This window comes from Heptranchias perlo, chromosome 12 (assembly GCF_035084215.1).
Source record: "Heptranchias perlo isolate sHepPer1 chromosome 12, sHepPer1.hap1, whole genome shotgun sequence".
In the NCBI taxonomy this organism is placed as follows: domain Eukaryota; kingdom Metazoa; phylum Chordata; class Chondrichthyes; order Hexanchiformes; family Hexanchidae; genus Heptranchias; species Heptranchias perlo.
Window position 1 is genome coordinate 46,778,340 of NC_090336.1, and position 288,358 is coordinate 47,066,697.

At 40.7% G+C, this 288,358-nt stretch overlaps 2 protein-coding genes and 1 long non-coding RNA gene across 6 annotated transcripts; 1 reads left to right on the top strand and 2 right to left on the bottom strand.

Moving 5' to 3' along the window:
- Window positions 1-41,924: 41,924 nt before the first annotated feature.
- alx4a (ALX homeobox 4a) lies at window positions 41,925-75,693 on the top strand. Its single transcript, XM_067994082.1, has 4 exons — window positions 41,925-42,373; window positions 58,884-59,182; window positions 62,922-63,047; window positions 73,684-75,693. The coding sequence occupies exons 1-4, from the start codon at window positions 42,022-42,024 to the stop codon at window positions 74,011-74,013; spliced, it is 1,107 nt and encodes a 368-aa protein (XP_067850183.1). The 5' UTR covers window positions 41,925-42,021; the 3' UTR covers window positions 74,014-75,693.
- ext2 (exostosin glycosyltransferase 2) lies at window positions 75,145-207,175 on the bottom strand. 4 transcript variants are annotated; one of them, XM_067994068.1, is made up of 15 exons: window positions 207,002-207,078; window positions 204,412-204,526; window positions 198,480-199,039; window positions 194,282-194,371; window positions 175,598-175,714; window positions 174,293-174,488; window positions 164,849-164,988; window positions 162,675-162,768; window positions 138,590-138,721; window positions 128,105-128,294; window positions 113,640-113,806; window positions 90,979-91,122; window positions 82,431-82,559; window positions 81,584-81,666; window positions 75,145-80,825 (listed from the first exon to the last, which is right to left on the bottom strand). In XM_067994068.1, the coding sequence occupies exons 3-15, from the start codon at window positions 199,013-199,015 to the stop codon at window positions 80,687-80,689; spliced, it is 2,157 nt and encodes a 718-aa protein (XP_067850169.1). In that variant the 5' UTR covers window positions 199,016-199,039; window positions 204,412-204,526; window positions 207,002-207,078; the 3' UTR covers window positions 75,145-80,686. The 4 variants fall into 4 exon arrangements, with proteins under 4 accessions (XP_067850169.1, XP_067850168.1, XP_067850170.1 ...); XM_067994067.1 differs by lacking the exon at window positions 204,412-204,526 and having other exon boundaries at window positions 207,002-207,174; XM_067994069.1 differs by lacking the exons at window positions 204,412-204,526; window positions 207,002-207,078 and adding an exon at window positions 203,224-203,316.
- A 13,315-nt stretch (window positions 207,176-220,490) lies between these two features.
- LOC137328016 (uncharacterized) lies at window positions 220,491-232,140 on the bottom strand. The gene is made up of 3 exons (XR_010964597.1): window positions 231,933-232,140; window positions 231,598-231,834; window positions 220,491-224,392 (listed from the first exon to the last, which is right to left on the bottom strand). It is a non-coding gene; the product is annotated as an uncharacterized lncRNA (long non-coding RNA).
- Between the last annotated feature and the right edge of the window lie 56,218 nt (window positions 232,141-288,358).

Genomic DNA, 288,358 nt, shown 5'->3' on the forward strand with positions numbered 1-288,358 from the left:
AAAGGGCTCGAGCCCTATTCCAAGCAGCTCAGGCGAGAGGAGACTAGAATATGGTCTCTAAATACTAGGTTGACATCTAGTGCGGTACTCACGTCCAGACGGTGTGACCAATGGCTCAAAGATAGTATTCCCGCCTCAGAGTCAGAAGAGTTGGGTTTGGGCCCCACTCCTGATAGCCCTGGCGAGTGGAGACCGGAGCGCCTGCTTGGAATACTGGGTCGACCTCCAGTTGGAGTACTTGCATCTGATGGGTGTGGGTGGCTTTCCCCCGATCGTAAAGGGTAGGTGGGACTCTTTAGCATTGGTTGCAGCCCACCTAGAAGGAAGTTTGAAGATAAAAACTGTGAGAAAGGCAACGGGAATCCACCTCAGCTACACTTTCCTAGTAAATGGCTCAAGAATCTCAAGTGTGAGACTCGAGTTAGGCCCTGCCCTAAGGCAGATCACAATGGACAGATGGGCCTGATACAGCTTAAAAATGTCAAACTTGGACATTTTCAGGTAGAAGGCCAATAAACTGTTTTATTCAACTTTCTTCTTATTGACCAGAGTGGGAGGAGAATTTTGTATTTGGAGGAGAACATTCTGTATTTCAGTTCTATTGTGTCATTGAGTCACATTGCAGTGTTCAATTTGCAGCATATTCTAGGCTGGTTGGTTGTGTGTTCCTATGTACACTTTTGCATCAATTTGAAGGCATATAAAAATACGAGACAGCATGGAATATTTCAAAGTGTATTTATGCACCTGCCAATCATTTCACTTTGATCTTTTTGTTCTCTTCTGTACTTTCTCTTTCTTTTCACAATATTGCCTCTTCTCTCGTTCTTCTAATTTTTCATTTGTTACATCTGAAGATGTCTGCAAATTTCATTACCTAACCCAAAAATTGGGAGAAGTGCTTTAAGATCAGGACTCTTAACAGATATGGTGATGTTAAAGGCCAAAGCTAAGTAAAATTACTGTACCATAAACCCTTTTTTAAAGCTGCCTTTGAAACATAGAAAAAAGCATGTCATATATTAAGGGCTAAATTATTGAAAGTGTATTTTGTGGGATCTCAGTTAGTAAGTGGATAGAGAAGTTGTGTAAATCAAAATGTGTCATAATGAGGAGCTAAAGCTTTGCTTTAAATCAGATTGACAATTTCACCACAGAAGTGTGCACTCATTTTAATGCACCGGAAATTGCTTAACAAATAACAATGAGTTCAACAGCGCTCACCGTTGTTCATGGCGGAATCGAGGACCAAGTTCCAGGGTTCGCACATGTGCAGTCAAACGCGGAAATCTGGAACTTTCTCCTCTCGGCGATATGACAGCTTTGCATTAAAGGGATATCGCCAGCTGGACTCAGTGGAATCAATGGACCAGCGCCAACTTGCTCTTCTGCCCAGCTGTAAAGTAACTAATATTGTCACAAAACAGGTACGCTTAAAAATATCAGGTCTAAACTAAATTTTAACAGCACAGTAAGTCTTAATGACTATCAAACAACTAAAAATTAACTTTTAAAAAGTGGATTTTCATTACTCCTTATTTTAAATAGTTGTTGGTCATTAAAAATTTTTATTTAAATTTAATTTTTTTTTAATTTTAAAACTTTTTCCATCTATCTCTTTTATTTAATTCAATTATTTCTTTTGCTGTCTATAATTGTTTTTACAATGATTTTAGTATTGTACCTTTCACTTCCTGGATTTTACGTCACGAGCTTGCAGAAACAGTAGGTCAAAAATGCTGCAATCTAATTGGTTGAAGGAGGGATCAATCCTCTCCTCCCATGGGCCCTAGCTTTGTTGGAGCTAATGCTGGGCCCTTCTCTGCTTCCTATTAGAGCAAGTGCACACAGTAAAGACTGCAGTAAGTTAGTGGGTTAGTATAAATCTATGGAGCGGTGAGCACTGTTGGTTCATCGCTCTGAGCAATTTCTGGGCCATTGTCTTTTCTAACAAACCTTTATTTTTCTCCACACACCATCCATTGATTGGTAAGGTGATCAGATAACTTGCTGCCAGGCTTCTATTAATGCCATTCTGAAGGTAACCATTGTCAGGTTCATATGGTTTTTAATGTTAGATTTTATATCCTGGAGTTTTGCTCAATTACTTTCAGCCTTAGGGCGAAATTTCATGAAGCATTATTTTCTTAGAAGTTGTTATTCATTTCATTCAAGTTGGGTAGAGTCCATGAAAATACAAATTGTACATGGTCTGTTGGAAGGAACAAGCTGAATGGACTCTTTCCTTGTTCCATACTTTCTCATTCTCATGTTTTTACTTGTATAAAAAGTTAATTGATGTGAAAAAGCATTCTGCCAATTTAGAACATGCAACATGTCAAATAATGGAGCATGGTCTGTCCTACCCTGAAATCAATGTTGTGCTTTGGAACAGAATTTAGCATGTTAGCCTGATTATATATCTTATATAAGCATTTTTACATTTTTATCCAGTATTCAAAGCTTCTGCTAGAATCATAAAATTGTATAGCACAGGATGAGGTTATTCAATCTATCGTGCCCATGCTATCCATTTAGCCCCATTTCGCTGCCTTTTCCTATTTTAAATTTGGCTTTTTAAAATATTTATCCACTTCTCATTTAAAAACTATTATAGACTCTGATTTCACTACCATTTCTGGAAGGTCTTTCCATACCCCAACAAACCTCTGCATAAGGATATTTCTCCTAACCTCTCCCTTATATTATTTTGCCAATAATCTTAAACTGATGGAAGTGAAATTGGTCGAAGGCAGTAGCGTTAAACGGGCTGATAGTGAATCGGCAGTCTGTTTTACACCGTGCCTGATTTTCTTATCAATTGAAGTTTTGGATTCATTATTGGAAATTCTCTTTTGTAATTTATTTTTTTATTTTTCTCGCCATCACCTCTTTGTGCATCCCATTATTTCCACCTTAGAGAATGAATGGGAAGCTTGCTTCTGGTGCTGAACATTAGATGTACGATAATGGTCTGGGCTGAATGGCTCCTCACTTCCTTCCTCCTTTGGGATCTAACTGGTCTTCATTCTGCACCTGAATGTGATGGCACTGCTGGTATGTGTGGATAATTGGGAGTATGAACCCACCGACATCCTCTCATCCCATAGGCAGTTCGATTTTTAACGTTGCATTGGAGCACATGAACTGCATAAATTAAGTGACCAGTTAACAAGTCACCATTTAACATAACTCACAAATTAACAGCACCCCTTATGAGATGAGAAAGTAAAACTTTAAACAAGGAGCTTACATAAACAGTTACCTCTACGGTTAAGAAACTGATTCAAGCATAATTCTGATCCCTGTATAAAATTCCAGTGAACCAAACCACTTCCTAGATAGAAATGATAAATGATTTATTTTCCAAGCATAATATTTGAATGTAAAATCCTTATCCAAATATAAAATGTTGTCCTATTATCCAGTTTCTAATGTCCAACATATGAAATGTAATGAATCCAAGTTCGACCTAGACACAGCAGCATGTTTAACAAATCAAATCCATTTATGTAAAATACCTCCATTGGTTTAATGTTTTCTGTTATTTTTGTTGGATTAGATGGACTGAGGAGCAAAGATTTTTACATTAGCTCTTTCACTTTAACTTACAGACATCCCAATTCAAAATTTTTGGCAACATAGTTATGTAATTTCACCGTGCACTTCCACACTGTCTTACAAGATATTGAGTTCATTTAAGATAAATTGCAAGCAAAGGCCCATGGACAGTATAAAGCCCTGAAGAAGTTTCATGACTTACTCAATTTTCACTGTAGGTCTCACCACATTATCCCTTATGCGTTAATAACATTTAACTGATGATATTGTCAGTTGGACCTGAAGTGCTTCAAAGAAGCAAATAATTGCAGAAGAATTAAAATTATATTGCTTTGATAGACTGTACTGAAGATTTCGGTGGTAATTCTATCCTACATGATACCAGAGAATTCTAGTAAGCTGCCTCTTAGTTCAATTGGTGTGGTTATATAAAAACCATAGTAAATTCTTTGACTCCAAGGCTAGAACTGAAGCTTGTCAATTTTCATGCATATTTTATTATTTAATGCACACATTCATGCATGTCATTTATGTCCGTTACAACTGGAAATATATTGAAATCAATGAAAAATGATCTCTTTGTGCACCAATAGAAGCCAAGAATTTGGATCAACTGTCCTCAGATTTAATAGAAACTCAACAGAAATGTATCATATAATGGGGCTTATGTGTGTTTCATTTTGGGAATTAGTGCTGAACTGTTTTCGTGTTGAAATTGATTTTTAGCTCCGATATATTAAATACCAAATTCTATTTTCTGGTCATGTACAGGTTTCACACTAGTCAGTGTGAAGGGAGCGAGACCATTACAATTCAACAGATTGTGGTAAAGCAGTTCCATGCAAATGTTTTATAGATATATAGAGATGACAGGAGCTTCACCCTGATTTTGAATGCCAGATGTTGGTTTGAGTGGAATAATCTGGGCTGCATGTGCCCAATCTGGTTTTGAAAAATCAAAAGGGAGAAGTAGTCTTGATGGGAAATTTTGGCTGCATTTAACAACCAAGATAAACGAATGTAAACAATTTTACAACACCAAGTTATAGTCCAAAAAAAAAGGAAAAAAAAAGGGAAAAAAAAGAAAAAAGGGAAAAAAAAGAAAAAAAAAGAGAGAGAGACAGAACGAAGACAGCTTCGTTCTGTCTCTCTTTTTTTTTCTTTTTTTTTTCTTTTTTTTTCCTTTTTTTTGGGGGGGTTGTATATTCAGTGGCCTTTTAGATGACACCTTTCTGTCTGCTCACTGTGATTGCCTTGGCAACGGGCAGTAATCACCAGGCTTTGTTATGTGATCTTAAAATGCGAAGGATTCGAAATTGTCACTTCCACACCGCCTGAGGAAGGGGAAAGCCCCCGAAAGCTTGTGGGATTAAAAATAAAATCGTTGGACTATAACTTGGTGTTGTAAAATTGTTTACAATTGTTAACCCCAGTCCATCACCAGCATCTCCACATCAAAGATAAACGAAGGCCACTTATCCCATACTTATCCTCTCACCTCGGAGTCAGAAAGTTGTGGGTTCAAGTCCCACTCCAGAGAAATGTGCACAAAATCTAGGTTGACACTATTGGCTGTGCATTATTTGCTGGTCATGCAAAGTAGAGTGCGGCACATGATTGAAAAGTTTAAATTTAAAGGGATGGCAGATCGGCAACTTAACTCCCTACTTGCATGAATGTCAAATTCAGTATAACTCAAAAAGCATGCCATGTTGATACAAAAAAAGCAGTACAGTTGGACCATAAACATATACAGAGATAACTTCAAGGTTCATCTTGAAAGTATGCTAAGGTACTGTAGATATTATTTTCAATACAGCCTCCTTTATAATTGAACAAATGTAACCTGCAAAATAAGTTACTATTTTGGGTTTAATTAAACTTTTATCTTAAAATAGGGTCATCTTAGTTTTTCAAAATGTTTCTTATTTATTGAGGTATTAAAGACCATGAGGGAAATTTTCAGTGGTAACGTGACAGAGTGGATCACTTGTCCATTGTAGAACCCACCCAATTTTTGTTCCTTTGAAATCAATGGAGCAAAAATCGGGTGGATGCTATGAAGGGCGGACGATGCACTCCACCAGGTTACCACCCAGGGGCGAAGGTGAAAATTACCCCACTACCCCTTACGTCTATGATTGGCCTTCACATGAAGGTAAGTGCTTGAACACTTAATACATTCACATGAAATTCCCAGGTCTGCTCTTTTAATGAGGGCATGATCCAATTTCATTTATTTTAAATGGGAGTGAGCTATCATTCTATGAAAATAGCAAACCTAGAAATTTGATATGAACATGCTAAGTGCCATTACTCTTCACATAGCACAAATTCAAGGCTGTTGAAATTAAAAACATATCATGAAACAAAATTTGAAGCTGTCGTCACAAAGTTTGGGGCACGCCAAATAAAATGTTCTATTTTCCCCATCAATTTCATGTTTCTACTTATTCTGATGGTACAAACTGCAGGTGAAATAAATGTGGAATACATTAGTTTAAAAACAAAGCATTTAGGACTTCAGCTCATATAATGGTAAAACATTTTTTTTAGAATATCCAAATTTCCAGTACACCACTTGGAATATCATAGATCTGCCTGTTCCGTTGAGTAAATATTGGACTTTCTGGTCATGGAAGTGGTAAATTGTACCAGCCCCTGATTTTACACCTGTCTGTTCTATCACATCATCTGGTCACATTCTTTTTACCTGCTTTTTGATCTACTACCATCAACTTTTCCAGACAGTAACAACCCCACTAACTTTCCTTGTGATTGCCCACAATATGTCATTTTTCTAACTACAATAAGCCTCACATTTGTCTTTTCTTCAGCTAGTTCAAGGATCTCTACCCCCCGCCCCATTAGTCATTGTTCAGCATATGGTTTGGACCAGTTACACATCTGCAAATCACTCTTGATCACCCATTATTCTTGTAAACAGAAGATGCACAGATGCCAATAAAGATGAACTGGTTGTTAGCTGCATAAAGGTTGCACATTGGGTAACCGCAAAATATCCAATTTAAAACATGAATGAAGAGGAGTTCATAATTATTGAGGGATAAAGTCATGAATAAGTCATAGGTGATATAAAGCTCAGATTACACGGTTACCTATTCTAATTTATGTTCATTCTGCAAGCTTTTCTTTTGTTTAACAATACTTGATTGAATTTAGTGGGAGAATGGAAATCCAGTGTACTGAATATTATGAAGTATTTCATGTAGCAGTCAGTGACAATGAGTTTTGGAGTATTGTAGTCAAAGAACTACAAAATCTTGTACTTATAAAATGCTTTAACATAGAAAAACATTCCAAAGCTCTTCACAGAGGCGTAATCAAAAAATAGACAAGCTAGAGAAAGAGATATTAGAAGGGGTGCTAAAAGCTTGGTCAAAGAGGTGTTATTATAATTGATAGAGTATCAAGTTATCCATTCCAGTTGTTTACAATAACAACTATTTTGTATTTCTTGTAGCAATCATGCTGGTATGCCTAAAAATGCTTTTAAACCCAAAACCAAATACTTTTTTCTGTCAGCATTTGTTTGTTTTGGACAATAAGATAAACTTAGCTTTTAAAAGCTAAGTTACTGGAATTTGTTTGACAGGATATTTGACATGAATGTGACATTTTATTGCTAACTTACTTTCACTATCTCTGGGTACCTTTCCTAAGGTGGGGGTAGGGGAGAATGCTACTGTGGCCTTCTCCTCAGGAAATTAAATACTGCTGCCGAGTCATAACCTTTCCTGCACTCTTCTCACTGCCCTCAGATAACTACCTCCTGAAGAGCTTTTTCTGCTGATTGTTACGCTCGTGTCAAGCATTTCCTCTCTTGGATGTGAAAGGAGAGGTCAGTGTTTTTTAATTCTGCTGTAAGTGCTAGTATTGTTCTGTGTCCTTTTGAACTAGGAATGAACTGTCCTAATTTTAAAACACTGCCTGAAGCCTCATCAGTCTGTGTCTGATTACACATTCATCGAAGCTCTTTTCCCAAAATATTTCCACTAGTCTCCCCCCTTATGATACAGCCTTCAACTTGATTGACCTTTAAATACTGAATTTCCGTTTGCAGGATTTTCTACTTGCACATGTTTGGTATCATGCTGCATCTGTGAAAGTGAACATATTTTAATAGATCTGTCATTTTAAATATTAGATTATTTTATTCCCATACAAAGTATGAGTACTGAAGAATTGGGAAATTTGCAATGTGTTACAAACAGCCTTATATCCTGAGCCTGCTAAGAGTTGCCACAAACCTACTTGTCATACGCCACTAAAAGGCTTTTATATAAAGTTCAGAGGGGTGAAATTGGTCTTGGGCAGTAGTGCAAAATGGGCAATAGCGAATCGACAGCCCATGTTACACCATGCTTGATTTTCTCATCACTTGTCCTAATGTCTCCTTCTTTGGCTATGTGTCAATTTTTGTCTGATTACTCTCCTGTGAAGTGCTTTGGGATGTTTTACTACGTTAAAGGCACTATATAAATGCAAATTCTTCCTGTTTTTGAAGTACAAGGTGTTGCCAATTCACTGCCGCTCATTTTGCGCTCCTGCCCTAGATGAATTTCACTGCCCCCATCCACTCCCCATCTTTGAAACTGTCCAAAATTGTAGTTGTTTCAAATATTACACTAAGTTTGCATATCCATTTCCAGGCGATGTTTGATGGGCTTTGCTTTTCACTACATAAACACAAAAATGCCCCTTTAGAAATCTATAAAAGAAGAGCAAAGAGCTAAGAGTGAGTCCTGTAGAAGAAAAGTGCGTGGAGCAGTGGATGCGGCTAGTGGTGCAGTTGGTAGGATATGCCACTTGACAGTTGACATGCACCTTGACCACTCGTGTCAAATCATTGCACTTCTTCCTGCACTGCATCTATGTTCGTGGTGCTGTGCTCCTGGCATTGATCTCATCTCCTACTGCCTCCCACTGCCTCAGGAGCATATCTCTGGAGGGCCATTTGCCCCCCACTGCGGATATAGGATGTCCCTCCTTCTGTCCACCTCATGCACCAAGGCCTCTAGTGCATCATCAGAGAACCTTGTTCCACGCTCTCTCGCAGGCCCGGTACAAACTCAGATCGGCAGATTGGTGGGGTCTGGCGTTCAGTTCGGGGGATGTGGGATGTAATTTTGAGCAACCTTTATTCAATATTTTAAAATAAATCAACAGTTTTTAAACATAAGGACGGGACCTGCATCTGTGTTTTATTTGGGCGATTTCTGATCACCATCCAGACTCCGTTCAGACCCGTATCTTATATTTTCAAAATATAAGAGTCCCGCAAACTTTGAGCAGCCAAGTTGTTACTCATTAAAAATTCCAGAGATCCCATCACCATCATGCCTCACTATATTGCAGCACAGATTCACTTCACAATTGACTTCCACCACTTCCCCTTTAAGAGGTGCAGGCTGCCTTTAAGTGGTGCCAGCCATTCCCGATATCGGAGCCCCCTGCTGGTGTGAGCAGCCAATCACAGCGCAGGAAGCGCTGGCTGCACCCAGCAATCATTGAAATCACCAGGCAGCACGAATGTTACGTGCTGCCTGCATCACAGCGACCAGGCGTGGGTTAATCACGCACCCCCAGCATGTTTGTGGCATACAAAAAAATGAGGGAGAAATTGGAGCCCGCTGCATCCGATTTTTGGGTGCAGTACAGGGCCAAAAGCATTAATTCCAAGGTGCTCCAAGGCGACCCCAAATTGGGTCAGAAGATTTTTCAGGCCACCTAAAACAGGTGTTGGGCCCCTTACATATATAAATGAGGGGCCTATTTTAGAATCCCTCTCCTAAATTGGACGTGCTGAATGGAGCAGGCGCCAGGAGTGCTCCGCTTAGGATTCTTCAGCCGTTGCTGCAGCTGCCAACAAAAAAGTACGTTAAAAAAATCTTTTTAAGTTTAATGTAGAGGCAGGAGGAGCAGCTCCACATCACTCCTGTAGCCGCTGTGAGCCCACAGTCGCGCCCCCTCCCTTTGTCCTCCCCCATCTACTGAGGATCACTGCCAGCGAGGCAAGTGGCCCGAAATGGATAAGCTACCTTTGGAGGTGTTGGCAGCTTGCCCAAATGATTAAAATGAGGACAGAGCATCAGGCCTCCCGGTTCAGGCATGCACTGTCTGAGCACCGTTGGTTATGCGCCCAAAACGAGCCATAACCAATTTCTACCCCAATAATGAAATACCACATGGGCAACAAAATATCCACTCACTCACAGAGCTTTCAGATATGCAATATGTTCTATATGTCTATCATAAACAGTTAGTATCCTATTCACAACATGTCCTTTCAAAGGAAAGTAAATGTGGTACTTTTTATTATTGTATTTTCTTCCACTTGTAGGAATTCACATGATAATCACAATACCCTAACTGAGACATTGGATGAAAACAGGAGAGGTTTGATTAATGTGCTCATTATACAGCCTGCTAACACTTGCTGTGTAGCTCACCACATGATGAACAGCCAAATGGGTAAGGTACCACACAGCTGGCAGTACCACGGGTCAATTAGCAACAACTTTAGGGAGGTGGAAACTTGGAAACAAGAATTAATAGTCTCCTCTGCCCTTGCACATCTATCATATCCTCTCATGATATGAAAGAAAGACAGACTTACATTTATATAGCCCCTTTCACGAGCTCAGGATGTTCCAAAGCGCTTTACAGTCAATGAAGTATTTTTGAAGTGTAGTCACTGTTGTAATGTAGGAAACACAGCAGCCAATTTACGCACAGCAAGGTCCCACAAACAGCAATAAGATAATGAACAGATATTCTGTTTTAGTGATGTTGGTTGAGGGATAAATACAGTAGCCAGGACACTGGGGCGAACTCCCCTATTCTTCTTCGAAAATAGTGTCATGGGATCTTTTAAATCCACCTGAAAGGGTAGATGGGGCCTCGCTTTAATGTCTCATCCAAAAGACAGCACCTTCGACAGTGCAGCACTCCTTCGGTACTACACTGAAGTGTCAGCCTAGATTTTGTGCTCAAGTCTCTGGAGTGGGACTATGAACCCACAATCTTCTGACTCAGAGGTGAGACTGCTACCTCTGAGCCATGGCTGACACTGCTGTACATACCCTTCTTTATTTTGTAATCACTTTCCTGCCACAGATGGGGACAATCTACCTTATATATGCAAAAGGAACATTACATCTTCTCAAAGCATGGGGTTTTCCCTGGCCCAAGACATGCTGCCAAGAGGCCCATCACTATTAATCTAACTAGGACAGGCAAGGTTACAAATCATGTTCCCACAGGAAGAGTCAACTAAAATCAAACTCCATCGTGCCAAAGTTCTCCTTGCTCAGGTTGCTCAGCAGCTCCTTAAATATTGGCATGATAGCAGGATTTGCAAGGGTGGGCATCTATCCAACATGTATGGCCAACATACATCAGTGTGTGCCTGCGCACATATTTGTGAGTGTTACAGTACATTCTATGTAATATTTTGAACTGCACAATCTCTATATTAACTTCCGTGGATGTTAAATGTACTCTCCTGCAGCAACAGTTCCATTTTTTCAATTATATGAGAACGGTCTTACCATACAAACCCAAGCCTTTGTAAGCAGTTAGGATGTATCCCAGTAGACTCTTATTCTGAAGCTAGTATTATATTTTATATATATTAAAAAAGTGTACAGAGGACTGGCACATGGTCACATCTCTGAAGAGCGGTAGTTGATGAGCTTTGGCCTGGAATAATCCAATTTTATCAACAACCTTAAATGATGTTTGGTTGTAATGGCCTTTATATTGCTCCAAGCATCGAACGAACGACACTCTTCACGCCATAGATTTATACTCACCCGCTAACTTACTGCAGGCACGTCCTCTAATAGGAAGCCAAGAAGAGACTTGCGTTAACTCCAGCGAAGCTAAGAGAAGCGAGAGGATCAGTCTCTCCCCTCGACCAATCAAATTGCAGCATCCTTAAAAAGCCGTGAAGTGTCAAAAACCTTGAAGTACAAGCTGCCATGTAAAAACCAGGAAGTGAAAACTACAACAATAAAATCATTTGTAAAAACAGTTATAGGCAGTGAAAAAAGAGAGGGTAAGAAATAATCGAATTAAATAAAAGAGACAGAAGGAAAAAGTTAAAAAAAAGTTTTTAATTTTATAAGAAGTTTTAATGACAAAAAACTACTAAAATAAGGAGTAATAAGACTCCACATTTTTAAAAGTTAATTTTTAGCTGTTTGGCAGTAAGACATATCACGCTGTTAAAACTTAGTTTAGACCTAGTATATTTAAGCATGCCCGTTTTGTGCCAATATTAGTTAGTTTGCAGCTGGGCAGAAGAGCAAGTTGGTGTTGGTCTGTTGATTTTGCTGATTGCAGCTGGCGCTATCCCTTTAAAGTGAACCTGTCAGATTGTCAGCGAACCAGGAAGAGCAAGTTCCAGATTTCCACGTTTGTCTGCGCATATGCGAATTTGCTCTTTCATTTGGCCACTAACAATGGTGAGCGTTGTTGAGCTCACCGTTCTTTTTAAAGTAATTTCCGGCCCAATGAGTCGAAGATCAAAAGTTTTTTTTGCCTTTTTCAGCCTACTAAATGTGGTTATGATATTCCATCAATAACAAGTCTTCGTAGAATGTGGAATTGGCAACTTAAGCAAGTCGATTGAGCCAAGCTGATACTTCTCACAAATGTCTGCTTAGCTTATTGGTAGCTCGTTCAAGTAATATGTACCGAGTTATCTTCCGTTTCACCGATACTTCGATCTCTTTCTGGGCTGTTTGGATTTTCATTATCAAAAGAGCAAATTTATTGAAGTTATGAGTATATTTACTTCTGAATATTTGAATGACAAAGTAGATGTGAGTAAATAGATAAGGAAATCCAATTGAAAATGTTAATAAACTGAGTTTTGCTCCCAGCCTGAAATGGGTGTAAGGAAATTAGCAAAACAAAACATTGCTTGCCATGGGATTGTGAAAGATTTTCTAAAAGATACATCCTGAGAGTCAGAAGCTTGTGGGTTCAAACCCCTCTATGCACCTGAGCACGTAGTCCAGGCTGACACTTCAGTGCAGTACTGTGAGAGTACTATACTGTTGGAGGTGACATCTTTCAGATGAGGTATTAAACCAAGGCCATCTCTGCCTGTTTAGGTGATTGTAAAAGATCCCATGGCTCTATTTCAAGAAGAGCAAGGAAGGTGCCCTGACCAACATCTATCTCTCAGCCAACATTACAAAAATAAATTGGAGGTCGATCTTGACTTTGTGTGATACTGTAGAATAGGCGATAGTGAATCAGCAGCCCATTTGACATCTTTTCTGATTTTTTATTTCCGTTCCGATTGTAGTTTCCATTGACTTCAATAGAAATACAATTAGCAGAGATGTAAAACAGGCTGCCGACTCGTTATCACCCATTTTACACTATCGCACAAAGTCAACAACTACCACATTATCTCATAATTTCTGTGCACAAATGAGCTGCCTAGTATGTCTACATAACAGTGACTATGGGCTAGAAATTCAGCTGTGTAGCGCCCGTTGTATAGGCACTACGCAGTTTCCTGAAGTTCCAAAATGATATCTGGAATGCACGCGCACGCTTCTAGCGTGATGTGCGTCAGACGTCATCTTGGTAAAGGGGTTCACACAGGTGCAGATAATGAACGCCAGCTGCATGTAAAGTAAGGAGAATATGCGTTAGATCAGTGTTTTTTTTATTCATTCATGGGATGTGGGCATTGCTGACCAGGCCACATTTATTGCCCATCCCTAATTGCCCTTGAGAAGGTGGTGGTGAGCCGCCTTCTTGAACCGCTGCAGTCCGTGTGGTGAAGGTTCTCCCACAGTGCTGTTAGGAAGGGAGTTCCAGGATTTTGACCCAGCGACGATGAAGGAACGGCGATATATTTCCAAGTCGGGATAGTGTGTGACTTGGAGGGGAACGTGCAGGTGGTGTTGTTCCCATGTGCATGCTGCTCTTGTCCTTCTAGGTGGTAGAGGTCGCAGGTTTGGGAGGTGCTGTCGAAGAAGCCTTGGCGAGTTGCTGCAGTGCATCCTGTAGTGCGCAACCTTCAGTCAATATTTTAACATAACTCATCAGTTTGTAAACATAGGGACGGGACCTGCATCTGTATTTCACATGTGCGACGTCTGATGTCTGTTCAGACTCCGTGCGGACCCATATCTTATATTTTGCACTTATATATATGGTGCAGGTTGCCTTTAAGAGGTGCCGGCTGCCTTAAAGAGGTGCGAGCAACTCGCGAGATTTGGGCCCCCCTGCTGGTGAGAAGAGCCAAAGCTGGAGAGAACTTTGCAGCTTGGCCTCCATGCTGTGCTTCAATCAGGTAAATGAGGAGGCAGCACGAATCTAACGTGCTGCCTGCATCGGAACCACCGGGCGTGGGCTAATCGCGCACCGTGATGCTCGCGCCCGGATTCAGGCCTTATCCAATTTAACCCCCTACATTTCAATAGTAATTCATTGGCTGTGATGTGCTTAGGAATGCGAAAAGCACTATATAAATGCTGTGGGCCAGATTTTCCTGAGAAAATAACGGCAAGGCTAACAGGGCTCACCATTATTTCAGTGCAAACGGTAAAGCAACTTCCAGCAACCGCACATGCGCAGTTCAACGCAAAAGTTACAGTACCAAATGCAACCCTCCTCCATAAGCTTTGTGAAGAAGGCATCTTCCTGGCTGGCTCTCCATTCAAATGAATGGAATGGTTTGAAATTCTTGCACTGATCTAATGGATACAAACTAATCTCGCCAAAAAAAGGTATGTCAAGTCATTTCAAGTCTAAGCACCCTTTTAACGGCATGGTAAGTCTTAATGACTGCCAAACAACCTCTCTGGCACTGAAAATTAATTTTTACAAGTGTGGAGTCTCATTCCTTCAGATTTTAATTGTTGTTGGACGCTGGTTTGAGGACCCAATGAGGGGAACTTGCTGTGCTAGAGCCCATGGGCAAGTGCAAGTCTAACCAATGGCAAGTGCATTTCGTTCGCCACTCACAGGAAAATTCGGCCCAATGTCTTTCTTTTTGCTCGTTATTCTAACTATCTTCACTACCTGCTTGCTTCAGTGAAGTTTTGAATTTATTACCACGGTAAGCGCTAAAGTGCCCTGATGGCATAGGGACAGGCGGGCAACATTGAGGTTAATCTTTTTCAATAGAGATATTGGCTTGGAGGTCTTAGAACCATCTGTTACCTCGAGTTCCATCAAAACTACAGCACAGAAACAGGCCATTCACATTTATGCTACACATGAGCCTCCTCCCTCCCTACTTCACCTAACCCTATCAGCATGCCCTTCTATTCCTTTCTCCCATGATATACTTATCTAGCTTCCCCTTAAATGTATCTATTCTATTTGCCTCAACTACTCCTTGTGGTAGCGCGTTCCACATTCTTACCACTCTTTGAATAAAAATGTTTCTTCTGAATTCCCTATTGGATTTAATAGCAACTATTTTATAATTATGACCTCTAGTTTTAGACTCCCCCACAAGTGGAAACATTTTCTCTACGTCTACCCTATCAAACCCTATTATCTGAAAGACCTTTATCAGACCACTCCTCAGCCTTCTTTTTTCTAGAGAAAAGAGCCCCAGCCTGTTCAGCCTTTCCTGATAAGGATATTCTCTCATTTCTGGTATCATCCTAGTAAATCTATTTTTGCACCCTCTCCAATGCCTCTATATCCTTTCTATAATATGGAGACCAGAACTGTTCATAATACTCCCAGTGTAGTCTAACCAAAGTTCTGTGCAAGTTTTACATAACTTCTTTGCTTTTCAATTCTATCCCTCTAGAAATGAACCCCAGTGCTTGGTTTGCCTTTTTTATGGCCTTATTAACCTGTGTCGCTACTTTTAGTGATTTGTGTATCTGAACCCATAGATCCTTTTGCTCCTCTACCTCATTTAGACTTATTATTCAAGCAATATGTGGCCTCCATATTCTTCCTACCAAAATGCACCACCTTACACTTTTGGACCACGAGATTAAGCTTGCACATGATAACTCGTTTGGTCTGAAGACAAGTTGACAGTTGGATGGCACACAGTTATAGTTTTAGTAAGATTTATATGAGATTTGACAGAAATCAGCAGCAGAGATATGAGCCTGAAATTATCAAGGGTTAGCTTTAGTCCCTTCTTATGGACAGGTATAATGTTTACTTCTCTCTATTCAGATGAGTCAAAAACAGTTGAAAGGGACAAATGAAACAAAGGAGAAATGGCAGCAACTAATTCATCATATAGGGGTTTGAAAACCTGAGCTCTTGGGACTTCTAAGGTCAGTAGCTCTTCCACGATTAAGCTTCTAAAGATATTAGCTTTCTGGTGTACATTTTTGATTATTTGGGATTTCACACATGGATGGAAGTTTTGGACCTTGGATATCAGCTGATAAAGGGTGTATAATATATCCTGCCTCATCCATAACATGTGAGGAGAATAGATGGTTCAGTTGGGTGAAATGTTTGAATATGGAACTAACGATCCTTCATCAATCCTTGGACATCGTTTGAGAACAGTGCAGTTTTGAGCTAATCTTGGATTTATACTTTTGAAATGAAGACTTATCATGGAGATAGACTTCCCTGTCCAAGTGAAGTAAAATGATTGTTTTTTCATTTTTCAAACTCCACATACAATAAATATATCATCCATAAATAGTGGAAAGCCACTGGGACACTCCTTTTAATGATTTGAAAATACAGTAGCCATGTGATCTTTCCATCAGCCCCAATGCACATAGGCCTCATTCTGGTAGTTATTTTCTTCTGGTTATTGGCAGCATGTGATTCTGCCACTTAACATCACTGGATGGAAACTCAAGGTCCTGATGGTTTCTCAAGTGCTACCAGTTTGTGGTACATTACACCAATGCACTATAACTCCAGGCTTCTAGTGTGCTGGCTGGATCAGTGGATTCTTCCACATAGAGGTTGACGAATGAAGAAATGCTTTCTGGTGATTGTCTTAATTTTCCTAAAAACAGTGTATCCGGAGAGAGACAGCTCATAATTGTTACAGTCTTGGATTTGGAGCTTGGATGGAAGTGTCAGTGAACAAATAGAGGCAGTTTCATTTTTGTCTGACAGTTAGTCAAAGTTGTCTGATGGGATTTTTGGCCACAGAGAGACCTTGCCTGCATTGTTCATCAACGTCAGATATAATTTTAATAACTCCTTTGTTGTTTTGTCAGGGGAACATTATGCAGTAGGTTTAGAAGTAGCTTCAGCTGGAGTCAGGGCCAATAAAGGTCACTGATGGCAGCTGAGTTAGCTTGTGTGAGTGGATTCATTTTTTCTAGTTAAAAGATAATGCTGGTTCAGCATATTATCCTGTTCTTGTCATTCAACTCTTCCTGTGATCACAGACACTGTATAAAAGACAGCAACACAATCAAAGGGTTCAGATTCCAGATTCTTAAAACAGGAGTTATAAGATTGTACAAGGTATCTAGATCCCAAGATTATGCTACTTCTTTTAAATAATATTTTCTGTAATATATAAGCAATTTGACTTTTTAAGCTTAAACTGAATTGCCTCATCAAGCTTTAAAGTTCTCATAGAAAAATGTCTGAAAATAGTTCTCACTGATGTTAATGAATGATTACAAGTATTTTAATTTAAACAAATATAACTAGATTCATTTGGGCAATATGAACTTATTTGAAACAGCAGACCATTGGTTTTCTTGTACCATGTAGCCTATTTTATAGAATAGAAAATGTGGCCAAATAGCAATTGTGAACTTTCTCTGCATTGCTGATACCTGCACATTATCTGTCCAGTTAAGAATAGGCTGGACAGTTAATGTTCTCATTCGTCAGACAGTAAACATTGCAAAATTCCAACAATGTGAGCAGTTTTGGCAACTCCCAACAAATCTTTAAACTACGGCAGTCTATAAACATTCTAGAATTCACAGCAGATGGTAATGATCAAACAAATATTAGTACAAAAATAGAATTACATTTGAGAACTCATAATTGTGGCATTGGTTTCAAAACAGATCCCAAGCAGTAATGCTGGTGGTCATAAGCAGTCTGTGATCTTTGACATAGCTGGAGATTGTTTTGAATACACTGTCTAGTATAGTGTGACTAATATTGTAAATCACTGAAAAAGAAATGCCCTTCAGCACTCCGGGTATAAAAGTGCTGCAATTTTATTCTACCCATCACTTGATGATGCAGTTATTCCGTACTTATGGCAAAAAAAAAATTAGCAATATCCTTCCATATCTGTTACGAGCAAGGCTCAATATGGATTTCAGTACATAGTCAGCTGACAAGCCAGGAGAAGTAATACAGTTTTTGATTGTTTTGTTTTATGAACCATTGCAAACTATATATTAAATAAGAGATGCGGGAGACAGTTTTTGGCTGTAACCTTATTTCAGGTTTCAGAGCGTGTATACACATATACATATATATAAAATAATGACTCAGATTTCACTCTCATAGCTTGCAACGGGCTGGGTCACAATCTTGTAACTGCATCAAAGCTGATGACTATTGTAAACCATCACCCATAGATGGTGGGTTTTTAAAATTATATATCCCAGATTTTGTTTCTTTTTCCCCTGCAGGAGCCAACAATTGCCAAATATCTCTCTCCAGGCAGGAAAAGGCAGAGTAGTCTAGGCCACAATAGACTAAGTGGAACCCTGTGATTAGCCAATTTACAGGGTAGACTTGCAATGGGGTAGTGAGGTGAGTGGACTTTGTCAATTTTTCCTTTGCCTTAGTGATCTAGGTAAGACTGACAAAACTTGGGGGAAGAGAAGGAACTTGAATGGCAAACAGCTCTGGCAATCGAAACAGGCTTATAACCAAATTGGCTCAAGCAGGAGAACGAGTCATTTTCAAAAATTAAAGATCAATCTAAAGTGAATCTATTTTAATTTATTCAGAAAAATCCCAATTGTGGTCCAATTTGGAATCAAATGTACCTGTTGCTTTAAGACAGTCCATGCAAAATTGGCTGGTCTTCTGGTGTAAATCCCATATGTGTGGTTGTCCATCTTGCACAAAATGTTGCATGGTTCAGTGTCTTACAGGTTCATTGTATTGTCACATGGAAGAAAATAACTGTTGGGTATACTAACAGCTTAGTATTGTGACTTGTCTAAATATTTCTTTTATAAACCCATTCAATTTATGTGGTGTTCTCCGGTTCATCATTTAACATTTGGTTTCATTGGCATTATAGGGTCGCTCTTCCTGATGCCACCCCCCATTCACCAGCAATTTGTTTAAAACTAACTTCACATTTATATTATCCAAGTTCACCTGGATGCTCATTGTTAGCTTGTGCAACATATATTTTATCAATGGTAATACCATGAACCCTCTCGAATCTCTAAGCACTGCTGTACAAAATCAAAACAATACTTTGTTATTAAAAAGAAATTTGGCATTTTTAAAATCTTCCAAGGCTACATATGCTTTTTCAATTCTGCTTTAAGCATTACAATGTAAGGCATAGTCTATCATATAACAGATGTTATATAATAGAAATCATACTTGTTTAGAAAATCAGCAAAGGGCCCTCAGTATACAAAGGATTCATTGCGTTTCATAAAAATCAGGTCCCACCAACTGCATCTGGGTGATCCAAACCTGTGACTTTCAAAACAAATATCTCTCTAATTTGTAGAGTGTGGTTCATTAGACTACTTGTGTGTTATGAAACAAATTACTCCACGTTCTTTGCAAAGCTTCTTGAACGACAAAAACTCCAACTTAGGGTGTGCAGTATGAAAGCAGTTACTGAGTCCGGTACAATTTGCAAAGGTGCAAAGAGGCAGTCTCAATGATGACAAATCAACATTAGATAACCCAGCTTGTCCCTTGGATAGTTTTAATAATGTGAGACAGTTTTGTAGAGATATAGCCCTTTGAAAAGTAATGACATCAACCTGTTGTTTAACCGTTGACAATACATGTGCCTTAGTTTAAAGTCACCAGTAGCTGGTAAAAATCCTCAGTTACCATTGCTGGAAATGTAAAATCAATCTACTAAATAACTTGTAAGCACAATGTATCCAGCCTGCATTAGCAACTGACTCCTTTTAGAAATTTGTATTTTATTAAGCAATAGTATCTAATAATCATTAATTTAGAGCTATAATCATATTCATAAAAGATTTACAATTTAAAATACAATACATTGTGCACAGGGTTTTTGATAGTTACATTGTGTGTTTGGCATTCTGTAATAGAATTATTACAATCGTTGGATTGAAATTTGGCCCATGGGATCAGAAACATTTTGCAAATTTAGAATAAAATTAAAACAGCTCCCCAAAAATATTCTTGTGCGATGACCGTTGCTATGAAACCCATTAAATGTCTTACTTTTCATTTTATGATGATCTATGCAAGCTTTTGTTGAACAAAAGTAAATTGAAAAAGGCACAGACTACAATGCTTTCCTTGACGAGATTACCATTTCAACAAAATGGTGCAATGCACCGATTTAAAACACATGTACATAGAAAGCCCAGAATGGAAGAGAGGTCTGCACCCAGTAGCTAGATCCAAGCCATAAAACTTTGAAAAGAAACCCAAGGGAATATTGTTTGTGGAATGCACATTATGACATGCAGTTCTGGACTATACAAGATTCAGAAAAAGTCTCATGGTTATGACTGGGAGCAGCTTTTGGAGCTATCTTACAATCATTTTCCATGATGTTTCATGATTAATGTTAAACCATTTTTACAAATAAAAGCAATGGGGGAGAAATTGGTCCTCATTGCGCCCATTTTCCAGGCAGAAAACAGAGGGAGAAAATGGACCAATTTTGCAGGGCAGTGTCCCACACTCCAAGGACGCTTGAAATATATTGAACACTATATTAGCCTCGGACGATATTCAGGCGTCCTGGGCAGCCACCTTAAACAGACGTTAGGCCCCTTACATGCATTAGTGAGGGGCCTAAAGTCTGTCTAAGAATTCCTTCAGGAAATTGGACAGTGCTGAGCAGGATAGACACTGGGTCTGCTCTGCTCAAGTTTTCCAGCAGCCACCAAACAGATAAGATTTTCTTAAAATTGTATCTTGATTGAGAGCCAGGAGGAGCAGGATTACTCTTCTCAACGTCACAGCACTCCTGAGGACCACTGCCGGCCAGCATTAGCCTCCTCATGTTTTACTCCTCCCCCTCTTCCAACAACCTACCCAAGGCCCACTGCTGGCGAGGCAACCAGCCCAAATTGGAACTCTTCAAACTGGCAAGCTGCATCTGAAGTCATGATAGGCGCCTGCAGTTTGCCAGTAATATTGAAATGAGACCAGAGGACCAATTTCAGGACATTTTTCGGGCCGACCTCTTCAGATGCAGGTTGCAGTCGAGCCGTCCATTTCACAACCGTCGCCAGGTGCTAAAACTATTTCTCCCCCAATGCGTTTATATTTTTGGTAAATGCTCTTATTATTATTTATGAACAATGATCAAACTACCCAAGTTGGTAGCAATCTCGCCTTCAAGTCAGACGGTTATGAATTCAAGTCCCACTCCAGAATTTGAGCATATAATCTAGGCTGATACTTCAGTGCAGTATTGAGGAAGTGATGCTTTGTTGGATGTGCCATCTTTCAGATGGGGACCTATCTGCCTGTTCATCTGATGTAAAAGATCCCATGGCACTCTTTGAAGAACAGCAGAGTGTACTCCTGGTACCCTGAGCAACAATCCTCCATCAACCAACACCACCAAAAACACATTAATTAGTTATTCATCTCATTTACAGTTTGTGGGATCTTGCTGTGTGCAAATTGGCTGCTGTATTTTCTTACATAACTTCAGAAGTAATTCATTGGCTTTGAAGTATTTCAGGGTGGAGGATGTTCTTTCATGGAATCATAGAAATTTACAGCACTCATACTGGCTCTTTGAAAGAGCGATTTATCACAATCAGGGCTGGATTACTTCCCTTTGTGGCCTTATGTGACAAGGAATTTCATGACATCCTAGAGTCCAGTAGCTCCAGAGTAGCTGTCAGACCACTCTGATTTAACAGCTCCTAGTTTATAATGGGGCCTCCTCTCTGGGTTGCATGCTGAGGCTCCAGTGACATCACAGAGCAACCTAGCAAGGAGAGAAACCCAATTTGAGACTCTCCATGCTGGACACAAAACGGATTTTTAAGAAAATTAAATAAATTATTTTCTTCTCCAAAATGGGGATTGCTTAAATTCTCCACCTAGCCTTTTCTTTAAATCAATGAATTTTAATGAATGGACAATGAATGATAGTTATCTAAATTCTAGTTCCAATACAATTATCTGTTATGCAAATTAAGTCCATCAAAGGATATCTACGGTGAAAAATATACAAAAACAAAATTTTAAATGACAATCAATGCTACAGCAATTATAATGCATACCTTTATCTGGCAATAATTATGAACAATAAATCATTATAATCATGTTTCCAAATAAATCACCTGCAACCAAAGAAATGCTTCATTGATTTATGGGGCCTGTGCAATCTGAGATAAAACCTATTTTGCATGTTTAAATACAAAAGAAAAGTAACAATATTTTGAAGTGTGGTTAAGAAATGTCCCATGGTTTTAATTATTACTTATTCTGTAAACTAAATTTAACAGATTTCAAAAGGGAATTCTCTGAAGTAGTAACAGAAAAGGGTAGACAAGGGTAATGTAGTAGATGTAATATATTTGGATTTTCAAAAAGCCTTTGATAAGGTACTGCATAGTAGACTCATGACTAAGATCAGAGCATGTGGAGTCCGGGGGCAAGTAGTAGAATGGATAGCAAGCTGGCTACAAAACAGAAAACAGGGAGTAGGGGTTAAAGGTAGTTACTAAGACTGGCAAAAGGTGTGAAGTGGTATTCTGCAAGGATCAATGCTGAGACCATTGTTGTTCACCATTTACATAAATGAGTTAGACTCGGGAATCACAAGTACAATTTCCAAATTTGCGGACGACACCAAATTGGGGGTATAGTTAATACTGAGGAGGACTGTGACAAAAAACAGGAAGACATTAATAAACTTGCAGAATGGTCTAATAATTGGCAACTAAATTTCAATATAGAGAAGTGTGAGGTGGTGCATTTTGGTAGGAAGAATAAGGAGGCCACATACTCTTTGGAAAATAAGAGTCTAAATGGGATAAAGGAACAGAGTGATCTGGGGGTATAGATACACAAATCACTAACAGTAGTGACGCAGGTTAATAAGGCCATTAAAAAAAGCAAACAAAGCACGGGGATTCATTTCTGGAGGGATAGAATTGAAAAGTAGCGAAGTTATGTTAAACTTGTATAGAACCTTAGTTAGACCGCACTTAGAGTACTGTGAATGGTTCTGGTCTCCATATTATAATAAGGATATAGAGGCACTGGAGTAGGTGCAAGAAAGATTTACTAGGTGATACCAGAACTGAGAGGTTATGCCCATCAGGAAAGATTAAACAGGCTGGGGGTCTTTTCTCTAGAAAAGAGAAGACTGAGGGGTGACCTGATAGAGGTCTTTAAGATTATGAAAGGATTTGATAGGGGAGACCAGAACTAGGGACCATAAATATAAGATAGTCACTAATAAATCAAATAGGGAATTCAGGAAAAACTTCTTAACCCAGAAAGTGGTTAGAATGTGGAACTCGCTACCACAAGGAATAGTTGAGGTGACTAGCATAGATACATTTAAGGGGAAGTTAGATTAACACACGAGGGAGAAAGGAATAGAAGGATATGTTGATGGGCTTAGATGAAGACGGGTGGGAGGAGGCTCATTGGGGCATAAACACTGGCATGGATCTGTTGGGCCGAATGGCATGTTTCTGTGCTACACATTCTATGTAATTCTATGTAACCTGTTTTGCAGTCTTACAGTCAGGTAAATCACATACGTTTTGAATGCTCCAAAGGATATAATTTACTCAGACGGTTAAAAGTAGCAGAGGTTCAGTTGTTAAACATGGAATAGGAAAAATAATTGGATGATTTTATGTAAAAACAGAAATAAAAACCGTGTACACTGACTTTTAAATATAATGATAAATATTCAACCAACAAGCATCTATGCAGTCTACAAACCCAATGGACCCATTTGCAGTGATACCTCAGAAGACGCAAGATCCTTTAATCCCAAATAGATATCGTGTGAAAATATAATAATTAAGCCTGATATCAGGACTTCCCCAAAATCTATCCAAATGAAGACAAGTCATTGCCAACCACAGCTCCATAGCTGACTAATGATATATTTAATATTGGAGAAATCTTATCAAAAAACCTCTGAAGGATCCCAATATCATTCTAAATAATCTGTAGAATAATATATTTCCCAGTAATCTAGTGCAGATTAAGTGCTTGTAATCTTGCAGTACTGACATCACAAATGTCGTCCATCATCAATAATGGTCATCAGGTCAAACATTTGCTTTTTAAAATAATTGTTTAATTTAATACTTATGGTAAAGTTACCACTATATGTGGCAAGCTTGAAGCCTTACTGCACAATAGGAAAATGTCCAGATCATAATCATTCTGTGTCCCTCCCCCACAGACAGCAGCACTGCAGGTAAGACTTAGCTGTTCCAGTAGAAAAAACACGCTTTATAAATTATAAAAAAGGGTGGGTTGCAGAAGTGATTACCATCAAATAATCTAATTTTCAAATGGTCATCAGCGATCACAGTTTGTTTTTTGCAGTTTCTGTAATTATCTGATCCTCTCAGGTGAGTTTTTTGAAATCACTGCCACCTATTATTTTCTATGCATAGTTTGTTTATGTTCCATATGATTTAAAGGTTTTCTGTATGCTACTGTGCACTATGATATATTGATCTGCAAAATGCATAGATATTTCTTTTTGATGAAACTGTGGGGCATAACCATTGGTATCTTTTAGAAATATTTTCTTTTATCTGCATTTCTGATTACTTTGATCTGAAGCAGCATTACAAACACATTTATCATTGCATAATTATCTGTCATCAAGTAATCACAAAAGGTGAATGCAGACAGACCAACGGCACAGAACATTGGTTGTACCAACATAACATGCCTCACAATGATCAAGGTGTGGGTTCACTCCTCCCTCAATTATTCCTGGAGCAGTAAATTCCCATGCTGTTGGAATGAGTGACTGGAGATGAGCAGCTTGTCCCGATAGCAAGAAAATGAGAGGTTTCCTATCTCCTAACGTCCTGTTACAAAGTGGCAAAGGCAAAGGCTAAGCATTAGTCATTTAAAGTATTAGAGGAGTGAACCTAAAGTGGGGAGGAAAAAATAATTTTAAATGAGACTACTTTAAGATTGATGTCATGCTACTTCACAGAAATCAAATCTACTTATTATTGTACTGTTTATTAAAAAAATCTGATTCTATTTACAATTTGCCATGATCAAAAGCTCTTCATATAACCCAAGAAGAGATGAGGTTTTATTAGCAATAAGCTCAATATGTTAATCATAATGTATACACATAAGAAACACTACACTGATATGCCAAGGCAGTTTACAGTTTTTAAACTAGGCTGAAACTATAGGCTCAGTTCTATCAAAACTAGTTGCAAAATCAGCAACCTTTTTATGCTGAAGCCAAATAACATTGGCTTACATTTTCAGTATTTGCTATCAGCTAGTAATTTTTAAATCATTGGCACCATCAGGATAAATCTTTTGAATTATAATAAAATACAGCTTTAGTTAACATCCTACTGTAAACAGCTGTAATGCCTGCACATATTAAACTTCTGCAGTTTTTATAAACATGGAAAATTACTGATATAAATAAGAACTGGTATGAAATAAGATCAGGTATGAATTTATTATGGGAGAGTAACTGCAGATATTCTGGGGTCTGGACAATTCCATCTACTTGACAGGAAAATGTCAGCATAACTTAGTATTGAGGTTCTAATCTGACTCCTGAGCTCACTAAAACTCCAGAAGGTTGTCTCAAACCAGTTCTCAAACAAGGCAGCTGCAGTATATATCCAGCCTGTTACAAAATACATTTACAAAGTGCCCAAGTGGCCCGATGGACTTACTGGAACTTTGAAAAAGTAATTTTTCTTATATGAAAGCTAGACTGCAATTTGCTCTGTCCTAACATTAAAAATTAGCTGTAAGAATAGAAAATGCTGGGCTGATATGGGATGTTGATGGACCTGCTTGCAATTAAAACTTTTGCTGTTTAATTAGTTCAGATTTGCAGCATTTACAGTTTTTTCTATTTATCTCCACCATTAAAAATGAGCCCAGCCGCGAACTCTGCACATGCATCCAAGCACATATGGGCAGAGTCCCTTTGTCACTGACCTCTAAGCGACCCACAGTGATGTGCAGTTAGGTAGCAGTATAACTCCAATCTGCTAATTATGTATCCCAACAGTGGTAGACTTATACTGCAAACTTAGCATTGATGCCAAGTGATTTCCACTTCGCACCAACTATAAACTGGCATTGTAAATCTGGATTCAGTACCAACCCAATTTCAGAGCTAAGTGGAGTGCCACTCCCTGGAAGGTAGAGTCTCATACCTCTGGTTTGACACTGCATAGAGTATAAATCTAGTGCTGTGTCAAATCTGGTTTAGGAACATAGGAACAGGAATAGGTCATTCAGCCCCTTAAGTCCGTTCCACCATTCAATTAGATCATAGCTGATCTGTACCTCAACTCCAATTACCCACCTTTGCTCCGTATCCCTTGATACCATTAACCAACAAAAATCTATTGAATTCAGTCTTGAAAATTTAATTTTGACCCAACACCACAGCCTTTTGAGGGAGAGAGTTCCAGATTTCCACTACTCTTTGTGTGAAAAAAATGCTTCCTGATTTCATTTCTAAATGGCTTAGCTCTAATTTTAAGATTATGCCCTCTTGTTCTAGATTTCCCTACCAGAGGAAATAGTTTCTCTGTATCTACCCTATTGAATCCCTTTATCATTTTAAAAACCTGGATTAGATCACCCCTCAACCTTCTAAATTCAAGGGAATACAAGCCAAGTTTATGTAACCTGTCCTCATAATTTAACCCTTTAAGCCTTGGTATCATTCTGGTGAATTTACGCTGTAATCCTTCCAAGGCCAATATGTCCTTTCTGACGTTCGGTGCCCAAAACTGAACACAGTATTCCAGATGTCTCTCAAGCCAGACAGTTAAAGTTTCAGCTAGGCAGGAACCAAGTTAGGTAAACAGGTTTCTCTCCGGAACCCAAATTGCAACTATCGAACTGATAGACGATTAAGAAGGCCATCCCCTATGGACAGGCCCTACGAATACACAGGATCTGCTCAGACGAGGAGGAACACGATGGACACCTACAGACGCTGAAAGACGCCCTCGTAAGAACGGGATATGACGCTCGACTTGTCGATCGACAGTTCCGACGGGCCACAGTGAAGAATCGCATAGACCTCCTCAGAAGACAAACACGGGACGCAACCAACAGAGTACCCTTCGTCATCCAGTACTTCCCCAGAGCGGAGAAACTACGCCATGTTCTCCGCAGCCTTCAACATGTCATCGATGATGACGAACACCTCGCTAAGGCCATCCCCACACCTCCACTACTCGCCTTCAAACAGCCACCCAACCTCAGACCATCGTTCGCAGCAAATTACCCAGCTTTCAGGAGAACAGCGTCCACGACACCACACAACCCTGCCACAGCAACCTCTGCAAGACATGCCAGATCATCGACACAGATACCACCATCACACGAGAGGACACCACCCACCAGGTACATGGTTCATACTCCTGTGACTCGGCCAACGTTGTCTACCTCATACGTTGCAGGAAAGGATGCCCCGGAGCATGGTACATTGGCGAGACCATGCAGACACTGCGACAACAGATGAACGGACACCGCGCAACAATTACCAAACAGGAGGGCTCCCTCCCAGTCGGGGAACACTTCAGCAGTCAAGGATATTCAGCCACCGATCTTCAGGTAAGCGTTCTCCAAGGCGGCCTTCGAGACACACGACAACGCAAAATTGTCGAGCAGAAATTGATAGCCAAGTTCTGCACCCATGAGGACGGCCTCAACCGGTATCTTGGGTTCATGTCACGCTACACATAACCCCACCAGCAGGGGAAAAAAAAGTTATCTGTTTTTAATACAACTGGAAATTCTCTCTCTCTCTCTGCCTTTCAGGTCTCTTTCTCTCTGTCTGTGTAATTTGACACATTGTGTATTCAGTATACTGGGACCTACTGTTTTCCGTGGCTAACCTGTCTGAACACCAATGATACCTTTGATTGGTGTGATGGTGTCCCAGCCTAATATAAGATATGCGATTTGAGAACCTTTCATTCACTCACTCACCTGACGAAGGAGATAATCTCCGAAAGCTTGTGATTTTAAAATAAAATTGTTGGACTATAACCTGGTGTTGTAAGATTCCTTACATTGACAGAAGATTAAATGTAAGAGATGTAGGACAAAGAGCACGGGAATCTTTTTTTAAAAACACAGTAGGTTGTGAGGCTGCGGATTGCACTGCCAGAGTCAGGGAATGAAGCAGAGACCATGTCAACATTTAAGACCAGGTTAGGTAGGTGGATGAAGGAAAGGGCAAATGGGATATGGGAATAGGATTGCACGTGGGATTAGAACCACTGCACATAATTTCTATGCAATTCGATGTAATTTAGACCAATGTACCTTTAAACCAAGTAGGGTAAAACTCTCTCCAGGAAACTGCCTCATGCTGCTTGAATTTCACATTGCACGAGTATAACTCCAGTCCATTGTGAAACTGTTTAAAAAGGTCTCGGAAATCAGATCAAGACCGTTCTCCCGAGCTATGCTGCCTTTCGAAACTACTTGGCATCCATGCAAAAGTGGCTGTATAAGAGTATGATCACTTAATAAGCTTCCAGATAAGCTTCGCACAGGACATATTTCATGGTGTTAAAGATAGCTTGAAATCAGTAAAAATCACCACAAACACTAAAGGGAGCTAATCTCAAATGGCTGTAGAACTAGACGGTGAAGCTGAACATTAATGAGCCCACAGATCAGCCCATATAGCCACCGTATCTTCTAAACCGTCTGATCATTTTACCTAAAACACTAAAATGAAACAATATTAAAAAGGTGCAAAGTGACATTATACTGCCATTTCTAGCAGTGTCGCAAAAGTCACAAGAGTTAACTATTTCTAATATTGAAATATAATTTATTTTATTTTCAGCCATTTTACAATAATTGGAATTAAAATACCACAGCCTTACGCTTCTCAGCTAATAATAGCACTGAGTAAATATATTGCTGCATCCAAAGAAAATGCAAGGACGGTTACAAAGTGGGGGGAAATTCTAGGTTGCGTGTCAAAATGCAGTTAATGGCATTTTCGAACTGCACTCCCTCCCAAAAGCAATCAATGCTTTGGGTTTTATTATAGGAAAATCAGTCCTTTTTTTGACTGACACCGATCTGAACCTTGAACTAATAAACTGGAAATTCATACAGGGCTAAAGGTGAAGCTGCTCCTTCTCTTCGGCCACATGGTTTTCACAAGAGCTCCAGCTTTCTGGGGTCAGTGACGTCAAGGAGAGTCTGACATGGCACAACTGACAGGACATGCCACATACTCACATCTGACTTTCAGCTCCAGAGGTTAATCTGCAATGAAAAGTTGGATCAGGGTTCAGCATTGTCCACTGAAGTCAGATATGACTATTTATTTGAATGGCCTCTCTCGTCCTCTGCCTCGCAGACTAGGAAGAAGATGCATGTAATTATCTATTAAGGAAGGCCAACGAGTAAAATGAAAACCACAAGACCAGATTGTTTTCACAGCAGACTCGATTCATCGGTCAGTGCTCCCACTGTTCTTTTATCTCCCAAGTTTCAACACGTGAAAACTAATAAAAACAAAAAACCTGGGTTACTATTAAAAGTTTAGAATTATTTTGAGTCCCATCTCTCCCGCAATAAGCCTGATATTTGTTTTAAGCGCTCAGGTTTTAATTTCTGAAGTTATTCCCTACAGGTTATTTTGTTTAAAAAATAGATTTACTCACGTCTCAATTTCTAATTTATTCTGATTGTAAAGTTTTCACTCATGCTTTTTTTTATTAAATTGATTTTATTTCCGCTGTCACTGGTGTGATGAAGCTTTATTCAAATGAGTGAAATATTGGATGATTTTGGAACAGTTCGCTGTCTTCAAAGCAAACTCGAAACAAAGTATTAGTTTAGAACTTTTCCACGGGACATGAAAATCTGCACTTGACTATGTTCAAAATGACTTCTAAAGTGTTAAACTCGTATGTTTCAGACAAAAAAAAACATTACTCGGAGTGCTATAATTATTTTTGGCCAATGGAGAATTTGTTCTTGTGAAATATTTGTCCGAAGCTCAGAACTTCGAACCATGAGACGTTGTATGCAATTTATTTATTTAATGTTATCATACATTATTACATTCTATCTAAACACTATTATCCATTATAAAATACATTTTCTATATTCTAGTTGTTAAGTGTTTTGTGCTGCACTATTGTTAGGATTACAAGATTATAGACACATTGGGTATTTATATAAAAATGGGATGGGGTTTTTCAGTAAAATGCTTTGCTTTCGAAATCTTGCTCTTTCCTTACAGCATTAGCATTGAAAATAGATTTCTTGCACTTTCTTGGTGAATAATGAAATCATACAAATTAATTTGACGTGAACATACAAGACAATTAGGGCAGAAGGGAAACTGTGCGATAAAAGGTAACATTTAATAGTCCCCAGAAGATTGAAGGAAAGACGTGAATAGACTCTGTTATCTGGTCGTTTTGATTGCCCCTGTGCGAATGCTTTTCGGATATGTTCCATTCGTTATGGCTGCATTTTGAGGCAGGCGCTGCAAATCAATTTAGTTAATTAGGTGCACAGTGCAGTTTGAGGACTCATTAACAAAATGATTAACCTAAGAAGTTTCTATTCTTCAGATTGGACACAAGAATAGTTTATTTGTCCGTATATGGTTTAAACAAATCATTTGCTGAAAGGAAAACTCTACAAGACGTGGTGCAAAGTCTACATTATCGCTGGGAAATCCTATTTTGGCCTGACTTGGGAAAATAGTCTATCCATTATGCGCACATTAATACGCAGACAACAATGTCAAAGCAGATGTTTCACCATACTGCGCAGCACATTTAATTTAAGTTGCCTGGAACTGGGTTTTGAAATATTTGTGTATTACCAAAATATTAAAAATGATTAAAATGAGCGAATAGTCAAGCAACAGTGATATAATTAACTTTAAAGTCCAGATAAGATGAAAGAAACGAATTTAGAATGCAAGATAGTGCAATTGATGTAACTTATATTATTAGTACCGCAACTCGATTGTAAGGTAACTCGATGCTTTGCATTAAACGAAGACCATTTGTTACTGTATATACAAATTATTCCAAGCTGCTTTGCATGGTCTAAATTTGCTCCAAGTGCCCTATAGACTGAAAGTCTAGACTGCAGCAAAAATCCATGACGTTCTCCAGTAAAGATGATGATATGATGATATCTATTTAATATTTCCATACGATGAATCTTATTAAACCGTTGTGGCAAATATTTGATCAGATCTGACAAATGGATCAAAGTATAATTTACGTCATAAGCATAGACCCATCGAAAATTGATTTGTCACACCAGATATTATAGTAATATAAAATGGTCATTAAATATTTTTGAAATGCAGCCAAACTACTTTAATGTAAAACTTTCTCAAAGGCGGTCTCTGTAAATGTGTAATGATTACACATATAGAATGCTTTAAATCATGATTTTTCAATTTCGAATATTCACAAATCAATTAAAAAAACGAATATCCCCCTTTTCAGAAAGGTGCTGCAGTAGTCAAAAGATTCGCCAAATATCCAACCATAAAGTGGGCTGTGTTCTGTATCTGAAGTAATAACGTTGTCTTTTCAAAAAGTTTAATCAAAATTAATCGATTTTCAAATCTGAAATACCTGTACACTGACGTACACATTTTGCTTTGCAAAAGCTATGATCCAAGATTATACAGTCAAAATTCTTTGCAGCCAGCTGATAGATTTCAGTTCTTGATAGAGTTTCCTGTGTGCATTGTACTTTAATTACCCCCATTTCATATTGTAATTCATTTATTATTCCACATTTACATATACTGCATTTTATCTAAACATTACATCTGGAAATATTGCATGCAGCCTTGCATCAGTTCTCGTTGGTTTCAATATTTTTTCTGTATCTCTTTTTTCACACCTTTCGCTGGCAGCTGACTAGTTCATTGGGTGCACAGTGCAGTTTGGCTTGCAACCCCGAGTACCAAAGAGCCTTAAGTAATTTTGTATCTATAATGATCAGTCATTAGCTCCCGCTTTTCTCACAGCAGTGTTTTTTTACGTGTTCAATTTACTCCTTTTGTCGCTTTGCCCACATTGTTGTGCATGTTAAAGAGGACTTTTAAGAGTAAGAAAGTTACCTGTAGTAGGTTAGATACATGTACTAGCTATATATCTGAAACACAGAAACCCACTGCCCAAGGAATTGAAAGAGCTATCTGTGCATTCCCCTTAGGGCCAATGTGCTTATATGAATGAGCAACCAAGGCAATGTTGAATTGTGTTCATGCACTCATTTTAATCATTATATATGAACACATTTCCCCGGTAATTAAATTTAGATAATTGTTCTATATACTTATAGCAATAATCTCACAATCATTAATACTCGTGTGGTCATCACCACATAATGATGGGCAGAAGCATCTAACTTGACCGTCACTGCCAGCAAATGAGAACAACAGAATAAAACCACCTAGAACAGTATATATATTATATACATACATTACCCAAAAAATTATATACACACACAATATTGTCATTAGTTGAGATATATATATATATATATATATGTTACATATATCTTCACCGGAAAATAATTTCAAACCTGTAAACCAAACTCTGGATTCAGATCAATAGTTTATTATGCTATCTGAATTATTGCTTTACAAATAGCCCAAGGTAGCTATTATTCATTTTTCACCTGTTTGAGGAGTTTCCTGTGTGCATTGTACTTTAATTACCCCCATTTCATATTGTAATTCATTTATTATTCCATATTTACATATACTGCATTTTATCTAAACTCCAGACATTACATCTGGAAATATGCCAGAGATCATCGTCTTACTCATAATGAAGTAGGGCGAAAAGCCCCCATCCTTCCCATATACTATGCAGTTCTGCTTAAGTTAGTTCATCACATGGCAATATCTACATCTTGAAATATACTTTCACTTTCCATTATTAATTAATGTTGTTAAAAGTGCTCATGTACTATAAGCATGCATAATGGAAACAAAAAACAAATACACTAATCAATGCTCTCCTGTTGCAAGGGGCTCATAAAATGAGAATAAGGCATAAGAATATCGTAAAGAAAGGTTAAAAAGATGCATTTTAATCAAATCTAAGATTCTGATTGGCAGACCATCAGTCACTCATTCCTGGGACAGACTTTGAACTGAAGAACAAATTCCAACTTGAATCATAACAGATTAAACAAAACATGGAACTTAAGGATAAATTCCACATTCATGTTGAAAGAAAGGAAGAAAAGAGAGCGAAGGAAAATTAAGACCTTGCATTTATATAGCAACTTTCAGGAACTCAAGACGCCCCAAAGCGCTTCACAGAATGAATTACTTTTTGAAATGTAGTCACTGTTGTACTGTAGAGAGACTGGCAACCAATTTGCACACAACAAAGTCCCACAAATAGTAATGATATCCTTTTTTTTTAAAAGAGTGATGTTGGTCGAGGGATAAATGTTGGCCAGGACACCAAGAGAACTCTCCTCCTCTTCTTTGGGTAGTGCCGTGGAATCTTTAACATCCACCTGAGAGGACAAGTTTAGCGTCCCATTCGATTAATCCTTTTTAATCCAGAATGGTCCTGAAAGCCAGTTGTTGGTAGAAATTGCTGGTCAGTTTTGACCCTTTAATATATTTGCAGATTAATAATCCAAATTAACATAAAAACTGCATACATTTTCTAGGGATTATGGGATAAATGACTCAAAACCTATGATTTGTTTGCGTCTAGTAGCCAAAGTGCATTTTCTACATCGAAAGCAATGTACGTACGTAAGAATTCCAAGCTTTTCATTTCATGAAGAGATCACATGCCCGTTTAGTAAAGATAGATCCACATTACATGGCAACAATATCACATGATAAGTATTTGTGGGGTGGGAGGGAAATTTGTTTCTGTTAAAATGTCAAGCTTTGTTTACAGTGGCTGGTGCCTTTAATGTTTACTGCAGCAGCTGGCATAGTCACCACTGAATATTGTGTAACATGAATTCCTTTCTGGGGACTATAGTGGATGATTCATTCTGTTATACATTTGAAAAGAAACAGTTGATTTAGGTTAAAATGATGTTGAGACTCAAGTAACCGTCCCCTCAATTCCCACATTTGTACTAATCCAGTTTAAATTCAGTTATAATTCATCCGATTGAAATGCGTAGAAACAGGTGGTTAAAAACGTATTCTGGGACTATATTGTCCCGAAGCGTCTTGTAATTAGAGTTCCCAATCTAATTTTAAGAGTGAAATGCTTGACCATATGTTCTCCAAAACAATAAAAGGTGCAAAATATTTTAAAATTATCCAAGGCAGAATGGAAGCTGCGCATAGATACATTGTGGGCATTGGTCGAATGTTCGGGCTTGGACAGCTTCGGATTTAATTCTGGCCAACTTTGCCCCTCCGTTAACAGCGGCGAATCTTTAGCTTCTTCTCGGCACTTTGGTGTTCAAAAGAAATTAGCTACTACGCATTCAATTCAAAACGTGCCTCAAGTTCATTCCCAAACTGGAACCTTGAATAAGACCGTTCACGTTCAAGTAGATTAATTACGCACCTGGCTTTATTTCGCCCACACTTCAACAAATTTCAATAATAATTGTTTTCAAGAAGAAACTCTATTGTTATCCATGCTGGAATCAGCATCCACATATAAAACCGCTACTGAATTAAATCAAGTTTCTGTTAATGCATTATCAGACTTTGTCAGTTGCCTTAATGTGCAGTGAAAAATGCAGGACATATTCACAGTCCTGGGCGCATAATAAAAACACCACCAGTAAGTGATGGTGTGGTAACAGCACAAATCCTTCAGTCTAGATTTTTCTCAATTTTTCCCCTTTCCTCTTTTGTTGATTCGTGTGTGAGCTTTGCCAGCCTTGACAACGTGTTTGTCGCTCATTCAATAGTAGGGTAAGGGAGGGAGATCATGTTTCAGCCTTTTCCTCTCCTCACCCGACATTCGCATGGGCACACATCCAGCATTAGGAATCATGGCCCATTTTCCCCATTACCCCTACGCAGGGACGGTTGAGGTGATCTAGATCCACACAGACCAAAAGTAAAACCTGGGATTTTCCTGATCTATATAGCTCAGTTACCCCTCGAGTAAAGTCGCTGAGGAATCTGCCAAATAAAGTACATAACACCGAGGTGAACCACTCGTATTATGCTGAGTGCATGCTATTGGTTCTAATCGAATCTAATAACACCACCATCACTGCGTGTATGGCACTGGGTGCAGTAAAGTGTAATTACAGCACCGAGTGCAAGATACTGGATGTAGGACAGTTTGATAACAGCACCAATCTCAAGTGTATCGGCCCAAATTTACAACAGCATCAATGAGTGTACGATACTGGATGTAGTGTGGTCAAATATTTGAGTGCATGAAGCTGGGTGCAGTAAAGTCGGATAATCACGCTAATCATTGAATGCACGATATTGGGTGTATTACGGCCTGACAACAACACAAATCACTGAGTGTATGATATTGGTTGCAGCAATATGTGATAACCGCGCTAATCATTGAGTGTATGACACTGGGTGTAGTATGCTCTGATAATATCAATCACTAAGTGTATGATACCAGTACAATCTGATAACTGCGCCAATTACTGAGTGTATGATACTGGGTGTAGGACGGTTCAGTAGCGCCGGTCACATTGCTAAGTGTATGATGCGGGTGCGATGGCTACAACGCTCTACAATCCAAGGGCTCTGATGACATCATGAACCATAAAAGCAAAGCATAAATATTGTATAGTGAATATCACGAGTCATGACCCCAGGCGGCTGTTATTCCTAATGACAGTTTTCCTTTTTCATTCCATCCACATTATATATTTCACCATATTTTCCAAGCTTAGCATCAAAGATCCTCATCTCCCATAATACAAAAGGTTCGAATTCTTCGTTTAAAATACACTCCCCCGTTAATTTGAATTACAGTTCTTGGAACGGAGTAACATACTTTAAATTACTTTATTACGCTGTTAAATTTAACTCTGAGAAATAGAAATAGGACATCAACGTGGTTGATAGCTAGGTTAACTAAATATAGTAATGTGGTGTTGCAAAGGTCAACAACAGTGTGTTGTTAACATATCTTCACAATTAAAACTATAGGCCTATAAGAAATTAAGGAGGACACTGCGGAATGGAGCGAAAACCTCTCACAGTCACTTAAATTATAAGGACTGTAAAAAAGTTAAAAGGGGAATCCTGACTGCTGGCCACAGAAAAATCTGATATTGTTATTCTTTCGTTTTAGATAATTGAGAATCAACGTCCTATTAGATGCGAATTTAAAATATAATATTTTTATGTTAACATCAGCATTCGAATACAAACTGCCCAAAATATCTGTTGGCTGTGGAAGTTGTTTGCAAATTGTGTTAGCTTTGTGTAAACTTTGAGTGACTGTAATTATCCATAATCATGTTTATTAAAGACTAAAACAGCTATAAAAAAGACCATTCGCGCTCCAGTTGTATATTGCTTTACCTTTTAAATTCGGATTTCCTACGTGTTCCCACGCATCCTGAATCGGTCTATGAGATCGATAGTGTTCAAGATCGAAGGTTCGAAGTTTTTCGCTGGGTTGACCAAAAATTTCGAATGACGGTTCTATCTCCAGCTGCTCAGTGTGCAACATTATCATTACAACTTCTGGACAGCATACCGCATCACTATTTGCTCAAAATCCAATCTCTATAGTGATGCCCACTGCATCCATACAATAATGATCGGTTTCCGTGTGTTACTACTGAAACGTGCGAAAAATATATGTGAGAACAAAATAACGCTGGGAAATTCGATAACAGAATATAGAACCATAGTATAACATACTTGAAGATTACCCTGGTTAAAAACGCAGCTGAATAAAAAGGGGAAAAGACACTTTACAGACACTGAGTGCAATTTTGTTTAAGCGGTAGACGATTTAATGTTAATGAGTTACCGACTGAAATAATATCCAGAACAATGCATTTAGTACTAGTTGCAGTACAATAGAAAATCAAATATATACCGAAGTATTACTATATTATATACTATTAATAAAGCAAACAGCTTAAAACAATGTAACTATAATCAGCTAATGTAAATTACCCCTAAATTTCAGAGTAAAATATTGAAGCATGTTTTACATAAATCTGTAGACTACCTGGCTTTTAGTAACGGAAATTAATTGCAAATGGCATTATTGATCATTCCCCAAAACGATGGCCTCAACGAAATCATGCAGGAAAACGATTGCTGTTGAGGCAACTCCGGTTACTATTTGACACAGAAATATATATATTAACTGATATAATTGCCAACGTAAAAAAAATCATAACAATTTATATTTTACTTGGGCAATTGGCTCAGTGAATTTAGCCTTTAATCATAAACTGAACTTGAACACGTGAAAATCAGCAGACAGCTCCAAGATCAAAAATATTATTCATTGATAGAACAACAACTTAGTTAATATACATGTGTAAACAATATCAACAGTTACCAAACTGCAAATATTCTGTACATTGCTTTGTTTACTGAAGCATTTATGGTTTTATTAATGAAATACAAATTATTTAATTGGATCCCAATTGGGGTTTTTATTTTAGGGGAGAGGGGTATTTTCCCCCCCAATACAAAAAAAACAATGTACTTACTCTTCAGATTAAAGACATTGTGACCTGAAACAAAGTCACTTCCATACCACCGCCTATTTGAGGAAGCTGTACTCCACAATTCTTATTTTAATATAGCTAATATAGTCCAACCGACCAGAGCAGAGCTGTGTTGAGAGTCAGGTAAGGGTGGTGCGCCAAAGGTGCTCCAACTCAAAATTCTACTACTATATTGAGCGTTTTAAATGAAATAAAACAGGATGAAAATAATGTTTTAACTTCCTAAAAGGAATAATAAAAACAGTGGTATGCGAAAATAATAACCACCTAGTGTATGATTCCGTTCAGAGCTGTCCTTATTACTTTGAAGTGTCCATTTGCAACACCAATATCAATAGACAATATATAGCTTTCCTCGCGGTTTCATTTAGCAGGTAAATCCCATATTGTTCTAAGTTCCACAATATATGTTTAGCTTTAAGAGAATATGTCCAATAATAAAGAGCACAGTGCCGTTAGAAAATAGAATAACTACATATCACCTTTCAATATTGACCACCTTTAAATGTACAATCTCGGTGAATGTTTGTGTGTAAATGAATCCTGAAGATTAAATGTATATGTCACTTTCTATAGTATTTTATGGCATCAATGCCATGGCATTTAAATCAATCAAAAATTGTATATTTCATGGCCTGCTTTGGCTACTTTTATAACCTGATACATATAATTAACCCTTTGAGGACTTGTTATATTCCTTTACCAATAGAACATGATAACGGTTAACCGATTTAGAGAATTTCGAGGATAAACAAATCTTCTAGGATTTTTAAAACCCTGAAGTCAGCATTATACATTTAATGAACATAATTTGTTTACGTTTAACATTGGCAGAAGTGTGTTTTAAATATAATCAGAAAAATTAAGCGCTCGTGGAATAAAATAATCGACACCTAAATCGTTACCAAAGCCTTCCTCAAAGTAGGGAAGAGTTCTCTTAACAGATCCTGTAAGGTTCCTTTATCATCTTAACTGTTATCAACTCTGGTATAATTCGGTTTAATATCCAACGCTTGTCACATAGGAGGAAAGGACAAGACAGAGGAGGAAATGTTTCTATTCCATTTGCCGACAGGGAGAGCCGGCTTAGTATAAATAACCCTTGGCTATTCTAAAGAATTTCGCCTTACTTGGATTAAGTTTCCGTTAAAAGCAACGTTTTTTTTGTGACCAAATGCAGTTGATTTTGTTCGATTTCCATGACAGTGACGTTGGAACTAAAAACTCTAGAAATAAATTCGTGTCCCTGATAGCTCGCTACCTGATTCATCTTTGCTTGTCCTGGGTAGAGTGAAAAACAAAAAAAAACGAGCTATGACTACAGTCAGCAGATCGAATATGCAAGAAAAACTCCAAAAAAACTTCTCATTTACGACATATTGTTACTTTTGAATGAATTGCGCTCTTTCAATATTACACGATTTGACGGTTCAAACAACCGCATTTTATTAATCTGATTTTGAAAGCCTACACACAAAACAGTTCAAAATATAACCACAAGAAAAGTTAATAGCCTTATAATGTAGGCAATTCACCTGACTGGATTGCGGCACAAGATATTCAGTCTCTTCTTGATTATTCATGTGATGAGCATTCATGTTAGATACATTTGTTTAAAAGGTCAAGCAATACAGATGGATTTTATAGTGTGCCCTCCAACTCAAGCTGACATGGAGAAACACAAAGACTCTGGTCATGCATCAAATGAAAACGTTATATAAAGTCCTTGTTCCCGACAAATCTATACAGTGTCTGTACAGTATTAACCCTCGAAACGCTCGCTTTCTTTTTGCAGCTTGTGCCATGTCCTTTAATTTTATTTGTTTTGGAGAAGGATGTTCAGGAAGCACATGCAACTGAACTGAGATTCAAAACAAAGAACACAGACTGCATTTTACCATTACAAGATTGTTTTGGTTCAAAGACTCCAAGCTCACTGATTCTAAATACAGGAGAGAGCCTGCACCATTTTCTCGAAGGGATAAACTGTTGACTACAGGCTCAACACCCTTTTAATATCAGTTGTGTGGCGAGCTTCCAATAACTAGATTTTAAAAAATAATTCTTTTAAAAAGAAACTCACCTTAGGAAAGGAGTGAATATTCTTTAACGTTAGTCTTCCATGAATGGCGAAAACTCACAACGGTTATAAAACTGTTGCAATTTTGTGGTAGGCCTTCCTCAACTATTCTACGTATCGGTAAAGCCATTTGATTTTTTTTTAAACTAATTGGGCCCTGCAGTTCATGGTATTTTACTCTTTGAAGACAAGAACCTGACTTGTGATTTTTAAACATATGCTTTTCAACTGGTTTTATTGTCCTCGTCCGAAAATTGCAATCATTTAAAATTATTGAATTAAAAAAAACAATTACACCAGAAAGCGGTAAACATCTCTTGAGTGATGCAAGACGGGAACTATAACTGGACTTAAGAATTGCACCCGTGAGGAAATTGCCAAGATCATTTTAAAAAAAGAGAATTAATTCTAAAATGTGTATCTGCGTGTATACTTTAAAATGACAAGAGACTGACAACACCGTGGAAATGGAGGATGAACATAGAACATTCAAATCTAATAGATGTAACAAATACAAAGTAAAAACTCAAATAAAACTCCTTCATGCGGACATTCTCATCTGTGTTGCATTTTCTATCTGGCTCCTTTGCGAGTGTCAATTTATAGACCAGTAAAATAGCCATCAAGATCTTCCGCTGCGCTCAGTAGTTTAATGATCTGAAAACAATCTGATAGAAATACCTCGATCATTAGATATATTTTACCAAAATATATTACAATATTGGAGGAATGATTTCTTCAAATTTTACATAATTATTCCGAATCATGTATTGTTTGTATTACAGTCTAACGACGCAGCTCTTTAAGAAAATGTTTCCTATTTTATGACTAGGTCGTTACAAATACACACGTTATAACATATTAGCAAAAAAGTGGACGTACAAATTTGTTAAAGATGTTACCAAGGTTCCTCTAAGGGATTTGTAGAAGGTGGCTCTTAACACTGAATTGTCTGGGGTTGGGGGGGGGGGTGAAGGAAAAGGAAGTTTAAATCGGAAATTCTGAGTTGGTTTTCATTAGGGCCCAGAGTTATTTAAGGAAAGAATTAATACAGGCAACAAAAAGCTTTCAAAAAAATGATGATTGTAAACAATTTTACAACACCAAGTTATAGTCCAGCAATTTTATTTTAAATTCACAAGCTTTCGGAGATTTTCTCCTTCCTCAGGCAAATGTTTCAAGATCTCCTTGAAGCCTACGCATTTATACATATTGAACAATAATAAATGGTGTTTACAGACTGCCTCTGCAACTGCCCGTTGCCTGAGGAAGGAGAAAATCTCCGAAAGCTTGTGAATTTAAAATAAAATTGCTGGACTATAACTTGGTGTTGTAAAATTGTTTACAATTGTCAACCCCAGTCCATCACCGGCATCTCCACATCAAAAAAATGATGGGCAGGCAAGTTCTCCCATTGTCGTGGTCCAGCAACAAGAGTTTCAACCGGCTCCTCAAACAGTTTCAAAGGGGATACAGTATATTGTAATCGAGAAACACATAAACGTGACCACAGAGCATTAACAAAAGTAGCATTTCGCTGAGATGATATACCGTTAGAGCAGTTACGAAATTTGATGATGGCAATCATTGAAAGTAGTTGTTACCAAACGTTTGGCTGGGTAGAATAGCGAGGTGAGAAAACTATTCCCATTTCATTTTAGTAATTCTTAATTTGATTGAAGACTATTACTCTTCGGCAAGATGTCAATTCCTTGTTATAATTTTTGTATCGTATTCAAGTCAATCTCCAGTTCAGATCGTTTCACTACTAAGCGTCGAAGCATAAACGGCAACTTTTTACAGAATTAAACTAAATACCATTGCCGTGTTCTCTTATGCGGGCCTTTTGTGTGTAATTTTACCGTTGTAAAAATGATCATAAAATGTAACTGGACTGCAATGTTCAGACAAAGCCAGTACTCAACAAGGGCGTTGCAAATCAAGTACAGCGTGCCCATTAAATTGGCCCCGGTTGGATTTTAAGAACAGATATATATTCATCTCCTAATTACATTACTGTCATGTGTTTAATTGTCCCTTCTTTTGAAGTGTTTTGTGAGGCGATCTGACCTCCCCATTTATCTGATCTACATATTAATTGGGGGGGGGGGGGGAGAAAGAGGTGGGAGACGCTCAGGGTCTGGGATATAGTGAGTTGTTACATCTGCAAGCCCCTGCCTCTCACGAAAAAAAACCCACAAAAGGACTCGAGTTCAAGTCGGCTCCCCTCTACCTTCCGCGATTCCGAAACGTTCGCAAGCCAGTTCCCTGCTGCGAACCTGCCAGGTCCTTTAAGTACTCGAAACTTATTTTTAGGAATGAACGGGGATACTTGCGTGTCTTATTGTGATATAGCGAGTATGGATTCATATTATAACCCAGCTCCGCAGGGGAGAGAGCATCAGGACTCTCCTTTTAGAACATTCCAGCCAAGTGACAAGTTCAGCCCCAACTTCCTGGCCAACAAAGGCCAAAGTTATGGTGACAAGTCGAGGACCCCCTTCCAGCAGGAATGTGAGCCATTGGACACCAGCGTTCAAAACCCCACCGGCGACAGCGCCTTTAACAAATATCTCTATATGCAGAGGACTGGCAGGACGGCCAAGTCTCCGGCGCAAAACAACAAGATTCAAGAAGCCAGCCACAACGGCGCCTTAATACCCTGCTACGGTGAGTCAACCCTGGGGGAACTTCGTTTCGGGACATTTAAATTATACAAACTCGTACTTTTATGGGGAGAAAAGTGAATATTCGTTCTTACGTTGAGTGAAACTAAAGCGTACTTTTGTGTAACCGTCACTACCTTTAAACGATTGGTTCTGTAGAAAATCACGCCAACAGCATTTTTCCAATGGTAAATTTTATTCAACAATTTTCCGTTTGTTGCTTGGCGAGACAGACCGGGGAGAGGCAGTGTGTCTTGGTTGTGTGTGTGTACGTATATGTGTCATCTTGTCTCTTAATCATTATCGTTACAGACCATTGAACATATTTTGATAGTTAGCTTGTGTCTCCCGTGTTAAGTACATTATGCACTGACGGCGCTTTAGACCGTTAGAAATGCACTGTAAAATCTTCAGGAGATACGCGGAGTTTATTAAATCAGAAGTGAAAATGATCATCCGAGAAGGATGTGAACTCACAAGAAACGAAACTGCGTTCAACGTAGCTGCAGTGAAGGGGGGTTAGTTATCAGGAGCGGCCCAAAGGGAAAGCGCTGCTCTGGGGGACGCGACGGGTTATGTTCGCGGGTTGTATTAGAGGACGCTGTATTGTTGCAAGTGTTGATTGTAAACACAGCAGTGGAAAGGAGAGTTGTTTACAATAAAGGCCACTCGTGTGAGACTACACCGTGCAATGCATTGTCTCAAACCCTGCTCTCCTGTCCCCCTGTTACACTTTCTTTCTGGATGCACCTGTGCTAATTTCTACTTTCCACTAAATTGCCATGCGAGTAAACTCCAGGCAATAACTCAAAGATCCCGGGCTGATGAAGAAGCGGCGCCCCGAGTCGAGAGGTGCCGGGTTACATTAACAACTCATCCATCAGCCGGGTCGCCCAGGGCAGGGCAGGCGGAGGACGGCCGCGCAGTCGCTAACAGCTCCCGCCTTCATCGCATCAGCCATCCGGTGAAGGATTTAAGCACTCTTTCTCCCCCCCCCCCCCCCACCCCCCCAGCCTCACATTAAAAAGCAAAACTCTGCCGACTCTCACAAAACGAGAAGTAATCCAGCAAAGGTGCCGTGCACTGACCCCTATGCAACACACACTTCAAACAAACACCGCCCCAAACAAGGGAAAGTGAAGGAACAGAGTACTTTTGATTGATTTATACTAAAAAGATTAACTTTGTTTTTCCTTTGGAGCAACTTGATGATGTATTGACGAGTGACGATCAATCTTCCAAAAGGGTCAATGTCACTTTCTGTTGAGTGAGATCTCAGGCTGCAATGTTCTTTTGTTTTCAGTTGCTGTACATTACATGATGTCCCAAATGTTAACTCCATGTTATTCTATTTTAATTATTTAGTAGTGAAATCATTCATTCACATCCACAGAAAGGAAGGCATTCGCGAAACATTGTAATGCTGAAAAATTACCACCAATATATGACAAGGATACATTTCCTTACACGATGTTGCACCATCCGTCTTGATGAGAACTTTGTGACTGGAGAAGTCGGGCTGTCATATTGCACCACAACAACATCCTGGTGTACAGTTAGTTACCAGAAATATCACTAATTAAAGTCAGATAACGTGCAGATAATACAGCAACGCGCGACGATTTCAAAAGGTTAACCACCAACTAGCTATTTATTTTGATCGGTTCTCTAAATTACAATTCTCTGGAATATTGCAATGAAAGCAAACAAAAAAATTCGGCAGTACTTTTAGTTCACCTTTTAATGCAGCAAATTCCGATTTTCCCCAAATATAGGATCGCGGTTTTGTTCCCATTAGAAATGTCTTTTTAATGCCTACTGAAAATTATTTTTCAATATTTCTTTGTTTCAAATACTCAAGCTTCCGTTTTACAACAAATTGCATTTATATATCGCCTTTAAAAAGGTAGGTAAAAGCCCCAAGGCGCTTCATAATAAGACAAAAATTAACACCCAACTATATTAGGGCAGGTGACTGAAAGCTAAGAGGTAAGTTTTAATGAGGGTCTTAATGGAGGAGAGAGAGGTGGGATAATGGAGAGATTTAGGGAGAGAATTCTAGAGCTTATGGCCTAGGCAGTTCAATGTATGTCTGCCAATGGTGGGGTGAAGAAAGTGGGGGATGCACAGAAGTTCAGAGTTGACGGAGTTAGTGGCGGCTGGAGGAGGTTACAGAGATAGGGAGGGGCAAGGCATGGATGGATTTGAACACAAGGATGAAAATGTTAAATTCAAGGCGTTGCTAGACCAGTGAGCACAGGGGTGATGGATGAGCAGGACTTAGAATATGGTAGCAGGGTTTTGGATGAGCTAACATTTGTGGAGGGTGGAAGACGGGAGGCCACCAGAATAGTCGAGTCTAGAAGTACCATATGGATGAGGATAGCAGCAGCAGATAAATGTTTTTGAAACAGATACATATTTTTAATAAATAAATATCACACTCATGTTTTTGGGCCAGCCTTGTAACCTAATTAGATGTTTAATTCATACGTACATACAACTACCATCTACCTTTTCGCCATGACGCTATTTCGCATTTACTTTACAACAAATGTAAATGCTTGAGTTAGAGAGCCCTCTCCTTTTGATGGTCCTTACAATGTGAGCAATGTGTAGTAGCAAATGGTAAACCCGTTACTTAGACAAGGATTTACCATTGCGTTACACATAGCGCACAGAGGAAATCTTTCTTCCTGGTGCCAATCCAAGTGCAGAGTGACTGTGGTCTTTAGGAATCCGCACGTCCTTCTCTAAATATTCTTAAAACACTACCCTGTGTCAACAAAAATAAAATAGACGGGATGACATTTGCTGCTCAGTTCAAATAAGTGCGGCCAAAATATTTTGATACCATGCTCAGAGAACAAAGTTACATCAGAATTCATCCAATCATGTTGGAACAAATATACTGTCCAAGCTCAATTCTGTAGTATGTTAATTTCAAAATAAATCAGTAAATATTTAGATACAATATAAAACAATAATGAGGTTTACTGCATCTAAAATGAGGTAACGGGCAGTTAAAGATTACATTTGGAAGCAGTTTGTGGAAATGACTTTTCTCATTTTATTTTCCAATCGCAAGTTCTGCTACCATGGAAAACCAGCCAGTTGGTTTTTCCCCACATCAAACTTTTGGAAATTTTCAGACAGAATTGACTTCCGTGTACTTTTCACGAATTGACGAAAAGAGATCAAATGCATTCCAATTTCTTAAGTTTAAAGTATCATGCGAATGCATTATCTATTGAAGTAAATATTAATTCAGAGCAACGCTTCTTTAATGTCAGACGCGTTTAGTATAACTTCTTTAATCCAAAATATTTAGTATAAATCTCTTTTTCCCAATAGCACGTTGGATTAGAGCTTTCTAACAATATGAAATCAATTATTTAACCATTAATTATATTACGACTTCAGCCCACTGCAGAATTATAGCAAATTTTTGAACTAATTCAATTTGTCCAACAATCTGGCTACTGGAATAAGACAGTAGTCATTCTAAAGTATATTTTCTATTCGTTTGCTCCTAAGTTTACAGAACGTCAGCATTTGTTCTGAAGCAATAAAGAAATAAATGTACAGGTACCTTGTGAAGTTCAAAGGGTAAAGACTTCCTCGGATAGACACTACTGGGTCCATATTGTGATTAGCTGAAGTTAGCGCTGTACAGTTACACTACACAGATAGTCACAGATACCTCTGCCCCTGTCTAACACTACTGTAGAACGCGCGAGTTTCCACAATCTCAAAAGCTTTCTTCAGATCTAGATATACGAATATTTCCACATTCAGAACTTTACGCTTTTATTGTCTTCACGTGTGCGGACGAGCTAAACCAGACAGGTTTGTGTATTGGGGGCTTAATGTGCTGGGAGTTTCTACATACCGAAGAAGAATTTAATTGAAGAAATACACAGAAGAAAAAAAACTTGACACAAGAATGTTAAGATTTTGGTCATGTGTCCTTATTAAATCTTATTCCAGGACTGACACATTACAAGATGCCTTAATAAGTCCATTATAGTGTAATGAATCACATAACAAAATCGTCGTGTTGGATAAATGCCAAGATCGCAAGCCAACGTATCTGCACAATAGCAAAGGAGACACTATAATACCCATAATCCTATTGTTATACGTTTCGTAAAAGAGCATCTTCAGTAGGATAATCGAACTTGTGTGTAAAGAATTTTTAAAAATGTATATCCAACAAAAAGTAAAAGTAAGCCCGAAATAACTGGTATAGCATAGTTGGATGCGACCAATTGCATTGCTTATGAGGAATCACATGCGTGTTATGATTTTGTGCGTTGTACGGCTACCTAATCCTAGCATGGATATTTGGGTCCTCGCGGGTGCAGTATAACAGGAATCCAGCGCGTCCCTTGCTGGTTTTGGTAACAGGGAGACGATTAACGCACAAAGTGACAGGCAGCCAAATACTTTAATCAACGAAAGGTACCCTTTGAGAAATGTTGCAAAAACACTAGACTTCAACTCAGTCTAATGTCCCAGGACGACTAATTAGATTGTCCGTTATTACTTAAATATATAAAGATATGCAATCACCTGTACTGTTCTGGAGAATTGGAAACAAGCAGCTCAAGTCCTTCTTGGGACTTCTATGGGACAAGCCGAGCTGATCATCATTCGTTTATATTAAATGGTATTTCTTCAGAAGTTTATCAAGAAAATCATCAAAATAGGCATCAGGGAATTTTTGATGACTTTTTAAACCGCGGTTTAGATATTTTTCTTTTAAGAAAGTGGGATTATCTATTGAAGCAGGCAATTGATCGATGCTCATCTGGCTATAAGGCTTTAATAGCACAAAATTACTTCAGTTCTGTAAATTCAGGTTTAATCTTTCCAGTTTCCAATGAAGAGCAGATAGGGCAAAAGGTCAAAACCATGGACAGCCTGAGTGGCTGAAACCTTCCCGCCCCCACAACCTCCTCCTCCCGCACTGGGTTTCCTGTAAAATATATCTTTAGTTAGGTCCGACTACCTTTAATCAAGTTTGATGAAAATATTTCACCAATAGAATGCTGAATTTTCAAAAATATGATTGAAAGATGAATGATGCTTAACCTCAGAAACGGGCTGAGGTTATACCGCAGATACCGGTATTTGTGGAGTGCAATGTCACGGCAGCAGCGGTTGCCACTGAGATTAATGACAAAGAAGCTCTGTGCATTATGTGTACATTCTGAAACATTGCTCCCAAGAGTTTTTTTTTAAGGACAGCACAGGCATCCGCGTCCATTTTGTCCCAACATTATAAATAAAGTTCCTAGGAGCTCTGATAGACAGTTTGGAGACTTGGAAAATGAAGCTTGACGTTGAACCGGAGTTATACGGTAATAGAGTAAGCTCAGACCAAATTATGATAGCGTCCCGGAGAAACGCAAGTGTAGGACCAGAGGAGGCCATTTAGGTCAACCTTTCCCTAGAGAAGAGTCTCACTGTTCGGTTTTAGTGTGCTTGAATGTCTGATTGGGGCCTGATCCCCGAATAATACTGCCATTTGTGTAAATACACACCTGAACCACTTCGCATTGATGAAAAAGTGAGTGTAATTTAACCCTAAGTAAGAGTCTCAGACCTGTAACTGTAGGGTGAGACTCAAAGCTGACAGACCGGTATACTGCTGGCCTAACGTCACACTCTGCCCAGTGACAAAGAAATTAGTTATACTGGGGTTGATATGAAATGCGAACAATGGGAGACTATCTCACAGCGGTGGACAGACAGCTGTTGCCTTTAGGGTGGTCTTCAGTCAGATCTTCGCTTTATTCCAATTTATCCGCCCAGGTTTGAGTTAGTGTGCACACTAACATTTTACAAAAACACAAAAGCAATAACATAACTGGCCATTGAGTCTTTCTTGTTCCCAGGCTAATCCTACCATTAATAATATATACCAGTTAATGAATTTCCCCCCAAAAAATCATAACCTTGTACTATTACAGCTCCTATCACCTAGTACAATTGTTTGGCTATTCATCAAAAAATCCTCTATAGACTTGTCCTACATCACATAGCAATATTTTCACCTTCAAATATATTAGAATTCTACCTCATCAGACACAGGGGGTTTTAGGCCACACTGGCATAGAGAGAATAAATAAGTTTACAAAGAAAAACAATTGACCTACCTCGCGTACATTATAACTAACTGGCATTTCTAAGTGACTTTGTTTAAAGTATGAAACCAACTGCAGGCTTTACTCTTGCGGCTTAGACTAAGATTTGAATCCCACACCCGCCTCTATCATTTTCTACACAATAAGTTGTCTAAGTATGGTGATTAAAACAAGGCATTTTCACACCATAAGATTGAGAGAAGGATCAACGAAACTTTGCACTTGGTGCACGAGGTTACAAAGTACCCCAGTTCATATCTTTTCTTTTGGTACTCATCAAAGTCGGGAAATTAATGCTAGAGAACGGAACTCTTTCCATTTCAGGCACTTGTGTCAGTGTCAGCATCAAACACTCCCAGGTCAGTTATGGCACAATCAGATTCAAGGCAAAGCTCCCTCTACTCTAGTCCAACAACATGCCTCAGCCCCACCCTCAGAAGTGCACCACATTCTGCAACAGTGCGACATTTTTTCAATTACCAACACCAGCCATCATGTGACCTCTGAGTGACGTTGACAATTAGTGTAAAAGGCCTATGCCCATTAGGAACTGCATTGGGACTGCCCAATCTTATTTACACAAGATCCCTATATCCCACAGAAAAAAGAAACTTTCATCCGTTCAGTCTGGGCCAGATTTAAACGCAGGTCCCAAGGGTGAAACCACCATTGTGTCACCCAGCAAATAAGAATCTGAGTCCATTCCTGCTTAAACTGTGTCTAGATGTATTTCTGTTACAAATAACCTGCCATTCATTATGCTTCTAATTATTTTTTCACAGTGTACAAAAAAACAACTTTTCAGTTGGGCGCTATCAGAAAAGTGTACTGAAATATTTTCCATGTTAAAGGTGAACATGTTACCATACTGTGTATGTGTGCTTGGATGACATGCAGAGATCCATTCACCGGGCAGCTAATTTCTATTTTAGGAGACCATAGGTGGAAATGGTTCCTTTCCATTTATATGGAGTAATTTTATTTTATATTGATATTACAGTGCTCCGTGTGAAGAAAAAACATTTAGGGAGGTCACGCGGAGGGGAAGTCATGCGGATGACGAAAGCACTTGACTGTACTGTTCTAAATCTGCCTGTTGTCTCGGTCCCAATTCACACTAGAGGACACACCCATTATTCTCCAGTTTTACTACCCTTTGCGATACTTCAACTTTTAAAAAAAAAAATCCACCATACATTTTATCATATTTTTTAACTACACAACAAAACAAGGCTAACCATTAAATTAAAGACTCCCCACAATGACCTAGCAAGCTTCTCCGATGAATAGCTCAGCTATCCAGATCATGAATGTCCTAAGTTCATTCTGCAGTCTGTTTTGATTTAGTTTGTTTCAGCCAGGTTGAAGCAGGTGTGCTAGAAATGGCTTCGGGACCCCAGAAATAGGGAGGGAGCAATTGGTCGGAATTACTGCCCCTCATCACCATTATTAATGGCCCCTAGTGGAAGTGTGAGGACAGGATTGGGCTCACTCCCACAATAGAAGGGACAAAGCTAGGTGTATGCACTGTATTCAAATCTGTATAGTATTTATCCTCAAATCAGATGCCCCAAGGGATGTGGTACAAAAATTGTTGATATTTTTGCTGCTGGCCTTGGCTGCAACTTACAGCGGAGGCTGCTGTTTGGTTGTGACAGGCTACACATGGGAATTCCTGGTTTCATGATCGAAGAATTCCCACAGAGTACAAGGTGGAGTTCCACAGTGAAGCAGCAGCATTAGGTAGGACCTTCAAATAGGAACGTAATGAGAGGAGCATCATGGAGAGAGAGTGCCTCTGAGCTGGAAAGGGGGTGATACAACAGCAGTGTGCCGCTATGAAGGGGAGAATGAGTATTCAGGTATAGTTTGATGATTTGGTTCATTAGATAAATATGGATAAACCCAGTTGTGACATTTTCCTATGAATTTAAATCAATTGCAATGTTAAAAAATATCTAACGTTATCTAGCATGACTTTTTACAAATGTAATGTTTAAAACAAAATTCAGGGGAGCATACCCCCAGAACCCCTAAAATACATGCATGGGAAGGAGGGGTTACTGAGTGCTACATTTGAAAGGCATATGTGCAATTATAAATTTGCTGCCTACCGCCATGTCGGGTGGAATAATCTGCCAACACCCATTTGAGAAGGTTCACACATGAAGGCCACTTTAGGCAAGAAACGGGCTCTGTGGAACCGTCTGTGAGCAAGTCTTTCATAAGAGATGGGGAAAGGAGAACATTTGGGGGGGGGGGGGGGGGTGGCGGGGACATTCAAGCATCTTCTGACTTTAATGTGTAAGTAGGTTCCGCCAGCTTCTCATGCATAACAGTTCAATTATTCCCGTTATTTCGGCTCCCGCTGAGCAGATTTACAGCAGTAAGTTCTCAGTTTACTCTTGAAGCTCAGCAAAGCCAACCCAGCCCCACTTATAGAAGACCAGTAACAGTGGAGCTCATTAATTTGCCATTAAATTGTATTTTTAAACAAAAATCAATACTTAGTGCCTTGTCAGGATTAATCTTTTACCCCATTTATAAAACCACATTGTGTAAATAAATATCACTTCATTCGGGAGGTAACGTCTCTTTCTGATTAGCAAATACAACTCAGTCCAGAGTCATGAATCCCTATTATTTACCATTTTCTTGTCGGTTTGGGTGTGTGACTTCACGGACGAAGGTGCATCTCTTATTTGCATTGGAAGAGCCTGGTATGTAAACTACAGAGAACCCCAAAACTATTACCTACTCGCGTACCCCTCAGTGCGCACTCACGGTTTTGTGTAACTATAGTAAATAATGTAACAAACTAAAGTAACGGCAAATACATATAATGTATGTGTCTATTTCGGTTGGATTTTCTCCTTTTCTGCACACTTACAAACTCGCTGCCAACAATGTCGAACACATCTGTTCTCCTTACTCTAGATGGACCGTCTGCAGGTTTTCGTCCTCTAAAGGCTGAACGCCGAAAATGATTGGTGCGAAGTGGTTTTCGCTGCCATTTGTTGTGCATATGCGGGCTTGTACGTGCCACAGCTGGGAAACCAGCCCAGTCTGGCACCCAACACCTGCATTAAAGTGAGGGCGCCCTTGGGGCTCGACAGAGAAGAGTTCACAATAATGCCAATGAAACTGTAAGAACAAAGAATGCGCCTTAGGCAGTTAATCCTTCCGATTACAAAATATAATTCAATATCATCTAATGGGATTTTTTTTGTGAAACATGAAACCATTTACAAAATTCGTGTGTCCTACTTACATAGTTATAGTTATAAACCAGGGTTTAACAAAAAAACCTCTATAGTGCTCCGGTCAGAACACGCCATCCAGGCTCTAGAAATTGTGAAGAGAGCAATGAGTTTGACTCCAGTGTTAGAGGATGAACTATGAAGAACAGTTAGATAAGCTTCAAAAAGAGTAGTTCAGAAGGGACCATATAGAGGCATATAACGGGAGAGGGAAGGTAAACCCAGCACAGCACTGAGTGTACTAGGCAGAAGGATACAAGGACACTCGTTCAAGGTCGTGAAAGGATATGTTAGCGGAGAAAATATGTATTTACACAGACGGTGCTTAACAGCTGAAACAGGTTGCCCGGACACTTCAGTCATAGAAAAAAAACAGCTAGATGGTGTAATGGGAAAATGGTAGGGTTGATATTCTGATCAAATGGGCCACAGAATCTTTACGTAAATCGGTATTATGATCGATACATTACGGTGGTTTTTCAGCTGGTATGTCGTATGTTTCTAGTAGTATGAAGGCTAGTACAACTTAACTAGTGATACTCTATGCGCACGACCCAGTAAGCGTTTGGTTAGACTGTAGTTACACTGCCCCTCTGCTGTGGTGATTATTCTTTTGCACTCTGAAAGCCGTTGCTTATTTGGTGAACGCAGGCACTGGGATGGTAAGTTTAAAGTGTGAACTGAAAGAAAAAGTGCACAGTAGTTGTTGACATTTCCAGAAAGCTTTACAAAATGTACACAAGCTTCAATTAAAAAACAATTTATCAATGTTTAAAATAATATACAAATATATAAAAATTGGAGTGTAACAAGGGGGGGGGGGGGGGGTCAGCAAAAAGGCTCTGGGCCCCCAAGAGGGAAAACTACCGTCACATGCCGGACTTTGGTTCAGATGCAACTGATGTCACAATACAGGGTGACCAGCCAGCGTGCTACGCTGCATCTGAAATCAAACAAATATACTCCAGCATGGGTGCAGCCACAGGGGTTGAAATCCAGTATTGGACATGGTGTGACTCCACCCACCATAATGTGCCCAGCAGTCAGATTCCTGATTATGAATTTATACTTCCACTTTTGCACGAATACAAATACTTCATGCACACAAAAGTGATAGTGTAGACTGCAGTTATACCGCAATGTTTGCGTCAGTGCAAAGCCGTTTTGGGTTAGCATTGATGCCAACTTGGGAGCATAACTCAGGGTGTTAGGTCAGCAAAAGCGAATGGAGAGTGAATTGCTCTCGAGTTTGATGGTGTGGAGGATCGATTGATATTGGCTCTTCTAATCCCATTCTCGGTTCCTCATTGCAAAGGTCCATCAACAGATCACGGCGTCATGATAGTACAAGGCAGTGCGGCAAAAGAAATACCAGCTTGGAACCCAAGGGGCTCCAGATTGCATGCGAACTGGGGAGAGGATCTGCAGTTACGGCTTGAAAGCTCCGGCTGCTGGAAATATCACTTTGAAGTGCCAAATGCGTCGGACATTCAACTGATTATATCACTCCATATTTAAGCTCCAAGTTTAGCGTCAAAAGAAACAATCACACACTTACCCTAGAGGTGTTAGCCCATCTCCGATAGGTAGTCTCGCGCCACGTGTTTTGCACTGAACAAAGCCATATTTCAATGTGCCCAGGTGATTCACTGGACCGCGTGGGAACTCAGAACTCATTTTTCAATGCGAGAAGAAATTTTCTACTTCTGTCTTAACTCTCTTACATTAAAAAAAATGAACAGGGAGTGCCAATAAGCTGACAGTGAGGGTCAGTCAGCAGTATAACTCGAGTCTGCCAGCAGCACAGTGCACCCTTACAGATACCAGTCTGAGTCCTTTAACGATAGTACAGCAGCAGCCAAGAAAGGTCCTGCTTCTACAGAATAGGAATTAGGCAATGTCCCTGGTATAGCCCCAGTATATACATCTATCTTGTTGAAAATTGAATGTCAGCTCGCGTTCAATACATCAACTATTTATGGTACTCATAATAGCTTTAAAAAAATCCACACCTGCAGAATTTTAAACCCATGGAATAGATGACAAGATGTTACCGAACAGGAAAGGCGTACAGTTTAGATTATACAGCTCGCCTTAACTTGAAAGACCAGAACAGGACGCAACAGAAATCAATGTCTGAAATATATAAAAGAAACTGCGTTCACAACATGGGCCAAATGTGATCAAACGGAATCAGTAATCCGTCACTTTAATCTTTGTTTTGAAGACACGTTTTAAATTATAGTCAATTTTAATACGAGGACGTTTTACAGTTTGCATGGGTCCAGTGCAGTCCATGCAGATATTTGTACTTTTAAAAATTATAAATCAGAAAGAAAGTTTGAATTTACTTTTAAAATATTCGGGGATTTAACTGCACATTCATCTTCATTTGTTAACATGTGGATTCAACAAAATCAGTTGAAGAGTAATTTCCACAATTCTATTACAGTTAACCGGGGTAGTAGGTCTGTGGAATTTGCTGTCCCAGGAAGCTGTGGAAGCTACATCATTGAATAAATTTAAAACAGAAATAGACAGTTTCCTAGAAGTAAAGGGAATTAGGGGTTACGGGGAGCGGGCAGGAAATTGGACATGAATTTAGATTTGAGGTTAGGATCAGATCAGCCATGATCTTATTGAATGGCGGAGCAGGCTCGAGGGGCCGATTGGCCTACTCCTGCTCCTATTTCTTATGTAACCACAAAATCCTTATAACAAGTGAATTCATATCAAACTCTATTCAAATCAAGATGAACGCAGCACCTCCAAAGTCCAATACAGCGGTGCATCTCATTAAAACCAAAGTCCAATACAACTCTGCATCTCATTAGAACGCACTTCACTGGTAATTGCAATTTATCTCGACAAAGTAACTGACGTGATCACTTATATGACTTGTTAAATCAGATCCCAGGTGAGGACCTTATAACCTGAATTCCCGTGGGTAAAGTAAAGAGGGGGGGATCATATCTGGACTGGTAATACATTATTAGTTGATTTTGAATTAAAAAGGATGAATACACGCTAGAAATAGTAAAAGTAAACCCCAATCCACCCGAATTCTTGCAGAGTGTGAGCCATTCTACATTATCTGCATAAAACCGGCAGGGGTATGGCTTTCGTGCTGTTTTTGAAACACGCCTACAAATCTCTTTCTTTGTAAAATCTTCTGAATGATGTGTCTCCGAGAGTAGGGGACTGGGAGCGGCACCACCCAGTACGTCCTTCCTGATGTTGCGAAGGGTGGCTTTCTTTGGGGAGATTGAGGACACATGGGGTAATGACGCATTTTTTTGGCATTTTCCGCTCCTTAAATCATAGGCTGAGCCGAGAGCGAGTTCCCGGCATCACTTTCATTATTAAAAAAAACGCTGGTAAAGCACACATTGTCACTCCTGCTCGCTTTGCTCAGGGATTCCTCTCGCACACAGCCTTTGCACAAAGGGAATTTTAAAACTTCGGGGGAAACCGCTGGAGAGCTGGTCAACTGCGACCTAACGCGGAAATCTGATTATTTTATTTTTGATGAGAATTACTGTACAGACTGAAAGGTAAGGAAGATCCTTGTTCTGCAGATAATATGAAGTCGGTCATTGTGCAAGAGTTGGGCTTTGCTCTTTCACAATCAGCTTGTCCTGTGCATTCAAAATCAAGTAAGAATTTATATGATGACTCAGACAGTATATGCTACAGGGCCTCACAGGCCACTGGCAAAATCTGGTACAAAAAGTTCTCTGAAGTTTGGGCTTTTCGTACTGTGTAAATAGCAAGGACCCCCCCCCCCCCCCCCCCCAACTATATACTTGGCTTTTAAAAACCAGAATCCCTCTTTCTGACACTGTCCTAAGAATTTAATACAGCCATTCCCTCGCTGTCAAGACAAATCACTAGACGCCGATGACAAGCCAAGCGTTCACAGGGGTAGAGATTTTTGATACTTTTAACAGATCCAAGGTATGACATTGTTAGTAACACACAGTTGTTTCACATTGTATTACTACGGTTGGAAAGGATGCAAGACAGAAAGGAAAAAGAGAGACGTGAAAGTACCCTTTCCTTCTTTTAGTTTTCGCCTTACGCTATCCTATTTTATCCATTGTAACGTTTGTCAGTGTGATTTTCAATCAGTTTATTTATTTACATATAACGATATTATAGAATTATAGATCATTACGTTAATGTTTCTCAAAGAACGTGAAATATACAATCAGGACAATATTGTTAATGATATATCCGTGCATACTTCAGGAAGTATTGTTTTATTACATGATTAAGTACACACACGTACGCACATTGTGCTAACATTATAATCAGTATACATTGTTGCATACAGCGTCTCCCCGCCGGTCTGTTTTGTGGTTCCGTGATAAATATTCGTCTGTCTGCTGAAATATGGAATGTTAAATATGAATCGAATGAGCTGGGATTTAGGACTGCACGCAGTGGGACTCCGAAAGTCAGCACACAGCTTGTGTTAAAACATATGTTTCTTACAATCACACTCTAGAAAGGATTACCTCCGTTTATTGGATATGGAAGATTATTTAAAATAATGGACTGCTACAAAGCATCTGAAAAAACTCAAAAAGGGTTCTATTGTACTGCACATGCCCGAAGTTCCCTTGCAATCTGTCTGTTGCACAGATACATTATCCAAACTAGGTAGGAAACATTTTTTGAGTTTAGCAGGAAATGACGTTACTTGGTAAACAACATAAAATTTATTCAGGCAATAAAACATGTTCCGAAGGTCTTGCCAAGCAGGGAAAAGCCAATTCTTCCCATCCACTCTATGGATGTGCCGATTTTCCCTTTTAATGCAAGTATATCAGAAATCACAAGTTGAAAACGGTTGAACCTATGGTTTAAATATCAACGTTTCGCAACTAAACGCAGATTTCATAATTGACGAATGTCTAAGTGTATTATATTTAATACGAAATAAAAAGGCAGGCGATATGTTTAAATGAAAATTAACTCGTCGTGTTCAACTGGTTGAGCCGTGCAGCTTTTCTATTATAGGAAGTCACCCTAGACAAGAGACGTGGGGACAGATAGCTAGCGGTATCATCAATGGATTGAAGACAAACTCGTTCTGTAATTTGTGCACTACAAAATAACTACAACATGTATTGAGTTAGGTGGGATGGGATACAATACCATACTTTGACAGACTTGCTAGAAAGAGTAAAAGCGACTACAGTTTTTATATTTCACATCTGACAATCCTAGATGACTTTATTTCAATTTTCATTATTTTCCAACATTTTATTGGTTCATGCACTGTGCCTCTCGAAATACAAGGCACACACTAGGTCGGTAATCATTGTGCAGAGGAAGACAATGGGTACAGATTGGGATCTTGCTTTCCGAATTTGTGCCCTGAAGACTGAACCGATTGTTACCAATTGTAATAAGGAGCGTTTCAGATAGTATAGGATTATTATAGCTCAGAGATGTGCAGTGCTGTGAAGATTTGAAATATTTATGTAATAGTACAAAACATCCTACAAGTTGTGGGCTACCTCACATTCCCACTGCAATTGTATTTCCTTGTTTCCCCTATTTATACAGACATTGTTTAAATATAGGCATTGTTTTATTCGAAACAAGTTATTAGTTGCAACAAGTTATGATTAGAACATCCCAATTTTCCCATTTCTATGTTTTAAACTGACCACCCAAACAAGGGCGAAGAATTGTGCACAAACTATCATTCTGGATCAGGTAGAAATGTCCAATCATTGAGTGAAGCTCGTGTGAAATATCACGCCTTTTCTCCAGCTTGTTTTACGAAGTAACTTTGCCTGCAAGGAAAGATCCTTTACTATTTTGTTGAAATTGGAGGGGGGTGGCGGGTTTAGTGGTCCTTCAGTGAACTCCGTTTTCATGTCCAACGGAGAGTCATTTCCATGGAAAGGTTATTAAGTTAAAAGTGAAATCTTTGATGGAGATATTCCCTTCCCAGGAACTAGCTTACCGGGAAGGTGCTCAAATGATTAGCATGCTCTTCTTGACTGATTCTTGTTTGTATGGGACCCCGTGCTTTTCTCACACCATATATAAGATTGAATTAAATAAGTTGGAAATATATATACACACACACACCACACATACAGGTAGTGACCGTCTTAATCTCATCCTTGCTTTCACACATCAATGACAGCAAACAATATTAGAACTAGCTGCCTATCTACACACCCGTATATGTTGTCTTCATGAAACCAGTTTTAAGACAGTGCATTAGTCCAATCCTCCACAGACGCCGGCTCGGTAATTAATGTTCTGAAAGCTGTCTTCACGTTTCAAATTTGCATTAGCCAACAGCAATGCCACGTAATACTATTTCGTAGTTATAAATCTAATTTTATGTGCATGGAAACAAATACAAGAAACTTTGGGACGCTGATAATGTGGTAACAGACATTCAATCGGTTTTTCTCGATAAATATTTTAAAGAGTATAAACCATGTGGGACATGGATACATCAGTCCCCTTGCATACATGAACATATTCGAATTTATGCAGCACAGTCTTTATTCCTCTTATTCCAGCCTATTAATGAATAACGGACTCAAGTGGTGGTACACAAGTACAGCTTTCCTTTATTCAGCCATTGCTGTGAAACAAGTAGAACAGCATGTGTGGATATAAGATCGATATTATTTCAGTAAACGTTTACTTTAAATGGACATTCTCACAGAGCAATGGACATGTAGTATGGCACTGCACAAGTACTACATAGAACAGTCGTCATTTTTATTAACAACATTCAAACTAAGATTTTTGGAGCAGGGCAAACATGGTAAAATACTTGGAAGAAAGGAATCTTTGGAAAGATTGAAGTTGTGAATCAGTTAAACGCCTTTTAAATTTTTATGCAACATTTTCTCAGGCAATTTTCAATTTTTTGGAATTTAATGCTATTCTGTGCCTATCGTGAACGGTACTTTTATGAATATTGGAAATTCCGTGCGCCCAGCAATGTTCGTTTTAAATAGGAATGGGATTCAATACTCGAAAGGGTTAGAGGATGAGAGGATTATTACTCAAATATATATCAAATATTCCCTTTAATTCGACTCTTGTTTGTGTTCAGCTAAAGACAGCCCACTGGCGGAGTCGGAGTTGCCCCAGAGCTCAGACCCTGCAGTGATGGAGAGCCCATACATCAGCGTTAAAGAGGCGGCAATGAAGGGAGCCAACACCGAGCTGCCCAGTGCTATGGACAAGGGCGAGAGCGACAGCAACAAGGGCAAGAAACGTAGGAACAGGACCACCTTCACCAGTTATCAGCTGGAAGAACTGGAAAAGGTTTTTCAAAAGACTCATTATCCTGACGTTTATGCCAGGGAACAGCTCGCATTGAGAACTGACCTGACAGAAGCTCGTGTGCAGGTAAACATCGAGCGAGGATATCTCACCAGTTAATGAATGGGAAACGGGAAGTGGGGTTTATCGATAACATAATACCAGTTATTTGAGCGGGGATCAGTTACAAAAATGGCTACATAATGAAGAGCCAGTCCTAGGAGAATCTTCGGTTTCATTCCTTTCAGAGTCCCCGAGCTGGTATTGGAGCATCACTATTAATCACACATCGACATTAACTAATCTGGATTGGATAAATTACTCATATTTACTCTGCATGATTCTCCTGCAATTACAGTTAATGTTTATATAATTCAACTGTCAAACAAATTTAAATCGCTAATTGTGCAGAATACATAAAGTTTAACCAACAAGATGCCCAAGGATTAACTGTGGCGTTTATTTTTTTTTAAATGGGATGGGTGTTGTTTTTGCAGTATTTTTCCAATACAAAAAAGGGAGAGGTCACCGTGCGCACTAGAAAGAGGCAGACATTGGTATATAAGGAAGGGACAATGCTATTAATTTTTAACCGGGATCTGCATTGTCTTTGAAGCAGTCTCTAATTGAATTGTGCCAGAGTTACACACTTGCCGGTGTCACTATTTGGAAAGTTTAAAATTCACAGAAATTTGCAATTTAAAAATTATTTGTAGAAGTAATGTAGCGCCTGCTTTTAAAAGAGGAGTTCACTACCAGCTCCCTCGAAGAAGTACTATATTCATTCCTTACAGGGACTTTTTTTTAAAATTTCAAATGCTAGACACACATTATTATAATGTGCTTTCCGAGCATTAACTATCCAGGAAGATCAGTCTGATTGATAACGATTGGACATTACTCAGGAGAGTTAAGAAACATTGGAGTAACTTGTATGAACTGTAGTAGTATTGTTGAGCGCCAGTGTTTTAACATTCGTCGGAGTCAATTTCTTCCCGTTTGATGAAGCGTATTATAAATATTAATGTAAAACACTGCGCTGATGTTAGCGTGGTGACATGCTCCATAGGTCATGTTGCATTGGATGAGGAAAGGATCGAAATTGAATCTGACAGCATATGGATCCGCTCCTAGTGGGAAACCTAAACTTCTCGGCATTGCAGACAGTATCAGCTGAGATCTGAGATCTCAAATCAATAAAGATATAGCATTGGGAGGGGGAGGGGAGTCCTCAAGTTCCATTTTATAACATTTATACATTTAAGTGAATCTTCGCAGCGATCATTAAGAAATTGCCCAATGACGATTTTGTTTTACTAAATCTCGAATCAATCTAGAACAACCAACAAAAACGCTCTATTTAAAAAAAAAGAAAGCTTACTTTTCGATGGGTAATTGTCTCAATCTTTATTGCGTTTGCATACATTTTAACGTTTTTAATATTAATTTCCTATTAAGTTCTTTGCCAATTCCGTACGAAATTAATTCAGATAAAATCCGACACACAACCGAAAGCACCCCACCCCACCAGAGACCTTGCAGCTATAAGCATCTTTTCTGTATGTTCACTCAACAAGGTTTAAGACTCGTGTTTTTTTAGTCCCATAAAATGCTTTGAATTCAAACAATACGTCCCCTTTCTACAGACACCGGTTCCCCCTAACAGTTAAACTCTGTGCTGATCTGTTTGGGAAAATTGTAATAATGCAGCCGTGCTAAGATATATATATAGAACTCCATCAAAACGGGGGAATTAAGGGAAGTTAGGGCAGGAAATTAAACATGCAATGAAAACATACTACAGCTTTGGGACTTTCCCATCAAGTGCTCGTATTTCCGATCTTTTTAGAGATAAAAGGTATCTGCTTTCAACCTCGAGTTTCATGGCTTCTCCGTTTGGATGTTTTCCCCCGTTTGAAAAACGTCTAACCTTTCACGATTTCTAATCAAACCGACAAGAAGATATTTTTGGAGCAGTTTCTTTCACCGTTTTTTTTTTAAAAGCGTTAAAATGGGTACGGGTTGATCTCTCAAGCTTCGGATCTCCAAATCCCAAACTATTTGCACTGCGGGGCAATCAGAGCACTAATCAAAATCAAAGGGCCGTGCTGATTGTCTGCTGGAGAATACATTCGCTTCATGTAACCATAATGTGATCCAAATGCATCAAATGTGCAGCGCTAGGTTGGAGGAGGTTAACGACCGCCCGCAAATCGGTGAACTGAAATGGGTAACTCAATCTCTGCTGCATCATCTTTTAAAATGAAAACATAAACTTTGAGCTGGGATTTAACCACCGCAAACATATAAACAAGTTCTAGAAATACATGCAAGCTTTTTCTTGTTTTGTTTTTCGAACGGGGAAAGTGCTGCGATTATCAGCTGAAAACACTTCAAGGGCAAGGAAAGTTATGGTTTTTAAATAGTTTAGACATACTTTCATGGGAAGGAGTGTGTTAAGCGTGGCTTCGATTCGAACATGCACAGGGTTTTTAAAACTTGCTGCTGCACAGCATTAAAGTTGCAATGTTGGTGGTTAACAGCACATTAGACACACGCCCAGATCCTTTTTTTTTGCAGTATTGTTACAACAGTTTACTTACTGGGGGTTGGGCTGTTCAGTCAGAAAATAGAAACAGGTCTCTAGCTATCGGATTTCCACGCGATAAATTTGACAAGTAAGATAATGGTCCAACTGAATCTAAAGCGTTGGTTTCTTTTTAAACTATACACGCATATGTCTCTATATGCTCCAGACTTACGTCACACTCAATTCGACATTTGTCGAGCCAGTGTTTGCTGGCAAGCAAAACTGCAGGATTCTTTTAAACTTCCATTTGTCTTTATTCTGGTTGGAAATTAATCGTTTCCCCCATTCTTTTGCGTGTGGCGATAAATTGGATTATCGGAGTTATCTTACCATCTCCAGTTCTGCTTCACATTAACCAGACTGAAGATGAAGTGATAGCGAAAGTAAACGGATATTATAGTCATCTCGCACTGAATAGGTTTCGGCTGCGACAGACTTGAGTCACATCAAAGGAAACATCTTGTTAAGAGTGCGAGGCAAAGTTGACACGCTATTAGGAAGTTAATAATCTGCAAACGGCAATGATTTGATATTCAACTAGAACCAACCATCGATTAGTGTCCATTTATTTCTTAATAAGTCCCTGAAGCGCATTGGAACGTTTTTCTACGTTTATATAAGTGCAAGTTGTTGATTTAAAACTATTTTAAATTGATGAGATTGATAGAAGCTTATTAATTCGAGATGGCAATTTCAGACTTCTACGGAATGAATTAATTACTTTTAAAATCAAACTTTAAAAAATATTCTTTTCAATATCTATCCAGATTTATTTTAAAAATACCCATTTGAAAAGTATTTCGGAGCAGCAAGAAATCAGTAATTTTCACTATTCAATGCTATTAATTTATAAAATATAAAAACATCGTCAACCGATACAAGAGGTCTTTGAAGTAATAATAAATGTAATTTTGAAATTGGAGCCTTTTGTTATGTATACAGATTCAGCTGTGGCAACTCGGGCAATTGGGTTAAGACCCATAAATCAAGACTCGAACCTATCGTTTTTAGTAGATGTTCTGCTTGTCGCGTTTAATGTGACGAAGAACAGCCAATACTTCAAAGTAAAGTTATTGAAAATTCACGTTTAAAATAAATTCTGCCGGAGATTTCTCGGGTCAAAGCTGTAATCTGAGCAACGCACAGTCTTGGTATGGATGTGTTTGCAATCTCTCACTTGTGGGTATCCTGTAGAAAATGGAAGTGATTTACATCGTTTTGTTCTGTTGGCTTTAGGTTTGGTTTCAGAACAGAAGAGCTAAATGGAGGAAAAGAGAGCGCTTTGGACAGATGCAGCAAGTCCGGAGTCACTTCTCCACTGCTTACGAGTTACCTATTTTAACCAGGGAGAATTATGCACAGGTATGCACCATGCTTACTGTTGGAAAGAAGTTTCCAAATAACTTGTGACAAATTCAAAGTGCACTGTACACACCGAGTTGTCCGGAAACATCTATATCAATGATGTTCTGTGACATATTATTGAACAGTGGATTAGGATAAATGCCAATTAACTCCTTATTTTATAACGCACCTCAAACCTGTGAAATGCTTAAGTATTACCACGTATTTAGGATTATTGCATTAGACTCTGCGCTGCTTTCAAAGTTAAATAAAATTGCAGTTGATCTAATAACGCTAAGTATTGAATTTCCTTTCCAACCAGCAGCACGCCAACATTCATCATCCGCACAGGATGGAATTTGCAAAAGCGAAGCTTCTTCACAGAATTGGGGGAGGGAGATACCATAAATATATTTTAAAAAGAGAATTTGGTACTCATCGAAGAGAAAGATATAGAGATAGAGATAATGATAGTGCTGGGAAATGGGATACTTCTAATCCTGACACTCTTAGCATCAAGCAATCCTTTTGTCAGGAGTAGCATTGGTCAGATGTAGAATAAAACCGCTCTACTCTGCTCCAACAATTGACCTAAACTCCAACTTCAGAATTGCAGGGGTCCTTCGCCACTGTGATTACCATTTTTCTTAATTATTCATCCTTTTGGGCTACCGTCCTTATAGAGACATGACAAACAAAACGGCTTTATGTTGGCACTCCTTTAGTTTAAATCATAGGAGTGCAGCAACGATGTAAAGGCTCCCTGCGATTATATTCTAAAACCAGTTCTTATCCTGATGCTAGAAGAGCAGACCTACATTTTCATGGATTTACAATTCTGCCATCAGAATAATGGTGCCAGTTTTAGCACTGTATGGGGATGAAATTCATCCTGGGTGTTAGCGCAAAAACCAGCGCTAGCACGTTGGTAGCCTGTTTCACACTCCGTCCGGTTTTCTTTTCCAAGACTGAGCGGAGTGTAAAGCGGACTGCCGCGGCCCTATGCTCTGTTTCGCGCTACCGCCCATCATAAATTCCGACCCCTACTGCTAAAACTGGCGCCATTATTCTGATGGCAAAAATGTAAATCCATGAAACTGTGGGAACCCGGTGAATGGACACCACTATTTCATGGTCCGAACAACAGAAGTGCAAAAATGTAAAAGCACCTCAAATACTGCAGTTATACTTCAACTACTGTTTGACACTCAGCCGTTTGCGTAGTGAGAAGAGAAAGCACCTCGTAATACTGCCTTGTTCATCTACTACATAGTTCAGGGAAAGTAGAGCTCTGTGCACTGTAGTATAGAGAAGTACAGACTGGAAAGTACACTGAGCAGTTTAGTTTTGGGGCCTGCCAGATGAATTGCAGTCACCCACCCTCAAATACTAAATTCAATGTTCCTTTAAAATTTTCCACGTTGTCTGATTGAGCCCCCACCCACCCCATTCTACAGCTTGTGGTAATCTCTGACATATTAGGGTTCAAGTTATCTATTCCCTTAAGGATGTTGAATATCTCCCCTGAGCCTTCTCATCACCAAAGTAAACAATACCAGACTCTTCAATCTCCCCATAGCTGAGATGCTTTAAGTTTGGTAGTTAAATGCATGTGCAGATGTTTGGTCACTAGCATTGAAATGGCAGGAAATTTTTAAGGTTAGAAAAGAGCTGAGAGCTTTAATGGTTAAAAAAATTACTTCACATGGGTTGCGGTTATACAGCTACTAATGTGAAGCTAAAGTAATGTAGTCCAGGTGGTCCCAAAGTCAAATGCTGAATGGAACATGTTAGGCTGCAGCTTGGGTGCATTTTTACCCAAACTTTAATATGAAAGTCAAATAATTGGCAGGAACTGGGAGTTACACAGTCGAAGCCAGAATTTCTTTGCACAGTAAATGCAGTCTTCAGGATTTAAGGGTCTAAACTGAAGTTTCCTTAAAACATGCAGCATCGTAATGACATTATGTTAGCCTCAAATGTGAGTGGAGTGGAGAACTGGCTTCAGAATCAGACTGTGATCTCGGTAGTGCCAATATAATTCAGCACCCCATGCCTTTATACATGTTAAAAGAAAAACTGCTCTCAGATCCCTTTGTGCAATCCCTAAACCTCAGTTCTTGTGTCTCTGCAGAGGTGATTCTGCTTCAAATCCACACAGGAAATATAGTGTAAGTGGTGTCAAGATATGGGCAGCGTTGTGCTGTGAGACCTGCCCATTAAAAGCCAAGTTAAGATTTTCCAAACTGATACGAACAGAGAATTTTCTTTAAAAAAAAATCACAATATGGTAGGACATTGAAGCAGGGTTAGTTTCAACCCCATATTCCACTGTCCCATAAGAGAACGATTAACACTTTCACTGCCTGGGTTCGTCAAATATAGGCTATGATTCCAAACAATCAACGTGCTTGAATTGTCAAAATTTCAGTCGCTAGCATCCATTTTAATTGAGTTGTAAAATAATTATTGCATGCAGTCCAAGTAGATCTATTTGCACAAACAAAAACAATGGTTGTGAATGATGGTAAATCCAGATAGACATTCATTGTAGGACACCTGATTCCTGTGATAATATTCTTCAGAAACTTAAGGCGGTGTTGCAAATTTATGAATGAATCAGCAACAGAATTAGTAATAAAAAGTCAAAGCAAATTTATTTTGAATGACATTTGTTGAGTAAATTATAACCTAAAGTGTGCATTTACACTGTAACTACTGGTCGTCCATCAATAGCTGCTGTTTGAGTTCCAGTCAGAACCTTGCTTAGCTCATGCCTGGCTGGAGCTCCCATTTAGGAGAGCTCTGGGAACATACATGCATAAGTTGTTTCCCAAAAGTTAGGAATTTAAATGTCGCGAGTAAATGCTCTGTAAACATTTAAATTAAGATCAGATATGTTTACAAAAGCATTCTAGAGGCCCAAAAGACCACAAGCAGGATTGGCACTACACTGATTTAATGGTGTATTGACACTCTGCAAGTTTAGTATTGAGTGCAAAGTTCAAACTACTTGAACTGATGCTAAGCTGTGTGAATCAGATGTCAAAGCTCAAACTTACTCCAAAAAGACTACTTTCTCCAGGAAGTTTCACTGTTTCATTCCAATGTCAGGTCGAACCTTGACACTAAATTTAGTCTCCAATTACACTGTAACTGCAACATCAATGAAAAGCAAAACTGCATTGCACTGATGCTACAGATACAGTTAAATCACCTTTACAATTTATGTGGTGTCAAACTCAAGCAGTGCAAGACAATCCCCTCCAGGGAGTCTCACTCCACTTCCAGGCCCTGACTCTGGATTTAGGATGTATTTACAATATAACTATCAATAAAAAGTGGGTTTACTTCACACCATTGTTGCAGATATAGTGTGATGGAAACCTAAATCAGTCACCACCTGACATGACATCAGAACAAAATGGAGCGAGACTCCTTGGAAGATGGAGTCTTACTCTGCTTTGGTGGCAATTTGGGTCCTAATACCAGATTTACACTACACAGGTGTACTGATAGTGCAAAGATGAAACTGCTTCACAGCAATGTTAAACTAGTGTAAATGCACCCTTTCATTGCCAGTTTGGCATTGGTGTGAAGTTAGTCTGAATGCATCTTTATATTCCATATGATATCAAAGTCAAGCAGTGCAAGACTTCACCTGCCAAGGAGTCTCAACTTCATTCTGCCATCAGGTTACGCTCCAGCTCTGAATTAAGGGTGAATTTATACAACTTTGGTGCAAAGCGAAAACATTTGCACCAATACTGCAGTTATAGAGTGAAATATGTGCCATTAGTGGGACCTTGCACGCAATAGGTGGCTCAACAGAAAATCATGGGTGTACTCCCTGCAATTTTCTTTTCAGTGAAATCAATGGATGGAAAATCACAGACCATGCACTTGAGATTTTAAAGATAAACCATCTTCTGCATGTGAGACCCTGCTGGTGGAATGGGGTAGCAGAAAATTTGGGCATAGTGTAAATGCAGTCTGAATCTAGCATCTGGGCCTGACCTAAAACAGGAGCAAAATGGAATGAGACTGAGGGAAGAAAGTCTTATTGTACATTGCAGTTAGTTCAGACTTTGACACAATTTACACTACACAAATTTAGCATCAGGTGAAGTTAATTCCATTTTACACCAGCATGAAACTAACAGTGTAAATGCACCCTAAAGGTTTGGAGGCCCATTCACATCGAAACCCAATCTGAGTTCATTGTAATTCCTTGCACATTGACTTTGTGACAGCACAATGTGTGCACACCAGACATTTGTTTAATGCATTTTTAAATTTGTGGACATTATTATACTTAACATTATCCCAGCAGAGAGAATTCCATGATGAATGATTTTGGGTATGTTCAAAATCTTATCCTTCATGGCTCTGATGAACTTTGCTCTTTGGGGCACCAACTACAAAGACTGCATTTACACTGTAGTTTGAGATCTGTAGTTCAGGTCTGAACCGCCAGGTGTTGTGGTTTGACACTCAGGTCTGAAGATCAAATCCATCTGCCATAGACCATGCTTACACACCATCTTTAGTGTTGCTGTATTGGCCCTAAAGATGTGTGAATGCATAAGAGAAAGCTGTTGTAACTATGTTGAGCTGTGAAAGAGACCCTATTGCAAGAAACTGGTGTGATTCAAAGTTAATCAAAATTAACTTTCCAGGTATAAACAGGACACATTCACTCTGGTGTAGAATTTCAATAAATACAAAAAAAGCTAGCTGGAAGTGTGCTTAGGAAAAATTAATGAATCGTAAAATAATTATGCTATTGGGCAGCTGATGATAAATGAAGAGCCCTACAGAAATTAATACATTATTTTCATAGCTTCTTTACATTATGGAAATTTTGAATAAAACTTCCCCATCTCAGTATTGATCATGAAATGTACCAATTCAAACCAAATACTTTTGAATACACTTATGATTTCTACTGTTAGCATCAGTATAGATGTTATTCAAACTTTTCATCCAATATTTCATAATAGAAATCAATATTTCTAAACAGGTTTTCAGTTTATATTTATGCAAATAAAGTTGTTGCCAATATCTGCGCAGTAGACTAAATCATGGAAAATAAAAGGACGGTATTATATTCAAAGGGGTTAGTAAAGTTTGGTTCTTCAGGGAATGGCTAAAAATTCTATAGCTATTTCATGCCAAAGAAATATTTGCAAAGCTATTTTTGCTGGATATGATACAATGATTTTGTGTTTTACCAACTGTAGCATTTTTCAGTCAGGTCTCATTTTGAAGAACATTTCTGTAGTTCAGTCTGAATGCTTTTAGTAATGAGTAGTCCAAAATCAAAACCAGCAGAGCCAATGCACTGGTGGAGTAGATTTGTGAGAAGAGATCCACACAATGGTGAACAAATGTGAGGATGAGTCTTTATATTTCAATAGGGATTTTATATACAGTCACAGTTGCGATCTCTCTGGGTGTTACTATAAAACAGCAACAGTAATATATAGTCCATATATTTTTATATGGAGATTACAGTCTTTACAAATCTGATAAATATTTCCCTGAACTCTGCAAGGATTTTTTTGTCAGATGTGTGGGATTCTTAGGATGTTACATCCATCTTATTCATTTTTTCCCCACTGAAGAACTGTTCTAACTTTAAAAATTGTACATAAAAAGAAACTTGTAATGATGATGAAAGCCTTTACGATTTTGGTGCGCTGGGGAAATATCCCTCTCCCCAATCATATGCATTAGGAGACATCAAACTGCAATATTTAAACTTTTCAAGATGCACAAGGTTTGATTGACAGGCGAGTCCCAGGTTTGGTGCAGACAGAGTGAAAAGCCATTTCGGCTAATATAGCAGCCATTTTAGCGAGCTTGTTGGAGCAGATGGGCTGACTGCCATGTCCAGGGTGGTAACATTGGGCTATTTTAGAAGCAACGTCTACTATTGGATACAGGATTTAAACACCAAATCCCATTTAGATGCCTGAAGATGGAGATTAGCAAATTCTGCAGCTATAAACAGAAAGAATCAAAGCGTGAAAAGATGTCCACATTTTCAGATTAACCATGATTAAAATCACTGGAGTTGAACAAACACCTGCTAATGACCTTAATGGTAGGTTTTATGTTTATTTAGTGCAGAGTTTATCGGAGGAATGTGAGGAGTGAGCTTGAAATGAGCTAAATTGAGACTGATTGCAAATACAATTAAAATGTATAGAGGAACCGTGTTTATTATTCCAGAGTTATACATAAAATAGGTTACCGCTCTGAAGCGTAATGATTGACATTCCTGTGTAATGCCCTTCACTAAAGATGATCTAATGCTAAAAAATAGTTCACTTGACAAATGCAGCAAGGTTTTGTCTAAAAAAAACTTTCGTTTATTTTACTCCCCCTTTATAAATTGCTGATCGACGATATTATGATAAACAACTTTAAAAGAAATTTACAACATTTGTACAATTTGATATGCCTACTGAACACACCACCATTATTAAAATCAAGCTTATATTGGGTCGTGTTATTTCGTAGGTATACATATATATCTGATCACCCATTATAATGAAATTCGTTATTAAACCAAAGACCAGTCCAGCCCCGTTACATGAAAGCAATCTCTTTGCCGATCATCATCTATTATACTGAACAGGATCACTGCAGTTATAAGTAGACGGTTAGCCACCAATCAATAAGTCAAGGGAAAGTGCAACTAAGTAAACGGGCAAAATAAGTAAATGCATTTAAGTTCCTACTTCCCCCAAGTACACAGCACATTTCAAATTAATTCCTTTCAGGTCAAAGTTTACAATAGGAACAAAAGGCAAATACAGAGGGAATTGTGAAGAATGCAAAGACCTTCAAACATTAGTACCAACCCCAAATAACATTCCTTCCCGAACTCAGCCTCGTTGCACTTTACTCCCCTGTAAAGGCCCCTTTTTTTCCCAAAGAAACGCTGCAAGAATGACTAAGACTTTTGCTGGTCAAAATAGTCATATTATTACTTTTGCAAATATACGTTTTTATAAGCGTTATTCTACAAAAGAATTGTATTTACTTATGTGGTGCTTCCATTCACCTCCCTATGACCAAGGGGAAGAGTCTGGACTAAAGATGATTTCATGATTTCCATCCTCTGAAAAACCAGTAGGGGCATCTGCAGCTCAGTGATTTTATTGTCAGCGTTCCCTCCTTCAACTCCCGCCTAAAAATATTGAATACGCGTTAAAATTACGCTCTCCATCCAGTCCCCTCAATTAAATGGGCAAAATAGGCAATCCCCAGGCTTGAGGCTAGCACTTGTGTTACTAACTTGTATGTCGATTTGTATTCTTTGCTTTAATGTAATGTTCAGACTGTTTTAATGATCAGTTTAAAAGCAGTCCAGTCTACGATTAAGAGGTTATCGGTTGAGAAAGATATTTGCAACAAAAGCCATATAGGCAAAGAAGGGCACGTTTATTTACTTGTAATTTACCAAATAACAATGTGAATTGTTCAATCCTGTAACCGGTGAATGAGATGCTACGAAAATCATTTTTTTTCTGCCGTGTGTAGTTTAACATAGAATTTTGGAATTACAGTATGGGAAACGGCCCCTCCCACCTGTCCCGTTGGCTGCTCTTTCTAATACTTAAAAAAAAATATTTCTTGTTACCCAATTCCCTTTTAAATGCCTCAATAGGCACGAGGTAAATCCTTCCATGTTCTAGCGGTTTTGAGAGAAAAATTCGAACTCCCCGCCCCCATGTTCTTCTTGTGATAAAATCCTGACCCAGCGCTTTTATTACCGATTGGCCAGTCAGTGGGAACAATGTTTCAATATTTATCTTCATAAAACCGTGCACAAATATTAAAAACATTAGACGCTCCTTCTTCAGTGATTATTTTTAGCCTCAGAACTATTACCTCTCATTCTTGATGTAATTCTAATGAATGTCCACTGCACCCTTTCAATGGCCCCAACATCCTTCCCAAAAATGGGATGCACATAGTTGTACACAATACTCCAATGTCTTGTAACAATTGAGCACTTACTTGTGGACATATTCGTTCAGTGACCCAGAATCTCATTCGCTTGTTGTACTCGCACTCTGACCGTCTAAAGATATATCTCGGTTTGAATATTACAATTTAGGGTATAACTTGGCTAGCTTTTTGAGACAGAATGAAGTCAATATCTTAGTTCATCCAGTCTTGAGCCTTCAAGCCCAGGATGCCCCCCTAATGGCTGAACCTGTGTTGGTTCTTCCATTTCCTTACACCCAACTCTGTTTCCCTAAGCATTGAAATGGGTTGTAGAAATCATGAAGGGTCGAGACAGAGTAGACAGAGAGAAACTGTTCCCATTGGCAGAAGAGTCAACAACCAGAGGGCGTAGGTTTAAGGTGACTGGCAAAGGAACCAAAAGTGACATGAGGAAAAACTTTTTTTTTTAAACACAGGGAGTGATTAAGATCTCGAATGCACTGCCAGGGGGGAGTGCTGGAGGCAGATTCAATCAAGGCCCCCAAAAGGGAACTGGATAAGTATTTGAAAGGCAAAAATTTGCAGGGTGATGGGGATAGGGCAGGGGAGTGGGACTAGCAGGATTACTCTTGCATAGAGCCGGCACGGACTCGACGGGCCGAATGGCCTCTGTCTATGCTGTAACCTTTCTATGATTCTATATCGTTTAGTACATGACCGGGTACCATCAGAATAATTCATTTGTTTGCACGTCAGGCACAAAGTTCCACACAGCGTGAATTCATCATAAAAAGGTGATGATTTGTACCGCGAATAAAAGCCAAGATTTAGCAAATTAAACATTTCAAAATGTCTCCGAGCCATATTCCCCAGCAACCATGTTCCAAGATGTTCCTGTACAAGGCCAAATCCCTTCCTCCTATCAATCCCAACAATGATTGGTAGTTTACCTTATATTTACTAGTTCCGGCCTCTGTGATCAGTTCTACCGTCAGAAAACAAGCTGTCGTTTCACTTTTCTTTGCTTCCTCTCTATGCTTTAATCAATGCGGTTCAAAGAGCCAGCACACGACGTTCACAACCAAGCATCCGCGAGGTAATTGTAATTGGAGGTATCAACCGGCTTGGAAAAATAAACTCCCAGATTTTTTATTGGCAAATCACATCTCTTATTGAATAACATGCCGTTATCCGCCTCATTTATCACAACACAATTGTGTATCAACCAATACTTGGGTCAATGAGGACTATCGATCAATTAATTGAAATAATAGACCTCACCTGAATTAGTAATTTCTGCCTTATTTTTCTAACTCATATTGTCTAGTTAAAACGAAATATCCAGATAATATCAGTTACCAGGAAAACTTTAATCACTTACTTGTGCTGTTGACCAGATTTGTGGTTTCTCCAAATAATTTGGATCTTCCACTGTTACCTAATCGATTTTCAAAAGAGAGGTCGAACAATTTAAATATTAAACAATTAACTCGCCGATGTGAATTCTGACTTAAACCTTGACAAGAGTTCAAAGGAAACATTTTAAAAAGGAATATCAAACCGAAAAATGGTGTGTTTCAATTATTTACTCAAACCGCACCAGCACTTTCAGAAGCTTGTTGCGGAGAAATCGAACATTTCATTTTTGTAACCATCCCATCCCCTTCACTTCCATCCACTTCCTGTTCTGTAGCGATGTTGCATAAAATCCATAACATTTTGGTCACGAAGGCTAGATGGCACAGTGCTTTAGAATTCTGGGACCGGGACTTGAATCCAGTCCAGGCTACGGGGATGAAACTCTTTCTGCTCTGCCAGTTTCAAGAGGCATATTTTCATAACACAAAATCGTGCACAATGTGGCAGAAACTGACCACATTTAATGATTTTTTAAAAAATGTACTGTACCTGGAGCTCCTATATTAAGATTTGGGTTAAGGAACATTACTGGATCAGAGTAATGTAAGGAATCTTACAACACCAGGTTATAGTCCAACACTTGGACTATAACCTGGTGTTGTAAGATTACATTTGTCAATCCCAGTCCATCACCGGCATCTCCACATCATGGGTCAGAGTAGAAAGACTTAATCTAGTCCCATAATATTGAAGGCAAGTGGAACAGTGCTCCATTCCCCAGCTCCAACCTCCTCATCACGATGAGAACAAAACTTTTTTTTTTAAAAATGAGCCAAGTTAAAAAGCAAGGTCACACTGATATCCTACACAAAATGAACTTCACACACAGCCAGGGATATCATTATAATGCTACAAGCTGCATTTCTTCACAATGCATCAGCAATGGTTCTCAAAACACATTGCAAAGGGGATGTCAAACTATTCAAATACAGTACATCCATTGATCATGTACATTCACCCGAAGATAATGACGTAAAATGTATAATATTTAGGGTAGTCTATCAATACTGTTAAAGATTTGGAAGAATTCTGCACGCCCATAAAGTATGCAGACACTTTCAGTAGCGTTGGAGTGTTCCTTTGTAATTAGCATTCTGCACGTTGACTGTGATCCACACCTTTGTACTGGCTGTTGTACAATTAGTTTTAAAAAAAATTAAGTCTTAAAATAAGGTACAATTAAAATAACCAGACAAAAAGTAACATCTGTGACAGAAAAAATGCAAAGTGAATATTACATGGGTTGATGGTCTGTTCATTTTTCTTCCAGATACAAAACCCATCTTGGATTGGTAACAACGGTGCCTCCTCTCCGGTGCCAGCTTGTGTTGTGCCCTGTGAAACGGTAACATCCTGCATGTCCCCACATGCACACGCACATGCACATGCACCAGGTGGGGTGTCTGACTTCCTGGGTGTTTCTGCCCCAGGCGGCCATGTGGGACAGACACATATGGGTGGTCTCTTTGGCACCGCCGGGCTAGGGGCTGCCATCAACGCCTTTGACATCAGTAATGAACCAGATCGAAAATCATCCAGCATTGCAGCCTTACGAATGAAAGCCAAAGAGCACAGCGCCGCTATATCTTGGGCCACATGACCGACCTAACATTACATATTCAAACACTGAAAATAATACAACATTACATAATGCTGGACTAAAGACATAACGCAACATGGAGATTTATATGCAGCACTTTTCCTATTATAGGTTGGTAGGATTAGAAATGAGGTTTACTTCAACTTAAAAATATTTATATTATACCCCTTACTGTACAAGAGCTACCCTGAAAACTATTCAAAATCCAATGTCTCATTTGAAATTGATATCCTACTTAGTTTTTAACGGGCGAGCTTGTAAAAGTCTATGGGAAAATGGCAACTTTTCTTTTTAGGGCCAAATCTGTAATTAGATTTCAACAAACTCCAGGGGAAACTGCAAAGAGCTCACAGCTTTACATAAAATTGTGTATAAGTGCAGTCGTGATGGGCCATGAAGTTTAAAGCATATGAAAAAAAAATTTACTTTATAGAATGGCTTGTAAGCTAATTTAAACGACTCTCACTGAATAGGTTAACAAGACATTGTTCTGACAAGATCTTAATGACAATAGGTAAACACATCCAGACTGCAGCACCATTGAATTACGGTGCAAGAGAAACCCTTTACCTTATCCTGAGTAGGTTTGAATTATTCCAATTAGATACTGAACCTCTGGGCAATATCTTGTCTTTTTAGTAAACATCAATTTATTCTAATTCTTGTAATTAAATGAACTTTTTTTTAAAAAAGGTTTCTGAATACAGATTACAACCGGATTTCTTTTGTTTCTGCCAAACTACTTTGGTTTAAGCTTTGCGATATCGATTTAAGATATTGGCTGTAGGGTCTTATTAATGCCCCATATTGGCTATGGTACAGAGACCAATTGGTTTCCTTGCCCACTGCAGATCTATGTGTTCATTTTGTTTTAATAGAACATTTTATTAAAGTAAACTGGATATCAAGTTCAAATCAAGTTAATCCTTCAAAAAACATTTACTTGATGTTAAACGGTAAAAATCTATGTGTCATAAGAAATAGGAGCAGGAGTAGGCCATACGGCCCCTCGAGCCTGCTCTGCCATGTGTCTAGTCCTGGGCACTGACCTATAGTAGCAACAGTAGTTTAAGATCTTGCAAAGTTTACAAAATTAAAAAAATAAGACACGTTAAGAAAAGGTCTTACAAATAAAGCAAAAAAAAAACTTTTTTATTGTGTAATATGCTAAATATACCAAAAGTGAAATGTTATACAGTTTTAAATGTAATTATCTTTTGCAACAATCACCCCCATTGCTATTACTTATACTACTGAAGCAGAAGGTTGAAGTTCAGAGTAATATATCTGTTTGGGTGTGTTGTGTACTTTTGTCGAGAGAAAGTCTCGAGAATATTACTGTTATAATTTGTTGTAAAATATTTTAACCTTGTAAACTCCTTTAGCTTTAATTGCCTTGTTTTAAATATAATTGTAGGAAAGGGTGCAATTAGGTTACATTCAATAAAAAGTGTTACTGCATCCAAAGTAGTGTTCATCATTACTGTGAGAATTTAACAAACTCATAATTTGCCTGTGTTGTATTGTTTTATGAGTAAGTTATTGCACTTGGAACAATGTTTTGCATAGATGTAATTTCTTAGGAAACTGTAACAGAGTGGGTCAGAATGGTGTGTACTGTTGTGACAGGTATAACCAATAACCCAATAAAGAATTTGTCTTTTTCCTACCTGAAAAAAACTATTTTCTTGGCAAGGAATGGTGATGAAATGTGATCATGATAGCTCTGAAGTCTCTCATTAATTAGAGTGGACAAAAATACCAACACTGCCCTTCTGAACTGCTGACAGAGTACAGAAAGGATTACAGAACTTATATTAACAACAGGTGTCAGAAGATGTACACCAGTAACCCTGAATGTAGTCACTCACTTACAAAAACAGGCCATCTCCAAAGGAAGTTAAACATAGTAACCCGCACCTAATAATATTCCTTTTACATTCTTCACTTTTTAACAAACTTTTTAAAGAAAATGATCTATGTCTTAAATGGTACAATTTAAAGATTATCGATTTAAGAAATAAGGCTTAGTTCAAATTTGCCAACAATGCTGCAAACTACATTACTCATAAAACTGAAAATGGAATTAATTTTGTATTATTCCCTGCTTCACAAATTGATGGCAGATAATTTCCTGTCAACACATCTGGAGTTGGCCTGCAAACTGTGTCAGCTGTAGCATTAATGTAAAGTAACATCTTGTTTAGGTTAGATTGGAAAATATTTACAGGCCTGTAATTATCTTATGGTTATGTAGCTGGTCTACTTATCACAGAACTAATTTAATTACTGGTGCAAAATTAAGTAAATTTATTTAATAAATGATTTACAGCTGGCCACCCAATGACTTACATTAGACAGTTCCGTTCATTTATGAAATACACACAAGTAATTTATATTTAACTGATAGGCATGAGTCACAAATAACAAAGTACAATTAAATTACAATGACAATTGACAAAAATAAATTACAAAAATGGTATTGCAGATAGATTTTGCCATTTATGGGTGCATAGACTGCAGAAAAGTACCAATGGCAGCAATAGATGATTTATATGCTGTGAAGGTGAAACCTGAAGTACAATTTTAGGATTCCATGTGGGTTACATATTTTATGCACCTATTCAATTTCCATAGAAAATAAGTCTGCACCACTAAATATTTAATCTAATATGTGTAAATGTCTGGAAAAACACTTGGTCTTAGTGTCAGGTCTGTTCTCATTCTTATAACTGAACAACTTTTGAGAATTGTCTATGAGTTCATGTTTTTTGCCTATTTGACACATCTAACTTGCAGTTGGACGAAATCTTCACTACCTCCCCAAGTTTGCCACTCCTGACAAGTCATGCAATCGTACATTCCTCATTGGTAACATCATCAGTATTTCTGATTGAACATAGGATTAAATCAAGTCTTCACAAGATACAGATGAGGAAAGCCATTTGACCAATATTAGCTCACCCACCCGTTTCTCCTATCACAACTGTTTCTTAAATGATGCCAAGGTTTCTACCTCCACTACCCTATCCAGACGTCCATACTATGTATTCATTCATTCTGTGTAAAGTGAGAAAGAGAGAATTCCGACATCAATGCTACATTTACCTTTTATTAGTTTGAGTCAGTGCCTCTTGGTCCTACGTTGTGGTGCCAATCCTTATACTGAAAATTTCAAAATCACTTATTTTCAGTCGGCAATTTTGGAATGCACAGAAATAATGGAGAATATTTTTGTTCCTTTATCCTTTGTAGTATTTAAAAATGTGCTCAGTGCATTTTGCATCTGTTTTTAAAAGGAATGTTGGAGTCCATACCACAAGTTCAAAATATGGGATTTTTATCAATACATCAGCCTTTTTAAAAATTAAAAACTGTATTTTCCTCCTATCCCGAAGATGCCAAATCTTGCTTGGCTACAGTGGTGCCAATAGCTTTTTGCTACAATGCCTGAACTCAGACAATGAGGTCAGTCGGCCATTCAATCATGGTGGGCCTCACAGCAAGTTCCACAAATATACTTTCCAGCAGGAATCGATAACGGGAACCCTGGCTGATTTTCCCTCTCCCCAGACTGGACCAATTGTAATGCCCTAATTATTGTTTTGGCTAAAATCAACTAATTTGGTACAGAACAAGAATCAAAAACTGCCACCATTTGGTCTGGGTGACTTTGTACTATACCAGGTAGTAACTCATTGGCTCATCGGGGGAGCTTTATATGTCTATTAATCATTGATCACAATTGAATGTATATATCTGCGATTAGGATTTTACAAGCATAGCTGCTCAATTTTGCAACTTTTCAACCACTGTTTCTTATGCGCAGCCTGGTAAATAAGGGGGTTAAAGTGTCTAAACCACTGTATGAAATCCAGGCTATTCTTAAAGATTTCATTGAAAAATAATTATAGTTCTTTAATAGGATTCAGAGAAAAGAGTAATTGTAAGAGTCAGGTATATAACATGATTTTAGCAACCCACATAGCAGAAAAAGAGGACATTAAAAACAGATTCCCACAATTTGGATTTGGTTTGGTGTGAGGGGGCCATTTTTCTAAAATTCTGGAACAAATTCCTGTAAATATAATTAGTTTTGTAATCACAGAACTTGTAAACAGTGTCAGCAACTTTGTAAATATTTGTGTCTCCTAGCCAACATTTCTCCCTCAATCACTGCCACCTAAAAACAGATGGGACATTGGTGGTGCAGAACGGCAGTTGTGTTTGCCTACATAAGTCATTGTACTTCAAAAAGTAGTTCATTATGTAAAGTACTTTGATGTGTGAATGTGAAAGGAGATGTATAAATGTAAGTAGTTTTTATGTACAACTCATATAATAGCAAACTGTAGCTGAAACAAGTTCTACCAGTATTTTTTTTACATTGCTGCTAGCTAACATTCATAATATATTCACTATAAACTCAAGCTATGCAGACACCTGTACTTCTCGTCACTGATGGTGGGATAACAAGAAAATATCACCAACTGACAAAAGTTGTCTGATACAGGAACAACATTCATAGAGTCATAAACATCAAAACAGTTTGACGCCACATTTTGACCCATGTAATGCACGGTACTGTCCTTAGTTTGTCTTCAATGATTTGTACCCATTAATCGTCTTAAATACTGTGCGTTATCCTGTCCTGTGACAGGAACACATTGTGCCTTGACACTACATGACAACTCTGAAGCAAAAAAAGAAACTCAGACCCTTAATAGCTTCCTGTACTAGATCACAGCTCAAACTACTGCAGACTAGACTCCTGGGATTAGACAATTAATAGCTGGATTTTGTAGTGTTAAAATGGAATAAAGCAGCTGCTGGAAAATATTACGCAGTATAAATGGCTCTATAAATCATGAACATTCTTGGTTTCTAACAATGATAACTACAAACAATCAATAAAAAAACAAACTGTATAACCAGAGTGCTGTTCAACAGGCAGCTCTTTGGAAGGAATATTAACTTAAAAAAAATGTGCAAAAAGCATCATCAGCCTAAAGCTGCTGGGTGCTTGTATTGTCTCAGGAAGATCTGATTGCACCAGATGGTCAATATAATTCTTGATTTTTCTAAATCCCTCATTTGATTGTGTGATGAATACAATACTGTCAAGTATCTTAAGTTTTCTTAAGGTGCTTTCACATGTGCTGCTGGGTTCCCATGGCACAGGTCTCATGCAACTGCCTACAAGCCAAATGCAAAACTGCCGAACTTACTAACGCCAGCAGCCTGGAAGACACGCTAAAAACGGGTATTCCAGGCAACTAGTGCAGCGAATCCCATCAGTTTTACATTCGACTTGCAGCCAGTCATGCAAGGCCCATGCTTTGGGGATCCCAGGACTTTAGAGCAGGTCTTGTGCAATATCAGAGCACCGTTACTGTATAAATATCATTCAGCAAAACTTGGTTATAATTTTCAAATGATCTTTTGTCCCCACCTCAAGGCAATGATTCATGCTGGAGTATGGCTGCATGGACGGCAGCAGCCTTCCAGCACCTCATGTAAATGCTGGCAGGATATCTGACTTGGGGCGGGGGGAAAAGAAAGGAAGAAAGAGGAAGCATCAAGCAACTGTGACCTTCACTCAATGTCCAAAGGGCTGCACATTCCAACACGGGTCTCTGGATAGTAGTTGGGAGAAGAAGCCCTGCATGATTTTGTTTCACTCCCTTAATTTAACAACACTGTGTTCTCTACCCTCCTCCCATTCTTGCTGAGATCAGCTAACCTGAGAGCTTCATAGTTTGTACAGCTCACTACCACACTGCATGGTGCATGAACCACTGGGAGAGCCTAAACTATTGTTTTTAAACAAGAAAGCAGTCATTAAGTCAAAAAACAAAATGCGACCTAATATAAGTTAATTGCACTATTTAAAATATATCTCAATATTCCTAGTAAAAAAATCCACTCTCAAAACCATTATTCCATGCTAATATGACTAGAAAATAAAATATAGACACCAAAAAAAAAGGGATTATTGCCATTATCATAGTCAACAATTACAGGGAAGTTTTGAGGAGGACACACTATTTTCAGGAGAATATTACAGCCACAATGTTGAATATGACCAGTATAGACTGAAATTCATTTGAAGCATTAGTGAGTGCTATACTGGGGGATTAACCGACATGGACATATTCTGGTACAATAGAACAGCAAACATGCAGTATTATGTCCGTAATCATATTAAAAATGGAGCTCGTCAGTACATAGCTCAATGTTAGCTCGTTTAAAAACATAATAGTCAACAAATCCTTTTGATGACTGAACCAACAACAGAGGAAGTTTTCCATATCTTGTCATAATAATGACAGAGCAATGGCATAATTAAACTGCATTGTGAGGAGTCTTGTTTGAGTTTTTGATCCTCAATAGTTTTCATAATACACATTTTCATTTAAAAACAGGAAAGCATTTTCTGTCATGATGAATCATTACAATTCAATAACATTCAACACTTTTAAAAAGAGGTCACGTTATTCCTCTGCAGTTGCATCTCCTTAAATTAATGAATCCCATTAAAGAAGCAGGAGAAGGCTCTTTGAATTCCAGATCAGCGGTTTCATATCATACAGCTGCCGGTCCTTACTGAAGCAGCGCCTTGCAGCGTAAGGATGGTGCACTTGAAGGGACCTCAATTCTGAACGCCAGTATTTTATAAACTGCCAATGTTGGGGAAACTCTTCAACTTCTCCGGGAAGTCATCCTTGTACAAGACAGGGTCAGCTCGGTGTTCCACCACCTTCAGCGGCATGATCCCAAACACGGATGCAAATTTATTGATGCATTCTGACCTGCAATTATATTCCCATGGTGTTAAATATGTACTTAATGATATCTAATAAAACACTGTCAGAACAACATCTGCACAACCAGAGGTCATCACAAAGCTGATACGGTAACCAACAAAATTCCAAGCATTCCTTAAGCTCTTTGCAATGATGCTTTTAAAGTTAAACAGGACAGCATGGCAACACTAATGTTTTGAAGAGACTCCAAAAAGGCAAATGTTCACAAATTTCCATTTGAATGAATGCACTTGAGTTTCTGCTCAATTATTTTGCATTGGTTGCAAAAGTTATATTTTATTTTCCAGTAAGGTGAAATTTAACTGCTAATGGAGTTCATGTCTTTAAGGCAGTCTCAGGCACACACAACTAAGAGTGGAAGGGACGGTACAAGCACTAGACTCTCCAATAATCATTAACGGTGAAATAAAATAAAACTGGGATTTCAATCTCCAACATGAATCGGACAATTCTAATATGCCTACAATATACATTGAATCTTTTTGACCTACACCTGCTCATCTGAATTATGTATTGCATTGTGAAACTTAGAACACTATTGCTTACAAATGTGAATAGGATCAAACGATTCCTACATCATTAATTTAGGTAAACTTGGACAGAGCTTTCCTTTCTGCAGAAGGCAGTGACTAACATTTTCCAAGTGGGCTGTAAATCTGGAACCAGTCATGCATGTTTTTCTTGGGCACTTCTGAAATGGCAGACGCAAGCTGTTAAATACATGGGAGGAATGGAGCACTTACCGTTCCACCATATGGGTCTGGTCCAGTGACAGTCCATCAATTGCTGTGCACTCCGGGCACTTGAACTTTTTACGTGGGGTCACCTGCGTGTCACAATAATTCCAACAATATTAATGGCATGTTTAATCCAGCTAGATGTTCAAGCACGCCTGCAGTGTAATGTGAGAGCACCATCCTTTCAGAACATTTTGCTCGCGTTCCATCTGGCTCACTAAGGCATATTTCAACTCACAAGAGGTCAATAAAATTACTAGAATGGTTTCACGTTCATTGAAAGTGTGTGATGACAACCCATTAAAACCCATTTAATGATTGTTTTCACACTTCTAGGTGCCTTGTACAAGCACTAGTTGCCTGTACAATCATAAGGCGATGAAATGTTGCTTCCCCTACTTTGATATGGCCTTATTAACCTATGTCTGTTTTCTCATTAAGTTGACTGACAGATTCTATGAATATTTAGAGACTGTAAAGGCGACAAAGTTTATAGCACCCAAGTGGCTTTGTACAAACCCTTCCAAGTTGCAATGCTCTTAATACGGACTTTACAAAGCAAGTCCCTTTTCAACAGTTGCACTTACAAAGCAACATTAAAAACTTAAAAAATTAAGGTTTGAAAGCTTTTTATGATAAAGACATCATTTCATTAATTTTTGCATCATCTATGGAATTAGAATTTAAATTTACATTCTCAATTTGTAAAGAGATATAAAATTCCAAAATGACCTTAGTGACCTAACATCTATTTTAGATTTAGTACAATTTTAATTGTCCACATTAAACTAACAACTGACAAACATAATAACACTTCTGCATGATTTCTTTGTGTGCACTTTAGAAAACTTACCTTAATAGGAGCTTTTCCAGTCATGTTAGCCACTAGGAAGTTCATAGCAATGTCCTCACAGTTCATGTGTGCATCCACCCAGTTTTTAATATCTCCTGGCATCTTGTAGGTATATAAGTAATTAAAATACTGACAAGATAAAAGGAATCGCAGAAGACCATTAGAAAGTATTATCTTTAAGTGTGCAATTTATTAAGAGTTAATATGGTGTTCATTTTCTTTTTACACTTTAAACATAAAATTGTTAAAACTTAATATTTGAAATGTTCTTTGGGCTATAATTTTGATCATGTGCAATGATCAAGAATTTGATCAAGCACCTTGTAGCTATGCATGTGTTATTGTCCGTGTGTGCGGAGTGATTTAGGTCAGTCTTGATTTAAAATTACCCTAGTAACTGTGTCCTCCCACCCAGCATTTTAAAATTGATGCAAGGAAAGGTGCTTAAGGGCAGAAGAAAAATGGAAGATAAAGGCACTAAAAAAAAGAAAGGAAGCTCTGAAAGAAAATAAATGAAAAAAAAACTGAAAAAAATCATGGCTAATAAGTAACAAGGAGGTGGGGAAGATGCAAAAGGTGGTAAAGAACAAAAGCATCCAGTTTTTGAATCAACTTCTGGTAGTAAAGAACTGCTGAGTGACATTTAGTCAAAGTATCTGTGCTTCACTGAGGTCAATAATGAGTCTCGTTAGGGAAGAAGATCCTTGAGGAACAATGGAGTTTGGCATAGATTTTGTTCCTCTGCACTGATTGTAAGCCTCAATTCACTCTGAACATCAGAACCCCAAAGAAGGAAACAAGAACCAGTGCTGTTTTATCAAAATTGAGCCAAACTACTATGTTCCCTATGTGCACATTCCTTACTAAAATTCAGTAATGTTAGTGGATTGAAACTGCATTCACTAAATATCAGTACAAAGGTGACTGCATGCCAACCGTTCATTTTTAGATTCTCGGCAACCAGGAGCTGCTTGATAAAGTGAGGCTGAAGGAAGTATGAGCAAAAGTACACCTCCCACATATTTGTTCTCTTTTAACTAAGAGGTAAGTATTGGCGGGGCGGGGGTGGGGGAGAGATTCTGTTTTGTATAGGAACATAGGAACAGCAGTAGGCCATTCAGCCCCTCGTGCCTGCTCCGCCATTTGATAAGATCATGGCTGATCTGTGATCTAACTCCATATACCTGCCTTAGGCCCATATCCCTTAATACCTTTGGTTGCCAAAAAGCTATCTATCTCAGATTTAAATTTAGCTATTGAGCTAGTATCAATTGCCGTTTGCGGAAGAGAGTTCCAAACTTCTACAACCCTTTGTGTGTAGAAATGTTTTCTAATCTCACTCCTGAAAGGTCTGGCTCTACTTTTTAGACTGTGCCCCCGACTCCTAAAATCCCCAACCAGTGGAAATAGTTTCTCTCTATCCACCCTATCTGTTCCCCTTAATATCTTATAAACTTCGATCAGATCACCCCTTAACCTTCGAAACTCTAGAGAATACAACCCCAATTTGTGTAATCTCTCCTCGTAACTTAACCCTTGAAGTCCGGGTATCATTCTAGTAAACCTACGCTGCACTCCCTCCAAGGCCAATATGTCCTTCCGAAGGTGCGGTGCCCAGAACTGCTCACAGTACTCCAGGTGCGGTCTAACCAGGGTTTTGTATAGCTGCAGCATAACTTCTGCCCCCTTGTACTCTAGTCCTCTAAATATAAAGGCCAGCATTCCATTAGCCTTATTGATGATTTTCTGCACCTGTTCATGACACTTCAATGATCTATGTACCTGAACCCCTAAGTCCCTTTGGACATCCACTGTTTTTAACTTTTTACCATTTAGAAAGTACCCTGTTCTATCCTTTTTTGATCCAAAGTGGATGACCTCACATTTGTCTATATTGAATTCCATTTGCCACAGTTTTGCCCATTCACCTAATCTATCAATATCGTTTTGTAATTTTACGTTTTCATCTACACTGCTTACAATGCCACCAATCTTTGTGTCATCAGCAAACTTAGATATGAGACTTTCTATGCCTTCATCTAAGTCGTTAATAAATATTGTGAATAATTGAGGCCCCAAGACAGATCCCTGCGGGACTCCACTAGTCACATCCTGCCAATGTGAGTACCTTCCCATTATCCCTACTCTCTGTCGCCTTTCCCTTAGCCAACTTCCTAACCAAGTCCGAACTTTTCCCTCGATTCCATGGGCTTCTATCTTAGCTAACAGTCTCTTATGTGGGACTTTATCAAATGCCTCTGGAAGTACATATAAATAACATCCATTGACAGTCCCCTGTCCACTACTTTAGTCACCTCTTCAAAACATTCAATCAGGTTTGTCAGGCACGACCTACCTTTCACAAATCCATGCTGGCTCTCTCTGATTAACTGAAAATTCTCGAGGTGTTCAGTCACCCTATCCTTAATTATAGACTCCAGCATTTTCCCCACAACAGATGTTAGGCTAACTGGTCTATAATTCCCCGGTTTCCCTCTCTCTCCTTTCTTAAAAAGCGGAGTGATATGTGCAATTTTCCAATCAAGAGGGACAGTTCCTGAATCTAGAGAACTTTAAAAGATTATAGTTAGGGCATCCTCAATGTGCTCACCTACTTCCTTTAAAACCCTGGGATGGAAACCATCTGGTCCTGGGGATTTGTCACTCTTTAGTGCTATTATTTTCTTCATTACTGTTGCTTTACTTATGTTAATTTTATCGAGTCCCTGTCCCTGATTCAATATTAGTTTTTTGGGGATTTCCGGCATGCTATCCTCTTTTTCTATGTAAATATGGTGAATGAAATGCTGAATATGAAAAGTCACAATCTGCTCTAGCATAACAACATTTTAACTCAAATATCCAGTCAGCACAGTTTACCTGTGCATACTGCTCCTACGCAAACAGCATGTAAATACATGTAAAAGGAGAATGCTTGCCACTGTCTCTTTTAAGCAAGTAGCAAATTTAACCAAGTTATTTGTGTGATTTATGTGGATTAGCAACAGTAGAGGTACAGGGTTTGCGTCTTGACTCAACAATTCCCCCGTTATGATATTACATTCAACTCCAGACTCAATGGCCCCGAACTTTACAGGAAGGCTGGGAAGGAGGCGGGGGTCAGAGCGGCCGGGAAACGCGGGTAACCCGGAGATCCTACCAAATTTAACGGCAGGACCTCCTTTAAATATTTTGCCTCCATTTACCGACTGACAGCCAGCCAGCCAGATTGAGGGGCTGGCTACCACGTGGAAAGGCCTGCGGCACCAGGCCACAGCCAGGCAGCGAAGAGGAGAGAGGGGAGGGAAGCAGGTTTGCTTGGAGGGCTGGGGGAAAGCACTCCTGTTCCTCCTGGCCCACAAGCAGTGCTGGAAAGGCACTTGCCTGCTGAATTCCGCTTCCCTCGAGCTGCTGGGTTTCCCAAGCCCGAGGAAACCAGGCCCGCAGGTGTTAAATCTGAAAGCCTGCTAAAATTTGAGGCGCACAGCTTCATTAAAATATTTAAATTACAGACCTGCCTCTGGAGAGTAGGTTAGTTGCCCGCCCCCCCAACCTGCCTCCGTTAAAACCGGAAGTGGGCAGGGGTTGGGGTCCGGTTTCCGATTTTTAAAATTTTAATCCCCCCACCCCGCCCCTCTTGGTGGGTTCAAATTATGCCCAATTATTCCAATGGCTGGCCTTTCTTCACTCAGTCTCTATAAGCTTCAGCTCATCCAAAAGTCTGCTGCCCATATTCTATCCCTACAAAGTCCTGCTCAACTATCACCCCATCCTTGCTGGCCCACATTGGCTCCCAGTCCTCCTATGCCTCAGATTTGAATTCCCTTTGTCATGTTTAAATCCCACCATGCCCTCACCCCTTTCTACCGTAAACTCCTACAACCACTCCCTTCCCCCCTCCACCCCCAAATTCTCTAATCCTCTGACACTGGTCGCTTGTGGATCCCCATCTTCACCCTTCGATATGGTGACTGATGAAGATGAAGCAGTAGTAATAGCAGTAGTAAATCTCTCATCAGTACTACTAGTTTCTTATCCATGTTGTATCCTGGGTCCTGTGACTTCTAGTTTAATTAGAAATTTAATTTAGCTACATAATAATAGTGACTTCACTTCAAAAGTAATTAATTGGCTGTGAAATGCTATGGATGTCATGATGACATGAAAGGAACTATATTCTTTCTTTCTTTCTTGTGTAGAAGTTCTCCTGATTTACATCTCATAAAATGACTATGAAAATACATCTCATTTCCATATTGTTCGGATACTCAAAACATGTCCTCGTCACTGCTTCCCATGCTCAGACGGAGCATAAGAATGAAGGAATAAGAAATGGCCATCCAGCATAACTAGCTTGCTCCATCATCTTGGTCCTTTTCCAGGATCTGACTGAAGTTAAAAAAAAATGTATTTAATTTCCTATCCCAAATCATCTGCTCTTTGCTGAATTAGAAATTGATTCAATTCCCTTTTGAATAGAGCTAGCATTTATTGTTCTAGATGGATGTCTTTTCCACTTGATCACAGCAACAGATTATCACTTTAAGCTAAATTTATCTTATGGTTTTCTATGTTTATAATTACGTCTTGGATTTCCTCTCTTGGTTTTGTACAAATCACTTCTCTTCATTCACTATCTTTTTTGTTCATTATTTTAAATAACTAGAGTCATGTCCTGCTAAATCTCTTTTCTAATGGGAATAAATGTAACCGGTCCTCACAGTTCAGCGCTAAAAACAATCTTTTTCATTGCCCTTCTCTAAATCCTTTTAGCTGCACCTATATATTTTCTTAAACTTGTTGATCACAGAACTCCATAAGGGGTCATACTAATGCCTCATAAAGTGTCAGTAACACTTCCTTGGGTTTATATGCTGCAGATCTGCTGATAGACTCTAGTTGCATATTTATAATCGTTGCTATAAATTATGACCACATTTCCAATGTTTGCTGAAAATTTACACCTAAATCTTTTTCACTCAACTGTTTGCTGACTCAGCTTATTTGATGATATACCTATTTATCGTTAATGTTTTCTATTTTAACACGTTACTGTACATTGTTCATTAAATTTCATTTGCAATTCATTGCCCAATTGCTACATGTTTTCAGATCTTTCTGAATTTGTTCCCTGTGAACATCATGAATTCCGATGCAGCTCGATAAATGAAAAGTAAAGATGCAGTTTCTTCGGGTCTCTCGCAAATCTAAGAAACAGATACCATGGCGGGGGGTAACTTTCAACTTTGGCGAGGGTGGAAACCTGGTGGTCGGTATCGGATTGGCTGCCCGTTACAAACCCTGTCCAATTTTCGTTTCCATTGGAGTCGGTGGAAAAGAAAACCAGGCTGGGCGCATATCGGACAGCCGATCCGATAGCACCAGTTTTCTGCCCCTGCCGAAGTTGAAAGTTGACATCCCACCTCTCACCTTTGATGCATCTATCCTTCGTCATCCTTCATCTATTGATATTCTTGGCCTTATTAACTCCTCTGGATAGAACTGTCTCCAACAAGCTCAGTTTCCTCTATCAGGCCAAATACTTGCACTTCCCTTAACATATCTATGAAGCCCAACTCCATCCAAGACTTGAATACAGCTCCCATATACCAGAGGCTCTTCTAACGTTTTTCTTATGCTCCTGGACAGGATACAAAAAAGCAGTAAGCGATCCATGACTTTATCTCTAGGTTCTAATCTCTCTCTTTCCACCCATTGCAATTTTTCTTGCTATTCTCTATTTTATCAATATGCCTATGTTAGTGCTCCTTTAACTTTTTCTCTCTTGTTTCTTCTAGGCTTGAAATATACTATTCTACAGTTTCTTTCCCCTCCCTAGATTTACAGAGTATTGAAATCAAGACTGCAAAACTGAGGTTCCTTACTTTCTCCAGTCTTTCAGTTCTCAGGCTTTTAAAAATCTAAGTTAGGCATTACCTGATCAACCTCATTTCTTTTGTTTGTTTCAACATATGTGGTGTCCTGCACCATGAGCTTCGATACCTTGATTCTCAACAGAAAAAACTTAGAAGATATTCTTTCAAGTCCCACAATCAGCAGTGAGAGAAATGACCAGAAAATCTGATTTTAGGTGTTGGTTGAAAATTAAATATTGGTGAGGACACCAGGGAGAACTCCCCTGCTCTTCTTCGAATAGTGTCATGGGATCTTTTACATCCATCTGAAAGAGCAGACGGGACCTCGGTTTAAATTCTCATCTGAAAGACGGCACTTCCAATAGTGCAGCCCTCCCTCAGTGTAGCACTGGAGCGTCAGCCTAGATTTTGTGCTCAGATATCTGGGTCAGAAATAGTAGAGAGACGACAACAACAACTTGCATTTATATAGCGTCTTTAAAGTAGTAGAATGTCCCAAGGCGCTTCACAGGAGCATTATCAAACAAAAGCTGACATCAAGCTACATAAGGAGATATTAGGACTGGTGACCAAAAGCTTGGTCAAAGAGGTAAGTTTTAAGGAGCGTCTTAAAGGAGGAGAGAGAGGTAGAGAGGTTTAGGGAGGGAATTCTAGTGCACAGGGCCTAGGCAGCTGAAGGCATGGCCGCCAATGGTGGAGCGATTAAAGTCGGGGATGCACAAAAGGCAAGAATCGGAGGAGCGCAGAGATCTTGAAGGGTTGTAGGGCTGGAGGAGTTATAGAGATAAGGAGGGGTGAGGCCATGGAGGGGTTTGTAAACAAGAATGAGAATTTTAAAATTGAGGCGTTCCCAGTCCGGGAGCCAATGTAGGTCAACAAGCACAAGGGTGATGGGAGTTAGGATACGGGCAGCAGAGTTTTGGATGAGCTCAAGTTTATGGAGGGTGGAAGATGGGAGGCTGGCCAGGAGAGCATTGGAATAGTCAAGTCTAGAGGTAACAAAGGCATGGATAAGGGTTTCTGCAGCAGATGAGCTAAGGCAGGGGCGGAGACGGGCGATGTTACAGAGGTGGAAGTAGGCGATCTTGGTGATGGAGCGGATATGTAGTCGGAAGTTCATCTCAGGGTCAAATAGGACGCCAAGGTTACGAACGGTCTGGTTCAGCCTCAGACAGTGGCCAGAGAGAAGGATGGAGTCGTTGGCTATGGAACGGAGTTTGTGGCGGGGACCGAAGACAATGGGCAACAGCAAAGGAGCAACTTATGCAAAAAGTAAGAGAAGGAATGAGAAAATGATTCAAAAATAAAGAGAACACAAGAACCAGAGCCATACCAAAAGATAAACAGGAACACAGAAAGAACTAGAGATTAGGAAAGAATGAGAGACACATTAGAAAAAGAGACAATTTTATTTTTCTCCAGGAGCAACAGCACAGGAGATCAACTGTATTATAACACATTGTGCATGAAATGTCATAACGTCTTTTTCATTCTAAAGCAGCATATCCTTTGATACTATGAGCAATGCCACAAGACATCCACTAAAATATAAGGTTTTGAAAGCATCTGACATACTTTAAATGTGAAATGTGCTATTTTCTGTGTCATTCTTTTTTTAAAATACTTTGTTTAAAAGTAAGCTAATTATTTCCAATCTAGAGAAACTTCCCCAGCAATAAAAATTACCTTCTAACTAACCTTTGGAAGTCCCCAAGAACAATTGACTTCTAATTCACCTCAGTATGTTTAACAATTAGATATGCCACCATTAAATAGACTGGCCAGGTCATACACACCTGCCCACATGCAGAATCATACATTGTGTATTATATGGTGAAATGCTCCACTCCTTTTAAAAAGGTATATTCTCCAAATACCACAGAAAATCAAGCTTATTGATACTATTCGTTCTTGTTTTATATGTTTCCTCAATTTGGTGCATTCCTGATTTACTCTCCTCTTTTGACCTTCATGACTTTCAGCCTTCCTGTAATCTGGTAGTCATTTTATTAGCTCTGACATTTGGTCACACCACCTATGCCACAATATCAAATTTAACGATACTTTGATCATGATGCTCAAATGCTCACTTACTGTTAACATTTTCACCATCTCCGTCTCACTACTAAACATTAGGACATTCCTATTCCCAATTATGACATACTGTCAAGAAGAAGTCTTCCATTAGTTCATGAACTTACCTCCTCTCTTTGAAAGGCCCATTTACCCGTTTCATTGTATAAAATGGTCACAAGAATTCTCTCAGAACAGTCATTCTCCCTTTTCTTGGTGCCCTTTCGATTTGTTCAAATATTTCTACATCTACTTTTCTTGTCCTGGTGGTCTGTAGTAATTTCCAATTAGTACTTTCTTTTCCTTGGCATCACAGATTTTCCAGCAAACTGCCTCACACCTTCCTTCATCCAAAGCTAATTCTGCTGATTTTCAGATCTTCCCTCGCAAGCTTACTTTATTTTTAATATAATTTTGGCAAACCAGATTTTTCTGACATTATAAAGGCTTTAGGGAGCAAAGTTCTGGATCTTTGTGGAATGAATGGTATAATGCATTTGAAACTTGATTGCTTCCTGTTAATCAATTATGTCAATATAGTAGGAACTAAATATAACACTTAATTTCAATGTTAAGGTGGTTTTAAAACTTATTTGTACCTTGTGGTAGAAGGCAGCTCCAGTTAATACCATTGAGACCTCATTCGTCCATTCTGACTCATATTTCCATTTGCTAGTCTCGTGGTCCCACAAATGAAGTCGGCCTGGGTAGCCCACCAGCCTGTCAGGGAATTCACGCCACACCTACATACAACCAGAAGTTCCAAACATTGTTATTGGCTTCATCTAGGATACAAAAATCTATTGATCCAGTTGTTAACCTCAATTATCCATTGTAAATTGTTAACCGGTGATCAGAATTGACCAACTCTGCAAGTGCAACACATGTTAAATAAATATCTTAATCATATTTGACATTTTAGTTGTGCCATTATTACATTGCATCACTAGAATTAAAATGAATCACAATTATTGAATGCTAATGTTTGCAATCTATAATGTCTAAATTTTTCCTTCTAAGAAACTAGCTATAATTTCTGCACCCACTTCGTTTTTTACATTACTATCTTGAAGATAGACATGTTGGGGTATGGCTGCACAGGAGCAGACTGCCTTCTGGTACTTCACCCAAGTGCCCAGTCTTCATGTTTGAGTCTGATGTCAAATGCCATCAGGCTATCCAACTGCAAAGGATAGCACAACTGAGCCTGTACTGTATTCATCCAAAGCCCACACGTAATTACTGACATTAGGAGACATTGGGTAGCAATCAGGAGGAAACAGTCAACAATTCTCCTCCCCTCAGCCCAAGGACACTGAAGCCCCACCACCACCCACATCAGCTAACTCAGCACAGACCAGTATCAAACTTGGGAACTTCCTGGTCTGCAGAACTCAGCAGCACACTGGACCAATTGATGCACCAATTCTCCTCTTTCAGACTTGCAAACTAATCCCAAGGGAAAATTCAAGTGTGCAAAGCATTAATTATACTGCAGATTTTATATCAAATACATGCGGTTTTCAAATTTCACTAGGACAGGATATACGCTATAAATTAAGTTTATATCAAATTCAGTGATATTCAGATTGTTCATTAGAAGCACCAAGCGTGGGAGGTGGGATAACATGGTGTTGTCCACTCGTACTGGTTACTGATATGGCAATATAGCTTCAGCATCTTTTCAAGACCAGCAGTTGAACCTGCGATTATTGCTCAGAGACCAATGCTCTAGTAGCTAGCAGGCTAAGCTCAAAAAGCTTTTTTTAAAAAAAGAAAAAATGCTTAATGTAATCAACAAGGTGTGGTTTAAAAACAAATCAAAATTGTTAAGTCTAACAAAAACTGGTCCCACCTCAGAAACTTCAATTTAGAAAGTTTCACAAATAATTTCTAAATGCATTTGCCAAAATGAATTAAAAATGTAGTTACACTAATAGGATGTTGAAACAGAGCCCAAATGGAGACACAAAGAGGCATGTCTCAACAAGTGGGCTTGAGCACAACTACAAAATCAAGATACAAGGTTTGCTGTGCACTGAAAGAGTTCATTTAAAGGTACTGCTTCATTTCCTCCCTCAATAATACGAACACTCCACTCTAAGAAAAATGCAACTGAGACATGAAGAATCAGGGCCCGCGGCCAAGAGAATACTTGTGAATTGAAAAGTGATAATCAAAACTAACGGACGTACAAGAAAGTAAGCAGACTCTATCAGTCTTCGCTACAGCAACAGTTGAATACTCTAGTTATAAGTTCATATAAAAGTAATTCAATATCAAAGACGGAGTACATATGTCATTAGCAGCTGCATACAATTAGACTTGTACACCAGCACTTCATTTGTAAAATGTTAAGTGATGAGAAATCTGAACAAGGATTACAGCATTTGTTTAGCATTATCATGTTTTTTTTATATAAAAAGTGCAGCTAAACAGAAAACAAGCACATGAACCAAACCAAAGCACTGTTTAATGGTCTCTTAATTGCTTCAAATACTACTGTGTAGATTAAAGGATCAGTTTATGATTATAAACATAGGCTTTATCATGACAGACCGGATCATAACTACCAAGTCAACTACCCTTCCATGAGAATCAGTAATTAACTGGCTTTTACCAATGTTTTTTCGCATGCAGTTTCCCACTAATTATCATCTCATATGCAGAACCACGTTATGAAAGGTTCACAAAGCTTTACTCGTCTAGTAACTAGAAATCTGAGTAACACAAAAAAACGATACTCCTGCAGAAAAGTGTGCTCATGGAAAATTGTGAAAGCCATGGAAAAATGGGAAATAGGCTATTTTTTGTTGTACCTCAACATACACTTTAAGCAGGTCCTGGGGGTGGTGGGGGACAGAGAGTAGAGTGAAGGGGGTTAGATTAAAAACTATACAACATTCATGCATTTGGAAAATCATGCACCCCTATCCTTTAAAGGAAAAATGGCAACAGGAGTCTTTAGCTCATCTGAATTTTCTTTGGGGGAAAAATGATATAATTTTTCTTTTATCAAACAAATGACCCATGAAAGCTGCCAGATTGTCATATTGTTATCGTTCACTGAAGTCCTTCAGGAAAAGCAGCCTGCTAATCCTAGCCAGTCTGGCATGCATGTGACTCCAGACCCACACTTTGTGCTTTACTCTTAAAGCCCTCTGCATTCAGTTGTAAAAAAAAAGCAACTGTTACAAAGCTGCAGCGATTCAAGAAGGTGGCCCACCACCATTTTCATAAGACAACTAGAGAAGGGCAATAAATGTAGCTATTCCAGCATCTACATCCCAAAAATAACTAAAAATATGTACTTTTTGGCCAAATCAGTAAATTTTTATTAGTTTTGTTTGAGGCAAAAAAATACAGTATTTGTTAAAGAATATAACTATATACACTCAGTGTAAGATGGACGATTAACATGTTGGTTTACCACCTGTCTGGTTTTGAACTAGATAGTTCCGTTTCGGGGGGGGGGGGGGGGGGTGTGGCTGTCCTATAAATTTGATAATCAAAAACAGGACAGAACAAAGAAAATCCATTTTCAGTTGCTGCCTGAATGCACGAGCAGGTTCTCTCTGGTTTCTTGAATGCACACAGCATTTTTGTTTTAAATAATGGCTCCCCCTCCCTACATCCGGAACCCTGTCCCCCATAAATCCGGTTTTAGGCAGGAAAAACATGGCTTAACATGCAAGCTGAAGCTCTACAGGTGAAGAATGTTCTAAACTAGGCACCCTCAGGTTAGCAGGCTTTGAGTCAACAGCATTCAATTTCTTCTTGCTCGTTGTAACTAAAATTTTCTGACTTTAAAATGGCTCTGTAACATACAATCCAAGTCAGAAGCAACTGTCCTCTCTCAAGACTTCAATAAACTTTAAAGCCCTGGAATCCTCTGACAAGATCATTCAGTTTCCTTCTCCGCTGACAAAACTCAGACCAGGGGATTCTGTCACATCAGGATAAATTTTGGTTCGTCACTTAACAAACTCAGGGTTCTTAACAGTTGCTACACTAATTACAAGTTAACAAGAACTTTGTTAATGAGAATGATCATTTCAAGGGAAGATTGGTGCTAGTGCACGTATTTAGACTATCATCCAACAGTTAATTAGGAGTATGAGTGCACGGTTTAGTCTGTTATAGCAAATAAAGCTGATTTTTAAAGTTACAATTTAGAAGCATATACATAGATATGTGAAACCTATCAATTGGCTATCCCACATTCAAGAAATGCCACTCATGCTAACGGAAAGAAGATCTTTTAAAAAGCACTTCAATTGATCAGTTATCTTCTAATGTACAACACAGTGCCATTCACCACTTGTGTAAGTAAGGATTATTAAAGTGAGTTGGACAGGCGGGGGTATTTTTCTTGATGAATTTCCAAGATGAAATCATTTAAGTGGGAATTCAAAAAATGTTAATGTTGATTTGTGCCTGTAATAAAAGATTAAATATGGTCAGCTTGTCTGAGCAGGTTTTGCACAATCTCCCACTATTGTCATAAAACAGACCTCATCCCAAAATGCCCAATAAACTAGTAGAGGTGGTAACATTAGTGATGTTGTGGCATTGGGTGATACACAACGCACAAGGGAGCTGGAGGAACTGGGACTGGCTGAACACGTGCCACTTTCCCAGCAGCGGGTATGGAAAAGGCTGTTCTTGGATTTGAAGTTGTGGGACCCAGATCTCATAGGTACTTGTATGAAAAGAAGGATGTTTGAGAAACGTCATATGTACATGGAGGCTCTGAGGTCAGTCTCTGAGAATGTGTGGCAACTAATAGGTATTACTTTGGAGTACACAGCCCTCATTTGCGGTAACATCAGGGAAGCCTCTTCTTGGTTGCATGCATCAATGGAGTATCCGGCAGTTTTGCTGGAGTCTGTGGCAGTCCTCCAACTCATAAGTGGCCTGAGCCCAGTGGATACCGCCTCCTCCAATGGAAGCACAGACTGCAGCCCTGGTTGCAACAGACAGAATCTTGCAATCAAGCTTTCAGACACTTGAGACCAGGATGCAGACCACTTTTTCTCAAGGCTTTCAGGATCGATTGCAGCCATTCCGCTGATCGGTAGACAAACAGATCCAGAGCCCAGAAGAATGGCGAGGCTACAGTCAACCTGCATGAAGCTGCTGTTTCTCAGAAGAGCAGCACCGTCAGGCATCTGGACTATCCCTCAGAGCATCACACAAGTGGCATGTAGGAAGCGACACCAGAGTGCTCAGGCAGAAGGTCAAGAGATGCAGACCACAGATGGTCCTCCCTAGAATCAAGTTGCTAAGACAGGAGGGCCACTTCAGTCGCAAAAACCTTTGGTACCACAAGAGCAACCAACCATCTCTTGTGATACTGGATTAAGAGAAGCACCAGAACAGGAGAAAGAAAAGCCCCTCTAGACACCAAGGGAAAGCACAGTTTGAAGGAATAGGATGGCTAGTGATCCCTCTGGAAGTGGTTGCAATAAAAAAAGATGCATTTATCTCATGCTCATGTATTCATGGAGATGGAGTCATACAAGAGAGGTGGTACTTATTTTGTGGTCATATATTTATGGAGATTATAAAGATTTGCATGGTCAAGTAGAATCAAAAAGATCTGAGGTTCTAAGAGGTGTACTCCAATTAAATAATTTTGATTTCTCTGAAGGCAGGAGAAATGGAGGACTGGCAGTGGTGACAAAGGGAGACTACTAAACAGATAAGAACACTATATTGGATAAGTTAATTTCGAATGTCCCTTGCAGCCATAACCCAGGAATCCTCCAAGTGAGGGTCCTCCTGATCACCCACTCCATGCTCCTCTGCGGCAATCTCCATATTTCAGGCTTTTTGGATAACAAAGTTGTGCAGAGCACAGCAAGCTACAACTATGCAGGATACATGTTTGGAAGCATATTGTAGAGCCTCTCCTGATCAATGCAAAGAAAGCACCCATTTAAGGCCTTATGATTCTCTCCATCGTAACTCTAGTAGAAGCATGTGCTTTGTAGTAGTTCTTCTCAAATGCTGTTCTTGACACTCACAGAAGAGTCATTATCCACAACAGCAACTTGTATGCCACACCACCCACAAGCCATTTGTTCCATTGACTATCTTCCTGGAACCACCTCTCCTTGACATTCAACGGCATTACCATCGCCGAATCCCCCACCATCAACATCCTGGGGGGTCACCATTGACCAGAAATTTAACTGGACCAGCCGTATAAATACTGTGGCTACAAGAGGAGGTCAGAGGCTGGGTATTCTGCAGCGAGTAACTCACCTCCTGACTCCCCAAAGCCTCTTCACCATCTGCAAGGCATAAGTCAGGAGTGTGATGGAATACTCTCCACTTGCCTGGATGAGTGCAGCTCCATCAACTCAAGAAGCTCGACACCATCCAGGACAAAGCAGCTCGCTTGGTTGGCACCCCATCCACCTCCCTAAACATTCACTCCCTTCACCACCGGCGCACAGTGGCTGCAGTGTGTACCATCCACAGGATGCACTGCAGCAACTCGCCAAGGCTTCTTCAACAGCACCTCCCAAACCCGCGACCTCTACCACCTAGAAGGACAAGAGGAGCAGGTACATGGGAACAACACCACCTGCACGTTCCCCTCCAAGTCACACACCATCCCGACTTGGAAATATATCGCCGTTCCTTCATCGTCGCTGGGTCAAAATCCTGGAACTCCCTTCCTAACAGCACTGTGGGAGAACCTTCACCACACGGACTGCAGCGGTTCAAGAAGGCGGCTCACCCCAAGGGCAATTAGGGATGGGCAATAAATGCTGACCTCGCCAGCGACGCCCACATCCCATGAATGAAGAAGAAAAAAAAGCTCACGTCGGGCAAAATTCCTGCGGCTGAAGTCATCATGGCAACTCCCAGCAAATCTGACAATGACGTGTAGGATTCTTTGCAATTTAGACACTCAGTTAGTGGCAACCCTTTCCATCAAGAAAGTTGAAGGTGTTAACTGTAGAAGCTCACAATGCTATGCAGTCATGTACTGCACCCTGCACTTTGGGGAACCCAGCAATACGATAAAACTGTATAGCCCGATCAAGTTGCTATTTTGCTGTCATGTCAAGCTGGATGAATTTCCCAGCTCTCCTAAAAAGTACGTTAGTTACCTGCTGAGTGCATGTACAGATGGCACCGAGTGATATTGTATGGATCCCCCTGGTTACTTGAAATGAGCTTTGAGCGAACAATCCTAGCTGCAGGTCTTCATGCAGAAACTGGCACAGCTCTCCTACAGCTTGAAAAAGCACTCTTCTCATGCAGAGCTCCTCACTGAAATCTTCATAAGATCTGCATGGTCTATAAATGGGGGTGGGGGTAATATTTTGTCGGGTACATTCTCCTTACATGCTGCCTTTCCTTTCCTCCATTCTGAACTACCCCCCCTCCTCCATTAAACTAGAGAACAAGCGACTATGTATGAGAAATTGCATAACTTTTAATTGATTTTGAGAGAATGATCGTAAGAGATTGTGTGTCAAAATCATAGGATTCTCCATGGGTAGGATGAGCAGTTGTGCCCTATGCAAGATTATGAGCTAAATTTCATGAGAACAAAACATGTGGTGTGAGACTATGACAGAGTATTGTGCTGGTAAGTAAACAATTCCAATTTAAATAGGGCTCGGATGTCTTGTAAGAAAGAACAGTTTTCTATGCGCTAGAATGTATGACAGCAAGACTTATAATTTATGTTGTATTTTGAACATTTTCCATTAACAACAGCAACAGAAAAAGGGCCAACTTTTTAAATATGCCACTCAATGTATGATTTTTAAAAAATTCACTTCACTGACTTATTTTCAAAATTGTCTCAATAGCATTTAAGTGTCTCCAGGTGAATGCACAGCAGTAGCTTAACTAGCATAAAGTTTGCCAGCACATATGCTTATGATTCAGAAGCTCTAGCTTGAGGGTAGAATATATTTTCCAGCAGTTGTAATTGACATTGGTATAATCAGGAAAATAAATAATATGCCAATTTACAAGACAACAGTTTGTTTTTGCATTTGTGTTTGAGAATGTTTCATTCATGCATTGAGTTACAATTTTATACAAATCACATCCTGGTGACACAATCAGCACCTAACTCACCATGTTTAAACAAAAGATCCACCGTTACAGTTTAGAAAAAATGATGTGACTCTCTGAAGTCATACTTTCTTACAATTGTTTATTGGTCAGTAGGAATATTGGGACAGAACACGCGCAGAGTGGCACAGCAACGATTGCTGCAGCTCCTGTGAATTAAATTAACATATGTACTTACTGCTGGCTCTGTGGTATCGACTTGCTTGATTTTGAACTTTTTTTAAAAATCGTGAACAATCAACTCAGCCTCTGAGCAGGGTAAGTTGATGCGCATAGAACAGACTGTGAGAATAGAAGACACGTCCACAAAATCTGTCAGGAAGAGAAGTCACGCCCACAAGCAGGCAAACAGACTTCATTCATTTAAAGTTAGTATTCTGAAAGTCATTGTAAACAAAAACGTTAATTTTTCAAAATAAAAAGCCAATGAAATAATTGAATTAAATATAAGAGAGAGAGTTTTTTTTTAATGACCAAAACTATTAAAATGAGTAATACGAGGCTGCACATTTTTAAAATGTAATTTTTAATTGTTTGGCAGACAAAGAGTTATCGCGCTTTTAAAACTTAGTTTAGACCTGGTATTTTTAAGCGTAACTTTTGGTGGTGTAATTAGTTACTTTCCAATGGGTGGATGAGCAAGTTTGCAATTTTTCAATGATTTCAATGATTTTAGTGTGCGATAGCCCTTTAATTCGCAGCTGTCAAATCATCAGCGAACCAATAGGAACAAGTTCACAATTTTCGCATTTTAGGGCATATGTACAAATGCGGCAACTTGCTCCTTCGATTCGCTGTAAAAAAAAACGGAGAGCGCTGTTGAGCTCCTCCGTTATTTTGGGAGCAATTTTTGCCCCATTGTGCCTGGATGGGACTCCATGCCAAGAATCCATTTTAAAGGTTCTAGGCTTCCCAGCCAAAATTTGTAAGTTGTTTGTTTGAAGGACCGTTTGATTAGCCATACCCCAAAAATCAAAGAAAACGTCTATACATTTCTTGTGCCACCTCTCGTTACTCTGGTGAGTGTTGTGTAGGGATCATCTGTATTGCATAATTCAAAGGTATATGATCGCAGTTTTCCATTCAACTTTCCCTTCCACCCCTGAAGGTGCTAACTTGTGTTGGGGTATATTTCACAGGAGCCTGCCAGAAGCTCACCCTTCCTTCATGTGCGACACTAAATGGTTGGCAGGTTATCAAGGGGCTGGGGGGCGGGGGAGAATGGGGTGGTGGGAAGAGCATTATAACCGAGCTATATTCAGTGCACTTTTAGTGCTCCAACAGCTTCCTCAGCAGAAATCAGAGATCAGCTAACTCAGCAGAGATGAGGGATCGAGCTTGGCTCTTCCTGCTTTGTGTGCCTCAGTATCACACCAGAGAATACATTTACACACAGCCATCAGGAGACTTAATAACTTAACAGTTAATACTGAAATTGAGACAAACAAGATGATGCTCAGCAGTTTCCAAAATAACTCACTCAAAGAAATGATGTAGGTAGCACCAGATTCCTTTAATGAAAGTTTATCCTTAAAACCAAGAATTCAACAGGTCCAAAATAAAGTATTTCCTTAATTTAAAGGGACATTTAAGCAACAGCTTTACAATTCCCTGACCCAAATGATTAAGATTCTAAAATAATTTCTTGAATGCTTTAACCCATAGGCTATTATACTTCAGCTATATAGCCCTGACTGCTGGTATCTGTATTAATTCACAGCTGGTACTACCAGATTCATACAGCCTGGCTGCAAATCAGATTGTTAGAGCTGGGAGAAAGCTCTGCAGATCTGCACTTGTATATCGGCACAATGCTTCGCTCCCTATTGATCATTTTTAAATGTTTGACGAGTCAGTACAAGCATGTGCTTTCTCAATTCATTTAAATAAGTTCTGCTTAAGTTTATAAAGTGGTCAAGAAGTCCAATGGACCACCTGTGCAATTGTTTCCAAACACAGCTTGACACTGCACTGGAGTTATACTCCATGTTGTGACATGCCTAACTGATGTGAGGCAGCCCTGAGGGTGCATCACATTACTTAGGCATTTCAAGATGGGACATGATTTTGAAGTTCTACTGTCACTGTAGTGAAAAGGGGGTAGTGGAGTGCTCATAGAGGGTGCAGAGATTGTAGCAGTAATATTTGGGACCATTAGGTAGGGCAGTTGCTGGGTGTGGGAGTAACCGGGAGGGTGACCATAAGAGATAGGAGCAGGAGTAGGCTATTTGGCCCCTCGACCTGCTCCGCCATTTAATGAGATCATGGCTGATCTGATTTTTACCTCCATTCCACTTTCCCGCCCTTTCCCCATAGCCTTTGACTCCCATGCTGATCAAAAATTTGTCTACCACAGCCTCCACACCTTTTTGGGGTAAAGAATTCCAAAGATTCACGACCCTCTGGGAGAAGAAATTCCTCCTCATTTCCATCTTAAATGGGCGACCCCTTATTCTGAGACTATGCCCCCCCAGTTTAGATTCCGCCATGAGGGGTAACATCCTCTCAGCATCTACCCTATCGAGTCCCCTCAGAATCTTGTATGTTTCAATAAGATCGCCTCTCATTCTTCTAAACTCCAATGAGTATAGACCCAACCTGTTCAATCTTTCCTCATAAGACAACCCTTCCATACCCGGAATCAACCTAGTGAACCTTCTCTGAACTGCCTCCAATGCAAGTATGTCCTTCCTTAAATAAGGGCACCTGAACTGTACGCAGTACTCCAGGTGTGGTCTCACCAGCACCCTGTACAGTTGTAGCATGACTTCCCTGCTTGCAGTGCAAACAGTGAAACGTGGGTGGGGTTGGAGGCTTCTGCCAAGATAAAGATGATCTCAGGGGCAGGTTGGCAGTGGAGAGAGGAGGGAACGGCATGAGACCTCATTATGAGTGGGTGTGAGCATCAAGAAATTATAGGAGGGAGCGAGGGAAGGTACAGGCGCCCAGGCAGTGGGTGAGTGACAAAAGGTTGGACTTTAGGGTGGGGAAGGTACAAACATTCGGAGCAGGTGGGGTAGGAGCAAGGGATGAAGGAGAATCGATTCCCTTCACTCCACATAAGCACTGAAAAATGTTTCCCCAGCAGTGACTTGGGAAACCTGTAATATTTAGATACTTCTGAGTATTTTGTCTTAGCTGCAGGTTTCCTCAGGTCACTACTGGAGAAACCCATTTACTGAAACCCACCCACTACTACTGTTCTCCCCATCACTGCTGAATACCCCTCCCCCGCCAAGTCTTGACCCAACCTCATGGACACCATCTATAATGACAATCATCACTTTCCTGGCTGTTGTCAGCAACACAGGTGTTCTAAAATCATATCTGTTTCTCTCTTTTTCTTGGTCTGGCTCACTTTCGCAGCTAGTCTCTTTCAGAAGCAAAAATTAAATAAGTAATAGCTTACAAAAAGATGAGATTTATTCTCCAGCTTGGTTTCAAATTATTTGGAAAAACAAAAATTCAAAAATCCTGAGGTGACCATGCCCACTGCAGTGAGAGAATCATATTGTCACAGGGTGGAAAATAATGCACATGCTCAGGCTGGGGCATCAAGGAAATTGCAGGGACAAGGTGACAGGTCTGGGAAAAAATATTAACTGCAAGTCTTGGCTTTTGAAAGATACAGATGCCTCCAAGTATAAATGTTAATGAAGGTACTAAAAGACAAAAGAATTTTAGAGTCAAGTTTAATCATGTCATTGAATATTGATTTTTAAAAATGTTTTTGTTACATAAACCTTATTCCCCAAGATTTTTAGACTCTAGGGGAATCCAGGGATATGTGAATCGGGCAGGAAATGGAGTTGAGGTCAAAGATCAGCCATGATCTGATTGAATGGCGGAGCAGGCTTGAGGGGCCATATGGCCTACTCTTGCTCCTACTTCTTATGTTCTTATTTTGAACCCTTAGCTGGCTGGTTGAGAGAAAAATGCAACACAAGATGATTTTCAAAACTGATTTTAAGCAGTTTGACTGGCTTGTCTTCTTTCTTTTATTGCTAACTGGCCATTTTCGTCTGCAGTTTTTTGAACATCACAATTCCTGCTTGCTACTTGTTGATTTGTATGTCTACCTGTACACACACACACACTCTCTCTCTCTCTCTCTCTTCTGGTGATCATAATTGTTAATTGCAGTCTTGCAGCATGATGTTGAGAGAGCTGAATAACAGTAGATTATCAGTGATGTAAAACTTATCCGGTCAATTTCTTAATGTTTCCAGGTGAAAGAAGGGTTGACAGATGACTATTTTATTTGTGATGCCGTTACCATGGTTTTTATGCAAGGATTCTCTAGGAACGTGAGGTGAATGTAATTCACTATATTCCATCAAGCGAGAGCTGGACCTGTTTCTGGCTGGGGCGGAGATCACCTTGTACAAGAGGTTTTTAAAAAATTTTTTATTCGTTCACGGGATGTGGGCGTCGCTGGCAAGGTCGGCATTTATTGCCCATCCCTAATTGCCCTCGAGAAGGTGGTGGTGAGCCGCCTTCTTGAACCGCTGCAGTCCGTGTGGTGACGGTTCTCCCACAGTGCTGTTAGGAAGGGAGTTCCAGGATTTTGACCTAGCGACGATGAAGGAACGGCGATATATTTCCAAGTCGGGATGGTGTGTGACTTGGAGGGGAACGTGCAGGTGGTGTTGTTCCCATGCGCCTGCTGCCCTTGTCCTTCTAGGTGGTAGAGGTCGCGGGTTTGGGAGGTGCTGTCGAAGAAGCCTTGGCGAGTTGCTGCAGTGCATCCTGTGGATGGTGCACACTGCAGCCACAGTGCGCCGGTGGTGAAGGGAGTGAATGTTTAGGGTGGTGGATGGGGTGCCAATCAAGCGGGCTGCTTTATCTTGGATGGTGTCGAGCTTCTTGAGTGTTGTTGGAGCTGCACTCATCCAGGCAAATGGAGAGTATTCCATCACACTCCTGACTTGTGCCTTGTAGATGGTGGAAAGGCTTTGGGGAGTCAGGAGGTGAGTCACTCGCCGCAGAATACCCAGCCTCTGACCTGCTCTCGTAGCCACAGTATTTATATGGCTGGTCCAGTTAAGTTTCTGGTCAATGGTGACCCCCAGGATGTTGATGGTGGGGGATTCGGCGATGGTAATGCCATTGAATGTCAAGGGGAGGTGGTTAGACTCTCTCTTGTTGGAGATGGTCATTGCCTGGCACTTATCTGGCGCGAATGTTACTTGCCACTTATGAGCCCAAGCCTGGATGTTGTCCAGGTCTTGCTGCATGCAGGCTCGGACTGCTTCATTATCTGAGGGGTTGCGAATGGAACTGAACACTGTGCAGTCATCAGCGAACATCCCCATTTCTGACCTTATGATGGAGGGAAGGTCATTGATGAAGCAGCTGAAGATGGTTGGGCCAAGGACACTGCCCTGAGGAACTCCTGCAGCAATGCCCTGGGGCTGAGATGATTGGCCTCCAACAACCACTACCATCTTCCTTTGTGCTAGGTATGACTCCAGCCACTGGAGAGTTTTCCCCCTGATTCCCATTGACTTCAATTTTACTAGGGCTCCTTGGTGCCACACTCGGTCAAATGCTGCCTTGATGTCAAGGGCAGTCACTCTCACCTCACCTCTGGAATTCAGCTCTTTTGTCCATGTTTGGACCAAGGCTGTAATGAGGTCTGGAGCCGAGTGGTCCTGGCAGAACCCAAACTGAGCATCGGTGAGCAGGTTATTGGTGAGTAAGTGCCGCTTGATAGCACTGTCGACGACACCTTCCATCACTTTGCTGATGATTGAGAGTAGACTGATGGGGCGGTAATTGGCCGGATTGGATTTGTCCTGCTTTTTGTGGACAGGACATACCTGGGCAATTTTCTACATTGTTGGGTGGATGCCAGTGTTGTAGCTGTACTGGAACAGCTTGGCTGGAGGCGCAGCTAGTTCTGGAGCACAAGTCTTCAGCACTACAGCTGGGATGTTGTCGGGGCCCATAGCCTTTGCTGTATCCAGTGCACTCAGCCGTTTCTTGATATCACGTGGAGTGAATCGAATTGGCCGAAGACTGGCTTCCGTGATGGTGGGGATATCGGGAGGAGGCTGAGATGGATTATCCACTCGGCACTTCCGGCTGAAGATGGTTGCAAACGCTTCAGCCTTGTCTTTTGCACTCACGTGCTGGACTCCGCCATCATTGAGAATGGGGATGTTTGCAGAGCCTCCTCCTCCCGTTAGTTGTTTAATTGTCCACCACCATTCACGACTGGATGTGGCAGGACTGCAGAGCTTTGATCTGATCCGTTGGTTGTGGAATCGCTTAGCTCTGTCTATAGCATGTTGCTTCCGCTGTTTAGCATGCATGTAGTCCTGAGTTGTAGCTTCACCAGGTTGGCACCTCATTTTTAGGTACGCCTGGTGCTGCTCCTGGCATGCTCTTCTACACTCCTCATTGAACCAGGGTTGATCCCCTGGCTTGTTGGTAATGGTAGAGTGAGGAATATGCCGGGCCATGAGGTTACAGATTGTGCTGGAATACAATTCTGCTGCTGCTGATGGCCCACAGCGCCTCATGGATGCCCAGTTTTGAGCTGCTAGATCTGTTCTGAATCTATCCCATTTAGCACGGTGGTAGTGCCACACAACACGTTGGATGGTGTCCTCAGTGCGAAGACGGGATTTCATCTCCACGAGGACTGTGCGGTGGTCACTCCTACCAATACCGTCATGGACAGATGCATTTGCGACAGGTAGATTGGTGAGGACGAGGTCAAGTAAGTTTTTCCCTCGTGTTGGTTCGCTCACCACCTGCCGCAGGCCCAGTCGAGCAGCTATGTCCTTCAGGACTCGGCCAGCTCGGTCAGTCGTGGTGCTCCCGAGCCACTCTTGGTGATGGACATTGAAGTCCCCCACCCAGAGTACATTTTGTGCCCTTGCTACCCTCAGTGCTTCCTCCAAGTGGTGTTCAACATGGAGGAGGACTGATTCATCAGCTGAGGGAGGACGGTAGGTGGTAATCAGCAGGAGGTTTCCTTGCCCATGTTTGACCTGATGCCATGAGATTTCATGGGGTCCAGAGTCAATGTTGAGGACTCCCAGGGCCACTCCCTCCTGACTGTATATCACTGTACCGCCACCTCTGGTGGGTCTGTCCTGCCGGTGAGACAGGACATACCCAGGGATGGTGATGGAAGAGTCTGGGACGTTGGCTGAAAGATATGATTCTGTAAGTATGGCTATGTCAGGCTGTTGCTTGACTAGTCTGTGGGACAGCTCTCCCAATTTTGGCACAAGTCCCCAGATGTTAGTAAGGAGGACCTTGCAGGGTCGACTGGGCTTGGTGTTTTGCCGTTGTCGTGTCCGGTGCCTAGTGGTCCGATGCCGGGTGGTCCGTCCGGTTTTATTCTTATTATGACTTTTCGTAGCGAGATTTTACAACTGAGTGGCTTGCTAGGCCATTTCAGAGGGCAATTAAGAATCAACCACATTGCTGTGGGTCTGGAGTCACATATAGGCCAGACCGGGTAAGGGCGGCAGGCTTCCTTCCCTAAAGGTAGGTATCCTGTAATGTAAATCAGGGTCCATGTGTTCTCCTGGACCAGTTTCAATTGTCTAAGGGGTCAGAGAGCAACTTTTCATTTTTTCCCCCTTATTGGCCTGGATTATCTATCCCCTCAACCAGGGGATTACATTGCTCCGGAGGTGGGTGGGAAGTGTATGTAATGGGGGCAGGCTGGATGAGCCAGTAAATCTTCTCCTGTGCGTCATCTTCATATGAACCCAAAAAATTAAAATTTCATGAACTCAATTCAATATCAACTGCTCCTACACACTTATGAAACACAGCATTATAGTATAGCATTGTTTATTAATACAAATACCAATATTTAACAGAAGCAGCAACCTTTTAAGATAGCCAACACAAGATTCTAACAAAAATGTTGTGGCTAATTAGTACCAGTGATTAACAGTTTTAGTCATAGTTCTAGTCAGGTACCCTGAACACTATATATTATCAAAAACATGTCCGGTCGATATCTGTACCCTATGGTTTGAGCACTGGTCAGACATAAAAAGAACGCATCATGCTAATCGACTGTTAAGGAGCTAATAGCCAATTCTTTACCTTCCATAGCTCCTGTGCCCACACCAATTATTCTATGATAAATCAGAAATTTATTAATAGTTAGAAGCTCCACTACATTTTGTTTGTAACATATTTAAGTTTTTTGCCACTAAAAACAACGATGCTTGTGCAATCGAGGTTTTTCATGCATAAAAGTGCTCGTCAAATTTAAACTAGAGCATTGCTTCAAATCGTAATATATTTGTCATATGTCTTTATGTCAATTATTTAATACAATTCAAATTTTGCACAGGCACACAAGATACTATAAGCTGCTTTATGTCACAATACAGTGCTTTAAGTTTTAGTAACAGTATATCATCAACATTCATCACATTTAGTTCAAATACTTCGGTCTCCAAAAAAGACATCGATAATGTTGCACTCAATTTAGTGTGCATTTAAGCATTGTTGGAAAAAAGTGAAATACATTAAAAAAAAACTTAATCTATATCATCTGTGCTATATGGAGTTTGTGACAGATTCAAATTATAACACATCATGTATCCAAAAGACTCATTGTTGGCATCTAAGCTCAATTTCACTCCTTAAATACTGGTCTAATGTTTGCCTAGTGGGATTGTGTTAGTGTATCAATCTGCCACATAGTGGCAGGGCTTGAGCCCGTCTCTTCAGTTTCTAACAAACTGAATTTAGCATCTTAGCTAGCTCTTTTTTTTTTTTGGGGGGGGGGGGGGGGGGGGAGAAAGAGAAGGAATTGTGTGGTTAAGTAAAATCAAATCTGAGTGGGAAGTTATCCTGGGCTGCTCACACATCTTGTTGTAGTTAGTTGTAGAGTAGCATTGGTAGAAATTGGAAGTAGGTTGATTGCTCACCCTTGATTGAGAATGCAATGTCATGTAGAATTACTATAAACAATGGAGAAAATAATTCTTTTCCCTGTTATTGGCATTATTAATACAAATCCACTTGAATATCATTACTTCACTAATGCAAAAAACCAAGTAGATAATTTAGGTCGCACACAGACAACAGATGTCTTGCAGTGAAATGTTCGATTGCCTAACCTTGATATGATCTTCCTCATTTTTTGATTGGAGTTCATGCTTTCTAAGCAAAGGCAGCAACTATGAGTTAAATGTTGTTAAATGTGTGTTAAGTCTCTCATTCCCAGCCACACTTCTGAAAGTTCAAGAGTGTTGATGTACCAAGTTATAGGTAGCTGTACCACATCCTTTGGGCCCTGAAGCTCAAAAGGTGAAAGTCTCAAGCTGATGAAGAATACATCAATCACCAGAGTAAGAAATGACAGTGGAGTTCACAAAGGCAATTCAACTGCATCTTGAAACGACTGATTTAATGCAACAACTGCCTCCTGGTTCTCATAATGCAAGGAGGTTTAATCCATTAATCTCAGTGTCAAACACCAAAGATAGCACATATAAGTCAAAAGTAGTACTGTTTAGCAGTTACATTCTGCATCCTTCCAAAGAGAGTTGAAGTTTCAAAAAGTCACAGGTGATATGGAGACTACGTTCGGAGATATCTAGAATTTGGCATCTATGATAGAGGGGTATTATGCTGGCTGTAATTGGGATTTCTATTGACTCATGAGAAATACCAGGTTTTATGGAATACTCAGAACCTGCTGGTTTTTGTCTATGTGAAACAACCTTCCTTGTTGGTCTCGTCACCCATGCACTTGACATGAGATTCCACTTGTTTGCAAATCATCAGATCCTATTCTCACTGGCAAGTTCACCAGGACTGGGGGCGGCAACCACAAAGGGTCACCGTTGGGGCAGAACGGTAGAAAAGTAGGGATAAATATACACATGGATGGCTATGCACTCTATGGCTGCTATCCTTCAAGTCACTTTAGGACTATGCAAATGTTATCCATGGAAGACAACCAGTTAGAGCTGAATAATGTAGACTGTAAAGTTAGATTGATATCTGGTGTTTTTATTTAAATATTTTGAATTCAGAAAGCTATTTTAGTTTTCTTCAAAGTTTTACCTGTAATTAATCATTCAGCAGTAAGTTTAGAATACCCATGAGAACACATTGTACATAATCTAGTTGAAAAAGCCAGTTTGATGAGGAAAACAATCCCATTTTTTCATTCCATACTTTATGTTCTCATGTAACTGGTGATGAAGAGTGCAAAATACAGGAATGGAACATTTGTGTGAAGAGAGAGGAGCTCTATATTTCTGCAATAAATGTGTCAAAACAGACTTGTACTTGTGACCCCCTGTAATGCGAGTATAGGTCAAAATTGATGCAAACAATAACTGTACTTATACAGATCTTGTGTTTATACCTATTTCTATTTGAAGTGTTACTTGATTTAGATCCAACCATAATTCTGCTGTATAAATGGAACTTATAAAAAAAACTAATTTATTTCCCAGTCTGTCTGCATCCAGTGGAGAAAAAACTATAACTTAACAGCATGATATTCCTCCAAACTACAAGTTTCCTACACCGTCAAAGGTGCAACTACTTGCTTTTGCTACTCTGCATCCGTTACATCAATCACTTTAGGAAATGATATTCTTAGTAATGCAATATCTTTGCTAGTCCAGCCCCAGAAACAACAGTTTACATAGGTACAAAGGAGGCCTTCATTACCTTGCTAAAACATCGATGTTCATAAGCAGCATTAAGAAAAAAATCTGATGCAAAATAAAAGTATATTTACTCCCTAATACAAGCTTATTAACACCATCCACCAACTCCTGCTGGCATAGGAAAAGCCAGAAAATCATATCAGGAATTTCAGTACATTTCTTCATGCTCCATTTCTTGTTATAAGTATACTGAATTGTCCTTTTTACAAAACTGGCAGTTTTCCTCTCCCAAGTGTGCAAAATACCTTCTACCATTTTACACTAGCTGAAATGAAACAGAAAAGGCTGGAATTGAACAGTAAGTTGGTTTGCATCCTAAAGGGAAAGAAAACTCAATGTTTCAGGTGGGAACCATCATCAATTTCCATTTTTAGTATTTTGTTTTTTTTCCCCTGATTTTCAACATAAGCTATCTCATTTTATTCAACACATATGCCACTGGCTATAGTACTGAAGAATAAATTTACTGTTAGCCAACCACACACAAAATACAATACAGAAACACAATTTGGTTTATTTTTTCTTTTTGTTCCTAATTTTAAAAAAAATTGAAATGAAAACTACGAATTTGACAAGTATCGCCAAGATAATAGATTTAAAATTATCTAGATCTAAAAAAGCATTTTCTGTCACTCTTTATTAAGACACAGTTTAAAATCTTATTCTGTTACCCTTCTTAAAATCTTGGCAATACAAGTATTGATTATGTGCTGCATTACCTTAATTTTCTTTTCCCCTTTTGAAAAACAACAGAACTATTATTCATACAAGGCACTCCTTCCTACTCCACCAGACTTTAAATTTAGCCTAATTTCTCATTCAGCCTCTCAATAAATATAATTAACACATGTACAATGCTGTGCCTCAAATGTGACCACTAAGACTTTGTCGTCTCTCTGAAGAAAATCCTATAATACATTTGAAAGGCTCATCAAAAAATAAATACTGTAGCCTCTCAGCTGAACACTATCATGCCAATGTTGGAGCACCTTCAGAAATGTAACTTAGTGAACATCAGTTCCCCCATAAGTGGCATCAGCACAGCATAGTATTTTTAAGTGCTGCTCTAACCTGAATGCTAGTTGAAGGAACAAGGAGGAAATGGTTCCTTACTCACAATAAAAGCAACCATTTCTTGATATTCACTACACCTCGCAACAAACCGCCTCGGCAATGTAGGACACAGATCTCCAAAACGTGGAAAATGTGAAACACTGACCCCCAAATGTTCTCGTGTTCTTGAATTCATCACCTCCATTCATCTTGCTGTCCATCCTCTATCCCTCCACTTCAACCACTCTCCTCGACTTATACTTCCCATACTGTACAGTCCACTTTCACTCTCTATTCCTCTCGTCCCTTCCACCATCTTGCTCACTCTTTCAATCGTTCCTCCCCTTTCTATCCCCTAACTGACCCTTCTGATCTCTTATCTCATCTTATTTCAATAGATGGAACTGAGGATTTTCTTAGAAGATTCATTGATTTGTTGTAAAACAAATGACTTTTAAGTACTTCATAAAACAAGCATTTAACTTATTTATTTGAATACATTTACTATTTCTCTCATTTAAATATACTGTAACACCATCAATCTTTTCAATGCTGGCAATTTTGAACCAGCTACTTTGCTGCAACCACATGTTGAGATTTGTGGAATTAAGCTGATTTGTAGGATAATTGCTCATTAGTTTTATGACATCATCAAGCCAGCATTTAGAATGGGGAAGTCAGCAACTGTTTCACCTACTGGATTGTGTCTATCTAAAACCGAATAAGTTTGTAGCAAATGCTGGAGCTTAGGATTATACTTTGAATCAAGCGTAGTGCAATTTTTAATCGATTTCTGACTTGTCCTTTCTTTCATCTTGTTTCCCCACACCCCGCTTTTCTATGGCCTCCTGTTGTACTCAGTTCTCTGCCATTCTTTTTTGCCTCTCAAAACACCAGAAGTAGCCTGATCTCATGGATACTAATAAACAGGAAAGGTGGAATTAGCCTTAAGTCACCAAATGAAGTACAGCGAGGGTGAAACCATGGCAAAGTCTCTTCTACAGTTATATAAAAAGAAAAAGGGTGGCTAAGGCAAACGTAGGTCCCTTAGAGGATGAGACCAGGAAATTAATGGTGGGAAACATGGAAATGGCAAAAACGTTGAACAAATATTTTGTTTCGGTCTTTACAGTAGAGGACACTAAGAATATCCCAACACTGGACAAACAGGGGGCTCTGGGGGGGGGGGGGGGGGGGGAGGAGCTAAATACGATTAAAATCACTAAGGAATTGGTACTCAGTAAAATAACAGGACTCAAGGCGGATAAATCCCCTGGACCTGATGGCTTACATCCTAGGGTCTTGAGGGAAGTGGCAGTGGGGATTGTGGATGCTTTGGTAATAATTTTCCAAAATTCTCTGGACTCGGCAAAGGTCCCGGCAGATCGGAAAACTGCTAATGTAACACCCTTATTTAAAAAGGGTAGTAGGCAGAAGGCTGGAAATTATAGACCAGTTAGCCTAACATCTGTGGTGGGTAAAATTTTGGAGTCTATTATTAAGGAGACAGTAGTGAAATTTTTGGAAAAACATAATTTAATAGGACAAAGTCAGCATAGCTTTACGAAGGGGAAGTCATGTCTGACAAATTTCCTCGAGTTCTTTGAGGACATAACGTACAGGGTGGATAAAGGGGAACCAGTGGACGTAGTGTATTTAGACTTCCAGAAGGCATTCGACAAGGTGCCACATAAAAGATTATTGCTCAAGATAAAGAATCACTGGGTTGGGGGTAATATTCTGGCATGGGTGGAGGATTGGTTATCCAATAGGAAGCAGAGAGTTGGGATAAATGGTTCATTCTCGGACTGGCAACCAGTAGCCAGTGGTGTTCCGCAGGGGTCGGTGCTGGGTCCCCAACTCTTTACAATCTATATTAACAATTTGGAGGAGGGGACCGAGTGTAACATATCAAAGTTTGCAGATGATACAAAGATGGGAGGGAAAGTAGAGAGTGAGGAGGACATAAAAAACCTACAAGGGGATATCGACAGGCTGGGTGAGTGGGCAGAGATTTGGCAGATGCAATACAATATTGGAAAATGTGAGGTTATGCACTTTGGCAGGAAAAATCAGAGAGCAAATTATCTTAATGGCGAGAAACTGGAAAGTACTGCAGTACAAAGGGATCTGGGGGTCCTAGTGCAAGAAAATCAAAAAGTTAGTATGCAGGTGCAGCAGGTGATCAAGAAGGCCAACGGAATGTTGGCTTTTATTGCTAGGGGGATAGAATATAAAAACGGAGGTATTGTTGCAGTTATATAAGGTATTGGTTAGACCGCACCTGGAATACTGCATACAGTTTTGGTGTCCATACTTAAGAAAAGACATACTTGTTCTCGAGGCAGTACAAAGAAGGTTCACTCGGTTAATCCCGGGGATGAGGGGGCGGACATATGAGGAGAGGTTGAGTGGATTGGGACTCTACTCATTGGAGTTCAGAAGAATGAGAGGCGATCTTATTGAAACATATAAGATTGTGAAGGGGCTTGATCGGGTGGATGCGGTAAGGATGTTCCCAAGGATGGGTGAAACTAGAACTAGGGGGCATAATCTTAGAATAAGGGGCTGCTCTTTCAAAACTGAGATGAGGAGAAACTTCTTCACTCAGAGGGTAGTAGGTCTGTGGAATTTGCTGCTCCAGGAAGCTGTGGAAGCTACATCATTAAATAAATTTAAAACAGAAATAGACAGTTTCCTAGAAGTGAAGGGAATTAGGGGTTACGGGGAGCGGGCAGGAAATTGGACATGAATTTAGATTTGAGGTTAGGATCAGATCAGCCATGATCTTATTGAATGGCAGAGCAGGCTCGAGGGACCGATTGGCCTACTCCTGTTCTTATGTTCTTCCGTTCTTCAAGTTTGTGCACATCCATGTACTGCAGGGATTACTGATAGCTGCAGTTTGTCACTATCTCTTTCCTTATATGGGGAGGGGTAGGTGTTTATCCTGATAGGGCAATGTTAATACTATTTTTGCATGATACTGAAGCACAGTGCAGGTCCAGGGTAAACAGTAACAATTCATCCACATCTGTGAACAACATGATCAAGGATAAGAGTGTTGGCCTTTGAACGAATACCACACAAGTGCTGCAAGTTAATCAAATTCTATGCAGAGGAATAGGAGAATATGATAGCGGAGAGCAGGAGAAGCTGTTTGGTAATGCAAGAAATAATAACCATCCACCTAGAGTCTCATGCCATCACAAATTGGTGCACAAAGTAGATCTCCCATATATAATTGTGTTACCAGTACATGCATGTTACTGTACCGTACATAGTAACTATGATGTGATGCGAGAAACATATTTCCATTGGCATGATACCCAGAGGAGGCACAAGTATTTCACTGATTTGTCATTTGAACCAAAACTGTAGATGGGGTGAGAACCTTTCCATGGTAAACACCACACACTTACCTCGTAACCAAACTGCAATTCGTCAGAAGTCAACATGATGATATCATCATCAATCGCCAAGACAGCTTCAGTTTCAATTTCATCATAAGGAAAGAACCTATTACTCAGTTTGTTTTCTTTGGTTCTTACAACTTTGAGGGGTACGCCAATCTTGGGCCACAGTGACTCTGGAAGAAACAAATTAAAATCATAAACTGTATTTTCCCATTTAAACATCAGAAGACAAGTAAGCCACCTGTGTTTGCCTAGTTTTACAGTTCATAAACCACATGTTCCCTTTGTGTATCCAATGCAGTGACCTTTGCGTCGAAATTAAAATGTTGGTGAATCTTGCTTTGATATCCAGAAACACCACTCGGTGCTAATACTAATAGTCTTAAGGGATTGCATTTCTTTAGGTTGGACACAAGTGGCAGTCACTGTACAGATACATACTCCCAGCAAGTTCCAGGCTCATTTCCTGCTATGGGTTATTGCCTAGGGACAGAGTTTGTAAAAATTCTTTCATAAAGACATTTTAGCAATGACTTAGCCAGTGCCTTTCATATCAAATCCCTATTTAATAAAGGAAAGCCAGAGGATATCAGGCTGCAGAATGCCTCAATGACTTCAGTCTATTCTGTAATTAGTAGCTTGCTTTTAAAGTGGTCTTTATTTGCCTTTCATACACATAACATTTCTCTCCATATGCACCTCCCCACCACCCACCCCCCAAAAAGGTTTACTGTTGACAAACACAGTCATGTTTTGTGCTCCAAACGCTGGCCCTAGCTGAGGTATTCCCCTGTGCAATGTGGCAGAATGAACCCACATTTCACTAAATGCAATATTTTCTGCATCTTGCAACTGTGTACCCTCTTTTAGTCTCAATTCCCTAGGCTTTCATGGTTTTGATTGCTGAGCTACAACACTTCCTGTCAAAGCAGTCAGAACCTAGAAACCATAAGTGTGGAAAACGTAAATGGCACCAACCATATGAATGATTTTATGCAGCTCCTGGGCACTGACCAATTCCATCAATCATTATCACATTTACACTAGCAAAGTGGAGACACCCTGTATCATTTAAAGTCCGAGGTTGGTTGCAGTTAGATAGAATCAAACCAGGAAGACCGTCCATGCAGGTACACAGCACAGAACCTGTGCAAAAATATCACAGCACTAAATGTCTTTTGGCTCAGTTCCAGTTCCAATTTTTTGTAGATTTTCTTGTAGAGGGTCTGTAATCACCTTTGCCTCGCCTGTTTGTTTTCTCTGCTTATCCCTCCATTTATGGCAAAAGTTGGGGCAACTGAGAACAGCCAAATGGGAAGCATTTTGTGATGCTGGCTATGGGATGCGGGTTGGGGGAGCAACTGGAGGGAGCAGAAAAGGGACTTGGGATGCTGGGGGCAGGATGCTGTAGTAAGGCGATGGAAAGAGCGAGGGCTGGGAAGGAACAGGGTGTGCAATATAGAGAGAGAATGAAAGAGCAAAGGGGCATCAGATAGGGGAGGGAGCTGGACAGTGCTGCAGACCAGCAGATAACTATGCCTTTTGGGACACTGGTTGTGGCTGGAGTGGACAGATCTCGGTCGCAAAGTGCACTTTCTAGTGGTGAATGCAGGAAGCCAGTTGGGGAATGATACGGCCAGGACAGGACATAGTAGGAGGATTAGGGAAAGTATAAGGGGCAGGAAGGAATGGGTGCTCAGAGTGGGAGTGAAGACCAAAGACCTGGGGCAGGATGCAATAGGAAGGTGAGTGAAAGGGCAAGGGGCAAGTAGGAACAACTGCTCAGGCAGAACAAAGAAGTGGAAATGTTCAATCCCCTCCCCCCCAGCCTCAGATTTGGGGAAGACCCCATTACTGAAAAACTTTCCAGTTAAATAACTGGGGCTTCCCAAAGTCGTGGGGAAGCCTTTTAGGAAATCCTGCCTCTGCACATTAAAAGCCAGTTCCTGGTTAAAGAAGTGGCATTTCAAAACTAGCTTAAAAAATAGAGCCTTCCCCTAATTTGTAGAGAAGCCCTTAAGGAACTTCCCTCTTTAGTTCAAAAACTTGTTCCTGAACGTAACCAGGAACGGACTTTGGGGGTGGAATTCCCTCTGACTTCGGAGAAGGCTCTATTAAAACTGAAAATGCATTAAATAACACGTCCTACCACAAAGTCGTAGGGAAGCCTTTTGGACGTCCCACCCACAATTCAAAAGCTCGTTCCTGGTTAAGGTCACGAAGCAGCTTTTGAAGTGTAGCTTGGGACAGGCAGGGGAGAAAAGGGCCGGGGGCGGCAGAAAAAGTGGTGAGCAGAGCTGAATGGAGTAGGCCAGAGACAGGGGAGTGGGCCAAGGAATTGACGGAAGGCTGGGGATACCAAAGAGCATGGAGCTGGGTATTAAAGTTCTTTTGATCTAAGATGTCAGCCATATGAATTGGAAGATCAAAGGAACATATGGAATCCACTCACAAGTAGCATATTATTTTAAGAAAGTTACTTCCCCAATATGGAAGAGGCAACAACACTGCACCACCTGTGCTATGGATACAGACTACTGAACAGAAGTTCTCACACAGGTCTCTGCACGATAAGAAATTCATACAAGAAGTGGGACTAACCATACAACAGTCAGATTCATAAATCATAAATGCCATACCACACAGAAGTCTGGTTAAGTAAATGAAGTTTTAAAAAAGTGTTGAGAAAATAGTTCATAAGAGAAATAGAATATGGGGAGTCACCTTATATTTAGGTACTGAGTCGTGCTGCAAAAAGACATTAGCATTAGGTCAATCAGTCCTTCTGCACTTGGTGTATGCTCAGCCTTCATGGTTTATGAACCCTGGAGAGGCTGTTCGAGTGCCTGGGGTTACAGTTCAGGCACCTTCCGCTTCCTCCATCATCAATTTGGTTGCTTCAAATGTTCAAAAGTAGTTCCACACAAAGACAGTATCACACTGCTCAAGAGGTTATAGCCACTGCACAAAAGGGACTTTCATCCCAGTAGTCTGAGTTGGACAGCACCGGGTTTAGGGGCAAGCAACCAGGGCAACTGCCCAAGGCCCTAAGCCAGGGAGTTGGGTGGGGAGGAAAGAGACTAGGCTAAATTAGTAGTGGAAGTCATCCGAAGTGTGGGTGGGGGGGGGGGTGGGGGGAGAAGAAGGGGATGGGCTCATGCCTGAGCTCTCCCCGGGGCACCCATGAGTCTAATGCTGGGGCTGAATTTGAAACAAGGTGTAGAATCTGAAAGGGATGCCCTCCAAGCTCACCACACCATCCTCCTTTTCTACTGGTGAAATAACCATAATTTATACAATTGTTTCAAATTGTCTATATTTTGGTAGCGAAACATTTCTAGAGGGATCAATGTGTATTCTATTGTTTGAAATCACATGGCTGGAAATCATGGAAAGATGTTATTTAAAAAAAATCTAATTTGTTTATTTCAATCAGGTGGTAACAAAGAGGTTGACATCACATGGTGAATTCCCATTCCTAGCCATATCAGGATTGAGGGGGGGGGGAAATAAAAATAAATTGGAGGAGATACCATATTCTCATGCACCTCCTAGTGGCTAGATAATTAGCAGCATTTCCAGACATCTGGGATCAAATTGCCTGCCCACCCTTTTGACTTTAGAGTGAAATACTCAGGCTGTCTACTGTAAACGATAGAAACAACACAGTTCTTTTCTAAATGCTTGACCAAGCAAAGTGGAGGCGCCTTTAAGAACGTATATGCTGAGCACTGATATTCCCTCCCCCAACCAGTTCAAAACTGGTGCGAGCTGGCAGTACAGCCATAGCTGTCCTGGGAGGTCACGGTCAGAAAGTCACAAAGAACATCAACTGGGTGGAAAAAAAAATCTAGTGATTTGAAGGTGTGTAATGTGTTCAGAATTGCATGTTTATACTGGATTTATTTTTTGCATGAAGTGATGCAAATGCCATTTCACCTAAGTGCTAAATCATTATGTTTTATAGTAAGTAGTACACTGCAGCTTTGTGGTACTTCTCAGATGGGTCTTTCAAGGCTATCCTGTAACTGTCAGCATGACTTAGATGACATCTGTCTAAACTTCCCAACCTCAAACCAACACTAAACACATTAAAACTGGTTAAATAAACTTAAGCTGGCCTGAGGGGCAAACCACAATTCACTGAGATAAGTCTTTGTAGATACAGTTGCAACACAATTTTTAGGTTTTGAGTAAATTTGTGTAATGTTTATCTAATAAAGATTAAATCAACCACACACAATCATGTTTAAAAAGGAAATAAAAAACAAAAAGAAAATCTTTTAGCATTACAAGTCGATAATGTAGACATTTTAGACAACAGCTCCATTATCAGGAAATGTGTTCAAGAGGAATCCTCATACTGCACTCTTGTATCTATTATTACATTAACAACAGTCTATACTATTACTCAATACTCTCTTTTCCCATCAACTGATATAATTATAACCTTGCTCTAATACTATAAAATATTAATTCTCTCTGGCAGGTGACACTATGCTATGAGGAAAACTTTATTATCCTACAATTTATAATCAGTTGGGATTTAATGTCTGTGAAACCATTAAATGATACAGATCCCAAAGGGAAAAGATTAGAATCTCATCCCACAGGCTGCCACAGTCTATTAAACTGCAAATACACTAAATCGTCAAAAGTGACCAGCAATTTCTATTAACAACTGGTTTTCAAAACACTTCTTGATTAAAAAGGAATCAAATGAAACATTAAACCGAGGTCCCGTCTTCCCTCTCAGATAGGCAAAAATTATCCCATGACACTATTTGATGAAGAGCAGGAGAGCTCTCCGGTGTCTTGGGTAATATTTATCCCCAAACATCATCACTCAAACAGATTACCTGGTCATTCATTTCATTGCTGTTTGTGGGATCTTGCTGTGTGCAAATTGGCTGCCATATTTCCCTACATTACAACAGCAGCTACACTTCAAAAAAAAGTACTTCATTGGCTGTAAAGCGCTTTGGGACAACTGGAGGTCATGAAAAGCACTATATAAATGCAAGTTCTTTCTTTAATTGATTTATGTTCACATTTTCTCGCCTTAAATCTATTTACAGAAAAATGTTAAATGCTTGTGAAGTCACCATTTACCGACAATAGTGCCAGCAACAGAAGCTTTGTTATGCCTACAATGCCCTGAGAATTTGATAACAGGCTGCCTTCTTTATTAATACAACTAGGCCACTTCAGAGGGCAGTTAAGAGTCAACCACATTGGTGGACTCATGTATAGCCCAGATCAGGTAAGCATGGTAGGTTTCCATCCCTAAAGGGCATTAGTGAACCAGTTGGGTTTATATGAAAATCTGATCACTTCATGACGACTTATTTTTTTATTGATACTAGCTTTTTATTCACAGAATTTTTTTTTTTTTTAACATGGTGGGATTTGAACTCACATTCTCTGGATTATTAGCACAGCCCTCTGAATTACTAGAGCACTACACTACCGTACATAGACATCTTTACAGATATCTCTGAAGCTGTCCATGTCTAAACGCCGTAACTATGCAAATCACCTCTGTAGTTAAGCCTGCGTCAAATATTTTTGTACAACAGGTATCAAATCTTTATTTGCATCCAGACTTTCATTATTACGACATTCTTATAAAATACAATATATTGCAATGACATAGTACTATATCATAAACTCTGGACTCTTAAAAAGGTTTTATACCGTGTACAAATGAAAACGGGTAATTTCTGCCTTTCTCCCAAAAATCCTCCTTCCTAATATAACCTCCCAGTTGTTATTATCCACTCTTCACAATCTTATGCCATTCAGAATTCTACAGTCCTGTTTCCCATTCACCCACCTCAAAATCCTACAATTGACAGGCTCATAAAGGGGAAGCTTGAGTCACCCATTAGCTACTCTTATGCACCCACAAATGTTTAATGGAAGATTGATATAGACTGTCAGAATTGTGGGAGCTCAGGCTCAAGTAAAATTAGCAAACTCAATATTATTTAATGCAAGAGCTATCCATAACTTTCATCCTTCTCAAGATTATAGAAAGCACTTTTGCATCTCTCCATCTTTAAAACAAATTACTGTTGCATACAACTACACAGAAAAATAACCTCCATTGCCCCAAGTACCACATGACTTTGTGAAAATGGCAATTATGGATGTCCCTCAATTGATGAATACTTTTTCTTTTGAGAAAAGCTTTCCAAATTTCTTAATTGAAGTGTTAGAATAGGCCATAGGAGTCTTTTTGACATCTCTGGAGTGTGATGAGTATAGACAGTGTTAGGTAGATTATAGAATAGGAAGTGTAATGGAGGTACCCCCATCTTCTCCCAAGATATCCAGCCGTCACCTGGGAGCAGATCGGGCTGCACAATGTTTTTAAAAACTTAGTTGAAAAAAAAATCAATGACCCAAAGAGTTGCGTTTCTTCTGAAAGGAGTCATCACCCTGGAATGTGTCAGGAGGAAAGCTATAGTTTGAATAATTTGGGATGGTCCCTAGAACCTGCAGAAATTTATGAGGATGATACCCAAAATTAAATTAACATTTTAATACTAGATTTTTAATGGACACTTTTCTGTAAGCTTCCTGAACATTGTGCTTGCATGGGCCACGAGGAAGCCTAGCCTTAGGCTTGGACTGGAGGGAGGTGATGGTGAGCAGAATTACACTGCCATGATAGCAATGAGGTGCACCAGGCTACTGGTGGGAAGTTGCTTCTGATGAGGGCTCACACTTTAGAAGAATCATTAAGGCTATTACAGATGTGATTTTTTAAAAAAGAGATTGCAACACAAAGTTGGACAAGAAGAGATCACTTTTTTCTGTGCACGTGTGGCAGAAAAGAGAATCAATAATGCTAAACATTACAATAGTGTTTGGGAAGTATACAACCCAAATTTTTGTTTAAAGAAAACCTGATAAAAAGAGAATGCTAGAACTATACAACAGGTTCATCATCATAGAAGCACAGAAGGTTATGGCATAGAAGGAGGTCATTCGGCCCATCGTGTCCATGCCGGTCAAAAAGAGCTATCCAACTTAATCCCACTTTCCAGCCCTTGGTCCGTAGCCCTGTAGGTTACGGCACTTCAAGTGCACATCAATGTACTTTCTAAATGAGTTGAGGGTTTCTGCCTCTACTACCCTTTCAGGCAGTGAGTTCCAGACCCCAAACACCCTCTGGGTGCAAAAGTTTCTCCTCAGCTCCCCTCTAATCCTTCTACCAATTATTTTAAATCTATGCCCCCTGGTCAAATGACCCCTCTGCTGAGGGAAATAGGTTATTCCTATCCACTCTATCTAGGCCACTCATAATTTTATATGCCTCAATTAAATCTCCCCTCAGCCTCCTTTGTTTCAAAGAAAACAACTCCAGCCGATCCAATCTTTTCTCATATCTAAAATTCTCCAGCCCTGGCAACATCCTTATAAATCTCCTCTGTACCCTCTCTAGTGCAATCACATCTTTCCTGTAATGTGGTGACCAGAACTGTACACAGAACTCAAGCTGTGGCCTAACCAATGTTTTATACATAACCTCCCTGCTCTTATATTCTATGCCTCGGCTAATAAAGGAAAGTATGCCTTCTTAACTACCTTATCTACCTGTCCTGCTACCTTCAGGGATCTGTGGACATGCACTCCAAGGTCCCTCTGTTCCTCTACACCTCTCGGTATCCTCCCATTTATTGTGTATTCCCTTACCTTATTTGCCCTCCCCAAATGCATCACCTCACACTTCTCCGGATTGAATTCCATTTGCCACTTTTCTGCCCACCTGGCCAGTCCAATGATATCTTCATTCAATCTACAGCTTTCCTCCTCACTATCAATCACGCGGTCAATTTTTTTTTTATCATCTGCAAACTTCTTGATCATACCCCCTACATTCAAGTCCAAATCATTAATATATACCACAAAAAACAAGGGTCCTAGTACTGAGCCCTGCGGAACCTCACTGGAATCAGCTTTCCAGTCACAAAAACACCTATCGACCATTACCCTTTGCTTCCTGCCACCGGGCCAATTTTGGATCCAACTTGCCACTTTCCCTTGGATCCCATGGCCTTTTACTTTTTGACCAGTCTGCCATGAGGGACCTTGTCAAAAGCCTTGCTAAAATCAATGTAGACTACATCAAATGTGTTACCCTCATTGACCCTCCTTGTTACCTCCTCAAAAAATTCAAATCAAGTTAGGCACGATCTTCCCTTAACAAATCCATGTTGACTGTCCATGATTAACCCGTGCCTTTCTAAATGACGATTAATGCTGTCTCTTAGAATTGATTCCAATAATTTGCCCACCACCGAGGTTAGACTGACTGGCCTATAATTACTCAGTCTATCCTTTTCTCCCTTTTTAAACAATGGTACAATATTAGCAGTCCTCCAATCCTCCTCCATTTGAAAAGAGAAATTCAGTTCAATGTTTGGATATAGACTCCATCACATTTTCTGCCTTTTTTCTCTTCATTCTTGAGTCGTGTTACTGTTAAATAATGATTTACTGTAGACGCAAGGTTAGGCTTGGGTCATAGATCTCTTTTACTACTTTTGTCAAAGTCTTGGGTTAATTTTGGAGTGCCCAGCTTGTTTTGGTTTGTGGAGGAGGAGGTTGGGAATACCATAACTGCAATTCTATTTCACTCTCTGTGTGCTAATACAGGCTACTGTACAAACCAGCAACTCGGGAACCAAAACAATCGCTGCACAGTTTACAATTAAATGCAAATAAAGAAAATCGTCAAAAACTCGTGAAATTTTGCATTATTTAACTGCACAGTAAATAATTTGAACAGCTTATAAACTAGTACATTTCATATCAAAGCACTGAATTCCATTTTTTTTTTAAAACACAGAAGCCCTTTTAGGCTATGGTAAACCACTGTAACTACTACTGCTTATCAGCTAGAGTACCACAAATTATTGGGATGTGCATATTTCAGTCTGTTTCATTACTCTAAATCTTCAATAACTTCCTGAGCTTAATTGGCTATAAATTACAAATCTTTGCAACAAAAAAAAGCTTGCATTACTAGCAGTAATTGAGAGTTTAAGTTAGAACAAAAAGGTCAGAGCTTACTGGCAGACCTTAAAACCAGGTGGTACTGATTTTCTTATCTGCACAACCACCAGCTCACTAACTTTCTTCTTCCGGAAAGAGATTTTTATTTTAAAAGGCATTGACTGTATTTTATACTTCATATATCATAGTGGAATTGAAATATTTAATCTAGGAAAGTGAATGTGGCTTTAACAGTATCAACTTTTTAAACTAGCAAAAGCACATAATTGAAAATACTTCCAGTGGCACAAACCTATATATAGGTATGGATTGCTATTCCTCTTTACATAATCAATAAAACACTTCCGTCCTTCAAAGAATGCAGAACAGATGCAACAGATGATTTCAACAAAATTGAAAGAGTTTGTGGAAAAGGGAAAGAGTACCTGGAGTGACTTAATTCCAAGTCCTTCCATTGCACAATTCTAGAGTTAAACAAAGTGTTCTAATGAGGAAGTCAGTGTCTTCGGTCCCACCATAAACTCCATTCCCTAGCCACAGATTCCATTCTCCTCCCTGGCCACTGTCTGAGGCTGTTCGCAACCTCGGCGTCCTATTTGATCCTCACTAGGCAATTCTCTACATTAAATTCCATCTGCCATGTGTCTGCCCATTTCACCTGTCTACGTCCCACTGAAGACTGCTATTATCCTCCTCATTATTTGCTACATTTTCGAGTAGATGATGCCACTTACCCTATTGCCCCTTTATCTGTATTTTCTAAAGTTAATTGCTGCCATATTCCATGATCATCAGTACAATTTTCAGCATGGCTGTTCCACTGGTAATTTTGTTGCCCAGGTATGTAACCCTGGAACTTTATTTGTGAACTTTTGGGTAATTCATCCGTATGCCATGGACATCTCAAACACCTTTTACAGAGTCTGACATAAACTCTTCTAAAAATACATGTGCCCTCCCCTGCCAGAGTTATGTTCATGGCTATGTAATTTTGAGTTTACTTTCAAATTTATTTACTCATGTAGTTGACGGATTGAATTTTCACAAGTCAATTGTCAGCATTTGAAGCTGATGGTCAATGTTTTCCGAGCCAGCACCATTTGCTGACCAAAATCACTTTTATTTTTTGTTTTTTTTAAACATAGGAACATGAAATAGGAGTAGGCCATTTAGCCCCTTGAGCCTGTTCCGCCATTCATTGATACCATGGCTAATCTGTGACCTAACTCCATATACCCACCTTAGCCACATATCCCTTAATATCGTTGGTTAAGAAAAATCTATCAATCTCAGATTTAAAATTAACAATTGAGCGAGCATCAACTGCCGTTTGCAGAAGAACTTTCCAAACTTCTAGCACCCTGTGTGTAGAAGTGTTTCCTAACTTCACTCCTGAAAGTCCTGGCTCTAATTTTTAGGCTATGTCCCCTAGTCCTAGACTCCCCAACCAGCGGAAATAGTTTCTCTTTACAACCCTAGTTTGTGTAATCTCTCCTCATAATTTAACCCTTGGAGTCCAGGTATCATTCTAGTAAATCTATGCTGCACTCCCTCCAAGGCCAATATATCTTTCCTAAGGTGCGGTGCCAAGAACTGAACACAGTACTCAAGATGTGGTCCAACCAGGACATTGCATAGCTGTAGCATAAAATTTACAGCACAGAAACAGGCCATTCGGCCTGACAGGTCTATCTCGGTGTTTATGCTCCATACGAGCCTCCTTCCACCTTACTTCATCTCACCCTATCCTTCTGTTCCTTTCTCCCTTATGTACTTATCTGGCTTCCCCTTAAATGCATCAATGATGCAGATAGATAGCTGCATACAGAGCTGGAAAATGGGTATGGTGGCATAGTGGTTACGTTACTGGACTATTAATCCAGAGACCTGGGCCAATAATCTGGAGACATGAGTTCAAATCCTACCACGGCAGCTAGGGAATTTAAATTCAGTTAATTAATATTTTTTAAAAATCTGGAATAAAAAGCTAGTATCAGTAATGGTGACCATGAAACTACCGGATTGTCGTAAAAACTCACTAATTCACTAATGTCCTTTAGGAAAGGAAACCTGCCGTCTTTACCCGGTCTGGCCTATACGTGACTCCAGGTTGATTCTTAACTACCCTCTGAAATGGCCTAGCAAGCCACTGAGTTGTGCAATCCCGCTACAAAAAGACAATCACTGTGGGAGTACATTCACCACACGGACTGCAGCGGTTCAAGGCGGCGGCTCACCACCACCTTCTCAAGGGCAATTAGGGATGAGCAATAAATGCTGGCCGTGCCAGCGATGCCCACATCCCATGAATGAATAAAAAAAAGATATAGCTATGGTTCCTCTCTTGTTTTGGCATAAGTAGAGAAGTTTAGTTTAAGCACAAGAGCCCTTTAAGGTTTTTTCTTGGTACATTTACAATCTCTCACATAACAGGTGCCCATTAGGTCTGCAACATTTAAGCATTATTCCAAAGATTTTGTGGCAATGTCCATCTCCAGCTAATTAACTTCCTTATCCGAAAGAGATATCTTTTCTCAGTTTCCCCGTGCTATTTCCATTTTTGTTCACCATTTTTCCCTTTACAGACTTGTGCAGACAGTGGTACCCATTTGCCATCCATGAATATCAGAATATTATTAAAACTGTGCATGGGCAAGTCATGCAGGTAACAGAAAAAAAAATAGCAACAATGTGCACATTTGTTAAATGTGAAAAATGGCAATTTTACACCAATTAATGTGCAAACAAGAGGGTAACTGGAGACCTTAGAGATGGAATAGATTGCTAGATAGCACCTTGATACAGGATACAGGAGAGATACAGTACTCATGCTTTGTGCCACAAAGAAGCCCACTGGTTTACAATGTCTAAATAATTCAAAATCAGTTTTGATTATGTGGAATTCCTAGTCAGGACATCAAAGTTTGGGGGGGAACCTTATATGTAATGTGACTCCTCCTCCCCGACATTTATTTCTATCCCTTCTAAATAGTTTATACTCTTCCAATGTTGTCTCCCATTTGTGCTCCTACTCCTAGAATCATAGAAAATTTACGGGACAGGAGGCGGCTATTCGGTCCATCGTGTCCGTGCCAGCTGAGAAACGAGCCACCCAGCCTCATCCCACTTTCCCACATTTGGTCCATAGCCCTGCAGGTCACGGCTCTTCAGGTGCACGTGCAGGTATTTTTTTTAAATGAGTTGAGGGTTTCTGCTTCTACCACCCTCTCAGGCAGTGAGTTCCAGACCCCCATCACCCTGTGGGTGAAAAAATCTTTCCTCATTTCCACTCTAATCCTTCTACCAATCACTTTAAATCTACGCCCCATGGTTAGTGACCCCCTCAGCCTCCTCTGTTCCAAGGAAAACAACCCCAGCCTATCCAATCTGTCATCATAGCTAAAATTCTCCAGTCCTGGCAACATCCTCGGAAATCTCCTCTGCACCTTCTCTAGTGCAATTATATCCTTCCTGTAATGTGGTGATCAGAACTGTGCGCAGTACGCAAGCTGTGGCCAAACTAGTGTTTTATGCAGTTCTAGCATAACCTCCCTGCTTTTATATTCTATGCCTCGGCTAATAAAGAAAAGCATTACATATGCCTTCTTAACCACCTTATCGACCCGTCCTGCTACCTTCAGGGATCTGTGGACATGCACTCCAAGGTCCCTCACTTCCTCTACGCCTTTCAGTATCCTCCCATTTATTGCGTATTCCCTTGCCTTGTTTGCTCTCCCCAAATGCATTACCTCACCCTTCTCTGGATTGAACTTCATTTGCCACTTTTCTGCCCATCCGACCAGTCCACTGATATCAAAAATTTCTAGATGCACACTGTGAAAACTGCCCTTTTGGGTATTTCAATGTTTCCCTGCAATACAAGTAATGAATACATTGGGTAAACCTGCAGCTTAATGTGCAACAACTTCACGTCCCACTACACTCTCAGCATAACCAGTTGGAAATGTCTTCATGACATAAGTAAGGCAATTAGGTTCTCACAGAAAATGGGTCTGTGATTCTGAAACACTGGTGAAACTCCTGGCATCCCTTGTAATTTAACAGAATTTAAGTTATTTTGTCATCATAAAGCAGTGGCCCTGGTCACAGGCCTACATTTAGGGCAGTTTGAGTTGCTGGTTGTAATTTGAATTGTCAATTTTTTTTGGAGCTGTTTGTCAGTCTTTTAAAAGTTTTCTAGGTCGACATGTATGGACTTTTCCCCTCTATTATCATAGATTTCTCAAGGCTTTTTACTCTCTCCCACTCTTCTTATCCTCTATCAATGACCTCCCTCACTCACCATCCAACCCTATCCAGTCTTTTGCTAATGATTCTACTCAACTGCCTTCAGATTGCTTGCTCTTAGTGCTCACAACTTTAAGTCCCCTCTCATTGGATGGATCACTACAGCCTGATCGCCTCCACACCCTTCAATGAGTATAAAAATCTTGATTCTTTAATTCTTCAAAGATGGTCTTTCACAACTCTAACCAACAGTAGTACCTCTTATCTTTGATGGCTCCACTCTTAGTCCTGCATCATTCATCCACATTTTTACTCCTGTATCACTTCTATCCTCCACTGGAACTCCCAATCTCCTCCACTACTAAAGCTCCCTTCAAGTAGTTTTCTCTTTCATGCCAAACACTTTTATGCTAAGCAACTCCTGATTCTATAAAGCCCAATAATGCTCCCATTTCTGTGGCGGGGTGGGGATTTCTAGCACCTTTTCTCTAAAATCCCACTACGTTGAACTTATTATGATCTCATACTCATTATTTCCCTGGATCTCAAAACTGTGGAATTTTCTCTTGTACAATCTTTTAAGTTTTTCAACCCTAAGCTTTGATGTACCTCATCCTGTTTACTCTTTTCGGCCTTGGTGGTATCCTGAATTAAGTCAATGGCCCTTAACCTTAATTTCTTAACAAAAAAAAAACACAAGACATTCATTTCGTGCCTGCAGCTTCTCACGTGGCAAGTTTCTGATCTGATCCAATCCAAGCTATGGGAAAATGGATATGGTGGATACAAGTGCTTCAACAACAACATTGCATTTATATAGCATCTTTGACATAGAAAAATGTCCCAAGGCGCTGCACAGAGGTGTAATCAGACCAAGGAGATATTAGATGGGATGACCAAATGCTTGGTCAAAGAGGTGGATTTTAAGGAGGCCTTTGGAGGAAGACAAGGAGGTCGAGAGGCAGAGTGGTTTATGGATGGATTTCCAGTTGCTTGGAAAGCAGAAGTGCTCACTCCGAGAAGGTTTGAAAATCTGTAATCTTTAGGAATTAAAAATACAAACTATGCCCACTGGCTGAACTTCTTCCATGCAGTTTATAGAATCTGACTCTTCGATTTTATTACTGCCCCAAAACTACTTTCTCTCCCAAAATAACCATATCTATTCATAGCACTATACTGAATTGACATCTTACCTTCAGGTGGACTCTTATTCTGATTGTTCCACACAACTAGCAACTTGGAAAGGCTGGGCACCTTAGAAATTTCAGTGATCACTCGGAATAGACTCTCGACACGGTCGTAGGTGAGAACAACAGCAGTGAAGCCTTGCGACCGAGGTGGAATGAGTGGGAGGAAGAGAGGATTGTTCACACTCACCACTTTCTGAATTTAAAAAAAAGTACAAAGATATAAAAGTCTCATCAGTAACAGAACAGTTTAATATAAATTAAATTTTGATTGACATTACCTTACTTGGGGTGGCCCAAAGCTACTTTTCAAAATCCCACAAAACTTCAATCATTTAACATACCTCACATGCGTGCACACTATCTTAGCTGTACATACACCAGAAATAAAACAAGAACATCGATGGAACAGCATACTTAAGGCAATTCGCAAGCCATTTCAACAAATTTTAGTGAAATCCTCTGAATCCAACTTCTTGCCAAAAAGATTACTTTTCATATAAGCCGAATCCTCTTAAAACATGGTTTATATAGTGCACTTAATCAGATAACAATTAAGTCAAAGGTATGCAATCAGTTTTGGTCAATCAGCAAACATTTTGTTCCAATGCAAAAATCAAGATAAACATGTATATTGGTATTGGACTACAAATAGTTTTTTGTTTTTCTCTATTTTAATAATGTGAGCAGTTTGACTACAAATTTTAGCCCTATTTCCAGCCCATCAGAGATCTCATTTTCCAGTTATCCCAGACAAATCAGGTACAATCTAATTTATACTCTATCAGAATGTTCAGGAGCTTGAAATTTTCAAATATAATGTAAAAAAAAGTTGTCCACTTTTTTGCTGAATGTGCAATTTTTGTAAATAATTTCAAGTCTTTGTTTTGTTCATGTGTTCTTATTTGGGAACTACCATAACGAGAATTATGTTTTTTTCTGACTACACAGCAAAGGAAAATAATTCAAAGAAATCTACAGAAAGGTTAATGCCAAGTTAGTTTTGAAGCTGCCAATCTCAGGCTAACAAAAAGCATTACACAACCAATGGGGACAATGCAAAGGGTAAATAGATTATTGCACTAAAAGCACCAGTATGTTCTATTCATATATAATTCACCCTTCTTCCACTAGAAAAATGCATTGCTTGCAAAATAAAAATGTTTCCCCCATTTGAATTTTATAAAAATGCTTGTTCCAGACATTTAAACCTCAAAGTCTGGTAAATACCAGAATATGAAGCCAGCAGTTTTGGCACCGATTCACAATATCCAGAACACTCCTCATGTGACATGAAGAAGGCAAGAGAACAGAGAGACACTGACTGCTGACATGGTTTTTATTTAAATGTAAGAAATAGCAAATTAAACATTACCGTATGTTTACTTTAAAAAAAGAACTATTTTGGCAGTTTGAACAAGAGGCTTTTTTCAAAAAAAAGATGCATTTCCAGCCTTGGCAAACAAAAGAATCCATGGATATTCATAAAATAAAAATTCTCCCCGCTCCCCCCAAACAAAATGTTTCAGGACAAATCAGTATACGTCAGCTGTAAGTAATTGCAGTCTAAAAACTTAAAAAGATTACAAGTCCAAGTCAATTCAAAGATGTGCAATAATGTCCGACATAAATGCTGAAAGTGATTCAGGAAGTAGCTGAGTCAGCTTCTGAAAGTGAAAAGGCCCACCTGAAATGTTAACATTTTTCTCTTTCAGATGCTCTGTGGTGTTTGCAGATTTTTCTGTTTTCATTACTAAAAGTTACAAATCTGAACTGCTAAAAGGAGCAATTCAGGTTCTTGAAATGTTTAAAAACTGCATCAGTTGAATTGGGTTAGAGCCTAACCCTAAGTCACAAATGCTTTGGAGGTGCAGTCTGTGGTGTGACGTCTGCCTGTTTTTTTCTTTTATTGGGACTGGTGGACTCGCTGCGTTTTGCCAACATTTTCTATTTTTATTTCAGACCTCCTGCATTTGCAGTTTTTTCTTCTCTTTCTCCAATTTTCCCCATGTTCTTGTCATTTTGTTTTTGTGGGCCTCTCCCATGTTTTTTCACTTTGGTAAGCATTTGCAAGTTGTTTTGTTCTTTCAGATCTTTTTCAATTGCCTCACTGATAACCTTTAGTATTATCTAGTAGTTTTCTATTAAGCAATTAATCAACCCATTAATTCAGTCTATGTGATTGAAGTATCTGTTTCTCTTTTCTCCAACCTTACCAAAATGATTGTAATTCTTTTAATTTTCAGTTCTGATAAAGTGTATAAACTTAAAAGGTTTACTCGTTTTACCTCTTTATAGATGCTGACTGACCTGTGTATTTTCAGCACTTTTGGTTTTTATTTCTTCACCTGTAAAATTATGCTGTATTTTTGAAAGTATCTACTACAATTAGAATAAATAAACCTTAAAGTTTATATCTGTATCTTGTCATACAATCTAATCATTGATGCAAAAACAGAGAAACATTGCCGTTATCATTTCTCTAACTTAAATTTGAAGTATTAAATGGCAATATAATTTCTTTAGTTCAGCACTTATAGAATTTCTAGCCTAAATTAAATACTGTATTTTTTTTTAAAGTCTAGCTAAACAATCAAATAATAAGAATAATGTAAAAACGGCAATAACTACCGAACACTTACAACCAACAACCATTGAAATAATCCCATTTCATATCAAATGCAAAAAAAATGGATTCTTCATGTCTACAGCTGTGCATAGGGATGACTGTTAACACTGGTTACTTCAGCACTTACATTTACAAGTCAACATTACTATAGCCCATTTATTCAACATTCCAGATTAAAAAGAGACACAAAATTACTGAGGTATCGTGGGTGGACTACTCTTTGAGGTGTAACTTGGAATTGCTGTATTTCTGCCGAGAGTTTATGCTCCATCCTAAATTCCAACAGGCTCCTCCTCTTACACCTTGCAGAGACTTTGGGGGTGTCTGAGAGCTGGTATAGGTCCCATACTATGCCTCAAGGAGGTCCCAACATTGCAAGCAAGAAAGGTAACCTTTTAAATAACATCCCTTTGCTCGGTTAGTAATGTGCGCTTTTTTCTTGGGCCTTTCCCAGGCCTCTGTGTTTCCCTGTTGGAGCGGCAGGGCGCAACTCCAACTACCACCTGCTTATCAAGGCAAGAAGCTGTCTTATGCTTCTACAGGCACAGACTGCCTGTCCTGACTATAGAAATACCCCCTTCCTGTGATTTGGGGCAGGATTAACGTCCCGAGTAAGCAGCAAGAGGTCCTGCTTTATCACAATTCTAGCGGCACAATAAGGACCCAACTATTTCAACCGCAAACTATATTCAAGTCTCAAAGGATCAACTTGAAATAACAATCCAAAACTTCAGAAAGAGATCAATGACATATTTGAAAGAATTGAAAAAACTACTTGATCACTTCTCATCAGTACGGCTGATTTATATAGCATTTCAAACAAGAATGTGGTTTTATAGAATAAATGCATTATAGTGAGGTAAACATTGAAAAGATGTGTTGGTTAGGGTCATGTCAGTGTTGTGAAGGGGCGGACTATCTGACTGTCGAGACTCAAACATTTCCTCTCCAAAGTCCTCGTTACCTCCAAGATATGTGCCCATCTCTCTATTTGAATTCCTCCAATCAGTTTCCAACCCTCCCACAGCACCAAAATGGCCCTAACCAAAGTCATAAATGGCATTCTCTGAGACTGTGACCGTAGTCTATTATCCCTCCTCATCTTTGATGCAATCGACCACACCGTCTACCTTCGACACCTCCTCTGCTGCCGAGCTCGTTGGGCCTGCCCTCGCTTGGTTCCTGATTGTAGCACAGTAGAAGGAGGTGGCACTAGCTGTCAGTGCCACCTCCCTCACACCCTTCAACAACAGCGCAGGATTGCAAAATATTTAATGACCTAATGAGGGTGAGTAAGCCCATTCTGACTACCTGCTCCTGCCTGGAAGCATATATTTTTTTTTATTCGTTCACGGGATGTGGGCGTCGCTGGCAAGGCCGGCATTTATTGCCCATCCCTAATTGCCCGAGAAGGTGGTGGTGAGCCGCCTTCTTGAACCGCTGCAGTCCGTGTGGTGACGGTTCTCCCACAATGCTGTTAGGAAGGGAGTTCCAGGATTTTGACCCAGCGACAATGAAGGAACGGCGATATATTTCCAAGTCGGGATGGTGTGTGACTTGGAGGGGAACGTGCAGGTGGTGTTGTTCCCATGCGCCTGCTGCCCTTGTCCTTCTAGGTGGTAGAGGTCGCGGGTTTGGGAGGTGCTGTCGAAGAAGCCTTGGCGAGTTGCTGCAGTGCATCCTGTGGATGGTGCACACTGCAGCCACAGTGCGCCGGTGGTGAAGGGAGTGAATGTTTAGGGTGGTGGATGGGGTGCCAATCAAGCGGGCTGCTTTATCTTGGATGGTGTCGAGCTTCTTGAGTGTTGTTGGAGCTGCACTCATCCAGGCAAGTGGAGAGTATTCCATCACACTCCTGACTTGTGCCTTGTAGATGGTGGAAAGGCTTTGGGGAGTCAGGAGGTGAGTCACTCACCGCAGAATACCCAGCCTCTGACCTGCTCTCGTAGCCACAGTATTTATATGGCTGGTCCAGTTAAGTTTCTGGTCAATGGTGACCCCCAGGATGTTGATGGTGGGGGATTCGGCGATGGTAATGCCGTTGAATGTCAAGGGGAGGTGGTTAGACTCTCTCTTGTTGGAGATTGTCATTGCCTGGCACTTATCTGGCGCGAATGTTACTTGCCACTTATGAGCCCAAGCCTGGATGTTGTCCAGGTCTTGCTGCATGCAGGCTCGGACTGCTTCATTATCTGAGGGGTTGCGAATGGAACTAAACACTGTGCAGTCATCAGCGAACATCCCCATTTCTGACCTTATGATGGAGGGAAGGTCATTGATGAAGCAGCTGAAGATGGTTGGGCCAAGGACACTGCCCTGAGGAACTCCTGCAGTAATGCCCTGGGGCTGAGATGACTGGCCTCCAACAACCAGTATCATCTTCCTTTGTGCTAGGTATGACTCCAGCCACTGGAGAGTTTTCCCCCTGATTCCCACTGACTTCAATTTTACTAGGGCTCCTTGGTGCCACACTCGGTCAAATGCTGCCTTGATGTCAAGGGCAGTCACTCTCACCTCACCTCTGGAATTCAGCTCTTTTGTCCATGTTTGGACCAAGGCTGTAATGAGGTCTGGAGCCGAGTGGTCCTGGCGGAACCCAAACTGAGCATCGGTGAGCAGGTTATTGGTGAGTAAGTGCCGCTTGATAGCATTGTCGACGACACCTTCCATCACTTTGCTGATGACTGAGAGTAGACTGATGGGGCGGTAATTGGCCGGATTGGATTTGGATGTGCCCTTGTTTGTCTCATCATTAGCACTGAGCTACTGATCACTTCAAACCTCAGACTATATTCAGTGCCTCCCCAGGAAGCTAGCACCTTGAAAGCCCATTTTGCAACTCATGCCCATTGTCTCACTAACCCCTCTGCATGCTTTCAGGTTAAAGCATGGTTTGAAATCTTATTCTTCCTGTCAGTATTATACACATCAGCTGTCTGAAAGCTTACTGATCTTTCACATTGACTGACTTTTCCTTTCAGAAGACTGCTTCTTACACTACGACGGAAAGGCAGTGACCCGGGGTGGGGATTGGGGGGGGGGGGGAGGAGGGAATTTATGAGAAGCTTATATTAGGCCTTCGACCCCCACAAGCAGCAGGCCGTGGAAATTCTGGGGAGACCAGTTATGGAGGGTGTCAGAGATAGAGAAGTGACGTGGCCTGGGTCTGCTGAAGGCTAAGGCTAATCTCCTTGTTCTGCAGCAGTCATTCTAGGCCAGAAGCAACCCCCCCAACAACAGTCCCACCAGCAACTTCAGGATGACTCCTCTTCTGCAAGTGCATTCAAACTAACTTTCCATACACAAATCATTCTAATCCCTACCTCCTGTAATCCTTCCCTAGGTGCGCCTCAATCCTAGGAGGCTACGGAAAGGGAGGAAGAGAAAGACCAGCCAGATCCATTGCCATTCTTGCCTGCTAGCACTATACTGACACCTCTATCATGCACCATTACTTCTAAGCATCAGCCCAGAAAAAAGCACCAGGGGACTTTTGCCAGTTCAAACCAAGGAGCAGCACAGGATGACTCAGAGTATGAGGTGTCAGGAGGAAGGAAGCGAGGAGGAGGAGGAGGGAGGCGAGGAAGAGGAAGGAGGAGGAGACTATGGTTGTTGACTGGAGGGTCATGCGACAACCACACCCCTAGCTAAGGAGCCAGTGGATTCTCACCAGCTACAAAGTACAGGAGTGTCCCAAGAGGAAAATGTTGATTTTCTGCTTGTACATCAGGGCACTTTGTGGGTTGTGGAGGTTGGCGGCAAGAGAATAAGTTGCAGGAAAACCCTCTTGTTCATTGCCACAAATCTTTCTGCAATGAAAGGCCTCAGAATTAGCATCCACCACATACAGCATTCTAACAATGGTGAATGGCTATTTAATACAGGCGGCCCTTATATCAGATGTTGAAAATGGTGATGCCACATTGCCAGAAATGGATAATTTGAATATTAGTAGTCAGGCAATGATGGCACTGCCGGTGGAAACATGCAGAAATGCACCCACACTCACTTCCATCCCTACCTGTCCAATGTCCACCTGAACTCTCATTGAACAACACAGGAAAGCCTAGGACAATATGCGCAAAGGAGAGCACTTTCAATATAAGGTACATCTCCCCAATTCAGATAATATCCAAAAGTCTTTTCTCTGGTAGATTCCCTCCCTGTGTAATTCTGCCATTTCAGATCTCCATGCTAAGGGATCTAGTCAGCTGACATGAGCTCCAGGATAGTGAGTGGAGGCTTCATGGGAAATCTCACATACAAAGGCAGGGAGTTGATCTGCAGAATATGCAGTGCTCATGGATTGTCCCTCTGCTGACATTGGCCGTGCACTTCCCTGAAATAAAGTTTCCACACAATGGGTTACAAATCACATTTATCTGTTCATTGCAAGTACTTGTCCCTATTCTTACCTTCTCCTTTAATGTTTAAAATAAATTGTAAGTATTTCAGTTATCAAGACTACAACCTTTTTTCTCCCTTTTCTCCTTGCTTGACAGTTGTGGCTCTAACTTTAGTACAGTTCTAACCCTTCAGTATTTTACCCAAGGCCCCTATCATATATAAGCTTAGGTAATGAATGCATGACATCTGTGCCCAATGCTGTCCAGCAGGTAATGACCCCCACTAATATACCGGCTGAGATTAGTGCACTCAATTGGGGTTTGAATTTGGAGCTTTCTTGGACTTTATGGTTCAGTACCTCACTGGGCAGTGAATTTACCCACTGAGCTATTGGGGACCTCTCTTGATTCTGTTTAAGGAAATTTAATGTGGTTTAAAAAAATTATAAATTTGTTACTAATTTAAAGGAACATTCTAATAAATGTACATGGTGGTGGCATAAATATAATCCTAATGAGTTCTTTTGTGATCTATAACTTACGTGTCAATTAAATTATGAATGCAGATCTACCCATTCCTATACATCTACTTAAGACAGAATTCTGATACACCATCTGGCCTGGCAACATGAAACCTGGCCTGGCCTACCTCAACTGATACTGTGTATTAAATGTAAGTGGTTTTAAAGCCTGGAGGTTTTCAAATGAGTGGCTTAACTGATGTGAATTAGATTCAGTGTAGCTAGCATGCCATGACAATGTTACATTGAGCAGCCGTTCATTTTTTGCTGAACATCATTTGATGAATTTTACAGCTAGAAACTAAAGTCTTATTATTTAAAAATCACAACATCCCAAAATGGAAAAAAATGAAAAATATAGTGGATCCCACTGCATAAAAAATGTTTTGCTACTAAAAAAATGGCTTGGATAAATACAAAAACGGCAGTATTGAAAACAGTGTGCGCAGTGTCAATTCAATGGATGTTCTTAAGTTTTTCAAAGGATTATTGTTCAATCTACAGATATGAAAAAATGTAAAACAATATTGCTTCCCAAAAGTCAAACATTTCAGGATCAAAGAAAGGACCATATTGTTAGAAACATAGATTGGCACTTTTACTCATGTTGCGTGAACAATATTTTAAGTCTCCGGAAGCTGGCATTTCTCAGTTTCATGCTGTCCATAAATCCAAAGTAAATAACTATGATGTTATAGTGCTGACTTGCGCTATATGAGATACTTTTTCCTTTGCTTAAAACGTTACAGACATGCACGACAAGCAACACAGTCAGAAAGAACTGGCTTTATTGAACTGATCAGATTACAACTTAAGAGACATGCTGCGTTGGACAGACAGTGGAACAATAAAGGCTGCTTGTTAACACACCAGCATCTATACAACCCATCGTTCAGTAAAACCAAAGGGAGCCTTTTAAGATGCACAAATGTTTGTCAGAAAGGGAGTGGACACATTTACAATCATAGATTCCTGCATCTTTGGCCTGTGCAAGACTGTGGAGACAAGCACATCACTCTGTCTATGATGTCTTTTAAATTACATCCAACCACAATGTGGTTTCAATTACAGCTTTTGGATAAAAACACTTGATTTATTCAATGCTTCAGTCCAATTACCCTAGATGTGTTTCCAGTGAATACTTTGAGAAAGTATTCCAAGTTGCTTCTCATCCTGTAGTGGTCAAAAGGCCAAAACCAGCCTCTAGAAGTGTTAACTCTTTAGGTTCTTTCCTCAGCTATGCTGTCCAAGTGTTTCTGCATTCTAAACTTCTTTTGTCTACAGTAATAAAAAGTGCTTGAACTTGATTGGTCATGCATGCTGGTGCGGGAACTCCGTACAAGGATGAATAAAGATTGTATGCAGTGAGATATTAAGATGGAAAAGGGCCACTAGGTGGAGTAGCAGAGAAGTACAGCTTTCTACCTTGGACAGAAGAGAAATGATAAACTAACAGCAACAATTCTGCTTCTCTCAGAGGCAGATCACAGAGCAGCACTGGGTGTGGAACTGGAAATATCCACAGTTCAGACTGCGAAGATGAAGTAGCAACAGACATCTGACAAGAATGGGAAAATTGCAATAAACACCACTGAAGTTCCTTATAAAGTATTGTAATTTTTTTTAGTGTTGTAGTGTTTTTTGCTGAACGGGTATGGTGCAATGTCATTCACCACGCCATAAAAGGTCACCATGGGAATCAGGGACACTGAGCAGTAATAGCAGAAACGGAAAGGAGTTACCTCACTAATCGACTCAACCTGAAATATCATTGTATACCCATCTTTGATTCAAAAAAAATAATACAAGGAAAGCTTTGGATGTTCTTCATTTTCCAATTGTGAACTTAACTCTTACTGGACAGTTTAGTTTGTTTTAAAAAAAACAATCTTGCTTCTGTTGCAGCTTCCTATGGTTTAAGTGAAATGTGCATTTTTAGAAGTACAATTATGAGATGCTGCCAGGCACAGATCATGATTTCCACTGTTCTGCAATTCACATTCCATTGAAACATTAACTCCCTATGGATGAAAGAATTTAGTAGTGCTCAGGTTTGAGTGAAAGTAATTTTCATATGATCTGTATTCTTCAATGTAGTTATGTGCTTTTTGATCTCATATACACTCAATAAAATTAATTCCATTGTATTATGACTTGTTCAAAATGTTGATCAGCTAAAAAAAAGTACAACTTTCACAAGGCTTTGTCATATTACCACACTTACGATCGTCAATAGGGCTATTTTTGAATCAGTATTTGCAACTTTAACTGTTAAAATAAATGAAGCGAACAAGCAAACATTCAAAACAAAACATACTGAGCCTTGATCATTTTGTTGCCGTGGGAATGTAGTACTGAATCACTACAGCTATGATACAACACTGCATTTTAAACTATTGTTATTTTAGGCTAGTAAAATATTTATTGCATACTGTGCATGGGAATTGAAACTACAGCAAAACAAAGAGAATAAACAAAGGAAATAAAAAGTCAGGTGAACATCTCGGTTAGTTGCCTGATTAGCAGATGACTTGTTTTCCCTCAAAATAACGCTTCAAATGTGCTGCCGACAACCACCAAGACATTATGATTGTTACTTCAATTTTTGAGAAACAAAAATTCAGAATTGAGAACCAATGATAAATCTCACCAACTGAGCAATTCTGCAGCTGGATAATACAGAAAATAAAGGTATGGTGCATTTTCTCTGCGTGATTGAATGAGCCACTTTTAACTACCAATCATCATATCATTAAAACAAGTAGTGGTGAACTACTGTCTGAGCTTTAATAGGTGAACCTGATTTTAATTAACCTACAGAGCTCAAGCAGGACAAACAATGACTAACAGATAAACAGATATGCTAGGAAAATAGAAGTTCAGTAAACATTTTGTGAGGAGAGAGAAGAGATGCAGCTTCCAGAAGAATAAATATACAAAGGGGAGGGATGTCAAATACAGCTGGCCTTCCAGAGTTTGGGCACCATACACTTACCACAGCAGTTGGATCATTCCAATCCTCGTAAGATCTGGCAGCATATGGATAGATTCGATCATTGATTATTTGCAGGGCAGCAAGTGCAATTGCTTTCATTGACTTAAAATAAGCTTCCCAGAACCACCTTGCCTGAAATAAAATTAAAACAGGATGAAATATTTTTCCAACTTTTCAAGTTTGTTCCTATTTTAAAACAATTATTCATTGTAATTATTTTGAATTGATTTGATCCCAATAAGTCTTTTGCATATAGACACAAAGAAAGGGTGTGGAGTGTAGAAAGACAATAATCCTTGGCACTTTTTGGCACTACCTTGACAATAGAAAGAATGTATTTTTTGTAGGCCAGTACGGCACCAATCCCCAGTGACTAAAATATTATATGCTTAGATTAAGATTTTATTAGGATAATTATTTGTTAATATAGAATAATGGAAGTAAATGTGAACCATGCCATAGATAATTAGATGAGGATGGCCATTCGGCACATCTTAGTTCATCCATCCAGAAAGACCCTACATTCCCTCCATTAAATGATTCCAGGGTTTTCATCTCCACTGCTCTATCTGGAAATGCATTCAATGTGTTGATCAGTCTTGGTATGAGGAATTTCATTATATCAGTATGAATTTATTTCCCCCTGACCTACTCTTGCAATTCGAAGTAATATTTTTGGATTTACTCTTTTGATTTCCACAACTATCTTGCATACCTCTAGATCGCCACCTGTCAGGAGCCTCCTTTCAACTAAAAAGCCCAAGTTTCTTCAGTCTTTCCTGATAATTCAGACCTTTGAACAAAGGATCGTCTCCAAGATCCTTTGTGTCCAGTGCTTGAATGTCACCTCTGCTAGTTAGCAACCAGAATTGGACAAAATACACAAGGTGTGGTGGTTTGACCACAGCTTACTCACAAACTCCTCGGATTTATATTTTGCTGTTTTAGCTATGTAGTTCTACATTCTATTGGCTTTGTTCATTACTGATTTGCACTAGTTGGACATGTTAAGCATCAAGTCTGCCAAGACTGCTTATGCTATGTCAATACCATTCATGGGCTATTTGTCACTTATTTTTTCTGCCTATGCGTAGTACTTTATACATGCCTGCATTAAAATTAATCAGCCATTTTTTGCCCTCAACTGCAAATTTAACTATTTTGCCTAGATTTTCTGAATGCATGTCATTGATATAAACAGTAGTGGTCCCAACCCTTCAGCCAATCTCTTACCCATTCCCAGGGCTTGCCCTGAATCTCCACAGCTTTAAACTTAAATACTAGGCTTTCAGGCAGAAGTTTAATTTTTTTTTTAAAAACTTCAGCGATCCAGCCTAGCACTGGACCTCCAATTGGGCCCCACATCTGCCGGTCAGCACACTGATACGCCTACTTTCACTCTGCTGGGGATGTGGAAACTCCCAGCCTTGGAGTCCCCTTCCCTAGCCATGTCCCCTCTGACACCAGTGTTCTTGTTTCAGGCACAGTTTCCACCCCAACCCAAACAAGGTTTTATGCAAATTGACAGGGAAGGCGGGGACTCAGTGTATATAGATCCCTGCTTAATTCCCAGCCTTTCTGCCAGATTTAGATCAGGAGTGTGCCAGAAGGGCTGCAGATTCTAGAGCCTGGTACCCAAACTAAAAGACAAATGAATGACAAACAGATTAAGATGCTGCAATTGCTTTGATTACTACAATCAGATTCCAAAGCAAGTTCTTTCTCATCATTTAGATGAGTTGTCCAGGCTTTTGTCTTTGTGGGCCGCACAGTAGACTACCATGGAGCCTCAACGGGGCCAAGAATAAAGTTTAAGTCCTTTTAATTTGCAGATATTTCAAGTAGCTTGTGCTAATGGATTCTTGTGTTCAGATTTAGGACTGGGCACCAATGAGGCAACAGTGTTAAAATAAAAACATCCTTTCCAAATCTCCAAGCCCACAAAATTCAAACAGGATGAACCAACAATTAAGGATTAAAAGTCCAAACAGGACCGAGTTGCCTGGACTCTGAGGGCTGAATTGATGGGGCTTGAGGGCCGTATGTGGCCCCAGGTCCACAAGGTGGGTACTCTTGATACAGATGATCTCGATAAAATTATTGACCCCCCAAAGTATTACTAATGGTTCAGTAAATGACAGAAAATAAAGAGTTAATGAAAACTTTATCTGACTTTTATCCCTTCCTAATAAGTGCAGTTAACTGATACTCAATGTTTTACGATGTGGAGATGCCGGTGATGGACTGAGGTTGACAATTGTAAAGAATCTTACAACACCAGGTTATAGTCCAACAATTTTATTTGAAAATCACAAGCTTTCGGAGATTATCTCCTTCGTCAGGTGAGCTCACCTGACGAAGGAGATAATCTCCGAAAGCTTGTGAAACTCAATGTTTTACAACTGTCATGGCTAAGATATATGGGCAAGTCAAACAGCTATTGCCTTTCTCTGTTGCAATACTGACTCAGTGGTCAGGTCCAGGGATCTTCTGATGACACAAAGGACACTAGACCTAGGACTCCCAATAGCTAGCTGCATGTTGGCATTTCCTCACTTTGGCTATCTCAAAATCAATAAGGATCGAATCACAAGAACCACTAATGTCATAGAAACAGGCTTAGGAGGGACTGATTTTAATCTTCACTTTTACCAAATGAATAAGACAAACAGAACTACATCTGTACTTATATCAGTTCTGATGAAGGGTATACCAGAAATGTCGTTAAGACATTGTCCTTTCTCTTTGAACATGCTGACTAATCTTCTGTATATTTCCAGCATTTTCCATTTTTGTGTGTTTATAACATACTCTGGTCGTAAGAAATAGGAACATAAGAAATAGGAGCAGGAGTAGGCCAAATGGCCCATCGAGCTTGCTCCGCCTATTCAGAATTTCAACACCAAATCTCAAATTAAATATTCTATAAATTAAAATATTGAAATTTCTAACATGCAAGCAAAAATCACCCCAATCACGCTGCAATATTGTGCATATCTTCGTTCCACTGCACAATGCAGTCTTTGCCTCAGAACATGGAACTGAAACCTACAGACAGCTACTGCAAACAAACATTGCTGGTTGCCATTATATTGCTTTTGCCAGTTAGTAGTTTTGCTGCAGACATAGGAAGATATTTCGGCAAATTTCAGACCCACTACAGTTCTAAAGATGCAGTATAACCAGCATGACTGAGCACTCTTTAGAGAAAATCCTACATTTGGAGTAGAATGTGGGAAAACTCTTGTTAGTACAAATTTCTGTTTAAAAAAAACATTAAAACAATGTAACCGTTGCAGCTTAAAAGCTATTGTAGTTATTTTACCAAACCAAATTCCATAAATCCTTACTTTCTACTATACCTCATACATAGAGGAAAAACAGAATGCAAAAAAAATGGCATTTATACTTAAAAATCGGGTTTCCTGGGTGTCTGCAGGAGCCTAAACACCTTTCCACTGACAACTGTTATGCTCTCAGGCCAAAGTGACAGTGACATTTAGTGTGATCCTTCAGCAGTGTTGGCATGACAAGAAAGCTTCACATTCGAAGAGAAACAAAAATTTTATTTTGTTGCTTGCATCTGATAAATACATCCCTTTATAGTAATTTAACAGGTAGAGGGCACACCATATATACCAGTAAATAAACGCAAAATACTGCAGTTCCTGCAACTTTTTATCACCAGAAAATGTAGGAAATGCAAAGCATGCCCTTTGGCAATTGAAGAGAGAACAGACAAGTTAACGTTTTGGATAAAGAACCTTCATTAATAGGATCTCTATCTGAGACATCAGCTACCTTTTATCTCTTCAGATATTAAACAGCCTTTGTGTTTTCAGTGCTTTGCATTTTTATTCCAGACGAGTAAATTACCTGTTGTAGTGCCCAGTCAGTTGACGAATACAAGTTTTATTTTAATTTACAAGATTGCGATATAGTTAGGAGAGATGTCAGAAGTTCGCTTCACAGAGCCATCTAATGGCCAGAGCTTGTAATAACATTGTGACATTTGACACAACAAAATTGAATGGCTAATTTCAAAATTTCCCTTGTAACTGGCTATATCAACAGGAAAACACAATCAAAAATCATGACAACGGGAAGACAGGAAATATGTCTTTATAGATTATCTAAGCTGATGGAAGCTTGGACGGATGGGGCCTCAATTTAATGTCTCATCCAAAAGATGGCACCTCTGACTTGAGTGCTGCACTGAAGTGTCAGTCTGCATTATGCGGTTTAGATTCAGAGGCAAGAGTGCTACCACTGAGCCAAGGCTGTCAGCCAGAAGATATTATCCTTTACTCCAATTCTAGTTGGGCTCCAATTATGCAGATGAACTACTTTATTAACAGACATTTGAAAAAGATGGTGCAAGACTATTATATTTCAGAACTCAACCCCCTACACAATGGTGTCTTAACATCCATCTCTTGGGAGGCAAATTTAGAGTGAGTGTACAAATTATGATCCAGGATTTTGAAATAATCAATATTGCCAAAATATTTTCTTTGATGTTGCCAAATGTGCCGTGGGAGACAAAAGGCATTTCCCCAGGAGCAAATTTCTTATCCAAACTTTGCATAATGCTAAAAACTGGGTAGACAGTATAAACACATCAAGGAAAGAAAGCTGCATAAATCCCCATTGTTGGCTCAGCCCGGCTATTGTTGGAAATCTGTCTGATATAAATGAGATACTCTTTTGACCTATGCAGCTGAGAGATTATTTTTACAAGACAATCTTTTTATGAACTGGGGATTACTAATGCATCAATTTAAACAATCTGTGGCCAACTATATTCTTGGCTCCAAGATAGATCATCTGGGACTTTTCAGGACGAAAAGAAATACATGAGGAATTTATACATGCTTCATAAATCATTATGTAACTTTGTTCATGCTGACCTTACAGAGATTGAAGGTTTTCATACATATTTGAACTGGACATCTAAAGTTGTCAAAATTCTCCAAAACAGAAAACACTGAGAACAAACAGGCTTTTTAAAATAAAACATTCTCTGTATAAATCTCTCCAATAACAATAAAAATGAACTTCAGGTGAACATAGATTTGGTCTTGGCTATGATTGTCTCCCATGCTTGAGCAGTCGAGTGCCACTTACTGGGCAGTTTCGCATACAAAGACTGCGCAATTGAGTGAAATACCAGATCATCAGGGAATCATGGGGCTGAAATTCCACTGGAGGTGCAGTGACGACAAGCACATTTACCCCATACATTCTGCATTGCTCCTATGGCAAGGGGATCTGATCGGACAAAAATAGACACTGAGCCAATGAAGGAGATATTAGGAGGGGTGACTAAAAGCCTAGTCAAAGAGTTGGATTTTCAGGAGGGTCTTAAAGGAGACAAGGGAGGTGGAAAGGCAGAGAAATTTAGTGTAGGACATAGACAGCTGAATTCACAGCCAGCAATAGTTGGGGAGGTGGGGGGGGGGGGGGGGGGGAGGGCAGAAGGTGGAAAAAAGGGATTTGTGGGATGCTCAAGAGGCCAGATTTGGAGGAACACAGACTTGTTGGAGGGTTGTAGAGCTGGAGAAGGTTATAGGGAGATAGAGAGGGGTGGGGCCACAGGGGTGATCGGTGAGTGGGACTTAGCAGCAGAGTTTTGGATGAGCTGCTTTATGTAGGTTGGAAGATGGGAGGCCAGCCACGAGAGCATTGGAACAACCGAGTTTGGAGCTAACAAAATCATGAATGAGGATTTCAGCAGCAGATAAGCTGAGGCAAGGGCAGAGACAGGTGATGTTATGGATGTCGAAGTAAGCGTTCTTTGTGATGGAGAGGATGTGGGTTGGAAACTCAGCTGAGAGTCAAATAGGATGCCAGAGGTGCAAACAGTCTAGTTTAGCCTGAGACAGCAGCCAGGGAGAGAGGTGGAATCGGTGTTGAGGGAATGGAATTCACATATGCCAAAACGTCGCTTGATGGAGCCAGAATGGCCACACTAGCTCCATCAATGAGGCCTTGAACTTTGGGGAATCCAACCACTTTGAAAAAGTGAAGAGCCCTCTTCTGATGTTCTTCATCTTTAGGAAAAGTGATGAAGTTATTGGCCCTGTCAAATAATACCTCATTCACCTGCTGGATGGAGCGGAGCATACTGGCTGCTCTTGCATATGTTACCTGTGACAGCCTGAAAGGAACCAGTGGTGTACATATTAAGGCAGCTGAGAGTTTCACTGTGAGTTACCACCTCCAAGAAAAGAGGGATAAGTGAAACAAATTCATTACGACAAGCTGCAGAGAAGCTGAACAGCACAGTGGATGAAGCACAGAACCTGTGCGTATTGATGACCTGGGTTTAAATCCAACCCAAAGTAATACGCTGGAAGTCTGAAGGTGCTATCCTCCATTTTATTTTTCTGTTTGTTGATACACAGAACACAACAGAAACCCAAAACTAACATGAATTTTAAAACTGTATCAATAGCCTTGAACAAGTGACTTTCCTACAGCATTAGTGCTTATGGCTCGCAATGTGCTAATTTGGAAGTCAAATTAATAGAGGAAACGTTTAGTATTAATACAGATGCAAGGAGGAGCTATGCACAAAACCGTAAGCAATTCTGGTCATGTGGATCAATTTAAGTCACTACAAGTTTTCAGAACAGCAGCTTTTCCTCTCTCCCCCATCCCCTTTAACGTGAAAACCGCAATTGTGCTACTATACAACAGTCTATGAATTAAAGAGAGTCAATGCAATAAACATCCTGTTAAGTGGTAGAAATATTATCCTAGGCATTACTGAACTTATTTAAAGACTTGATAAGCCTGATGCCCAAGTTTGCATTAAGCATTACTTGCAAGCACACTAAAGAAAGAGCTTTCTAATGTTCCAGTGAAGAATTTTCATAATTACAACACTGGCATCATCCAGCAACTTTCATAATTAGTTATGTAAACTGACCATTTTAATTAATTCTCGGGTAGATAAATCTGTAAAACCTACATAATCATTTATGATACTAATCTCATTCAATTAAAGAACCTGAATGGATTTGGAAAGTCAAACGTTTTCTTTTTAATTGGACAGAAAAAAAACTTAGGTCCACCTCACTGGCGCCACAACATTATGGACTTTTACAGCCAGTCAGGATGCATTTCCTTCTGGACACTATTTCAAAGTTTAACAAGGACCCAAGGGTTCAGCATATGGTCATTACAACTGGAAATTGCTGATAAGGTAACATATGTTTCAATGCTGTAACTGCGTACAAGCAACTTGGAGGTATTTTTGGTTTTGTATTTTTTTATATATATGAAACAGCAAGTACCCTAAATTCTTATATCCTTAAAAGCAGCATACAATAGTTTGATGTAACCCTGTAAAGACATACTTAAACTTGAAATAAACCCTTAAGTCCTAGGTGAGTCTTAACTTCCTCGAGCTCAACGCTGGAAAGACCGAAGCCTCTATCTTTGGCTTCCGCCACTCTCTCAGGCTGAAAGATCATTTGCAATTTTGGTATCCTGTTTGACCCTGAACTGAGCTTTGAACTCCACTCTACTTACTTTTGCCTCCACTACACTGCCTGCCTCAGCCCCATCACTGCTGAAAACCTTATTCAAGCCTGGTCACCTCCACATTGGACTACTCCAATGCATTCCTTGCTGGCCTCCCATCCTCTATCCCATCTGAAACTTTACCACGTGTATTGAGTCCCATACTAAGTCTGCTTACCCATCACCCTCACTGACCTATACTGGCACCCTTGCCGCCCCCAAGCATTCAAGTCAAAATCCTTGTCCTAGCCTATAAATATCTCAATGGCCTTTTTCCACCCTGTCTCTGTAATTTCCTCCAGCCCTATATCCCCTCCTCTGCAACTCCCCCTCCATTCAACCCACCATTGGTGGCAGAGGCTTCAGCCCCTTCACTCCTACTCTTTTGAACTCCGTCCCTAAACCTCTCCACCTCTGCATCTTTCACTCTACCTTTAAAAAGCTCCTCGGAACCCACCTCTGATAAAGAGTTTAAACACCCAGAAACGTAGAATAGTTACGTAAATACTTTTGCCATTAATGCTTTAATAGATGCTTAAGGTACTAGAGATATGCGAAGTTTATACAGCATGAACTAAAGTTGAGGTAACAGGGTATATTTCCGAAAGTGAGCACACAGCTATTTACAGTTATTAAAAGCAAGCCAAATTTTAAGCCTTAGTTTTAGGAATTTGCTAAATTTGAATTGAAGGAATTTTGTCATGTTCTGACACATGATGGACAGTGTTTGAAACTCAATGCCACACTCCAGGGTATCATCTTTAAATACTCATATCAGCTTCCCTTATAACAGACACCCTGCCGAGAGAGCGTTCCAAGAAAAATATACGGATTTAATTGCAAAGCTTTGACCAAGCAGCCACAGAAGAGAGTTCAAAGGCAAAATAAGGTGCTTTCTAGCACCTCAGAGTGCTGTAAGGTCTAAAGGTTACTAAAGCAGGAGCCACTGCCCAATAAAAACCTGTTTTGAGAGTCCACTTGCAAAGCATATAATGGATCCTTTTACAGCTTTCCCCTCATTCTGAATCAGTGTGTTGGTTCCTATGGTGATGGAGTACATCAGCTGCTGTCTACCCTTTCCTTCAAAGCTACCCCAAAGCACAGTGTCTGTTTTACCTCTATTCACTTAACAGATCAGTAATAATATAGCAATTTTGTAGAAGCAGAAGTATTTGTTCAAGAGGGATTGATTTTGTACACAGGCGATAAGCTGTAGTTACAATCCTGCAGTCAATCCCAGATGAACTGGACATTGTAGCAATCCCCTTACAGAATGGGTTTGAGACTTGTATGTGATAGAGCAAACTCTTGTTTAAAAAAAACATTTTTAGACCTGTTGTATCCATAAGAACCGATCCCTCTTCTGTAGAGGGCGTGGGTGAGGCGCAATTTAATTTAGCCTGCCACTCTTCACAAGTATAAAGTCATCACAGCATAGTACTACAGCATTTCATGTCATACGATCATGGATTCGAGAACTAGAACTGCCTGGTACTCAAATCTGTTAACCACAATTGAATCCTTCCGTTCTCAGATATAAGGTGGGGCATGTGACAGGGAGCTGCAGAGCTGCACCACTAAGGAACCTGCAAGTCACAAATATACCCTTATGGTCTGTGCTGCAAGGGATGGAAGCTTCCCTAAATATAGTTAGAATGCTAAATGGTGAGAAAATATGGTGAGAAATGAAAGTAACTACATGAGCCAGACCTTCACAGAATAAAAATATCATGGAAATGACCTGATAAGCAACATTTAAGTTGTTTTGTTTTAGCCCAGAATTAACACATACCAGTTTAACTCCAGCCCCACCCATTTTAGTGTTAGTTCACCTGTGAATATGTACGTAATAAATTCAGTGTAACCGTGAAATTGCTTCCACTTCACAATGATGGCGTTGGTAGTATAAACCTTCAGTCAGGGCCAGACCTGGATCAGGTGAGAAACGGCAAGACTCTCGAGTGGGGTTTTCTCACTGCTTTACCCTTCTGCATCACAGAGTTGAACTCTAGTACGGTGTCAAATGATGTTTTATAAAGTGCTCAGATCTATCTCCTGGACAATTTTTAAATCTACCTGGAACTAATTTAAAAAATTTTTTTTTAAAAAGAGTGCGGATGCTGATGCCCGTATTCTCTAAACATGTAAAGTTTAACTGCTGGGAGAGAAGCTCTCCACGTGCATGTAACCACACGTAGACAGAGTTCTCCTCTGGTTGGAGAATCGGATATTGAACCAGGTAGTGTAAACAGAGTCTGAGACTAGGGGTGGCAGTGTTAGTGCAGCATGTGACACTTCACTGCTCCTCTTTTCACAGATCAAAACCTGCCATGTATGACTGCAAAATGCAGCTAGCCATTGACTCGTTTTTTTTTTAAAAGTGCTGTGTTAACAACCATTGTGTACTGCCTTCAAATCAACTTTTTTTTACACCAAATATTCACAGCTTTTCTCCTAATTCAACATCTCATCTATTTAAACCACTGGTTAATATATCTCTTTAGTTTTTAGGTAAATTTGATTAAAGGTGTTTACTTTTTAGATTCAAAAAAGATTCCCCGATCTCAGTTTGCTTCCCTCCACATTCCTATGAAGGCTGCAGCAATTCATGATTTGAGAATAGTCACAGATTTACACATCAGAGACAAACTGGTGATAAAAATAACATGTTTATAGTAAAGTTACTGACTAACATTACACGCATGAAAGATTTTGGACGATTTATTTGTTCAATTACATTCTTGCATTGTAAGTGGAATGCTACATCTGTACTCTACATATTAGGTACTTAAAAAAAATTCCTGGATAAAACAGTCAAATATTCAGAAAAAAATACAGCTATAATTTTGTAGCACTTGGTAAATAAGGATGCTATTTCTGTAGGGCATGAAAAGTTTGATTTTAAAATTACATTTAATTAACATCAATCTATTAGCAAAAAAAAAAGTTTAAATGCTCCCTGTTAAGTTTAATGCACAGAGAAGGAAAAATTATAGTGCTCGATGAAGTCTGACCAATCTCCAATAAAGGGCTTGAATAAAGAACCAGTGGAACTCTTGTTAGAAACATGCTATTTGGTTTGCTCTATGTAGTAGATACAGTGGCCTACTGTAATTTAAAATAAGACAATTTCAAAGGCTGATGTGGGTGTACATAAAGCAAATTCAGTTTCAAAAACACACTAAGTTAAGTAGCAACTTTAAAAATATTGTTCACGTTTACTTGAGTCAAAACAGAAATACTTGAATGACAACAGAATTTTAATTAATGATTCCTCCATCAATTAGAAACATTGGCTCTCTGACAGATCAAGTTCATTGTCTGATCTCAGTCACAATTGAACTCTGAACTGGGCGTGAAAAAGAAAAAAAAAATCACCCATGGTTTCCACTTTTGATTGCTATCCAGTGACACCAGCTAAAAAGTGAGTGAGGACAGGATCAGGCTTGGCTGTGATGCCTATCATGATAAAGCAGCCTGCCAACACTCATTGCCTAAGCTCAACAGATGAAGAACCCAGCTGCAGCAGCAAGATATCGGAGGGCAGCTGTCACCTTTAGAACTACACCCCTATAACTTCAGGAAAGGAAAGGAAAACATTGGTTAAAATTTTTTTTTTAAATATTGGCTTGGATTTGAATCATGAAACCATAGAGAACAGCACCATTTGCATTTGATTGGTAATTTTCTCTTTCAATCTGATTTTTAAAAAATTCTTCAATTTAGTGCAGTTATGCTTTAGACTTCAAATATTTAAATGCATACTGTAAATTGTTGTTGCACATATCGCGCTCAGTGGATGCTACAAAACAAATTTGTTTATGAAAAGAATTAGATACAAAAAAAAATACACATTTACAGTTATCGACAACATCGATCATAAGAAAATAAGAAATAGGAGCAGGAGTAGGCCACATGGGCCCTCGAGCCTGCTCCACTATTCAATCAGATCATGGCTGATCTTTGACCTCAACTCCACTTTCCTGCACGATCGCCATATCCCGTGATTCCTCTAGAGTCCAGAAATTTGTCTTTCTCAGCCTTGAATATATTCAACGACTCAGCATCCACAGCCCTCTGGGTGTAGAGAATTCCAAAGATTCATAACCCTCAGTGAAGAAATTCCCCCTCATCTCAGTCCTAAATGGCCGACCCCTTATCCTGAGACTATGCCCCCTAGTTCTAGACTCTCCAACCATGGGAAACAGCCTCTCAGCATTTAGCCTGTCAAGCCCCTCACAATCTTACATGTTTCAATGAGATCACCTCTCATTCTTCTAAACTCCAGAGAGTATGGACCTATTCTACTCAACCTCGCCTCATAGGACAACCATCTCATCCCAAGAATTAATCTAGTGAACCTTCGTTGCACCGCCTCTAAGACAAGTATATCCTTCCTTAGATAAGGAGACCAAAACTATATACAGTACTCCAGGTGAGGTCTCACCAAAGCCCTGTACAATTGTAGTAAGATTTCCTTACTTTTGTACTCCAAACCCGTTGCAATAAAGGCCAACATACCATTTGCTTTCCTAATTTCCTGCTGTACTTGCATGCTAACTTTTTGTGTTTCTTGTACGAGGTCACCCAAGTCTCTCTGAACACCAACATTTAATAGTTTCTCACCATTTAAAAAATATTCGTTTTTCTATTCTTCCTACCAAAGTGAATAACCTCACATTTCCCCACATTATACTCCATCTGCCACCTTCTTGCCCACTCACTTAACCTGTCTATATCCCTTTGCAGATTGTGTGTCCTCCTCACAGCTTATTTTCCCACCTAGCTTTGTATCATCAGCAAACTTGGATACATTACACTCGGTCCCTTCGTCTAAGTCATGAATATAGATTGTAAATAGCTGAGGCCCAAGCACCAATCCTTGCGGCACCCCACTAGCCTGCCAGCCTGAAAATGACTTGTTTATCCCTACTCTCTGTTTTCCGTCCGTTAACCAATCCTCTATTCAAGCTAATATGTTACCCCCAAAACGCATATCTTGTGTAACAACCTTTTATGTGGCACCTTATCGAATGCCTTTTGAAAATCCAAATATACGACATCCACTGGTTCTCCTGCTAGTTACATCCTCAAAAAACTGATAGATTTATCAAACAGGATTTTCCTTTCATAAAACCATGTTGACTCTGCCTATTCATATGATGTTCCAAGTGCCCTGTTACCACTTCCTTAATAATGGATTCCAGCATTTTCCCGATGTCTGATTATAGGCCAGTTAGCCTAACGTTCCCTATTTTCTCTCTCCCTCCTTTCTTGAATAGCGGGGTCACATTTGCTACCTTCCAATCCTCTGGGACCGTACTAGAATCTGGGGAGTTTTGGAAGATCATAACCAATGCATCCACTATCTCTGCAGCCACCTCTTTTAGAACCTTTGGATGTAGGCCATCAGGTCCAGGGGATTTATCAGCTTTTAGTCCCATTAGTTTCTCAAGTACTTTTTCTCTACTGATATTAATTACTTTAAGTTCCTCGCTCTCATTAGACCCTTGGTTCCCCACTATTTCTGGTATGCTTTTGTGTCTTCTACTGTGAAGACGGATACAAAATATTTGTTTAACGCAAATCGGCAAAATTGGACTGAAGTAAAAAGAAGTCTTAGCCACTAATACAGTTCCCTAAAAATTTGTTTACATCCATAATTTTGTGTACACAGAACTTCCTACTGGTGAGTTTTTTCCATCTGGCCTTATCAGCTGAAATGGATTGGATGGCAGTCAGACACAGGAGGCAGGAAGATGGTATGTTTTCTATCATAGGTGATAAGGACGTATGAGCGAACCCAACTAAGAGATAGTATTAACTGTGTACTCCCTCATTTCTTAAATGTTTTGTTTTAATGTGTTTTTGCTCATTCTCTGTAATTTACTACTGGCAAAAATAACTAACAGCAATATTTCTCAAGTGCATGAAGGTAGAAAAATGTTTTTGAATTTTCTTTGACATATAGCAGACTTGACAAATTAACCCAAACTCACAGAAGCACTCTGGGCTTATCCTGAAGAGATACAGCCTAAGCTAGAATTTCCACAAAAGTACCATATAGTTCTTTCCATATAAATACAATTTTCTAAAGCCTTAGAGAAAGTACAGTTTATATAAGCAATATAGAGACATTAAGATTTAGATGCAGTCATTAGGTATTCCATTTAACATTACACAAACAGTATTAAAATGACTGAACTTTGTTAGGGATATCAGCAGAAACATCTATTAGATTTTAGTAGAGTTACTCCTGCAAATTATCCCTTTGCTAATAAAGTGAATATACAACCTGAATCTCTCAGTCACTTGGGCCGTCAATGTGGGTTGAAATGTTTCCTCCTCACACAAAATGCCTGTGTCAAGATGTCCCAAGAAAGTAAAAATAGGTTGTGCTGATAGACACCAACCATTTTTCATTCTCTCTTCAAATGGACACTTCTAACCCTGTCACATGATAAATGCATTACACCACTACACTTTGACTTGAGACCGAAACATTTTCCAAAGCACCATCCACTTGAGGATTTATTAAGTACTGTCAGAGCACAATACATCATCAGCAGACATGCAAAATCTGTTTTCAGTCAAAGACAGAAATTCTTGCAATTCATATTTCTTACTATTCATCTTGAAACTGTTCCTCCCAGGAGCTCCCAAAAGCAAACAGATGGGCATTAACCTCAAGAACTTTCATTAGGATACTGTGATTTAATTTTATCAGCAGATTTTTAAAAAGGAATTCTAGCACTTCCTGTAATATAGGAGGATACAGCTGCTGAGCAATGACTGCACTTTAAAAAAATAAAAGAAAGCAACAAATTTGCATACCTGTTATGCATCCAGAATAATTCTTAAAATGATTATCAATTTAAATTAGGACAGGAAATGCCCCTCTCTCCCCCGCCCTCCGAGACAAAAATGAAAGGAAAGAAATCTTTAGCAAATCTTTTAAAATCCTATTCTATTCCACTTTTTGACAAATCAGGGAGCTTATTTGTCATGTTTAAGTCAACTTTTATTTCAAAATCCCATTTTAATTTGTATTCAAAAATAAGATTCCAAGCATACAGATCACAATTACAGCGTTATGCTTAGCAACTGGAAAACATTTAGATTGGGGGGGGGGGGGGAATGGTGCCTCAAAGAACTGGGTCTGGAGTAGTAGAGTGCCTTTTTGGACTGGAATGGTGAGGAGTTAGATGTGGGGGAGTGACTGTTAAGGTAGTAACAGTTTCAGGCAGAAGACCTTTGTTCCATCTATTCAGTGTTCTCTTGGTGCATTTTTAATAACCCTGAATTTGTTGACAAGAACATATCTAGTTCCTTCTTGAAACCCATTAAGGTTCCTTGTTCCACCACCTGTGCTGATAATGTGTTCCACATATGTACCACCTTTTAGTAAAAAAAATTCCTCCTCCATTTCCCATTTTCTTTTGTTGTCCTTAACAACTTGTTGTTATGACCCCTTGTGTTTAAATCCTGTACACGCAGAAAAGCTTATTTGGATCCAATTTGTCCAAACCTTTCATAATTTAAAGCACTTCTATCATATATCTTCTTAGTCTTCTCTTTTCAAGAGAAAAGACCCAGGCAACCTTTTCTCAAACATCATTCCCTTAAATTCTGGGATCAGCTGTGTAGCTCTTCTCTGTACCCACTTCAATAACTGAGTATCCTTTATGAAATAGGGAGACCAAAACTGCACACAGTACTCCAGATGTGGTCTGTTGAACATCCAATTGTTACTTTTTTAAAAAGATTAAAGATCTATTAATTATGATATATAAAAGTGCTCAAAATGAGCCAAGATGCATCTTTAATGTAAAAATGTTAAATTTTCCAGGGAAGCATAAATAATAATTGGTTAAATGCGTATACTGGTGAAAGATGATCTTTATACATGCTGAAGGGTTTAGACGAGAGAAAAGTAGTACTGTTAGTGCCCCTGGACCTTTGAGAAATATACCACCAATTTTGATTTCCCTTTCAGAGCTCCATGAACTGATGTATTTTTCCTACAATATAAGTGAAGGAAGGTGTGTATACCTACAAAGCCCATGTAGCTACTTGCTTTCACATGTCGAGGCTGTTCTAGAGTTATCAACTTTTTTTTCTGAAACTGTTGGATAGCTTTTGCTGTATTTCTAGATTAACATGAATGCCTCTACGCATGTACTTTTGGTTTTCTCTGTCCTGATATCTTTGCCTTGAACTCTGCTTAGTTTGCTAAATTGTAAAAGTAGAATTTACAGTCACTTGCTGAATCAGGTTTGCTGCAGCATGCATCAGTCCATGAAGAGGCTTGGAGGCTTAGATCTTGCCCCATAGTAACCCCAGTACGAATACTTTGGATTTTTGTGATCCCAGTAACCTCGGTCAATTTTGTGAGACATTGGTCTTGCTACAGTTACATCCAAATCCATGACAAAGCCAAATAGTGCAGGACACCAAGATTGAAAATTGCAGGAGGAAAAAAATGAGCAAGTCAAAATGCAGTGCTTAGATGATAGGTGTACAGGAAAGACTGAGGGAGATAAGGGAGTTCCAGTTTTGAGGTGCTGGGAAAGAATGAGTTAAGAGTAAGAAATGGTACAATGAGTCTTGATTTCACACAGCTGAGGATGCAAGGAGGAGGAAGAGTGTGTCGGATGGAATATTTAGAGTATCAGGATGAAGAGAGGGGAGTATCAGGATGAAGAGAGGGGAGTATGAGGACGATGAGGAAAGTTCAGAAGAGCACTGACCATACTATTATCAATCAAATGAGGGAGATAAGAAAGGTTGGGAAGGAAAGATTGATTGGAGGTTAGAGGTGACCGTAAGCACAAGGGGTCGCAGTTCATTTGTATTTCATATCAGATTTAGAACTCTGATCTGAAAAATCTACAAACTATTTTGGAACCTGATGTTACCAGTCATATATAAAATGAAATCCTATCAAAATGGAGGCAGTTGCAATGGCAAATATAATTCATAGAATGTAAAGTAATTGTTAGCAAACAGTGGGAAAAATACAAAATTTTGCTATTGAATCTCACATACAGATAATGTGTCTGCAGTGGAGGTCAAGGGATGTTGGGTGTGAGTGAGGTAAGTGTATAGAACCATTGCTAGCCAAAACACAGTAGAGGCTGAAGATTCAACAATTTTGTTCTGAAATTACACTTTTGGATACAAGCATGTAAATCATTAAATTCCTCAGTCTGCCATTTTAAAAGCAAAATTAACCATTTTAAAATAAATGAGTTAACACCTTTGCTAAAATAACAGAGGAATTTCAGGTGAACACATTAAGCATTCATATGTTAGTGTACCAGAGTGTAATTTCAGGGTCCTCGGAATTTATAAATAGCAGGTCAAAGTTCAGAGAAGACAAGTGATAGCAAGTAGATTTCATATTGCCAATACTTTTATAAATTGTTTAAAATATATACCCGTATATAAAACAGCCAGAAGTTAATTACTGGAGTTCAGGGGATGCAAATTCCTTTAGACTCATTTATGGGCCTGAAATGGGCGCCGCGCATGGAGTGCATGCCCCAGCTAGGAGGCCCGAGGCCAGCCCGAAATTGGGCACCATTAACATTATTTGAGTGAATTGCTAGTGCCTGTCACGCCTCCACAGGCAGCTTGCCCATTTTAAGAATGAATGTCAGGCCGCTTGCCTTGCTGGCAGCAACCCAAAGGTAAGTCCTGGGAAAGAGGAGTGCAGCAACAAGAGGCAGGCTGATCATGAGTACTGTGGAGTACAGTACTCGGTTCCTCCTGACTCCACAGGAAAGAATTTTAATCTTTTTTCAAAAATTGCTTTTTGTTGACAGCCGCTGCTTAGGCTGCATCGGACGCTAAAGAATCCCGAGCAGAGCAGGCCGGGCGACTGCTCTGGAGGGATGGCCCTTTAATCATCTTCTCATCATTGCTTTCTTCAGCCATTGACCACCCTGGATTCATTTCTATGCATTTGTGATTTAAGTATCCATTGAAGGCAACTAATTTCAATGAAGTGCAGTCATTCCCAATTTGTTTTGTTCTGTTTGCCAGCACGATGAATGTGATTGCGACAAAACAGATTCACCAGAAACTTAGAGGGTGATTTTAGGAGGTAATTGCGGGTGTGTTGGGGGCTCCGAAAATCGCGGAAATTCCGTTCGGATTCAGAAGCCGGCTCCAACCCGCCGACTTCCGAGTTTCCCAGAGGCCCACCTGTGCGCACGTGCGACCTGAAAACTGAAGCCCTGCCGGCAATTAAAGCCGGCGGGATGACAATTAAAGAGCCAAAATGTACCTCATTGAGGTACTTAAGGCACTTTACCTGTGACAGATTAAATTCTTAGAAAGATTTTTTTTAAAACTTACCTGGGCGGCTTGTCCACCGCTTCTGATTCACGCCTGGTAAAACCAGGCATGAAGGGCCGGATCAGGCAAAAAGAAATTAGATAAAAAACTGTGGAAGTGAAAACACTAAATGAACCTACCTTTGAAACCTGCTCCGATGTGCCCCGCTCCAATGTCCTCCTCTTCACACCCCGATCTTCCCCCGATGTCCCCCTCTTCACCCTCCGATCTTCTCCTCTCTCCTCCCCCACTCCAATCTTCCAGTCCAGCGCCGGATCTTCCAATCTGCACCACCCCCCAGGTCTTCCGTTCCAGCGCCGGATGGTGTCTTACCCTCTTTTTCTTTCTTTCTCGCCCCCGCACTGCAGCTCCTGACGGCAGCCAGCCTGTCAATTAGGCTAGCTCCCGGGCGCAAAACCCGAAGAGGACGTTAATCACCATCAATCAACGTGTGATCGCGTCGGAAACGGTAAGTTTTGTTCATGCGGGTTTGCCACACGCACCTTCACCCCCCCCCGCCACCCGTTGCCGACCCACCACCATTGTAAAATCGAGCCCTTATTGTTAAAAGCCAAGGGATTAATATAGGCATTGATGCTGATACATTTGTGACAGCAAAAACTCTCGAGATATCCAAGGTAGGGGTCGCTTGGTAGCCGAAGTCTAGGTGCTGCTGTTTTGCAGATCTGCAATAAAAACTATCAACATCAGTGCCTACACTGACCCCTTAGCATTTAACAATGAGCTTTTGCAGGATCTGTTTGGTAATAAAAATCATCACAGCACAAGCAAAAATGACAAGTTTGTCAGCTTTGAACCCAGACCTGGTAGTCCTTAAAAAGCTTCTAAATTAGATGAGCGGCCGTAGCATTTTAAATCCTTCATAGTAGAAGTCCTAGGTTCCTGTTCTTTCAGACACATGACAGTAGAATAGTGAGTTCAGCTAGTGGTCATGTACAAACGACAGCATTTTCTAATCTTTCCGATTTTTAAAAAAATGCTTAAATATGAGAAAAAATGTTTTTGTGACAAGATGCCCATCCTGTCAGCAATGCAAAAAACTCCCATAAGTCACCCACAATATTTAGTGTCTTAAACGGTGAATAAAAAGGTGCTTTTTAAAAAAAAAAATTGCTATTTTTATTTTCATCACTTGCAACTCACTACTTGCCATTTGGAAATCTTCTGCCTGTTGTCACGTGACACAAATTGTCATGGCGAACTCCAAGTATTGTACATGGAAGTTACAATATGCAACAGACCATTCAGCCAACCTGTCCGTGTTGGTGTTTACTCTTCACACGAACGAATAGTTCTAATCACGTTTACCTGCCCTGTTCCTATATCCCTTTTACCTCATCCACCAATCCAACCTAATCTAATCTTGAATGTTGACATCATTTTTACCTCAACCACTAACCCTGGAAGTGAATTCCACATCCTCACAACTCTCTTGGGGGGAAAAAAGGTTTCTCCTGCTATTGTCTTCGGCCCCCGCCACAAATTGTTCCCTGGCCACAGTCAGGCTGAACCAGGCAGTTCGCAACCTCAGTGTCCTATTTCACCCTGAGCTTCTGATATCATATCTTCTCATCACATAGACCAACTACTTTCACCTCCCTAACATTGCCCATCTGCCCCCCTGCCTCAGTTTATCTGCTGAAACCTTCATCCATGCTTTTGTTACCTTCAGACTCACCTATTCTAATGCTCTTCTGGCCAGCCTCCCATCTTCCACCATTGATTAACATGAGCTTGTCCAAAAGTCTGCTGTGCACATTCTAACCTGCACCAAGCCCCCTTCACCCATCACCCCTGTGCTTGCCGACCTACAGTGGCTCCCGGTCCACCAAGGCCTCAATTTTAAAATTCTCATCCTTGTGTTTAAATCCCTCCATAGCCACGCCCCTTCCTATCTCTGCAACCTCCTTCAGCCCTGCAAGAACTCCACATTCCACCAATTCTGGACTCCTGTGCATCCCCCACTCCCATCACCCACCAATGGCATCCATGACTTCAGCCATCCAGGCCATAAACTCTGGAATTATCTCCTTAAAACTCTCCCTCCATTTCTCTCTCTCCTCCTTTAAGATCCTCCTTAAAACTTACCTCTTTAACCAAACTTTGCGTTACCTGTCCTAATATCTCCTTCTTTGGCTCATTTTCAATCTTTGTCTTATTACTTTCCTCTGAAGCACCTTGGGATGTTTTCCTACATTAAAAGCGCTTTATAAATGCAAGTTGTTGCTGTCACACAGCTCTGCAAGGGACGATTACAAAAAGTACAGTAGTATTGTAAGGGATAAGATCTACTCATTGGAACCACTATGAAACCGTTGAGAGAGAAAATAATTATACAAAAGCCATAAATTCTAACAGGGCAATGTATATTTGTATATAGCTCAGTTTTGTTTCATAGTCTAAATTCCAAAGTCAATAGCAGACATCTGTTCTGTTCAGTTGGTAAGTTTAGCAGCTCAGACTTTTGCAGCTTTCAAAGACTTTCTGGGGCTAGCAAATCTGTCCCAAATGTATAATTTGTACAATGCTAGATCTTCCAGAACAGAAAGAAGCATGACACAAATATATTATTCATACACACACACAAATGAGTTTCTCAAGCACACTAATAATATTGCTCCAAAGATTCAAAACAGATGGGCAACCTCAAAAGGAGGCAAGGCAGAAAATGTGTAGTTATCAAACACCTATGCATCTGTTGCCCATGTAAGCCAAACTAAGTCAATGTGGTGCAAATTATTCTGTAGTAAAGCATATCCAGCAAACTGTATTTACTGTATTGTAGCATTGGAGAGGATACTTATGAATTCTGCAAATCAGCCAAGACAACAACCTACTAATCTCTCATCCCCACATTCAAAAACTAGACTTTGGTATAAATTAAGCAGAGTAATATCAGCCAAAATTGAAGTTCATTGCATTTTGTTCTAAAAAGTATAAAAAACTTGTGGCTAAGTGATAGAGAAGGTTCTAGCTATTTGATCTCATACTCCAGCTGGTCTCTCTCACAAAGATTTTTTTTTAAACAAAGGGACTCATAGGGTATAATCCACCTTCTTAAGTAGACTTTGTAGCCTCCCAAAGAGCAAAAACCAACATCTAAATCTTTGTTGCATATATTAAATTATACACACACATGAATTCTAACTACCATAGGAGAGGATCAGTTAATTGCTATTATGGGGAATGTGCATTTTCTAGGTCTAAACATCAATGCAATGATGTCTGCAGTTGCATTTCTTGTCAAAGGCATCAAAAGTTCCTGATACAATACAGCATTTAACCAAAATAGGGAGCAAGCAGTAAATTGGGGGGATGGAATTTGAAGGAAGAGAAAGTGGAGAAAAGAGACCCTCCCTACAGCAAGGGTGGGAAAGATCAAGGAGAAGGGTTATCCAAGCTGTTCTTATGCACCTGCTGGAGGTCTTAGTACACAGTATACACCTCCTTTCTTGGTTAGAGGCAATACATGGCATGTTGCGATCCGAAAAGATGGAAAATACAGTTTAAAAATAAATCTCAGAAACAAACCTATAATGCATTCCTTTTTGTCCAGTTTGTAATGGAGCGAAGGCTCAACAGAAAGGTTCAATTATGGGAAACAGTACGACCTCCATTTATTAGTGAGTGCAATCATCTATCTCAAACACCTATTCAAAGGAATTCCAAAGAACTAGGTGATCAGCCTAATAGTTACAATAGGTTATTTTTCTTCTCTCTCCTCTCAAACTGCATGCAACACCAGAACAGAACAGCAGACATCAATATCTCTGACCCTAAATAGAAAAATATGGAAACACTCAGCAGGTCAATCAGCATCTGTGGAGACAATGAAGTCAATGATTTCGGTGCAGTCCCTTCATCAGAACTGAAACACAAGAGACAGACGGGCATATTAAAGGAGTTGGGGGAAATAAACAAAAATAAAAACACAGAAAGGAGATATCAGGGAGATGATTCCGTACATTAAAGAAACAAAAGATGTCTAAATACTTAAGGAAGTGTGAAGCTTAAAGAGACTGTGAGAAAATAGGAAATTGAACAGATGTAAAACCTAGGTATGAAATTAAAGGAGATTTGCAAACGTTTTCTCAATTTCCCCAGCGAGTCACACATTCTTTGTTTCTTCAGTGTCGCTTTTTCCTTTAATGCTTCCATTTATTACTTCAGAGATAATCTGTTACGTCATTCCACTGATACTTCCTCTGTCCTTGTTTACATCCTATTTTTCTATTTGCCTGCCCGTCTCTTATTTTCAGATCTGAAGGGTATGCATCTGAAAAGTCAACTGTCCTTTTCACAGATGCTGACTGACCTCCTGTGCATTTCCAGTCTTTTCTGTGTTTGTTTCAGATTTCTAGCATCTGCAGCATTTTGTTTTTTTGATATCTCTGACCATCCTATGATGAGTATTTTCCATATTTAATATTATTTCAGACCAAGTAACGTGTGATCTTGAAGGATACATTTTTGAGGATATTATTTTCAATTTCAAGCAACCCCTTAGTAATTCATGTTTTGTTTCATAAGGTGTAAACTGGAGCTTCAAACCAGAAGCTACGGAAACTAATAGCACAGTGTTCTTAAAGAATGGTTTTATACTACTTTGCTGAAGACACTTTCACATGAGAAATAAATCTCAGCTGGGCCATGAACCAGACCACCTTCTTTTAACACTAGCAGAGACTTAAACACTTCTAGAACCAGCTGATCGTAGTTTTCTGCAGGAGGCATGCCTATGGCTAACAGACTCATGCTTAAAAATACAAAGGTACCTCTGAACATTTTAAATTCTCCAAACTTCTCTTTAGAAGTCCTTTAAGGACTGAGTTGAGATATTGACACTGCCTGACAGGCCAGAGCACTCCCACTGATGTAAGCTTTGAATTCTGTCAATAAATGACAGTTCTGCTGCTCACAGAGCTGAGCTGTGGTCAGTTCCAAGGATGCTCAACAGTATACTCCAGCTGCCTATGGCACCATCAGAGATACACAAACAACTAGTGACACACAGCTGGCAAATGAAGCAGTATGAGGGGCCCATGCCCATCTGGGCTTATTTACTTTAGTGATCTGCAGGGAAAAAGAATAATCTGAAGTAGAGAATTGCTCTACACCATGTGCTCTTAAAAAAGAAACTTCACTTAACCCTTTGCTCTACTATTTTCAGGAGCATTTTAAGACTCAACAGGATAAGGTGTCAATGTAAATTTTAAGAATCTGGTTTTGATTCTTAAATATTAATAGCAGATAAATGTCAGCTTGGCTGAGTGGTAGCACTCTAGCCTCTGAATCAAAAGTTTGACAGACTGTGGACCTGAGCACATTATCTGGGCTGGCACTTCTGTGCAATACTGAGGGAGTTCCTGTATTGTCGGAGGTACCGTCTTACGGATGAAGATATGTTAAACTGAGGCCCTATCTGCTAGATCAGGTAGATGCAAAAAGGTCTTATGGCACTATTTTAAGAACAGGGAGTTTCCTAAGGTCCTAGCCAACATTCATCCCTCAACCAACACCAAAAAAAAAATCACATTATCATCATTTGCTGTTTATGGGATCTTTCTCTGCATAAATCTGCTGTCTCATTTGTCTACATAAAAGCAGTGACTGTACTTCAAAGAATAGTCTTGTAAAGGACTTTGCAATATCCTGAGGATGTGACAAAACACTAGATAAATGCAAGTTCATTCTTCAGAAATCTATGTAACTCAGGCACCAGCAGTCGTCCTTCTGTGAAGCAACAAAAGGTTGTACAACATTTTTGTATGAATTAAAGATAAATCATATCAGAATTAAACAGGCTTATTCCATACTATAAAACACTGGAGGAGAGGGTGATGAGCGCATGCGAAAGTCATCTTGGTAAGGAAATAATGGGAAATTTCAGGTTTGTTTCTCAAATTCAGGAGGGAAATGTTTTCACTTATTCACCACCCAAAAAAAATCTGGAAATTTATCAGTGGAAATTGGTAAAAATTGAATTTAATGACCACCAGTAACACCCATACATTCTGTTCGCCTATTTGTACTTGCACCATTTCCAATATCATACATAAAGTTTGATGTGTATGCACGCGCGTGTTTTATTAGAACGGAGATACTGTAGCTTATAAAAGATTTAAATGCAAGTACAAACAAAACCAATTCCAAATGGCACGTAATTTTGAGAGATACATTCACTTTGCCATACCCGTTTCTGCATGTCTTCAATTTGCTGCTGAGGAATAGTCTTCAAAATACTGTACATTTCAGAAAGCTTGTCTTCAGGTATGACCACAGAGGCTCTGGAAAATGAACAGAGGTAATTTATAGAACTGAAAATGGAAGGATTTTCCCCATTCCCAATTTTCTCTCTCACTCTTCTGAAGCCACAAGACTTGTGTTGGTGTATGACTGCATGGAAAGCAGCAGCACTCCAGTACTTTGGCAAGAAGCAAATCTTCACACTTGAAGCTTTATCGTAGAACCACACAGCACAGAAAGCCATTCGGCCCATCGTGCCTGCACTGGCTCTTTCAAAGAGCTATCCAATTAGTCCCACTCCCCTGCTCTTTCCCCATAGCCTTGTAAATATTCCCTTTTGAAAGTTATTATTGAATCTGCTTGCACCACCCTTTCAGGCAGTGCATTCCCGGTTATAACACACTGCGTAAAAAAAATTCTCCTCATCTCCCCTCTGGTTCGATTGCCAATTGCCTTAAATCTGTGTCCTCTGGTTAGCATCAATTGTTTATATCTCTGCAATATAATTAAGTAAGCTTGAAACCCTGAATATGAACATGGACTCACATACTCATTAGTATCACTGGGAACTGGGAATCTTCTCACTCAGCTCCAGATATGTCTTAAAAACAAAGGCCTAACAGGTAGGGTGGTCCTAGCCAAACAAGCACCAGGAAGCTCAGCAGTCCTGTGCACGGTTTTATATAGTGCATACTGTGCATGATTTTCTATATGGTCCCCAAGCCTTAGCTCTTGCCAACTTGTATTCTGTGGTAACTGCAGTCTATTCCTATGGGGAGGGTGTGTACACTCCATATCAGTTTACATGGATTTCTCTGTAAATTTGTTTGCAGACTCTTAAGCGTGGTGATGGGATTCCATGCATGTCATACACCTGGCTGACCAGAGAAAAAAGAACTTCCTCCAATGTGAAACTAAACAATATTCAAATGCACGGGCCATCACAACAAAACGGAATCCATTCCTCACCAGATGACTTGCTAAAGGACTTTCCAACAGGGTCACTGGATAGTGATGATGACTGAAATCCCTGGCTGATTTCCCCCCCTCCCTAATTTGGGGAAAATGAAGCTAATTCTTCTGTTCCCACCAACATCTTGGTTGAGATCGGCTAATTCAAACACAGACCAGGGGTTGAACCTGGGACCTTCTTGGTTTGTATGATTCAGTACCACTCTATATGACTTGCTCGTCCACTGGAGTCATTAAGGATGCTTCTCTGGATTATTCATACTACTTTTTGGACAACAGTAAACAAGGTGTACCACTTTCATGCATTTCATTACACCAGTGCTCATTGTAGCACAAAGTGGATCTGAATAGAAAACATAGTATGACTTGATCAAATTCATCTTATTAGAATTTGATGAGCCTGCGTAATGAAACATTAAAAAGATATCGGAAAGAGTTTAAAACAGTGGAGAATTGTGGGCATTGACTTTCAGAATCACTCTCAATAGTGAAGGATCAAATGTTTGAATCACTCTAAAACAATGAAGGTCTGAGAAACAACAGGTGAACTTTCAACAGTTCAATGATGGAATCTCATGCACATTTCACCCATTAACTAATGGACTCTCACATGGAGATTTGAAAACTTGAAGAGCGTAGACCATTGCAATGGCAAGAGGGGAAAATCAGCATCCAAAATCAGAGTGTTTGGGGTGGCAAAAAAAGAAAAGGAAATCAAGTCCCTCACAGTTGATATATATCAACAGACAGTAATAGAGGCACAGATTAAAGAAACTAATTAAATTTGAGTGACATTTCACCCATCACTAGCTCTCAGCCAATTAAAATCTTCCCCAGCATTCAAATATTTGAAAATGTAAAAGCTTGTAATTTTCAATTACTTGTTACTTTATAAATTAATGGTCACTGTAGAAGTTGTGACAAATTCAGTAAGAGGATTCAGATAACAAAAAAAATCATTTTGTATTCATTCTTAGTGCTGCTATAAGTAGCTGTTTGCATTCTGCTGGAGAAACTAAGCTGGTGAGGCAAAGGGATGAGTGGTACAATAATTTTGCAATCAAATTCTTTTCAAGTCCCTTTTTAAGCAGCAAACTCCAAATTCAATATATGGTTAGTTCCCAGCTAAAATTCCAGCATGTTGCATACCTTTTCCAGTCCAGTACTTCTGAAAATGGGAGGATGTAAGAATCGCCAACAATTACAGGAATGCAGCCTGCTTGAAGGACATCGCTTAGGATTGCTTGCCCAAGACGTGCGCCACGCAACACAATGCAAAACATGGCTTCCTGTCATCAAAGAGAAATAACACATCAGCCAGACAGTCTCTTCAGAGCTTTAGATGCTATAAGTCTTGCATAAAGCCCAAAAAATGCATAATATGTAAATTGGAGAAACAGGAAAAAATCTGAAAAAGTCATCATAAAAATCAAACTTAAAGAAAGTTGGAGATTTCTGAAGTGGACAGTAATTTTAAACTGTAAATTTAATACTAGTATATTACGGCACTGTGATACTACCAGTTTCGCAATGAGGAGAAAAATGGTGCCATAGCAAAACCATCTTACAGAGGTGGTTTTGCACTGCCAGCATTGAGCATGCAAAATCACAAGCAGAAGTCCCAATAATGCAGATTTACAGTGCAGGGCATAAATTGCAAGGTTCCATTGCCATAAACATGGGGTGCAGAATTGGGCCTAAAATGTTAGCTCCATCTCCAACCTATGCCCCCTCCCAATTCAGCCAAAACTGAGCCACCCTTATTCTGGCCTGCACTAAGTCACCCCTCGCCCATCACATCGTCCTTGTTGATCTACACTGGTGGCTTATTGCTCAACAGTGAATTTAAAATCCTTGTCCTCATCTTCAAGTCGATCCATGGCCTCGCCTCATATTCTTCTGTTATTTCCTCCAGCCTTATATGCTCCCCCCCTACCCTTGGTCCTCAGACTCTGGTCTTCTGTCTATTCCCCTCCTTTCTTTGATCCATCTTTTGTGGGAGAACCTTTATCCACCATGGCTCTACTCTACAGAACTCCCACCATAAGCCCTTCTCTAGCTCTATAGTCTCACTGCCTTTAAAAGACTTATTAAAACCCATCTTTTTGGCCAAGGTTTTCGTCACCTCTCCATCGCTCCGTATTGGTTCCTCCACTCAACAGTTCTGTTCGCATCTTTTTTTTCTGCATTAAATCCTGCTGTATAAATGCGAATGGATGTTATTGTCATCTATCCGAACTCTCAGCCAAAGATTGAGGGCTATTGAGTGGAGATGGATAATATCAAAACTAAAAATTGGGGAAGAAATAAAATATACAGAAACCTGAACTTGTTTTCCACTTGTTTCTGTAGAAACAAGTGGAAAAACTCATACAAAGAATCAGATGATGTCATGGACCATGACAGCAAAGTTTAGACAGTTCATATTAGCCATCTAAACATGGAAATGGGAGCACAGCCTGAAAATCAATACCACGTATGTAAAAATATACTATGCAATTTTCATTTAATTTTCATTGTTTTTTTTAATGGTGGTAATATCCTGGTGGGCATCATGAATTAAGTCACGGCTTCTGGAAAGGAAGGTCGTGTCTCACTAATTTGATTGAATTGTTTGAAGAAGTCACCAGGTTGGTGGATGAGGGTTGCCCAGTAGACATCGTCTACCTGGACTTTCAGAAAACATTTGATAAGCTACCTCACAATATGTTACGCTGCAAGATAGAATCTTGTGGAATTAGTAGGAAGCTGCTACAGTCGATAAAGAATTAGCTGCATGCCCTTAGTCAGAAAGTTATCAATGGCTGTGGATCTGCTTAGAGACCAGTTACTGGTGGTGTCCCACAGGGATCAGTGTTGGGGTCTTTGCTCTTTACTATCTATATTAATGACCTAGATGAAGAGTTTGAGGGGAATGATCGGCAAGTTTACGGTTGATACAAAGATTTGTGCAGGTGTTAGGAAAGTGGAAAAGATTAAACGACTGCAAGCAGATCTCGACGTGTTGGGGGAATGGGCCTGCGTTTGGCAAATGGCAGTTAACCTGGAGATGTGCAGGACCAATGCTAAGCAAACTTACACCTTACAAGGAACAGAACTGAAGCACATGGTGAAAGGAAAAGATCTTGGTATTATAATTCATAATAATTTTGTCTTTGTACATGACCTTGGTTAGGCTTTATTTAGAATACTGTGTCCAGTTTTGGTCCCCTCAAATAGTAGGTGATATTGAGGCTTTGGAAAAGGTTCAGAAGAGGGCCACAAGAATGATTCCCAGTTTAAAATAACTTAGCTACCCAGATAGCTTAAAGAGCTGGGTCAATATACTTTAGAGAAGCGTAGACTCAGAGGTGATTTGATTGAGGTCTATAAAACAATTGAAGGAGTAGATTGTGTGCACGCAAACACATTACTTCAATTAGATAGGTTGGGGAGGACCAGGGTCATGCATATAAATTACACAAGGGAAGGAATAGCTTAGATGTTAGGCAGCTCCTTGTTTTTCACACAATAGGAGATTTATGAAACAAGTTGTCGGCTTGTGTGGTGAATGCTGATTTGCTGTAAACCTTCAAGAGAGAGCTGAACTGGTTACTGGCTGGGTGGAGATCACATCATACAGGAGGTAGGTACCAAATAATATGAGTCATTGTCAATGTGGTCTCGGACTAGTTTTGATCGCCTGGAGAGATTGGAAAGGAATTTTCCAGACTCTCTCCCTTCCCCCCACACAATGGCCTTGGGTTTTGATCTGTTTTTTTTATCTCTCCCAGGAGACTACAGGCCGCCCAGGGAGTAAGGAATCTCTAACTGTATGGAACAGGTCAGATGGACCAGCTGGTCTTTACCTGTCCGATGTTTTTGCATATTCGTATTTTCACTCTATGTAGCTGATGCACAATATCCTCACTGAACAGTCAATCCTTAAATTGTAAGCAGGTCCAGGAAATTCCAGACTTGTCAATTTTTAAGCTTTGAACTCACATAACTGTGACCCTGAAACAAACAGTATTTCAATAATAAAGCTGTTCAAACATGGCAGTAGCTTTATTATTGTAATATTAAACTTAGATAGTATAAAAGTGGCAGAATTCTTATGCAACAGTTTATCATAATGCAACAGTTGATTACTGACAAGTGAAGAAGGAAAGCTACCAGATGGAAGGCCACATACTTTGGTCAGAGCTGATAACAACATTTCATTTCCAGACAGAACATTATGTTCTAAATATTTCATCAGGTTATTGCAGTCATCATTGAAAACATTCCAGTGGAAAAATGCGATCAAAAAAGTATGTCAGTTGTATGCCTTTTCGGTATCAAATTTAGAAAATTGATTACATAGTTAGTACATACAATAAAAGAGCAAAACACAGTTTTAAAAAGCTAGAAGTAAATAGTTAACATTTAGATAATTACCAATGGTAAGTACAAATACCTTTTTTTTTACAAAACATTGCTTTTGGGAGCTGTACAAATCTACATTATCACAAAATCATTTATATGGTTGCATATTAATGAGATTGCAATAAACAATATGCATAATAACACAGATCACTGCACATCAGGGAATGTAATGAGAACTACTGTTCTTGGTACTTTTTGTAACCAAGTACAAATTCTGAAGGTTCAGATATACATATCATTAAACACTAGTAATTCAAAATACAATTTCTGCAGCCACACAACACCATTGCTATGTAATTCATGTAGCCTTTATACACAAGAAAATTAGGCTCCGATTTCAACTGAAATTCATTGGGAGGATGCTTTCTTTGACTTAGTTTCATTATATTCATAAATATATTGAATTAAATTCAAATAAAACTTCTGACAAGCATTCATTGTAATCAAGTCTGCCAGCAATTTGAAGATGATGTATGGAAGGTTTCTTTTTAATATGTAAGTATGGAGTTCTAATAGACTAGCTGGCCCAATAAAACGGTATCAAAAGCAAAATACTGCGGATGCTGGAAATCTGAAATAAAAACGGAAAATGCTGGAGAAGCTCAGCAAGCAAGGCAGCATCTGTGGAGAAAGAAACAGAGTTAACGTTTCAGGTCGAAGACCTTTCGTCAGAACAGTTCTGATGCCTCACTTACTGAGCTTCTCCAGCATTTTCTGCTTTTAAAACGGTGCTGTAGTCTGTCCTGTGATGTCCAAATCATGCAGATCATTCACCCTCTTAACATTGAAGACATCAGGATCTTAATGCCACATGAAACCATAACATAGAATGTACAGCACAAAAACAGGCCATTTGGTCCAACAGTGTTTATGGTCCCTCCCTACTTCATCTAACCCTCTCAGCGTATCTTTCTATTCCTTTCTCTCTCATGTGTTTATCTAGCTTCTCCTTAAATGCATCTATGCAAGTCACCTCAACTACTGCTTGTGGTGGCGAGTTCCACATTCTAACCACTCTCTGGGTAAAGAAGTTTCTCCTGAATTCCCTATTGGATTGATTAGTGACTCTCTTATATTTATGGCCCTTAGTTTTGGTCTCCCCCACAAATGGAAACATCTTCCCTATGTGTACCCTAGCAAACCCTTTCATGATCTTAAAGACCTCTATCAGGTCACCCCTCAGTCTTCTCTTTTCCAGAGAAAAGAGCCCCAAGCCTGCTCAATCTTTCCTGATAGGTATAACCTCTCAATTCTGGTATCAACCTAGTAAATCTTTTTTGCATCTTCTCTGGTGCCTCTATTCTTTTTATAATATGGAGACCACAACTGTTCACAATATTCCAAGTGCGGTCTGACCAAGGTTCTATATAAGTTTAACATGACTTCTCTGCTTTTCAATTCTATCCCTCTCGAAATGAACCCCAGTGCTTGGTTTGCTTTTTTTATGGCCAAGTTCAAATGAAGGGCACCAAATACAGATAACACTTTGGAATGAAAAGGTCATAAGGCAGCATGGTTTTCTAAGTACCCATCATAAATCTAGACACTAAAGGGTGTGTTTTTCCATCCAACTGACCACCCCGCCACTGCCCCCCCCACCCCCACCATAAGGAGGATTGAAATAATGATAAAGTTTCTGCATGTATTTTGATTTAAGTAGGCTTAGATCACCATACGTAGGAGAGAACCTTAGGGATTGAGCACATGGCGAGATTCTCCTTATCTAGACACCAAATCTTTTCCATCTGTTATAAGCCTTTTTAAACAATAGGTTTTTGAAAGGTTCATAATAGCAAGATTCATTTGCAGCAGTGGCAACCTAGTCAGCCCTTTTCAGAGGCCATGCCACCAGCTGAAGTTTGGATCAAACAGGCTGCAAAACTCTTCCCCCCTCCCCCATTCTTGTAAAAGTGTAATTAAAATAGAGCAATTAATTTAGATGAAAAAATATCCACATATCTAATAATGATAAACAGCAAAGAAAAACCCCCATGCTGTTTAATATTCTACTTCATGAAATAACTATATATTGAATTATATTTCTTCACTGACTGTGTCCTTCCAAATATCCTGTTTTTTTATTTTAAATTTTAACATGCAGATTAAAATTCTGCATTCCTGCTGTGAAAAATTGTTAGGGTCTTAGAAAGATTTTTTTTCTCCTGACCCTATGAACTTTGTTACCTTGATACAGTTGTTCCTTGCCCAATTTTATGTTGTTTTAATAATTATTTTGGATTATTACTTCCTGCCATTTTTCATCATCTCCATCTGTTGTTCTACCTTTTTCTCTTTATGCTAATTCCTTCCATTGTTTAACATTAAAAAAATAACATTTATTTGAATAGGTTTAATAAAAACAAATTGTTGATATAAGCAAAATTTATTTTAGATTTATATCAGACAAAAGCCTTTCCTATATTTATAACTCAAGGCTCAAGATTCAAGGCTCTCTCCAGTACTTGAGCACATAATCTAAACAGACACTCCAGGAGTACTGAAGGAGTGCTACATTGTTGAAGATGCCATCCTTCAGCCCGAATGTAAAATCAGGGTCCATCTGCCATTTGGTTGGTACCGGTGCATGCATAAAGTACCAATGGCACGGTGAAGGACAGTAAAATGAGAAACTCAACTTGTAAAACTTTTCAAGAGTGATTTATTAAATTATTTCTAAATTATATTACTTTAACATCCAATAATTTTGCATGTTAAATCTGTAACAGATACAAAAGTCACTGTGAGTGGAAGGTGTACTTATTCTAACGGTTAGACAGGGTTGAGGGATAGATGCATGCTTGGATTTTTCCCTAACACTCTTGGGTCCTCAATTTCCTGAATTCAGTGTACCTGAATCTATCTAGGGGAACTGACAGGTCAGGCAAGCATGATAATTAGTTTTAACGGTAGCACTTATGAGTAGCACATAGCTGGAAGTATAGGCTTGTGATGTATGTGCATGCATGATGTGGAAAATCCTAGATTAGCAAAGTATCAAGGAAGTGTACACATGCATGAAGTGTGAGAGGGATGTGATGTTTGAGCAGAGAAATGCTGAACTCGAGGACAGTTGGCTACACCTTTCAACGTACATGGGGAAAAAAGATTTCTGGAAGATACAATCCACAGGGCAGTCACCCCAGAACAACAACTTGCATTTATATAGTGCCTATAACGTAGCAAAATGTCCTAAAGCACTTCAGTAGAGCGTAATCAGACAGAAATTGGCACCAAATCAAAGGAGGAGACAATAGGACAGGTGCCCAAAAGCTTGGTCAAAGAGGTAGGTTTTAAGGATCGTCTTAAAGGAGGAGAGACAGGAGGATAGGCAGAGAGGTTTAGGGAAGGAATTCCAGAGCTTAGGGTCTAGAGAGCTGAAAGCACAGATGCCAATAGTGGGGAAAAGGAAGTGGAGTATGCACAAGAGACCAGATTTGGAGGAATGCAGGGATCTCAGAGGGTTTTAGGGCCGAAGGAGGTTATAAAGATAGGGAGGGGCGAGGCCATTGAGCGATTTGAACATGAGGATGAGAATTTTAAAATCGAGGCGTTGGTAGACCGGTGCCAATGTAGGTCAGGATGCACAGGGGTGATGGGTGAACGGGATTTGGTGCGAGCATATCCAGCATTTTCTGTTTTTGTTTCTTCTGGCCAAGAGACTGGGCAGTCAACCAGCTCCCAGCTTCTCATGCTGCCAGTTCAGAGCAGTTAGAACATGTGACGGCTAAGAATAAATCTCATTCCAGCAACCACTCAGTATCTTTCCAAAGCAGCAAAAAGGAATTGAAATCCACTTTGTTCCCTTCCCCCATAAAGGTCAACCTAGCAAACTAGCAAAATCTGAACAGCTTCAAAAAAAGCCCTGTATATAAACCAATGAGGTAGTTACCCTGAAGAGCAGCATGACATGGACTTCAAAGATTGCAATTAAGGATGAGGAAGACTATTTGGCCCATCTCAATTCATCCATCCCAAAAATCCTAAAGTGCCCTCGTTGCAGCATCCAATTGTTTCTTAAATGATTCCAGAGTTTACGCCTCCACTAACTGGGAGTCCATTCCATATATCAATCACTCTTTGTGTTAAGAAGAATATCCTGGTATCAGTCCTCAATTTACCTTTTACTAGTTGCAATCTATGTACCCTTGTCCTACTCTCACAATTTAATATAAAGTTGTCGTAATTCCAGCTTTACGTATCCCCAACATTCCATCACTTGTACAGTGACAAACATCGCAGGAATTTTCCTCCATTTCTGTGAAGAAGTTGCTGGCTATTATGGATATGTATTGAAATTCTCTACTGTTGACGGTCAGTGACGTGGAGGCACTGTTCTTCCATCTCAGTCCCCCCACTTCACACTGGACACTCTTTTTGCCCACCCCTTGTCCAGGCGGGAATTCTCAATGGTTTTACAAAATAGGAATTGCCACCCACAGCACAGTTCTATCATTTGGAGCAGTATTAAGTATGAGCCGGGAGCAACACTGAAAAAGAAAGACTTGCATTTATATAGCACCTTTCACGACCTCAGGATGTCCCAAAGTGCTTTACAGCCAATGAAGTACTTCTGAAGTGTAATCATTGAGGGTTGGGTGTTTGGAGCTGTACTAATTTCTGTTTGCAAATATTCACAAGCAGATGCTAATCTCAAAATATGGACAATTAGCACATATATTTCCATATTACCTTTTCACTTCAATCTTTCACTTTCCCTTTTCCAATTCTTTCTCTTTCCTTTTGCTCACATGAACTTCTCTGTTCACGTCATGTTCTGGGCCTCACCCCTCCTGCAATCCAGGCATCTCCTCCACATTCCCTGTTCTATGACTGGCTCTCCCTCAGTCTCTACCTTAAGTTGTCTCTCCCCTCCCTCTTTGCCCTGTTGCTGGGGCTGCTCTTTCAACTCCTTCAACTGGTTAAGTGCACGATTATGCCTCTTTCTCTTCACCAGCATTGACTAAATGGATGCTGCATAGCATGTCCCCACCAACCGCTCAGAGCGCTTTTTCTCATACGTTAAACTGTGGGTTCTTCATCTGCCATACTGGTTCCCTTGGGTAATTCAACTGCTCCCAGTCCAAAGAAGCTGGGAGTGGTGCCAATGTTTGTCTGCAAACATAGACAAAAAGTCCTTAAAATACTGCCTGTGTGAAACACCAATAGTTGGCACATATGCCCCTCTGTTTCTCCCCTCCCCATCATGGCCCCACAGAGTCATGTTCCAGCACACTGTTACTAGACCAGTCTAGTTACAAACAGTTACAGCAGCAACTAGTAGAAACCCTTCTCCTATCTCAAAATATGAACATACGAACAATGACAGGTAAAGACCCTCTAGTCCATCCAGCTGGTCCCACACAATTGTCATATCTTGTGTATCACAATATATACACTCCCCACACTATCCAAAACCATTTGATCTCCTAGGAGAGGTCAAAAACCCAGGCCCAATTTGGGGAAAGAAATCTGGGAAATTCCTCTCCGACCGCATTGGCGATTGAAACTAGTCCAGGAGATCATTCTGGCCCTGATAATTTTATGTATGACATTACCTACCTTTTGTAAAAGGTGATCTCCACCTCAGCCAGAAACAGGTCCAGCTCTCGCTCGAAGGGATTCAGTGAATCAGCGTCCACCGCATGAGCTGGTAGCCTGTTCCAGAGGTCCATTATTCTCTGGGAAAAGAACTACCTCCTGACATTTAACCTAGATCTGGCCTTATACAATTTAAAATTGTGACTCCCTGGTCCTCCCTAACGTATTTAATTGGAACAAACGGTCAACTTGAACACAATCTATTCCTTTCATCATCTTATAAACCTCGATCAGATCACCCCCAAGTCTATGCTTTTCTAAAGTGTAGAGTCCCAGCTCTTTTAGCCTATTTTGATAACTAAGATGTTTTAAGCTGGGAATTAGTCTAGTGGCCCTCCTCTGCACCCTTTCCAAAGCATAAATATCACCCATCACATGAGACAACCAAAACTGGACACACTATTCCAAATGAAGGCTGACCAAGGTCTTGCACAAGGACAAAATCATATGCTTTCTTAAAGTCAATTGTCCTATAAACACACCCCAACACACCATTTGCCCTAGCAAATCATAGCTGAAAGTCAAAGTTATGTATAAGCATCACTGCAAATGAATAATTCTATCTTCAGACATGCACAAGTGCTATACCTGTAGAATTTGTGGGTAGTCAAAGACCTGACTTTTGTGGCAGCGCTTCCTTGTGGAAGGGACACCCTCTGACAAATTGGTACATTTGTCTAGGATTAGCAGAGCATCTCCATGCTCTGCTTCCATGGCCTCCAGCTCAGAACGGTATTCCGAATGGATAGCAGTTTGTGTAGACAAGATAAAATACATCCTGTAACTGAAAAGAGAGATATTAAAAACAATGAAACAGGATTATTATTATTTCTCACATTCAAAAAAAATGTGTTGTATCTTTGATGAAGTGTAGATCTGCTGAGTTGACTATACACGTTCTGGGGATCTTTGGTGGAATCAGATGTCACTTAAAGAAATAAATACACCTATGGTTTCTGCATTTTGGGATAAAGGCAGCCAACATAACAAGTCCCAATACGCCGATAACGTAGGGACATTTTTAAAAATGATTTCTCAGACGTTCTTTTTGCATTAACATGCTCCGTGCTAGAATTTAACAGCATATCAGGTAAAGTAACAGAGCAGGAGGCTGGCTGGCTTTCTTCTGCTTTAAACAGCACCAGTGCATGTTTGCATCCAAGGTATAGCCTGCATTGAGTCAGATGAATGTTAATCACCACTTCCCATTACTGCATGGAAGCACATGCAGGAATGCATTATAGCAACATTTTGTTTGACAAATTTTAAAATGTAAACAGGAAATTCAAATGAAGTTACAGTATGTAGTCAGCTTAGTTTGAAACTCATGCATTCTCGATACTGATTCAAACATATTGTAAATTAAAGTGCGTGACACTTTTTTTGTTTGCTTCAATTTGCAGTAAGTTTGTTATTTTGCAAAAAGTACTGAACTTAAATGAATACAATGAAAAGCACAAATAAAAGACTTAGTGCTTTGTGACTGAAGGAACCAGTTTCAAATAATCTGTGAGGTCCTTTCTGCAGATCATTGTAAGTCGAACAATGGGAGGTTGTTGCTCAGATCTTCACTGCAAGCTGGTAGCAATTTCACTAACAGCAGTTTTATTCCTTTCAATTACATACTAAGGGAATTGCAACATTGGAATGTTTTCTGTATAGGTTCCCCATAACCAAGTTCACTTTGCTGGCTAGGTTGGGGGTGTAATTTCATTGTACCCTAAATGGAGCATACAGTATAGGAGGATACAAAAAAATCCTTAAAATAGACTATCAAATTGCTGTGAAAACAGTCCACCACAATCTGAATGCAGTACATTATATCCATCAGTGGTAAAATAAGAGTGCTGAAAATACATCTGTATCTCCAGTAATGTAGTTGTTGACTCTTACCCAGGTTGCTTCTCGGGTAGATTGACCTCTGCTGACAACGGACTAAAAACTGGAATGCTAACATCATAACCCTGTCGGTAGGTCCATGTGGAGAAGCCTCCACCTGCAAGGAGGGCCCTTAAAAGAGATGAGAAATATATTACAAACATTCTCTATAACTCAGATCCCTAAAACACATCAAGTATAGAAATGCCTCAGGGTGTTGGATAGGGAGTGAACCCTAAACATGAGAGAGAAAAGGGAAGAGGGTCAGAAGGGTGAAAATTACAGTCCAATCTTTGGTGCTTACAGACCAAAGCTGACGAGAAGTATTTTTTATGGTTTAATGTTTAACACTTGCTTTAAAACTAGAAATAAACTATGAAGTAGTTACATGACCATTTTCACAGTGTAAAGTTCTAAATGAGAAAGTAAGTACGTAAAGTAAGAACTTGTCAACAGCACTGCATTAAGAGGGAAGATTTTGTCTGTGTGTTATGCATAGCAAAACAGATATGCATCATTCCCAAATTTACAAAAACATATGATTTTGCCACATATAGGAATTACCAAACCTTGTCTCTAAATGTCAGCAGACAGTACATACTAGATGGTTTCCAAAATTACATGAAGCCTACAAATTAAACTATGGTTTATGACGGGATTTGAGTCCTTGTGCCTGTATTTCACAGGAAATGGGTGAAATACAGGATACCTTTCCGTTACGTCTATTAGCGAACTAGCTGCTTATAGTGTCATTTAATTATCGGCAAAGAACTCTAAATATCAAAACTTACCTGCATTTGTGTGGTTGAAAAATACTTAGCAAGTCAACCTGCACATAAAACACCCCAAGCTTTAGATTAAGTTTTATTCTCTTTCTAAATGAGAAGGGATATGTATTTACCACATACTATACACAATCCTCTGAGTAGCTGATGCAAGATGTTTTCTACTTCTTATTTCCTGCTCATGAAAAAATTTCCATAATGTACTGCTATTGAATCAGTACATATTCAACTTTGAAGGAAAATTCTTCTAGCTCAGACTATCTGAGCAAACACTTATTAAAATACCTTCAATGGTTTTTACATAGAATGGCAAAAATGTGAAGAAAAAAAATGGTATCTGACAGATCAGTGAGAGGGCCATTACATCACTGCTGACTCTGTTCTCTCCCTCCCCAAGTCCAAAAATGGTATTAGATCATATTTAAACCAGTACTTATAAAATGCATATTACCAAGTTCAAAGCGAGTTATGCATCTAGTCAGCATTTTTCAGCAAATGTATTTCCACTTCAATTCTTCCAGCTGGTACTTTCCAAAAAAGTAAATATCTTTCTTTTAGAAAGCTCCAACTGGAAGGCTAGATGTCTGCTCACAGTCACGAATTTCAAAAGGAAAATAAACCTTTCTTTTAACAAATATTACAATATGTGTAATTATATTAACTCATACATGAATAAGAATGCTTCCAGTTGAATTCAAACCAAGATAATTCCAGCAGTGAATATTTACAATTTTCTTTCTCTTTAAATGGGATTCAACTTGAGCCCCTACCATTCCCAATCACAAAGACAAAGACAATTTAATGCATTTGTTGAGCTACTGATGTAAGTTTTTAAATAATACAATTGAAGATTGACTAGCACAGGGGAGCTTAGAGAAAAAATTGGTTGCGGCATTCTCTGGACTATTGTTCAAAGATGGCTCAGGGTCTAACTCAGTAGTCAATACATGTTTGCTCCCTCACTCTATACTCCATCACCCCGCTCAGTAATCATAAGCATTTCTGTTCCCACTTCATGTTTAGTCTAAAAAAATCTCACTTTCCATGTTTAGAAGAAACTTTTAACCTTCAAAAGACATATTTAGGTGGTTAATTGAGCCACATTTTTGTCAGATCAGCTGTTTGGACATGTGTTCATGATTTTTTTTACTTCCCGTTTGAAAATCCAGTACTACAGCAGAAGAGATTTTCACATATGAAATATTCTAATCAATTACAACAGGAACAAATCATACAGCCTACTGGGACGTGAAGCTCATCCATGGAAGCCAAGAGCAGGGCTACTGATGAGGTTAGGGCCTTAAAGTTTATCCTGCCAATAACACAAGTAGAGAATGCAAGTTAAATGTAGTACCAAGTTAAGATCCCATGCCTGGACAATGGGCATAATGGTGGTTAGACCTTCAAACCCACAAAACAAACCTAAAATCCTGAACTTTCCTGTATAAAATTTTGAATGTCACAAGTAAGTAGATCGTCCCAATAACCACCACATTTATTCTGATGGAGCTAAATTTCAGTCCTTCAATGAGTAAGTCCTGTAGGTAGTGTAATACTTACACTTAAATTGTGGCTAAGTCTGAATCTCAGTCACCAATGGAAGTGGGAGAGAATCACATTGCATTTACAATACTTTTGAAGTGAAGATTTGCACAAAGGTTGAAAAACTGTCGTGACACAAAACTCAATGTGTCCTCTCAACAGCCAGGGCATCAGCTACAAACCAACAACTTGCATTTATTTAGTGCCTTTAATGTAATAAAACGTCCCAAGGCGCCCCCCACAGGAGCAAAATTTCACATCGAGGCATTAGGATAGATGACCATAAGCTTGGTCAAAGAGGTAGATTTTAAGGAGCATCTTGGAGGAGAGAGGTAGAGAGGCGGAGAGGATTAGGGAGGGAATTCCAGAGCTTAGGGCCTAAGCAGCTGAAGGTACGGCCACCAATGGTGGAGCAATTAAAATCGGGGATGCGCAAGAGGCCAGAATTGGATGAGCGCAGAGATCGCAGAGGGTTGCAGGGCTGGAGAAAGTTAGAGAGAAAGGGAGGGGCGAGGCCATGGAAAGATTTGAAACAAGGATGAGAATTTTAAAATCGAGGTGTTCCTGGACTGGAAACCAATGTAGGTCAGCGAGCACAGGGGTGATGGGTAAATGGGACTTGGTGCGAGTTAGGATACCAGCTGGGATTCGGTGGTACTTCAAAGTGCGTTTTGTGGCATTAGATTAGCTAAAGAGGATTCATTAACAGTCTTGCAACTGACACGAACAAGACCACTGCAACAATTCTTTTAACTAGGATTCGATATCCAAGAACTGTAGTGTCTGCCACGAGTTTCTTCAGGTAGGTTTGTACATCAGTGAATCAGGCATTCAACAGGAATATTCTGGCTTTAACATTCTAAAATCTGCTCACATAAAAGGCAATGTTTTGAGTGTTGCAACTGCATTTCTCCAGGTTTACTAAAGTTTAACAAAGATTTGAGATGGCAGCCTGCATCATCCTAAAAGACCCCAAAGTAAGCAAGAAATGAGCTGCACAGGTTAATGGTCTTCATGGTCAGATCAAGCGACTTTAACTGTATTCAGTACTAAGGGCTGTATGGCTTCCAAAAAGACTAAAGTATGTACAACTAGCACAGAAACCTGCCCTTGTAGGTCTCGACTAATCCTTGCCCAACCACTAATCTTGAGTCATTTAAAAGACTTCATCCACCCCGCCCCCCATCTTTTATTTAAAAATAAAGAGGATCAATATGATCAAGTTAGACAACAATTCCCAATAGAGGGCATGTTTTCAGAATTAAAACTTTATATAAAACCAAAAAAGCAATAATGGGAATCTGTTCCACATGCCTTCACAAGGATGTGAACTAATTTTATCAAGTAGTAGGTACATAAGGTTATCAAAACAAGTTATGCAACTCAGCACTGCAAAGGAACTCTGTCCAAGCTTCCTGAACTGTTACGAATATTTATTTGGCCAGTAATGAGAATATGATTGTTTAGCCATTTTAATTAAATTTCAGAACTGGGTTCAGTTAGTTTGTATTCAGGGACTTTAGTTACATGGTTTAACATCAGTTCCTAAAACCAGTATTTTGTGGGATGGCTCAAGAATCAATTATGAGTTTGGGAATGGCAAATTTGTACATTTCTAAGAAAAGGGCAAAAAGTAGTACATTCCGAAATTTCAGTCAAGATACTATCAGAATTTTATGGTACTGAAGGAGGCCATTCAGCTAGTCATGCTTGTGCTGGTTCTCAGAAGGACCTATTCATTTAGCCCCATCCCCCTGCCCTTTTCCACATACCCTTTTAAATTTTTCTTTTCCAAATATTTATCCACTTTCCTTTTAAAAGCTATCATGGATTCTGCTTCCAACACTGTTTCTGGTAGGACATTCTGGGGTCAAATTGGTTTTGGGCACTAGTGCAAAACGGATGATAAAGGAATCGGCAGCCCGTTTTACACCCGCTAGATTTTCTTTTCCATTGACTCTCCCTCACTCAAGATTACACTGGGCTGTGCCTCATTGACACACACACACACAATGTAATCCATCTCCCAAACCCCTATAACTGCATAGTTTATAAAATGTTAATGGCCCAAGACAGAAGAAGGAATCTTACTACCATTATAAACTACTTGGAGCGATGTCCTCCTGCTTGATCTGCTGATTCATCCCTATGACAAATTAATGTAACATTTAAACTGGCACAATTAAGCAGACTGCATAAGTTATTAAAGTCAATTACAGTAGCAAACAATGCTTTCCTGTGTATGGTTTCTCATTATAAAAGTCACTTAGAAGTGAAAACATTTGAGTAACATTTCCCCCCAAAAATAGCCATACTGTTTGATCAGAGATTGATATGAAACGAAACTGTTCATGAGAGCTCCACTTTAAAAGACACAATACTTAAAATGTGGACACTATTGTTCTAAACAAAAAGGCACAAAATACAAACATTAATTCTAAGCCCACAACAAAGCTATATATGCAAATTTTTGTTTTGCAGCATTCTAATAGACCTGAATCAGCAATGCCTGGGTTACTGTCAGTGTTACAATCGCAAAACAAAGGCATAGGAACATAGGAATTGGAGTAGGCCATTCAGCCCTTCAAACCTGTTCCACCATTCAATTAGATTATGGCTGATCTGTATCTTAATTCCACTTACTCGCCTTGATTCCGTAACCCTTAATACCCTTGCCTAACAAAAATTTATCAATCTCAATTTTGAAATTTTCAATTGACATATCCTCAGTAGCTTTTTGGGGGAGTTCCAGATTTCCATTACCCTTTGTGTGAAGAAGTGCTTTCTGACATCACCCCTGAATGGCCTCACACTAATTTTAAGGTTATTCCCCCTTGTTCTGGACTCTCCCACCAGAGGAAATAGTTTCTCTCTATCTACCCTATCAAATCCTTTAATCATCTTAAACACTTCAATTAGTTCACACCTTAATCTTCTATATTCAAGGGTATACGAGCCTAGCCTAGTCTAGTCTAAGGTAAACAAAGGTACCTGCTACCCTTTCCTGCCGTTGGTGAAATTAAGATTATGCTCTACAAACAAAACTTAAGTAGTGAACCACAAGATTTCAGATCCAAGCACTTCTGAAAAGTATAAAGTCTACTAGCACAAAAAATAAATATACACAAATAGACACAAGTATATATAGATTTCATACTGAAAAATGAGATATCACAAAATCAGCTGTTGAGCCACAGTACCTGGACTCTATAAAAGAAGAAAATAAAGAAAAATTCAGAAAGGAACTAAGTTAACAGGTTTCTCAGAGAACTCGCACAAGTGTAATGGGCCAAATGGCCGCCTTCTGTGCTGTAAAATTTACTGATTCTGAGACTCGAAGTTGAATATGTTATTGTGGTGCAAGTGGAAGAAATTAAATTCTTTTGGGGATACAATAAATTAAAACTTTCAAAGAAAGTTAAGCTATAAATTAATTAAGATACCTAGCTTGTTAGAAAATTGGACCATTTTCCCTCATTTATACACAGTATTATTTGGTATTTATATAAACATAACTTACTGATCATATTTTTATGATCATTTTACCACAATACTAAAATGAGAACAATTTAATTGAATCCAAACTTTAGAAAAAAATATTAAATTTTGCATTTGTTTCCCACACTTTAAAATATGAAAATCTGAATTTGATCTGCCCTGCGTGCATAATTTCACAGGCACAAAGCCATACAATTTAAAATGACATATTAACTGTTTGAGCCTCAGGGAAGCTTTTCACATCAAATATTTCATATTGTAAATACTGCAAATTAACAAATTAGTTCTGTCATTTGTCAAAAAATAAATGCCAGTGGGAATTGACAGAATATCACTTTGGCAAATGTTATATCAATACTTTATTTTTAACTGCCAAGGATAAATCAGCATTCAAGGGGTTAACACCAGTCAGGATTTTTATTCTAAACTAGAGCAGTTTTTTTTTAAAAAAAGCTTCTTCAATATTTTAAACTACTTCTGGATATAAACATCAACGTATCTGCCATGATCCCATGGATGAAAACCCCTGCTTCACATATAACAGGATTCCTTTGTTGATGACAAAAATAGAAATAGCAGCAATTGTAGCCAGACTGCAGAAATTTTCCTCCCATCCCCTCGTCTCCTGAGGGCACTGACTCACGTAGGGGTATAAAAGCTGGTATACCCTCTGGTAACTCACCCAATGTGGTTTCTCCATGTTTATGTTTAATTGTGGTTTAACAAGATTCATTCTTTGGCTTCTGCACTCATCTTGTGACTGAATGATGTGCTGCCTTTAATAAATAAAATGTAAAACTGTGATTGGTTGTAGAAAATTTATTTTTAATCACAAAGCTCCTGAAGCATTTTAGAACCAATTTGTTTTCCTTTTTAAGAGAATCCAACTACTCTATTACTCAACAGACAAGAAATGGAATGAAATTGCTAGTGCCATCACTTGACTTTTCACCTATTTACTGGTATTGTGGTTATTACACACTGAAGCTATTCCTTTTATGTTACCCTATACGACCATCTGAAGATGCGCACATATTTATGGAAGAAAATTATTAACAGATGGAGTTGCACAGAAAATGTCTTAGACATGTTTTGTGGTATATCAATACACATTGAAAAATGCCATGACTTTTGTGCAGATCTAAAATGCTGTATATACTATACATTCAATAGAAATCCTTTTATTTTGATTCTGCTAAAGAGATAATCATAGAAGAAAATCTTCTCAATTCCAGAAAAAGGTCATTCTGACACTGAAAAACGTGAATGGGAACACTTCGGTCCATAGTTTACTGAAGTCAAATTCTGACAAGATTGCATTTATACCAGATCATACTTCAGAAAATAAAAATAAAAGAATGTACTCAGAATGTTTGGGAATACCTACCACTGTAGTACGTTGACACAATCAATAGGTCAATTATTCCAGAAGCAAAACTAACAAGAGCACAAACGTATGGTCACATCCTCTTGATCTAGTCACCTTCAATCACATGATGAGTAAATGCATGTGTGATAGAAGAGATCTACCGAGCTTATGGCCAAAATAGCAAATCTGCCTCGGATTGCCAAACCTAAAAATTTATCATCTTGCATTTCAATGTGGGGCAGTGATGAAGGGCAGTGGTGAAGTGGTAAAAGATGAAAGGGAAATGCCATGGCTACAGATCGAACAGGATCTGGCACACCCACCCCCCCCACCCATGTAAAAACAGAGTGTCCAATTATTATAAAAGCACGAGCCAAAAAAAGTAAAATTATCATTTTGAACATTTGGTCAAGCAGAATAACAGTTCAAATGCACGTCCAATGTTCACCTTTATAAGTCTGGATCATTAAGGAGACAACAGGATATGAATTTCTAAGTTTGAGGTTTCTTAATCAATATAAAATGAAAAAACACTTTTTTCTTGGTGTCAATTTTGGATTCATCAAGGTTTAATTCAGGAATAGAATAAGTGCCTCTCAACAATTAATAACAGCATCATTCACTCCGTGGTTTAAGTCCAACATAGAACAAATGACCTGCAGCTTCCTAGGTACTGTCCTAATAACAAGTATTACATATTCAGTCATTTTGTGACACTATGCAAAGTCTTATCAAACACTACTGTTTTTCCTTACATACCTTTAAAACATACGGTGGGGGGGGAAGGAGTTATCTCCTCTTCATCACAAAGTATAATGTTTCACATTGATTCCTATTTCAAGTCTCTGTTTAGCCTGAAGAATCAGAAAAACTGTCCCTTCCTGATTGGATTCACATCAGGGCCACAGGCTGAGAGTCTGTAACTCAATTTTTTAAAATTCACGTTTATCAGCTCTGCCATGACAACTCTCGCCCTCCATGTCACTCCCCTCCTTTGAGCAGCACCAGCTACTCTTTCTAGTAAAATCTGGTTGACAGCAGTTAGAACTAAGTGAATAACACTCCTATCAGCAAAGGTTTTACAAATGACCTATAGCATTAATGCAGAAACCAGAAACAGTTTCATTTTCTAAAAATGCCAAATGTTTACATTTTCTTTTTTTTCAAGGTCTAGTTGCCTGAAAGCTGGAGCTCAGATCCTGCCAGCTGTCAAACATATATTTCTTCACTGAATATTAAATGTCAGAATATTGAAAAAACATTGAAGATGAACTTAACGTCAGTCACTGGCATGCTAATGTTTCCAAAAGAGTCATGAAGACTTTTTGGGAGTTGGCGATTGCCATTTTTAAAAAAACAAATCCAAAATTTATCATCACAGACATCAGATAAGCACCTTCCTTGATTTGTGCTCAATATATTTTTATTTACAGCCAACATTGGACTCAAACAAACAACTTTTCAATTGGTTAATGCAGCCTACTGTTGGTATTGCATTTATTCTTTCAGCCTGGCTATTCAATTAGTGATTAGTGGAACTCCCCAGTTAGTTAGAAAAAAGGGATGGAAGGAATAAATATTGGCACTTAGCAACTGAGGGGCTATTGATAACACAATAACTTTTTGTTGTTCAACACCTATTATTGACTGTATATGTACCACTTGCACGTATCACAATACTCAACCACCTGGAATAATTTCCATTTGTAAGTTCATCCCTTCCTATCCTCGAAAGGGCTAACCTATGCTGCGATACAGCTTCATAGGCATCCATACTGCTTCAGTACTAGTGTCCAGCCTTCATTTATGAGCCCAGGCAGTGCGTTTTGGCAGGCTGCTCAACTGTGGACAGCATCACCGCAATCAAGCTAATTTCTGTTCTCACCCAGTGCATTCACATATGGACTTTCGAGCATGGGTCACTGAATACAAATCAAAAGTAGGGACCTTCTGATTTTCCGTCCACTTGCCAATCAAATGACATTGAGGCTGACTGCAGCTATCCAACCGCTCACCTGGTTAAAATCAGCTGAAGTAGCATAGACCAGAACTGAACCTGCAACAATGTGGTCTGTAAGGGATAGTATTATTTCAAAGGGTGTCTTTATCAACTAGAGCATTGAAGAAATTAATTTGATTTATTGACTAATTCTACCAGGCACAAAACAGAAATTTAGCCAATCGCAATGCATCTTCTAGGATGATAAACACCCCCACTTTCCTTTTAAAGTGGCAAACTGTGAGGTATTAAGGCTTGATGCTTCCGGGTTTCGCGCTGGAAAGCTGCGCAGAGGGCGGACTGCGCAGGCGCATCACAGGCGGTCAGCTGGAGGAGCCTTATTTAAAGGGGCAGTCCTCCACTGACTGATGCTGCAGAAAATAAGCAAAATTACAGCATGGAGCAGCCCGGGGGAAGGCTGTTCCCAGGTTTAATGATGCCTCACTCCAGGTTTTACTGGATGGGGTGAGGAGGAGGGGGAGGACAGAGATCTTCTCCCCGGCGGACGGGAGGAAGTGGCCTGTCTCTGCCACCACGGAGGCCTGGCTCGAGGTGGCAGAGGAGGTCACCTGCACCACCAACATATCACGCATCTGCATACAGTGCAGGAGGTGCTTCAATCACCTAAGTAGGTCAGCCGAAGTGAGTACATTTACTCATTCCCCTGCACTCCGTCTGCCGCATCACCGCCCCCACCCCACATCTCCTTCTGCACTGCCAACACTACTCTGTCACATCACCCCTCACACCCACTCAAAGCTCATCCTCATCTTACCTGCACTTAATCACTTCGCCAATACGCATCCCACCACTACCACTCAACCCAATCCTCATGGCTCCATCTCATACTCACCCTCTCATGCATCTCTTTCACAGTTAGCCTCACTCAACCTGCAACTACCTGTGCTGCAGCCACAGGGCATGCATCACATATGTGCAGTTGGCAGCGCAAGGCAAATGTGTCGTGAGCATGAAGGGGATGCACAAGGGTGTCATGGTTGTTACTTATATTTGATTACTGATCAACTCACATTACATATTATATTGTCACCACTACTGCCACGTCTTTGCAAATCTTGTCTGGTTTGTGCAATAATGCCCTTTCCTGAGGATCACCATGAAGACCCACAACTGATGCCACCCATTGTGTCACTGCAGAGTGGGTGTAGGTGTATTTGCAGGGCTCTTTTGTGCAGACGACTGAGACACGTCGGCGATGTCCCCGGTGGCACCCTGGAAGGATGTGGAAGAGAAGTTGTTGAGGGCAGTGGTGAATTTGACAGCGACGGGTCAGATGATGATGTTTGTGCCAGCCGGGAGCAGCTCAGCATGAAGGAGGCTGCAGATGTCCACGACGACATGTCAAGTGACTCTGAGTCTCCATGTGCACTGCTGCTCAGAGAGGTCCAGGAAGCTGAGCCTCGGTCTGTGGACCCTGTGGCGAGGGTAGTGCCTTCTGCCACGCATCTCTCTCTGTAGTTGCCCTACCTCCTGCTGTGCTGGTGGATGTGTCACAGCACTGTGTTGTGGAGCTCCACGTGTCAGAGGTGGACGGCGTGGCTGGTGATGCTGTTCGCCCTCCGAGGTCATGACTGCAGCTATGGCGGCCCCCATCCGGAAGATGTACATCTGAGGGGGTCCGCAAGGTAGGTAAATGTGTCTGGACACCGGGGTAAGTGTGCAAGTTGGTGAGTTTTATTGTTAGCAGGGTGGTGGAGGCCATACTTTGTCCAAAGTGACAAAGTGGCCTCCTGCAATGAGTGACGGTCTCCCCCTCCATCACCCCCCCCCCCCCCCCACCTGTCAAATGGACCTTTGCAGCTGCCACAGGCTGATGGCTGCAACACGTCCATTACAATGGGAGTGTTTCCCCCAGTATGGGAAACACTCTCAGTTGAGATGAAAACCCCACCCCTCCTAAAATATTATGTCAATCAGGTCTGCTAACGACCTGAAGTATCAAAATGATTACCTTAAGTGGCATCCCGCTGGCTTTAATTGCCCGCATGCGGGGGCTACGCACGCATGTAAGCGCGTCACTGGGGAACCCGGAAGTGGGCGGGCTGGAGCCAGGCTCCGGACCTGCCCCGAGAATCCCCGATTTTCGGAGCCCCCCCCGCCACAAACCCGCCAGCACGGGGGGTCCGAAAATCAAGCCCCATATATCAATGATTTGGATGAGGGAACTAAATGTTACATTTCCAAGTTTGCAGACGACACAAAGCTGGGGTGGAATGTGAGCTGTGAGGAGGATGCAAAGAGGCTCCAATGTCATTTAGACAAGTTGGGTGAGTGGGCAAGAACATGGCAGATGCAGTATAACGTGGATAAATGTGAGGTTATCCACTTTGGTTGTAAAAACAGAAAGGCATATTAATATCTGAATGGTGATAGATTGGGAAAAGGGGAGGTGCAACGAGATCTGGGTGTCCTTGTACACCAGTCGCTGAAAGCAAGCATTCAGGTGCAGCAAGCAGTTAGGAAGGCGAATGGTATGTTGGCCTTTATTGCAAGAGGATTTGAGTACAGGAGCAGGGATGTCTTACTGCAGTTATACAGGGCCTTGGTGAGACCACATCTGGAGTATTGTGTGCAGGTTTGGTCTCCTTATCTGAGGAAGGATGTCCTTGCCATGGAGGGAGTGCAACGAAGGTTTACCAGACTGATTCCTGGGATGGCAGAACTGACATAGGAGGAGAGATTGGGTCAACTAGACCTATATTCACTAGAGTTTAGAAGAATGAGAGGTGATCTCATCGAAACATATAAAATTCTAACATGGCTAGGCTGACTAGATGCAGGGAGGATGTTCCCGATGGCTGGGGAATCTAGAACCAGGGGTCACAGTCTCAGGATACGGAGTATGCCATTTACAACGGAGCTGAGGAGAAATTTCTTCACTCAGAGGGTGGTGAACCTGTGGAATTCTCTACCACAGAAGGCAGTGGAGGCAAAGTCATTAGATGTATTCAAGAAGGAGATAGATATATTTCTTAATGCTAAAGGGATCAAGGGATATGGGGAAAAAGCAGGAACAGGGTACTGAGTTAAGACGATCGGCCATGATCATTGTGAATGGCGGAGCGGGCCCGAAGGGCCGAATGGCCTACTCGTTCTCCTATTTTCTATTTGCAGTAATTATAAAACAAAGTTTTTCTTTGCGAAACCTTTGTAAGATGGTAAGCAGGCAAAGAAACCTGCAATAGTAGACTTAATAATGGAAAGTGGAAGTATTTCAGAGACAGTAGGAGGAAAAAGTACAATGCATACTGTCCTGGGCTAGATTGAATCTAGGCCAGACTATTTTTTTTTTTATTCGTTCATGGGATGAGGGTGTCGCTGGCGAGGCCAGCATTTATTGCCCATCCCTAATTACCCTTGAGAAGGCGATGGTGAGCCGCCTTCTTGAACTGCTGCAGTCCGTGTGATGAGATAAGATTTCCTCTGGGATGGCATGTGAAATGAGTTTGGACAGTCTCAGCCCAGTTCCTTAAAGGCCCGTCTACAGCACAAACTCTCTTATAAATGGGCACTAATCAAAACAGTCTTGCTTTGGATAGCAATGGCTAGAATGGGCAATATAATCCAAACTATATAGAATCAATGTGGAAAAAGTACAAAACTGAAACAATATTCCATGTCCTTATATCACACTGAATATTAAAATAATTCAAAGCATGGGAATGCTTTATATAGTTTTATGCACTCTAGTTTGTTAACTTTTCTTTATAAATTCAAAATGTCTCATAGCAGTGGAAACTTACATTTTTGATGATTTCCAGGCAGATGGGCAATTTAAAACTGTGATCTTGAGATGCAAAAAAAATTTTTTGGTAAAAGTGAGCAAGTGAAGTATTCACATCACGAATCAGTCGTGCGGAACTGCGTGTAATCAACTCCAGGACCCAGCCTCGGAAGAATGCTAATAGAATGGCATTTGTGTTCCACTTCTGTTTCAAACTCTTAGCTCTCATTGGGTAATCAGTACCACGATATGGGCAATTGGACCCTCAACAGCCAGGGATCAGGAGCTTTCAAAATATTTGTTTCAGCTGAATTCAGGATCCCAAAGGCAAAACAAAACAATGCATCACCCAGTCCCACTCTTACTTTCTTTGCTTACTTGGCAAGACCATGGAGAGAAGAAAAAAACTGCAGCTAAACCCTATCCTGGTAAATGTAACTTCACAATTTAGATCAGAATTGTAGCTTTCACCAGTTTCTTCCAACTTAATCCAGTGGCAATAATGTTTAAAGGCCAAGAAAAATATTGAAACATAAAAATTATTTGCATTTTGTGGCCATGGGTAGAATTAAAAGTACTTTGTAGTTAATGCAAAATATGAAGTAAAGGATGTGGAGATTTAGAAAGCAAAACAAAACTGAAAGAGTAGGTATAGAAGGATGGAGTGGTTAACGATCAATTGGCTTTGCTCCCTGGCAATACTCTATGTTGGCCTAGATTCTACAGATTACATTTCAAAAACTAAACCAACCCATCATTCTCTATTACAAAAAAAGCAGTATTTTGGAAAAATAGAAGGTATTTGATATACTATAGATTTAAATAATGGTAACAATTTTTTTAAAAAGCTGTTTTTTTTAAAATGGCATGGTAAAAATGATGTGTAATATTTAAACTGAATTTTGAAAGAAACCACATGGTAGTTTGATGACTGAAAAACATTAATACCTTTTTACAATTCTGAAATGTAATACAGATACTGTGAAACATCAAGGGAAAGGCTTTATTAAAAAAGTTAAGGTTTCTCTATTAAAATCTCTGTAAAAGTTCAATGTCATACCACTAATCATTCCGAGGAGGTATACAATGCATGAAACAAGGCAGATAATTTCTAGTATAGGCAGGGCTATTTTGCTGTCACCTGTAAACACTCTGAGGGGAATTACTAGTCCTGATTATTTAGTCAGCCTTGGCTCAGTGGTAGCACTCTAGCCTTTGAGTCAGAAGGTTGTAGGTTCAAGCCCCGCTCCAGGACTTCAGCGCATAATCTCAGCTAACACTCTCAGAGATGTCATCTTTTCTTTGACACATTAAACCTGGATCCAGTCTGCCCTCTCAGTTGGACGTAAAAGATCCATGGCACTATTCGAAAAAGAGCAGGGGAGTTCTCCCCGTGTCCTGGCCAACACTTATCCCTCAATCAATATCACTAACACAGATCATCTGATCATTTATCTCATTGCTCTTTCAGAGATAAAATATTGAAAATAACTTGCTCCAATCCATTCAAAAGGACAATTCAAAAAAAATCTCAAATTTCTAAATAACTACATAAGCTCTAACTAGAAAACTCAAACTTTGTTACAGGAATTTAAAAAATCTGAGATAAAATCGTATTTGAAAGATTACTATCCAACCTCACTTGCTATAGTTACCAACAACATGCATTTATATAGCACCTTTAACATAGTAAAATGTCCCAAGGAATTTCACAGCAGCATTATCAAACAAAATTTGACACCTAGCCACATAAGGAAATATTAGGACAAGCGACCAAAAGCTTGGTTAAAGAGGTAGCTTTTAAGGAGTGTCTTATAGGAGAGTTAGAGAGGTGAAGAGGTTAAAAAGATGGTTTTAAATTACACTGGAACATACATTATCCATACTCCAATTAATATCTTGTTAATTATCCACTAGAATTTTCATGATGTTTTCCTGGTAAATAAAATCACATATTGCTTATTCGCTATTTCTATTGTGCAATGAAGCATACATGCAAGCTACCAAATATTAGGGACTTCCAATTATCTGCTAAATTCCACCAACCAGCAGGGGTGTTCCTTACATTAGAGTGGATAATGGACCTGCACATAAATAGGATACAATTTATAAGCTACTTCTAGCACAAGAAATTTAGACAGTGATTTGTAAAACCAGATATACAATGTAAAATACGGAAAAGCAAAAATTGCCAATAGAGAAAAGTTTTATATCTAGAATACTGGTAGAAATTCAGCAGTAGTTGCCTAGTAAAATATATCACCAGTTATCAATATTAGTAGAACAGCAGACTCCTTGACTCCTCCTTCACCTACTGGCCAGGGAAGGATTCTGTCCTCTGTGTCCTGGCCAATATTTATCCCCCAACCAATATCAAAACAAATTATCTGGTCGTTATCACATTGCTGTTTGTGGGGCCTTGCTGTGCGCAAATTGGCTGTCGCGTTTCCTACATTACAACAGTGACTGCACTTCAAAAGTACTTAATTGGCTGTGAAGTACTTTGGGACATCCTGAGGTCGTGAAAGGTGTTATATAAATGCAAGTCTTTCTTTTAAAGAATAATCAGGCTGCTAATTTACTTGCTATGAAGAACAAAGTTAGTTACATGAACATAATTTGAGAGGGAAAGATTAACGAATGCAAAACAGGCTTGCATGTATATTTGAACCAGTATTCCTCCGCCAAAAAAAAAATTGAAGCATCAACTATACTGTGCAGGCCGAAAAACACTAGTCAATACATATCCTGTTCCCTGTAGTCCACCTATAATGGACTATTTTAATAACACTGTTAGAATGCATCATTAAGTCTTTTTTGTACACTGAGTCATCTCTTTCGTGCCTCCCACTGGCCGACCAGCTCACTAAAAATCTACGCTGGAATAAATTTTGTTTTATCCATATCTGGCATATTTCACCTATGGAACAAACAATGAGAATGCTTCTTCTGTTAGTCCAGATTCCAACTGGCATTTTTAGATGCAGATCAGCAGCACTTATTAGATGGCCGATAGAAGAACCTATGCACAAACTTGAAGGAAGAACAACAAATAAACTGATTAACAGGTATCAAGAGAAAATATAGAAAGAAAAAGAAAATATTGAGATGAGAAAAATGAAACAAAAATTAAAACTGGCAAAAATAAGAAAAAAATGAGGAAGTAGTTGTTAAGAAATGTAGATTTCGTTTGCAATTACAGCATATGAACCAATGACAATGTCAGTGCTTGTTTTTTTTAAAAATGCATATTGGTTCTGGACCCATAAGCAAAAAAAGGGGGCGGGGGGAAGAATCCTATACTTGCTCGAGAAGTCAAAAATAAACATGCCTGGACCTACAATGATGTTGCAAAGGAGAAAATCATACTCCACTTCTGTGAATGTCATTCTGTGCCTCATTCTGTACACACTCTTGAAATAACCAGGAATGCAGTAATGTTAATTTTTTAAAAATAAATTGAATAAACTATACAATGAAGATAACAGAGAGCGAGATAAAGTCTGCAATCCAATATTAGAGGTCAGATGATGTTTTGAACATATCAGAGCCTTGCTTGTGACCTATAATGTCGTCTGAACCCGAGTCACATACTTGTAACTCACTACTAGGTACCCACATTTTCCACTGTAGTCATACAAAAGGTATTTCTTATACGATTATTGCAGAGCATTTGCAGTGTTGTTTAGTTGAGACTTCTAGCTATAGTTTGCTGCCATCTTGTGGATTGCAGTAAAATTACCCAAACACCACAAAAACATGCCAATTAGTTCTAAATAAAATGTTTAAAAGTGTCAAGGACAAAACCAACTAATCTTTTTGAAAGTCAGTTTGAATGTCAAACCACACTATATTCTCTTAAAATGCATATTCTATCCTATAAAATCCACTTCTAAATCAATTACGTGTAGAGTTCACAAGCTGCTTTGATTCAGATAACATTATTGCTATTTAAAAAAGTGCAATGCCTCATCAGGGAACTATTGGTGGTGGAATTTTACCAATTCTATCACTTTACATTTCAAAGTCCTATCCTCCACCCAAAAGAAATAAGATGACAGCTATGCAATTGACTTACGGTTCTCGTAGTTTGGAAAACCATGTGCCCCAGCCAAAGTGCAATATGATATTCTAATGCAATGTATTGTCTGCTGAAAGTTGAAACAGGCTCACCATCTAAACCCGAGGGCACAGGCTGGAAGCACTGATTGGTTTGAAATTATGCCACTAGATTCATACCAAAATACATTAAAAATAGCTGCATGAGGGACAAGGATAATAATTTTATCTGATCTGATGAAACACAAATAGTACGTTTAGTAAAGCTTGGATTTTAGCAAGGCATGAAGAAGAGTTCAATATGCATTGAACATTTATTTACAGTAATGATACATTGTTACGGTGTTAAGAGATTTCAAAGTTCAACAGACCATCCTTCTTAGCACTGTCAAATTACACGTGGTTGGGTCATATGGTAACAATGACCCAGATGCTGCTGAAGCAGGGCATCTCACAGCGTGCCCTGTTAGTTAGGCTTTTTCCCTCACCCTTCAACTTGAAAAGTTTTTGCCCTGTGAGTTGCTGGAAGTGCAAGCTGATAACGTGCAGTGAGGGCATTGGAGCACCTGGGACTTTGGTGAACGACGGGACCAACAATCTATCCCCTTAACCAATGAGATTTAATGGTTGAGAAAGAAACAGATGAAAGACGGAGAAGGAATAAGGTGAATTAGAGTCAAATCAGGTACAGAAAGAGAAATAAAGAGAGGGAAAGATTAGATTAAGAAGGAGGGAAAAAGAGACAGTAACGAAAATATTTTTTTTTATTTTAAATTTTATAAATCTCTACCTATAGGAATGAGACCCCTCAGTTTAAACTGTTCCCTTTCTGGGTTGGAGAGGTTGAGTGGCATTGCAAGAACATCAATTCCTCATTAAAAAAGGTACTTATGCTGTTAAGCAGCAGCCCTAACTTTCTGTAGCAAGTTTAATTGCCAATTAATGTGCAAATGCAGTAACTTCATGAAACACATGGGGAGGTTGAGGGCAAGCTGCATTTTCGTGAGGCCAATGTTGGGAATCTCCCTCGGCACAAGTTGCTGGACGATTTACACATTAATAACAGCGAGCGCCAATAAACTCACCATTATTTTGGCAGCAAATTCTGGGCCATTATATGATTCTCCAGCAAGATGGAAGCTACATCATTAAATAAATTTAAAACAGAAATAGACAGTTTCCTAGAAGTAAAGGGAATTAGGGGTTACGGGGAGCGGGCAGGAAATTGGACATGAATTTAGATTTGAGGTTAGGATCAGATCAGCCATGATCTTATTGAATGGCGGAGCAGGCTCGAGGGGCCGATTGGCCTACTCCTATTTCTTATGTTCTAAAACTCACCACCTCTACCTGAGGTACCAGATCAGCCTGAATTTAACTCTCACATTAGTAGAAATGGAAGCATTTTAAATTATATCTAGCACAAAGCAACTTTTTATTCTCAATTCACTTCCTGCATTCTTGGGCAACACAGTAAGAAATTTCTGACTTTAATCCAGTAATGCAGGTTCCAGTATCTAGAATAAAAATGTTACCCATTCTCCCCTCCTACAAGTGAAACTTTTACTGTTGAACAAAAGCGGAAGCAGAAGTTGTAAAGTAGCCAACTTGGTTTGCTTAGCATGGAGATAAGGAAAAACGATTAAGAGGAGTGCTCAGGAAGCAGTGGAAGCAATGTTTGGATGTAGGACTTACAACCTACCTGTCACGTGGAACATCCAGTGCAGTATTATAATCAGGAGGGCCTCCTGGAAGCATATTAAACAGCAAGTGGTTTGTCCCTCTATCCCATCTAAAAATGGTAAAGACATTCACATTTTTAGAATACAAACTGTACAACATTCTACGACAATCAAGTTGAACAGAGAAAATGTACACGAATTGTACAACTGTATACTTTAAAAAAAAATTCAGATGAATAACCAATCAACATGTTCAAAAAGGGCTATGATATGGTTGAGACATTCTAGCATCGGCAGTTTGCCAATGTGATTAATCTCAGCTGTGCTGTTGTCAGGAAAAGGTCACCTGACTGGACAGTGTATCCTCACTGGAAGAGAGTCAGCTAATCGGAGAGAGAATTACCCAGGAGTGCTCTCTCACAATTCCAATCAAGTACATACAATGTAGCACTGGTAGAGGGCCAGATACAGCTTACCCATTACCTCTTGTGTGGATGGCACATCTTCAAAGTTTGAGATTCAAAACTAGGAATGTGACTCCACAATACTCACATAAAATCATAAAACATTTGTAAAGTGTGATGAGAAGAATGGGGTGGGAAAAGAGAGGAAGAGCACTTAAACTACACAACTGTTAACAGGCTATATATTTAAAAACAATGACACACTAATTTTGTGCTTACTAACATAATCCAATATTGGGACCTAAATGCAGGTACATCACGATTCTTTCCTCTGGACTGAGACAGGAAAATACTGTATTTAAGTTGTTATAGTTAGCATTTCCAGGTTTGAGAATAGCAATTTAATTTAAAATCTTAATCAATAGGGAGATATGAATGGGAATACACATCCATGTTCTAATCATGCTTTGGAGAGGCATTACACGTGCAATATATCCCTTGGTACTTTCATACAAATGCAGCCCAGACTGATGAAACTTGCCTCTCTCTGCTGGATGCAAGGGCCCAATATTCTCACTAGGATTTCAGTGAAGTGTAATGGTGGGCTTGTGAAATTTCCAAACTGTGTATACTTGAATTTAAAAAAACCCAGCAACATAATTATAGATTTTGCCCTTCAAAGTCTGTGCTTAGAGGAATATTTTTAGATATAGAAAATTGGAGTCACATTTCTTTTCAGCCAATGAAGTACAATTTGTTAAAAAGGAATACTCACCCACTTGACCTTGTGTAACCTTTGTTCCAGGTGCTGTGGGAACCACCTTGTTTATATGGCAGGGCAGTTTACATAGCAGCCAGAGCAGGAAAACTGCATATGCAGTTATTTTTAAGCTGTGGGTAATTTTAAGCTAATTCACTGGATGAGACACCCAGGGGATCGGCTAGAACAGCAGATTAACACCCCGCCTGATATAACCCTCCAGTGACTTCAACGGTGAGTAAAATTGGACAGGGGTGCAAAACCAGCGTTGCACACGATCCAGTCAGTTTCTCGACGTGTGGGTTAAGTTAAAATTATCCCCTTTGTTTCAGCCTGCTGCACCTTTCCAGCGGCTAAAAAAGACAGCTGAACCAGTCACCCTCAGACAGCCATAGTTCGCCTTCTACCATCCTGGTAGGTGCATGATACAATGATAATGGAGTTGTTGACTAATCATAGCAATCAATCTCTATCGATTAGTCTACAATAAGTCCAGACAGGTGAGGAAAACCCCAGTGGTGGAGAACCATGTTATCATTTACTTTACTGTGCTAGAAGAATTGTCAAATCTCACAACCACTTGTCTAAAAGGCATGAAATCGGTTTGTATAAAAGCAATCCATTCCATTAGTTGCCTGGACTTCAGATTCCAAGCAAGTCTAGATTACAGGTTTTCAAACCAGGCTCCACAAGGAGATCACAACTGGATCCACAAACGTATCAAGAGTTCTGTAATTAAAAATGTTTCCTATATTTTTTGACTTTTTACAACTTCATTTCTGTTGCTATATACTTTCTGTAATGATAGCACTGATTGCACCAGAATAGCTGACCAGTGCCTTTCTGAAATTAAGATAGGAGCGCATCAATATTGTGGGGGGGTGGGATGCTGGTGCAAGACAAATGTCCCAGTAGTGTTCAATATTTTCAGGGGAGAGGTCCCAGGAGGACATCAATACACGCAGAGGAGGAGAGTTCCATCTTCGGAAGGGTGTCAATATGTGCAGGGGTCCTCCTAGCAGAAAACTTTAAAACCACTGGTTTGCATTTTGCATAAAGATTTTTAGACCATAGCGAAAGAAGTTCGTATAAAATTTTACTTTTAGTTTAAAGGGTTGTATTTTGTTTTTAAAAAGCAAGAGGGGAGCATATGGTAAAGTACATCATTGAGATTTGTTTAAGTGATTTTTTTTATGGCAAGGCAGCAAGGGGAGAACCAACAGTAAAATTCATCTGTGTTAATTGTATCCATATGATTTATATCAATGTGTTAATTGTATTCAAGTGGTGTGTATCAATTGGGGACTCTCGTATCCATTTATTTGAGAGCTTATCAAAGGGGTGCACAGTGGGTAATGCAGATCTCTGTGAATAAAGGCTTGGAAGCAACTGAAGACCAGGCTCTAGTAGTCTATCCTTCACCACCCAGCTATCCAATTTATTACAATCTGCATTGTACATTTTTTTTTAAAAGTTAAGAGGAAAGCATTTCATGAAATATTATGTGATAAGAAAAAATTAAGGAGTTCCATTCAGTTTTCCATTTAAAAGGTAAGGAAAGCCATCAGTAAAGTTCATCGTCTTGGGATGTTAAAACAAAGTTAAGGAGAAGTTCATCACAGAGATGCTCTGGCTACGATCGGATAGATAAGAGTGAAATCAAACGAGGGCAGTCCCACTGAGCTGGACAATGGAGCAGGAGCATTGGAGTGGGGTGGTGTAGGCCACTGTGTCAAAGGCTGCGGAGAGGTAGAAGAGTGAGGAGGGATAATGCACCACAGTCACAGTCATACACGTTGCCATTCGTGACTGTGTTAAGGGCCGTTGCGGTGCAAATCCAAACACCTATGTCAACAGCTACTCCCCTGGTCCCTCTTTATCTAGTGGCATTCTGGGCCTAATCATCTCTGATCTCAAATGAAACTGCCACATCCTCTCCCTTGCTGAACATAGGAAACAGGAACAAGATTAGGCCATACAGTCCCTTAAGCCTGTTCCGTCATTCAATTAGATCCCTCAACTCCATTTACCCACCTTTGAACCATGTCCCTTGAGACCTTTACCTAATAAAACTCTGTTGATCTCAGTCTTAAAAACGTCGTGACCCAGCATCCAGAGTCTTTTGGGGGAAAGAATTCCAGATTTCCACTACCCTTTGTGTGAAAAAGTGTTTCATAATTTCACTAATAAGGCTAAAGCTCCAAGAAGCTGTTTCCTCTTTCACATCTTCCCCAGTAACACTATAAAGCCCAAGTCTACACCAGACTAGAATACTGCTGCCGTATCAGTGAAGCCTTTTCCAACACCTTTCTCAAACATTTTGGGCAAGGTATGAGGAAAAGCTTATTGTCCGATAGATGAACCTTCTTTCACCTCTAAGCCCCAACACCTCTCCAGTCTCTCACTATTCTATCCACATTTTGTGTCTCTTGCTATTCTAAATCTATATTACTATTGACAGTGCCCCTCTGAACTTTCTTCTTTTGCCCCTCCTAATCTGCAAATACACCATTCTTTGCTCACCTATTTCTTGTATCCTCAATACGCCACAATTAAACTCACTGTACTGTCTCATGCTCAAACTCATTCTTTCCCAGAATTGCAAAACTGCGGAACTTCATACATCCTTCAATCAGCCTTTCCTCGTGGAGCCTACAGGATTTTAAAACCCAAGTTTTGTGACCCCGAATCACTTTCTTGACTGACTTATTTTTTTCATACTTGATGTCCTGCCCTTTGAACTTTGGCCCTTCATCTACATTTCTGGAAAAAATCACAAGTGCTAAGTGCACAGTTTATGACCCCTTCAAAAACACAAGTACTTCAATTTTTTTTGTTCTATGGGAAATGAGGATGATATTAAAACTGCAATAAAAAAAGCTTGAAATCTGATGGAGTATATATATATATATATCTTTTCACATAGCAGCTGAAAACAATCAAACGTCCAGGATTGTATATTGTGATCTGGCATAGAAATGCTAAGAGCTTAACTATTTTCCAAATAAGCAAAAAAAATACAAGTAAACAAAAACGCAGTTCTTTGTAACATACCTGGATAGCTGGGCCAAAGCCTGTGCCGTTTCCTTTATCCTGAGGTTGTTCTGATTCAGCACATCAATTGATGGAATAAACAAACATGCCCTATTAAGATCATCTGTGTAGAAATCACTTTCTGAAATAGCAGTCAACAATTCATTATATTCTTTGGAGATGGTGTTGCTGACCACAGTTCCATGCTCATCAACATACTTTTTCAACGGGTAGATGTAGACTTTTATTCTGTTCTTGGGGTTATACCCACAACGGTATACATCAAAGCAAGTGTGCATTCTACAGCTCAAGTCCCCTCGTTCAGGAATAGAACTGTCTTCAACTAGTTTGACTTCAGGAACATCGTGGATGCTGCGCTTTTCGACTGTCCACTCACTGGTAGCTTCGATTGAATGTGGCCAGAACTGAAACATTCCTGTGGCTACAAGTCCAAGTAGTACAACTGAAAACAGTAATATGTAATAAATTCGGTGCTTAGTTTTCATCCTGGGAATAAGGGTAGGGCCCCGACTGCTGTACTTGGTTGAAGCATACATAATGCAATTCCCTTCCTATGGATTCTGAGTGTGAGAAAAAGGCAAGTGATTACATATACATCTATAATTGCAGTCTTGTTTTTAAAAGTCATTGTTAAACTGTTGAATTCAATATTATGTACCTACCTATGCAAGTAACTCGCAATAAAATTGCAATTTGAAATCCACGTATGAAAGTGGAAAGGTTACAGAACTTAAATTAAAGCAACTGTTCTTTGTTTCTGTTCCAATCACACATCAGTCTGTCAATCAACACATCATTGCAAGCTCAGGAATCAGAACTAATTTTAAAGCATGTGTTTTCAATGTTGCAGTAATTTTAATTTAAAAGGGGGAGGTTCTAAGTCATGGAGCATCAAAAACATTAAAGCTGATTAACCATTGTAGTGCTCAGCATCGAATACTTTTGATTTATAGAGACTGTCTACTGCACTATGAAATTAGGTTTGTTCTTCAGGCATATGCTTGGACTAGCACCATATCTACATAATTCCAGGGATGAGGGACTTCAGTTATGTGGAGAGACTAGAGAAGCTGCAATTGTTCTCCTTAAAGCAGAGAAGGTTAAGGGGAGATTTAATAGAGGTGTTCAAAATTATAGAATCATAGAATGATACAGCACAGAAGGAGGCCATCTGGCCCAGTGTGTCTGTACCGGCTCTTTGAATGAGCTATCCAACTAGTCCACTCCCCCGCCCTTTCCCCATAGCCCAGCAAATATTTTCCCTTCAAGTATTTATCCTTTTGAAAGTTATTATTGAATCTGCTTCCACCACCCTTTCAGGCAGTCCATTCCAGATCATAACTCACTGCGTAAATTTTTTTTTCCCTCATGTCGCCTCTGGTTCTTTCACCAATTACCTTAAATCTGTGTCGTCTGGTTACCAACCCTTCTGCCACTGGAAACAGTTTCTCTTTATTTTCTCTATTAAACCCTTCATGATTTTGAACACCTCTATCAAATCTCCCCTTAACCTTCTCTGCTCGAAGGAGAACAACCCCAGCTTTTTCAATCTCTCCACATAACTGAAGTCCCTCATCCCTGGTGCCATTCTAGTAAATCTCTTCTGCACCTGGGAGAACCTTCACCATACGGACTGCAGCAGTTCAAGGCGGCGGCTCACCACCACCCTCTCAAGGGCAATAAATGCTGGCCTTGCCAGCAACGCCCACATCCCATGAACGAATATTAAAAAAACCCTCTCTAAGGCCTTCACATCCTTCCTAAAGTGTGGTGCCCAGAATTGAACATAATAATCCAGCTGGGACCTAATCTGTGTTTTATAAAGATTTAGCATAACTTCCTTGCTTTTGTACTCTATGCCTCTATTTATAGAGCTAATGATCCCACACGCCTTTTTAACAGCCTTCTCAACTTGTCCTGCCACCTTCAAAGACTTGTGTATGTACACCCCCAGGTCTCTCTGTTCCTGCACCCCCTGTAAAATGTACCATTTAGTTTATATTGCCTCTCCTCATTCTTCCTACCACAATAAATCACTTCATACTTCTCTATATCAAATTTCATCTGCCATGTGTCTGCCCATTTCACCAATCTGTCTATATCCTCCTGAAGTCTGTTACTATCCTCCTCACTGTTTAATACATTTCCGAGTTTCATGTCATCTGCAAATTTTGAAATTATGCCCTGTCTACCCAAATCCAGGTCATTAATATATATCAAAAAGAGCAATGGTTCCAGTACTGACTCCTGGGGGACACCAATGCACACCTCCTTCCAGTCTGAAAAATAACCGTTCACCACTACTCTCTGCTTTCTGTCCCTTAGTCAATATTCATTAGTTATGAGGGATTTTGTTAGAGTAAGTAAAGGGCAATTGTTTTCATTGGCAGGAGGGTAGGTAACTGGAGGACACAGAATTAAGATAATTAGCAAATGCAGCAGGGGGGGGGGGTGGGGGGATGAGGAGAATTTTCTTTACGCAGCGAGTTATGATCTGGAACGCACGGCCTGAAAGGGTGGTGGAAGCAGACTCAATAATAACTTTCAAAAGGGAATTGTATATATACTTGAAAAAGAAAAAATTGCAGGACTATGGGGAAAGAGCAAGGGAGTGGGACTAAAAGGAGAGCTCTTTCAAAGAGCTGGCAGAGGCACAATGGGCTGAATTTCCTCCTCCTGTGCTGTATGATTCTGTAATATAGAAAAAGTTTTGACCATAGCACCAAAACTATTAAATTCAGAAGGGAGAAATATTCAACTGCTGCAAATTTACTGTTAAAATAAAGTTTAGATTCTGTAGCACAGTAAGTGTTTGAACTTTTTATCAGGATTCTTCAGTTTACTTTAACAAAAGTTGGTTTTACATGTTAAACACTGTTTATTCTTGTGCCATCTGCATCCGATTTCAAGTATAGCAATTCCACTGTACATTGTAAGTTGAAAGTGCCTTGTGTAGCATTTCATAAACCTTCAAATACCCTGAAGCACACCAACAGCACAAAAATAACATGATGTTAATGTAACATACAAGCGGAAGAGTTTCTGATACATTATTGGGGTTTTACAATGATGTGGAGCAAGTCTCCAAACTATAGATTCTAGAAAGATCTGCAGTTAGGTACAATTTTTTTCAGCAATATTTTATTCCCCTCATGTCGGTAAGGCACCAATTCATGCTGGGGTATGGCTCCGCAGCACGGGCCCTGATACCTCACCTCACCCAAGTGACCATTCTTTACATGTGAGCCTCAAACCTCACTGGCTCCCTATCCACTGACACACAGATTTCAAAATCTTTGTTTTCATCTACAAATCCCTCCATACCCCTGAAACCCTGTTCAGTCCCATGTTCCTGTTCACAATGCCTCCCCCTTCAGATTCTGGCCTCCTTTGCATTGCCTCTACTCTCTATTTCATCTTCAGCTGTAGAGCCTTCAGTTGTTTCAGCTCTACACTCTAAGCACTCTCCTTAAGCTTATCTGCTTTGCTGTCTTCCCTTTCTTCAGCAGTTTCCTCAAAAGCTACCTCTTCGACCCTGCTTCCGGTTACCCCCCCTAACATAAGCTCTATCATCATCTGATGTCCTGTAGGACTCACTGGATAGCAATCAGGCATGGGAATCCTAGCCAATTTTCCCATCCTTAACCCAAGAGCACTGAGGCCATGTGTGGCACATCAATCATCACACAAGCACAAACAAGTGATCAAACTAGGTGCGCCTCTTTGGCCCCTTTGTTTCTTTAAATGTGAACACATTTTATTTTCACTACAATGTTGAACCCTTTCCTTTCTGGTCCAAAGTGACATACTCTCATTTTAGTAAATTTTAAACTTAAACTTTAGTCCTACCCTTGGGAGGGATGGAGAGAAGTATAACATCTGATATTTTAAATGATCTAGTTAAATAGATCACTCCTAGTAACTCCTAATAAACAGGGTGGTAAATTGCATAAATTTGCATACAAGTTTTTAAACCATTCGTGCACACTGTCACACCATTTTAATACAAAACCTGCATCAACACAACAGGGATGTTATAAGTCATATCATTTGATATAGTTCATACTGATTCATGAAAATTTAATAGAATTGCAGCTACACTGCAAGATACCTTGTTTGCCACAAAAAAACTTCCATTGTGCTACACCAAGAATTAACTAATTGGGGTTACTGACAGTTTTATCAAACTGACAAAATAGCACATCTAAATTCAGTTACACTAAGGAGCCATAACTATAAGATAGTCATTAATAAATCCAATTGAGGAATTTAGGAGAAACTTCTTTATTCAGAGTGGTGGAACTCGCTATTATATGAGTGGTTGAGGCAAATAGCATAGATGTATTTAAAGGGAAGCTAGATCAATACATGAGGGAGAAGGGAAAGAAGGATATGTTGATGGGGTGAGATAAAGTAAGGTGGGAGGAGGCTCGTGTGGAGCGTAAACACTAACATAGACCGTGTGGGCCAAATGGCCTGTTTCCGTGATGTAAAATTCGATGTAACTCAGCTCAATGTGAAATTTCTCAATTCTACCACTGACTTAAAGATGAATTGTCAGGAATTACTGAACTCTCAGGCTGACTGATCGTTTCCTGGAATTAAAATGAATGCTTTTAGAAAGAGCAAATAAAAGAACAGTCAAAGGAGAAGGAAGAGGAGAGTACTGTCAATACAAGATACGCCCACATGTATTTAAAAAAATTAAGAACCTAATTTCTCTATGTCACACAACATCACCAACCTGTCTTTTGACGTCTCCATTCATGCCTCAAGCAATGTGTTGCTTAAGGGGACAGCTTGCATCTATCTGGAGCAGCTCCGTTCACTCATCGAAGTCGGTGCTTTGGACCAACTGGATGCTGATCCAGAGGTCTATGAGCTGGGAAATTTTAGTATTAATTGGCTATTGCTGTGCACTTAGCTGTACTAACCTTACCCAATTCAGGTCCCTTTAAATTCCAAAGCACTAACTTCCATGATGAACAAATGGAGGTAATCCTGGCAACTCAAATATGGTATGGAGACTGGAAAAAAAGTGTTTTTTTTCCACTACAGCACAGAAAGTTAAACAAGGCGTTAAATAGAGGTTTTCAAAATTATGAAAGGAGGGCAAACAATGAAAGAATACTTCCACTGACTGGTAACAAGGGGGCATGACAGACTAGAAGAATAATGAGGAAATTTAAGAGATTTCTTTGACAGGGTTATTAGAACATGAAATGTTTTACCACAAGTGGCTACTAAGGCAGGGACGATATAATTTAAAAGCGAATTGGATAAATATTTGAAAAGAAAGACTATCCAAGTAGATAGCTCCAATTGAAGCAGCAGCACTGTCACGGGGCTGAATGGCTTCCTTCTGTGCTACAATTTCTATGATTCTGCACAAGGCAGCCAAAGAGCTCAGGGTGCCACAAGATACCCTAAATTGGTGGGTCTCCACAGAATAAAAATTAGCTGGAAATTGAAGCTAGCTCCTACCAGATGGAGGATAATGATACCAGGGAAGAGACTGAAAGCACACCTTTTCACCCAAGAGCTAAAACAATGGAAAATGAATGCTGATATTTCTATTCCAAGTAGCAAGTAATCTAATTACAATATGAGTCTCATTCCAGTCAGCAAGGCAAGTGAAATAGAACCGTAACGTTCTTTGTTTCAGACTTCATTAGAAGTCAGATTTTTAAACTAGGGTTCCCAGACTCTCTGTGCTCCATGAAGGGATCCCAGGGGCCTCTAAGATCAGATTGCTGTCTATCTGATTTCTGTACTTGTTGACTTACGAGCATTGTTTTCTGTTCCTGAATACTATTTAAAAAAATGTTCTCCACAAAGATAGCATTGTTTTTTGTCAGAACTTATAACATGACACCCACACACGCAAACATGCCTTTGATGAGCGTGGCTTTTTTGCGAATTTTTCACTTACCCAAACTGATAAGTTGGAGAAACTGACTCCTACAAACAAATTAGACGCTTTGTGTGAACCTGATGTTAGGAAAAGGAGAAGAGAAGAGCTGCAATAGGCTGCAAATTATCAGACGCTGCAGAAAAACAAAGAAATAGGGAAGAATCAGAGACAGAGGAAGAAATGTAATATTACACATGAGGCAGACAGGTAGCTTCATTTTTCAGTTAGTTAGAACAGGAAAGTTATTACCTAGATGAGAAAGAAAGTGGAACTTCTCTGTTGCAATTCTAGCAAGATATTAAAGCAGTGTTAATTGCAGCATATCTACTAAGTGCACCACACAATACTACTTTGCCTTCATCCTCCCTGCCTCCTCCCACTCCCAAGTATTTTACTGCCATTTTGCTTCTGCACAGACTTATACCTCCATCGCCAAACATTTGCCCACAAAATGTTTGGAACACGTGTTATACCCTGACACAGTATCAGCGCTCTGGCCTGAGTCAGAAAGTTGTGGGCTCAAGCTCCACAAGAGTCTTCAGTTGACACTCCAGCGCAGTACTGAGGGGAGTGCTGCACTGTCAGAGGTGCCGTCTTTTGGATGAGACATTTAACCGAGGCCCCGTGTTCAGGCCGGTGTAAAAGATCCCATGATACTATTCAAAGATGTGCAGCAGAATTATCCTGGTGTCCTGGCCAACATTTATCCTCCAATCAACATCACTAAAAACAGATTATTTGGTCATTTATTTAATTGTTATTTGTGGAATCTTGCTGTGTGCAAACTGGCTCCCACATGTGCATACCTAACTGACTACACTTCAAAAGAACTTCATTGGCCTTCAAACACTTTGGGACATCCAATTAATTAAACTAGTTTTTCTACTTTCTTTTGGGAGGAGAGGGAGAGGCAAAGGAATGGATGATGATTTCAGCAGCAGATGGACTAAGTTAGGGACGGAGGCAGGCGGCGTTATGGCAGTGGAAGTACGTGGTCTTCGTGATGCAGAAAATATGGGGTCAGAGGCTCAGCACTTTGTCAAATAGGACACCGTGGTTGCGAACAGTCCGGTTCAGCCTGAGACAATGGCCAGAGAGGGGGATGGAATCAATGCAAAGGATACGGAGTTTGAGGAAGGGTACAGGGTTTGCGGCAGGGGCCAAAGACAATGGCTTCGATCTGCCTAATGCTTGGTGGTCAAGGGGAAAAGGGAGGAAAGGCAGCTGAACGGATGATCACCACCTTAATGACAAAAAAACAATGAGCTCCTTGTACTTGTTGGAGGCGAGAGTGCAGAAAGCAAGGGAGAGGGGTTTGAGGAAACAGTCGGTAGTGGAGAAAAAAAGCCAGGCATTATCTTTGCTCTCCAGGATGATCCTGGAGTAGGCAACCATTTTGGCATAGGAGAGCAATACCTGATAATGCTTGACATGGTCCAGTCAGATCTGGTGATGGATGGCTAAATCTGATACATTCGAGTACTGCACCCCTTGGACTTGAGCGAGCAAAGATGGGGGCCGCACCAGGGTGGCAAAGAGTACAGGTTTTACTGGGGACAAAGGCGTCAAAGGTGGAGAAGAGGGAGTGGCTGAGCAGATCCACACCTGCAGAAATAACATGGCAAATGGAGAGCCAAAGGCTAGACCAGTTGGGAGTTTGAAAGTGCAATTGTAACTGACTTGGGGGACAGTTTTTTTTTCATCCAGGGACAAATGCAGAAGAAAATGGGGTTGGGTTGGTAAAGGATACAAAGAAGTAGTCCAATATAGTCTTGTTTGATCAAGACCAGTATATAACAACTACTTGTATTTATATAGCGCCTTTAACGTAGTAAAACGTCCCAAGGAGCTTCACAGGAGCGATTATCAAAAGAAATTGACAGCCCATTACTAAATGTACTTGTGAAGCTCCTTGGGACGTTTGCTACGTTAAAGGCGCTATGTAAATACAATGTCGTTCTGTCTGGTTCTGGTTAAACTCGCTGGGCCCTGACTCTATTGCACCGTGAAGCCACTTGGAATAAAGAAAAGCAAACAAGCATCAGCAACCGGAGCCTGAAGAAACGCACCGACTCCCCCCTGAACGGTAAGACTCTGCTCCCCCCAGGTTATCATTCGCCGTCTATTGGTCCTGAAGTGAGATCTCTCTAACCAGCAGCTTCGGCTGGTCAGCCGGGATCTGGTACCGGGTTTCAGGTCTGTCCGTGTGAGGGGGAGAGGGGGGTGAGGGGAGGGGAGGGGGTGAGGGGAGGGGAGGGGGTGAGGGGAGGGGAGGGGGTGAGGGTGAGGGGAGGGGGTGAGGGGGTGAGGGGAGGGGAGGAGGGGGGGGAGGGGAGGAGGGGAGGGGAGGGGGTGAGGGGAGGGGAGGGGGTGAGGGGAGGGGAGGGGGTGAGGGGAGGGGAGGGGGTGAGGGGAGGGGAGGAGGGGGAGGGGGGAGAGGGGAGGGGGGGGGAGGAGACGAGTCCCGGGGGGCGGGGGAGGAGACGAGTCCCGGGGGGGGGGGGGGGGGTCTGTGCGGGTCCCAGTCAGACCCCGAGCTCCGGGCCCGCCGGCTGACACACACTCGCATCGAAGCCCCTCGAAGAAGCGCCGGCTCGGCGAGATTTACCTGAATGGAGGCGCCCCCCCGCCGCCGCCGCCGCCGCTGCTCGGTGCTAAGGCCGAAATTCCATCTCTAATGAGCCCGACTCCGGCCCCTCACCGCCCGCCCGCCACAGAAGCTGAGTCAATGCCAGGAGCACCCACGGCCCAGCGGCACCCCGGAAACACACAGCACGGCGCCCGTCACTAACTCAACCTGCGGGCCGTCAACTCCCCCGGCACTGCCCCCTCGAGTACAGCGGCATCCACTGCAATCTCGGTCAAACCACGCTCTGCTCAACCAGCCGGCAGCATCAACACATCACAAGTGGGGGTGGGGGGACAAAACAAAATGCTGAAAGGACACAGTAGGTCAGCCAGCTGTGCAGGTTAACACCGGTGTAAACTTTGTGTGTTTATATTGTTCAGATTTTGCAATTTTTCATTTTTTTGAGTCTTTGGAAAATCTTATTTTATGGACAAATAGAAAAAAAGTTACAATTTGCTAAAGAGGATTTCCAACTTAGGTTTACAACTACATTTATTATTTGAATTTTTTTTAAATGTCCAGGTGCTTTGTATGACAAAATGGGTATTTTTGTTCAAAACTGATGCTTTCTTCACTGTACCTCATTTCATAGCTTTAAATAGTTTTTATTAAAAAAAAACTACCCATAAAAATGTCTTCGGAAAACACATGCTGAGAAATTGGCTTATATTTTTTGCTCTGCATGAAGTAGATCAGAAAGAAGCAAACCAAACCAATACTGTTATATGTGTCTTTGAAAACATTTGCCAAACACACCCATTCATGTGACCATTAAGCAACATCATAATCTCCAAAGCAGGATGTGTCAGCCTTGGTTCAATGATAGTCCTCTTGCCTCTAAGGTAAGAGGATGTGGGTTCATGCCCTACACCAGCTCATAATTTAGACTGACACTTCAGTGCAATACTGAGGGAGTGCTGCACTGTTCAAAGAACTGTCTTTCAGATGTGATTTTAAACTGAGACCCCTTCTGCCCGCTCAGGTGGGCATAAAAGATGCCATCTTTGAAGAAGAGCAGGGAGATTAAGACCAACATTTATCCCTAAACTAACAGCACTAAAAGATTTGTGGGACCTTACTGTGTGCAAATTGGCTGCTGCAGTTCCCTACATTACAGAAGGGGCTTCCCTTCAAAAGTACTTCATTGGCTGTGATGTGCTTTTGGACATCCTGAGGTCATGAAAATGACTACATAAATGCAAGTTCTTTTTTCTAGGGTAGCCCTAGCATAGACTTCACTTATGAGACACCAAAAGTGGCCATCAAGATGCTTTTTGCATGTATTATGGAGTTGGCTGTTCATTGTTCAAGTATCTCAGTCTCGCAGATTGATTTAACATAAGAACATAAGAAATAGGAGCAGGAGTAGGCCAATCGGCCCCTCGAGCCTGCTCCGCCATTCAATAAGATCATGGCTGATCTGATCCTAACCTCAAATCTAAATTCATGTCCAATTTCCTGCCCGCTCCCCGTAACCCCTAATTCCCTTTACTTCCAGGAAACTGTCTATTTCTGTTTTAAATTTATTTAATGATTTAGCTTCCACAGCTTCCTGGGGCAACAAATTCCACAGACCTACTACCCTCTGAGTGAAGAAGTTTCTCCTCATCTCAGTTTTGAAAGAGCAGCCCCTTATTCTAAGATTATGCCCCCTAGTTCTAGTTTCACCCATCCTTGGGAACATCCTCACCGCATCCACCCGATCAAGCCCCTTCACAATCTTATGTTTCAATAAGATCGCCTCTCATTCTTCTGAACTCCAATGAGTAGAGTCCCAATCTACTCAACCTCTCCTGTTATGTCCACCCCCTCATCCCCGGGATTAACTGAGTGAACCTTCTTTGTACTGCCTCGAGAGCAAGTATGTCTTTTCTTAAGTATGGAGACCAAAACTGTATGCAGTATTCCAGGTGCGGTCTCACCAATACCTTATATAACTGCAGCAATACCTCCCTGTTTTTATATTCTATCCCCCTAACAATAAAAGCCAACATTCCGTTGGCCTTCTTGATCACCTGCTGCAGCTGCATACTAACTTTTCTTAAAGATAAGACTGTATTTTAAAAGATTTTAGGGATATAAGGATCAGACACTTTAATGTACTAGTTATTTATAGCTTTGATCTAGACACAACAGATGAGAGGCTAAGATGTGACTCTGGATAAGTTGGTCACATGATTTTGATAAAAATTGTAACCAGTAGGAATTGTGTGGCTGCTTCTTCTTCCAAGAAACATTTATCATTTGTGTGAAATATCTGCAAAGGAAGCCATTCAAAGGAACCCAACTGACTCGTTTGTCTGTTTAAACCTTTCATGAACTAGTTCAAATCTGCTGAGGTAGTGGATTAACTTCAATAGCTCGCTGCTACTATGTGCTGCTCTAAATGACTTTATCTGTAAATAAACCTATTTGGTTTAGTCTGTTATGAAAATGGACTGGTATTTATCATCCTCTGAAGTGAGATGGTGTGTAGTGGAAATCACATATGTAAATGCAGAGACAATAAATGGGCCTGTTTTAATCAGATTACTTTATTGCCAAGGCCTCACCTCAGTTCATAGGGAGCACAGGCTGGCCTATGGGAGCTGCCTTTTGTCTTGGGCATAAGAACAATTTGGGCTCTATTTTCGCACCCGTGATCAGGTGCGTTCGTGGCAGGGGGTGCTGCGAAAATCCGGGATTCCCAGGGCGGGTCCGGAGCCCGGCACTAACCCGCCCCATTTCCGGGTTCCTCAGTGATGCGCTCACATGCGCGCGCAGCCCCCGCATGTGGGACTCCCGCCGGCAATTAAAGCCAGCGGGGTGCCACTTAAAGTACTTGAACAGGTACTTCAGATCATTTACAGACCTGATTGACCTGATATTTTAGGAGGGATCGGATTTTGCAATTAACTGAGACTGTTTCCCGTACTGGGGGAAACACTCCCAGTTGAAATGGACGTGTTGCAGCCACCAGCCTGTGGCAGCTGGATAGGTCCATTTGACAGGTGGGAGGGGGGGTGGGGAAGAGACCGTCACTCATTGCAGGAGGCCACTCTGTCACTTTGGACAAAGTTTGGCCTCCACCACCCTCCTCCTAACAATCAAATGCATAAACTTGCACACTTACCCCGGTGTCCTGACACATTTACCTACCTTGCGGACCCCCTCAAATGGACATCTTTCGGATGGGGGCCGCCGTAGCTGCAGTCATGACCTCCTCGGAGGGCGAACAGCATCACCAGCCTCGCCGGCCACGCCGTCCACCTCTGACACGTGGAGCACCACAACACAGTGCTGTGATACATCCACCTGCACAGCAGGAGGGAGGGCAACCGCAGAGAGAGATGCTTCGCAGAAGGCACTACCCTCGCCACAGGGTCTACAGACTGAGGCTCAGCTTCCGTGGACATGTAGTCGTGGACATCTGCAGCCTCCTTCATGCTGAACTGCTCCCGGCTGGCCCGAGCACCATCTTCTTACCTGTCGCTGTCAAAGTCACCACTGCCCTCAACAACTTCTCCTCCACATCCTTCCAGGGTGCCACTGGGGACATCGCCGACGTCTCTCAGTCGTCTGCACAAAAGAGCCCTGCAAATACACCTACACCCACTCTGCAGTGACACAATGGGTGGCATTAGTTGTGGGTCTTCATAGTGATCCTCAGGAAAGGGCATTATTGCACAAACCAGACAAGATTCGTAAAGACGTGGCAGTAGTGGTGACAATATAATATGTAATGTGAGTTGATCAGAAATTAAATATAAGTAAACACCACGACAAACCCTCAAACACCCTTCATGCTCACGACACGTTTGCCTTACGCTTCCTACTGCACATATGTGATGCATGCCCTGTGGCTGCAGCACAGGTAGTGGCAGGTTGAGTGAGGCTGACTGTGAAAGAGATGCATGAGAGGGTGAGTATGAGATAGAGCCATGAGATTGTATGAGGATTGGGTTGAGTGGTAGTGGCGGGATGAGTACTGGCGAGGTGAGTAGGTGCAGGTAAGATGAGGATGAGCTTTGAGGGGTGATGTGACAGAGTAGTGTTGGCAGTGCAGAAGGAGATGTGGGGTGGGGGCGGTGATGTGGCAGATGGAGTGTAGGGGAATGAGTAAGTGTACTCACTTTGGCTGACCTACTTAGGTGATTGAAGCGCCTCCTGCACTGTATGCAGGTGCGCGATATGTTGGTGGTGCAGGTGACCTCCTCTGCCACCTCGAGCCAGGCCTTCTTGGTGGCAGAGGCAAGCCGCTTCCTCCAGCCCGCCGGGGGGAAGATCTCTGTCCTCCCCCTCCTCCTCACCCCATCCAATGATACCTGGAGTGAGGAATCATTAAACGTGGAAGCAGCCTTCCCTCTGGGCTGCTCCCCGCTGTAATTTTTCCTATTTTCTGCAGCATCAGTCAGTGGAGGACTACCCCTTTAAATAGGGCTCCTCCAGCTGACAGACCTTACTGCGCATGCGCAGTCCGCCCGCCGCGCAGCTTACCAGCGGGAAACCCGGAAGCAAAGGCAAGTGGCTCCAATTAGCCTGTAATTCCGTGCGGAGTACACTGATTTCACCGGGCGTGTTACCCACGCGCCCAGTCAACCCCCCGCTGAGAACCCGCCGCCCTGCTAATATCGAGCCATTTAACTTGCACTGTTCACTATCATAAAATACATTGTAAACAATTTTACAACACCAAGTTATAGTCCAGCAATTTTATTTTAAATTCACAAGCTTTCGGAGGCTTCCTCCTTCGTCAGGTGAACGATGTGAACGATTTCACATCGTTCACCTGACGAAGGAGGAAGCCTCCGAAAGCTTGTGAATTTAAAATAAAATTGCTGGACTATAACTTGGTGTTGTAAAATTGTTTACAATAAAATACATTCATTATAGTTTGTCATCTTTCTGTCCTGAACATTCTTCTATTACAATTTTCAAAGATAACAATATAGCTTTACAAGGTGCAATTTCAAATCATGGAACTAAATGTTTGGATTTGAATAGAAATACTTCAAGCAATTTGTATTTGAGCTGTCCCAGTTTAGGATAGCATTGATTTGATTACCATTTGACAAAAATGCTCCAACACTTTTGGAAAATAGATGATATACAAAGTTACAACATTTTTGGTTCATTCAATATAAATTCTTGTAATGAAATGTAATCTGGTTTGGAAAATCGATCTTATTGGCAATTTTCCTTATCCTTGGATTAGGGAAAGGAAAATTACCCCAGATTCCTGCTATTGATACATGTACAGTGACTTCTACTGGAAGTGTACCTGTGCAGACACGGGACGGAGATGGAACCAGGCATGGCTATGATCTTCAAACTCAGACAGCCTGCCTTGCTACTTTGTCAGGCTGAACCCAGTGGTGCACAAGTTCAGCATTCTGTTGAACCCTAATTTGTACTTTAAGGGTAGATTTTCCTCTTTGTTGCACTTAGGGTATGTTCAGTTTGCAACACAGTGAAAAGGTAACTGGAGTGCAGACCATTTGCTTCAGGTCTCTTCTCCCACAACACTGCCTCAGGATTTGGAAGCTTCCCAAAATGAGCGGTACTGGGCCTGTGCCAGGAGCTCAAGTGCAAACCTTTCAGACCCGTAGCTATGGTTCTGCTGCAGACCACCTCACTCCCACCACAAGGCCCTGCACTGGGAGTGTGCCTGGGCTATGCAAATGGTTTAAGCCAGGAAAATTCCTCCCATCACAGGCACTGCACACCTCTGCTCTGCTGTGCCTGTTGGATGTCCAGTGGGAGCCCAGGGAGGGAAATTAGCCCCTTAAACATGAACTCGGTCCATCACCAAGGTCATATTTTCCCATCTCTGAACATTGCCTGCTTAATCCTCTGCCTTAGCTCTATTGCTGCCGAAACCCTTCATCATCTCAAGGAACAATTTCTCAAATGCTTTTCTTACTGATATTCTCATTTTTACCCTTCCCAAACTTCAGCGAATCCATAACTCTGTTACCTGAATCCTCTCCCACATGGCCAACACCTTCATTCTCACCAACCTACACTAGCGAGTCAATTTCAAAATCCCTTCATGGCTTTGCTCCATCCAATCTAGGGAATATTCTCCAGTCATACACTTGAGCCTGTACCTTCTATTCCTCTGACTCTGGACTCCCACTTCTTCTTTCCCTCTACTACCAATGACTGGTCTTTCAGTTACTACGGCTCTGACCTCTAGAATTCTCTTATAAACTATTTTGCCTAGCTACCGCGCCCCCTGCCTTCAAAAAGCTTTCTAAAATATATATCTTTTTGACCATCCTTTGGTCTTTCCACAATTCTCTTACTTCTTGTTCCCCATGTGAAGTGCTTTGAGATGTTCTTCAACATGAGACATGCTATGTAAATTTAAGTTGTTGCTGAGCTGCAGGAGGGAGCCAGGCCTTTGGAACCAAGCCCCATTTATAGAAGCAACATCTCCAGAAGATTGGAGAACACCATGATCCACGATAACTGTGATATTTAGAAATGCATTATACCAGAAATATATTTTAACACTATCACCTGTCATTATTGATGGGATTTCTGAGCTGCTATTTAAAAGTGCTGGAATATAAGAAAACACATGCATTCAGGCTGGACTCTTTTAAAATATTTTAAAAATGAATTTCTCAAGTCTTTTGATCCCTGGAAGGAAATGACTGTACTTGTGCAATGCCACGAAAATGATTTCCTTTCCAAAATCCCCAGATGATTTATCCATGTCGTCATGGCAGCCCACCACAATTGTATGCTATGGGCTCATTCATAGTGTCAGCTTGGTTCAGTTGGTAGTACTTTGGCCTCCGAATTAGAAGATTGTGGATTCAAGTTCCACTTCAGGACATGAGTGTATAATTTAGCCTGTCACTTCAGTGCTGCATTGTTGTAAACTGAGGCCATATCTGCAGGTTCAACATGCTATAGACAGAGCTAAGCGATTCCACAACTAACGGATCAGATCAAAACTCTGCAGTCCTGCCACATCCAGTCGTGAATGGTGGTGGACAATTAAACAACTAACGGGAGGAGGAGGCTCCACAAACATCCCCATCCTCAATGATGGCGGAGTCCAGCACTTGAGTGCAAAAGACAAGGCTGAAGCGTTTGCAACCATCTTCAGCCAGAAGTGCCGAGTGGATGATCAATCTCAGCCTCCTCCCGATATCCCCACCATCACAGAAGCCGGCCTTCAGCCAATTCGATTCACTCCACGTGATATCAAGAAACGGCTGAGTGCACTAGATACAGCAAAGGCTATGGGCCCCGACAACATCCCGGCTGTAGTGCTGAAGACTTGTGCTCCAGAACGAGCTGCGCCTCTAGCCAAGCTGTTCCAGTACAGCTACAACACTGGCATCTACCCGACAATTGGAAAATTGCCCAGGTATGTCCTGTCCACAAAAAGCAGGACAAATCCAATCCGGCCAATTACCGCCCCATCAGTCTACTCTCAATCATCAGCAAAGTGATGGAAGGTGTCGTCGACAGTGCTATCAAGCGGCACTTACTCACCAATAACCTGCTCACCGATGCTCAGTTTGGGTTCCGCCAGGACCACTCGGCTCCAGACCTCATTACAGCCTTGGTCCAAACATGGACAAAAGAGCTGAATTCCAGAGGTGAGGTGAGAGTGGCTGCTCTTGACATCAAGGCAGCATTTGACCGAGTGTGGCACCAAAGAGCCCTTGTAAAATTTAAGTCAATGGGAATCAGGGGGAAAACTCTCCAGTGGCTGGAGTCATACCTAGCACAAAGGAAGATGGTAGTGGTTGTTGGAGGCCAATCATCTCAGCCCCAGGACATTGCTGCAGGAGTTCCTCAGGGCAGTGTCCTAGGCCCAACCATCTACAGCTGCTTCATCAATGACCTTCCCTCCATCATAAGGTCAGAAATGGGGATGTTCACTGATGATTGCACAGTGTTCAGTTCCATTCGCAACCCCTCAAATAATGAAGCAGTCCGAGCCCGCATGCAGCAAGACCTGGACAACATCCAGGCTTGGGCTTTTAAGTGGCAAGTAACATTCGCGCCAGATAAGTGCCAGGCAATGACCATCTCCAACAAGAGAGAGTCTAACCACCTCCCCTTGACATTCAACGGCATTACCATCGCCGAATCCCCCACCATCAACATCCTGGGGGTCACCATTGACCAGGAACTTAACTGGACCAGCCATATAAATACTCTGGCTACAAGAGCACGTCAGAGGCTGGGTATTCTGTGGCGAGTGACTCACCTCCTGACTCCCCAAAGCCTTTCCACCATCTACAAGGCACAAGTCAGGAGTGTGATGGAATACTCTCCACTTGCCTGGATGAGTGCAGCTCCAACAACACTCAAGAAGCTCGACACCATCCAAGACAAAGCAGCCCGCTCGATTGGCACCCCATCCACCACCCTAAACATTCACTCCCTTCACCACCGGCGTACCGTGGCTGCAGTGTGTACCATCCACAGGATGCACTGCAGCAACTCGCCAAGGCTTCTTCGACAGCACCTCCCAAACCCGCGATCTCTACCACCTAGAAGGACAAGAGCAGCAGGCTCATGGGAACAACACCATCTGCACGTTCCCCTCCAAGTCACACACCATCCCGACTTGGAAATATATCGCCGTTCCTTCATCGTCGCTGGGTCAAAATCCCGGAACTCCCTTCCTAACAGCACTGTGGGAGAACCTTCACCACACGGACTGCAGCGGTTGAAGAAGGCGGCTCACCACCACCTTCTGAAGGGCAATTAGGGATGGGCAATAAATGCCGGCCTCACCAGCAACGCCCACATCCCATGAACGAATAAAAAAAAAAGTTAAGTTGATAGGTGAGTCACTTGGACAGTTTCCCTGTCCTTGCACCACCCACCCCCTTGCTGTCATTTAAACGTGGCAGGACAGTTAAGGTGTGGACAGTCGTCTTCCCTGCTGTGGGGGGAGAAGGATTCCTGACGGTGCTAGCAGGAGCAGGCCTCCAGTGTCATTTCTCTTCACTTTCTGCCACTGTACTGCCAGTGTATTGCAGTGGAAGCAAGCCACTCAGTTGTCAGGGCAAACAGCAGTGGACAATAAATGCCGGCCTTGTCAGCGATGCCCACATCCCAAGAATGAACAATTTTTAAAAAGGGAAGGCCAGCTCCAGTGATTTTTATATTTATGATCATAAATTGTATAAGGAAACTTGGGCACATTTTATGCAACAATTTTTTGAAAGTTGGTTGTGTGCTGCACTAATCAGGCAAGGATCAGAAAGCGGTCCCTGACTGATTTCCTGGCCCTGACGCACGTGCTCTATTTTGCTGGGGCTCAGCCTGCCAACCTGGAAATCTGCCTGATTAATAAAATAAAATAGTACCTGTACATATGATAATGTGATTATTTCTGATGTGCTCAATATAGAAACGTATCATGCACAATGCTTAATAATAGTCAATATTGTTTAATGTGGCTAAGTGTATTTATAAATACAGTGCTGTGGAGTATGTGCAGCCAATGCTAGAGATATCTGATAGTGTTAAAGCACATCATGTACTCCTGTGTACACAGAGTTATGAAGACATAAGAAATAGTTGGAAAATCACTATAGAATAGAAAGCAGAGCAAAAAATTGATCCAACATAAACAGGGCAAAAATTATGCTTTTAAGAAAAAAGATGATCTTGTATTCCCCTATTGACTTAGGTATCAGCCTTGGCTCAACGGTAGCGCTCTCACCTCTGAGTTTTTTTTTCTCTGGAAGTTCAGTCAGGCTGATCCTTGATTTTTTTTTAAGGTGGGGGGGGGTGTGGTTTAGGGTGTATTTATGTGCAGAAAACCCAAAAAACCCAAAATAAGTACTCACCTCTGAGTTAGAAAGTTGTGTGTTTATATTCCACTCCAGAGACCTGAGTACATAATCCAGGCTGGCACTTCAGTTCAGTACTGAGCGAGTGCTGCACTGTTGGAGGTGTGTCTTTTGGATGAAGCTTTAAACCAAGGCTACTTCTGCCCTCTCAGTTGGTTATTAAAGATTCCACAGCAGTATTTCGAAGAAGAGCAGGTGAGATCTACCGGTGTCTTGGCCAACATTTATCCCTCAACTAATACCTAAAACAGATGATCTGGTAATTTATTTCACTACTGTGTGTGGGGCCTAGCCATGAGCAAATTGGCTGCCACATTTCTTACATTACAACAGTGACTACCTTTCAAAAGTACTTCTTTGGTTTAAAGCTCTTTGGGACATCCTGAGGCTGTGAAATATCAAGATGAAATAAGGTGAGATATCAGAGAGATTCTAGTGCCTGTGGATCACACCCCAACATGAGTCACCACCTTCAGAAAAGGTGTAAGATGGGAAAACTGAAGTAGGAGGAAAAGTGATTTTAAACAAGTTTTGATCTTGCCCACAATAAATTACGTGACAGTGAATGTATAGGAGCAGTTTAATTCATGGGGAAAAAAATCTCATTTCATGTTTGATTTTATATAAAGATAAAGTAAAGAAATTCAATTTATATAGTGTGGTTCAGATCCTCAGTACGCACCAAAGTGCTTTACAGCTAATGAATTAGTATTTAAGTAGTCACTGTTGTTATGCAGGCAAATGCAGCCAATTTGTATACAACAAGATCCCTGAAACAGTAAATGAGATAAATGGCCAGTTAATCAGTTTTGGTGGTGGTGTTATTTGGCCGGGACACCAGGAGAAGAGAATTGTGGCATGGGATTTATTAATATATTTGCAGATCCCACATGGTACTTTGCATAAATGAAAAGGAGAAATATTCAAATAATTGAATGGAAAGAAAAATAACATAATAACATAGCAATTGTAGGATAACACACAGTTTGCAATGCGTTGCAACACTTGAGGGGTTGAGATGACATCATAAACCTTACTTTCATTATGAAATATATGTTTAATGAAGGTTTCTTCTTTTGTTGCTAAATACACAATGGAATTATATAATTTCAAATGAAATGCAGCATTGCATCACAATAAAACTTATTTCATCATGACATAAATGACAAACAGTTTTCTGGCACTTCTCCCTCCCTGGCAATGGTGATAGTTCTTCTTTAATTGGAAACTGATTCTGTATAATTTGCTCCTAAATGAAGTTGATTAAACAAAAAGATTACTTAGCCCGATTCAAAATTGGACAACTGCATAACTACCTTTTTGTGGACCACAGCAAAATAAGAATTATAACAAAGATACAGCTTTAAAAAATAAAACAAACAAAACCAGCATATTATTTTCTGTCTTCATGTATTCCTGTAGTTTTACATTGTAAACGTATTTTTGTAGATATTATAGGATGAAAAAAACAACCTGGTAAAGATATTCAGCATTCAAAGTGGTTACTTGTATCAATCCAGTGAATTAATCCAGAAATGCTCTTAGCTGGGATATTGTCTCGAACATTGATCTATCTGATTAATACAATGATCAATTATACTCCACTCCAAAAAAAATTTACAAGGAAAATACCAGAACTGAGAGGTTATACCTATCAGGAAAGATTGAACAGGCTGGAGCTCTTTTCTCAAGAAAAGAGAAGACTGAGAGGTGACCTGATAGAGGTCTTTAAGATTATGAAAGAGTTTGATAGGGTAGACGTAGAGAAGATGTTTCCATTTGTGGGGAGACCAAAACTAAGGGCCATAAATATAAGAGAGTCACTAATCAATCCAATAGGGAATTCAGAAGAAACTTCTTTACCCAGAGAGTGGTTAGAATGTGGAACTCGCTACCACAAGGAGTAGTTGAGGCGACTAGCATTGAGGCATTTAAAGAGAAGCTAGATAAACACATGAGGGAAAAAGGAATAGAAGGTTATGTTGGTAGAGTTAGATGAAGAGGGGTGGGAGGAGGCTGGTGTGGAGCATAAACACCAGCATGGACCAATTGGGCCGAATGGCCTGCTTCTATGTAATGGGCCAGAAATCACTCCTGAAGTAATGGAGGAGCTCAACAGCGTTCTCAGTTTTTAGTGGTGAATTGAAGGAGCAAGTTCCCGCATTTGCACATGCGAAGCAAAACATGGAAATCGTGAACTTGCTTCTAGTGATTCGCCAGCAATATGACAGCTTCGAATTAAAGAGCCTTCACACGCTGCAATCAGAGAAATCATTGAAAAAGCACCAACTTGCTTATCTGCCCAGCTGGAAAGTAACTAATTACACCACCAAACAGGTACGCTTCAAGGGTCAGAAATCGCACAGAGCAGCAAGGCAATTGTCACTCCTGCTCCTGCGAATTTAATTAAGGAAAATACTGTGGGCTCTGTGGCATCGAATTGCTTGAATTTGAACTTTAAACAAAATGTGCACTATCAACCCAGCCTCTGAGCAGCGAGTTGCCGCGCGGCTGGAAAAGAGGGAGAGAAGAAGACACGCCCACAAAATCTGTCAGGAAGAGAAGTCACGCCCACAGATTCAGCCTGCATTGCTCAAACTTTGTTTAAAGTTCAAATTCAAGCAATTGGACGCCACACAGCCAGCAGTAAGCATTTTAGTTAATTAAATTCGCAGGAGCTGCAATGAGCATCATCTTGCCGCTCTGCGCGATTTTTGGCCCAACGTAGTTCTATGTTAACTTGAAGACACTCAATTTACCAGTAATCCCCAGCAGATGGAGACAAAGCCAATACATCTTCCAAATTAATCTATTCCATTTCTTCATCCTACCTTTACTTGGATCCAAGAAGGCTGCTGCACTATTCTCTTATCCTCTGCTACATGTCTAGCAGATGGTACATTTTCTTTATTGTACAGATGTAGAGGAGGCAAAGTCTCTGTGGAATGTTGTGGAAAAGTACATTCTCACAACAGCAGGAAAAGAGAGGCTTTTTGCCTGATTTGTTTTGGTACAATGCATGGATTGTTCTCTAGTGAATACAAGAAGACAGCTGTCATAAATCATTAAAGTTAGAGTATTCCACTCATCTTTTCTTTATTTGGGGAAAGCTGTTGCGTATAATTCCCCTGTGACTGCGTGAGCGTGTCTGTTTTATTTTACTGAGTTATGTCACGGCTTTCTGTTTTTCACATTAGAGAGAACTGGAGAGTAGCTACGTTTTAGATTGAGTGAATATTTGTTGAACAATAGATCTCTTATCGTTTATGTACAGCTGAAAAACCAGATTAGGGATTTTCCAATATTGTAGCCAAAATCCGACTGAGGCTATTTTCTGGGTCTCTTCCACTAGCACAGTGCTCTGCTTAAATTGTGGCCAGAATAGCTGTAAAGAATGGAATTGTATGTGATATTGGTATGCAGTTCTCCATGGCTGTGATAATCATGATTGCAGCCATCATGATGGCAAAGTGTGGAGGAAGTAAACTCGTCTGACCATCCTGTTCAGGATTCACTATTTTATTTCAGTCTTGGAACAGACAGTGGACAACAGTGGGTCTCATTCATTGAGAACAGAAAATGAGCATAATACCCAGTTTGTTTCAGATATAGGTTATTTGTTGTCAAAAGAAAATGTCCATTTTAACATTTAAACTATTAGAAATTTTATGGTACCATATTTTTGATCTTACAATCATTTAAAAAAATAGAAAACCATGATAAAGAGAGACAGACTGCAGCAATAAATTACAAAACTGTTCTTTCGCCATTGAATTTAGCCTGAACCTGCTCTTAATTAATCAGAGCCCAATCACATAACTAAAGGATCAGGTTATGATATTCATTTATAGTGGTGAAGTAATTCATGTGTACTTGTATCTTTCTTTTTTCTTTCATTCCACCATAAATATAATGATAATTATATTTAACAACAATTTGCATTTATATAATGTCTTTAACACAGAAAGTCATCACAGTGTACTTTGCAGAGGTGTGTGGAAAATGGATGCTTACCTAACAAAGGAGAGATTGGAGGAATGACCAAAAGATTGGTGAAAGATGTGGGTTTTAAGGAGGGGCTTTAAAGGAAGAAAAGGAGGTGCAGAGACAGAGACATTAAGGACAGGAATTCCAGAGAGCAGAAGTTAGGTAAGCTGAAGACATGGCTGCCTATGGTGGGGTGAAGAGAGAGGGTGCATACAAAAGAAGCCACAGTTTTTTTTATTCGTTCATGGGATGTGGGCGTCACTGGCAAGGCCCATCCCTAATTGCCCTTGAGAAGGTGGTGGTGAGCCGCCTTCTTGAACGGCTGCAGTCCGTTTGGTGAAGGTTCTCCCACAGTGCTGTTAGGAAGGGAGTTCCAAGATTTTGACCCAGCAATGATGAAGGAATGGCGATATATTTCCAAGTCAGGATGGTGTGTGACTTGGAGGGGAACTTGCAGGTGGTGTTGTTCCTATGTGCCTGCTGCCCTTGTCCTTCTAGGTGGTAGAGATCGCGGGTTTGGGAGGTGCTGTCGAAGAAGCCTTGGCGAGTTGCTGCAGTGCATCCTGTGGATGGTACACTCTGCAGCCACGGAGCACCAAGTGAATGTTTAGGGTGGTGGATGGGGTGCCAATCAAGCGGGCTGCTTTGTCCTGGATGGTGTAAAACTTCTTGAGTGTTGTTGGAGCTGAACTCATCCAGGCACATGGAGAGTATGCCATCACACTCCTGACTTGTGCCTTGTAGATGGTGGAAAGGCTTTGGCGAGTTAGGAGGTGAGTCACTCGCAGAATACCCAGCCTCTGACCTGCTCTTGTAGCCACAGTATTTATATGGCTGGTCCAATTAAGTTTCTGGTCAATGGTGACCTCAAGGATGTTGATGGTGGGGGATTCGGCGATGGTAATACCGTTGAATGTCAAGGGGAGGTGGTTAGACTCTCTTGTTGGAGATGGTCATTGCCTGGCACTTGTCTGGCGCGAATGTTACTTGCCACTTAAAAGCCCAAGCCTGGATGTTGTCCAGGTCTTGCTGCATGCAGGCTCGGACTGCTTCATTATTTGAGGGGTTGCGAATGGAACTGAACACTGTGCAATCATCAGTGAACATCCCCATTTCTGACCTTATGATGGAGGAAAGGTCATTGATGAAGCAGCTGAAGATGGTTGGGCCTAGGACACTGCCCTGAGGAACGCCTGCAGCAATGTCCTGGGGCTGAGATGATTGGCTTCCAACAACCACTACCATCTTTCTTTGTGCTAGGTATCATTCCAGCCACTGGAGAGTTTTCCCCCTGATTCCCATTGACTTAAATTTTACTAGGGCTCCTTGGTGCCACACTCTGTCAAATGCTGCCTTGATATCAAGGGCAGTTACTCTCACCTCACCTCTGGAATTCAGCTCTTTTGTCCACGTTTGGACCAAGGCTGTAATGAGGTCTGGAGCCGAGTGGTCCTGGCGGAACCCAAACTGAGCATCGGTGAGCAGGTTATTGGTGGGTAAGTGCCGCTTGATAGCACTGTCGATGACACCTTCCATCACTTTGCTGATGATTGACAGTAGACTGATGAGTCAGTAACTGGCCGGATTGGATTTGTCCTGCTTTTTGTGGACAGGACATACCTGGGCAATTTTCCACATTGTCGGGTAGACAATTTGGCTAGAGTCGCGGCTATTTCTGGAGCACAAGTCTTCAGCACTGTCGAAAACTTAATTACCCCTTATATACAATGCATTAACTCCAAACACTTATTTTTAGACAAGTAAGAATTTTAATTAAGAGAAACTTGAGCTCAAGTGGAAGTGTACCTCAAACAATGGTTGAGGCTACGTCTTCACTATACAGGGAAAGCAGTTAACTTTTATACAGTTAATTCAGAAATGTCTGTCTATCATAGAATATGGACGTACATGTACATTCTTACTGGTTCAAGTGGTTAGTCAATCAAACAGGGAGCCTGCCTCCTCTGACATCCATAGCTCATTCCTGTTTTGGCACGTAGCAGGCCTCGCAGGCTTGAGAACACCACCTCCCTAAATTCCAAAGCTGGTTAATCAGTAGGGCTGAAGTCAGAATCAAGGCCACATGGCCTCTCAAGAAACTGTATTCTCATTATATTATAAGCCAGCAATACCCTTATCTGAAAGGGGGGAGGGGGGGGAGGCCAGACAGTACCAAGCACCTGGACAGCCAACTTAATTATCAACGTACCAAGGACAATTGTGTTTTTCTGTGTGTGTGTATGAAATTGTAACTACCCTATGTATGGGAGTCAAGGAGTTAACATTGGTCAAATACCCATCATGCTTTTCTCTTTTTATGGTCAAGTAACTGTTCACGTATTTCTACATTAATGTGGTCTTTATGGTTTTCCAGATTCCCTCCTTTTGTCCTATATATATATATATAAGGACAATACTCCAATAGAGCATTATTCCACCCAGACGTTCAAACTCCTCCTGCACCTCATCCTGTGTCACCCCTACTTGCACCATAAAATTTGTGGGCGCTATATGTGTACCCAGATTGGACATCATAGCACAGCAACATTTCAGTAAGCAATAAACTATAAGAATTATAACAATGAATATGACTAGTCCCTGAACTAGAGAAGTCCCAATAGAACTCAGACATGTTTCATCAATACGCCTTTGTACTCTTATCTCTTCTCAGGAACAGACTCCTTCTGAACATTTCTCTAGTAAGCTGGGAATGTCCTTGGTCAGCTAAACCTATCCATGTTAGTTTGAAAAGGGCTAACATAGTCAAATATCCCATGGTGCTTTATATTTTGTTTCCAGCCTAACTAGACTGAATGATACCTTTCAGACCATTTTATACCTGTGAATTGGGGCCCTCCCCTTTATATCCCTTAATCCAAATTTTATCCCTACAAAATCCTGTTAGATGCTGTACCTCATCTTAACCAGGTTCCCTTTGTGTTGGCCACCAGTCCGGGTGGAAGAGAGGCAGAGCATCTGATAATCCTATCAAACTATGATTGTCTCCCCTTTTACATGCACCTTACCCCAGCGGGTGCTACTCCCGGTACCATTAAGATGTTTTCTTAGTTGAAACCACAGAGACAATGGGGACATTCTCACCCAGGCTCTGTTTTACTATCTTTGCCAAACCCTTCATCCTCTGCTTACATTTATTACATGCAATGAAAATCAAGAAGCACATTACAACAAACTGCACTACGGCGAATACATATGAAATTAATCTAATCCCCAAGGATGGATCTGTATATTCAGTCCCAAATTCCAGAGGTCATCCCACCAAGTGGTGACTTTAATTTGGTCAATGTCATGCTTAATATTTTTATTGTCCTGTTGTAGGTTATAATAAACCTTCTGGGAGAGGCGTATCTCCATTCGCAATGTTTTCAAGTATTTAGGCAACAGGGGTGTCAGATACCTAAATATGTCCTGATATTCTTCTAAGTCCTCTCTTTTTTTGACATCCTCAGAAACTTGTAAGATGGTGAGGTTATGCCGGTGTATCTCTACCAGTTCCTTGGTTCCAATCCGAACCGGGACTTCAGGAATGGAGTAGAATTCTGGACTTAAAATATCACAAGTTAGATTGGCATATTTAAACGTTTTCAAATTAGTTGTAACACAGTATTCGCCCTCTCCGGCATATGCCACTTGAGTGGGTTTTAGATCCGCCCCAAGGACCTCCATGGTACAGTTAATATCCGGATTGGTACCGGTATTGTTAAACCCACACTGTGCTTCTGGGCTGTGTCCAACACTATGTGGACATACAGTGACAGCATGTCCAGTAACACATCCCTCTAATTTTGTTCCAGCCAATCAGCTTAAATCTATGTCCTCTAGTTCTTGAACCCTCTGCTAGGGGAAACAAGTATTTCCTGTCTACTTTATCTGGGCCCCTCATAATTTTGTAATTTTGTATCCATCATGTGGATATCTTCTAAGTATTGTTTCTCTCAATTTCATTGTTAACTGATGGGAACCTAACCCTGAATTTTGGAAATCCAAATTACTATGTCCCTCTTTACTTTAATTTCAGTCCTTCTGATTGGTACCAGTGTTTCCTGACTGTTTCATTAATTAGTCGGTTTCTCTATGGACCATGTGTCAGTGCCTTGTTTAAAAGGATTTCTCACTCGCCTGGACCACATTAACCATTTCATGTTGTGCTGTTGTCAAGTAACTGAGCCTGTCTGAGACTCATTCTTCAGTGTATCTTCTTCATGTATTTCCGCATACTAGCAACATATCAAAGGTAGTGTTCTTGGATATTAACTTTCTGCTGGCCAGTCTCTTTTTCCTCATGGTATTTCCGAATGTGTTTTCCATGGCACACATCATGGGCTCGATTTTACCGTCGGGTTTCCTGTGGGTTTCCAGCGGGAGGGCCCCGAAAATCCCAATATCCAGTCACGTGACCGGATCACGCCACGATCCCGCCCACTTCCGGGTTCCCCGATGATATGCGGGGATGCGTGCGTGGCCCCCGCTGGTGGGAATCCAGCAGGCAATTAAAGCCAGCGGGATGCCACTTGAGGTTATTTATTTTGCTTGTTCAGGTCATTAACTGACCTGATTAAGGGACTGTGTGTGATTTTGGGGAAACATGGGACTGTTTCACACACTGGGGGAAACAGTCCTAGTTGAACTGGACGTGTTGCAGCCGTCAGCCCGTGGCAGCTGCAAAGGTCCATTTGACAGGTGGGGGGGAGAGACCCTCACCCATTGCAGGAGGCCGCTCTGTCACTTGGGACAAAGTGTGGCCTCCACCACCCCCCTCCGGACAGTCAAAGTCACCAACCTGCACACTCACCCCGGGGTCCGGAGACATGTGCCTACCTTGCGGACCCCCTCAGATGTACATATTGCGGATGGGGGCTGCCGTAGCTGCAGTCATGACCCCCTCGGAGGGCGAACAGCATCACCAGCCTCGCCATCCACGCCATCCACCTCTGACACGTGGAGCTCCACAACAAAGTGCTGTGACACATCCACCTGTACAGCAGGAGGGAGGGCTACCGCAGAGAGAGACGCGTCGCAGAGGGCACTACCCTCGCCACAGGGTCCACAGACCGAGGCGCAGCTCCCCGGACCTCTCCGAGCAGCAGTGCACACGGAGGCGCAGATTCACTCGACATGTAGTCGTGGAGATCTGCAGGCTCTTTCATGCCGAGCTGCTCCTGGCTGGCCCCAGCACCATCTGCTTACCTGTCACTGCCAAAGTCACCACTTCCCTCCACAACTTCTCCTTCGCATCCTTCCAGGGTGCAGCCGGGTACACCGCCGATGTCTCTCAGTCGTCTGCGCGGAAGAGCCCTGCAAATACACCAGCACCTATTCTGCAGTAACACAATGGGTGGCATCAGTGATGGGTCCTCATAGTGATACCCAGGAACGGGCATTATTGCACACAACAGACAGGATTCGCGGAGACATGGCAGTGGTGGTGCCAATATAATGTGTGATGTTTGTTGCTTTGAAATTCAATATAGGTAACACCCATGGCAAACCCTCAGACACCCTTGTGCATCCCCTTCATGCTCACGGCACGTTTGCCTTACGCTGCCTACTGCACATATGTGATGCATGCCCTGTGGCTGCAGCACAGGTGGTGGCAGGTTGAGTGAGGCTGGCCGTGAGGGAGATGCACGAGAGGGTGAGTATGGGATAGAGCCATGAGATTGTATGAGGATTGGGTTGCGTGTTAGTGGCGGGGTGAGTACTGGCGAGGTGAGTAGGTGCAGGTAAGATGAGGATGGGGTTTGAGTGGGTATGAGGGGTGATGTGACAGAGTAGTGTTGGCGGTGCCGAAGGAGATGTGGGGTGGGGGCAGTGTTGTGGCAGACGGAGTGTAGGGGAAAGACTTCGTGTTCTCACTGTGGCTGACCTACTGCGGTCATTGGAGCGCCTCCTGCACTGTATGCAGGTGGGCGATATGTTGGTGGCGCAGGTGACCCCCTCTGCCACCTCGAGCCAGGCCTTCTTGGTGGCAGAGGCAGGCCGCTTCCTCCCGCCCGCCGGGTGGAAGATCTCTGTCCCCCCCCTTCCTCCTCACCCCATCTGATGATACCTGGGGTGAGGCATCATTAAACTGGGAGCAGCCTTCCCCCTGGGCTGCTCCATGCTGTAAATTGTTCCATTGGTTGCAGCATCTGTCAGTGGAGGACTGCCCCTTTAACTAGAGAGCCTCCAGCTGACAGATCGTACTGCGCATGCGCAGCCCGCCCGACGCGCAGACCAGCAGCGCGGACCCCGGAGGAGCAGGTAAGTGATTCCAATTAGTGGATTGCCTGCTACGATCGCGCGGGCAACCCACTAATTTCACCGGGCGTGGAGGCCACGCGCCCGAAACCCAACCCGCCGGAAACCCGCAGGCCTGCTAAAATCAGGCCCCATATGTCCAGTAGGATTCAGTCCTGTAAAAGCAACTGGTTTGTTTAAAGAGTGGTTCCACTAGCTCACCAGGCCATAGGCCTTTGTAATCATGTTCTTCATCCTGGTCTCCGTTTCAGATGATGGCAATATACATTTGTATCTTTTATGTCCACTGTAGCTATTCTTAGGTTTTCAGGTTATGTTATCAAAATGATCAGGGGTGTCTAGAGTGCTTATCTCCCCCTGCATGGTCCCGATGTCAGGGTAGTGGCCAGGCTATTGAGTGTAGCTTTCTCATTGTTCATTATAGGCAAGGACACAAATATCTCCACGAGAAAGCTATCAATTTACTATTCTCAACTACACTTTCCTGATTTTCACTAGATTGTATATTTATGCCAGATTGATTTTTTTTTTAATCATGCCCAGTTCAATGACTTGAGAGAAATTCCCATTTGGTGTAATTTCTCTGTTTCTTTACTTTAATTCTCAATCACTTCCTCTCATCCAATTTTACATAACCCATTACATTACGTATCATGAGCCCTGGAGGAACGTTACTGTCCGATACAATATTTACAGTCAGGTCCAATATCCCAAAATTTATTTATTTTACGTAATTTCTTCTTGAACCGCTTTTCATTTCCCAAAATATCCCACTATATTGTGCCCGAGTCCCTTCTATCATTTCACAATTATCCCAACTTGAGAGCAGTATTGTTGGACTGACAGGACTTGTCAATGTAAAATTTTCTTCCCTCCCGAAAATAATTCTTCCTTGATACACAGCATTCAATAGGAACTATTTAGACTGGACTTCTTTTATTTTAAAATATAATTTGATTATCCCCTAAAATTACAAGTAAATTTTTCTTTCTCGAGTGCTTGAATAGCAACTCATATAAATTTTTCTTAACAATTCCAATTTCAGAAACAAATTATGTCCAGGCTTTGTGGTTTTATAGTAGAGATGAAGTGCTCGTAATTACTTTTGGATGTAACTCCCATATCTTCCCACCTCGAGCACTCTGTCTCGGAAGACAATAAATGGGTTAAAACAAAACAAATCAAAATGTTTTCAAAAGAAGAGAATCAGGTTGATATCACCACGCTGTGACATTTGGTATCTGCTGATGTCTGCAGCTAAAGTCTTAAATTTTTAACACCACTGGATCGTTTCCTGCACCAAATTTCTCCAGCAAAGGTTGCACTGTGACTTTGTAAAGCCATTTTATGTCAAAGAACTACTCTTGGTAATCCTGCACCATCAACACTCACGTGGTCCCAAAAACCAGGGTCACCTGTTTTAAAAGAAACACAGAAAATCCATTGCGGCTCTTCTTGAGAGCCCAAGGGGTTAATTTGTCAAATCATCATTTATTATTTATTTTGTCCAAAGGAATAATCCCTTTACCCGAAACAAATCCAGAAAACAAAACAGGAGAGAGAAATTGCCTAGTCCCTCTCTCTCTCTCTGGAGCTCGCAACCTGTCTGAAATAAACACTGTCTCTCCCACATACAGATGTACGTAGGACTGCAGACTGGAATTTCCAACTCCAAGTCCTAATCTCTGTGTTTTCAAGATGTAACCACATTAAGAAAAATGTTTTGTGTTTTTTTTTAATTTCATTTATTCCCTCAGGTAAGGACAGCCCCTCCATCATGCCCACAGGTCAGGTTCACCCTCAGTTTGTTGATTCGTTATTCATAAGGGTACTTCCCCTGCCTGTATCTGGGCTAGGTTCTCTCGTGTCTGTTCCACAATCCAGTTACCATATGTACTGCAGATGTCATTAGCAGCCGCCTGCTAAGATACGTTATATTCCTCTTTTATTAATTTATTAATGGTTTGGGCATGTGTTTTTAGCACTGTAGTTATCTTTTGCAAACGTATGGTCAGCATTTGATCCTCAGACAATTCCTTATCTGTATTTCCATTTATTTCTTAAATATATCTTCAATGCGAGACCCTAAATCTCTGACCTTTTGATCTAATGTTGCCAAATCAATGGTGTTAACAACTGAGGCACCCGTATTAAAGGCAGTTGTTATATCATTTATCACAGATCTTTACGTCTCCATATTTGTCTATCTCTTTTACGATGTCCACCTCCATTCCATGTCGTGCTTTGTTTTAACACTTGAGTTAGGAGGTGTTGATATAATTGTTGAGTTTTCTTAGCATTCTCAATGCGAGTTATATAATTTGTCAGGGAAGGTCTCCCCTCTTTGGTCAGATCTTGTATTGGAGCTACTATTCGTGAATAGTTTCAAATAAAATTGAATAGCCCCAGAACTTGTCGAACTTCCTTATCATACTGTGGCGGGGTAAAACTGATAGGCGTTTAGTACTCTGTGTCAGTACATAGCTCAAGTAATGGACTTCCAATTGTCCAACCTATGCTTTCTCTTCATACGATTTGTTTTACATTCCTTTCTTATCAATTTTTTTTTGTAGCATTGTCTGTGTGGAAACTTATATCAGTCAATTGTAGCCTTTGGCATTTCCGAGTAATTGGGTCAATTTTAATAATATATAACCTATACCAATTGTTACCTTGTGTTCACCTGTGTTCTGGGCAAGCCTCAGACAGTTCTCAACCGACTGGGTCATTTCTATCTGTTTGAACTGCTCTTGGCATGATAGTCTGGCTTCTTGGGATGGAAGGGGTTAATATAAACTGGCTCTCTCGTGGTAGCAGTAATTTGATACTTCTCCCTCTGAGATTAAGTTTCCACATTCTACCTTCAAAATTTCTCTTCACACAGGTTTGACTGATTTTTTTTTTCACTTCTCACATTTGTGGATTGCTTTACACTATATATTTTGCACACTATTTTTGAGATTTATTTTAATCATAGTGTTTAATCAATCACAATAGCACAAAATGCTTCAAAGATCAGTTTAATTTATAACCAGAGATCATCCTGCAACTGTAACTTGTAATTCTTTAAATCTGCACTTTATCTTTTCTTTTACAATTAAACCTCATTTTGTCTTGGTGAATTGAAAACAGATGTCGGTGTCCTTGGAAGGGGTTAACTTTTTTTTAGTAACAAAACGACGGAGCCAGATATCAGATTCACGCAGCGTTCTCAACATACGTCAACGTAATTTTCACATAAATTCTTTTTTAAAAAAAAATTCATTCCGGGAAACAACATCTCCCATCGTACATTTTAGTTTATATCAACTTTTGTTTTAGGTACCCCTCAATTTTCACATTGCTTCGTAAGTTTTATAATTTGCTGTCCAATTCATTTTTTTTTCACATACTTTTCGTGGGTATGATTATAACCAATTCTCCGAGCTGTTCCAGCTTTCCGACTTTTCCTATCACGGTGATACCAGATAGCTTTTTTTTATCTGTTCCGTTGATTTTTCTTTAACCTCTTTTTTTAACCACAGCCAATCACAAAATAAAAATTCAAAATGCCAATTTTTTTTTGAAGATCCCATGTCTGGAATTTAACATGCTCACATTTTATAAGAACCAGAATTTAACAGGTCACTTAACCTCAATAACTCCAATTTTAATTCAGCAATATCAGAATTAAACACAAGACAAAACAGATACATTACACAAAAGAAGAAGACACGTAAGACGCAGTAAGAAGGGGGCGTGGCCCACAACACCAACAGAAAACACTCACAATAAGGACTGGCTTTTTAAAGAGACAGTACACTGAAAACAAAGAACCTTTCTTTTTCGGGTCTCTGTCTTTTAAACATTTTTCTAGTCACTTAATTCTATCCATATTAAATGTACTGTCTTCAGGAAAGGGATATTTCTTAGTCCTGGTCCATTTGGACCAAACTATCAACTCGTCAGTTGTTTCTTTCCCAAAGTTTCTGTACATGTAAGCAGCAGGTGTTCCCTTTGGAGGGATTTTGCTAGCGTTGGCGCCCATGGCTTATAGTTTATACAATCCTTCATACTGTAATTACACAACAATCAAGACCTATCTTAACTATCACAATTCTATACTTGATAATTCAGCTGATTGGACAAGACGTCATGTGTTCTCTACACCTACTTTAGGGTCCTGGCCTTCACGTGGGGTTAAAACCTTCTTAATAACCAGCTCAGGCTAGGTGTGTGAGAGAAACGTCCGCACTTAGTCGAATCAGCTGACTTACGCAAGATTTTTTTCAAAAGTGCTTCTCCTTTTGAGAAGGGGGATCACTACTAGTGTTTCTATCTAAACACTTAATTTAGGTAAACCAGAATTTCACACTTTTCCGAATCCGCGACATCCACACCAGTCTGCGTTTGTCGCCACTACAGACTTGTAATTTCACACTTTTCCGAATTACGCAACATCTTGTCTGCGCTTGTCCAAATTACAACTTCACACTAAGAATTTTTTAAACAAGTCTGTAAACTGGTTACCTTTTCTCTTTTCCTGGCGCCTTTATCCACTAGCAGCTGACAGTCTGTTGGTCCCATACAGCAACCTCAACTTCACTCTAGTAATCACTGGTATCACAGATCTACTCCGTTATTGCTCTCTCAGCCCGTTACTACAACACCGCAGCTGACAATATCAAGTAATCTGTCGTGCGTCTCTCTCTTTTTTTTCTTTCCTTGTCTATACGAAACACATTTCCTATGATCGCCTTCCAATTCCTAAAGGCAAACAGAAGAATTAGTCACGTCAGTTAATGCATATACTTATCAATCGCTGTGTGTCTGGGTTCGTACAGATAACTTGTGTCCGTACTTACCGGGGATCACAAGCGATCTCGGTGGGACCTCCAAGAACTGTCGAAAACTTAATTACCCCTTATATACAATGCATTAACTCCAAACACTTATTTTTAGACAAGTAAGAATTTTAATTAAGAGAAACTTGAGCTCAAGTGGAAGTGTACCTCAAACAATGGTTGAGGCTACGTCTTCACTATACAGGGAAAGCAGTTAACTTTTATACAGTTAATTCAGTAATGTCTGTCTATCATAGAATATGGACGTACATGTACATTCTTATTGGTTCAAGTGGTTAGTCAATCAAACAGGGAGCCTGCCTCCTCTGACATCCATAGCTCATTCCTGTTTTGGCACATAGCAGGCCTCGCAGGCTTGAGAACACCACCTCCCTAAATTCCAAAGCTGGTTAATCAGTAGGGCTGAAGTCAGAATCAAGGCCACATGGCCTCTCAAGAAACTGTATTCTCATTATATTATAAGCCAGCAATACCCTTATCTGAAAGGGGGGAGGGGGGGGAGGCCAGACAGTATCAAGCACCTGGACAGCCAACTTAATTATCAACGTACCAAGGACAATTGTGTTTTTCTGTGTGTGTGTATGAAATTATAACTACCCTATGTATGGGAGTCAAGGAGTTAACATTGGTCAAATACCCATCATGCTTTTCTCTTTTTATGGTCAAGTAACTGTTCACGTATTTCTACATTAATGTGGTCTTTATGGTTTTCCACAGCACTACAGCCGGGATGTTGTTGGGGCCCAGAGCCTTTGCTATATCCAGTGCACTCAGCCATTTCTTGACATCACATGGAGTGAATCAAATTGGCTGAAGACTGGCTTCTGTGATGGTGGGGATATTGGGAGGAGGCCGAGATGGATCATCTACTCAGCACTTCTGGCTGAAGATGGTTGCAAATGCTTCAGCCTTGTCTTTTGCACTCACGTGCTGGACTCTGCCATCATTGAGGATGGGGAAGTTTACAGAGCCTCCTCCTCCCGTTAGTTGTTTAATTGTCCACCACCATTCACGACTGGATCTGGCAGGACTGCAAAGCTTTGAGAGGAACAAAGAGTTCTGAGGGTGGTTTGTAGGGCTGGAAGTGGTTACAAACTAAGGGAGAGATGAGACTATGGAGAGATTTAAAGACAAGAGCATGAAGTTTAAATTTGAGGCATTGGAGGACCAGGGGCCAACAATGTAGGTCAGTGAGGGCAGAGGTGATGGCTGACCAGGATTTGGTGTGGGACAGGATATGAGCATCTAAATTTTGGGCAAGCTGGAGTTTATGAAGTGTTGTGAATGGGAGGCTGGCAAGGAATAGTTGAGTCAGGAGGTGAAAAATGCATGGATAAGGATATCAATGACAAATGGAGTGAGGTAAGGGTGGAAGTGGGCAATATTACAGAGGTAGAAGTAGGTGGCCTTTGTGATGCAGAGGATATGGGGGCAGAAACTCAGCCCAGGTCAAACAGCAGCAACTTGCATTTATATAGCGCCTTTCATGTAGAAAAATCTCTCAAGGTGCTTCACAGATGCATGGTGAGACAAATGAGGAGATATTGTGAGGTGTGACCAAAAGAGGGAGGTTTTAAGTAGGGTCTTAAAGGAGGAGAAGGAGGTAGACAGGCAGAAAGGTTTAGGGTGGGAATTCCAGAGCGAAGGACTTAGACTGCCAATGGTGGGACAAAGGGAGGGGGAATGCACAACATGCCAGAATCAGAGGAATGCACAGTTTTGGGGGGGGGGGGGGGGGTTGTAGGGAGAGGGGAGGCTACAGAGATAGGGAGGGGTGAGGCTTTGACGGGATTTAAATATGAGGATGAGAATTTTAAATTGGAGATGTTGGGGCACCAGGAGTCAATGTAGGTCAGAGGACAGGGATGATGTGTGAGCAGGACTTGGTGTGGGAAAGGATATGTACTTCCAGGCTATGATGCTTTGTTCTGGGAGTACAAATGCCAAAATTTTACCTTAAATTTATAAGTAGAAAATGTCTGTACTATGGTTACTACTGAATCGATATGTTTGTAAGGTGCACACACTTCATATTGAAATCAGGCATTTCAACCAACACCTTGACCAGTCATCTGCATGGATGAGCAAAAATCTTGTGGCAGTGCTGACAGCATCACAGAAGATGATTTTTTTTAAAAAGACAATTATTAAGAATATTACCAGAAGATCAAAGAAACAACACCACAAATTGATCTGTAGTGGGTACAAAACCCAGCTAGACCAAATGTAATAGACCTAATAGTTGGAATACAAGCCAATAGAGGACAGAAATAGGGACAAAATAAGGTGAAAGTTAGGAAAACATAAAGAAAAAGAGAGAGGTAGAGGGAGAAAGGAAACACTGAAAAAAAGAAAAAAAGATTCCAGTGTAATGGTGAGAAGGGAAAATAATGAAAGAAGCCGATGCAACATTCTCAATCTAAATCTGACTATCCATCAATGATGCCTTTTTTTGGTATACCACGTTTGAGAAACAAACAATTTCATCGGTTAGAGAGGAAGTCATAGTTGTCTTCAACCGATCAATGATTTCCTATCAGTATCGTATGTTTTACTCTTGCGCAGCCCCCTGAAGCAAAATGTCTTACAGATCTTGTAGTTCTCTGGGTGTCTCCAATATAAAGCCTGCGCACCCAGTATAGGGACATGATTTACTAAGGCTAGCCACTCTTGATTTAGAGCTTGATGTAGGTGAATGTTATTCATAGCATTTGGCCTTGCTGGATAGCAACCTTCATGTCAGAGGAAATAGTACCATTTGTTCAAGATGCTTCTTATGTTACTTTTGATTTCACTAAGCCTGGTGATTGGAACATTTTGTTTCCGTGTGTCACCAGTGAACCTTCTCACCCTATGGATTCTTAACCTAAATTCTCTTCTATTTTTCTAAAGGTTATGCTTAAACAATTGAGATAAAAAGAAATGGCAAATGCTGGAAATCTGAAATGAAAACAGAAAATGCTGGAAATACAGAGTAGGCCCATCAGCACGTGAAAAGAGAAACAATATGTTGACGTTTCCATTGGAAGTGGAGACTGGAAGATTAAAAAGACAATTTCTAAGACAAAGAGCTGCACTATTCTCTTATCATGAAGTCCTGACATTGAGTGAAGGCATGCTATTCCACCATGGAGGTGTTCCAACTGAACTCAATTATGTCCTCACTCATAAGTTCACGAATGTGTACTTCCAACATTGGGCCATGGGATAGCAATCATGTCTGGGGATCCTGGTTGATTGTTACTTCCCTAACCTAAGGATGATGAGGTCTACTGTAGAGTTCCTACCACTGATTTGACGGAGAACAGCTAACCTAGCATTAATCAGTGACTGAACCTGAAACTTTCCTAATTTGCCTGGCTGAACTGCTCATTGGATAAACTAGCCGAGCCTTTGGGGAAGTGAAACATCGATCTCTGTGAGTAACTGTTAACTGGTGGCTCAATTGAGAACTGACAGAACTCAGCTAAATGAGTTTGAATGTCAATCAGCTCTGGGACTAAAAATCAAGACCTGAATGAAAATAAAGTATTCAACTGCTTGTGCTATTGAGCCATTAAGGACAATACATTATGTAAAAATAATCAGGCATTAAATATAATTAGAATTGTGGGTATGCTGAATGGTCAGCATTTCTGGCAGTAAACAAGGCAAACAAAGTCAGTGAAAGAACCATGCTTACCAGATCAGGAAGTTCGTCTGGGGACATTGGCAGATTGCCTTTATCTGCTGAAAAGTGATACGATTATCTTTTCACTCACTTTTGGACTTTATTTTGTGATGAAGATGGAACAATATTGGATATTTTGTTGAAGCTGTAACTTGTGCAGCATGTACCACTTAATTACAAACTGTTTAACTGGAATATGATTCAATACCTGCTTTATGTTTATGAATTTTATTTAAATTCTCAGAATTCTCGAGTAATTTTTTCTCCTTATATAGGTCCCAAAGGAGCAGGCAGTTTCCTCAGCCAAAGGCGAAAAATATATTAAAACAGCATCAACTTTTGCAAATATTGCCAACAGTGAAGTAATCTGTTTTTTTTACTTTTCCCTAGGGTTATCATGATATGGAAAGCTTTGCATTCTGTGTTTCACCTAATAAAGTTATTTCATGCATAATATTGACACATATTCATTTATTTTTGATGTTTGCAAGGAAGGTTTTTAATGACATTAATAAAAACATTAAGATACAATGCAATAAAGTAAATCACATTGAAACATACCATTCCATCACTTGTGCTATGCATAATCATGACAAGAATAATGCATGGTGGAAGCAGATATGTGTTTGTGATTACACTATTAAGTTCAGTTAAACACAAGAGAGAAAGAACTTGCGTTTATATAGCGCCCTTCACTTCCTCAGGATGTCCCACAGCTCTTCACAGCCAGTGAGGTTGTCACTGTTGTAATGTAAGGAATAGGGTTGGGGGTAATGTATTAGCATGGATAGAGGATTGGTTAAAGGACAGAAAACAGAGAGTAGGGATAAATGGGTCATTCTCAGGTTGGCAGGCTGTAACTAGTGGGGTGCCGCAAGGATCAGTACTTGGGCTATTTACAATCTGAATTAATGACTTAGATGAAGGGACTGAGGGTAGTGTATCCAAGTTTGCTCATGATACAAAGCTAGGTGGGAAAGTAAGCTGTGAGGAAGACACAAAGTGTCTGCAAAGGGATATAGACAGATTAAGTAAATGGGCAAGAAGGTGGCAGATGGAGTATAATATGGGGAAATGTGAGGTTATTCACTTTGGTAGGAAGAATAGAAAAACAGAATATTTTTTAAATGGTGAGAAACTACTAAATGTTGATGTTCAGAGAGACTTGGGTGTCATCGTATAAGAAGCACAAAAAGTTAGTATGCAGGTACAGTAGGCAATTAGGAAAGCAAATGACATGTTGGCCTTTACTGCAAGGGGGTTGGAGTACAAGAGTAAGGAAGTCTTACTACAGTTGTACAGTGCTTTGGTGAGACCTCACCTGGAGTAGTGCATACAATTTTGAACTCCTTATCTAAGGAAGGATATACTTGCCTTAGAGGCGGTGCAATGAAGGTTCACTGGATTAATTCCTGGGATGAGAGGGTTGTCCTATGAAGAGAGGTTGAGTAGAATGGGCCTATACTCTACTCTCTGGAGTTTAGAAGAATGAGAGGTGATCCCATTGAAACATATAAGATTATGAGGGGGTTCCCCTGGCTAAAGTGTATAGAACTAGGGGGCATAATCGCAGGATAAGGGGTCGGCCATTCAAGACTGAGATGAGGAGAAATTTCTTCACTCAGAGGGCTGTGAATCTTTGGAATTCTCTACCCCAGAGGGCAGTGGATGCTGAGTCATTGAATATATTCAAGGCTGAGATGGATAGATTTTGGACTCTCGGGGAATCAACGGATATGGGGATCAGGCGGGAAAGTGGAGGTGAGGTCAAAAATCAGCCGCGATCTGATTGAATGGCGGAGCGGGCTCAAGGGGCCTAATCCTGCTCCTATTTCTTGTGTTCTTATGAAATGCACAGCAAGGTTCCACAAACAGCAATGAGATAAATGACCAGATAATCTATTTTAATAATGTTGGGTAAAGTGTTGGCCAGGACACCAGGAGAACTCACCTTCTATTCCTCAAATAGTGCCATAGCATCTTTTAACATAACCAGCCTAGATTATGTGTTTACGTCTCTGGAGTGGGGCAAGGGTGCCACCAACGAGGCAAGGTCTCTCTTCCTCCCCTTCTCCCGACATACAGTGTTGTTTCACAAAACCATTCTTTTGACTTCCTCCCTCCTCTACACAAACATATTAAAAAGTAAGTCAGCTCATTCACGTCATCTAGCTGCTCAGCATGATGGAAATTTTAAATAAAATTCTGGCCCCATAGTTCTTAAACCACAGACTGCTAACAGTTCCAGTATCCTTGGCCTGGACAGTTTTGCAAGTTTTTGGCCCACACACCCTGATGCTGAACTAAAGCTAATATTGCACCAACAACAATAACAACAATTTGAATTTTTATGGTGCCTTTAATGTAAAAGATGCCCCAAGGCGCTTCACAGATGGATGTCGAGCTAGGAAGAGAGAGATCGGAAGATTATAGTAATAAAGTTACGCTAATATAAGGGGTAGTTTTATTACTATAATCTTAACCCTGTAAGAACTAAAATATGCACAATTAAAAATAAAACATTTTGAATAATTTAATTCTGTTTGATCTGCTGGCCCTACACTCCCTTCATTTATCCCATTCTCTCTGCCCAATTTTTATTTTTTTAAACTTTCATTTCATTATTTTTCTACCTAATCACTGGGGCAGATTTTAAGCCGCAGTGGGTTTCAGGCAGGCGGTGGACAGGGCAAGTGCAAAATGCGCTCACAGGCCTAAGTTTGAGGCCTGGGACATTTTGAGTTCCGGTCCTCATCCGCATGCCACAAGTCAGTTACCTGCCTGAAATGGGCTGGAAAGCGGCTGGCTGGCTGGCAGGTGGGAGCAGGAGTTTGGGAGGCTGGAGGCTGCTGGCACCAAAGAAAGGCTTGTCAACAAATAGGTAAGTCACGAGGAGTGGGTCTCAGGAAGGTCTTGAGGGAGGGTAGTGGGAGGGGAGTTGGGCTAGCCCCACAAAGGAAAGTGTTTCATTTACATTGGAGGACCTCTTTGTCCTTCCCAACAGCTACCGACCGGCCTTCACCTGGCAGGAAACCCACAGTGGCTTTCCCGTTGAGGCCTGAGTTACAATGCAATTGGGGTCCCATTATTACATTTATTAAATTCAATTTCACAACTTGGGATTTAACAACTGGGCTTTGAACTCATAGACTCTAGTTTGCTAGTCCCATACCATAACAACTACATTACCATTCCCACCGTTGGCCTCATTTGTGGCCTGTAACAAACTATTTTTGAAACCTTCTGAGGAGGGACCCAGCACTAAATGTTGACTTCTCTGTCTGTTCTCTCTACAGATGCTGACAGACCTGCTCTGTGCTTCTAGCATTCTCTGTTTTTGATGCACATTTTCCATCTTTTCCTTTTTATTTGTATTCATAAACCTTCTTTATATGCTCTGTTCCCTAAGAAATCTTGGAACCCATTTGAAAAGAGTTAGATGTGCACTGTTTGATTATTCTTGTGAATGTATATACTCCATTGTACATTTCTTCCGTGAAGATCTGGGAATTTGGCATCAATATCATGAGCAATGGTTTCAGATCAAAGGTTCTTTCACTTGTGAGGGATTGAATAGCAATAAGAGCATCGGCAGTGAGTTTCTGAGTGCTACCCATTTGGGCCTCCAATGGACCCATTTGTCATACATTACAAAGAATGTTCAAACAATGACATTTCCTCTGCTCAACCAAGTCCTGACTTTGTTTGTGATGTTTATCTGATGGTGTAGAATGGCTTTGTATCTTAACAAACAGTAACAAACAAGGAATGAATAATATGACCCCTATAAGAATGAGCTGCTCACCTATATAGCTTTGCTGATTATCCATGTCAAAGCCGTGGCTATCAAAGCAATAAGAAAAGCACATCTTCCCAACATTGAAATCAGTTTGACTGTGGAAGAGATGGTGGCCAGGAAGGCAGTAATACATGGCTTGGCAGATACCTTGCAACTCCGACCCCAATTCACATACAAGAAATCCACACTGAGAGGAGATCACCAGCTTTGGCGATCACCTATAGAACCAGGCAGGAGATCAGGAAAAGGTTCCCGGAGCTAACGATAACAAATGTAAACTATCTTTAAATCACAGAATCACAGAAGAATAAAGTGCTGATATCAACTGAAGAAGCGACTGTACAACTATTAGGCCTGGAAAAATTGGGGACGGGGGTGGGGGCCAAAAGGGTGACAGAGCACAAATGGGTGTACCTAGCATCGTCAGGTAAGTGTCTTCTTTGTTATGCTTTCCGATGAAGTTACCAGATAGGAATGAATTAGAAGACATGCCTTCATCTATTATGACTTGGCTTATAGATACCGACCCTGAAAATCCATGGACGGTGATCCCAGTAGTTACTCCAGAATTATGCCCACCAGTGCCATCCAATACTGACTCCACCAGTGTTTGCAAGATTAGTGGGAGAGCACCTGATTTGCGTGGGGACAATTTGCACCCGTGCCACAGTGGGAAGATCTCAGGTGCCTGCCTGGCCCAGGCTGTTGTGAACTCTCGCATCTGCCTGCCATTGTGAACAGTGCCCAGGATCCATTCCTGGAGACCCCATGCAGGCCTCCCCACTCTCACCCTCCTGAGTAAGAGGGCCAATCAATCAAATTGCTTGATGTTCAGGAGTTCAGACTGCTTCTCTAGCCTGAACTCACACACCGGTAGGACCCAATTCTGTCATTCTGGAGGCTGATACGTCTCAGCTCACACAGTGTACCAGCCTCAAGTGTTACTCCAGGTCCCCTATTAGCCAGAGAAGCAGGAACTCCTAGCATAGGGAGTCCCTGCCCCCAACCCCAGCCCGTCAGACATGGCTGGCCTTGTAAGTGGTGGACAGAGGCTCTGGCCCTTATGAGGCCAACCAGAATTTTCTAAAGGAGGTTGGGACCTGTTGTCTGGGTCCTAATCTTTTTCCAAGTGGTTCTGTCAGGCTCCCGTTGGAGATGCAGCAACAATTCAGCAGAACTGCTGAGGAAATTAGGCCCTATTGTCTGTCGCTCACACATGAGCAATACTGCAGACTGATATACTGCCTCTGTAATAATCTAATAATATCTACCTTTGTGTTCTCTCACGAGAATGATCAAAACTATTTGGACTTCAGAGCACCACTACAGAACACACGACACAAAAAGACACACAACCATCAGTATCATTTGCAGCACCAGCAAATCTACATTATGGTGGATGGGGAAAATGGAGACAACCAGGAGTGGAAATTGGTATGCGTTGCGTCCATTTTTCGGATACAAATTGGGTGCAAAGCATACCAATTTAGCAGTGGGAGGGCCTGCGCTCAATCTGGGCTGCCGTTGGTCCCACTGCTAAATTCAGGGGCCCGTTAGAGCAAGCGTTCAGCTCCTTGAATATGTAAATTAGGGATCTAACGCCTGTTGAAAGAGCCACAAATATTTCCCGATGAGCGGGGCAGGTGTAGTGATGGGCGCCTGCCCCGCTCAGCATTCTTAAGCGGCCCCTGTGGCCACCAACTAAAGATAAGCTTTAATGAAATTTCATTTGGAAAAAACCTTTCTGTGGAGCCAGGAGTACTCCCACCTACTCCATAGTCCCGGTGATCAGTCCCCTCCTTGCCTTGTCCAACCACCACCCCCCACACCACCCACCACCGCCCCCCCCCCCCACCCCGCCCCCTCCCGGCTAGAACTTACCTGAGGGCTGCTGCTGGCATGGCAGGTGGCCCAAAGTTGATTTTTCTCGGGGTATTTAATGCAGATAAATGGACAATATTGTACATGGGACGTTTTTCTACGCTAAGGACATTATATAAATGCAAGTTGTTGTCATAGGAAGGAAAAATTGGTGACACACATATTCCATGAATGGTGTTGAAATAGCTAAGGATGAAGTTGAAAGAAACCAAAGAGTCTCAATGGACTCAACCTTCAATATGTCCAACCCATCTAGGAGTACTATCAACAAAACTAATAGACGTTGAACTATATAGCCAAAATAAGTCAGAGGAAACTGTATGCTGTTCTGGTCAGATTGTACCTTGAGAATGGTCACTGAGACACAAGGGAGACATTCAAGCACAGGAGGCAGTGCAAAGAAGATCCACAAGGTTTAGTGTCAAGGGTCTCAGTTATGAGGAAAGACTGGAGAACCTCGAGCCTTTTATCCTGGAAAGGAGGTATCTGAGAGATAATCTCAAATAAGGTACATAAGAAAGTTAAGGAAATGGAAAATGTAAATCCAGAATATTAGTTCAAATTAAACTGCAAAAGTAGGAGAAGGGGACACAGGTTCAAACTATTAAAAGGTAAATTTAGGAGTGATATCAAGAAATTCATCACACAAAGAGTGATCAGTTTATGGAATGGACTTCCAGATAGAGCAGTGGAAGCAAAAATCATTTAAGAAACAATTGGATGTTACAATGCAGAGACTGTAGGGTCTTTTTGGATAGTCGAATTAAGATGGGCTGAATGACCTTCCTCATCTATTATTATCTCATGATCTTGTGAAATATGTAGCATGGTACAAGTAACACATGCACACATGGGAATATAATTGAGCTCACTCTGATAGGATAAAATAATTACAGTACTATATATGGGATATACTGAGATTTTGTGAAATCATGATTATATTTTCATTAACTTTCCTGATAATCGCAATTACCAATTAATTGTGATTGAGTAGGGTGTACTGGCAAAATACAACCACAAGATGGTACTACAGCAGGATGTTTCAAGACAGAAAAAGTCAAATATTCTGAAACAATTTTCTTTTGCATTTCTCTTTTACTTTCTCCCTTTCTTTACAGATTTAATGTTAAAGTGGACCATATGTGCATTTCATTAGTGCAACATAATTTGACTGCAGGCTATAACATACATTTCAGCTCCAGACATAAAACAGCAATAATTTTTTTATTTATTCAAAGGGACAGTGTTATAAGCAATTAGTCCATTATGAACCGCTTATAAAAATGGTGTGAAAATAACAGCTGATCGAAATGTTCCTGGGAATTGGGGTAGTTTTTCTACTCATATGGACAACATATGTCACAGCAAATTAAATAACCACGCAACTGATCCAAGTGCAAAATACCTTCAGCAAATACATGCCCTTTAAAAACAATTTACAGTGTATTTATGGGTTTGGCCATCTGATACTGATTTGATAATTTAAATTAAATGCTTATAATCTTTCATACAAATATTTTTATTCAAACCCTTAAAGTGCAAAGGAATACAGAAAATGGTCTCAAATTGATTAATTGGTTATTCATCTAATTGCTGTTTGTGGGATGATATTTCCATAAAACAGCTGCTACAACAATCTATATAACAACAGTCACTGAACTTCAAAATCATTTTTTTGTTTGAAGTTTTTCTTTTTATTCGTTCATGGGATGTGGGCGTCGCTGACGAGGCCGGCATTTATTGCCCATCCCTAATTGCCCTTGAGAAGGTGGTGGTGAGCCGCCTTCTTCAACCGCTGCAGTCCATGTGGTGAAGGTTCTCCCTCAGTGCTGTTAGGAAGGGAGTTCCAGGATTTTGACCCAGCGACGATGAAGGAATGGTGATATATCTCCAAGTCGGGATGGTGTGTGACTTGGAGGGGAACGTGCGGGTGGTGTTGTTCCCATCTGCCTGCTGCCCTTGTCCTTCTAGGTGTAGAGGTCATGGGTTTGGGAGGTGCTGTCGAAGAAGCCTTGGCGAGTTGCTGCAGTGCATCCTGTGGATGGTGCACACTGCAGCCACAGGGCACCGGGTGTTTGGGACTGAATGTTTAGGGTGGTGGATGGGGCGCCAATCAAGCGGGCTGCTTTGTCCTGGATGGTGTCAAGCTTCTTGAGTGTTGTTGGAGCTGCACTCATCCAAGCAAGTGAAGAGTATTCCATCACACTCCTGACTTGTGCCTTGTAGATGGTGGAAAGGCTTTGGGGAGTCAGGAGGTGAGTCACCCGCCACAGAATAGCCAGCCTCTGACCTGCTCTTGTAGCCACAGTATTTATATGGCTGGTCCAGTTAAGTTTCTGGTCAATGGTGACCCCCAGGATGTTGATAGTGGGGGATTCGGTGATGGTAATGCCGTTGAATGTCAAGGGGATGTGGTTAGACTCTCTCTTGTTGGAGATGGTCATTGCCTGGCACTTGTCTGGCATGAATGTTACTTGCCACTTATCAGCTCAAGCCTGGATGTTGTCCAGGTCTTGCTGCATGCGGGAACGGACTGCTTCATTATTTGCGGGGTTGCGAATGGAACTGAACACTGTGAAATCATCAGCGAACATCCCCATTTCTGACGTTATGATGGAGGGAAGGTCATTGATGAAGCAGCTGAAGATGGTTGGGCCTAGGACACTGCCCTGAGGAACTCCTGCAGCAATGTCCAGGGGCTGAGATGATTGGCCTCCAACAACCACTATCATCTTCCTTTGTGCTAGGTATGACTCCAGCCACTGGAGAGTTTTCCCCCTGATTCCTATTGACTTCAATTTTACTAGGGCTCCTTGGTGCCACACTCGGTCAAATGCTGCCTTGATGTCAAGTGCAGTCACTCTCACCTCACCTCTGGAATTCAGCTCTTTTGTCCATGTTTGGACCAAGGCTGTAACGACGTCTGGAGCCGAGTGGTCCTGGTGGAATGCAAACTGAGCATCGGTGAGCAGGTTATTGGTGAGTAAGTGCCGCTTGATAGCACTGTCGATGACACCTTCCATCACTTTGCTGATGATTGAGAAGAGACTGATGGGGCGGTAATTGGCCGGATTGGATTTGTCCTGCTTTTTGTGGACAGGACATACCTGGGCAATTTTCCACATTGTCGGGTAGATGCCAGTGTTGTAGCTGTACTGGAACAGCTTGGCTAGAGGCGCAGCTAGTTCTGGAGCACAAGTCTTCAGCACTACAGCCGGGATGTTGTCAGGGCCCATAGCCTTTGCTGTATCCAGTGCACTCAGCCATTTCTTGATATCACGTGGAGTGAATCAAATTGGCTGAAGACTGGCTTCTGTGATGGTGGGGTATCGGGAGGAGGCCGAGATGGATCATCCACTCGGTACTTCTGGCTGAAGGCGGTTGCAAACGCTTCAGCCTTGTCTTTTGCACTCACTTGCTGGACTCTGCCATCATTGAGGATGGGGATGTTTACAGAGGCTCCTCCTCCCGTTAGTTATTTAATTGTCCACCACCATTCACGACTGGATGTGGCAGGGCTGCAGAGTTTTGATCTGATCTGTTGGTTGTGGAATTGCTTAGCTCTGTCTATAGCATGTTGCTTCCGCTGTTTAGCATGCATGTAGTCCTGAGTTGTAGCTTCACCAGGTTGGCACCTCATTTTTAGGTATGCCTGGTGCTGCTCCTGGCATGCTCTTCTACACTCCTCATTGAATCAGGGTTGATCCCCTGGCTTGTTGGTAATGGTAGAGTGAGGAATATGCCGGGCCATGTGGTTACAGATTGTGCTGGAATACAAATCTGCTGCTGCTGATGGCCCACAGCGCCTCATGGATGCCCAGTTTTGTGCTGCTAGATCTGTTCTGAATCTGTCCCATATAGCACGGTGATAGTGCCACACAACACGTTGGATGGTATCCTCAGTGCGAAGACGGGACTTCGTCTCCATGAGGACCGTGCGGTGGTCACTCCTACCAATACTGTCATGGACAGATGTATTTGCGACAGGTAGATTGGTGAGGACGAGGTCAAGTAAGTTTTTCCCTCGTGTTGGTTCGCTCACCACCTGCCGCTGGCCCAGTCTGGCAGCTATGTCCTTCAGCTCGGTCAGTAGTGGTGCTACCGAGCCACTCTTGGTGATGGACATTGAAGTCCCCCACCCAGAGTACATTCTGAGGCCTTGCTACCCTCAGTGCTTCCTCCAAGTGGTGTTCAACATGGAGGAGAACTGATTCATCAGCTGAGGGAGGGCGGTAGGTGGTAATCAGCATGAGGGTTCCTTGCCCATGTTTGACCTGATGCCATGAGATTTCATGGGGTCCAGAGTCAATGTTGAGGAGTCCCAGGGCCACTCCCTCCTGATTGTATATCACTGTACCATCACCTCTGGTCGGTCTGTCCTGCCGGTGGGACAGGACATACCCAGGGATGATGATGGAAGAGTCTGGGACGTTGGCTGAAAGGTATGATTCTGTGAGTATGGCTATGTCAGGCTGTTGCTTGACTCGTCTGTGAGACAGCTCTCCCAATTTTGGCACAAGTCCCCAGATGTTAGTGAGGAGGACTTTGCAGGGTTGACTGGGCTTGGTTTGCCTTGGTCATGTCCGGTGCCTAGTGGTCTGATGCCGGGTGGTCCGTCCGGTTTTATTCTTGTTATGACTTTTTTTAAGCGAGATTGTACAACTGAGTGGCTTGCTAGACCATTTCAGAAGTCAATTAAGAATCAACCACATTGCTGCGGTTCTGGAGTCACATATAGGCCAGATCAGGTAAGGACGGCAGGTTTCCTTCCCTAAAGGGCATTAGTGAACCAGATGGGTTTTTACGACAATCCGGTAGTTTCATGGCTACCATTACTGATACTGGTATTTTAATTCCAGATTTTATATAATTAATTGAATTTAAATTCCCCAGCTGCCGTGGCGGGATTTGAACTCATGACTCCGGATTATTAGTCCAGGCCTCTGGATTACTCGTCCAGTAACATAACCACTATGCTACTGTACCCTTTATTTATGGTGTATAACTAATTAATTCTTGCAAAGATGTTGTTCCAGTCTCTGGACAGGGTGATGGATAGTTATCCATACACTTTTGAAATGAATACAAGTGACAAAATAAAAGTGTTGCCAATTTCTTAAAGGTAACCACTTTAGCTAAATGACAACTAATTAAAGGGGGCGGATATATTAGAAATCATGTTACATATTCTAAAACACGATGGCAAATGCCATAATTTTTGTTTGGAGAATAGAAATTCATTTTATTTAAGGCAAAAAGTCCCTATCATCAAGAGATATGTGTAAGTGGAAGAATGGGGCAGGATGGCCACATTGTCAATTAACACTTACAGCACATTTCAAATTGTCTTAATGTCCATTTTCCTCACATTCTCATCTGGATTTTTTTTCTGACCTCTGCACTTCCATAACACGGCCTTCGGGATAAAGCAGAAGTTCCCATTATCCACTGGTGTTAGGAAGGGCCTGCAGAGCAAAAGGACCAAGGTGAATGTTCTGGGTCAGACACTCTCTGGAGAGCAGCAAGATTCTAATAGCTTGCCAACATCAAAATCCTTATCCCAAAACATCAGAAAGAAAGAAAGGACTTACATTTATATCGTGCCTTTCATGACCTAAGGAGGTCTTAAAGCGCTTTACATCCAATTAAGTACTTTTTGAAGTGTAGTCACTGGTGTAATTTAGGAAATGCAGCAGCCAATTTGTGCACAAGGTCCCACAAACAGCAATCCAATAATAACTGGATAATCTGTTTTAGTGATGTTGGTTGAGGAATATATATTTGGCCAGGACACCAGAGGTGAGTGTGCAATGCACTTCTTAAATTAAATGACCGTCTTGTTTTTATGGTGCTGAGTGCCTTTCCTGTTGGTTCCATTACGTCCGGAACATGGCATCTAATAAAGAACATCTTGGTTTGAGGAGTTGTGATGAAACACCCAATTTGGAGGAAGGTCATTTGAATCACTTTCCAGATGTAAAAAAGGATCTCCTGTAATCCACTATCCAGATGACACATGAGTATCTCCAAGACTCAATACAGACTGGCATAATAGTATTCCAAGCAGATCTTGAGAGCCCTCAAGCCTTAGCCTAAACAAGTATTGCCTTAAACATCTGCAGGATTCGGACCAAGCTAAATTTATTCAATTGCACAGTTCAGTAATTGAGCTAATTCAGAATGTAACTACACTCATTACATGTTTAACTCAAATCCATGCTCTCAGGATTGCCAATTTCACTAATACGGTCTGTTAAACCTTTCCTAATATTAAAGAGACTTTGCTGAGTCTCCTGGTTGTTTAGTCTGTGAAAGCATCCGGACCAGGAGAGCTAACATGATCACTCCTCACTGGTCCCTGAACCACAGCACCAGCCAAAAGAAAATTTTTTAGGACACTTAGGAATAAAACTATAAGTATGCATTCATTAAAAGTAACTTACCTTCTCTTTTTTGGTAATGTATTTAGAATGATCTTAATATTACATTGGGAGTGAAATACTATTTGACCAGAAGTCTGACTCTCTCAGAAGTTTCTGCAGCTAAAGCAGATACAAATTCAGTATCGTGATTATCAAAGGATATTGTACCAACTCACAGTTTGACCATGATCCAATGAAATGTGGAAGCCATAACATGGCACAAAGAAAATGATGCGTCTTCTGAGGACTATACGATTGCTGTCATATTTTGGATTTCAGACTATGCTGCCACAGAGGTGCCGCGGTGTAATATATGTTAAAAATGCTACTGTTGAGCTGAATATAGCAATCAAGGCATTACTTACAGGACAGCAGGGCTGGTAGGTGTAAATTAGGTTTCAGATGGAGCATCTGGACCTGCAACCTGGAGACAATGAAAGATAGTTTGACATTCCATTGATTGATCACACTCATTCTGCTGGGTCAACTATTCAACTGAACTCAGCAGGGATCATTGACAAATTAGGTTGATGGCTCCCACTCTGGGCGGGCGGTTAGTCAGTTTCACTAAAAACTGACACTGCAGTAAGGCTTTTAAGAAACAGAGAGAGCTGCAAAAACGGGAGGCAGTCAATCAGCAGAGTGCTGTGAGAAGGGGAAAAAAATAGGGAGGTTCTGCTCTGGGCTGTGGGACAGAGTGTAGAGGAGCTATTCTGCTTAAGTAAGATGACCCACTGAATTGGGATAGCAAAGCATGTTCATTATTTTTATATCATTATGTGAAAATAAGTTTTAGCGATTGAATAAAGTGAATTTGATTATAACTGTTGCTTTGTATATTCACCTTAGGGAATAAAACAACTGAATGATTTGAACCAAGCATCTTCTCATCTAGTGTTAATTTGGTCCATCTTCTGAGAGATTGAAGAAATAGACAAGTAAAAGGCACAGATATCTGGTTCAGGTCACAAGGGTGTATAATTGTTACACCCTCAGGAACTGCTATCATACAAGTAGATATAGGGCAGTGTGAGCCAACTCTCAAAGGCAAGATGCTCAGACCACTTATGGGAGTGACTGACACCACTAAATGTGATGAGGGGCATGATTTTAGCATAGAGCCAGGAACTGAGTGGATGGGTAGATTACCGTGTGGGAAACCTGGAAGCCAAGTGAGCGCACTGGAATCTGCGATCGCAGCTCAATTGAGGGCAATTGATTTCACTTCTGGGTTTCCTGTGCAACAGCCAGCCAGTTTGACAGGCTGGCTGGCTGTCGGGAGGGAAAGCAGCAGGGACTTGGAGAGGAGGGAGGAAGAGATTGTGGGCCATGGAGGTCATTGAGGGGGAGGGGTCTGATGCCAGAGGTGGCCATCTGGGGTGGGGGGGCCTCAAACATCCAGGGGGATCTCGACCATGATTGGGGGGATCTCGACCATGATTGGGGGGGGGTTCTCAACCGTCTGAGGGTGGCCCAACTATCGGGGTCGGGGTGGGGGGGGGGGGGCTGTTCTCAGCATGATTGCTGGATTAAAATTCTAACTAGCAATTTCTGAGATGAGGGTGGTGGGGGGTGAATGAGAGATTGTGATCCTTTCCAGAGTTTCTGCTCAGTAGTGGGGAGGAGAAAGTTTATTGTCCTAACCTGGAATTTCTGCTATGTGTTTGTGGTCGTATGCTGTGGGAATGCATTTGACCTTATGGTCATTCTTTGGGGGGGTATTTCTGGATATATATTCATTGGATTGGTTCCCAATCTTTGCTCAGTGGGTGTTCTTTAAATTTATTTTTTTTGCTCAGTTGAGTGGGGGCAACGTTTATTATTCTACCAGGGGATGTAGAAAGTGATGCAATGATGGCGCAGTGGGGAGAGATTTTTTTTCATTGGTTGCAGTTTTTGCTAGCTGATCTCCCATGGCAATGCACATGGAGAGTCAAAACCAATGCAACTTTTCAAGTCAACCAAGTGAGATATTTGAACCAAGACAGGGAGGGGAGGGGTAAGAGAAAGGGAGAGGGTGAGAAGAGTGAAGGTAGACTGAGTGAGGGGGAGAGGAAGGGTAGGGAAGGGACAAGCAGCGAGGGGGAGGAATGGGGAGGGGAGATAGAGGGTGAGGACAGGGGAGGGGTGCAGTGAGGGAGAGACGATGGGAGAGGAGGATAGTAAGGGAGAGGAGAGAGGGAAAATGAAAAAGGAGAGGAGGAATAGAGAGGGAGCAGGAGGAGGGGAGAGGGACAGATGAAGGTGAGGTGGCAAAGGAGATCAGTGCAGTCTAGGTAACATTCATTTTTTGAATTTCCTAAAGCACCAGCACCAGCATTAGCATTAGCACTAAAGGATGAAAACCATAATGGATGTTCCTGGCAGTTATATTCTGCTGCATATGGGAAATGTGGTGGATTCAATCAAAAGGCCTGTCAACCACTGCTGAGGGAAGACTCAGCTGAGGAAAAAGAAGGACCTTTAGGAACTCTGTTGTAGAAAATAGATTTATTAGAGCAGATATAACAGATAAGGAGAAAATTAGAGAAAGGGATGATCTCCTGGAAGTGGGGTGGGAAGAAACACAATCCAAATAGTTGTGGGAGTCTGAGTTTGTAATAAATATCTATGGATAGCCTATTGCCAAAGATGGAGAGAATGAAAGCCAGAAAAAGAAGGAAAGAGATGGATGAAAGAGAAGGCAAATAATGGATGAAAATTGGAAACACATTTGGAGTTCTATAATTTTTATTAGCAAAACAGCCAAGTTCTTATAAAATGTTATGATTCTTTCAGGTAACTTGACTGTAGAATATTCCGATATTTCAGATGTTGTCATCATTCTTCAAAATATAAGCTTGTGCAAACTCAACATTGACTCAGGATGTTAACAATTGATTATTTTCAGTTTATTTAATTTAATTGAGTGATGGCTGGATGACAGAATAGAGCCCCAACACAAATAACTCTCAGCCAAACATTTGCCGGAGAGAACTGAGAGCCCCGTTGCAATCCCTGAGCTTTTCTTGAGATGTGTCAATCACAGGTTTAAAGGGTCAAATCAACTTCTGCATGAATCTCGCCTCCGTTTCACTGGCAAGTTTGAGAAGCCAGAGGAAACCCATGCAGGTAAGGTAAAATTAGTTTCAGGTTCAGAATCTATTAAAAATTACCTACCTTAAGTATTTGAAGTAGGTAAATTGCACTTTTAACAATCCGCTAACTAGCATTAATTGGGAACATGACTTCTGGGTTTTGGACGCATGCGCGCATCCAAATGCTCCTGGGCTGAACCCAGAAATAGGCACGTTGGAGCCGGGTTGCGGTCCGGCTGATGAAATCAACAATTATTACTACCCAGCCGCCCCCAGCCCACCCGTTCTTGGGAGTTAAAATTACCCCCGAGGTGTCTATGGTAGACCCAAATTTGTAACAAGTGCACAATCATTTGGTTTGTTGAAACATCTAAAACACATTTCCAGTCTCTAGATTACACTTCTAAAAGACTGATTTGCTCGATTTAAAAAGTTGATTTGCCCCATTAACATTTCTTCAGTGGGACTGTGTAGATTTAAACTTTTTTCTGCTGTCAACTGTCTCAGCAAGGGCGGCGTTTGCCTTGCAGGGGTTCCGTGCAAAGGTTCACTTTATGGCACCTACATTTTACTTGGCAATGATGCTAAATGCTACCTACTTAATCCCATGTCAAACCCGCCTAATTATGATCGTGAAAGGCATGTTTGCAATAAAAATAGTTAACAAAATGATAAGCGATAGATAACACAAGAGGAAATGACATTAAATGATTATAAAGTTCTTGAAACACCAATGTAATTTCAGTATATGAGCTGTATGACACTCAGAAACTAACTTTTCGTGCTTTTGATGCAGCGGGTCTTGTATAATATCTAATTAGCCGAGCTGTTCTTACAGTTTGTAAGAACTGAATTTAGTCTTCTCTTTCTCCGATCTCAGCCATAACTGCGGGAGGGTGAATGGGTTGGTGAGAGGGGAGTAGGTTGGTGAGAAGGCAAGCGCTGAGGTCAGAGCCCGCTCCAGGTTGCTGCATGTCCCCTGGATTACAACACTTATTATCACTCACTCTCACTCATTCTTCTACAATCACTCACTGACACACTCTCTCATGTTCACTCACACTCACTTTCACTGATTCACACTCATTCTCTCACTCTCATTCACTCCTCTCACTCAATAATTCACCCCTTTACTCTGATACACTTACTCTCTCACTCAAACTCAATCTCACATTCACTCCCTCACTCAGTCTTTTACTCAATCACACGTTCCCTCACACTCTCAAACTCACTCACTCTCTTATTCACTCACCCAATCTCACTGATTCACTTGCTCACTCCCTCTCTCACTCAGTAACTCACCCCTTTCACTCTCATATTCACTCACACACTCAAAAGCTCATGCACTCACTCAATCATTTGCGCACTCACACTCTCTCTCACTCAGTAACTCAACCCCTTTACCCGAGGGGAGAGGGAACAGTACCCTGATCCTAGGATGAGAGTGTATTATGCCCCGACTTCAGGGAGTGAGGGGATTGTACTCCATTTCATGTTCTCTCTATCTGTCCTGAACTTTTTCACCCCCTCCGTGCCCTTTATTCTATGGGATCCTGGAGAGAGATCGTGTTTGACGAATCAATTAGAGTTTTTAGTGGGTGTAAATAGCAGGGTAGATAAGGGGGAACCAGTGGATGTCGTATATTTGGATTTTGAAAAGGCATTCGATAAGGTGCCACATAAAAGGTTGTTACACAAGATTAGGGGCTCATGGGATTGGGGGTAATATATTAGCACGGATTGAGGATTGGTTAACGGACAGAAAACAGAGAGTAGGAATAAATGAGTTGGTAGGCTGTAACTAGTGGGGTGCCGCACGGATCAGTGCTTGGGCCTCAGCTATTTACAATCTACATTCATGACTTAGATGAAGGGACCGAGTGTAATGTATCCAAGTTTGCTGATGATACAAAGCTAGGTGGGAAAGTAAGCTGTGAGGAGGGTGCAAAGAGTCTGCAATGGGATATAGACAGGTTAAGTGAGTGGGCAAGAAGGTGGCAGATGGAGTATAATGTGGGGCAATGTGAGGTTATTCACTTTGGTAGGAAAAATAGAAAAACAGAATATTTTTTAAATGGTGAGAAACTATTAAATGTTGGTGTTTGGAGGGATTTGAGTGTCCTTGTACATGAAACACAGAAAGTTAACATGCAGGTACAGCAAGCAATTAGGAAAGCAAATGGTATGTTGGCCTTTATTGCAATGGGGTTGGAGTACAAGAGTAATGAAATCTTGCTGCAATTGTACAGGGCTTTGGTGAGACCACACCTGGAGTACTGTGTGCAGTTTTGGTCCCCTTACCTAAGGAGGGATATACTTGCTTTAGAGGCAATGCAACAAAGGTTCACTAGATTGATTCCTGGGATGAGAGGGTTGTCCTATGAGGAGAGGTTGAGTAGAATGGGCTTATACTGTCTCGAGTTTATAGGAATGGTGACCTAATTGAAACAAATAAGATTCTAAGAGGGCTTGACAGGGTAAATGCTGAGAGGATGTTTCTCCTGGCTGGAGAGTTTAGAACTCGGAGACATAGTCTCAGAATAAGGGGTCAGATATTTAGGACTGAGATGAGGAGGAATTTCTTCACTCAGGGTCATGAATATTTGAAATTCTCTACCCCAGAGGGCTGTGGATGCTCAGTCATTGAGGTGTCAAGACTGAGATCGATAGATTTTTGAACTCTGAGGGAATCCAGGGATATGGGGATCGGGCAGCAAAGTGGAGTTGAGGTCGAAGGTCAGCCATGATCTTATTGAATGGCAGAGCAGGCTCAAGGGGCAGTATGGCCTACTCCAGCTCCTGTTTCTTATGTTTTTATGACCTTTACACTCATGAGCAGCACAGTATCAGCAGCCATAAAGTGATAGTCTGTCCACGGAATCAGTGCCTAAAGTTCTGCCAGGACCCGGAGACCGGAGCTCCAGCACAGGACAATCTCCCACTAACTTCTGCTCCTGGCACCGAATGCCTGTGATTCTCTTTGCTTTGCCAGAGGTAAATAGTTTTTTTTTAAATATAAAGATGGCTGCCTCTTAACTATAATACGGCAATGAACGAGGAGAAAAATGAAATAACCCTCCTGATAGTGCACGTCAGTGTGTCCCATGGAGTGCAGGTGTCCTTTCACTGCATCTGCTCAGGACCCCGTGCAATTGCACGGGTTGCATGATGATAACGGCGCCCCTCCACTCCTCCTCCTCTTCTAAAAGTGTTGACTCCTTTCTGGGTTTTGGTAACCATCTGCTATCTTGCCCAAATGACCGTACTGAAGTGTGAATGAGACAGCGAGAGTTGATAAACTACTCAACTACAAGGAGCACCACAGCTGAGTCTGATTCTGTCCTCACCTGACTTCCAAATATACACACTCCCAGCTAGATAATGACCAAGAATGGGAGGCCTGGCAGATTTTCTCATAGGTCTACGATCAATTATCACACATTTACCATTATTCTGGCTGAGATCAGCTAACTCAGCTCAGGCTGCAAAGTGGATTTAGACTTAGTCAACACTTAGCGGACATTTGTCAAGAAATGAAAATTCTTCACCAAGATCGGATTCTATGAGGCAAGCAAAAGGTGATTCATGTTCTGTGAGGTAGATGTGCTGGGATCTGTCTGGCTGGTGTTACCCAGTCCATCTGCTCTGTATAACCTGGCTAAAATGGAAGTTTTTTTGGAGAGCTCTGTAAATGAAAACTTTAGACTGGAGAAGCTGGGGTTGTTCTCCTTGGAACAGACGTGGTTGCGAGGAGATTTGATAGAGGTATTCAAAATCGTGAAGGGAGTAGATAGAGTAGATAGAGAGAAACCGTTCCCATTGGCAGAAGCGTCAAGAACCAGAGGACATAGATTTAAGGTGATTGGCAAAAGAACCAAAGGGGAAATGAGGGAAAAACTTTTTACACAGCGAGTGGTTAGGATCTGGAATACACTGCCCGAGGGGGTGGTGGAGGCAGATTCAATCATGACCTTCAAAAGGGGACTTGATAAGTACCTGAAAGACAAAAATTTGCAGGGCTATGGGGATAGGGCGGGGGAGTGGGACTAGCTGGATTGCTCTTGCATAGAGCTGGCGCGGACTCGATGGGCCAAATGGCCTCCTTCCGTGCTGTAACTTTTCTATGATTCTATGATTCTCTTCTCCCAAACTAAAAACTATTTATTTAAATAACGTGAAGGAACTCTGGTTAAGTCCTTATTTGTGAAGGTGCTTACCTTCTCTCCTTTAACATGTCACACAATTCTGCATTTATGGCTATTTTAGACTTCAATATTGCATAAAAGCTACTGCAAGAAGTATTATATATGCAACACAGTTTGGTGGCTTTCTGGATGTTCAGTCCAGTTTCTCCTTCTATAGTTTTCTAGCTATACCCGTGGAGAAGACATGTAATGTTGCACTTCATGCCATTCTTTGTATCATTTTTGCTATAGAATTGAGATATTAATAACCAAGAACTGGAAACTCATCCACAGTTAAAAGAGCCATTGAAGAACTAACACAAATCATTTTCAATAATGATGACAGCTTTGATGACAGCTAGCATGAATTTTGGGCTTATGACCATCTAGGTGGGAAGCAAGCGATTTTCTGCCTCTACTACCACAGTACTATGGTGGTCACTGAGGCAATGAACATAATTAGCTGATTATAACACAATTATGTGGAAAGAAAGTTGGTTGCTATGTTTCTTAAATCCAGGTTCTGCTAGGTTAGCAACGAAGATATATTTCAAAGGTCAGTGATGCAAATGTGGAAGAATTTCACTCCTACAAATGCCCTCAGCAAAATCACTGGTAGCAATTATTTGCAATTTATTTTGGCACAAAACTACATAGTTAAGTATCATTATAAAGTGCACCTTGCTTCGATTCTGTTGTACTTGAAATTGAATCAATTTTCAAAGCTACCTTTTAACTGTGGATGAGTTTCCAGTTCTTGGTTATTAATATCTCAATTCTATAGCAAAAATGATACAAAGAGATCTTTGAATCATTCATTTAGTTTTGAATTGGTTGATAGCTGAATTTAACAATATAGTACAAACATTTTAGGTCATCATGAATTCAGGTTAAATGTACTCCTGAATACCGGTAGCTACACAAATATCTTTTAAAGGCAGTCTGCATTGTACCTTTTATTGAAGTAACCGGAGTGGGATCTCTGCCAGTGAAAATCTATACTGGCCAAGAGTCAACTATTTGGCCTTATTTGAGCAGTACACTGCATCTAGTCTCAGCTGTGGAATGATGATGGCAGCTGTCCCTTTCGAAAGATGATGGCATAAGTGCCAAAGCCATTCAGTTACCTTGCCGTGCTGTGCAGCTGAAGGGTCCAATTCTTGAGTGACAGTCCATGTCACAGACAGTGCAGGCATAAATCACAGGGTCAGATGATGAAGCCCATGCAGTATTGACTCTTTGCTCTATTCTCTTTCCTCTCTTTCAGCCACCTCTCTTCAGCCTCTTTGGCTTCCCGATGCAGCGCAGCTCTCCAGTGTGCCCTGTTGTTAGCCACAGCTTCCCAGCTTGCAGTATCGATGTTAAAAACTTTCAAGTCCATCTTGCAAACTTCTTTAAACCTGAGCCTAGGGTGGCCCAGCGGCCTGGAAGCTTCTGTAAGTTCTCCATTCAAAAGTTCGCATGGAATATGCCCATCTTCCATTGGCTATAGATGACCAAGCCACCAGAAGTTTTGTTGTTTAAGAAAAGTTATTAGTCTTGGCTACTGAGCTTCCTCAAGTACTTTATGTCAGGAACTTTGTCTTCCCACTTGATATTTAGAATATGGTGGAGACAGCGGGTGAATGTTGTTAATGGTCCAGGTCTCGCCGTGGAGTAATAACTGAGTAATGTGAAATGTTCACTGAGTCTTGAAGGGATGCTCAGTAATTTTAGCTGTTCTTTCCGTGGCTGCAAAAGTCATATTAATTGTCAATATTTTGGCCTCTGGATCTTTCCAGGCACCAGGAGGAGATTACACCTGTACAGGTTGAGGGGCTATGCCCAGCTACATTCAGGATGACTGTCCTGCAAAAATAGCAGGTTCATTCATTTCTCCAAGAATATGGAGGAACAGTTGTCTGTACAACAAAAATGTTATGGCATTGTTGGTTTTGTTAGCATGGAGGGCATAGAAGATCGTATCCTTCATCTTTAGTCAATCTTGCATGCTTCAGTTTTTTGGGGGACCTTTGGCAGAAGGTATACTTTCTGACCTTGTTACATCACCTTCAAATGCCAGCAAAGCACACGTACAGCTAGGCATATAAATGTGTGTGGTTTACTCTGGAGCAATCTTTTGATTTCTAAAACAATTCAGATGCTTTAATTGCTTAGAGGCTGCCTTGGAGTATAAGCCATCCAAAATGTTTACAATTTCTGTGCTGTGCTCTATGCTGCACAACTTTGCAGGCTGTGGAGGCTCAGTCATTGAGTATATTCAAAACAGAGATCGATAGATTTCTAGATATTAAAGGCATCAAGGGATATGGGGATTGTGCAGAAAAATGGCGTTGAGGTCGAAGATCAGCCGTGATCTTGTTGAATGGCGGGGCAGGCTCGAGGGGCCTGATTGCCTACTCCTGCTCCTATTTCTTATGTTCTTATGATAGAGTTTTTTGATGAGGTAACAGGGTAGATGAGGGCAATACAGTTGATGTGGTGTATATGGATTTTCAAAAGAAGTTTGATAAAGTGCCGCATGGTCGGCTTATTATCAAGATTGCGGCCCGTGGAATAAAGGAGGCAGTAGCAACATGGATACAGAATTGGCTAAGGGTCAGGAAACAGAGGGTAGTGGTGAACGGTTGTTTTTCAGAATAGAGGGAGGTGTACAGTGGTGTTCCCCAGGGGTCAGTGCTGAGACCACTGCTTTTCTTGATCTATATTAATGACTTGGACTGGGGTGTACAGGGCACAATTTCAAAATCTGCAGATGACATAAAACCTGGAAGGGTAGTAAACAGTGAGAAGGATAGTGATAGATTTCAAGAGGATATAGAAAGGCTGGTGGAATGGGTGGACACATGGCAGATGAAACTTAACGTGGAAAAATGCGAAGTGATACATTTCGGTAGGAAGAACAAGAGGCGGCAATATAAACTTGAGGGCTCAACTCTAAAAGGGGTACAGGAACAGAGAGATCTGGGGGTATATGTGCATGAATCATTGAAGGTGGCAGGGCAGGTTGAGAAAGTGGTTAAAAAGCATACGGGATCCTGGGCTTTATAAAAAGAGGCATAGAGTACAAAAGTATGGAAGTCATGATGAACCTTTATAAAACACTGGTTCGGCCACAACTGGGTGTCCAGTTCTGGGCACCACACTTCAGAAAAGATGTGAAGTCCTTAGAAAAGGTGCAGAAGAGATTTGCTAGAATGATTCCAGCGATGAGGGACTTTAGTTACGTGGATAGACTGGAGAAGCTGGGGTTATTCTCCGTGGAACAGAGAAGGTTGCAAGGAGATTTGATAGAGGTATTCAAAATCATGAAGGGTCTAGACAGAGTAGATAGAGAGAAACTGTTCTCGCTGGTGGAAGGGTCAAGGACCAGAGGATATAGATTTAAGGTGATTGGCAAAAGAACCAAAGGTGACATGAGGAAAAACCTTTTTACACAGCGAGTGGTTAGGATCTGGAATGCACTGCCCGAGGGGGTGGTGGAGGCAGATTCAATTATGGCCTTCAAAAGGGAACTGGATAAGTACTTGAAAGAAAAAAAATTGTAGGGCTACGGGGAAAGGGTGGGGGAGTGGGACTAGCTGGATTGCTTTGCATTGAGCTGGCTTGGACTCGATGGGCCGAACGGCCTCCTTCCATGCTGTAACCTTTCCATGATTCTATGATTCAGTGGAGTATTCACAGTGAGATCAGTGAGGAATTGACCTATGCTCTGTCTATTCCAACAGTCTGTGCTGACAGCGATGAGACAACATTAATAAAAAAGATTTGTGACAATGTCATTTCAGTTGAAGGAGTTTCTCTTCCCATTGTGACAACATTACTTCAGCTGCCATCATCACTCCACAGCTGAGACTAAACCCAATGTGCTGCTCAAATAAGGCCAAATATTTGACTCTTGGCCAATATCTATCCCTCAACCAACACCTAAAAACAGATTATCTGGTCATTAACACGTTGCTGTTTGTGGGACCTTACTGTACTCAAATTAACTGCCGCATTTCCTACATTACAACAGTGATTACATTTCAAAAGTACTTCATTGGCTGTGAAGCTCCTTGGGATGTCCCAAGGTCATGATAAGTGCTTTATGAATGCAAGTCTTTCTTTCCTTCTTTCATTTTCTCTGTATTTACTGAATTATTTTATATAATGATACAATTCACACATTATATACCACAATTATAATACATAATTGATGGATAAAATTTCATCAAATGACTGAATCAATGTACAAACCCTTGTTTTTATTCCACATATCCTTTGGATCAAATTATAATTTCATGTAAACAATACCAATGAAGAAAGAAATGCAAAAATGAGCAACTCGCAAGTTTAACTGCTGACCTGTGCTCAGTTAATAGATCTCATCTGGATCAGTGGTGGAATATAATTGGCCACCATGTCCCAGGCTGAGGAGAGGCAAAATCAGCTAGGATTCCCGCTCCTGCTCCCTAAACAGTGACCTCAGTCGGAAACTGAACCTGTGTGGACATGATTGGTAAAGGCATGATTGGGCTGTGATGTACCTGCAGTCAGCCAGCCTCCCAACACTCATTTATTAGACTTAAATGAAGGATGTCCAGTATAATGGTTATTCACTATATTTTTGCCACTATTTTGAGAATTGTGCAGCTGACCACAAGAGTCATGGCTATAGAGCTACATTAATAAGTATGAAACCAAATTACTGTGTCTTCTGGCATCCCAGTTAATGCAGGGACTATTTCAAAAATGGGTGTGAGTGAAAGAGGATCGAAAACACAGAGAAATAGAGACACCAAAAAAGACATCTGCATGTTCCAATAAGAGAAGTCATAAACAGGTTATCCACTGAGAAGGTCTGCAGTAAAGAATCAAAAGTAAATTCAGTTCAAGTGGCTTCAGCTCACTTGCCAATGGATGCACTTCAGAACATAACTCTGACACATACCTAAGTTATCTAGAACTAAGTAAGCTGAAGGTAGCAATATCACACTGGTGCCATAAGAAACAGGCATTGTGGCGAAATAACCTCCTCCTCTATTGTAAATTCTATGATTCATTAATTCAACAAAAAATAAATCTTCTGTGGTTCAGCGTGAGATCATTATGGTGCATACTAACATAAGATGATGGAAAACACCAAAACTGTCTGACCCAATTCCTGAGCAAGGACCATTTACTCTTCTAAGTGGCTATAAAGTGGGGAAATATTCTCTTCATCCCAATGATCATCACTATCGTTAAGGATTTGATATCCACAATGCATGACATCTAAAACCACATTCATAATTATTTAAAGAAAATGTAATTTATTTCAACAGCACTTGTACTATTTCATTGAAGACAAAATTTCAATCATTCACATATTGATGTAAGTCTGGGTTTAAACTAGACTATTTGTTTGAATTCAATACACAGGTCATTTGTAGCCACAGTTTAAGTATACCCTGAGACCATAACATTCTTAAGAGGAGTAGGACAGCAGATGTCTTGGCAAAATATCTGTCAGCCGAAGATTTAACTTCCATCTGGCAAAACATCAAAAAGCCTAAAATGTAAATCAATCACTTTCAGGATATGTGGGAATAGGCTTTGCACGATATTACTGCGGGACAAGAGACTTATGTTATATCACCAATCATATTTTGTTAATCCTTTCCATATAATCATCAATTTGCTAGACTGTCATTAGGTTAAGAAGACAGTGTTGAAGAATTGTCTCCTTTGGAAAAGTCCAATTAGGATCTAAAGCATTCTGAACACTTTTTCATCAAAATATTTTGCAATGTCATCATCAATTCTGCTTTAGGCTTTGACTTTTAGTGATTGTGAACGGACTGGCATCATCATAACTTTCATGCCTTGATCTTTATGAGTTAACATATCAAAAGGCATATTTTTTTTTAACATGGGTTTCAATCATGGACAATAACAAGCAGTAGTTCTATTTATAATTCTGTATTGTGCATATTTAAGGGGGGGGGCTAGCTAGGTACATGAGGGAGAAAGGAGTAGAAGGCTATGGTGACAGGGTGAGATGAAGTAAGGTGGGAGGAGGCTCATGTGAAGCATAGACCTGTTGGGCCGAATGGCCTGTTTCTGTGCTGTAAAATTCTGTATAATTCTATGTAATACATATTTTCTCTTTGTTATCTGACAGCTGTACAGAACACCTGCTACAATTTTTGTAAATCACCTCACACCGTTCTACAATGTTTGTCTGTAGTTTTGAATCCTCTTCCTTTCTATGCTCTTTGGCTCCCGTCTTGCATGTTTCATTGGGCTCTGCCTGCTTTACATCACATCTGCTGAGTATTTCGAGCATTTTCTGTTTTTATTTCAGATTTCCAGCATCCGCAGTATTTTGCTTTTGTTACATCATATCCCTCTCCTCTTTAAAAGAGAAAAAAAAAATAGATCAACAGGTCATTCATCTCATCGCTACTTGTGGGAGACTGCTGTGGCAAAATGGCTGCAGCATCCATCTATCTAACAGTGACTGATCTTCAAAGCAATTAATTCCATGTGAAATTTCTTAAAGACATGGTAAGGCACTATATAAATTCATGTTCTTTCTTTAAGAAGCACTGAAGGGTTGATTTCTTCAGGGCATTGTAAAATATTCAAAGAAAATCCAATGCAGTGACCACCTTGTTGTCTGACAGGCCATTTCTTCTCTACCTCTAGCCTACAACTTCTCTCTGTCACAGGCTTTGTATTTCACTATTTTATTATTATTATGGTTGTTGCTTCTTTCAATGTCCCTCTACTGCTCCTTCTGATCTCCAAATATACATCCTACATGCTCTTCAATCAGAGTTGAAATCATAACTCATCACACCATCTCCCACTCCAAGTCACTCTTCCTAGGACCTCAAAACTATGCAACTTCCTATTTCCATCAGTCTCCCCTTCCACCAACAATTCATAGGCTTTTAAAATTCAAGCTTGGCAAAACCTGACTACTAACACTTCATCATCCACATCTATTCTCCCACTCTTTTTAACCTTAAATCCTGTCCCGTACAGTACTCTTTTCATAGAATCGTACAGCACAGAAGACGACCATTTGGCCCACCATGCCGACTCTTTAAAAGTGCTATCCAATTAATCCAATCCAATAAATGTGCAGGGCTACGGGGATAGGGCGGGGAAGTGGGACTAGCTGGATTGCTCGTGCATAGAGCCGGTGCGGACTCGATGGGTCGAATGGCCTCCTTTCATGCTGTAACCTTTCTATGATTCTAATCCCACTCCCACCTCTGGTTACCAACCTCTTGCCAGTGGAAACAGTTTCTTCTTATTTACTCTATCAAAACCCTTCATAATTTTTGAACACCTCTATTAAATCTCCCCTTAATCTACTCTGCTCTAAGCAGAACAATCCCAGCTTCTCTGGTATCTCCACATAACTGAAGTCCCTCATCCCTGGTATCATTTTAGTAAATCTCCTTTGCACCCTCTCAAAGGCTTTTATATCCTTCCTAAAATATGGTGCCCAGAATTGGACACAATACTCGAGCTGAGGCATAACAAGTGATTTATGAAGGCTTAGCAAAACTTCCTTGCTTTTGTACTCAATGACTCTATTTATAATGCTACGGTTCCCATATGTCTTTTTTAAACAGCCTTATCAACTTGTTCTGCCACCTTCAAAGATGTGTGTGTGTGTGTGTGTGTGTGTGTGTGTGAACCCCAGGTTTCTCTGTTCCTGTACCCCCTTTAAAATTGCACCATTTAAGTTGACCACTGTTGTTTATCTCTAAAACAAAAACAAAATATACTTGAAATACTCAGGTCAGACAACATCTGTGGAGAGGACAAGAGTTGATGTTTTAGGTATAAACTCTTCTACACAACTGGAAGATATTACAGATAAATAGAACAAAGGAAAGGAGCACAACCCCACCCCCCTCCACAACGTGGGAAAAGAAAAAGATTGACCTGTGAGGATGGAGAACAGGAAATGGCTAAATGCTAGAAGTGACATTAGCATGAGAGAAATACAATAAAACACATATACAAGACACAGAGAATGTGTCAATAGCTAATGGGAGATAGCCAGATGGAAAGGGAAGAATGAAAAACTGCCAAGGTGGAGTAGGCTCCACTTTGATTAATGATTCATTATTTGAACTACATGTTGTTACGGATTGGAAATTCCCTTAAGTATACATTTGTTGACTATCATGAATGTAATGCATATAAACACATCAAAGAACAAGTAGAGATCAAACTAACCATCAAACCATCTACACCAGACAGAACTATATTCTGCACATGAAATCTAACAGAGCTGCTGATATTGATCAACTGGAATCAACTGTTTGTGATGTGATGTGAGGTCTATGGATGGTACTGGCAGCATCTGGAAAATGGATGGTACTGGCAGCATTCCCATATATAAATATATAACTATATTTTTTAATATGCAAAGTTCAACCATTGTACTTGCTAACTCATAGCTTCATATTCATACAGCATGAAACAATTTATGTGATTGTGCTCCTTTTCAAATGTGATTATGTAGCAACTCTACATCAACCCATTGTGATCACAATTATTATTTCAGCTCAGGACAACCAAAATATCCAAATTCAGCAAAACCTTTGAAGAGAGAGTCTCCTGTTACTCTTAAAATTAAATTACGAAGAATTATGTTTAACTTATATTGCTTAAACATTGGTTGCGATATTGGAAGCATTACTTCCCAACAGTGAGAAAAAAATCAATCACATACACAGAGTTAAAACATATCATTGCTGAAACCACCTTGGGTTAATGACTGTATCTCATGACATTAACTTAGCGCCCTTGCTTTGCTGGGCTCAGTAAATCCTCCAAGCTAATTTCCTCACCAATGTCCATCAGCACTCACTGTTTAAACAAAAACATTTTTTTAAATCAACAAAAATGGGCAAATTAAATCAAAAAGGATGTTAAAGGCCATTGATAAAATGGTTACTGATGGTCAGACGCCTACTTTGAGGTCATTGACTGGTGCCATTTATTTAATTTCCAGCAGTTTATTTATTGAGCTACAATAGTACTTCTTTGTGTTTTACTAACACAGTTTATTTTCTCAGAAGAGGTTTAGTTATTTTTCAGATTAATAAGAAAAAGTAAATAAATGAAAGCAAACTTACCAATTGCATCAAAGTATTGATACATAAGAACAACACTAATTCCAGATATGTAGTAATCAGTGGAATTTTTTTTTTTAAATGGTAGCTGACTTTGAAATGAGGCAAACAAATCCAAACCTCTGTTTATCATTAAATCTGCATTAATAATGAACTATTTGCTCCTGCTTCAAAAGGCAAGGTAAATTTAGTGAAAAGCGAAGGATTAATAACCTGGAGTATTTTCTTGTATGAAACAGCTACCTTTACAGGGTAGAATTTACTCAGTCATATTATTTTGGGAACAATTAATATGCTCATATCAAACTCCTCTCTCTGGAATTTGATACAAGTGCATTAAGTGCTCATAAAACAACATCACCTATTGCAATTTCTACCCTTACAAATCTATGACAGTCTAGTAAAATAATTTTTCTATAACGTTATACAGAGAGGAAAACTCATTTCCTACACTGTTTACATTCCATTTGAATATTTTAGGATTGATGATGAATATAAACAGAAATATGGAAATGAGAATAGAACTTCTTTCAAATTGCATAATTTCCCCATAAAAGGACAAAATGTAGCCTTGTTCAATTTTTATGCAGGAAAGTCACTGTGGTCTTCTAATAGGTAGTTGGAGACTGTGGGCTCAAGAGGTCTGCAAAACAAGACATTTAGTGGTTTGACTCCTAGTAGAAATTTACTTGGGAGGTCCTATAATTTGGGTTTTATTGGGAGGCAAAGCTTAGTTTTAATAAAACAAGATGTAGCATGACCCATTCCAGACTAGCAGTGGATAAGGATTAATCTCTTTTACTAGATCACCAAATAATGTGAATGCATATTTTCCACCACACCATTACAAATTAGATGTATGTACACCACTATCCCACCAGAAATCATATCCCCTACCTCTGCACTCATGCACACAATAGAATTATACTTTTCCCCTCCTAAATCACTCTTTTTTTTCAGCTTGGCTCAATTGTTAGCACTTTCATCTCTGAGTCAGGAGGTTGAGGGGTTCAAACCCTATTTCAAGAACCTAAGCACATAATCTAACTGTCACTTCAATGCGACACTGAGGGAGTGCTGCATTTGCAGAGGTGCCATCTTTTAGATAAGTCATTCAACCAGAGCCACCCTGCCTACCCACCACACCACCCCATCACCCTCATCACCCGCCCCCCCCACCCAGATAAAATGCTGGGAAGTTTTGGAAGACATTTTGCTTGTATTATATTTGGCCAGATTTTCCTGTGAAAATAACGGCGAGGCTAACAGAGCTCACCGTTATTTCTGTGCAAATGGTAGAGCAACTTCTGGTGACTGCACATGCGCAGTTAAACGCGGAAATACGGAAGTCGCTGTACCAGATGCGACCCTCCCCGGTAAGCTGTGTGAAAAAGGCATCTCACCAGCTGGCACCCCATTCAAATGAATAGAATGGCGTGAAGTTCTTGCACTGACCTGATGGATACGAACTAATCTCACCAAAAAAGGGTATGTCAAGTCAAATCTAAGCACACTTTTAATGGGGTGGCAACCTCTCTGACACTGAAAATTAACTTTTACAAATGTGGAGTCTCCTTCAGATTTTAATTGTTGGACATATAAAAATTTGTTTTTATTGTTTTACTTTTTCTTTCTGTCTCTTTTATCTCTGTCTCTTAATTCAATGTTTCTTCCCCTCTCTTTATTTCACTTTCTGTACCTGATTTGACGTTGAATTCACTATTCTAACTTACACTTCCTGGTTCTGACTTTGCGCTGCTCATTAACGATACTTCAATTTGATGGGTCAAGGGCTACACAGTCGCTTGCCCCGTTCACACAGGTCCCTTATGCCCGGGAGATGGTGCCACGCTGGATTGAGGACCCGATGAGAACAACTTGCTGTGCAAAAGCCAATGAAAAGTCTATGGGCAAGAGCAAGTCTAACAAACGGCAGGCGCCACTCACAAGAAAATTCGGCTCAATGTGTTTTTTGGCTACTCAGATCATTTCAAAGTGCTTTTAATGACTGCAGAACATTTTGAAGTTTTATGGGTCTTCCAGCAATGCACATTTTTCTTCATGGAGGTCCTTCTGGCAATTCCAGTCTGGCAAGAGGAGGAGGAACAGCAGCAGTAGGAAGGGCCAAACAGAGCTGCAGCTGCAGGATGAACAAATGGAAAGAGGCATGTTCACCAGAATCCTTACCCTTTAACAGAGTTTATAGACCCAGGACAAGATACCTGCAGTTCCCTGAGGGGCAGTGCATAAGGAGGCTGTGCTTATGTAGGCAGGCTGTCACAGAGTTGTGTCACCTCCTGCAACAAGATCTACAACTAGTTGCCAGAGCTAGTTGCCTTTAGCAGTCAAGGTCACTGCAGTCCTGTACCCCTTTGCCTCTGACTCCTTCCAGGCTGCCGCAGGGGATATCAGTAGCATCAGTCAGTCTGCAGTTAATGCTTGCGTTAAGCAGGTAACTGATGCCACGCTTCCTACAGCAAACACTTTCATCACTGACCCCGGTGGGCAAATGGAAGCAGCAGGATAGATTTCCAGGGTTCATGCAGATCACAGGCTTCCCCCAAATCCAGGTTCCCATTGACTGCACAGATATAATCCCACAGGCTCCTTTAGACAACCCCATTGCCTTCATGAATTCCAAAAGCTTATTTCTCAGATTTTTAAAAAATTGAATTCAAATTCTCAATTGCCCAGATGAGATTTGAACTCATGGGCCCCGATATTTATGGGGAGACGGTGAGGGTGTGGAGAAAGCCATAGCACAGAGAAAACCCAGTAAGGCCGGGGACATGGAGGTCTTGCCTTTTTCTTTCATTTCCAGACCGGCAGCCGGCCAAATTGGCAGGTTGGCCAGCTGCCGGGCGGGAAAGCCAGCGGCAGGAGGCTACAGCCAAGGACCTTTGGGGAAGGCAATCAAGAGGGGAGCGAGCAAGAGATTGGGGGGAAGAGGAGAGAGACCATCATGGGAGGGAGGGAGCAAGAGATCGGTGCTTGGGGGGGGGTGGGGTGGGGTGGAATCTACGATCACGGCAGTGGGGGAAGAGAGGCTGTGGTCGGCAGAGGGGAGCCAAAGACTTCCTTGAGGGGCCGAGGGGAGCACTCATGCTCCTCTTGGCCCACAAGGAATGCTGTAAAAGGCAGCTCTCGCCTCCCTTTTACTGCCGGGTTTCCCGAGCCCGCCTCTTGAGAGATTTCCACTACCCTTTGCGTCAAAAAGTGGTTTCTGATTTCACTCCTAAATGGCCTACCACTAATTTTAAGATTATGCCCTCTTGTTCTGGATTCCCCCACCTGAGGAAATAGTTTCTCTGTACCTACCCTTTTGAATCTCTTTACCATTTAACCTTTTAAACCCTGGTATCATTCTGGTGAATCCGCGCTACACCCCCTCCAAGACTAATATATCTTTGCTCAAATCTGAACGCAAATTTAACATACAAGATTCTGAGGGGACTCAATAGGGTAGATGCTGAGAGGATGCTACCCCTCATGGGGGAATCTAAAACTAGGAGGAATAGTCTCAGAATAAGGGGTCGCCCGTTTAAGACGGAAATGAGGAGGAATTTCTTCTCCCAGAGGGTCGTGAATCTTTGGAATTCTTTACCCCAAAAAGCTGTGGAGGCTGAGTCATTGAAAACATTCAAGACTGAGTTAGACAAATTTTTGATCAACAAGGGAGTCAAAGGATATGGGGAAAGGGTGGGAAAGTGGAGTTGAGGTAAAAATCAGATCAGCCATGATCTCATTAAATGATGCAGCAGGCTCGAGGGGCCGAATGGCCTACTCCTGCTCCTATCTCTTATGGTCTTAAATCTGGAGTCTGACCAAGGCTCTGTCCAACTGAAGCATCACTTCCTCATTTTTGTATTCCAACTCCCTTGAGATAAAGGCCAACATTCTATTAGCCTTTTTTCTCTCTATCAATCTCTCCCTCCACCACACAGGCTTGCAATCCTTTGGTTCTTTGAATTCTCTAATGCCAAATATTACAAGGAGTAAAATATCACTTTTTAATTGGACAGTACAGCTGCAGAACTTTGCACGGGTTCTTCATTAATGACCTCAATAAGGCCTCAACAAGCAATGATCCTCTTTTTCTGAACTGTTTGCTGTAATTGTAAAATTTTTTTTAGGGATAAGAATACTCAGAGCAGTGCTAAATACAAATGGTCTATTAAAGCTTTCTACTGACATACTGCTAATCCTCGCTCACATCTTTTTACTACAATTAGAGAAGAAAGAAAAATACAACCGCAGATAAAAATTGAATGAATCTTTATCAAATCAACCCGTATATACTTATTATTTTTCACTATAGTTACAATTATAGGCACCATGCAACATGATAGAGAAACCCTTGTCAGAACACTAACTGTGCATGCACAAGTTATTTGTGCAGATATGTGCCGCCAAAATTGCTGATGTATTTAGAAAGTTAAATGATTGAGACGAGCTGGGCATAAAGCATGAAAGGCAGAAAGTGTTGCACTTTTTGAAATAAAATAAAATAAATATTCAGAGAACAATACAGCTTACAAATGCTGCTTGTATCTGCGTCTTTCGTGATTGACTTGGGCATAAATTTGTCTGAATGAATAAAGCGCATACTGACTCATTCCCGTCCTAGTCATTGCCATGGTGATAGAATCTGAAAAAGCTGTGGAAGGAAGGGTCAACATTGGGGAACTGTTCTGATAGGAGATGTTTGCAGTCATTTCATTCACAATCTGCACATAGGCCTCGAAATTGATCCATGCACAGCTGTTTTTCGGGCACTGCTCAGACTACCATGGCCCCAATATGGCGGGCAGGAAGCGTGAGCACATTTCCGTTTGGAAGTGTGCCACCCACAATATTGGGTAAGGACAAACAAGAGGCATCCGCTACCCATGTCTGAAATGGCATTAGACTCTGTGCATATGCAAACAAGGGGCCCAACGCTTGTTTGAGGCCCCCTCTGCAAGGTTGGTTTGCCCTGAGGCAGATGGCATCAGCGCCAGCTGCACTCAGGGAAACCTGTTCTATTAACAAAGAAGGGAATTAAATTACTTGAATATGGAGCTGGGAGGAGCATTAGTGCTACCCAGCCCTACAAAACTCGTCCCACCCAGGGATCACCTTGCCTTTAACTTACCTTGAGCAGCTCGGCTCGCAGGAGGAGCCGCCGGATTTCCCCCTCCCCCTCCCCCAATTGGCAAGCTGCTGCAAATACGCGACCATTTTGCCGTGAATATGACAATGAGGCTCCACCATCAAAATGGTTTGGATCTCCAACCTCGTTCATTGGGCGGGCAATGGGCTTGCTCCACCCATCTCCCGCTCAACGAAAAGAGCCACATCAAAATTGGCCCCCATGTCAACATTTAAGAATAGGTTAGATAGATGGTTCTTGGTTGAAGGAAAGGGAAATAAAGACATATGGGAACATAGTGGGATTAAGGTGTGCAGAATAATGAACTTGTTGGGCCAAACAGCCTGTTTCTGTGCTCTAATTTCTATGTAATTCTATGTAATTCCAATGACTAACCCATAGAGTTTCAGGGGTGCCCACCTAATAGATGTCAGACCCAAATCCATTTGCCATTTAATTGCAAATTCACATTGCCTTATTGAACCAGAACGAAATGAGCAACTTTCAGGAGGTGCGTCCAGTGAGATCTACCCAAATGCGTTTGCCATTTAAGTACATTAACATATTAGTTATGAACTGATGCAAATATTAACCAGTAATATGCAAATACATACAGTTTGTCAGGACCAGACTATTTACATAATAATTCACGGTTCCAAGTGCAGATTTGGGCAGGCGCAGGGAAGTCTAGTGATGACATTTCATGCAGATGATTAAACGAAAATAGTAAAGGGGGACAAGTAATCCCTGCAGCCTTTGGAAAGGCTCAAAAGGAATATCAACTCATTAGCCTCCCATGGAGCTTGAAGAAAAATAAATAGTAGAGCAATTACCACAAAGGCTCACGAAAGCCTAAGTGGAAGCAGGCATAAAAACAAAAGTACAATAAGAACAGTGGTGCAGAAATAGCCCTCAAACCTTTTTACTGTGCCCTTTAAATGAACTTCTGCATGCATCGGATTCCCTGCAACCCTGCATGCCCATTACATATGAGCATGATTACGTTGTTCCAGCATAATGCTTGATTAGATGGGAGCTTCCTCACCCACTGGATAGAAAAATCAAACACAAATGGGACAAGTGGGGCCCCACCTTGGGGTGAATAGCCCTCTGAACCTGCACACATGGAACATAATTGACTGGAAACCAACCTCCCTCATTGCAGCGAACTGTACACACATTGCCTGTGAAGTGCAATTTCTAATCACACATTAAGGAATTTGATTCTACCTCCAATTCTGCCAGGGGCTTTATCTAGATATGTGGCATTTAATTTAAGGTGACTGGCAGTTTCCTATATGCAGATATTAAAATATATAGAAGTAGAAATCGGTCTTTGCTAAACGGGTATAGCGACTCGGCAGCCTGTTTGACACTCCACCTGATTTTCTTCTCCATTGAAACTCCATGGGCTGCCAATCCGCTTTCGCCACTTTTGCACTACACCCAGGATAATATATTTATGATTAGAATTGTGACCAAAACTCTCTATTCATCACAGCAGTCAGCAAGTACAATAAGGAGTCTTGATTTTGGCTTCTAAAGCTCTCCCTTTTTCCCAGAATCATTATCCTGTCATGTTCATGCTGCAGCTTGAGCTTCTCCCAGCAGTTGCCGATACACCCATTAATGCTGACGGTTCACAACATCTCATATGTTACTAATTATCAAATCTCAAATTCTCTTTCAGATCCCTAGTCTAGTAAGTCTACTTCTCATTCTATTTTTTCAATTCTGTAATCAAGTCTACCATTCTTGGTCTGCTCCTCTTTTTACAGGTTATTAATTCCAACTTTAGCCAATTCCACTAGTGTACTCTGTGCTGCTTCCCATGTTTCCACAAACTACACAGTCACAGATATGCCATAGGGAAAGAACTTCCTCCTGCAATTTCAAATTCCTTTGCTAAAGGCTTTATTAATCTTTCATTTTTGTGCGTATACTGATAGCCATGCCTATTCAACTCTTACTAGCTTATATTCCCTGATGACCATCAAAGCAAGATTAACACAAAAAAGCATAGACCTTGCATTAACTGATGTTTTCAATCTTGGGTGCATAGGGGGGAATTTCAAACCCCCCCCCCCCCCCAACCAGGATGGGTGGGAGAGGGCCAGGGGGGACGGTGGGGGGGGAAAAACACGATCCCAACCTGACGCGAATGGATCTACCTCCGGTTTAACCACGGTGGTTTGGGGGGCAGGCGAGTAACCCATTCTTGAGAGGCGGGTTGGTAATTATAATATGTTAATGAGGCTCTGTGCTTCAGATTTTAGCAGCCATTTGGATTTAACACCTCCAGCCCAGGGCTCAGGAAACCCGGCAGCTAATGGGAGGCTAGAACTGCTGTATGCTTCAGGTAAGTGCTTTTACAGCACTGTTTGTGGGCCGTGGGAGCAGGAGTGCTTTCCCCCGGCCTCCCAAGCTAACCTGCCACGATCTTCCGACTCCCCCCTCCACCAATCGGTCGACCCCCACCCCCCCATCGCGATTTCCAGACCCCTTCCTCTGGATCTCCAGACCCTGCCGTGATCTCTCGCTCCCCACCCTCCAAACACATGATCCAATGTTTTACCCTGTTACCTGCTGACCCACCCCCCCGTAATCTGCCAACTCCCCTGAGATCTGATGTTACCCCCCTCTGCGATCTGCTGAATTCCCAGGATCTGATGATTCCCCCCCCACCGCGATCCAATGTTTCCCCCCTGCGATCCGCCTCCCTGTAAATATCGGGGCCATAGGATTTTCTTCACTAATTACAATTGCATGTAAACTGGCGTCCTATTTATGCAGGCTCAATATTACAGTCTGCCTGTAGCAATTATGTCCGTTTCTGCTCTGCACATCATATACAAATACTAACCTACCCTAAGCTTGTTTACATACATGTACAACATACCAGGGAGAAATTCAACCTGCGCCAAAAATTGGATACCTTTCAACAGCTCTTACTGATGTGGCAGCATTAATTATTTGGGGCAGAGTTGGATGGGAATGAGTCGGAGTAATTTACCACACTCCTTTGACCCCATTCAAATGTGATGTTTTTTTGGGACAACAATGCTGTTGCAGTTTTTTTTGTGGCGGATTTGAGATAAGGGAATTTAGGAATGAATTTTACTCTGTTTACTGCCCAGATCTGCCTCAAAATGGATGGTAATTCACAGGAGAATCCAGGCCCCTGTTTTTCTTCCTTGGAATGCAAACTTTTTATTCCTAACTCAAAGGTTAAACACCACCGGGACTGGGTGGTTCAATGAAACTAGGATAATGAGATGAAAATCTCTTCCTCTAATAATTATAAGAAGTCTAATATGAAATTAACTTAGGTTCAACCCAGTTCCAAGTGCATGTGTGTTTACAGCACTAAACTATCCACTTATTGGTACAAATTGACAAACTCATTCACAAAAGCTATGAGGAAGTATACTCCTCTTAATTGGGTTTTATACATTTTGTTGGAGTAGAATATAAAGGCCTTTACCTCTGACCGTTATACCCGAGGTGAGAGTGTGTGATGCTAATATTGGGTAGCAAAAGTGAAAAGGCTTAACATTCCAACATTGACATTTGTGACCTGATGAATCAATCGCCAAAAGAAATCTAAATTAAAAAAAGTTGCATGACTGTGCTTTGAACTGCATGCTCCATGCCATTTCTCTTGAGCTGTAATTGTATCCCACCTCAACCTAGTTGTCTCACCATAGATAAATTATTTAGGTTAAAGGAAGACAAAGCACCAAGGCCTGATGGAATATTTACATTTCCTTAAATCCCTCTCCCCTGCCCCCTCCAGTCTCACATCCAACATATGCGAGAAGCTCATGGACTTCTTTGTCACAAAAATTGAGACCATCCGTTCAGCTGCCTCTGCTGTTTTCCCCCTTTCACTTGTCCACCAGGCCACAGCACAGAAACAGCCCTAATCAAAGTTACAAGTGACATCTTCTGTGACTGTGGAGCACTATCCCTCCTCATCCTTCTCGACCTCTTTGCAGCCTTTGACACAGTCAATCACACTCTCCTCCTCCAATGCCTCTCCTCCATTTCCCCGTTCAATGGGAGTGAATCTGCCTTTGCTTACTTACATCCTTGCCTATCCAATTGTGGCCAAAGCATCTTCATTAATGACTTATTTTCCTGCCCCACACTGTTACACTCGAGGCCCTCAAGGGTCTATCCTTGGCCTCCTCCTCCTCCTCTTCCTTATCTACACGTTGCCACTTGGCAACTTCATCCAAAGACATAGGGTCAGGTCCCACTTGCACGCTGATGACACCTAGCTCTAACTCTTCACTACCTCTCTCGACCTCACCACTGCTTCTGACATCCAGTCCTGGATGAGCCACAATTTCCTCCAGTTAAACATTGGGAATAATTACTCCTGTGATCGCTGACTTACATTGCCTCCTGGTCCACCAATGCCTCAAATTTAAAAATGATCATCCTCATGTTTAATTCCCTTCATAACCTCATCCCTCCCTATCTCAGTAACCTTCTCCAGTCTTACAACCCTCCAAGTGTTCTTCGTTCCTCCAACACTGGCCTCTTGTGCAGCCCCCCTTCCTTTGCCACACTATTGGCAGCCGTGCCATCAGCCATCTAGAGCCTGTGCTCTGGAATTCCTTCACTAACCCTCTCCACTTCCCTCTCTTCCTTTAAGACTATCCTTAAAGCCCATCTTGTTGCCCAAACTTTCAGTCACCACTCATAACATCTTCACTAGCTCAGTGTTGATTTTTTCTGATTACGCTTCTGTGAAGCCTCTTTAGATGTTTTTCTACATTAAAGCTGCTATATAAATGCAAGTTGTTGTTGTTGGTACATCCTAAGGGAAACGAAGGAGGAAACTGCCAAGTCCCCAGAAAGGATATTTCAGGGCTCAATTGAGTGTGAATGTGTGCCGGAGGGCTGGACAGTGCCAATGTAGTAGCCATTTAAAAAAAGGGAGACAGAGCTAATCTAGGTAATTGCAGGCCAGATAGCTTAACATCTGTCATAGGGAAAAATTTTAGAGTCTTTAATTAAGGATGAAATTGCCAGATATGTAGATAAAGAGAAAATAGTTCGAAGTAGCCAGCATGGATTTCAAAAGGGATGATCGTGCTTGGCAAACTTCATAGAATTCTTCGAGGATATAATAGACATGGTAGATGGGGGAAATGCAGTGGATGTAGTGTAAATGGAGTTTAGAAAAGCCTTCGACAAGATACCACATGTGAGATTACTAAAGAGGATTAAAGGGCATGGAATCAGGGGAAGAATTGCAAACTGGATTAAAAATTAGTTAGAAGGGGGAAAAAAGAAAGTGGGAGTTACGGTCAGTTTTTTTTAAAAATAGAGTGTTTGGTAGTAGGTAGTGGTGTCCCTAACGGTTCAGTTCTGGGGCCAATTCTGTTCACTGTGTTTATCAATGACTTGGATTTAGGCCTAGATGGAGTGATGTAACATCTCAAAACAGTGGAGGTCCAAAGAGACTTAGGGATCCATGTACATAGATCATTAAAATGTTATGGACAGGTGCAGAAAATAATCAAAAAGGCTAATGGAATGCTGGCCTTTATATCTAGAGGACTAGAATACAAGGGGGTAGAAGTTATGCTACAGCTATACAAAGCCGTGGTTAGACCACACCTGGAGTACTGTGTTCGGTTCTGGGCACCGCATCTTAAGAAGGACATATTGGCCTTGGAGGGAGTGCAGCGTAGATTTACTAGAATGATACCTGGACTCAAGGGTTAAATTATGAGGAGGGATTACACAAATTAGGGTTATATTCCCTGAAATTTAGAAGATTAAGGGGGAATTTGATGGAAGTTTTCAAGATATTAAGGGGAACTGACAGGGTAGACAGAGAGAAACTATTTCCATTGGCTGGGGTGTCTAGGACTAGGGGACATAGCCTAAAAATTAGAGCCAGGACTTTCAGGAGTGAAGTTAGGAAACACTTCTACACGCGAAGGGTGGTAGAAGTTTGGAATTCTCTTCCTCAAATGGCAGTTGATGCTAGCTCAATTGTTAATTTTAAATCTGAGATTGATAGATTTTTGTTAACCAAAGGTATCAAGGGATATGGGGCTAAGGCTGGTATATGGAGATCACAGATCAGCCATAATCTCATTGAATGGCAGAACAGGCTCAAGGGGCTAAATGGCCCACTCCTGTTTTTATGTTCCCAAGTTTCTATGGTCAAATGATATCAAAATAGGAGGTATAGTCAATTCTTTAGAAGGCCAAAGGAAGCTTCAATGGGATATTGATAAGATGGTGACAGGCTAAAAAGTGGCAGATGAAATTCAATATCAGTAAGTGTGAGGTGATGCATTTTGATTGAAAAAATTACAGCTGTAATTGTACTCTGAATGGAAGTAGGCTTGGTGCTGTAGAACAGCAGAGGGATTTTCACAGACCATGAAAGGCAGCACCTCAGGTTGATAAGGCCATAAAAAATTTAATGGCATTTTAGGTTTTATCATGAGGCATGGAATATAAAAGTCAAGAGGCAATGATGGGCCTATATAAAATATAAGACTTTTGTTAAAGTCTTTGTGTAGTATTGGGCTCCACACTATATGAAGCTGCAGATAAAGTAGTGTAGATTCACTAGGATCTGGTGTGAGGAAATACAATTATGAAGAAAAACTTGAAATATTGGGTCTTTTTTCATTAGAACAGATTACAGAGTGATTTGGTAGAAGTGCTTAAAATTATGAAAGGATGGGACAAGGTTGATAGAAGCAGCCTATTTTCAGTAGTTGAGGGGTCCAGAATGAGGGGCCATCATTACAAGATTAAATGTAAGATTTGGAACGGTGAGCAAGAGAAACTTCTTTAAACAGACATGTGGCAGATGAAATTCAATGCAGAAAAGTGCAGAGTGATACATTTCAGTAGGAAGAATGAGGAGAGGCAATATAAACTAAAGGGTACAATTCTAAAAGGGGTGCAGGAACAGAGACACCTGGGGGTATATGTGCATAAATCGTTGAAGGTGGCAGGGCAGGTTGAGAAAGCGGTTAAGAAAGCATGTGGGATCCTGGGCTTTATAAATAGAGGCATAGAGTACAAAAGCAAGGAGGTTTTGATGAACCTTTATAAAACACTGGTTCGGCCACAACTGGAGTATTGTGTTCAGTTCTGGGCACCGCACTTTAGGAAAGATGTGAAGGCCTTAGAGAGGGTGCAGAAGGGATTTACTGGAATGATTCCGGGGATGAGGGACTTCAGTTAAGTGAATAGACAGGAGAAGCTAGGGTTGTTCTCCTTAGAGCAGAGAAGGTTGAGAGGAGATTTGATAGAGGTATTCAAAATCATGAGGGGTCTGTTCCCATTGACAGAGGGGTCAAGAACCAGAAGACATAGATTTAAGGTGATTGGCAAAAGAACCAAAGGCGACATGAGAAAAAAACGTTTTTACAGTGAGTGGTTGTGATCTGGAATGCACTACCTGAGGGGGTGGTGGAGGTAGATTCAATTGTGGCTTTCAAAAGGGAATTGGGTAAGTGATTGAAGGGAAAAAATTTGCAGGGCTACGGGGATAGGGCAGGGGAGTGGCACTAGCTGGACTGCTCTTGCAGAGAGCTGGCACTGGCTCGATGGGCCGAATGGCCTCCTTCCATGCTATAACCATTCTATGATTCTATGATAAACAGAGATTTGCAAGGCTGTGGAATTCACTTTCAGGGTTAGTGACGGAGGTAGAAACTATGTCAACATTCAAGATTAGATTGCATAGGTGGATGAAGGAAAGGGGATGAAAAGGATGTGGGAAAAGGGTTTGTGAATTCGGAAATGTGAGTGGAACAATTTGCTTGCGTGGAGGGTAAATGCCGACAGAGACTGGTTGGGCCAAATGGCCTGTTTCCATATTATAAGTTCTATGTATTTCTCTGTCTCGTTCCCTCTCATATCCCGTGATTTGCTTCTCAAAAAAAATTCCAGCAACTGGAAAATGATAAAGTTTATGGAAAAAGATTGTCTGGAAAGGAAATTATTAAGCATGAAGCAGACATCACCTGATATGTTCCAACCACATAAAGTTCCCTGTTCGGGAATATAATTCTGACATGAAAACATAACTGCTATAATTTGAAATAAAGATATGTGCCAGTGAATGACAAGTAACTAATATTATTCTATGTTTATTGTTAAGCAATTTTAATTTTTATGGTTGCCTTATTTGCAACAGTTGAATTTTTTTCTGTCCTCCTCGGGATTATTTCTCCCACCTTTTCCCCATTTTTTGACCAGCGTTGTTCAGAACACCATAATGCCAGAGGCCAGTCTGGTATTTTTCTTTGAAAAGCTTTACATTTTCCAGAGATTGTACCAGTTGACTTAGATACGATTGTGCCACCGCTAATGATAGCAGACATATTTTTCTGAGACTAGAGATTCCTGTGTTCATATGAATAATGGGCCATGTAGACATAACAGCTGAAGGTCACTTCCAAAAATGGTAGCTAATAGCTGAACTATCTACTGATAGGATCAGCTGGATATTTGCAGAGATGGTTGTTTATGTTTCCTACTGAACTCTTAGCTCTGAGGCTAAGGTATCTCTGTTGCATAAATAATGTTTACACCATAATTGCTAACACTGGATATGCTTTATTTTATTCTAGTTATTTATGGAAAATTCCTGGTATTCATCTCTTCTTAACCTATTAACAATATATTCTCCTGGGAGTTTCATTTCTGTTTAATTCTATAAAGCTGGAAACTTTCTCGATTACATTTTCCCTTTTCTCAAATTGCCAGCGGGACAGAAATTTGCCATCTGCAATTTTTCTGATATTAAAGAAAGAAGAACACTTGCATTTATATTCCATCTTATCACATCCTCAGGATGTCCTAAAGAGCTTCACAACCACTGAATTACCATTGACATGTAGTCACTGTTGCTATGTAGGCAAACGCAGCAGTCAATTTGCACATAGCAAGGCCCGATGAACAGCAAAGAAGATAAATGTTTCTGGTGCTGCTGGTTGAGTGATAAATGACACTGAGAAAACTCCCCTGCTCCTCTTCGAATAGTGTCCAGGATCTTTTATGTCCACCTCGGCAGGCAAATAGAGCCTTGGTTTAACAGCTCATCTGAAGGGCAGCACCTCCAACAATGCAGCACCTCTGCATTACTGCACTGAAGTGTCAGGTTAGATTATGTGGTTGTTGGGTGAAAATAAATACACATCTAATCTGTGGTAAAGTAAAAGGTGAAGTTCATCAAAACAGAGCTCTGGGAGAAGGGTCTCTGACCCTGCGGTCTGTGCGAGCACCTTCTCCCCCATCAACAAAATTCACAAGCTTATATACAGTACAAGACTGGAGCACACCGATAGCCGTTACTACATTACTTATTCCTTAGCCAATCCGGCTCCGTGGCAACATTCAAAAACAGCCTAATTATAACTTTACATCGTTAGCTAAACCCCTTCTTTTAGTTCTGTCTTTGATCTAAGTTTATCCAGTTATCTGGACAGTAGGGTCCATTTTTGCTGTATCGTGGCTTCGGCCGATCTGAGTCAGTGACTCGTGATTGGACATGGCTCAAAGGTTAATCAAATATACCCTGCATACACCCACGTGACAGTTGCTACCTCGTAACCCGACTGTTCTGCAAATTTTAACCTTGTTATTGCAGCTTCTCATATCTCCACATGCTTAATCACTTTTGTAGTTCAGTTTCTAACCATCTGTTCCATTTGTGTTTTTTTAAACTAGTCTCAACTGAAACTAGGTTGTCATGCTGTGTCGCTCAACTGCAACATTCAGCTGGTTCAAATTCCAACCCTTCATGGTCAAGTTCTAGCCTAACATCAATGAATGAGCAGGAAATTTTGGGGGCCATAGTTATAACCAGTTAGCTCATATGTCATATTTGTTACCCAGATCTCTTTGTTTCTTTCTTTGCAGTATCAGCCTTGGCTCAGTGATAGCACTCTTGTATCTGAGTCAGAAGTTTGTGGGTTCAAGTCCCACTCCAGAGACTTGAGCACAAAATCTAGAATGCTGCATTGTCGAAGGTGCAGTCTTTCGGATGATTCGTTAAACTGTGGCCCCAGCTGCCTTCTCAGATAGGTGAAAAAGATCCCAGGCCACTATTTTGAGGAAGAGCAAAGGAGTTTTCCCCGGTGTCCTGGACAATATTTATCCCTCAACCAACATCACTAAAAAAAAAATGATCTGGTCATTATCACATTGCTGTTTGTTGGTCCTTACTGTGTGCAAATTGGCTGCCGTATTTCCTACATTACAATAATGACTACACTTCAAAAGTACTTAATTGGCTGTAAAGTGCTTTGGGACGTCCTGAGGTTGTGAAAGGCGCTATCTAAATGCAAGTTCTTTCTTTCTTCTTTACAATATTGTTCAATTTATTTCTTTTTTTAAAATTCTCAATAAAGTCAAAAAAGGAAACACGTGTGAAAGCTTCTAATTTATTAGGCTGTACACACTTTCAGCTAACAAAGTTTTAAAATTGTGTTCAATTTTACTTCTTCTTCCCTTTAGGTTATCGAACTGCCCACCGCTACCGTGCAGTATAGCTTGAGGAACAGATCTGATCAATGTCGGTGGTATTTCATAAATGGTATGAATCATAGAAATTTACGGCACAGAAGGAGGCCATTCGACCCATTGTGTCTGTGCCAGCCGAAAAAGAACAATCTAGCCTAATCCCACTTTCCAGCACTTGGTCTATAGCCTTGTAGGTTACAGCACTTCAAATGCACATCCAAGCACCTTTTAAATGCGATGAGGGTTTCTGCCTCTATCACCCTTCCAGGCAGTGAGTTCCAGAGCCCTTATCACCCTCTGGGTGAAAAACATTTTCCTCAGCTCCCCTCTAATCCTTCTACTAATTACTTTAAATCTATGCCCCCTGGTTATTGACCCCTCTGCTCAGGGAAATAGGTCCTTACTATCCACTCTATCTAGGCCCCTCATAATTTTATATACCTCAATTAAATCTCCCCTCAGTCTCCTCTGTTCCAAACAAAACAACTCCAGCCTATCCAATCTTTCCTCATAGCTGAAATTCTCCAGTCCTGGCAACATCCTCGTAAATCTCCTCTGTACACTCTCTAGTACAATCATATCTTTCCTGTAACATGGTGACCAGTGGACGTAGTACTCAAGCTGTGGCCTAACAAGTGTTTTATACAGTTCTAGCATACCCTCCCTGCTCTTATATTCTATGCCTCGGCTAATAAAAGGAAAATATTCCCATATGCCTTCTTAACCACCTTATCTACCTATCCTGCTACCTTCAGGGATCGGTGGACATGCACGCCAAGGCACCCTGTTCCTCTACACACTCAGTGTTCTCCCATTTACTGTGTATTCCCTTGCCTGTTTGCCCTCCCCAAATGCATTCTCACTCTTCCCTGGATTGAATTCCATTTGCCACTTTTCTGCTCACCTGACCAGCCCATTGATATCTTCCTGCACTCTAACAGCTTTCCTCCTCACTATCAACCGCATGATCAATTTTTGTATCATCTGCAAACTTCTTAATCATGCCCCCTACATTTAAGTCCAAATCATTGATATATACCACAAAAAGCAAGGGACCTAGTACTGAACCCTGCGGAACCCCACTGGAAACAGCCTTCCAGTCACAAAAGCACCCGTCGACCATTACCCTTTACTTCCTGCCACTGAGTCAATTTTGGATCCAACTTGCCACTTTCCCTTGGATCCCATGGGTTTTTACATTTCTGAACAGTCTGCCATGTGGAACCTTGTCAAAAGCCTTGCTAAAATCCATGTAGTCTACATCAAACGCACTACCCTCATCGACCCTCCTTGTTACCTCCTCAAAAATTTCAATCAAGTTAGACAGACATGACCTACCCTTAACAAATCCATGCTGACTGCCCTTGATTAATCCGTGCCTTTCTAAATGACGATTAATACTGTCCCTCAGAATTGTTTCCAATAATTTGCCCACCACCAAGGTTAGGCTGATTGGCCTTTAATTACTCGGTCTATCCCTTTCTCCCATTTTAAACAACGGCACCACACCTGTAGCTAGAGAGGATTGAAAAATGATGGTCAGAGCCTCCGTTATTTCCTCCCTTGCTTCTCTTAACAGCCCAAGATACATTTCATCCGGCCCTGGTGATTTATCTACTTTCAAAGATGCTAATCCCCTTAATATTTCCTCCCTCACTATGTTTATCCCATTCAATATTTCACACTTCTCCTCCTTAACTACAATGTCTGCATCATCTCCCTCTTTTGTGAAGACGGACGCAAAGTATTCATTAAGAACCATACCCACGTCTTCCGCCTCCACACATAGGTTACCTTTTTGGTCTCTAATAGGCCCTACTCTTTCCTTAGTTATCCTCTTGCTCTTTATATATTTATAAAACATCTCTGGATTTTCCTTGATTTTACTTGCCAATATTCTTTCATGCCCTCTCTTTGCTCTCCTAATTTCCTTCTTAATTTCACCTCTGCACTTTCTATACTTGTCTAGGCTTTCTGCAGTATTGAGCCCTCGGTATCTGACATAAGCTTCCCTTTTTTGTCTTATCCTACCCTGTTTGCTCCTTAACATCCAGGGGGCTCTAGATTTGGGAGTGCCACCCTTTTTCTTTGTGGGAATATATTTGCTCTGAATTCGCACTGTCTCCTCCTTGAAAGCATCCCACTGTTCTGACATTTACTTTCAAGTAGCTGTTTCCAGTCCAATTTTGTTAAATCACTTCTCAGCTTAGTAAAATTGGCCTTTCCCCAATTGAAAACTTTTACGCTTGTTCTATCTTTGCCCTTTTCCATAACTACTTTAAATCTAACTGAATTGTGATCACTACCACCAAAATGCTCTCCTACTGCTACTCCTTCCACCTGCCCAGCTTCATTCCCTAAAACTAAGTCCAGAACAGCCCTTTCTCTTGTTGGGCTTGCCACGTACTGGCTAAAAAAAGTTCTCCTGAATGCATTTTAAGAATTCTGCACCCTCTATACTTTTTACACTGATCCTATCCCAGTTAATATTAGGGTAGTTGAAATGCCTTACTATTACTGCCCTATTGTTTTTCCACTTCTCAGAAATTTGCCGACATATTTGCTCTTTTTTCTCCCTCTGATTGTTTGGGGGTCTATAGTACATTCCCAGCAGTGTGATTGCCCCTTTTTTGCTCTTCAGCTCAACCCATATGGCCTCATTTGATGATCCTTCTAACATATCATCCCTCCTCATGGCTGTAATTGTTTCTTTAAACAATATTGCCACCTCCCCCCCTCCTTTTTTATCACATCTCTATCTCATCCGAACACCTTGTAACCAGGAATGTTGAGCTGCCGTTCCTGCCCCTCTTTAAGCCGTGTTTCAGTAAAAGCTATGATATCATATTTCCACATGTCTATCTGTGCCCTCAGCTCATCTGCCTTATTCACTAGACTCCTTGCATTGAATTATATACCTTTAAGCACTGCCAAACTATTTTGTTGTCTATTATCTGACCTTTGTTTCCTCTGCCTCCCAAACTCACTTACTAATTTTCTGACTTCCATTTCCAGCTCTGCTTCTCTCCCTTCTGAATCTACGCTCAGGTTCCCATCCCCCTGCCAAGCTAGTTTAAACCCTCCCTAACAGCACTTGCAAACCTCCCCACTAGGATACTAGTCCCGGCCCTGTTGGGGTACACCTCATCCGGCTTGTACAGGCCCCACCTCCCCCAGAACCAGTCCCATGCCCCAAGAATCTAAAGCCCTCCCTCCTACACCATCTCTCCAGCCCATGCATTCATCTGCCCTATCCTATTTCTATTCTCACGAGCGTGTGGCACCGGGAGTAATCCAGAGATTACCACCTTTGAGGTCCTGCTTTTTAATCTCTTTTCTAGCTCCTTAAAATCTGCCTGCAGGACCTCATCCCGTTTCTACCTATGTCATTGGTATCAATATGGACCACGATCTCAGGCTGTTCACCCTCTCCCCTCAGAATATTCTGCAGCCGCTCAGTGATATCCTTGATAGCACCAGGGAGGCAACATACCATCCTGGAATCACGTCTGCGGCCGCAGAAACAGCTGTCTGCTCCCCTAACTATTGAATCCCCTATCTCTACTGCTCTCGTGACCTTCCTCCTCCACCCCCACCCGCCCACGTACAGTTGAGCCACCCATGATGCCGTGGACTTGGCTCTGGCTGCACTCCTCAGAGGAACCATCGCCCTGAACACCGGTTAGAGAGCGAGATGCCCTCAGGGGACTCCAGCACTACCTGCCTGGTCCTCCTTGTTTGTCTGCCGGTCACCCATTCCCTCTCTGCCTGCACACTCTTAAGCTGCGGGGTGACCACCTCCTGAAACGTGCTATCCATGTAGCTCTCAGCCTCACGAATGCACTGCAGTGATGCCAACCACTGCTCAAGCTCTGAAACCCGGAGCTCAAGCTCTTCCAGCTGACGACACTTCCTGCACTTGTGGCCGTCCAGGACCCGAGAAGGTCCTGGACTTCCTACATGGCACAGGATGTGCATTCAACGAGACTTAGGTGCCCTGCCATGCCTATACTTATTAGGCTACTAAGTAAACTTACCAGAAATAAACTTAAGACTTGTCCCTAACCTTTTTTGCTTCTCCAGAAAGATCAATCCCGAAAGATTTTCTTCCTGTTGACTTGGAGCTCTCCATTTCCATACTACCATGCACTGTTTCATTTAATGGCCCAGCCAGAAACTGGAAGATTTAGGCATTGATAGCACTTCAATTTGGATGGCAGTCAAAACTGAAATTTCAACTCAGGACCCTTGAATGGGAGTTCAGTGCTTTACAATTGAACATTAGATCTTACTTGCTGGATTCTCATAGAGATAAGGCCAAATTCGATTTAGCAAGCGAAGAGTTAAGAGGGTGAAAGACATTTGGAATAACATTTAGAAGATTAACTAAATCTCTATAAAGACTGGAATCTGTATACCTGCAAAAAGAATTAAGATCAGAAAGTCCAGCAGTGAGATGAAATTTATGGATAGGATTCCTTAATAATAATTTGGCCAACTGCCATGAATGTCTGTTAAATGATGTTCCTAAAAGCAGATTAAGAAGATGTTGGCTTTATGGGCAAAGTAGTTGAGTTCACCTTACATGTGCATAAAATTAGAGAAGAATTTCCAGAGGAAGCGAGTCAGTTGAGTTGCTGGGCAGGCCGTGAAAGAAAAATTCTGAATTCATGTTTTAACAGTGACAAATGAATAAACCTATGCCTGTCTATACCAAAACCAGAACTAACTAGCCCTTATTTACAAGTTTAAAAGCAGAGTTTTTCTGGCAATACCAATAAAAACAGAATTTTCAAATAGAATTTATAGCTCTTTGTGTTCCAATGCAATTACATAGAATTAAATGGGAGGGGTGGGGGAGAGGTTGTCTAACCCAGTTACAATGAGCCAGAAAGATAGGGGGAGACAAGCAGACATATTCTGTGTACTTAGATTATAACTGGGTTAATATTAGCATACTGTTTTTAAAACCATTACAATTTGATTTTAAGAACATAAGAAATAGGAGCAGGAGTAGGCCATACGGCCCCTCGAGCCTGCTCTGCCATTCAATAAGATCATGGTGATCTTTGACCTCAACTCCACTTTCCTGCCCAATCCCCATATCCATTGATTCCCCTAGAGTCTAAAAAAATCTATCTCAGCCTTGAATATACTCAACGACTCAGAATCCACAGCCCTCTGGGGTAGAGAATTCAAAAGATTCACAACCCTCTCAGTGAAGAAATTCCTCCTCATCTCAGTCTTAAATGGCCAATCTCTTATCCTGCGGCTATGCCCCCTAGTTCTAGACTCTCCAGCCAGGGGAAACAATCTCTCAGCATCTACCCTGTCAAGCCCCCTCCGAATCTTATATGTTTCAATGAGATCACCTCTCATTCTTCTAAACTCCAGAGAGTATAGGCCCATTCTACTCAACCTCTCCTCATAGGACAATCCTCTCATCCCAGGAATTAATCTAGTGAACCTGGTTTGCACCACCTCTAAGGCAAGTACTTCCTTTGATAAGGAGACCAAAACTGTACACAGTACTCCAGGTGAGGTTTCACTAAAGCCCTGTACAACTGTAGTAAGACTTTCTTACTCTTGTATTCCAAATCCCTTGCAATAAAGGCTCACATGCCATTTGCTTTCCTAATTGCCTACTGCACCTGCATGCTAACTTTTTGTGTTTCTTGTACCAGGTCACCCAAGTCTCTCTGGACACCAACATTTAATAGTTTCTCAACATTTAAAAAATATTCTGTTTTTCTATTCTTCCTACCAAAGTGAATAACCTCACATTTCCCCATATTATACTCCATCTGCCACCTTCTTGCCCACTCAATTAACCTGTCTATATCCCTTTGCAGATTCTTTGTGCCCCCTCACAGCTTACTTTCCCACCTAACTTTTTATCATCAGCAAACTTGGATACATTACACTCGGTCCCTTCATCCAAGTCATTAATATAGATTGTAAATAGCTGAGGCCCAAGCACTGATCCTTGCGGCACCCCACTAGTTACAGTCTGCCAACCTGAAAATGACCCGTTTATCCCTAGTCTCTGTTGTCTGTCAGTTAACCAATCCTCTATCCATGCTAATATATTACCCCCAACCCCATGAGCCCTTATCTTGCGTAACAACCTTTTATGAGGCACCTTATCGAATGCATTTTGAAAATCTAAATATACTACATCCACTCGTTCCCCTTTATCTATCCTGCTAGTTACATCTTCAAAAAACTCTAATAAATTTGTCAAACATGATTTCCCTTTCATAAAATCATGTTGACTCTGCCTAATCATATTATGATGTTCTAAGTGCCCTGTTACCACTTCCTTAATAATGGATTCCAGCATTTTCCTGATGACTGATGTCAGGCTAACTGGCCTGTAGTTCTCTGTGTTCTCTCACCCTCCTTTCCTGAATAGTGGGGTTACATTTGCTCCCTTCCAATCTGCTGGGACCATTCTAGAATCTAGGGAATTTTGGAAGATCATAAGCAATACATCCACGATCTCTGCAGCCACCTCTTTTAGAATCCTCGCAGGTAGGCCATCAGGTCCAGGAGATTTATTGACTTTTAGTCCCATTGGTTTCTCAAGTACTTTTTCTCTACTGATAATAATTACTTTAAGTTCCTCACTCTCATTAGCCCCTTTTTCTGGTATGCTTTTTGTATGCTTCTACTGTGAAGACACATACAAAACATTTGTTTAACACATCTGCCATTTCCTTATTCCCCATTGTAATTTCTCCTGTCTCAGCCTCTAGGGGACCAATGTTTACTTTTGCTACTCTCTTCCTTTTTACATACTTGTAGAAGCTCTTACAATCTGTTTTTATATTTCTTGCTTGTTTACTTTCATATTCTATTTTCTCCCTTTTTAGCAATTTTTTGGTCGTCCTTTGTTGGTTTCTAAAACTCTTCCAATCCTCAGGCTTACTACTCTTCTTGGCAACATTATAGGCCTCTTCTTTTAATCTAATACTATCCTTAACTACTTTAGTTAGCCACGGATGGATCATTTTTCCCATGGAGTTTTTAATTTCTCAAGGGAATGTATATTTGTTGAGGCTATTGAAATATTTCTTTTAAATGTTTGCCATTGCTTTTCAACTGTCATACCCTTTAATTTAATTTCTCAATCTACCTGAGCCAACTCACCCCTCATACCTATGTAATTGGCTTTATTTAAGTTTAAGACTCTAGTTTCGGACTTAAGTACGTCACTTTCAAACTCAATGTGAAATTCTATCATATTATGATCGCTCTTCCCCAGAGGATCCTTTAATGTGAGATTACTAATTGACCCTGTCTTATTATACAATACAAGATCTAAAATAGCCTGTTCCCTGGTTGGTTCCATGATGTATTGCTCTAGGAAACCGTCCAAATGCATTCCATGAACTCATCATCCAAACTACCTTTACCAATTTGATTTGTCCAGTCTATATTAAGATTAAAGTCCCCCTTGATTACTGCATTACCTTTGTTACAAGCTTCTATTATTTCATGATGAATACTCTGTCCGACGATGTAACTACTCTTAGGGGACCTATGAACTACTCCCACCAGTGTTTTCTGCCCCTTGTTATTACTTATTTCAACCCATACTGCTTCTACTTCCTGATCTTCAGAGCCAAGATCGTTTCTCATCACTGTCCTTATGTCATCCTTTATTATTAGGGCTACACCCCCTCCTTTTCCATCCTGCCTGTATTTTCTAAACATCATGTATCCTGGAATATTTAGTTCCCAATCTTGGTCACTTTGCAACCATGCCTCTGTAATGGCTATTAGATCAAACCCATTTATCTCTATTTGTGCAACTAATTCATCTATCTTGTTACGAATACTCTGTGCATACAGATAAAGAACCTTTCATTTTGACTTTTTACCATTTTTTCCTGCTTTGACCATACTTGTTGATGCTCTGTTATTGGTAAACTCTCTGTCCCTTCCTGCCTCACTCTGCTTATCTTTACCCAAATCACTACACTGCTCTGTTGCCTTGGCTTTTCTCGTGAGATTTCTAAATTTCCCCTCACCTGACCCCTTCCCCCCACACTTTTTAGTTTAAAGCCCTATCTACAGCCCTAGTTATTCGGTTCACCAGGACGCTGGTACCAGCCTGGTTTAAATGGAGCCTGTCCCAAAGGAACAGCTCCCTCTTTCCCATGAACTGGTGCCAGTGCCCCATGAATCGAAACCCGTCTCCCACACCACTCTTTGAGCCATGCATTTAACTCCCTGATCTGTTTGTCCCAATTTGCACGTGGCAAAGGTAGTCATCCAAAGATTATTACCTTTGAGGTTCTGCTTATTAATTTAGACCCTAGCTCCTGAACTGGATCCTCCCCCTGATGCTCCAAGTTCTTTTCCAGCCGCGAGGAGATGTCCTTAACCCTGACATCAGGCAGCCAACCCAGCCTTCGGGACTCTCAGTCGCTGCTGCAGAGAACAGTATCTATCCCCCTGACCATACTATCTCCTACCACTACCACATTCCTTTTTCCTCCCCCCACTTGAATGGCCCCCTGAACCACAGTGCTGTGGTCAGTTTTCCCATCCTCCCTGCAGTCTTTGCTCTCATTCATACAGGTAGCAAGTATCTCTTGCCTGTTGGAC

Bases quoted from the DNA above. Each gene is read 5' to 3' on its own strand.
- alx4a (XM_067994082.1), top strand. From the start codon at position 42,022: ATGAACGGGGATACTTGCGTGTCTTATTGTGATATAGCGAGTATGGAT. The intron at 42,374-58,883 runs GTGAGTCAACCC...GTTTGTGTTCAG, and splicing joins CGCCTTAATACCCTGCTACG to CTAAAGACAGCCCACTGGCG. The intron at 59,183-62,921 runs GTAAACATCGAG...TGTTGGCTTTAG, and splicing joins TGACAGAAGCTCGTGTGCAG to GTTTGGTTTCAGAACAGAAG.
- ext2 (XM_067994067.1), bottom strand. From the start codon at position 199,015: ATGTATGCTTCAACCAAGTACAGCAGTCGGGGCCCTACCCTTATTCCC. The intron at 174,489-175,597 runs GTAAGAGTCAAC...CTCTCTTTTCAG, and splicing joins CTACCCGAGAAGCAACCTGG to TTACAGGATGTATTTTATCT. The intron at 128,295-138,589 runs GTAAGTGTATGG...TTTTAAATTCAG, and splicing joins GGAATGATCCAACTGCTGTG to AAAGTGGTGAGTGTGAACAA.